The 232,157-nt window shown below is 43.9% G+C and overlaps 2 protein-coding genes across 9 annotated transcripts in view; both read left to right on the top strand.

Annotated features, from left to right (window-relative positions):
• Positions 1–31,935: 31,935 nt before the first annotated feature.
• On the top strand, positions 31,936–117,061 carry LOC137429905 (hyccin-like). Of its 2 annotated transcripts, XM_068120265.2 has the most exons (12): positions 31,968–32,101; positions 32,733–32,800; positions 40,544–40,645; positions 64,601–64,783; positions 88,430–88,504; positions 92,809–92,921; positions 94,167–94,262; positions 98,016–98,126; positions 99,087–99,200; positions 104,310–104,397; positions 114,286–114,445; positions 114,777–117,061. In XM_068120265.2, exons 2-12 carry the CDS (start codon positions 32,738–32,740, stop codon positions 115,457–115,459), a joined length of 1,788 nt encoding a protein of 595 aa, XP_067976366.2. In that variant the 5' UTR covers positions 31,968–32,101; positions 32,733–32,737; the 3' UTR covers positions 115,460–117,061. The 2 variants fall into 2 exon arrangements, with proteins under 2 accessions (XP_067976367.2, XP_067976366.2); XM_068120266.2 differs by lacking the exon at positions 98,016–98,126 and having other exon boundaries at positions 31,936–32,101.
• A 78,241-nt stretch (positions 117,062–195,302) lies between these two features.
• The window catches only part of LOC137429901 (caspase-8), a 41,592-nt gene continuing 4,737 nt past the window's right edge, over positions 195,303–232,157 (top strand). Inside the window, exons 1-8 of one of the 7 annotated variants that reach the window (XM_068120255.2) lie at positions 195,303–195,553; positions 207,705–208,124; positions 210,385–210,487; positions 219,688–219,823; positions 220,343–220,422; positions 220,541–220,613; positions 221,027–221,226; positions 230,592–230,839. In XM_068120255.2, coding sequence (XP_067976356.1) covers positions 207,883–208,124; positions 210,385–210,487; positions 219,688–219,823; positions 220,343–220,422; positions 220,541–220,613; positions 221,027–221,226; positions 230,592–230,839 — 1,082 coding nt within the window. In that variant the 5' untranslated portion in view covers positions 195,303–195,553; positions 207,705–207,882. Of the gene's footprint in view, positions 195,554–206,295; positions 206,672–207,704; positions 208,125–210,384; positions 210,488–219,687; positions 219,826–220,335; positions 220,423–220,540; positions 220,614–221,026; positions 221,227–230,591; positions 230,840–232,157 lie in introns of those variants that run through there. The other 6 variants (XM_078779959.1, XM_068120256.2, XM_068120253.2 and 3 more) reach the window with 6 other exon arrangements.

Here is a 232,157-nt window from a genome sequence, read left to right as displayed (position 1 = left end):
CCCATGTCTTGCTCCCGTAAATCATAACACTTCTCACACATGCAGCATACACCTTTCCCTTCAGCTTCAACGACACTCCCCTCCTCATCAGCATGCCACTCAGTTCCCGAAACTTCTTCCATGCACATCTCACTCCAGCAACCGTTGCAGAGTCTGATCCACCTTCTCCATTCAGCATGTCTCCGAGGTAGCAAAATTTTTTCACACCTTCCAGCTTCATGCCGTCTCCAAGATCCAACTCAACATTTCCTCCATCTGCAGCTCCCTCTGTGCACACCTTACATTTGAATGTAGCTGCCACACTGGTTAATGACCCTCTCAGACCACTACATTTTTGATGAACCCATACAGCGCACATTGTACATTGAATGGAGTTCACCCCGACACCCTTCCTGCACACAGCACATAGCCACTTCCCAGTTCTTTCCACCTCACCACATGCTTTACCACTTGCCATCACCTTCATCTTTCCTATATTCACTTTCAGACCTTTTGTCTCCATACATTCCTTCCACTTGTTCATCTTTTCCTTCAGTCCATCCATACTTTCCGCAATCAACACCAGATCATCTGCATACAACAACTCCCACGGTAAACCCTCCTTTACGTTCTGAGCCAGCACCTCCATCACAGCTACTAATAGTAGTGGACTTGGTACCGACCCCTGATGCACTCCCACCTTCACCTCAAACTCACCACAGTTCCCATCCTTCGTCCTTACAGCTGTGCGTGCTATTTTGTACATTGCCATCACTACTCTGATCAACCATTCCTCCACTTCTAACTTCCTCAATGCCCATTGTGGTGAAAATGTAAGTTGAACCCAGGTGTGACGCTCACTTAAACCACTGGGCGGTGTCTATAAGACATGTAGTGAAATTATACCAAGGTGAACCCAGGGTGTGCTCGCTACGGAAGGGGCGTCTATAAGACCCGGGACAACCGGGGCGCGCGGACACTCCAGCGGAACTCACTGTGACATAGTCCTGTAGTTTGAATGGTATGTACGCCCCTAAATGCTGCGCTGACTGTCCTCTCTGTTGGACCATTGTTATATTGAATCAACCATTGCTGCTCATGAAATACTCTGATTTTAATGCCTGTTGCATGCATGTATTCTTACAGGATGTACTACAGATCTAAATGATATTAAACCTACCCAGAGGTCAAGTCGTGTCTGAGCTTGATTTTCACGACATTTAATATCATTTAGATCGCCGGAATGGCTGACCACAAGATGATCGTGGTACCGATTCTCGGAGCCGACCCTCAAGCTGAGGGATCAGCATCGGAGTTCACTCACTGGCTCCAAACGCTGGAGAATTACTTTGCTGCTCACGAAACAGAGCCCACCGCTGCGATAAAGCTGTCCGTGTTACAGTCGAAGGTCTATCACACTACTCTCGCCGCCGGTCTGCCTCAAAAGGACCGGATGCGATGGGGACCTCGCAAGCCTTTTGCGGGACCGCGTCGTCAAAACGCAAACTGCTCTCCTGAGGCCCGAACGCCGGAGCAGGCATGACGGACTCCGGCAAGGCGCCTGCAGAAGGAGGCCACTGGGAAATGTCCTGGGCCGCAACCCCGTCAGAACGACGGACCCGCTTGGCGCCGAAGGTACGAGTCTAGCCTCGGCTGCTCGAAACGCTAACGGCTCCGTCCGAGAGAATCATCCTAGATTTGCGTGCCTCGGCCTGAGATGAGATTCCCACGTGAGTGATCACGACTCCCATGTCGGCCTCCTCCGCGCGGGCCGGCACCCTCCGACCACTCGCTGCTCGGTGGAATCGCCTCCTCCGCGCGGATCGCGCACTGCTCGTCGGGATCACGCCGTGCCTCACACGGCCGGCTCACCCTGACCACTCGCTTCTCGGTGGAACCACATCCTCCACGCGAATCGCGCACTGCTCGTCGGAATCACGCCGTGCCTCACACGGCCGGCTCACCCTGACCACTCGCTTCTCGGTGGAACCACCTCCTCCGCGCGAATCGCACACTGCTCGTCGGAATCACGCCGTGCCTCACACGGCCGGCTCACCCTGACCACTCGCTTCTCCGCGCGAATCGCGCACTGCTCGTCGGAATCACGCCGTGCCTCACACGGCCGGCTCACTCCGGCTGCTCGGGCACTGCGCCCTTCGCGGGCACCACTCTGCGAGGCCGGCGATTCTGATCGCGGCTCGTCGAAATCCCACCTACGCGCGAATCGCGCGCTGCCCCATCGCGGGCACAACCCGATCAATCGCTGCACGGGTGGAATCACCTCCTACGCGCAAATCGTGCACTGCGCCCTTCGCGGGCACCACTCTGCGAGGCCGGCGATTCTGATTGCGGCTCGTCGAAATCCCACCTACATGTGGCTACTCAACGAGGCCGGCGAACTCCGCTGCCCGGAATCGCCTCAATGGAGGCTCACTTGGCACCATGCGAGGACTCGTCGCAGCACGGATGAGTTTCGCCCGGAATCGCCTCAATGGAGGCTCGCTTGGCACCATGCGAGGACTCGTCGCAGCACGGATGAGTTTCTAAGGACGTCGAGCGGGACCTTCATAGCCTTTCACGACACTCGGGCTTATGCTTATGATAGATGATCGTATACCATGTGTATTCTATATGACTATCTATGTCTAAAACTCCGGACAAAACACGGCCCGAAAGCTAAACAAACGAGACGCTACTTCAGGGCGTGGTATGTATTCGATCCTTTGACCTGAAAGCTAAACAAACGAGATGCTACTTCAGGGCGTGATATGTATTCGATCCTTTGACCCGAAAGCTAACAAACGAGACGCTACTTCAGGGCGTGATATGTATTCGATCCTTTGACCCGAAAGCTAAACAAACGAGACGCTACTTCAGGGCGTGATATGTATTCGATCCTTTGACCCGACAGCTAAACAAACGAGACGCTACTTCAGGTCGTGCAGTCTATCGCTGCCAAGCATGCTCGCCCTCTCGACTCGGCGAAGCCACACTGGTTCAACGGGCCGAGCTCAACTTTCGGTTTCCCTCGTACGCGGTGCGCCCTAGATAATACTTTTCGCTCGTCGGCCGGGTTCGTATTCCGTACACCGATCTCGAGCCCGCTCGAATGCTGCTGCCCAATGGACGCGAGACTTTAGATTTCGGAGTGCTACTTTACTCCGTCTGGGGATACCGCTCAGCTGGAACTTGCCTTCAAACCCGCCCGCACGCGCCCGAACCAATTGATGACGTCATCGACTAAATCACGCGTCTGCTTTACAGCACCATTTAACTGTTTCCCGCGCTTGCGTCATCAGAGTTCGTCTACCTGGGTACCTCTACAGATAGCAGAAATACTCAATCTGACCGCCCCTGCCCGAAAGTGCGTGTCATAACATGGCGGCCTTCGAGGGCGACTAGCCAACATCGCGGACTTATGCCGTTAATCGATAAGGCACGGGGCATTTGGGGGTGCACGGTGACCCCATGACACGGTGACATTTTTTTTTTTTTTTTTTTTTTTTTGTATACAAGATCGAGGCTCGTGAAAGAGCGAACATTAATCACACAGAAAGACAAACCGACACATAAAACATATAACATCGGGAGCGGTAGACAAGATGGGGAGAGAGGGGGAAGGACACAAACACAACATTTGAGAGCAGGGACCGAGAGACATGGAGACATCGAGAGATCTGAGACAGGGCGAGGGCTTTGGGGGGGGGGGGGGGCATGGGAAGGGGGCGGTGGGAGAGGTATAAAACATATGGACACTGCCAGGACTTCCAGGAAAGAAGTTGGAATTTCAAACAAGGTGGATCTGGGGTGAATTAGCGGGGGTAGAAAAGATCAAGGTTTTGGATGGGGGAAGATAAGAGATGGTGGTGAACAGCTGTTTTAAAGACCTGGAGGGAGGAGTGGGATTGAAGGGAGTGAGGGAGTTTGTTCCAGAGGCGGGAGAAAAGAGGAATGAAAGAGTGAAGGTGAGCAGAGAGCCGAGATTTCGGCAGTTTAACCATCAGAGGGTTGCTGGCAGATCTTGTGCGACCTGTAGGAATATTTGGGGGACAGAGCACAGAGAGAGCTGGGGGTGCAAGGCCGGAGAGGAGTCGGTAGAATACAGAAAGACCACCTACCTGCCTGCGGTGAGTGAGTGAAAGGCCCTCAGAGATAGCTTCATCGCGGGAGATTCCAATAATTCTGAAAGCTTTGGTTTCAACAGCGTGAAGCCGAGCTAGGTGTGAGGCAGGAGCACCGGCCCATAGGGGAGAACAGTATTCCATTGAGCTGCGGATGAAAGCCTTGTATGTGGTGAGGAGCTCAGGTGTGCCGAGGAAGGACTTCGCACGACGGAGGATGCCCAGTCGGCGACTGGCTTTGGAGGCCAGCTTGGAAATGTGGTTTTCCCAAGAAAGATCATGGCAGATAGTGAGACCCAAAATCTTGAGCGACAGAACTTCTTGGAGAGGATTGTTGAGAAAGTAGATGGGAGGGTTGTCCAGTCGATCTTTTCGGAGAGACATAGTAAGAGTGTGAGATTTGTCAGGATTGAAAGACATGTTCCACTTGTTTGACCAGTCTGTGATTTTGTCCAGGTCTTCAGAGAGTGAGGAGGCAGCAGACTGCCGATCTGAGGGAAGAGGAATGGAGCGGCAGAGAGTGGAGTCATCAGCAAAGAGATAGAGAGGATTTTCGAGAGACTCAGAGAGATCATTGATGAAGACCAGAAAAAGCACGGGGCCCAGAACACTGCCTTGGGGAACTCCAGCCTGAACAGGAAGAGGAGATGAGAGAAACCCATTCAGGGCCACACGTTGACGACGACTAGAGAGGAAGTCCGCCAGCCATGCGTGGAGATTTCCATGGATACCAAAGGAGGAGAGTTTGGTGAGCAGGGCGGGGTGCCAGACCGTGTCGAAGGCACGTGATATGTCGAGGGAGACAGCTCTAATTTCCTGTTTGGCATTGAGGACCTCCATCCATTGTTGAGACAGCAGAAGCAGCATGTCCAGAGTAGAGTGACCTGGTCTGAAACCAAATTGATGATCAGAGATCAAGCCATTGGAGAAGAGGAAAGATTTCATATCCGAAGCAATGATGGATTCCATGACTTTGCTGATAATTGGGAGCAGGCTGATTGGTCTGTAGTTGCTAGGATCTGTTTTTGCACCTTTTTTGTGCAAAGCGGTGATGTTGGCTGATTTCCAAGCAGATGGCAGTTGACCTTGAGCAAAAGAGAGGGTGAAGAGAACAGAGAGAGGGTGAGATAGAGCAGCAGAGCAGGATTTTAGGACCCGTGGGCTGATGCCGTCGGGTCCAGTTGCAGAATCAGAGTCGAGGGTTGACAGAAACTTTTCCACCTTGTCAGGAGGAAAGGACACGGAGTCCAGGAGCAGCAGGGTACGACTGGGTATGGTGGGTACAGAGAGGGATGGGTTTGGGACACAAGATTTAGAGGCAAACACAGAGTTGAGGCATTCAGCTTTTTCACGTGCGGAGTCAGCTGTGTAGCCGTTTGAGGTAAGGGAGGGGATGGAGGGGGAACAAACACCAGAAATGGATTTGACCAGACGCCACCAGGATTTGGAAGAGGGAGACAGATAAGAGAGTTCGGTCTTGAGAACGGAGAGATATTGTTTCCTGGCTCTCCTGAGGGTGGACACACACTTGTTTCGGGCTTTGTGAAAGGAAATGAGATTTCCTTCCGTTGGATTTGCTTTCCAGGAGACGAAGGCAAGTTGTTTCTGGGCAACAGCCTCACCACAAGATTCCGTGTACCATGGACGGGAGGAAGGGTATGACAACTGAAGACGAGATGGGATAAATCTGTGCATGAGAGAGAGCAATTTACTTTGGAAGAATTCCCAGGATGAGTTGATGTCAGAGGTGGTAGAGATGGGAGACCAGTCCAGATGATTGATGGCTGCTTGAAGACCGTGCCAGTTGGCCTGAGTGAAATGCCAGACTCGTCGACGCTGAGCAGGCTCCCTGAGGATGGTCAGAGAGATGTCCACTTTAACAAGGATATGATCAGATGATCCGATCGGAGCAGAAGAAGAGCAGCAGACATTTTCAGGGAAGTTAGTCATAACCAAGTCCAGAAGAGAAGATGTTCCGTTGACTGAGATCCGGGTCGGGAAATTGACAGATTGTGTCAGTCCCAGTGAGTCGCAGAAGTCCTTTGCTGAAGAGCCATGGCTGGTGAGAGAGGTACCCACACCCAGCCAACTGGCATGGTGACAATTGAAATCACCACATATGAGGAAGAGAGAGTTGGGATGAGTAGATAGAAGTTGGTCCATATCATCAGACAGCGAGATGTAGATGGAGTCATCACTGTTTGGTGGACGGTACAAAACACATATGAACAAGAGGTGGGAGCGAAGGGGAAGCCGTAGCCAGAGGTATTCCTGGGGGTGAGGTGGAGAGAGTTCAGTGCAGGGCGAGTGAGGAAGAGAGTTTTTGATAAAGATAGCAACCCCGCCTCCAGGACGAGGCTCAGGTCTATCATACCGGAGGAGGGAGTAGCCCGGCAGAGATACTATGGAATCAGAGACATCATAAAGGAGGAAAGTTTCTGTTAAGCAGATCACGTCTGGTTTGACAGAAGCAACCTGTATGGAGAGATCAGTTAAGTTTGAACGAAGGCCCCGGATGTTTGAGGTCCATACCGTTAATGAAGAGGAAGGGGGAGCATCAGATACAGAACAGGGGGGAGGAGGGGTAGGGTAAGATGTGGAAGAGGTGGAAGAGATAGGGAGAGCTGTTGAAGGTGTGTCAGAGATTTCAGAATAGCTCGGAGAAAGGGAAGGATGGGGCGGACAAAAGGTTTGATGGTGATTGGGTGAGCCACAATGAGGTGTTATTTGAGGAGGGGGAAGAGCGAGGCAGAAGGTTGGGGGAGATGGAGGTGAGAGTTTGAAGGGGGAAGAAGCGGGGAGGACGCTTTGAGGAGGGGGAGTGAGAGGGGGGAAATTGAGAAGCAATGAGGGTGGGGAGATTTGAAGGGGAGGGGTGAGGGGGGAGTTTGGGAGGGAAGGGACAAGGGGAGGGATTTGAAAGGGATGGGATATGGGGGAGATTTGGAGGGGAGGGGTGAGGCAGGAGTCTAGGAGGGGAGGGGCGAGGGGGCGTCTTGGCGGGGAGGGGTGAGGGGGTAGTTTAGGAGGGAGGGGGCAAGGGGGGAGATTTGAAAGGGATGGGTGATGGGGAAGATTTGGAGGGGAGGGGTGATGGGGAAGATTTGGAGGGGAGGGGTTATGGGGAAGATTTGGAGGGGAGGGGTGAGATTGGATTTTTGAAAGTGTACGATTTATGGGAAACGAACATTTATTGCAAAATGAGTTTCTTGTGACCTTCGAGTTAAAAATACGTTTAAGGACGCTGGATGGAGGATGGAGTGCAGGAGAGTTTAGGGAATGTAGAAAAAAGGCACTATAGGAGATGGATATTTTTTTTGGGATGAATTGATTTGGTGAGCAAGTCGAAAGCAGCCTTTTAAAGAAGAAGAAGAAAAAGGTGTTATAAAATATGATGGAATACATAACTTGAGGGGAAAGTGTAAACATTGAAGGTTAATGAGTGAAAGCTATCTGGGGAAATGGGGGAGAAACACGTGGTCGAAGAACGAACGAACGAATAAGAATGAATAAACGAATGAGAACAGAGAAGGAAATGCTTTTTTTTTTTTTTTTTTTTTTTTTTGAGTTGAGATTTACACAAGGAAGTAGGCTATGGGTGAAAAGCCTGGGAATACAGAGAACGAAAGTTATTGGATCACAAACGACGGACCGCTGAGAGAAAAACAAAGCCTCAAGGTTGTACAGTGCACACTGTACAAGGCCTCAAGACACGACACGGCAAACAGACGATCAATTTATGAAAGATAAGCACCGAGAAACAACCAAAGTTGCACACAATAACTTCACACACCGAAAGATAAATACAGTTTCGACAAAATACAATTGTGAACAGACTTAACTTCGAAAAACGTGGAGACCGTGTGGAGCTTCGAAAATCCCTCCCACCGTCTCCGAGATCTCGCGAGATCCCCAATAGCAGATAGCATTGAGCATTGCGCCCGACTCCCTCGTCTCCTGAGGAAGCCACGTGGGCACCGGCCCGCCGGATCGCCCTTGACTCTGGGCTTGTTGCTTCTAGGACAGGTTCTCCTGGCTCGCCTCCACACATTTCGAGACTGCGAGATGCCTCGCCCGGCCGCTGCCTGATTGCGTTCCCTCTGACCCAGACTGTGAAGGTCGCTCGACTTCGGTGCGCGATGCGCGGCTGTTATCTCACACTTCACGATGGGGGGGGGGGGGGGGGATGGATGAGAGAGGGGGTGAGATGATGATCCATCCATCCGGGCCATCCTCTTGGCTGTCGATCCATCCATCCAGGCCATCCTCTTGGATGTCGCTCCATCCATCTGGGCCATCCTCTTGGATGTCGATCCATCCATCCGGGCCATTCTCTTGGATGTCGATCCATCCATCCGGGCCATTCTCTTGGATGTCGATCCATCCATCTGGGCCATCCTCTTGGATGTCGATCCATCCATCTGGGCCATCCTCTTGGATGTCGATCCATCCATCCGGGCCATTCTCTTGGATGTCGATCCATCCGGGACGTTTTCCATTTCTCGATCTCGACGTTTTCTCTCCGGGACACTCCCTCTGGGACGGTAGCCGGTATAGCCGATCTTCTCCGATCCTCTGCGCGCTGTGCTGCAGGTCGGGAGATTCTGCGCGCTTCGCTGGGAAGGCGCATTTCGGTCGTTTTGTGCGTCGTCGTATCTGCCATGCCGGTCGTTCGGGCAGCCTACGGAGGGCACTCGTGGCAAACGTTTTGCTTGACACTATTTGCCGGAGCTTGTAATTCGTACGCGCTGCCGTCAGAGAGCGCTCGAGTCTCGTGATTTCAAACCAGGGGGACTCCGGGGTATCGCGTAACTCTCGTTATGGCTCTCGTCGGTTCTCTCCCTCGGCAATTCCATGACATGGATCTATTGTGGATCGACCATGTACCCTTGGGAGCCAAGGCAGGTACAGACTTACTGTAATGGACTTACTGTAGTGGCCTCCTGTCATGTAATCTTACTTACTGTTACAACTCCTAGGCCGGTACAGACTTACTGTAATTGACTTACACTGTCATGGCCTCCTGTCATGTAATCTTACTTACTGTTACAGCTTACTGTAAAGACATGGCTTACTGGTTTACACATCTTCCACATCGACACATCTGCCTGAAATGCATTGCATTGCGACGAATGGACATTCGCTCTTCGACAAGGTACACCTTATGTAATGAGTTGCATATCGCAAAGGTACACCTTATCCAGCACATAGGCCTGTGAGACTAGCCTATTGTGACCCACAGGCTCATCGTCTGCCAGTATCGGACATGTTTGCTAACCAGGCTATGAGTGCGTTTGGAAGAACATCTGCCGTCCCTCCCTTCGCCTGATACACCCCTGCCTGAAGCGGTGAGGGCACTGAGGTGCCCCTCCGACACCTGCCTCCAGCGGCTACTCCGAAGCAGGGGACTCCGGATTTGGGGACGACGTACCCGGTAGTTTCCGAACCTGTGCTGGCAGGGTAATTCGCCACACTGACCTCTACGGATGGACCGACTGACCTGTACTACTGATAATGGATTTGTTTCGTATAGCGCTTTCCAGGAAGCCCTAAAGACGCTTTGACAGTGTGCGAAACATAACACAATGGCGCAAAGACAAGAATCAATAGGGATATTTCTTTGACACCCTAATAATGATATAATGACTTCCTCTACCTATTAATGCTGACGCGCGCTCGCTTCCTGCCTAGTGGCAGCATAGTTCTAACGGCGGGGAGAATGTGGTGAAAATGTAAGTTGAACCCAGGTGTGACGCTCACTTAAACCACTGGGCGGTGTCTATAAGACATGTAGTGAAATTATACCAAGGTGAACCCAGGGTGTGCTCGCTACGGAAGGGGCGTCTATAAGACCCGGGACAACCGGGGCGCGCGGACACTCCAGCGGAACTCACTGTGACATAGTCCTGTAGTTTGAATGGTATGTACGCCCGTAAATGCTGCGCTGACTGTCCTCTCTGTTGGACCATTGTTATATTGAATCAACCATTGCTGCTCATGAAATACTCTGATTTTAATGCCTGTTGCATGCATGTATTCTTACAGGATGTACTACAGATCTAAATGATATTAAACCTACCCAGAGGTCAAGTCGTGTCTGAGCTTGATTTTCACGACACCCATGTCTATACTTCGTGTGGGACCCTATCGAATGCTTTCTCCAGATCAACAAACCCAAGAAACAACTTCTTCCTCTTCTCCATGTACTTCTCCTGCAACTGCCTCACAATAAAGAGCGCGTTTGTCATTCCTCTTCCTGGCATAAATCCAAACTGCATTTCGTCGATCTTCACCTTCTTCCTTATCCTCCTCTCCAACACCCTTTCCAATACCTTCATTCCATGCTCCAATAACTTTATCGCTCGGTACGAGCCATACTCCAGAGGGTCACCTTTCCCCTGGTATAGAGGGACGAGGGTACTCCCAATCCACTGGAATGCGGCCTTCTTTCACCACCAGATTACAGATCTCTGTCATTCTTTTCACACCCCAACTTCCTGCTGCCTTCAACATATCTCCCACAACTCCCGTTGGCCCTCCCGCTTTTCTACTCTTCATTGCTTTTATCGCTTCCTCAACTTCCTTCTCAGTTATCTTCTCTGCCGGTCCTAAAACTGGGTTACTCTCTATGTTGCCATCCCATTCATTCTCTGTATTCAACAGCATTTCCATCGATCTTTTCCATCTTCCTTTAATTCCATCTGGGTCGACAACTATTTCTCCCACTTCATCCTTCAAGCAACTCACCCCCATCACATCACACCTCTCTTTCGCTATCTGCTTTGCAATCCTGAATACTGCTCTCTGATGCTCTTCCGAATCCAAGCGTTCTCCGAACATTTTCCTACATGCCTCCTGTGCCTTTGCTACCTCTTTCTTTGCAGCCTTCCTGGCTGCCTTATAACTTTCATGCTCTGCTGTTTCTGCTCCCGTACCCTTCGCCCTCTGCCACTCCTTGAACTTCTTCCTCTTCTCGTCAATCCTCTTTCCAACTTCATCATCCCACCACCATGTTTCCGAGTGCCTCGGTGGTCCTTTTGTCCATCCACATACCTCACCAATGGCTCCCAGCAGTCTATCTTTCATTGACATCCAACCACTTTCAAGCTCAACCACATCATCCTCTGCCATACTCAGCCTCTCTTTTAGTGCCTCCTTCACTGTCACCTCTTTCAACCTCCACACCTTCATTCTCGGTTGGTACTTCACCCGCCGAGCTCTCCTCGCACCATTCACCCTTATTTCGCAGACAACCAAGTGGTGCTGTGAAACAGCCTCCTCCCCCGGGATCACCTTTGTTTCCCAGAGGTGCCCCCTATCTCGCCTATGCACCAGCAGGTAGTCAACGGTTGTCATCGACCCACCTGACGTGTATGTAACAAGCTTATTATCCCCCTTCTGAAACTGAGTATTACAAATCAGCTCCATCAGCAAACTCCAAAATCCTTTCACCTTCTCCATTTCTCACACCATATCCGTAACCCCCATTAACTCCCTCAAAACCGTCTATACTCCTTCCCACATGTCCATTTAGGTCTCCTCCGACCACAACAACTTCCTCATCTTTCACGTTTTCCATCAGCTTCTCTATCGCACACCAGAACTTGTCCTTCTCTTCGCTCCGACCAACCTGCGGAGCATATCCCGAGATGACGCTCACCAAGAGCTTTCCAATCATCATTTTCACAATGAAAAAAAAAAAAATCATCAACCTATCACTCATTCAAGTCACACTCACCACACTGTCTACAAACTCCTCAGAAAACAGGACACCAACACCATTCACTCCCTCCGGGCACTCTTGCCACACAAACTTGTATTTCTGTCCCTGCCTACCCTTCACCATTCTCACACCACTTCCCTTCCATCTCGTCTCTTGCACACAACATATGTCCACTCTTCTTCTGACCAATACTTCCACCACTTCTCCTGATCTCCCTGTCATTGTCCCCACATTCCATGTCCCAAACCTCAGAAACCGATCTTCACTTCGGGCTGTGCCCTGCCCATATGTAGTTGTAATTGTCATGGTTCTCTTTTTGACGCAATGTTTTTATGGCCGGATGCCCTTCCTGACACCAACGCTCTTTGTCACTTCTTACGACACGCAGGGATACGGTGTACCTATTCTAACCAGGGTACGCACTGGTACACACTCTATTCCCATCATCTTTCGCAATTCATAATTTGTCTTCCTCTCTCTCAACGATACTCCGCACATCCACCGATCCATTCACATTTCCACCCTTTCCAGCCCTCGTTGCTGCTCTCAGTTCATTACCCATGTCTCGCTCCCATAAATCATAACACTTCTCACCCATGCAGCATACACCTTTCCCTTCAGCTTCAACGACACTCCCCTCCTCATCACCACGCCACTCAGTTCCCGAAACTTCTTCCATGCACATCTCACTCGAGCAACCGTTGCCGAGTCTGATCCCAGATCAGGGTACAAAGTTCATAGAAGAGCGAATAAATATTTGGTATTCAAGAATATAAGCCTGGTGTTGGCTTAACGGTTAAGGTGGCTGGCCTAAGATGTTCGGGTCTTGAATTTGAGCCCCTCTGTTGTGCTGTTGAAATAACACCAGGTGGGTTGACTCAGCCTGTCATCTTTCCTACCAAGGTTGACAAAATGAGTACCTGCTTACTGGAGTAATAAGCCATTCGAGTATCCTGCGTCGGAGTGGCGACCCATCCAGGATTGTACTCCTTAGCCAATGAAACCGCCTTGGCAGCTCCGATGCCCTTCACTGGGTGAAAGGAAGGGTTATTATTATTCAAAAATGTGAAAACGTCTTTCATAAATGACGGAAAACGGGGAAAAAGAAGTGTAAGTATTGGTTTTAAAAATTCACAAATATTAACGTGATTCATGAAAATAAAATTAATATTTGTGAATTATTTTTTAACACCTCTCCAACCTAAGTCCGAGTCAACAGTAGCAAGCCACTGTGCTTCCAATCCCCCTCTCTTTCCTCTTTTTCTGTTCCTTCATTCCTTTTCCAGGTAGCTAACAATGCCCGACTGACTCCGGCTATAGACACATTACCAGCTGTCCCTCCAGTTTGTCAGTCGGATCTGGCATCATTGGCTACCTGGGCTGCTTGTTGTGACCTGCTGTTTGTTGCCCCACCACTAGCTGCCACCACTGTCAGTCAGTCTGTTGCCTTCCGTTAGTATTAAATAAATAGAGGACCAATTGTCCTTCAGCTCACCTGGCTGGTTGCCAAAAAGTGGAGTGACCGATGGATCAGGGTAAAAATCAGGATCTGGATTTATAATACACATTTTAGGTCAGGTAGTATTGATATGATGTTCACAGCAGTGCAACTAACTGCTGTCTACAAGCCTGCTTTTGAGATACTAGGGCATGCCCGTACTATATATATATCTAAAATTATATCCCCCCCCCTCTATTTACATGAAATGGTTTGGTCCATTCGCAAAGCCAAAGCGAACGGCTTGCGAGTACGGTGACAATCCCCCCCCCCCCCCTCTATTTACATGAAATGGTTTGGTCCAAAGCGAACGGCTTGCGAGTACGGTGACAATCCCCCCCCCCCCTCTATTTACATGAAATGGTTTGGTCCAAAGCGAACGGCTTGCGAGTACGGTGACAATCCCCCCCCTCTATTTACATGAAATGGTTTGGTCCAAAGCGAACGGCTTGCGGAGTTTGGTAAAGAAATCGCCATAGCTCGGTAACTACTTGTCCGATTAATATGAAACCTTGAAAAGGCACATCCTCGGGTCCCCAGCAATATACCTGGCAAGTTTCAAGTATATCGGACCGGTAGTTGTCGAGAAACAGCGGTCGCATACACACAGACACACACACAGACACACACACAGAGATTACTGGAATTATAGATAGATTGCCCACTTCCAGTATGATGATGTCACTTCCTGTATGATGATGTCACTTCCGGTTGTGTCAAAATTAACCTTATTTGATAACCTGGTGCAACTCCACAGTGTCTATTGTGTATATATTTTTGAGACATTGTCCACTTTCCTCTATTATGACATCACTGGCAGCCATATTGTGTTTCAGATCAGCTTATTTTAAGCCAACATTCCCATAGGGAGTTGATCATATATTTTAAGTTTCACATTAATCAGTTAAGCGGTTTCAGAGAAGATGATTTTTAAAGGTTTTCGTTTGATCCAATATGGCTGCCAGATCATGTGATCAATGACATTTTCAACAAATTATATTTCCCTTGGGTAGTTGATCACAAAGTTAAAGTTTTGCAATGATCGGTTAAGTGGTTTGAGAGTTTGCTAAATGTTTTCCTGGAATCCAAAATGGCAACCATACTAAATCAAAATTCAAGTACTTTTGGGACCTTTAAACCTCATGATGACCTGCATATAGGTGAAGGCTGAGGATGCCATGTAAAAACTTGACTTCTACCACATCAAAGATCATTTTAGCCATGTTTGGTCACAATCCGTGAAGCATTTTCAGAGAGGAAGTTGCAAGTGTTTATGGACAGACTGACGACGTATCATAAGCTCACCTGAACTATGTCTCAGGTGGACTAAAAAGAGCTCAGTTACCAAAGATTAACCATGATGATAAAACATTATAATATCTTGAAAACAATAGTTACACAAGTATCATGGGTGCAGAGCAGATTGCCCTTTTCACACGCAAGGTGAACCATGCTGTACCTGCATTAAATATCCTGCTGTGCACAGCGGGATTCAGAATGGCAAGCACAGTTCCCTTTGTGGTGCGAATAGAGCACGTGTCTGTATGTAAAAGGTGCTGAAAAGACAACGGATACGCACACAGTCTCACTTGGGGTAGGGTATTAAAGCCGTCGCTCATCTACACTGACTACTCATAGGAAATGCTTCAAGTAGAGCACAAGAGAATGAAATAACCGAGCTAGAACGACACTCAGTGGAGCGCATACCCCCGCCAGACTGAACAGTTTACGTTTGGTATCCCACTAATAGGCCGGATGTGCATCCAGCTCTTCACCAACATCTAACCGACTTGTTCTTGTCACCTCCCCAACTCATCCACCTAGTTTTATCACGATCCGTTCACAACTTTTTGATATTTCATGCTATACTGTATAACGTTTTTGGCCCCATCACTCAATGGTGAAGAATCATTTAAATTCGCAGCTCAATGGAATACTGTTCTCGATGCGATGAAGCTAACTCCGAGGGCCTTCCACTCACTCACCTCAGGCAGGTAGGTGGTCTTTCTGTCTTCTACCGACTCATCTCCGGCCTTGCTCCCCCCGGCCCTGTCTGTGCTCTGTCCCCCAAATATTCCTACAGGTCGCACAAGATCTGCTAGCAACCCGATTCTGGTGAAACTGCCAAAATCAAGACTCTCTGCTCACCTTCATTCTTTCATTCCTCTTTTCTTCTGCCTCTGGAACAAACTCACTCACTCTATTCAATCCCACTCCTCCATCCATGTCTTTAAAACAGCTGTTCACCACCATCTCTTATCTTCCCCCATCCAAAACCTTGATCTTTTCTACCCCTGTTAATTCACCCCAGATCCACTTTTTTGAAATTCCGACTTCTTTCTTGGAAGTCCTAGCAGTGTCCATGTGTTTTTTTTTTACCTCTCCCACCCCCACCCCCTCCCCTTCCCGTGCCCCCCCCTTCCCGTGCCTCCTCCCCCAAGCCCTCTCCCTCCCACAGATCTCCCGATGTCCCTGTTCTCTGCTGTTGTACTTGTGTGCTTCCCTCTCTCTCCCCATCTTGTTTTCCACTCCCTTTATCTTACGTTTTATGTGTCAGTTTGTCTTTTTGTGATTAATGTTAGCTCTTACACGAACCTCGATCTTGTATACCAAAAAAAATAATAATAATAATAATTAAAATTCTCGTATCTGGATCCGAATCCAGAGCTTCACCAAAATTGAATCAATTAGTCTGTGTCACACACACAACATGTCCACTAAATTTCGGCCGAATCCGTCCACAACTTTTTGAGATATCCTTCTTAGGCTATGAGCCAGACCCTCAAATTTTCGACATTATGCTCAATCAGAGGGAGGATGGCTAACAGTTATTTTTGGCAAGGCCAGGGACCCTAGTGCTGAAAAAAATGTGATAGCAGTGCGAAACTCTTAGCCGTATCTGTGTTATCATCACATTTGTCAGACCACCCCAATAACGCTTTCGGTAATTTTTCCGCCTAAGATTTAGGGGGTGGGGTTAGTTTTGGGGCTTTCAAATAATATCTCCTATATGTATCAGTTAGTGTTGTATACCAGGTGAAAGGTAATTGAATTATCTTTCACATGATGTATAGAAAGTGCCTGTGTGATATATAGTAACCTCTTTATGATCATTAAAACATAATTATTTCCGCCAACCCTCAAAAATTTATCACAAAATCCCCAATGAAAACAAAATTAGGCAAAAATTCAGTTTGGCGGATATTAAATGAATTTTTGAATTTGAGAAACACACAGTATGATTAAAGTCAAATTTGGGCCTTAAATCTCATACACCTTGATAAAGATGAGAAAATCCAATATACAGTAGTTGCTGTAACCATGACCTAAAATCCATAAATGTATATCTTTCTGCTCTTATGATATATTGATTTACATTTTACGATTTTTGACCGACAGCATGTATATAGTTTGTATACCATTATTGGTCTAAAAATAGTATATATAATATTGGGATGTCAGCCATATATAGGCCAAAAAGTACTGAAATTGGTGTCAGAAATGTCTAATTCTAAAAATATGAAGGCATTATGACCAAACTGTATGTGGTGTTCTTGAATATACCACAGACGTATGATGCATGTGATGATTAACCTACTCCATGTATATGTATGTATCCTGATGTACCTTAACTTGGCGAGATAATTTACATCATATTCATGCAAACGTTTTTAGTCTTGTAGTGTTATATGGTTCTCTTATATTACCAGCTATACATAAAGTAAACCAAAGGAAAACAATGTACTTTCTATTTAAGCAACATATATTTATAGACATCATACCATAAAGTACACGAGTTATCAATTCAGCGTACACCATATTTGTTACACATATGTACATGATCTTTCTCCATACAGTTCTACAATTCAGAAGTTATCCTCGTCATCGTCGTCGTCTTCTTCATCGTCTTCTGCCGAACTGTCATCACTCTCACCATACACTCTCTGGTTGTCACATGTGGTGAGTTTGCACATGTCTGTGCACTTCAAACCACTGGCCATGCAGACACACATGGGTAGTGTGCATCTTTTCGAACAGGTGCATGCCAGTAAATCCAGAACCGCCTGTGGTGCAGGCTGTCCTTGCATCCAGTCGACTGCCAGCTGCACGCGACCATCCTGGGTATCCCAGTGCCATCCTTTCCCGATTGGACTCGGTACTGCTGGATCCATCTTGAGACTCCTCTTCCAAATAGCGGCTTGATAGTTGGCTCGCTGTGCATGTTTGGTTAAGCAGTCTTTGCACGGAGGTAGCTGGTGACTGTCGATCTCTCCCCTCTTGGCACAGAACAGGTGATATCTCAAGTCATTCACCTTCACTGTCCCCGACTTCGGTGCGTACATGAGACAAGTGAAGTTCTCCAATTTATCCATCAGTTCCTCACTGACGTCCCAGTCCTCTCCCAGCTGTGTACATGCATCCTGCACATCTTTGTTGGTTCTGATGAGTTTTAGTGCAGTCAGTTTTCCTCGTCCAGCGAACGTGCTGACTGTGTCGTATCCGGTATAGGCATGAATTCCAATTAGGGCCTGACATACATTTGTGCCGACTGACTTTCCTATTTTCCCTATGTCTAGGATTTTAGCCCTTGCTTTGGTGCCACATTTCTGAAACAACTTGGCATGAATCTTGGTATGAAATGCCAAGCCAATGACAAGTACGTCGGTGTCATCTGAGCTAATAAGCACATACTGGTATCCATGTGCGGCAGCATGGGCAGCATGCAAGAACAGACGACCATCTGCTTCCTCGTGTGTGCTTTCCAGGGCCACTACTTCTTGGCTAGCATCAGATGTGATCTGATAACACTTGTCATCGCATGTTACAAAGAGAACCTTTCCCTGTAGGCGTCTGATGTACTCTGGTTTCTTCCACTCTTCGACCAGGAACATGATAAGACTTGACTTGTTCCCAACATAGCTGAGAAACTTGCGCCATTGCCTTACAATTTGAGATGCCGTGATGTTTTTCAGCTCAAGTCCAAGTTCTTCCCCCCTGGTTAACCGTTCGCTGTTTTTGATGGAAGTCTCCTTGTAGGTGTCAAATACGACATCGATCCTCTGGCTACTGCATCCATCCTTCAGGGCCATGGATAGGACAATCATGGCCACTTCGGCAAATGTAGTTTGATCACCTGCCACCTTCTGTATAAGGAGCATCCCGTCAATAATTGTTGCCGAATTGTCGGGTATCCTTTCAGCCGGGGTCACAGTCCTTTGCAAGGCCGTGGCTAGGGCAGCTTTGTTGGTTTTCCGTAGAAGGCCTTCGGGTGTCGCCAGGGCCCATGGCAAGGGACCTAGAGGATGAGATAGCACCTCTGCCATGTGAAGATCTCGGCCCTGTGCCATCACGATAATTCTACCAAATAGAGCTCTGTCTGCTTGAAGAATTACTGCCCTGCCATTGCTTCTGCATTCCTTCTTCTTAGTGAGGTTGCTGAAAGTCTTCAGCTTGTTCAGTTGCAAAGGGTCGTGGAATTTCTTGATTGGTGGGTTGCTCTCAAGTCGCTCAATCTTGAAGTTTGTGTAGCACTTGTGTCCGACTTCCCATGCTTTCTCCAGATCCTTGGCAATATTTGGAGGGGCTGCACGTGCGGTGGAAATACTGATGAGAGAGCTGGCCATAGTGAATGGGTTCACCCAACTCTGGATCAGAGTTATCAGTGATGATACAGCGTCCTCATCTTTCTTGATCCGTGTTTGCTGCAGATCCGCGTGTTGTACGTGTGTGTTGCTCACATTCACCATTTCCCTCATCTGGTGGAGAAACGCACTCCTGTGTTCGGATGTGACATAGTAGCACTTCACTGCTCCAGATTTCAAGTTGAACCTGGTAGTGCCACCTGGTGTCTGTGTTTCTTTGTTGACAGTGACCTCAGTAGTTTGGTCAACTGGAATGCGTCCAAACGGATTGCTTTTTGACATTTGAACTGAGAAGTACCCATCCGAGAACGCTTGGAAGATGCCAGGGTGTTGCGTTGGAAGGTTTGTCATTTGTGTGTAGTATGCTGATAAATACCGTGCATAGTTGATTTTGTCGTATGCGAAGCACCAAGGAATCATGGCTTGGATAGCAGATAGATGTAATGGCCAATTACCTTCTCGGGAAGCACGCAGTAGAGCAAGCAAGACCGTTTCAACGATATCCACGTACGACATCCAGAATGACGACAATTCACCATTATCATGACGAAGGTGATGCTTGGGCCCATTTGCTTCCAAACAGCCTGAACTTCTTCACACGATTGATCTTCCAACAGGTTGTTCCACTGGCTCTCATCTTGTCCCAATTCAGCAACTTCTGCTAACAACGTAGTGACCGTCTGTGTTGCCTCTGGTCGCATCTTTTCCAACCAAGGGAGAAATTCAATCCACGCAAGCCTCATGAATGCTTCGTAGATGCTCTTATGTACACGGACTGCTCGGTTGTACATCTTCCCCTCCATAACCCGATTGAGTGAGCCTTCTGCGACGATTCCTGTTTCGATGCAAAAGTCTCTAAGACCAGCATCTTGGAAACGAGCACCAAGAATCGACATCACATTGCAGATTGTGTGGAACGTGCCGAGGCGAAGTACGATGTTAGCATATGTGTCTGTGTGTTTCCAGACGATCTCGGCAGCCTTAGCATACAGGGCCTGATCCATGACGACGACGATGTCCTGCAAGTGTAGGATCTATCGGACGCTTTCAGACTGCTTCAAGATTTCTGCGACTGTGGACATCTCTGTAGCTGGTGCATTTATTGTAGGCATATATCTAACAATATCCTGAGAGACGCTGATAGATGCCCTGAAAGGTGATGTTGAATCCTGTCCAACTTGGTGTTTTTTGTGTTACTGGGTCCACCTGACGGGCAATGACCCAAAGAAGATTCTTGATTTGAGCAACTTCCATAGCCATCTTGTTTTCCGCTGCAGCTGTTGATAATGTTTGTAGTGGATGAGGCCCAACACGTTCACCTGCAATGTAGACAGGCAGTGTTTCTTCTGTTATGCAGACTGTTCTTTGCTTGAGCTTCTCGATCTTCGGAAGTGGCTCCTTTGGAAGGTGTGGTCCATACATTTTGGCCTGCACTGCAATGCCATTGACTCGATGTGTTGTTCCTTTCCCGGTCAGCGTCTCTTCCAGTCTATCAATGTTATCCCATGCCAAGTTTGTGAATACATACGGCTGGATGCTGCTTGGTAGGACTGTTTGCTCATTTAGGTTTGCTGCAAGTTTTTGAAGACATAGTGTAGTGTCATTTTCCTCCAGTTGAGTGTAGGATATTGCATGTCCAAGATGGTTCAATGTGCGAATTAGTTCTACGTTCCCTGTGAGAGTCTTAACTGCATATGGGAGCAACATGTGTTTCGGAGGCTTTTGTTGTCCACAGCTCACTGCATAGATAATGTCCTGGCTGAAAGATTGCATCAGCATGATGACCCTGTTTGATGGAAGCTCGTTTTCCGGATCTCCAGTCAAGAGGCCAAGCATAAAGCGCTGGAGATAGACGGGAACGACGAAAGAGTCATTGTCGACGTCGGCTGGATGATAGGGCCATGGAGTTGGTTTGTTATCCTTCCCAATCATCGATCTGATGTGTGTCGATGTCTGATCAATGACTTTGGACATGTTTGATGATTTCCCTTTCCAAATGCTCAGTTGTTGTTTAAGTGTTTGTATTTCTTTGACAGCATCTTGTAGTGTTACATTATCAGGTACGACAATCAGTTTTCTACTGTTGTCTTGAAAGATGTGAACGCTATTTCCAAGATCAGTTTCCAGTTTCCGTGCGAGGTTTTTTCTTGTAGCAGTTCTTATCCCATGCAACCCTCTTGATGTCATTATCGATTGTAGGTGCTCTACCAGCGTTGTCATCCTAACAATTTCCTTATTCGGGATTATATGGTTCCGGATGTATACTAGCAACTCATTGTATGCTTCTTCTTCAGTGTAGTCAGATTCGTTTGTGGCGGCCGTGTTTCTGTCATGTGCATCTTTAGTGCTTGGTCTCGTGTAACTTCTGTAGCAAGAGAAATGGTATCGTGCTTCAGCTGCCACAATGTCTCTACTTGTGGCAGCCATGATTTTCGTGTCACATTTACGCACGGCGCTGTTTCGCAGTGTTTCATCTGCTCTCAGATCAACAGCCTTGCTCAACTTTTCACGGGATGACGTTCCCTTGCACCACTTGGTCTTTCCACAGAATATACAATCCGGTTCATAGATGCGTGATTCCGAAGATGCCCTTCTGGCTTGTCTCTTGCTCGCTGAACATGTTGCAGCAGCGTCGTCGGTTAAATTGGATTCAGCTTTTCGTTTCAGTGCTTCCAAATCTCGCTTCATGGTGAACACGCTCCTGCACTGCCTGTGGTAGAATACTCGGGGAATCTCCTTCTCTGGCAGCGACTGAGCAAGGTCGAGAATGGGTGCATGGTTCCGTATTTTGGCCGCATCCAGCAATGTAGGCCACGAATCGAATGTTTGAGGGCTTATGAGCGGATCTTCTGGTTTGACATCTAACGATAGCTTATGAATGATACAAACGTCCTTGGGAACTTTCTGAGTGATCGCAATCTCCATTGCAAGTATTTGTTCAATTGTCTATCTGCGGTACACTCTGTTTCACCACCACCAATATCACCACCACCGTCTCACCTGGAAAGACACATAATATCGAATGAGACCACCACCACCACCACTACTACAAATTAGCATCAGTTGCTATAGTTGCTTTAAAATGTATTCTGCACCAACAAATCTACAAAGAGAAATACATTAGATGTCGTGCACCGCTGTCATGGTTGCAAATCACCTAAAATATAATGAAAATATTGACATTGATGACAACATTCGTATTAGCATGTCTACACATATTGCATTGAATTTCATAGCACATCATGATCATATGTGTGAGGATATTGACTCTAATTATACTGTATGTGTGTCTCAAATCGAAACATACCTTTGACATACCTTTTGATTTTTGCCTATTTTTGTTCCTAAAATTGGGGATTTTGTGATGAAGTTTTGAGAGTTGGTGGAAATAATTATGTTTTAATAATCATTATAAAGAGGTTACTATAGATCACACAGGCACTTTCTATACATCATTTGAAAGGTAATTCAATAACCTTTTACCTGATATACCACACTAGCTGATATATACACGTGATATTATTTGAGAGCCAAAAAACTAACCCCACCCCCTAAATCTTAAGCGGGAAAAATGACCCGAAAAGCGATAAATGGGTGATCTGACAAATGTGATGATAACACAGATACGACTAAGAGTTTCACACTGCTATCACATTTTTTTCAGCACTAGGGACCTTGGCCTTGCCAAAAATAACTGTTAGCCATCCTCCCTCTGATTGAGCATGGTCGACCCCTCGGCTCATAGCCTATCTCACAGTCAAACTAAACAGACAAGGGTGAAAACATAACCTCTGGCCACCTTTGGTGGCGGAGGTAATCTATCTATAATTCCAGTAATCTCTGTCTGTCTGTCTGTACGTCTGTACGTTTGTTTGTTTGTCTGTGACCGCTGTTTCTCGACAACCACGGGTCCGATATACTTTTAACTTGCCAGGTATATTGCTGGGGACCCGAGGATGTGCCTTTTCAAGGTTTCATATTAATCGGACAATTACTTACCGAGCTATGTCCAAAAAACGATTCAACCAATCAGAGAGCAGCGAACGATCGCGTGTGCCGAACGTGGCGGGCACACTCTGCCTCGGATGGCACATTTGAGAGCGTATTCATTTATTTCACGTTTGCAAACTATGTTGGCGTTAAACTATGTTTTACAACTAATAAAAACGAATTTGCGATTCATTCGCTTTCCTGCGCGTTTGTGCACGCGATGGCGATTTCTTTAGCAAACTCCGGAAGCCGTTCGCTTTGGACCAAACCATTGCATGTAAATAGAGGGGGGGGATTGTCACCACTCGCAAGCCGTTCGCTTTGGACCAAACCATTTCATGTAAATAGAGGGGGGGGATATAATTTTAGATATAGATATAGTACGGGCATGCCCTAGTAATCATAACAAGCGAAAGGCACACCAGTAATGTGAAGGGGTGCACGTGACATATATGCACTCATTAAACCTCGTATATGAAAACTTGTAATTTTATTGCCATTGGTATACCCGTGTTCGCAAATCCTACTCCACTGCGCTTGCTTCTCCTTTTAGTCCTTGAGCCAGACCAAAAGTAATGCTCCGGCGGGGGGAGTAATTCTCATTATGATTTTCCATTAGACCAATGTCTCAAGTGTCAGAAAAGGTGTGATGCACATCTGAGAACGGTAGCTTAGTGCCCGGATGGACGCCATCTTTGAAACCACCCAGCTCGAAAATGCCCATTTGGTGGGGTACATTGTTGCACGTGTATCTGGACTTCTATACTAGCTATCGATGTGCGGTTGACGACTAAATATACGTCCGATGTGTACCGTCTAAATAAAAAATAATATGAAGCATTTTGTTTTAGATTAATTATTATAAAAATTAATTATCGAAAAAAAATCATATATTTTTCAATATTTTATTATTAGACTTGTACTTTTTTTAGTGAAACAACACTGGTATGATTTTCCAAATTATGCATTGTGCTACACCGTTTATCTGTCTATAAAAATAACTCAAAAACTAAAACATATCATCCACCACGAGTTTACAACAAATAAATGTAAAGAGGCATAAAATGACTTAGGCCGCCGCTGGCATTATCTATTCTGACGATAACGCAAGTTAGGAATGTCGTACGGAGAGGATTTTAACACCATACGATATCTAATAAGCAGGCGGAAATTGTTACATAGGAAATCTGCACTTTGGTGGCCATCTTGGATTTCAAAATGGCCGCCAATTATATTAATTATTCATTACTAGAGTTTGGAAAGACGTATGGAGCTGATTTTAACACCATACGATGTATATTCCTAATAAGCAAGCGGAGGTATCATTGAACATGTCATGTTTTAGTCAAATAACACCGGTATGATCTTCCAAATTATACATTTTGCTAAACCGTTTATCTGTCTATAAAGATTTTCAGGCAATTTGGCCTGCATTATAATAGAGAACAACATATGCTATACAATATACAGTGCACACAAAGTTAATCATCAGAGTCGCCATCAGAGTCATTGGCATCCTGAGCCACGATAGCATCATCCTGCACCATGTTGGAGCATCCCTGCAGCTTACACACAACAGTGCACTTCAACCCATTCAGTATGCAGGAGCAATCTGACGGTCGACACGTCCTTCTGCATGTGCATGAGATGAGATTCAAGACGACATCTGGAGCTGGTAGACCCGCCATCCATCGGATTGTGAGCGAACCGCCATCATCGAGTTCCCAACCATGTCCTGCTGATGGTGTTGGGACGTCTGGTAGGTTTTCAAGGCTGCGTCGCCAGATAGCCACCTGATAGTTGGCCCTAAGCGTATGCTGCATCAAGGAGTCTTCACAAGGCGGCAATTGTCCAGATTCGATCTGGCCCTTCTTTGCACAGAACATGTGATAACGGAGCGAATTAACACCGACGATCTTCGTGTTCTTGGCGTACAGCTGACACGTGAAGGCCTGAATGCTATTGAAGACGTCTGTTGGTACATTCCACGAAGATCCCAGATCTGTGAATGCTTGAAGATACAGCTCATTCGCTTGCACAAGCTTCAAAGCCTTTATCTTTCCTTGGCTAGCCAGAGCACTCACAGTGTCACACCCGCTCCATGCATGAAGCCCTGGCAATGCACTGCAAACTCCAGACCCCAATACCGCAGCCAACTTTCCAACGTCGATCATTCTGACTCGAACCTTTGTTCCTCGTCTGATGAAGAGCTGACTATCGATGGTTCTGCTGAGATGAAGACTGATGATCAGAACGTCGGTGTCATCTGCCACTAAGATGATCGTCTTGTAGTGGGTAGCGGCGTGCTTTGCGTGGAGAAACATACGCGTGTCTGCTTCCTCGTGGCTACATTCGAGTGCTTGCACCAACTTCCACCTATCGCGGGTCAGTACCAGACATTTTTCACCACAGGTGACATACAGTGTTCTGTTGCCTAGCTTTTCGCGATTTGTTTCATGTTTCCACGACTCCGCCAGAAACACAACCAGTTTCTCCTTTGTCTGGCTGCAAGCAAGGAGACGCCGCCAGTTCATGATTTTGTGTGCGGGTCTGATCTCGCTGAAACTGATGCCTTCATTTGAACCGCGGTTCACACGCTCAGCTGCTTTGATGGATTCTTCTGTGTATGTGTCAAAGACAACATCGATGCGCTCACTGCCTTGACCAGCGTGAAGCGCTGCAGCAAGGATGCGGTCAGATAGTTCTTCGAACGTGTCGTTCTCGCCATGCATCTTTTGTATGAGAGCCATCGCATCAATTATTGTTGCACTTCGCTTGTCAACGTTCTCGGCTGGTTCCACAAGACCTTCCATGTGTTTCGCAAGTGCAGCTTTGTTCGTTTTTTTCATTGACCCTTTCACGCTCAAGCTGAAGTGATGACATGATGTTCAGAGCTTCTCTGAGGATTTCTTGCACTGTTGCCATATCTGTGGCAGGCGCGTTTATAGTCCGGCAGGTAGCCAACTACATCTTCCGTCACCTGAACACGATCTCTAGTCATGATGTTGAAACCAGTCCACAAACTGATTGTCTGGTCGCATGGTTCCAGCATGCGAGTCATAATCCATATAGTCTAGTAGGAAGACTAGGTCCCCCTGCACCCCCCGGAGATATACTTCTAATCAGTGTTTCTAGATTGGAAAAAATGTGTAGAAAATGACTAGCTATGGCCCCAAGCTGAAAAAATGTCCCACATACCATTTTTATGCAAATTACTGCTGCAAATTTTATGCAAAATTATGCAAATTTTATGCAAATTTTTGATGAGGAGTAGAGTTGAGGGGTCTTTGAGGGCTTCATCGAGGTGCTCTCGGTTGCAAGACTGGGTCATTCTGAGAAGCACAGCAGGGTCAGAGATCATGATGTTCTCCTCCTCAGTGAATCTCTCCATCAACAGCCTCTCCATTGCCTCACACACTGTTTTGAGGCAAAAGAGGGACTTTGCGTAGGCCTTTCCACTGAGAACACCTTTGAGAGATCCACTTGTTACTAGTTGTGCCTCAAAGAGAATCTCTGCATATCCAGAACCACGCATCTTGTGTCCAGTGAGCATCCCGATGTAGTTCATGGATGTGTGGAAGGGTCCAATCGTTACTACATGACTAGCAAATTCATTTGGCCAGCGCCAGATGATGGGAAGGGCTTTCATGCAGACACCCAGATCAAATGTATTCAGGACCCATCTCTGACCCACCTCAGCAGTTGCTGCCTCGGAACGCTTCAGTAGCTCACGAACAACTGCGTTGTCTGTGATCGGTTGGTGGATAGGCGTGCAGTAGTCGACTGTTGATTTGCTGGGTGGGGGAGAACCAGTTGCAGAGGTGAAACCCCCTAGCCCAGGCACAGGCTGCAGGCCATTGCCATGCCATGCAGGCACCAGGCACAGACCGATCACAGACAACGCAGTTGTTCGTGAGCTACTGAAGCGTTCCGAGGCAGCAACTGCTGAGGTGGGTCAGAGATGGGTCCTGAATACATTTGATCTGGGTGTCTGCATGAAAGCCCTTCCCATCATCTGGCGCTGGCCAAATGAATTTGCTAGTCATGTAGTAACGATTGGACCCTTCCACACATCCATGAACTACATCGGGATGTTCACTGGACACAAGATGCGTGGTTCTGGATATGCAGAGATTCTCTTTGAGGCACAACTAGTAACAAGTGGATCTCTCAAAGGTGTTCTCAGTGGAAAGGCCTACGCAAAGTCCCTCTTTTGCCTCAAAACAGTGTGTGAGGCAATGGAGAGGCTGTTGATGGAGAGATTCACTGAGGAGGAGAACATCATGATCTCTGACCCTGCTGTGCTTCTCAGAATGACCCAGTCTTGCAACCGAGAGCACCTCGATGAAGCCCTCAAAGACCCCTCAACTCTACTCCTCATCAAAAATTTGCATAAAATTTGCATAATTTTGCATAAAATTTGCAGCAGTAATTTGCATAAAAATGGTATGTGGGACATTTTTTCAGCTTGGGGCCATAGCTAGTCATTTTCTACACATTTTTTCCAATCTAGAAACACTGATTAGAAGTATATCTCCGGGGGGTGCAGGGGGACCTAGTCTTCCTACTAGACTAATACGTGATTTCGGCGCTGCGCAAGGGATGTTGCGCCTGCAAGAGTGTCAGAAAGATCTGCAGGCTTGATTGCAGGTGGGCCCTCTCGTTTCCCACCGCTGTATATTGGAACTAAATCGCTGGATGATGGGATAGATCGCTTCTTATCTGCTTTGGATACTGCCGATGGAGGTTGGGGCGGCAAACACGACTGCGACTTCGGTTGGACGATGATACCGTTGACGCGATGCGATGTTCCGCCACCACTCAGCGATTCCTCTAGCCTGTCGATGTTATCGAATGCTAATACAGTCGGGACCGAAGGGTGCACATGTGACGGAAGTGGTACTGTATCTTTCTCCACACTTGCTAATTTGTCTATGCATAGCGCTGTCTCGATTTCTTCCAGAACTGTGTACGAACATCCGTGCCCGAGTCGATTCAATATTCTGATGACCTCTGTATTACCGGTGAGCGTTTTCATGACCCACGGAAGTAGGACATGCTTCGATGTTCTGATGGTACCCCGGTGTACAGCATTGATGATATCTTGAGCCATCGACCATACCAGTGTGTCGGCACGCGCAGAGCTACCCCCACTCCCGCAAATCGAAGTATGCAGAAATACACGAAGAGAATCTGGTATCTTCACGTAATCTGAAGTGAGTTCTGCTGGCTGAGGCGGCCAACGTTCATTGTAATGAGCATCTTTGATCTGGTGTCGCAGTGAAGTAGCTGCACGCACAATGTTACTTTCACCGTCCGTTCGTTCAAATGCTTTCACTTCTGCTTTCAGGTTTACGCACTCTGCAGCAATCTCTCGCTTTGTCAGATTATCGGGCATCAAGTATACACGGTGTTTCACATTGAAGAAGATGAGCGATTCTCCAAACTCTCTTTGTAATGTGCGCTGCAGATTCTTCTTGATGGAGTCACGAACATCAACTGAAAATGTATCTGAAGACAGGATATCTGTTGCAACATCAACTATTGGAACAATCCTCGGGTTCAAGAACAAGTCAGTGCGAATGAAATTGAATATACATCGTATCATTTCTTTTTTCTCGATATTATCTTCAATGTCAGTTTCTACTTGAGGTTTTTGGGGCCGTGTGTAGTTTCTATAGCAGGAGAAGTGGTAGTGAGCCTCAGCTGCAACCATATCTCGTGTAGTCAATGCCAAAACTCTCTCATCATTGCGAGCTGTCGCAGCATCTCTTATTGTCTTATCTGCTCGAAGTTCAACAGCCAAGACAACTGTTTCACGGGTACGACTGCCTTTTATGAATTTTGAAGCACGCTGGCAAAAAATGCATTTATCATCGTAGACCGTTGAAGTTGATCCTGTCTCTTCCCGTGATGATCGCCGTCGCACCGCATCGCCAGTATCAACTGAAGAACTTCTAGCTGCATTGGTCAAAGTAGCTAGGTGGTTTTTGTGAGTGAAGTCTGATCTACAAGCCCTATGGTATAATATTGGAATATTAGGAAGTTCAACTGCGCCTTCTTGGACTAGCTTTAGAATTGGATAAAAGTTTCTAACTGCGGCTGCGTCACACAATGTCTTCCAAGAACTGTTGCCCGCTGCCTTGCTTAGTTCAGAGAGTGGCGACTTCTTGCTGCACAGGATGCACGTTCCGGACTCAGGTTCAATCTTCGCCCGTTTCGCCTCGACACCGGCCATCTCAGCTGAAAGAACAAAAAGACTGACGTTAGATTACTCCGATATCCGAAAAGCTCGCCAGCTTACATAGACATACTCATCCAAGTCAGTGAACATGTTAGATGGCGCCACAATACAACTCTATAATAGAGTTGTATGTGGCGCCATCTAACATGTTCACTTTTAGTTCTTAAGCCACCCACCCCCCCCCCCCCCTCAGAAATTAATCAGGTCACCGCAACAAATCTCAGACTGAGATATAGAATATAGAATATAGATATAGAATAGACTGACGTCACTTTCGGCACTGGGTTCTGTGGGTTGATTATCGGCGGGAAATTCCAACTGACATAGTTTCGGTTTGTGGAAAGTGCATGCCTTTTCATATATTTTTTGTGTAAACTCGTGGTGGATGATATGTTTTAGTTTTTGAGTTATTTTTATAGACAGATAAACGGTGTAGCACAATGCATAATTTGGAAAATCATACCAGTGTTGTTTCACTAAAAAAAGTACAAGTCTAATAATAAAATATTGAAAAATATATGATTTTTTTTCGATAATTGATTTTTATAATAATTAATCTAAAACAAAATGCTTCATATTATTTTTTATTTAGACGGTACACATCGGACGTATATTTAGTCGTCAACCGCACATCGATAGCTAGTATAGAAGTCCAGATACACGTGCAACAATGTACCCCACCAAATGGGCATTTTCGAGCTGGGTGGTTTCAAAGATGGCGTCCATCCGGGCACTAAGCTACCGTTCTCAGATGTCCATCACACCTTTTCTGACACTTGAGACATTGGTCTAATGGAAAATCATAATGAGAATTACTCCCCCCGCCGGAGCATTCACTTCAAAATATGGCCGGTTGGCTCAAGGACTATCTGTGCTCTTCACCCTTTCCTTTCACTTCCTCCTCTCTAACCTGGAAGTCTGCCAACATCACTCCCATCCACAACAAGGGTGCAGTGATCTCAACTGCAGAGCAGAAAGTTTACTTTGGAATCTTCTTCTTTTTTTTGTATGTGGCTGAAGGCTATGAGAGTGCAAGTAGCATCATTGGCTGAGGGTCCATCTGTGCTGCTGATGCAGTGCCTCCTGCAGGTTAGAGCAGGAATTTGAAATTGATTGAGGGCGCCGGCAATGTCTTGCCTACTCTTCGTGAAGGACACCATGGTATCTTTGATGTCCACCAATTAATGTCAGCAGATCGGAAGCCGGTTTAACGTCCATCTGAGCTATGGCACACACATTGATCAATCACCCTGACTGCAAGACACCAGGACAACAGTTTTTAGTTGGGCCAAGATTCCAGGAAAGATGTCTCAGAAGTGAATATGCATACCTCCGGGGCCCAGGTAATTCTGCCAGGATTTCCAATTACCGTGCAAGCAAAGTCACGGAGTCCATTATCACTGCTAATGTCAAGTTAGCAGTGATAATGGACTTTGGTAGTTGGTCGCCGCCTCGCCAGCAATTTGGTAGTCTGCCCTACCTTACACTTATTGGGGTTGAGGAAGAAGTTGTAGTTGAGAAGCCGTTGGAAAAGGGCATGGAAATTCTGGGAATGTTTTTCAGTGGAAGGGCTGGCCTTTGTCATCCAGGTAGAGATGGTGTGTCACCAGGTAGAGAAACAAGAAGTCCAGGCTACGGCGGACCTCATCCATGAAGCGCTGAAAGGTCTGTAGGGCATTGCACAATCCATATGGCATTGTCTTGTATTCAAAAAGACCGAAAGGTGTTACGCTGGCTGTCTCCGGATGTCCAACTCCACCCATGATGATCTGGTGATAGGCCTTCACCAGATCGATCTTTGAAAACACCTTGGCCCCTGTCAGCATCAAGGAGCAATCATGGATGTGTGGGATAGGGTACTGGTCAGGGATGGTGGTGTTGTTGGGTGCATGGTAATTGCCCCATGGATGCCACACACCATTCATCTTCGGACCATGTGCAATGGCGGCATGTAATTGCTGGATGAAAGCCCGACAATCCCAAGTTGGAGAAGGGTGTTGAATTCGGCTTTGGCGGCCATGTGGCGTGTTGGGCACAAACGACGACTTTTGACAAATTAGCCGATCCACAGGTTTCAATATGATGTTGTACACGGTGTGAACGGCATTCCTGTCTCACCTGTCGTGTTGTGAGGGCTAGGGACTCGGACCATAAGTCCAAAAATTCCCACCTGTTGTCGATGAAAGATAGCTGTGGAGCTCCATGCGACATGACCTCAGTTTGGACAGTAGCCAACGTGGTCGAGTGGAGGAGGTGATTTGTCTTTCGGTTGACAAGGTGTGCAAACTCGCGGATGAAAATTTAGATTTTTTTTCGTGTTTTGTGTTTATTTGATGATAAAAGCGAAACGTACATTCTCGTGTTTCATGGGTTCCATCCCAGAGTTAACCCTACAATTATGTATGCTATTTATACTCGATCTTGCTTGATCTACAAATTTAAACAAACTTGTCCATTTAAAAATTTTCCATTCACCCAAAGCAAAGTATAACTTATTTTAAATGAATGTTAATTAATTAATTAATTAATGGGGGTCAGGTGGTTGGGGTCACGAAGACTCGGCATGACCCGTGTTCACGTCATATAAACGAGTAATTTAAACAAACATAATACGAGAGGTTTTACAAGCTGCAGAAAAACGATAATAATAAATAATATACAACAATATAAAGACTCACGCGGGTCTAAACAAAAGTGAGGGTGGGGGGCGGAGCATGGTGGCGCGAAATGGGCGGGGCAGTATAAGATGGTAACCAATGGGGTTTCCGTGCGTGCAGGGCGCGTCGACCTTTTTCATTGTTGCTCTCTGTCCGTGCACAGTCTGAACCGCGGGGTTCGACTCCCAACCTGCAAGGACCCCGTGCAGAGACCTTCGTGCTGCGAGACCCCTTCGGTGCGCCAAAAGTGAGTTTGCCGCGTTACTCGACGATTGGTGGAAACGTTATAAAGTTTTTGTCTGTGGTTGGGTTTGTCACTGTGCAACATCATTATATCAGGATGAATTGTATAAATGAAAACCTACAGAAATTAAGGTATCAATATTGGAATAAACGTTTTTTTTTTTTTTGGTTTTACAAAGTATTGATTTCGACAGATAACGTAATGTTAATTTTTCGAGCAAACGAGTATATGGTTTGTGATCAGAACAAAGGAAACATTATTTAAGAGCCCATAATGTATAGCCTGAACCCCAGGAAATCATGGGGCATGAACCTCCATCCACCTGGGTATACAATGAGCCTTAAATGTCTGTTATGACTTCCGACAGTGACTTCAGACAAGGGAGGGACAGCAGACGAGCAATGACTTTCCCCTGTGACTCTCTCATATGACATCATTATTTCCTAAGCCCACGCCCTGGTATCTATTGATGACGTCATTATAAGACTGGGCGGTTCGCTCTTTTCATAACGAATGGCATATAATTGGAAGAGTCGTTAAAAATTGGTATCCTTATAAAATAATTATAGGCTTTGTATCTGCACTGTAATGGTGATTGTATTGCATTATATTGTCCCTCTTGATTCACTTTCAGAGCTGATGTACAGCAGATGGTGTAAAATGGAACAGGTATTGGTGCAAGACTGGCTCAAAGAGTTTAAGGTAATACACCACCTTCACAATAGTGTCTGTAACCACAATGGTTATTGACTTAGGTTATTTATTTATTTTAGTCCACACAACTTACCACTGGATCACGAATAGTATCTACAATGATAGTTCGTGATTTTTATAAAAGAGCGAGGTGATGGAATGTTAACAAGCGTTACGCCTAGGTCCCCCATCGTTGAAGTGATGCGAGTTGACAAAGTGGAAGACGCAAGGCGGCCATCTTGGATTTTCACGTGGCGACCCAATTTTCAATAGTGTTCTTCCTTATGCCGAGATACACCCAAACACCAGATTAGACGTTAGTAGTTCGTTTATTTTTCACGATATTTCGCTCACAAGGTTCAGAAATATATATGGTGGCGGCCATCTTGGATTTTGACGTGGCGACCCAATTTTGAATAGCGTTCTTCCTTATGCCTAGATACACAAACACACCAGATTAGAAGTTGGTACTTCGCTTATTTTTCAAGATATTCCACTCACAAGGTTCAGACATACGTGGCATCAGACAAACATGGCGGCGGCCATCTTGGATTTTGACGTGGGTTGCACCCACACACCAAATTAGAAGTTGGTACTTCGCTTATTTTTCAAGATATTCCACTCACAAGGTTCAGACATACGTGGCATCAGACAAATATGGCGGCGGCCATCTTGGATTTTGACGTGGGTTGCACCCACACACCAAATTAGAATTCGGTCCTTCGCTTACACACGCACGCACGGACGCACGCACACACGGACGGAGGGGAAAACCATAGTCCCCCTTTCGCTCCGCGGTGCGACAAGGGACAATAAAACAAACTTGCAGTGCCACTGTAAATGGCATCATATGGACACGATGTAAAGAAATGAACGAACAGGAAAAGAGGTGAAGAAACAGCAACTTGTAAGTAAGAGGGTTATGATGGGAAGGGTTAATCGGGGTAGGACGGGAGGATGACATGAGATGGTGGTGCACCACTTTCTAAAATTGTAAATAATTAATTAAAATTAAAATTAATTGATTGATTGAATTAAGATTGATTGAATTAAAATTGTAAATTGTAAAAAATTTAAATTTTAGCTTGCTTGCTAAAACTGCTAAAATAAAAATGTGATTGAACCACTTCCAGAAGGAGGTTTCACAAACGGAATAAAAAAAATCGCACCGGTTCACGAAGGAAGCGGTTCAGTCTGGAATTATAGATAGATGAAATGGGCAAAGCCTAGACACGAAGGAAATCCTTTAGAACACTTTGAAATTACCCTTTAGAACCCACTAGAATGACACTTTAGAACCCCTTAGAATAAAGCATGGTGGGTTAGAAAGGTTCTTCTTCCTTTTCATTGATGGATGGAAGGAAGGACATAGCCAGATATCGAAGCAGCTTCACCGTTTAAAAGACACAGAGTGGAAGCCTGGCTTTTGGGAGTTTAACCAGGAGAGGATCACTGGAAGAACATGTGTGTCCTAGAGGAAGCAGAGAGGGTCAGAGGACCGAGAAAACAGGGGGAGCTAAACCCAAGGAGGGATGGTATTTATGTATGGTCTTTCACAATAGGCCGTCTCGAGACACTTTACAAGAGAAGGAGGTAATGGAAAAGGTGCTCAAATTCCGATCCAGTTCGCTAACTATTTGTTTGGAGAATGGACAAACAACAACAAAACGTCCGAAAACCAGGGAAGAAATCAAGGAAAACTAGAACAACACGGTGAAGAGCATACCTCTCCCAGACGAATTCGTTTACAATCTGTATCCACGGATAGGCCGGATCTGGATCCGGACCCTGAACCAAAATTGAATCGGCTTGTTCGTGTCACCTACCTAACTCATCCACAAAGTTTCATCCGAATCCGTCCAAATTATTTGAGATATCCTGCTAACAGACAAACAAACCGACATGGATGAAAACACAACCTCCACGCACCTTCCCTGGCAGAGGTAATTAACAGATAATTGTTTAGGAATGGGAGAGCACCTTTAACCATTAGTATAGTGATCTAAAGCTACACATCAGGATAATGATGAGGGAAATGGATCTTCTCATTTGAACTACTAATAAGCTGCTCCATCAGACTGAATTCAGACAAAAAGCCAAATTATCTATCCATTAACTGGGATTGGGGATCCATTGGACTGCCTTAATATAATCTCTTTTATTTATTTAAAAAGGCATTTGCGATCAATTTTTCTTCTTTCTTTATTGTGATCTTTCCTTCGCTACAGTGCCGTCACGTATGGCCTTCGACAACATTGTTTCAGTTCTTCTCAGTCTGACGTTTTCTCATTATGGAACAGGTTGCATCACCCAGCAGACATCAGATTTTTTCACTAGGGAATAGGATCCGGCTAAAATCCTCGTCTGATGTACCATGGACATAGCATGTCCTTTGGAGAGAACATCCAACTGATTATAATCCAGATCGAGCAAATTGATTGCAGGATCGATTTGGTGATTTCTTTTTCCAGAGTGGTCACCCTATGTGCATTTATATAATAGGCACATCCATGGAGGAAGGAGAATAACATTTTAATTACCTTAACATCTCTGCCCCACTCAAAGAGCTGCTGTGAACTGTGATGTCACTGCATAGGTCGAAAATCTCTCGTCTTATTCTCATCATTGTCCACATCCTCCTTTGCCCCCTTCTTCTTCAATGGCACTGGCTCCTAGTGGGGTCAGCCTTGGGGGACCGATACTGGCTCAAGTCTTTCTGGAGCTAGCTGGCCTGATGGGACCTTCCACTGTTGCAGGAATTTAAAATTTTGTTCCGAGTTAAGAGGCCTCTCATACATAACAAACAAACTATCTCACCTACTGGTTTTGAAAGACACCATGGGATCTTTAATGTCCACAAATGTCCAGTGCTGGCAGATGGGTCCTCTGGTTTAACACCCTTCTTCTAACTTGCACATGTTTATAAATAAAATGTAAATTTGTGACGCCAGATTGGCTAACAATTTTTCAACATGTATATGATTTCCAACCGCAACACGCAGCATAGATCTTCAAAAAGGAAAGAAATAAAAAGGATGACAGTGAAGCGCGGTGCTACGCGCGCTACTTGCTTACCAAGGAGGAAGCGGACAACGCGGTAAATCAAAAGAGTCTTTATTGAAAGAGCCCCACTGTAGCACTGAGGAGCTCGGGGCTGCGAGCCCCGTGTATATCCCGAGGCCACGCCTACCCCTCGGGCGTGGCCGACGCCCACTTGGTGCACGGAATGATGCCATCACGCCAGTGAGCTTTCGTGTCCGCCACATGCGCCCCCCCAGAATTCCCGCGCACCTGGGGGGCCAGTTTGCGGGGCAAATGGATGACCCGGCCGAAGTGCCCTCTGGCGACTGGCAGCGTCCGGGGTGCAGGGATGCCAGCTGGGATGCCTCCGGCTGCACCCGGGATGGGTGCAGGACCAGGGGGCGGCGTGCCGGCGGGGCTGGGCGGTGCTGGGCGGTGTCGGGGGTCCGCCCGCAGGGGGGTGGTCCCGACGCGGTGGCCGAGCCACCGGCGGTGGGTGGTCCACGTCGAGGTGGGCCGGCTTGAGGCGATCCACTGAGACGCGGTCGGGAGTACCGCCGATGTCCAAGGTGAAAAGTTTCACCCCGGTCTCCAGCACGCGGAAAGGCCCGTCGTACGGGGGGCGCAGTGGTGTCCGGTGGGCGTCGTGGCCGGACGAAGACGTACTCCGCGGTGCGAAGCTCAGAGGCGACGTGCGTAGGTGGGTGCCCATGGTGCACCGTCGGCACCGGGGGGAACCTCCGGGCTGTCTCCTGCAGCGCGGAGCGCTCCTGCGCCGCAGACCATGGTGCCGTGGGGTCGGGGAGGAACTCGCCCGGCACCCGCAGTGGTTGTCCGAACACCAACACCGCTGCGGATGCACACAGGTCGTCCTTGGGGGCCGTCCGGAGGCCCAGCAGGACCCAGGGGAGCCTGTCGACCCAGCCGCCGTCGCGGAGGGTGGCCCGGAGCACGGCCTTCAAAGAGCGGTGGAACCGCTCGCACAGGCCGTTGGCCTGGGGGTGGTAGGCCATGGTTCGGTGCAGCTGGACGCCGAGCCCCCGCGCGACCGCCCCCCAGAGCACCGAGGTGAACTGGGGGCCGCGGTCAGACGAGATGTCCGAGGGGGCGCCGAACCGGGCGACCCAGGTGGCGATGAACACCTGTGCGACGTCCGCCGCCGTCGTCGCCGCCAAAGGCACGGCCTCCAGCCACCGGGTGGTCCGGTCCACCATTGTGAGGACATGGGTGAAACCCCGCGAGGGGGGCAGAGGTCCCACCAGGTCCACGTGAACGTGGTCGAACCTACGTTCCGGCACCGTAAACGGGGCCAATGGGGCCTGGGTGTGTCGGTGCACCTTCGCGCGCTGGCACGCGAGGCACGTCCTGGTCCAGCCGCGGATGGCCTTCCGGAGGCCATGCCAGACAAACTTGGCGGCGACCAACCTCTGGGAGGCCTTCGTGCCTGGGTGGGACAGGCTGTGGAGGGCGTCAAAAACCTGGCGCTGCCAGCCCGCGGGCACGATGGGGCGAGGCCGCCCGAGGGAGACGTCGCACAAGAGGGCCGTGCCCGCGCCGTCGAACGGCACCTCAGTGACGCGGAGGTCCGTGACGGCGGTCCGCAAGGCCTGGACGCCAGGGTCGGCGGCCTGGTCTGCTGCCATCTGGGCATAGTTGATGCCGAGGTGGACTGCGTGGGAGACGGACCGCGAAAAGCAATCCGCCACCGGGTTGTCCTTCCCCGTGACATGCCGGATGTCCGTCATATATTCGGACACGGCCGAGAGGTGACGCTGCTGCCGGGCCGACCACGGCTCGGTGACCTTGCCCATCGCGAAGACCAGTGGCTTGTGGTCGACGAAGGCCGTGAACGCACGGCCCTCGAGCAGATGGCGGAAGTGCCTGACCGCCAGGTGAAGCCCGAGCAACTCGCGGTCGAAGGTACTATAACGGCGTTCGGGTGGGCGAAGCTGCCGGCTGAAGAATGCCAGCGGTTGCCAGGCACCACGCACCCATTGCTCGTGCACCCCACCCACCGCGTAGCCCGAGGCGTTGGTGGTGAGGGCGATCGGTGCATCGGGCACTGGGTGCGCGAGCATGGTGGCGTTAGCCAAGGCGAGCTTCGCGCCCGCGAACGCCGCGTCCATGTGCTCGGTCCAGGTGACGTCACCTTTGCCCGGCTTCCCTTGGAGGGCCTCGTGCAAGGGGCGCAGGAGCTGGGCGATTCGGGGCAGGAACCGATGGTAAAAGTTTACCATGCCCAGGAACTCCTGGAGCCCCTTGATCATGCGGGGGCGCGGAAACCCCTTAACCGCCTCCACCTTGCCCGGTAGGGGGACGGCCCCGTGCCTGGTGACGCGGTGCCCCAAAAAGTCGATGTTGGCGACGACGAACTGGCATTGGCGGGGTTCACGATGAGGCCATGCTGGCCCAGGCGTTCGAAGAGCGTGCGGAGATGGTGGAGGTGCTCTTCGTGGGACGCGCTGGCGACGATGTCGTCCAGCTAGACGTACACGAAATCCAAGTCGCACAAGATGCTGTCCATTAGTCGCTGGAACGCCTGAGCCGCATTCTTCAAACCGAAGGGCATCCGAAGAAATTCGAAAAGTCCGAATGGCATGATGACGGCCATCTTCGGGATGTCCTCCGGCCTGACGGGGACCTGATGGTAGCCGCGTATGAGGTCCACCTTTGAAAAGAAGGACATGCCCGCCAACCGGGCGGAGAAGTCCTGAATGTGGGGGACGGGGCAGCAGTTGGGGGTGGTGGCGTCGTTGAGGCGCCGGTAGTCCCGCACGTTCGCCATCCCACGCCGGGCTTTGGCACGATGTGGAGCGGCGACGCCCAAGCACTCTCGGAGCGCCGCACGATGCCGAGCCGCTCCAGCGTAGCGAACGCCGCTTTAGCTACCACGAGCTTCGTCGGCTCGAGGCGGCTTGCCCGGGTGTAGACCGGTCGCCCGGCGGTGGGGATGTGGTGTTCCACCCCGTGCTTGACGGCCCCTGCCGAGAAGGTGGGCCGCGTGAGGGCCGGGAAGCCGGCGAGGAGGCGGGTGAATTCGTCCGCTGCCGGAAGCGTACAGATCAACCTGGCCGGACCCGAACCGCTCAGCAAGCCACTCGATGAGCCGCTCCGGGAGCTGCTCAACGAGCCGGGCAGCGCGCAAGCAAGCGAGCTGAACGTCTCGGCCTGGACGAGCCTTCTGTGCTTTACGTCCACCAACAGGCCATTTGCACACAGGAAGTCCACGCCAAGCAGTGCCATGGGCACGTCGGCAGTGACGAACGACCACCGGAAAACCTGCCCTCCGAACCGCAGAGAGAGGCAGCGTTTTCCATATGTGCGTATGGACGTACCGTTGGCAGCAAGCAGCGTGGGGCCCCGGCCCGCGGTCTGCTTGTCGGACGTACCGGCGGGAACAACACTCACCTGCGCTCCCATGTCGCACAGGTAATGGCGCCCGGACAAGGTGTCCGTTATGAACAGTAGGCTGTTTGAACGGCCGGCGCTCAGTGCCACTACCGAGGGCCGGCCCGGGCATTTCCCGACCTGCCGAATGAGCACGGCGGGCGACACTGCCGAGCCTCGTGGCCGAACTTGGTGTGAAACCTGCACCAGGCTTGCGGGTTTTTCCGCGGTGGCGGAGGTCGGCGTGGCGTGGCAGCCGTCACGAGGCGCCCCTCGGAGTAGGGGTGGTCACCCGCAGGAGGTTCAGCGGCCACGCGGTGTGTCGCGTAGTAGGGGTGGTCACCCGCAGGAGGTTCAGCGGCCACGCGGCGCGTCGCGTAGTAGGGGTGGTCACCCACAGCAGTTTCGGGCTCGGAGTAGGGGCGCGCAGCCGCAGCCGCCGCAGCCCCAGGAGCCGCGACGGCCGCACCGAAACTCACCCGCATGTGTAAAGCCACGAAGTACTTGTCGGCCTCGGCAGCGAGAGCTCGGGGTTCCGTTATCATGGAACCGGCCAACGCGAGGCGTACTCGTGCCGGCAGCTGGCGTCGAAATAGCGCTCGGAAAATAAAATCCTGGGTTTCGTCACCCAACAGCGACAGCATATGGTCCATTCAGACCGACGGTCGCGTGTCGCCGAGCTCGGGGAGGTCCAGGAGGCGGTCGGCCCGAGCGTCCACCGTGAGGCCGAACGTGGCGAGGAGGAGACGCTTGATCGCCTCGTACCTGTGGTCGTCTGGCGGGTTCCTCAGGACAGACACGACCCGGGCGGCTGTGCCGGGCCCGATGGCGGTGACGACGTGGTAGAATCGCGTCGCGTCGCCCGTGATGCGCCGAAGCTGAAACTGGGCTTCGGCTTGCACGAACCAGAGCTCGGCTTGGGCCTCCCAGAACTCTGGGAGCTTGACCGCGTTGTTTGCCATTGCTATGGCGTGGTCGGATGGTCAGCGATGGCTGATCCAACGTCGGGGTCACCAAATGAAGCGCGGTGCTACGCGCGCTACTTGCTTACCAAGGAGGAAGCGGACAACGCGGTAAATCAAAAGAGTCTTTATTGAAAGAGCCCCACTGTAGCACTGAGGAGCTCGGGGCTGCGAGCCCCGTGTATATCCTGAGGCCACGCCTACCCCTCGGGCGTGGCCGACGCCCACTTGGTGCGCGGAATGATGCCGTCACGCCAGTGAGCTTTCGTGTCCGCCACAACAGAGACGTTCAAAGTATAGCCAATGTACCCGTGGACACGGTATATGTGTATGCAGAGTTCCTCATAATCCATTCAGCCTGATATTTTTGTTTGCCTCAAAGACTCTTCCTGAAACTTCCATCCCCGACTTCGCTGCAAAGCTGCAAACGAAGCCAGCACTGGAATCTGCCATCCACAAAGTGCTTGCAACATCACAAAATGAGGTGAGATCTTGACTGTTATGGGGTTGGCATTGAAATAAAAATGCACCATGCACCATTGCACCATACCACCACTAGAGTAACACTTGTAGAATGTGGCCACTATATCTCTAATTATTTTTTTTGAAGCAAAGTGTCAGACAATTGTCAGGTGATTATAAACCAGAAGTAGCAGCAGCATTGTTATTCAAAATATTGGGAATGTTTTGTTTACTTGATAAATAATAAGCGATTTTTAAATTGTTTTTTATTCCATCAATAACCATTTTCATTTTCACAGGTTGTTTCCCTGCTAATAATTTGAAGGTTTTTGATTAAATTTGGGCTTTGTTTCATGAAAAGGGGAGGATTTTTAACCAAGGATGATTAAAACATGTCCGAAAGTCTAACAGCGACGTAGCCGTAGCTCTCTACTCGCTGCAATGTACAGCTGGCAGTGTGTAAAAACACGTGACAGGTTTGACTTCTTCGATGACAGGTTCAGCCTGCATGGCATATAAATTAAAATGTCGGTAAGTGGAGTCAGCCGTAATGACATCATAGCCGTAATGATGTAGCGTGACGGACGGACACAAAACTGCGTCTACTTTAATATGCAGAAGATATATTTTAACCTCCAGTAACTTTGCACTTTGCAGTCACTATGAAGGGATTAGTGATACGTTTAGATTTACTATAATATTAATGTTACGTTATCATTTTTACGAAAATGATGTTACTATCAAAAAACCGAGGCAAATTCCTTACTTCCGTGGTTATTAGTACCATACACTGCTTGTCATTGATTCATGAACCATACACCGCTTCAATCTAGAAACTTTGCATTAATGACTAAGGGATTACAGTGTTACGATTATATTTACTATATTATTAGTATTAACGCTATTATTATTATTATTACGAAAACAATACGACTGTATTAAGAAACCTGGGCTAATTTGTCCGAAGCGGCCTGAAGGTGAGGTATGGAGGCATGAAGCCTAAGGCCTATACCTACTGTGTCATTGGAAGATCCGTAACGTTTAGATATTTGATGATTATTTTAACAATCGGTTTGTTTTTGTTTCACACTGAATGAAAAACGTAAAGGTAGAGAATGGCGATTGTGATATATGACAGGTTCTACGATATGTTTGGCCTGAACGGCATAGGAATCAAAATGGCGGTGTGTGGAGTCAGCCGTTGTACGCCGTAATGACATCAGACATAATCGCATCACCCTGTCATGTGACCAGATCCTCAGCTATGATTTATATAAGTTTGAGGGGATATACATACATACATACATACATACATACATACATACATGCATACATGCATACATGCATACATACAGACAAACTGCTCTAGACGGCTTTGCCCTACGGGCTGCGCCGTAAAAAAAAAAAAGAGGCAACTATAAACATTTCGGTAGAGCACATAACTCCGCCAGGCTGAACAGTTTACATTTTGTCACCCAATGATGGGCTGGATCTGCATCCACACCTCAACCAAAATCGAATCAACTTGTTATTGTCACACACCCAACTCATCCACAACGTTTCATCCGAATCGGTCCATAACGGTTTGAAATATAATTTTTTGCTCCTATCTCTCAATGGTGAAGAATCACTTGTAAAATTAATTTAAATAACATTATCGTATCCAGATATTGATCTTCACCAAAATCTAATCAATCGGTTCTTGTTATACACCCAACCTGTCCACCAAGGTTTGGCTGAATCCGTCCATAACATTTTGAGATATTCTGCTCCTCGACAGACAGACAGACAGATAAAGAGGCAAGTCCTCTCTTCTGGCTATGACTACATTTTCCTACAAATGTCTCCTGCTCTTCCTCTGCTCCACTTGCTTCATCTGATCATGTACTTGTGAAAGACAACATCTCTTTGGCTATTTTCAAAGAGCTGCCTCAATGCCTGCGACTCGAGCATTTTACTCCATCTCTCTTCAGGACTGGTCTCCCATATCCCCTGCCCCTGATGTAAACTCATCCTGGGAAATCATCCACAGAAACCTGCTCTCTCATGCACAGATTCATCTTATCTTCCATTATCCTACTCTTCCTCCCACCCAGAGCCTCCGTTAGGTGCCCGAGGAGCCAGCAGCCATTGGAGGCCACCCGCAAAGAGGGGCCTCCCACATCAGCTAAAGCATGTTGAAAGTCCAGTTGTGCAACATAGACGTTTCCAATAACACTAGCCATGCATATCTACCGGCTGCCAATCGCTTCACTGATTGGTATAATCAAAGACTTCATGTTTGCACTTCACAACCACATGGCATATCTATCTGTAAATCTCGGAGGATAAAAAATAGTGAAACACACGAAAACCAGACCTTTCGTGGCAGAGTTGTTGTTGTTGTTGTTGTTGTTTTTCTTTATGTGCTCTTTCTGTGTCCGTCACACTTTATTCTAAAAGCTTAAATGGTTCCTGTTACCATGCATTAATCATCTTCATCCAATTCAGAAAGATAGATGGACTTTTAAAATAAAAACCTGCATCTTTATGTTTAAACAGACTTCTTTTTTTTTCCCAAGTATAATTGCTCATGAGGGGACCGAGTCTATAAGAGACTTGGTCTCCTTTTGTTATTGGACTTATTATTATTATTCTTTCCGCCAAATTTTGTGGAAGCTGCAGCGTTGGCACTGTTGCTCCGATCAACGATCAAGTTGAAACTTTCCAGGAATGTTGGGGCCAATGGGAATTGATGCCATCTTTTTTCCGAATTTTGATTTTGCAATCACCATGGCAACTAGCTTGGATTTAGGCGAAAACTTTAAAAATCTTCTTCTCCGAAACTGCAAATGATATCGATTTTAATCTTATGTTATGATCGACTACCCATGGTGCAAAAAAGTTGTATAAGATGACGTCATTGGTGAAGCGGTTTGGCAACTACGTAGTGGTAAAAAAAAAAAATCTATCCGATTAACACCAATCATTTTTTCTGGCATCTACGTATCAATATGAACGTGAATATGAAACTTTTTTCTGATCGGTCACATGGTCTGACAATGAAAAAGAAAACAAAATTGATCAAAATCCATGATGTCGTAGGTCACCTGACCAGGCGGCTAAATTGGAGTTCATGAAAACCTTTAAAATGCACCTCCGCCTTAATTTTTCGATCGATTGTGTTGAAACTTTGATCACTTATAGTATTCCACTTGACTTGATGTATATCCTCTGGATGATGTCATAGGTCATGTGGCATTGCGGCCATATTTGATTTCATGAAAAACTTCTAAAATGCACCTCCCTCATTTTTTGGATCAATTCAGTTCAAACTTTGCATAATTGGGTTGCCATTGTCAAGGAAGTTGTTGCACACTTGTCCAATCATAATGAGGCGTCTTGGTCCCCGGGGCATCACTGCTCGCAGTTTTAATTTCTTCTTGTTTCCATACTTTTTCCAGTAACATCCCTCCACCCTTTTTCGTTTTATTACTTGTTAAATAGCTTCCAAACGACCTCAAAGTAAATCGAATGAAATTTACTGTGAATCATTTACTCTATTTTACGTCATTTCCTCCATCTTGAGGAAGTGCATTTAGGACTTCAGTCAACGTTATCTTCATTCTTAACATACTCAGCATTAGGTCCACATAGGCTATCCTGGCAATAATGAACAGCGATTGACATTTGACTTAGTTCATTTTTTGGCCACATATCACACTCTGGTTGACCCACACTACTGTCCTATCGAGTTTGGTTACAATTGGTACAGGCATAGCTGAGATATGACAATACATTATGCATGATGGTGTGGAAAGACAGATACATTCAGAGACAGAGACAAACACAGACAGAGCTGGTCATTCTAATACTGGGCTAACCCCTCCAGAACCAAGGTATAAATAGATCCTTTGCCTGATGATCTGTCACCATATTATTACTTATTAGCCCTCCAATATAAAGGGCCCCCCACATGAGGTTTGCAGGGGGTTTCCCACACATGAGGCTTGCAGGGGGACACCCACATACCCAGCGGAGGCTCTGTTCCCACCCATGGTACACTGAATCCTGTGGAGAAGTAGTTGCTCTGAAACAATTTTCCTTCTCTTCCTGGAAGGCTAATCCGACCGAAGGCAATCTTAGTGCATTCCAAAAAGTCAGCAACAGGCGTTTGTCCACTCTCAGGAGAGCCAGAAAACAACATCTGTCCAATATCAAGAATTAACTTTATAATTGTCTCCCTCTAAAACATGGTGGCATCTTGTTAAGTCTGTTTCTGGAGTATGCCCTTCCCTCTTTTCAAATGGCAGCACAGCCGACTCCGCTCGTGAGAAGGCTGAATGCCTCAATTCTATGTTTGCTTCCAAATATTGTCCCCAACCCCTCAAACTCAGTACCTAACCTTCCCTGTCGTACCCAACTGCTCGTGATCTGTGCCTTTTGCACCTGAGAAGATAGAGAAGGTTCTTTCAACCCTCGACTGACTCAGCTACTGGACTGGATGGCATCAGCTCATGTGTCCTAACATCCTGCTCTGCTGCTCTTTCCCATCCTCTCTCTGCCATTTCCACCCTGTCATTTGTGCTCGGTCATCTTTCATCTGCTTTGAAATTCAACATCACCGCATTACATAAAAAAGGTGCAAAAGGTGATCCCTCAACTACAGACCTATCGGCTTACTCCCAATCATCAGCAAGGTCATGGAATCCATCACCGCAGTTGATATGAAATCTTTCCTTTTCTCCAACAGCGTAATTGGTTTCAGACCAGGTCACTGCAATTGGACATGCAGCTTCTACTCACCCAACAATGGATAGAGGCCCTCAATGTCAGACATGAGATCGGGTCGTCTCTTTGGACATATCTCGTGCTTTTGATCCAGTTTGGCATCCTGCCTTGTTCTCCAAACTCTCTGCCTATGTTATCCAAGACCATCTCCACACATGCCTTACTGACTTCCTCTACTCTTGTAGCCAATGCATGGCACTCAATTTAGTACTCTTATCTCCTCTCCCAGTCAAGGCTGGAGTGACCCAAGGCAGTGTTGTGGGTCCAGTCCTCTTCTTGATCTTCATAAATTACCTCTCTGACTCTCTGGAAAATCCCCTTTTTCTATTTGCTTGTGACTCCACCCTCTGCCATGACATCCGCCATCCTTCAGACAGACATGCTGTAGCTTCTTCCCTCTCTTCAGACCTTGACAAAATCACAAGCTGGTCAAACACTTGGAATATGTCTTTCAATCCTGACAAATCACACTCATGCTCACACTCTCACTATCTCTCCCTCTCTCTTTCTCTCCAAAAAGGACTGTACCGAAACCCTCCCATGTACTTTCTTTACCATCCTCTTGAGGAAGTTCAGTCATTCAAGCTCCTGGTTCTCATTATCATCCATGAGCTTTCTTGGGAAAACTTCATATCAAAGTTGGCATCCAATGCCAGCCATCGACTGGGCATCCTCTAATCATACAAAGTCCTTCCTTGGCACATGTGAACTCCGATCCACCTACAAGGCCTTTATCCGCAGCTTGATGGAGTACCTGTTCCTCCCTTGTTGTGTCGTAAAGTACTCCAAGAATGAAGAATTCAGTAATGTCCAACCGTTTTATTCAATCCAACATCGGATGCACGTCTCGTTCCAATCCTCTCCATACTCTGTCCTTTACCCGGAACTCCTCTTCCTCTTGGCCACGCCCCCTCTAGCGTACCTTATATGCACAACACCACATGTCCCACTTTCTTTAACCACGTGCATACCATAACCCAGTGACCAACAATATATATAGTTAATTAGAAGATGAAATGTAGTAATGCCACAGCGTGGATTAACCATAAAACAAGTAAAAATAGACATGGCAACAGTTTATCATAGCTTCCTTTCTTACTCTCTAAAAACTTTAGATTACGTCATCACATAATCTTGTGTCCAGACTGGAGGTGTGCGAACTCTGGCATCCTGGCCGACCGGCACAGATTCTGATGTCTTGAGCTGGTGGTGCGGTGATGTCAGGAAGGAGTGGTTGCTCGGTATCGTCTCTTTCATTCCCTTGACAGGCAGATGCTAAATGAGAAGCGTTCCAGATCTGTCCATCTGACAGTTTGTACATGTGAGTTCGTCTTCGCTCCTTAACTTGAGGCGCTGACAGTTTAGATTGTCCCTGGTTTCCTCACTTGGATGAAGGAGCCACATTCAAAGTTCACATCCTTTGCTCCCCACCGTTTGTCGGTGTATGCCTTTTGCTTGTTCTGCTTTTCTTGTACTGTGAGTGCTGTGTCTTTGCGTGACGGTGTGTTGGCCTTTGGCATCTGTAACCCAAATACATGCAGCTTGGTGTGCATCTCTCTCCCATGAAGCAGTTCAGCAGTTGATCGCTGTGTTGTGCCATGTTGGGTTGCCCGGTATGTTTGAAGAAAGTCCGTTGTAAATGTTTTCCAGTTTTTCCCCTCAATGTTAGCACTGAGCAAGCTTTCTTTTAAGCTTCCATTGAATCATTCTATTTCTCCATTCGCTTGCGGGTAGTAGACTGCTGACTTTCTGTGAGTAATGTCTCTGTCTTTTAGAAAGGTTTCAAATTCCCGAGACGTGAATAACCATTGTCGATATCGACTCTTTTGGGTTACCTTCTCTGCTGAAGACAGATGACAGGAACTTGATCACTGTAGTGAAAGTGACCTGGGAGGTGAAGGCAATTTCTGGCCATTTGCTAAAGTAATCGATGAGAGTGAGAGTGAAACGACAGTCCATTGGTGCAGAATCGAGGGGCCCCACTATGTCGATTGCCAGTTTCTCCCAAGCTGTGTCAGGATAAGGAACCGGCTGCAGCTTTTGCTGGACTGGAGTCACATTGGGTCGTATCTTAACGAGGTAAATAAACCCATTTGCACAGCCCAGGGTGTCCTCCTTGCTGTCACCTGTAACATTTGTGGTGGAGTTTGATTTGCCCTGTTTTGTGTGGTAGAAGTGAAGCGATCATTCAGTAATTGCATGTCGAGTGCAGCAACCAGGTCTCTGCCCAGAATGGCAGTGCCGCTCCGCACTATGTCGAATTCAGCAGGTGCACAGTGATTCTCGAAAGTCACATAGGCATACAGGCAACCACGCACAGGAATCGGGTTTCTCAGGTAGCTAACAAGGTGTAGTTTTGGCTCGGTCAGTGACACATTATTGAAACATTGCATGTAGACAGATTCAGGAAGTATGGATACTGCCGAGCTTGTATCTAACATTAGTTCAATGTCCATCGGCTCTCCCCTGGCAGCAGTAACTTGTACAGTGCATATTATCTTATCAGCATCTTGAGCCCTATTGTCTACACAACACATTCACGACAGGTACAGCCACTTCCTGAACGTGTTTTGAGCTCCTGCATACTTTAGCAAAATGTCCTCTCTTTTTGCAGCTGTTGCACTGTGCATCCTTTGCTGGGCATCCATAGTAATTAGCTGTGTGGTTTACAGAACCGCATCGATAACACGTCTTCCCTTGAGCCGGTTGGGATCGCTGATCTGAAATACCTCTCCCAGCGAGTCTAAAGGGTCTTTTTGCTGTTCTGCGAATCCTGTGTCTGCACAAGGTGTATGGCCTGTATGGTGCTAGTAGTCCCTTGGCCTATGATCTTAGCCTCTGCCATTGCTGACTCGGTCTGTCCAGCGATGGTTATAGCTTTCTGTAATGTCAGTCCTGTTTCTAGCAGTAACCGCTCTCTAGTGCGAGGTGAATTTGATTTCTCGACCAGCTGGTCCCGAATCATTTTGTCTGCCAGCTCTCCAAACTCACATGTGACGACCATCTCCCTTAATGAGGCAATGTATTGTGATGTAGACTCGCCGCCATTTTCCTGACCATGCTGCTGAAATTTATATCGTTCTGCCACGACATTAACTCTTCGGACAAAAAAAAATCCTCAAGGCCGCAAGTGCAGTCTCATAGCTATTATCAGCTACGGTTAATGTATAGAAGAGTCTCTGACCTTCGGTGCCGAAGCGATGCATCAACAGTGCGCACTTTCTCGCATCAGCAAGTGTATTCTCCTGTATCGCCAGCACATAGTTTTCAAAGACACGAGTCCAGGCCGTAAATGGCATCAAAGGCTCACACGGGTTCTGCAGAAATGGTGTCAGTGGATTCAAGTTCAAACCCATCCTCGGCGCCAGTTTTTTGTGTCGTGAAGTACTCCAATAATTCAGAATTCAGTAATGTCCAACCGTTTTATTCAATCCAACACCGGATACACGCCCGTTCCAATCCTCTCCATGCTCTGTCCTTTACCCAGAACACCTCCTCTTCTTCACCACGCCCCCTCTAGCGTACCTTCTATGCACAACACCACACCCCTCTGGGCTGGCTTCCTTCAAGAGGACACAAATTCCATGGAACTGACACTATCAATTTCCCGACCCGGATCTCAGGCAACAGAGCATCTTCTCTTCTAGACCTGGTTATGACTAACTTCCCTGCAAATGTCTGCTGCTCTTCTTCTGCTCCAATTGGCTCATCTGATCATGTGCTTGTTAAAGTGGACATCTCTCTGACCATTCTCAGAGAGCCTCCTCAGTGTCGACGAGTCTGGCATTTCACTCAGGCCAACTGGCACGGTCTTCATGCAGCCATCAATCATCTGGACTGGTCTCCCATCTCTACCACCTCTGACATCAACTCATCCTGGGAATTCTTCCAAAGTAAATTGCTCTTTCTCATGCACAGATTTATCCCATCTCACCTTAAGTTGTCATACCCTTCCTCCCGTCCATGGTACACGGAATCTTGTGGTGAGGCAGTTGCCCAGAAACAACTTGCTTTCGCCTCCTGGAAAGCAAATCCAAAGGAAGGAAATCTCATTTCCTTTCACAAAGCCCGAAACAAGCGTGTGTCCACCCTCAGGAAAGCCAGGAAACAATATCTCTCCACTCTCAAGACTGAACTCTCAAACCTGTCTCCCTCTTCCAAATCCTGGTGGCATTTGGTCAAATCCGTTTCTGGTGTTTGTTCCCCCTCCATCCCCTCGCTTACCTCAAATGGCTACACAGCTGACTCCGCAAGTGAAAAAGCTGAATGCCTCAACTCTGTGTTTGCCTCTAAATCTTGTGTCCCAAACCCATTCCTCTCTGTACCCACCGTACCCAGTCGTACCCAGCTGCTCCTGGACTCTGTGTCCTTTCCTCCTGACAAGGTGGAAAAGTTTCTGTCAACCCTCGACTCTGATTCTGCAACTGGACCTGCCGGCATCAGCCCACGGGTCCTAAAATCCTGCTCTGCCGCTCTTTCACTCCCTCTCTCTGTTCTCTTCACCCTCTCTTTTGCTCAAGGTCATCTGCCATCACCTTGGAAATCAGCCAACATCACCGCTCTACACAAAAAAGGTGCAAAAACAGATCCTTGCAACTACAAACCAATCAGCCTTCTCCCAATTATCAGCAAAGTCATGGAATCCATGTCATTGCTTCGGATATCATATCTTTCCTCTTCTCAAATGGCTTGATCTCTGATCATCAATTTGGTTTCAGACCAGGTCACTCTACTCTGGACATGCTGCTTCTGCTGTCTCAACAATGGATGGAGGTCCTCAATGCCAAACAGGAAATTAGAGCTGTCTCCCTTGACATATCACGTGCCTTTGATACGGTCTGGCATCCCGCTCTGCTCACCACACTCTCCTCCTATGGTATCCATGGAAATCTCCATGCTTGGCTTGCGGACTTCCTCTCTAGTCGTAGTCAACATGTGGCCCTGAATGGGTTTCTCTCATCTCCCCCTTCCTGTTCAGGCTGGAGTTCCCCGAGGCAGTGTTCTGGGCCATGTGCTTTTTCTGGTCTTAATCAATGATCTCTCTGACTCTCTTGAAAATCCTCTCTATCTCTTTGCTGATGACTCCACTCTCTGCCGCTCCATTCCTCATCCTTCAGATCGGCAGTCTGCAGCCTCCTCACTCTCCGCAGACCTGGACAAAATCAGACTGGTCAAACAAGTGGAACATGTCTTTCAATCCTGACAAATCTCACACTCTTACTATGTCTCTCCGAAAAGACCGACTGGACAACCCTCCCATCCACTTTCTGAATAATCCTCTCCAAGAAGTTCTGTCACTCAAGCTTTTGGGTCTCACTATCTGCCATGATCTTTCCTGGGAAAACCACATTTCAAATCTGGCCTCCAAAGCCAGTCGCCGACTGGGCATCCTCCGTCGTGCGAAGTCCTTCCTTGGCACACCTGAGCTCCTCACCACATACAAGGCTTTCATCCACAGCTCTGGAATACTGTTCTCTCCTCTGGGCCGGTGCTCCTTCCTCGCACCTACCTCGGCTTCACGCTGTTGAAACCAAAGCTTTCAAAATCATTGGAATCTCCCGCGATGAAACTAACTCCTCTCCCCTTCCTGTTCAGGCCTTTCACTTACTCACCGCAGGCAGGTTGGTGGTCTTTCTGTCTTCTACCGACTCCTCTCCGGCCTTGCTCCCCCAGCTCTTTCTGGGCTCTGTCCCCCAAATATTCCTGCAGGTCGCACAAGATCTGCCTGCAACCCTCTTATGCTTAAACTGCCAAAATCAAGACTCTCTGCTCACCTTCACTCCTTCATTCCTCTTTTCTCCCACCTCTGGAACAAACTCCCTCACTCTCTTCAATCCCACTCCTCCCTCCAGGTCTTTAAAACAGCTGTTCACCACCATCTCTTATCTTCCCCCATCCAAAACCTTGATCTTTTCTACCCCCGCTATTTTCACCCTCAATTCACTTTTTTGAAATACCAACTTACTTCCTGGAAGTCCTTGTAGTGTCCTTGTGTTTTATACTTCTCCCACCCCTCCCCCCCTTCCCACGCCTCCTCCCCCCAAGCCCTCCCACAGATCTCCCGATGTCCCTGCTCTCAAATGTTGTGTTTGTGTGCTTCCCCTTTTCTCCCCATCTTGTCTACCGGTACCCTTATTATATGTTTTGTGTCTGTTTGATTTAATTTGTGTGATAAATGTTAGCTCTTTCAACTAGCCTCGATCCTGTATACAAAAAAAAAGAAAAAAAAGTTTTGCAATCCTTCAAGATTATTGGAATCTCCCACAATGAAGCTGAATATACACTACTCACAATAAGTTCGGGATATTGTGGCAGAGTTTATTTTTTAATTTTTTTGGGGGGGTTAGGGTTATGGTATTGAAATCAAGAATTCTGTGTTTTTTCACACTCGTTAGTAACCATAGAATTAGGACCAACAACTTTTTTCAACATAATTAATACACAAAATCAACCACACCGAAGAACCTGCCAATATCCCTAACTTATTGTGAGTAGTGTATGTGTCTATCACTTCGCCATCACCGACAGTTAAGTGGTTTCTGTATTCTACCGCCTCCTATTTGGTTTTGCACCCTCAGCTCTTTCTGTGATTTGCTCCTCCCCCCCCCCCCCCCCTTCCTCCTCCCATGCTTCTGCAGGGGTCACATGGTCGACCATCAACCCCCTTCTGGTTAAACTGTTAAAGTACCTACATCCAGGATGACTGCTCACCACTCATTCTTTCCTCTTTTCTCCTACCTGTGGAACCAACTTGTACATTATCTTCAATCCCATTCTTCCCTGCAGGTCTTCAAGACAGCTATTTATCACCATCTTAGATTGTCCCCAATCCAAACAATGATCCTTTCTACCCCTGTTACCCCAGCCCAATCCCTCCTTCCAAATTCCCAGTTTTCCCTCATGAGTTTTCTTCTCTATCTATCTTGTCCACCCTATGCATCCTCTCCTGCCCCCTATTCTACCCACACCCATTGTTGGTCCAAGTCTGCCTGTATCTTGGCCTTCAACTCTGCTGTTGGTGTTTACCCCCTCTCAAATGTTATTTTTGTGCTACTGTATCCTGATCCATTCAGTGTACTAATTTAGCTCTTCCACAAGCCTCGACTATTTATACAAAAAACACCAGATCCACAATGTATTATCTAAATGCTCAGCAACACGACCGTCAAGCCCGGCCATGTTATTGTGCCTCTGAAGGAAGACGCATGGTCCCAACGCACAAGCACAATGTCTCGGTGTCTCTATCTCCATCTCCATCTTTATCTTTATCTGTAAATCTCTTTAACGGCCTCAATTATTCCCACCTTCGTGTGGAGTCAGCCAGGAAGGTTTTGGCACAAGACTTTCACGACCTTGCTGGCTGGGATTGATGTTGATTGATGGTGATTTGGGTAGGAATTTAAATTTGTTAATGGTGACGGCAATAATTCGTGAGACACTGATTGAGATTTAACCTCCACCAACAACCTCTGGCTTAACATCCATCCGAGGAATATTTATGCCCTGCCCAGAATGACAAGCACCAGGGTGAGAGTTTATAGCTGGGTCGACATTCGAACCCAAGCTAGACAGCTTATAGGACAGTGTGCATACTTCTAGGCTAAGCTGCCAGATATCTCAGAGGTTCAATTTGCATTCGAATTAGCATGAGAACCTGGTGGTGTGGTTATTGCATGGTGCTGCATCGGCAATTAACATATTTATGGGGAAAATTGTGCTTCCCGCAGTAAGACTTTGCTCCAGTAAGACTCCATACATATCTGTGACATCCTCAGTCTGTGTCGATGTGCCACATTGGATGTAAAAACATGGGACAGCTTTCAGTAGGTACTGACAGCTGTGCTTCACTTAGCTTAGGCTCAATGTTCTGGGTAATTTTATTGGCAGCTCGTAATGTTGCTGCCATTTCCTCCCTTGCTCGCATATCAGATTTGCTTGGCTGATTTATTTATTTTCCCATCCACATGCACATCCCAGGAGTGGATCCACATTTATGGACTTGCAAACAAACGCGCGTGTGTGTGTGTGTGTGTGTGTGTGTGTGTGTGTGTGTGTGTGTGTGTGTGTGTGTGTGTGTGTGTGTGTGTGTGTTTTGCTGAAAATTAGTCTTTTACCTTTAATTTTTAATATCTTATGCGGTTATCTTTGTACTACTGTTTATACACCCAGGGGTGGTGTTACCCATTTGGGGGCCCAATGCAAAACGCAGTAATGGCTGAGTGGGGCCCCTGTGAGCCTTGTTAATCTCTCATCACATGAAAATACACAATTTGGCATCTGCTGACAGTGTGGCGGGAACAAGGGACAAGAATTCCGCGCACCAGCAGGTGGCGCGAACGTCCAGGCGGGGAACTGTAATGCATGCCCCGCCTATCGGCCGATCGGCGACGCCCGGGGGCAAGGCGTGGCCTCGGGACATATATGCGGGCTCTAAGCTCGAGCCCGCCCAGTGTTGAAGTGCGACCTTTGAACAAAGACTCTTTGTTGTACAAACGCGTTGTGGCCTACCTCTCTGGCAATCGAGTAGTGTGTGCGCAGCACCACACTGGTGACCCCGATTGGTTCAGCCGTTGCTAACCCCCGAACGCGCCATGGCTACCAACACCGTCGCCGTCAAGCTCCCGGAGTTTTGGGAAGCACAAGCCGACGTTTGGTTTGTGCAGGCCGAAGCTCAATTTCAGCTCCGAGGCATCACGGCGGACGAGACCCGGTACTACCACGTGGTCGCCGCCCTCCGGCCCGGCACTGCCGCCCGAGTCGTGTCCATCCTTCGGCGCCCGCCGGGCGACAACAAGTATGAGGTGCTCAAACGTCTCCTCCTCGCCACGATCGGGCTCACGGAGATCGAACGGGCCGACCGCCTCCTGGACCTTCCCACCCTCGGCGACACACGACCATCCGTCCGGATGGATTCCATGCTGTCCCTGCTTGGAGACCAGCCCCCGGATTTCTTATTCCGGGCGCTTTTCCTACGCCAGCTACCTGTACAGGTACGCCTCGCGCTGGCCGGTTCCAAAATAAAGGAACCCCGCGCCCTGGCCGTAGAGGCCGACAAGTTTTTCGCGGCCTGCGACACGCGGTCGGTTTACGGTGCTGCCGTAGTGGATCCCTGGGCAGAGGCTACAGCGCCCCCGGCTTCCCTCGTGGCCGCTGCTGCGCCCCGCCCACTACCGCCGCCGCGGCCGCCGCCACCGCAAACCTGGTGCTACTACCATGCCAGGTTCGGCCGCAAGGCTAAAACGTGTCGCCCGCCGTGCTCTTTTGACGGGTCGGGAAACGACCGGGCCGGCGCTCATTAGCAGCCCTGAGCGTCGGCCATTCCGGCAGCCTCCTGTTCATCACGGACACCTTGTCAGGGCGCCGTTTTCTTTGTGACACAGGAGCGCAGGTAAGCGTCCTCCCCGCCTCCACGTTCGACAAGCAAGCCGTGGGCCGGGGCCCCGCTTTGCTTGCCGCCAACGGTACATCCATCCGCACATTCGGGAAGCGTTGCCTCTCACTGCGGTTCGGAGGGCAGCGCTTTCAATGGTCGTTTGTGACCGCCAGCGTGCCAATGGCCCTGCTGGGCGCGGGCTTCCTATGTGCGCATGGGCTGTTGGTCGAAGTAAAGCGCAGACGGCTCGTCCAGGCTGAAATCTTCAGCTCGCTCGCTTGTTTGCTGAGCAGCTCGTTGAGCGGCTCACTGAGCAGCTTGCCAAGCGGCTTGCTGGAAGGTTCCGTCCCGGCGAGTTTAGTTTGCACGCTTCCGGCAGCGGACGACTTTACCCACCTCCTAGCCAGTTTCCCTGCCCTCACGCGGCCCACCTTCTCAGTGGTGGCTGTTAAACAAGGGGTGGAGCACCATAAACCCACGGTCGGGCCGCCGGTCTACGCCCGGGCACACCGACTCGAACCCACGAAGCTCGCCGTGGCGAAAGCTGAGTTCGCCACGCTGGGGCGGCTGGGCATCGTACGGCGCTCCAACAGCGCTTGGGCTTCTCCTCTGCACATTGTGCCAAAGCCCGGCGGGGGATGGCTGCCGTGCGGGGACTACTGCCAGCTCAATGATGCCACTACCCCCAACCGCTACCCGGTCCCGCATATCCAGGACTTTTCCACCCGGTTGGCAAACACGACCGTGTTTTCCAAGGTGGACCTCATCCGGGGCTACCACCCGGTCCCCGTCCAACCGGACGATGTCCCAAAGACGGCCGTCATCACCCCTTTCGGCTTCTTCAAGTTCCTGCAAATGCCTTTCGGGTTGAAGAATGCGGCCCAGGTGTTCCAACGGCTTATGGACAGCGTCTTGAGTGACTTACCTTTTCTCTTTGTCTACCTGGACGACATCCTAGGCGCGAGCGCGTCCCGGGAGGAGCACCTGCTCCACCTCTGCATGCTTTTCGAACGCCTGGGCCAGCATGGCCTAATCATCAACCCCGCCAAGTGCCGTTTCGGCGTTGCCACCATCGACTTCTTGGGGCACCGCATCACCAGGCACGGGGCCGCCCCTTTACCGGCCAAGGTGGAGGCGGTCAGGGATTTCCCGTGACCCCGCACGATCAAGGGGATCCAGGAATTCCTGGGCATGGTAAATTTTTACCACCGCTTCGTGCCCCACGTCGCCCAGCTCCTCCGCCCCCTGCACGAGGCCCTCCGGGGCAAGCCGGGCAAAGGTGACATCGCCTGGTCAGAGCCGATGGCCACGGCGTTTGTGGGCACAAAGCTGGCCCTGGCCAACGCCACCATGCTGGCGCACCCGGCGCCCGATGCGCCGATCGCCCTCACCACCGACGCGTCGGACTACGCAGTGGGCGCAGTGCACGAGCAGTGGGTGCGTGGTGCTTGGCAACCGCTGGCGTTTTTTAGCCGGCAGCTTCGCCCGCACGAACGCCGCTATAGCACCTTCGACCGCGAGCTACTCGGGCTCCACCTGGCGGTCCGACACTTCCGCCATCTGCTGGAGGGCCGCCCGTTCACGGCTTTCGTCGACCACAAGCCCCTTGTGTTCACGATGGCCAAGGTCGCCGAGCTATGGTCGGCACGGCAGCAGCGTCACCTCTCTGCCGTGTCTGAGTATACGACGGACATCCGTCACATGGCGGGTATATACAACCCGGTGGCGGATTGCCTTTCCCGGTCCGTCGCACACGCGGTCCACCTCGGGATCGACTATGCCCGGATAGCGGAGGACCAGACCGCCAACCCCGGCGTCCAGGCCTTGCAGACCGCCGTCATGGGCCTCCGCGTCACCGAGGTGCCGTTCGATGCCGCGGGCGCGGCCCTCCTGTGCGACGTCTCCCTCGGCCGGCCTCGCCCCATCGTGCCCGCTGGCTGGCAGCGCCCAGTGTTCGACGCCATCCACGGCCTGTCCCACCCGGGCACGAAGGCCTCTCAGAAGCTCATCGCGGTGAAGTTCGTCTGGCATGGCCTCAGGAAGGAAGTCCACGACTGGGCCAGGACGTGCCTCGCGTGCCAGTGCGCAAAGGTCCACCGCCACACCCAGGCCCCATTGGCCCCGTTTACAGTGCCCGAGCGTCGGTTCGACCACGTTCACATCGACTTGATGGGACCTCTGCCCCCCTCGCAAGGATTCACACACCTCCTCACCATGGTGGACCGCACCACACGATGGCCGGAGGCCGTGCCGTTGGCGGCGACGTCTGCGGCTGATGTGGCGCACGCCTTCATCGCCACTTGGGTTGCCCGGTTCGGTGCCCCCTCGGACATCTCGTCCGAGCGTGGCCCCCAGTTCACCTCGGAGCTCTGGGGCATGGTGGCGCAAGGGCTCGGCATAAAACTACACCGCACCATGGCCTACCACCCCCAGGCCAATGGCCTGTGCGAGCGCTTTCATCGCTCAATGAAGGCTGCGCTCCGGGCTAGCCTCCGTGATGGCAGCTGGGCCGACAGGCTCCCCTGGGTCCTGCTGGGCCTGAGGACGGCGCCCAAGGACGACCTGCGCGCATCCTCAGCGGAGCTGGTCTTCGGGCAACCACTGCGGGTACCGGGCGAATTTATCCCCTGCTCCTCGGTCCGCGGCGCAACAGCACTCCACCCTGCAGGAGACCGCCTGGAGGTTCGCCCTGGTGCCGACGGCACACCACGGTTGCCCATCTTCCCACGTCACCCCGTAGCTTCGCACGGCAGAGTACCTCTTCGTCCGGCACGACGCCCACCAGGCACCGCTACGGCCCCCGTACGACGGGCCCTTCCGCGTGCTGGAGACCGGGGACAAGTATTTCACCATCAACATCGGCGGTGCCCCGGATCGTGTCTCCGTGGACCGCCTCAAGCCGGCCCACCTCGATCTGGACCACCCCCCGCAAGCAGCTCTGCCTCCGCGTCGAGGCCGCCCCCCGGCAGTCAGACCCCCGGCACCCCCCAGCCCCGCCGCCCCGCTACCCCCAGCCCTGCACGCATCACCAGGGGGCGTTTCGGCCGGGTCATCCGGCTTCCCCGCAAACTCACCTTTCAGGTGCGCGGGAATTCTGGGGGGGCGCATGTGGCGGGCACAAGGGACAAGAATGCCGCGCACCAGCAGGTGGCGCGAACGTCCAGGCGGGGAACTGTAATGCATGCCCGGCCGATCGGCGACGCCCGGGGGCAAGGCGTGGCCTCGGGACATATATGCGGGCTCTAAGGTCGAGCCTGCCCAGTGCTGAAGTGCTAGCTTTGAATAAAGACTCTTTGTTGTACCAACGCATTGTGGCCTACCTCTCCGGCAATCGAGTAGTGTGTGCGCAGCACCACAACAGTCTGTATGTCTGACGTCTATGTATTTGGTCATTACTTGTGCAATTTCAAGGAACTTACCTTGCCAAGGGGACTATAGGTCATATGGCAAAGGTTGGAGTGACTTCATTTCCCCACCGAAGGTGGGATGACGCAAATTTATCTTCGTAAACGTGTTCCATGTAGCGCCACTCCCGGTGGTGGTGGCAGAAAGTATTACAAGGGATGCTTCAGATCCCTCAATTGCATCATGAGTAAGAGGACTATTATTTTTACACTGGCTTAGCCTTTGTTTCTTTAGACTTCACTGGACTGCATAAAATCCCGAGGAATTCCCATGTTTTATCGCCTTCTTCCACCTTGGAAAGGTATATATATATATATATATATATATATATATATATATATATATATATATATATATATATATATATATATATACACATCAGCTTGAGGGTTGTTCCACATTACCATGGCATTTTCCAAGGCCATTTCAAATGTAATAACGTGATACCCCTGGCCGCTCCTGAAGATATACTTCAATTTATTTTATGTGACTAGTGGGCCCGTTGATCCGTTGTAACAAATTTTCATTGGTCTTCACCGCCTTGTAGCATACCTGCCTACCAGACTTGGTGGGGGGGGGGGGGGGGGGGGCGGTTATGATTTTGATTTTATGACACAAAGCCCAGTTATGATTTTATGACACAAAGCCCAGTTATGATTTTGCTTTAAATTCTCACATCGATGAGACACCAAGCCAATTTGTGTGCGTCATCTTTGGCAGTTTTTGAAAGCAATTGGCTGATCTTTCTCCTCACTGATACTCTTGTGTTTTTTATTTATACTTTGTATGCATACTAAAGGAACTCCAAAGGAGTGCATGAATGAAAACTAGGTATTTGGATAAATACAAACACACCTTTTGAAGAGCAATAACGACTTACCTTCATGAAATGCTTTATCCCCGGTCAGCTCAACATTACCTCGTAGGGGTCCAAGCCACCATTTTGTGCCGGCCTATTCAAACGTGCCTTGCCTTGGAAACACAATCTACTCTCATGGACCAATTAAAGTATATAATCAAAATCTGTGTTCTGGTTTGAGGATCAGATCTCATTAACTAAATAGGTGCCAAAATGTGGACTGAAATCTGAAATTTTAAAGAAATGAGTGATTATTACAACTCAGCTTATTTATTTATTTATATGCAAGAAAGGCTGTCATACGCCCACCATATTTACAAAAGAAAATACAAAATGCAATTGATTAATCGGGAGGAAGGTGAACGTCCTGAGATTTTTTTTTTTTTTTTACTTCTTCTTTTAGACTGTATTTTAATAACTGAATGTATATACAGCAATACAATTAAACAATATATATTGAAAACTGAAGACCCATAAAGTTCCAAAGGACCCAAAATAACCAGAAGACCACAAAGACACAAAACACTCTGAATACCCCAGTAATGCCGTGAAGCTGTGATTATGTGTCTATTAATTACGTACTGTTTCAACACTGGTTGCATCCTGTCTATTAATTATGTATGTCTATTAATTACGTGTTCTCCCCTGTTAACTCGTCTATTAACTCGTATGTAGCTGAAGCTCGTTTTTAGCTGCGACGAGCAGCTCTATGAGAGGGCCGCGTTGTTGTTCTTGTTGTTGGGGTGCCTTTTTGAATAGCGCATGCGCATACACTCGGACGTGCGTTGGTATGAGGTAAGAACATCGCGGACTAAAATCGCGATTTGTTTGAAGAAACCAGAATAAATTTAGCTGAAAGACAAAAAGACGCTAGTGCATGCGTATAATTTAATGACTGGTCGAATTTGGTAGCACATATTGCAATGGATATCCTCATGTTTCTACATGTCGCAGCTGGTGACCACACTGTGGTTATTTTTCTCTTGTTACATTTAGAACGAGTGATAACTGGCACATGTCGTCTCCCAGTACGGGAAAACCTGTATGTGACCGAAACTCGTTTTTGCACTTACAATAAGTGATAACTGGCACATGGCATCTCTCAGGACGGGCAAACATATATGTGGCCGAAAGTCGTCGATACACTTCGAACAGTGATTTCACGAGCCTCGATCTTGTATACAAAAAAAACAAAAAAACTGGCACATGGCGTCTCCCAGGACGGGCAATCTTTTATGTGGCCAAAACTCGTTTTTGCATTTAGAACGGGTGATAGCTGGCACATGGTGTCTCCCAGGATGGGAAAACTCATATGTGGCCGAAACTTGTTGTTACATTTGGAACGAGTGATAACTTGCACATGGTGTTTCTCTTCTGTGTCGATTTTGTCTCTAGTTATCCTCCAAATTAACTCTCCTTGCCTGCTTCTGTCTCACCCGCACCTGCACCTTCATCTGTTCGTACAGTGCAGTGATGTCACGCACTTGTAAATGCCTGCAGTGTGGAATTAAATGTAAAATAAAACAACAACAATATGATTATGTGGCACTTCCAAATATATTTATAAACACGCACCTTTCAAATTGTTTGTTTTTTAAAAATAACAATTTTGGTCGTTGTGGGACTGTCTCCATTGTAAACCCTGCCCTGCATCTAGGTACCTCTGCAATTCCAATTTAAACCTTTCTGCTGCCACTACCTTTCCAGGGAGACCATTCCGTGCATTAAATCCTCTCTGACATACCCTTGCCTTCATACTGCCCACACTAATCGTATTTACCTTTAGGTCTCTGGTCCTAACACTGTCCACTCTGCTGAAAAACTCCTAATGCACCTACGTTGTTCACATACTTCAGTAACTGAAACATCTCTATTCGATCCCCTCATAATCACCTCCTTTCTCATGTGTAAAGTCCTGTCTCCTTCAGCCGCTGCTTCGTCTACCTAGGCCTGGAATCTATGTAGTAGCTCTTTACTCTTCCTTCTCCAGAAGCTATGTTCTTCATCAGATGTGGTGACCAAAACTGAACACAATATTCTAGATGAGGCCTCACTAAATTCCTATACAGTGTTAAAACAAACTCTTGTGATTTATAACTTAACTCCCTACAAATACAGCCTTAAACCCTGTTAGCTTACCTATAGCTGTCTGGCACTGCCCTGTCTGCTTTACCTCCGTATCTATTACCACCCCGGATCCTTCTTCTGTGTGATGTGCTCCAAGATTGCCCCTCACATCATATATTCTCTATTTTTATTATTCTTACCCATCCCAATCATCATACATTTCTTATTTAAACTGCATCTTCCAGGCATGAATCAAATGGCCTCTTGTTTCCAATTTCCTTGTAGTTCCTCGTATCATTAGTCAATTCAAGCAATGGGCACGTGGAATAGATTGAGCAGTTCAAAACATCAACAGATATGCGGGGTGCTGTGTGCTTGTTCTGGCAAAATGCGGCCATGGGGTCAGTATATTGACTTGCGTTGACAATGATTGAGCATTGGTGATGTTTTCCATGCTGATGCACCACCCGAACCTCATTAACCTCCAACTGGCTCCCTACGGGAATTGTTTTTCGATTGGGTCATTGTCTTCATGAGCAGAAAAATGCTTTCTCCACAATGAGCGGTAAAATCACGCAGTATATGTGCGCTCCGGTTTGTTCGAGGGCGTAAAGTAGAAATGTGGTAAGTAAATTGCACAGTTTTGGATGAACCTGTTCATGAAAGTAGGAATAATTTGAGAACTCTTGTTGTGAAAAAAGGAGCATTATGATTCAAGATTGTCTTTGCAGCTATGCAATCCCAAAATCAGTACTTTGATATTTAATCCTTTAAAAGTCACCGAGTGAACACCTACATACCACTCAGGCCAGAAGGAAAATTAATAAGACCTTGTCTTATTAATTTTCTTATTAGACAATTTAGATGTTTTGCATATATTATATGGTTTCTGCTAATAAAGATAATATGGTGTCACAAATGGTATACTTTGACAGCTCAGACGTCACAAATCAAATTTGTCTCACTACATCTGGACACCTTCAATTTCTTCTCGCACTCAGTCCGCTTTGTGTTGGCTTAGCGGTTAGGGTGCAGGCTTGGGATCCTAGGATCCTGAGTTCGAATCCTGGTCGATCGCTGAATTAACACCAGGGCGGTTGACTCAGCCTGTCATCCTTCCGAGGTCGGCAAATTGAGTACCAGCTTGCTGGGATGAATGATCACGGTGTGTACCCCGATTTAGAATAGGTACACCATATCCCTGTGCATCGTAAGAGGCGACTAAGGGTTGGCGTCAGGAAGGGCATCCGGCCATAAAAACATTGCCTCAAAACAGAGCCCCATGAGGTCATGGGGCCCGCAAGGCCAACCCCCACTCTAGCGGGGAAAAATGGCCTTAAAACGATCATTCATTCATATTCATACTCAGTCCGCTTTGTGAGGCCAAAATTGGTGTGAAATTGCATGGGAGTTGGTTTGATTTGTCCATAAAACAGTTTGCTGGCAGATTTTCTTCAATGCAGCAGGACAAGAGACCACAGCAGACAAGAGACCAAGAGTTATTCCCGAGACGTAGTCTTGCTCCCGAGAGCGAGAGGTTAAATATAACTGCTGTTCAAAGCATATGGAATTCTGTATTATTACCGAGCAAAAAGTTTGCATTTTCATCTGATTGATTGGTTTTGCACATGTGATAGAAGTTAAGAAGGCTGAGGATGGAGCACTGAAGCAGTAGGAGGGCTCAGCATGGAGCAGTAGCAGTGGTGGGTGTGGAACAGTAGGAGGGATGTGCATGGAGCAGTAGGAGGGATGAGCAGGGAGAGGGTGCAGGGATGAGTGGGGGAAAGGGAGCAGGAGCAGAAGGAGGAGGTGGCAGAACAGGAAGAGGGAGCAGGGGTGTTCCATTAATCAATAAGCTTGTAGAGCACTTGTCAAGTGGCTTAAACATTCAAGCAAGCTCTCCAATGAAATGGTTGATAAAAAACGGTTGGCCTGGCAAATGTTTTTTTTTTTTTTTTTTTTTTTGTTGTATACTGAATCGAGGCTCGTGAAAGAGCTAACATTTATTTCACAAACAAATCAACCAGACAAACAAAATATACAAAAAGAGGGAGCGGAAGACAAGATGGGGAGAGAAGGGGAAGCGCACAACCACAACATTTGAGAGCAGGGAGAAGTGTGGGAGGGAGAGGGCTTGGGGGCAGGAGGCGTGGGAAGGGGAGGGGGGGGGGGGGGGGGAGAGGTATAAAACACAAGGGGACCGAAATTAGCGGGGGTAGAAAAGATCAAGGTTTTGGATGGGGGAGGATAAGAGATGGTGGTGAACAGCTGTTTTAAAGACCTAGAGGGTGGAGTGGGATTGAAGAGAGTGAGGGAGTTTGTTCCAGAGGCGGGAGAAAAGAGGAATGAAGGAGTGAAGGTGAGCAGAAAGTCTTGATTTTGGCAGTTTAACCATAAGAGGGTTGCAGGCAGATCTTGTGAGACCTGTAGGAATATTTGGGGGACAGAGCCCAGAGAGGGCTGGGGGGGGGGGGGGCAAGGCCAGAGAGGAGTCGGTAGAAGACGGAAAGACCACCAACCTGCCTGCGGTGAGTGAGTGAAAGGCCCTTGGAGTTAGCTTCATCGCGGGAGATTCCAATGATTCTGAAAATTAGTGATTCATACATTTGTGAAGATCAGGCATTCGATGATGAGCGCTTTGGGTTATCTTGTCCCGTTTGATTACTCATTGTGATCCTCCCATTATGTTAATTGTTCTTTTAATTAGATCTTTAATTTGTTTCATTTTGCCTTCCTAACTCTGGAGATTTCCCCCACGGAATACCCAGGCACGGCTGCGGCAGCCGTCACGGAGATCCCGCTGGTTAATTATTTTCATTGCACTCAAAGTTACACTTTGGGCACATTCCTTAATCTTTTCTTCACTCAACATAATTGTTGGAACTGTAGAAAAAGTTAAGTTTAATGCTTTGGGAATATGGAGAAGGAGGAACGACAGCCCTGCTTAAAGCTTGGTTATAAGATCTATGCTTGGTCATAATCAGTAGTTTCTTAAAATTCACAGATTTCACTTTAGATTTCAGCACTTATTTAATATTTCAGGTCTGATCCTCAAAACCAAACCCAGATTTAGATTATTTACTTTACTGTAGTCCGTGAGAGTAGATAGTATTTCCATGGCAAGGCACTTTAGAATAGGCTGAAACAAAATGGCGGCTTAACAACCCAGCGATGTGACAGAGGGCTGAACAAGATGGTGCACCGCCATTTTGGTAAGGTTTATTTATTTATTTATGTATTGTGATGAGCCTCCCCTAAATTATCTTCAAAAAGGGGGTTTAAAACACCCAAACATCTAGTTTTCATCCATGCACTCCCATGGAGTTCCTTTAGTATGCATGCAAAGTTTTGGGCCACTAAGTTTTATGGTTTTGGAATTATGGAGGCAACACACACGCACAATAACTGACTGACAAACATTGCCTTTTATTATTATTATTATTATTATTATTATAGATTGTCATAACACACTGTTTACGCTTGACTCCAATTTGCCCTGGCAGCTCCTGGAGCCATTGTGCCATCAGCTTTGTGAGTTTGTGCGCAGTGGAAATACAATGCTGCACCGCTTCACACTTCAGTTCCTCCCAGCGCTCATCACTTGCCTGCTCACTGCCAGGGGATCGGGGAATGCACGGCGAGCCAGCGGCTCTTTGGAAGCCCTATTGCTGGCTTTGTACAACTTGGTGAGGAGGTGCCCCAAATATACCCATCCATAAATTGTTAGGGTCTTCTTACATTGACTGTACATCCATTTCTTTGTCCACATTCACCAATCTGGTTAAGCATCCATCAATCAATACATGCACTCATTCACAGCTGCAAGTCAATTCATCCACCCATTCATCCATCAATATGCAATCATTCGTATATCATCCATTAACTCATTAATGAGTCATTCATCCATCCATCTACTCATTCCTGTATCTATTTATCCATTCTCACATTCGTTCCCTCAGCTGTCTATAAATCCACCCATATCGATTTAATATATCACCCATCCATCACATTATTCAGCTGTACAGATGTACATCCTCTCATTTATCTCTCCATCTCCATGTCCAAACATTCATACTTGCATCTACCGACTCGTGTACCCATTAATTTGCCTACCTACCTATCCATATCAAAAATCTGCCAAGGAGTTTTCTATTTCCCATACTATTTTGGAAATACTGTACAGTATTATGATTTACTAGAAGGTACCTGTGAAAATTCAACATAACGTAAAATGCGACTTGAACAACATTACGCAAGGAATCGTTAAATATGTGAATTTAATATTGATCAGCTATGTGCTCCTTAAAAATGTTGCTTGATTAAATCAACCTCACCGCCCCCCCCCCACCCCCCAATCCCAAGTCCTCAACTCCCCCCCCCCCCCAACAACATCAAGTCCTCAACTCCCACCCTCCGCTCCCCCCCTCCCTTCCCCCACGATTGGAGCCGAAGCTAGACAGCTCGGGGGTGAGTGTGCATCTCTTTAGACTATCCTGCCAGCCAAGAGACCGAGCACATGGCATCAAAGAAGTTTAATAATATAATTTTGGGTGAATTATGTGAAATTTAGAGATTGGATTTTGTTGAAGACATTATTCTGGTGTATTGTGCAGATCATATACTTGGTTAAATATTGAGTAAATATTGTCAACACAACTGTACAGGATTTTAAAAAATCATCATAATACAATGTTGAATTTATTTTGTAATTTCTGTGCAATATTCATTGCTGAAAGATATGCACACGAATATATTTAAATTTTATCTGGCATGGTGGTGCAGAGGTAGTGCAGCGCATTTGCCTATCTAGTTGTCTGGTCTGGGTTCAATTCCCGACGCAGTATAAATTGTGTGATTGGTGCTTTCTCGGCAGGCCATTACATCTTAGACTTTACCATCCATCGGGTGAAGCCAAAGCAGTATGTGACCTCAGTGAGTTCAGCTAGTAAACCTTAAAGATTCTACGGTGTTTTTTTTTTGTCAAATGTAGGCGAGTTATCTCCAGCACTCTCAATAAGATTACATATTCCATTCCAAATCACATTTGATCAATCATCAATCATCAGGCATGGGCAGCCAGTTCATGAAAGACTTGAGCAAAAAAACATTCCTTGACCAATCCCACAAGAAGGTGGGAATAATTGGTACCGTTAAAATGTTGGTGGCTGGCAAGTTGGCCTAGATGTATGCACACTCACCTCTAAACAGTCTGGACTGGGTTTTAAACCCAGGCCAGCTATTTAATCGTCCCAATGTTTCATCGGCAGGCCGACAGGATGAGTCATCAATTGGTCTGCCATCCCTCGGATGGACGTTAAACTGGCATCACATCCCCTGGCATTAGTTTGCGGACGTCTACACGGTGTTGTCTGCGATGAGTAGGTGAGTTATCGCCAGTCATCCTGAACAAATGATAATTTCCGACCCTGGCTCACTGTGTTGGAGTGGCGACCTGACCAGGATTGTAACCCGAGGCATAGAACCTGCTTCGGCAGCACCAATGCTCTCTATAGAGCATGGTTCATGATTGATCGTGATCGTAAATTCTTAGTCGTAGTACTCGATCTACACGTTTCCATTTTCACGGGTTGCTCAGAGACTTCACTTTTGGAGGACTGGTAGCCCGGACACCAGGATCCGCTCCAGAAAACAAGAACATCTTGCATCAAAATGTCAATCTAATACAAAAAGACTACCCAGGTGTGACTCCAAAATATGAATATAAAGAATCAATTGAAATGAGGAAATGGAATGAAACTTGAAAGCTATTTTTTTTTTAAAGTTAATTTCAAAGATCTGCCTTCAACACAAGAATGAACCACAAGCACGTCAAGCACTCCTTGCCAAGAGTAAATCAGGAATGTAAGTGCAGCATTCACCATTTTGTGCGCAGAAGACATAAAACTCGCCGAGGCAGGCCCACCTTGACTCACTCCCTTTGGCGATTGCCAGGAGAATTTATTCCACTTTATGGAATGAACATTTGAGCTCTTCACATTCAAAAATGAACTTATTCCACATTTAAAAATGAGCCTTAATTGTATGATAAAGATCCCACGGTGTCCTTCACCAAGAGTCGGAGATCCGGCACCGTGAACAAGTTACAAATTCCTGAACACTGAGTATGCGTCGTTATAATATCACGTGATATTTATCGATACACTGCTAAAGACGAAAGAAACTCCCGTGGTGTTGTGGATGGCGTGCTTGCCTCGCAAGTGGGAGGAAAAGAGGTCCAATTCTCTGGTGGATTGCAACATTGGGAAAGTTTCTTCACTACAAATGTCTTTGTTCACCAAGTACCGTGGTTCTTAACCTGGGTTCGACCGAACCCCAGGGGTTCAGTGAGCCAGTCTCAGGGGTTCGGCGGAGCTCCTGCGAAACGCATTGCAATTTTTTTTTTTTTTTTTTAGTTTTGTATCAAATTTGAATCTATGTGTAATTACGCTTATTATTAATATTATTATTATTTTGCTATGTATGTTACGAACGAATGGGCATGTTATTTGTAATTGTATTCACATCCCTTTCATGGTTTCTCTGGTCTGTGTTTAAGATAAGTTGTTTCACACTGACTGAAGTAAGTATTTTTTTTTTTTTTTTTTTTTACTGAATCGAGTCTCGTGAAAGAGCTAACATTTATTTCACAAACAAATCAACCAGAGAAACAAAATATATAAAAAGAGGGAGCGGAAGACAAGATGGGGAGAGAAGAGGAAGCACACAAACACAACATTTGAGAGCAGGGAGATGTGTGGGAGGGAGAGGGCTTGGGGGGGGGGCGTGGGAAGAGGGGGGGGGGGTGTGGGAGAAGTATAAAACACAAGGACACCAAGGACTTCCCGGACAGAAGTTGGTATTTCAAAAAATGGATTTGGGGTGAAATTAGTGGGGGTAGAAAAGATCAAGGTTTTCGATGGGGGAAGATAAGAGATGGTGGTGAACAGCTGTTTTAAAGACCTGAAGGGTGGAGTGGGATTTAAGAGAGTGAGGAAGTTTGTTCCAGAGGCGGGAGAAAAGAGGAATGAAGGAGTGAAGGTGAGCAGAGAGTCTTGATTTTGGCAGTTTAACCATAAGAGGGTTGCAGGCAGATCTTGTGCGACCTGTAGGAATATTTGGGGGACAGAGCCCAGAGAGAGCTGGGGGGGCAAGGCCAGAGAGGAGTCGGTAGAAGACGGAAAGACCACCAACCTGCCTGCGGTGAGTGAGTGAAAGGCCCTTGCAGTTAGCTTCATCGCTGGAGATTCCAATGATTCTGAACGCTTTGGTTTCAACAGCGTGAAGACGAGCTAGGTGTGAGGCAGGAGCACCAGCCCAGAGGGGAGAGCAGTATTCCATTGAGCTGCGGATGAAAGCCTTGTATGTGGTGAGGAGCTCAGGTGTGCCAAGGAAGGACTTCGCACGACGGAGGATGCCCAGTCGGCGACTGGCTTTGGAGGCCAGATTTGAAATGTGGTTTTCCCAGGAAAGATCATGGCAGATAGTGAGATCCAAAACTTGAGTGACAGAACTTCGAAGAGACGATTATTCAGAAAGTGGATGGGAGGGTTGTCCAGTCGTTCTTTTCGGAGAGACATCGTAAGAGTGTGAGATTTGTCATGATTGAAACACATGTTCCACTTGTTTGCCCAGTCTGTGATTTTGTCCAGGTCTGCAGAGAGTGAGCAGGCTGCAGATTGCTGATCTGAGGGATGAGGAATGCAGAGCACAGAGAGTAGAGTCATCAGCAAAGAGATAGAGAGGATTTTCAAGAGAGTCAGAGAGATCATTGATGAAGACCAGAAAAAGCACAGGGCCCAGAACACTGCCTTGGGGAACTCCAGCCTGAGCAGGAAGAGGAGATGAGAGAAACCCATTCAGGGCCACACGTTGACTACAACTAGAGAGGAAGTCCACCAGCCATGCGTGGAGATTTCCATGGATACCAAAGGAGGAGAGTTTGGTGAGCAGAGCGGGGTGCCAGACCGTATCGAGGGCACGTGATATGTCAAGGGAGACAGCTCTAATTTCCTGTTTGGCATTGAGGACCTCCATCCATTGTTGAGAAAGCAGAAGCAGCATGTCCAGAGTAGAGTGACCAGGTCTGAAACCAAATTGATGATCAGAGATCAAGCCATTGGAGAAGAGGAAAGATTTCATATCTGAAGCAATGATGGATTCCATGACTTTGCTGATAATTGGGAGAAGGCTGATTGGTCTGTAGTTGCTAGGATCTGTTTTTGCACCTTTTTTGTGCAAAGCGGTGATGTTGGCTGATTTCCAAGCAGATGGCAGATGACCGTGAGCAAAAGAGAGGGTGAAGAGAACAGAGAGAGGGAGTGAAAGGGCGGAAGAACAGGATTTTAGGACCCGTGGGCTGATGCCGTCAGGTCCAGTTGCAGAATCAGAGTCGAGGGTTGACAGAAACTTTTCCACCTTGTCAGGAGGAAAGGACACAGAGTCTAGGAGCAGCTGGGTATGGCTGGGTATGGTGGGTATAGAGAGGGATGGGTTTGGGACACAAGATTTAGAGGCAAACACAGAGTTGAGGCATTCAGCATTTTCACGTGCGGTCAGCCGTGTAGCCGTTTGAGGTGAGGGAGGGGATGGAGCGGGAACAAACACCAGAAACAGATTTGACCAGATGCCACCAGGATTTGGAAGAGGGAGACAGATAAGAGAGTTCGGTCCTGAGAACGGAGAGATATTGTTTCCTGGCTCTCCTGAGGGTGGACACACACTTGTTTCGGGCTTTGTGAAAGGAAATGAGATTTCCTTCCGTTGGATTTGCTTTCCAGGAGATGAAAGCAAGTTGTTTCTGGGCAACAGCCTCACCACAAGATTCCATGTACCATGGACGGGAGGAAGGGTATGACAACTGAAGACGTGATGGGATAAATCTGTGCATGAGAGAGAGCAATTTACTTTGGAAGAATTCCCAGGATGAGTTGTCAGAGGCGGTAGAGATGGGAGACCAGTCCAGATGATTGATGGCTGCTTGAAGACCGTGCCAGTTGGCCTGAGTGAAATGCCAGACTCGTCGACGCTGAGGAGGCTCTCCGAGAATGGTCAGAGAGATGTCCACTTTAACAAGCACATGATCAGATGAGCCGATTGGAGCAGAAGAAGAGCAGCAGACATTTTCAGGGAAGTTGGTCATAACCAAGTCCAGAAGAGAAGATGCTCCTTTGACTGAGATCCGGGTCGGGAATTTGACAGATTGTGTCAGTCCCATTGAGTCACAGAAGTCCTTCGCTGAAGAGCCATGGCTGGTGAGAGAGGTACCCACACCCAGCCAACTGGCATGGTGACAATTGAAATCACCACATATGAGGAAGAGAGAGTTGGGATGGGTATATAGAAGTTGGTCCATATTATCAGACAGCGAGATGTAGATGGAGTCATCACTGTTTGGTGGACGTTACAACACACATATGAACAAAAGGTGAGAGCGAAGGGGCAGCCGTAGCCAAAGGTATTCCTGGGGGTGAGGAGGAGAGAGGGCAGTGCAGGGCGAGTGGGGAAGATCGTTTTTTATAAAGATAGCAACCCCACCTCCAGAACGAGGTTCAGGTCCATCATACCAGAGGAGGGAGTAACCTGGGAGAGATACCAAGGAATCAGAGACATCATGAAGGAGGAAAGTTTCTGTTAAGCAGATCACGTCTGGTTTGTCAGAAGCAACCTGTATGGAGAGATCAGTCAAGTTTGAGCAAAGGCCCCGGAAGTTTGAGGTCCATACCGTTCATGAAGAGGAAGGGGGAGCATCGGATACAGAACAGGGGGGGGGAGGGGTCGGGTAAGATGTGGAAGAGGAGGAAGAGGTAGGGAGAGCTGTTGAAGGTGTGTCAAAGATTTCAGAATAGCTTGGAGAAAGGGAAGAATGGGGCGGACAAAAGGTTTGATGGTGATTGGGTGAGGCACATTGAGGTGTTATTTGAGGAGGGGGAAGAGCGAGGCAGAAGGTTGGGGGAGATGAAGGTGAAAGTTGGAAGGGGGAAGAAGCGGGGAGGATGCTTTGAGGAGGAGGGGTGAGAGGGGAGTCTAGGAGGGGAGGAGCGAGGGAGAGTCTCGGAGGGGAGGGGTGTGGGGGGAGTTTATGAGGGAAGGGGCAAGGGGGGAGATTTGAAACGGATGGGTGATGGGGAAGATTTAGATGGGAGGGGCAAGGGGGTAGATTTGGAGGGGAGGGTGATGGGGAAGTTTTGGTGGGGAGGGGTGATGGGGAAGTTTTGGAGGGAAGGGGTGATGGGGAAGATTTGGAGGGGAGGGGTCAAGGGGGAAGATTTGAAAGGGATGGGTGATGGGGAAGATTTGGAGGGGAGGGGCAAGGGGGTAGATTTGGAGGGGAGGGGTGATGGGGAAGTTTTGGAGGGGAGGGGTGTTGGGGAAGTTTTGGAGGGAAGGGGTGATGGGGAAGATTTGGAGGGGAGGGGCAAGGGGGAAGATTTGAAAGGGATGGGTGATGGGGAAGATTTGGAGGGGAGGGGCAAGGGGGAATATTTGAAAGAGATGGGTGATGGGGAAGATTTGGAGGGGAGGGGCAAGGGGGTAGATTTGGAGGGGAGGGGTGATGGGGAAGTTTTGGAGGGAAGGGGTGAGATTGGATTTTGAAAAGTGTACGATTTATGGGAAACGAACATTTATTGCAAAATGAGTTTCTTGAGACCTTCGAGTCAAAAATATGTTTGAGGACGCTGAAGGAGGGGTGGAGTGCAGGAGAGTTTTGGGAATGTAGAAAAGAGGAACTGTAAGAGATGGATTTTTTTTTTGGAATGAATGGATTTGGTGAGCAAGTTGAAAGCATCCTTTTATCGAAGAAGAAGAAAAAGGTGTTATAATATACAACAGAATACAGTTCTTCAGGGGAAAGTTTAAACATTTTTAACAACGTGATCACGAACAACATGGTCGAAGAACGAACGAACAAAGAAGAACAACGAATAAACGAATAAGAGCAGAGAAGGAAAAATGATTTTTTTTTTTTTCCTGAGTTGAGATTTTAAACAAGGAAGTATGGGTGGAAAGACTGGGACAAAAAACAGGGAACGAAAGTAATTGCAGCACAATCGACGAACCGCTGAGAGAAAAACAAAGCCTCAAGGTTGGACACGGAAGCCTACTAGGCCTCAGAATACGCGACACGAATTAACCGACGATTTTGTATGCAGGTATGAAAAATTAACACCGAGAATCTTACTAAAGACACACTATAAGTATACACACCGAAAGATAGATACAGTTACGACAAAAACACAATTGTGAAAAAATTACTTAACTTCGAAAGCGTGAGCGCATGGACAGCTTCGAAAGAACTTGACCTCCAATCTTGTGCATGCGCAACAGGTTGAATTGAATCAATGAGGTTGAATCAATGAGCAACTTGCTAATTATTCTGTTGATGGTGCTTACTTGCTTACTTACTTACTGGATTTTGGACTTTGCAGGTGTTTGGAAATTCCAGTGAATAGCCTCGATTAGCTTGCCGTGTGCTGTGCGTCATTGGTCGCGCCTTACTTTGGAGTTGCTGATTAATTGAAAAGTAAGTTGGAAATGTTTGTGGATATGCAGGGCGGGTTCAAAGTTATATTAAAGTCAAAAGTGGATGGTGATTATAAAATATGATTGAATTACTCAGAAAATTAGGTGGAGGTGATATAACTCCTTTGGTCGCAATTCAAAACTAACAATTCGCAGATTTCTATGTCATATTATAATGGGATTTGAGGTGACATAGAGTTGAGTAGATGATAAATCCCGTCATCGTAACTATAAGTTATGTTTTTTCGTTAAAATTTCTCAGTTTTCAGAGGGGTACTGATTATATTTAAGCATGTTCCTTTTTTCATTTTTGTCATATAATTATTTGCCCAAACTCAATTAAGATCAGTTTGTTACTTCTTTTTTTTTTTTCCAGTATGTCGAGCAAAAAAAGGAAGTGGTCGGAGGATTACGTGCGGTACGGATTCATGTGTTTGACGGAATGGGACGGAAGTCAGCGTCCTCAATGCATGCTTTGCAATGTCAAGTTGAGCAACTCCAGCCTAGCACCAGCAAAACTACAGGAACACTTCAAAAAAAACTGCATGGCGAGGGGCAGTACAAAGACGCAACGGTGGATGAATTCAAATTGAAGAGAGTCCGATTCGACGCAAGTGCTACCTTGCCCACTCTCGGTTTCGTTCCAATTGACAAACCGATTCTCACCGCGTCGTATGAAGTTATGAAGTTATGAAGTTATGAAGTATGAAAACAAAGAAGTTTGCCTGATGGCAAAGTAGGGCAAACCACGCACCGTTGGCGAGACACTCATCAAACCGGCTGCGTTGAAGATGGCCAACATCATGCTGGGAAAAGCTGCTGAAAACAAGTTGGCTCTCGTTCCACTCTCGAATGACACCATCAGATGCAGAATCGACGACATGAGCGACGTCATCCTCGCCCAGGTAGTTGCAGATTTAGCTGCGAGCCCGACGAAATTCAGCCTTCAACTCGACGAGACCACTGATGTTTCGAATTTGAGCCAGCTCATCTTATTTGTGCATTATGTCAAAGGAGACGAGATCAAGGAAGACTTTCTGTTCTGCAAGCCTCTCACAACAACGACGAAGGCAGCTGACGTGAAGAAGCTTGTGGACGACTTCTTCAGAAGCAACGGCCTCTCGTGGAACATGGTGTCTGCAGTTTGCTCGGACGGAGCTCCAGCCATACTGGGATGCAACTCCGGTTTAAGAGCGCTGGTGAAGGCCGATACACCACACATCATCGTCACACACTGCGTCCTGCACAGACACGCGCTGGCATCAAAAACCCTGCCTCCAAAACTGGCCGATGTTCTGAAAATCGTCGTTGAAACTGTGAATTACGTGCGAAGCCGTGCTCTGAATCATCGCATCTTCAAAGAGCTGTGCAATGAAATCGGCTCTGAATTCGAAGTCCTTCTCTACCACTCTAACGTTCGATGGTTATCACGAGGGAAGGTAGTGAGCCGTGTTTTTGTCTTGCATGTAGAATTAGCCCTGTTTTTGCGAGAACACCAGCATTGCCATGCAACGCACTTCCAAGACTCAGAGTTCATCCTCGCCTTGGCGTACTTGGCTGACATCTTCGACGCACTCAATCATCTCAATTGCCAGATGCAGGGCGGTGGAGTGAATGTCATCGAATCTGAAGAAAAGCTGAGCGCTTTCCGAAAGAAGTTACCGTTGTGGAGGCGGCGAACAGAGAACGACATCTTCGCAAACTTTTCGCTACTGGACGAGTGCGTGAGCGGGATCGAAGATGAGTCTGAAGTTGGAGGCCCTGCTGTACCGGGGGAGCTGAAGCAAGTGATTGCCACGCATTTGGATGAGCTGGGAAAGTCATTCGACGGCTACTTCCCCGACCAAGAGCAATACCCAGCATGGGTGCGGCAGCCGTTTGCTTTCGACGTTGCAACGGCAGATGTCAACGACCAATAACTCGACGACCTCATCAAACTTCAGCAGAGCCAGACTCAACAACAACTCTTCGGCACAACAACGCTCTCAACTTTGTGGTGCCGCCAAATGGAAGGGTATCCTCACATAGCTAAAATTGCCCTTGAGATCCTCACGCCGTTCGTTACAACGTATCTCTGCATGCGTTTTCGAAACTGGTGGACATTAAAACAAAGAAAAGGAGCAGGATTGCATGCGAAAATGATTTGAGGGTGGCCCTTGCCAAAACAAAACCACGCATTTCCCAGATCGCCTCCCGAAAAGAAGAACAGAAAACGCATTAAGATGCAATTCTTCTTAATTTGTCAAATTTGAGGGGTTCCGCGAGTGTTAGGTGGGTTTCGTTAGGGTTCGGCGCCTTTAAAAAGGTTAAGAACCACTGACCTAGCAGTAGAGTAGGCCAACCTGGCCATTTTTCAATTGATGGATAGCCTTCCAGCTGGCCGTGCAGATAGCGAGTGATCTGGTCTTTTTTTTTCTTTTTCTTTTTTTTAATACAAGGTCAAGGCTCGTGAAAGAGCTAACATTAATCACAAAAACAAACAAATAAAAATAAAAACAGACACATAAAGCATATAATAAGGAGAGCGGTAGACAAGATGGGGAGAGAGGGGGAAGCACACAAACACAACATTTGAGAGCAGGGACATCACGAGATCTGTGGAAGGGAGAGAGCTTGGGCTTGGGGGGGAGGAGGCGTGGGACATTTATTAACTGAGGGATAATGTTTTATGACTGTTATTAACACTAGGAAATACCCACTTGCCATCTAAGATTGTGGTTGTTGTGTGGGCAACATCCCCTACACTGTCTGCAAATCCACATGTCCAGGTGTTCACATGTCATATGTGAACCGTTATCCAAGATGACAAATGGCAACCGTTGTTACCGTACCCCGCGCGCGTGAAGCGGAAAGCAGGGTTAAGCAATTGGTTCACTTTGTCTGACTGTCTGCAGACGTCAGTCTATGATTGAGGAACGACTTTATTTCAATTGAATTTTACTATTTTGGACACTGTAGATCATGAATCAGAACATGAACCTGCAGTTTAGCAGAACTTTGCCTCTGAATTTGGTAAATTGTACGGAATCTCGTCCAGATCGCGCGTGCACACAGAAGACAGGCAATTGCTTTGGTCTGTCTGCTTAATTATTCCAAACACGAGCTTGTGTTTTTAGGGATGATATAAGAACACAAACAGGCACGAATAACTAATTTAACATGTTAAATAAGGCAGTGTAAAAGACGCTGCATCAATGGCAGTAAACATCCGGATTTATTTTTTCTACAGCCTTTAAAACCTTTATTTTATTTCAATTTAATTATTTGCTTGGACACTGTATAACACAAATTGCCTTCTTGCAACTTCCCAAAATCTCTAATTTAGTAGTATTACTTGGAAAAACATTATGCCATATCAACCATTCAAATGTGCATTCGTGCTCTCATTGTTGGAGAATATCGAGATTTAAACAAAATGGCGGCTCTTAGGACATATAGACTTTAAAATGGCGGCTCTTCAGACATATAGATTTCAAAATGGCGGCTAGTAGGACATATAGGTTTTTAAATTGCTTGGGGGGAGGAGGCTCGTAGGACATATAGATTTTAAAATGGTGGCTCATAGGACATATAGATTTTTAAATGGCTTGGGGGGAGGAGGCTCATAGGACATATAGATTTTAAAATGGCGGCTCATAGGACATATAGATTTCAAAATGGCGGCGGGTATGACATATATATTTTTAAATGGCAACTCATAGGACATATAGATTTTAAAATGGCGGCTCATAGGACATATAGATTTAAAAATGGCGGCGGGTATGACATATATATTTTAAAATGGCAACTCGTAGGACATATAGATTTTAAAATGGTGGAACATAGGACAAATGGATTTCAAAACATGGCTGCAGGTAGCATAATTTCCTGAGGGTGCAGCTCTGCCGCTGATGTAGGTTAGAGCAGGAACTTGTAAGGATTTCATGATGCTGGTGATAGCTCGCTTATTCTTCATAAAGGACACCATGGGATATTTAACATGCACAAAGAAATACTGGCAGACGGGATGCCCAATTTAACATCCACCGAGGGACTGCCCACACACTGAATCACTCGCTGCCTGTGAAACATCAGGACGACAGCTTATATTTGGGTCAGGATTCGAACCAAGGCTAGATGGCTCAGAAGCAAGTGTACATATCTCTAAGCTATCCTTACAACCCACCACCTGGTTCAAGAAAGTTTTCCACAAAGTTCCAAGCTTCAGTTCTATAGTTCTATTTTCTATTTTTTTCTCTATTTTTCTATAGTTCTGACAGCACATACGTAGACAAAGGTACATATACCATTGTTAGTTATACTATCACTTTTGTTTGTCCAATACTCGACAGATACTCACCTTGATGTAGCCTATTATTAATTTATCTATTGAGTATTATACCTTTTTGGACCGGTCGTGATATTGTGAAACCTCAATGTTTACCTCGACCTCATGTGACATACCTGATCCAGCGATGCACCTGTTTGTATTAGGCCTATATAATTCAGGATTAGCTTTCGTTGACTGCTAATAAGTAATGTATTTAAAAAACAATCGTTAATCATCATTCAGGAATAAATTCAATGCTATATTAATTATTCAAATAGGATTTTATGCAAATGATGATGGGGCATACAATAATTTACATATCTAGCAAAACAAAACAACATTTCGTGCATTTGAAGTACATTTTCCATGAATAATTTCTGAGGTCATTAATCAGACAATGGTGCAGACAAGACTGGTCAGAAATTAAATAATGAATATATTTACCCGCACCAGAGGAGAGGGTATTGCATTTGGTTACATCTGTTTGTCTGTCTATCTGTTTGTCTGCACAGAACATGAGTTTGCTTTTCTCTGCAACTGTTGGTCCGATTGCCAATAATTTTTTTAAGTAGGAGTGCCTCCTCCTGTAGAATTTTTTAAATTATAATTATGACGTCATAGGTCACATGGTATGGACGCCACCTTGGAAAAATCAAAAAATTTGCGCCTCTATTTCCGAAACCGCTCCATGGAAGAAATTGAAACATGGATCATTGTCAAGAACTCCACATGTTGAACAACATATATTCATGATAATGTCACCAGTTCTTTCATGATGACGTCATAATTAGACAAATAGAAGGATTGATCCGATCAGTTTGACATTTCTTGAGCATGATCTACACATAAATAGTATGGGATGATTAAATTGATGACATCATCAGTCACGTGGTTAGGCAGCCATAATGGATTGAACATCAATATATGTCGTCAATAAACCACACAAAACACAGCAGCTAATAAACACTCCTCAAAATATACCACACAAACACGTCCTGGCGAGGGTCTGCAATCTCCGATTGCTCTTTCTTGTTTATATTTACATCGACTTTAAACTCTTGTGGTTTTGAAAATCACGGTATCATATAAAAGTTGTTGTTTGTTCTTTCATGGCCCCAATTATTCCGTCGTTTGTGCTGTGGTCGACCTGGGAAAATTTGGGCCAAGTCTTCAACGACAGCCTGGCCTGGAATGATGTTGGATTAAGTAGGAGTTTGCAGGAGCAGGAATATGGATTTTGTTCATTGTGCCAGTGATAACTCACGTGCACTTCATGAAGGGCACCGTAGGATCTTTAACATCCACCAGGCAATGCTGGCAGATGGGATGCCCAGTTTAACGTCCATCTAAATTCTAAGGGATGGCACATATTGATGAATCACCCTGCCTGCGAACCATGAGGGTGTCCATTTATATAGCTGGGTTGGGATTCAAACCCAGACTTGACAGCTTGGAAGTAAGTATGACCTACAGGCTATCCTTCTCGGCCATATATAGTACAAAACCAACTTTGGAAGGGGGATAATAACACATTTCCAAATGAGGACGGATCATTTGGTCAGGACGGCACTCGTCGGTGTGGGTAACGAAGCAAGCCATTGCTATTACTTTTGATGTTAGTCAGGTTCACTATGTTTTTTCGTTCAAAATCATGGTAGATTAGCAAACCTATACATTTTTGGAAACGTTATTACATGGAAAATCTGAAAATCAATGTTTACATTTGCCAATTCCGACCAATTCGATTCGACCAATTCGACCAATTCGACCATTCGACCAATCGCTTCGATCGACCATTCGACAATTCGATCGATTCGATTCGATTCGATTCATCGAATTCGATTCGATCGACCATTCGACCAATTCGATTTGCCAATCAATTTGACCGACCTTTGCTTGTGTGGAACGGACTGTGAAAACGATGCGGACTATATTGTCGGATACGACACACAGGACGGTGATGACGAACTCTAAATGGCATATTCTGTAATCGTGTATGTTTGATGCCATTGACTGCCTGTGTAGATGTGAAGTTATACTGACTGCATGTGTATATATGATTTTGCTGACTACCAGTGTATGTTTGGTGATATGAATTATTGTGACACATTTTGATGTTATTAACTGCCTGTACAAAATGATAACATGTATTTGATTATGCAACTTATCGCGAATATAAAGACAGTATTTTGCAATTCAAAACCTTTGATTCGTGTCTTACCATTCCCCATAGCACTAATTTTATACTTTCATTGGATTCCTTGTCCCTGAAAATATAGGTTTAGTATATATTTTAAAGTTTTTAGGGTAATTAGAGGCAGAAATAGAACAAAATATGTATTTTACAGTGGCCATTTTGAAAATCCAAAATGGCCGCCATACACGTATCTCTCCAAATGTAAACATTGATTTTTAGTTTCCTTATGCTATAACCTTTCCAAAAATGTATAGGTTTGCTAATCTACCATGATTTTGAACGAAATATAATTTATTGACATAGTGAACCTGACTATGTGATCAAACGTTAAGTAGCTCTGACACTTCACAATGATAAGGATAGATCAAGCGCTACCTTCTCACAAATAAAAAGCTCTGAACTGTATTATGTGCAAGTGCTGAAAGACGAGTTTAGTAGATAATGTGATGTTTAACCAGACTCAGCGGTGCAATATGGTTCGAGCGTCCGCTCCAAGTCTGCAACAACCATCATTTGACAAATCCGAGTGCAGGTTTTGATGGGCCGAATAGCATCCTCCTGCATTGAAGTTCCTTGTAAGGGAAGTCATCTTCCCATGAGAGGAAGCTCTTGTGTTAAAAAAAAAAAAAAAAAAAAAAAATTCACTTCTGTTGTGGACAAAAAGTAAAAGTGCATGTTCGCAACTGTGTGGTCAGATTGTAACCACAAAAGCGCTTTGGTGTGTATTTTTGAACCGCTGGGCATAAAAATGCACTTCGGAGGAAACATTAACACAGGGACATGTGGGAGATGTTTTTTTTTTTAATGGAATGATTTTACCGTCGAGTTAAAGTTTCCTCTGAGGTTGTTGAAGTTGCGAGAGTACATAACGTGAGGTTGCTGTAATAAGACTCTGTGGCATTGCGACTGCAGTGTTCGTGCTGCTTGCGATATCGGTGGTTCGATTCCAATCCTGGCTGAGTCGTATATTCGGATTAGCTCTGCCATTGAAGGTTGATGGAGGTTATGTTTTCACCCCTGTCTGTCTGTGAACAGGATACCTCAATAATTTGTGTATGGATTCAGACAAAATCTATTGGAGAGGTTGGGTGTGTGACACGGAATAATTGATTCCATTTCGGTGACGATTTGAATCCGGATCTGGATCAGAGAATATTGTTTAAGTGATTCTTCACCATTGAGTGATGAGGCTAAAACCGATATACAGCAGGATATCTCAAAGCTATGGATGGATTTGGATGAAACTTGGTGGACCGATTGGGTTTGTGTGACAACCCGAATCGATTCGATTTTGGTGAAGATCTGAAGACTGATTCGGATACGAGAATTATTTTAATATTTAAGTGTAAATATTTTAATATTTAACCAAAGCATACAGAGTCATTCGAATCTTCCGCGATTAAGATGATTCTCAGGGGCGGATCCAGGGGGGGGTGCAGGGGGTGCGCACCCCCCCCCCTTTGATCCAGGATGAGGGTGCAGGCGGTGCGAATCTGCTGAGTTGTTGGACCAGGGAAGAACACAAGGAACTGCAGAAACTTCCAAGAACGCACGAAATGCCGTTTCTGACGATCAATTTTTAAAAAATTCCTGGGGGAGGACCCCAGACTCCCCCCGTTTTACCCCCCCCCCCCAGCGCTATAGTTTCATGCACCTCCCCCCCCCCGTCTTGAAATTGCTGGATTCGCCTCTGATTCTGAGGACCTTTCTCTAGCTCACTCTCTCACCGCAGGCAGGTTGGTGCTCCTTCTCTTTTCTACCGACTCCTCTCCGGCCTTGCTCCCAATGCAATGCTCTGGGCTCTGCCCCCCAAATATTCCTGCAGTTCGCAAAAGATTTGCCAACAACCCTCTTATGGTTAAGCTGCCAAAATCAAGACTCTCTGCTCACCTTCACTCCTTCATTCCCCTTTTCTCCCACCTCTGGAACAAACTCCCTCACTCTCTTCAATCCCACTCCACCCTCCAGGTCTTTAAAACAGCTGTTCACCACCATCTCTTATCTTCCCTCACCCAAAACCTTGATCTTTTTTACACCTGTTAAAACACCCCAAATCCGCCTCTTTCAATCTCCAACCTCTTTCCTGAAATTCCTAATAGTGTTCATTTGCTCTATACCGTGTACCCCTACCCCCACCCCCAGCTCTCCCCCTTCCACAGATCTACGGTTGTCCCTGTTCTCTACTGTTGTTGTGCTTGTGTGCTTCCCTCTCTCTCCCCTTCTTGTCTCCCGCTCCCTTCATTGTATGCTTTATGTGTCTGTGCATGTTTTCATGTTCAACGCTCTTCCACGAACCTCAATTCTGTATACAAAAAAATCAAATAAATAAAGAAGTGATTCTTCAGCATTGAGTGATAGAGCCAAAAACGATATGTAGCATGATATTTCAAAAAGTTGTGGACAACTTATGACAAAACTAGGTGGATGTGTTGGGTCGGTGACAAGAACCAGCCGAATTTCTTTTGGTTCAGGTCCGAATCCAAGGGCAAAATGGAGAAGATTGTCATGGGGACCGCAAGGCCAACCCCCGCTCTTGCAGGGAAAATGGCTTTAAAATGCATGTTGTTGTTGTTGTTGTTGTCAGGTCCGAATCCAGAACTATTGAAAGGCACATCAGTGGGTTACAAAACGTAAACTATTCAGCTTGGCAGATGTATGCACTCTACTGAATACTGTTCAAGTTGCTTATTTGTTGCTCAGCATTTAGAGGACAGATCGTGGATAAACCCCATGGGATGGCATCCTATGGGGGAGAATGGGGGATTGGTGGGGGATTGGTTGGGGTTTGATTGCCTTTCAAGCATTAGTGCTTCTTCAGAGCAAGAGTGTTCAACCTCTCTTTGTCCAATGAAGGGCTAACACCCAAAATGTCATCTTTACTTTGGTACTTAGAATTGCCTTTCTCAAAAACGATCGTTGGAAAGGTCGGCTAATGCAGATTGATATTAGGCATGACCATTTATATTCCTCGGTGCGAAAAAGAACATGTGGGGAATAATAGCTTGTATTACCAGGGCCTGTAAGCTTACAAAGCCGTGCAGCGACATGAAGTCATGCTCTCTGGTACCGTGTGCATTGAAAAGCTACCTGCACAGCGGTTGATGACGAAACATCATTCTGTGGACGTCACCAAGCAAATGTTCTGCCACAAAGTAAGGGCAAGCTTTTGTTTATTTTATTCTATGCTTCTGTTGAAATTTTATGCTTCTTGCATACGTCTGTTGAAATTTCATTGCAGGAGTTGATGTAATTTAAACAATTCTGGCGATGACGTCATCACAGACATTTCGCTTGCCTTTTTAAATGAACTTATTTGTCATTTTGCACCAGAATCATCACCAACTTTTAAGGGGGGAACTGTGCGATGGACGTCCGATGGATAGAATGACGTCCTGCCAGTAGTTTTGATGCAAATCTATTTGGTATATATATATATATATTGAAGGTTTGGCACGTGCGTGTTGAATTGATTGATAAAATCGAGAAAAGGCAGGATGATTGGAGTGTGGGAGAAATGTGGAGAGAAGGGGATGGAGTTAGGAAGTAGAGAGGAGGAAGGGAACAGATGAGGTGCAAATGGATGTGTGAGTGAGTGGGTGGTGGGGAAGGATACACACAAGGATACACAAAGAACTTTGATGCAACAGTCGGTAGGCTACTTGGCCCATCATGCCTGTGCTACAACAAACCAATATCCCTGCACCCCTCTATCTCCAATGCATCTAGGTACCTATCAAAATCACATTTAAACTTATCCACCCCGTCCGCTTCTCCTACCTTTTCGGGGAGACCATTGCATGCATTAACTACTCTGGCTGAAAGACCCTTACCTTAACGCTGTCCACTCTGCTGAAAAACTGTACTGCACATACCTTGACATCCTTCATTATCTGAAACATCTCTATCAGATTTTTTTTTTTTTTTTTTTTTTTTTTTTTTGTATACAAGATCGAGGCTCGTGAAAGAGCGAACATTAATCACACAGAAAGACAAACAGACACACAAAACAAATAACATCGGGAGCGGTAGACAAGATGGGGAGAGAGGGGGAAGGACACAAACACAACATTTGAGAGCAGGGACCGAGAGACATGGAGACATCGAGAGAACTGTGGGAGGGAGAGGGCTTTGGGGGGGAGGCATGGGAAGGGGGGGGGGGTGGGAGAGGTATAAAACATATGGACACTGCCAAGACTTCCAGGAAAGAAGTTGGAATTTCAAACAAGGTGGATCTGGGGTGAATTAGTGGGGGTAGAAAAGATCAAGGTTTTGGATGGGGGAAGATAAGATAAGAGATGGTGGTGAACAGCTGTTTTGAAACCTGGAGGGAGGAGTGTGATTGAAGTGAGTGTGGGAGTTTGTTCCAGAGGCGGGAGAAAAGAGGAATGAAAGAGTGAAGGTGAGCAGAGAGCCGAGATTTCGGCAGTTTAACCATCAGAGGGTGGCTGGCAGATCTTGTGCGACCTGTAGGAATATTTGGGGGACAGAGCACAGAGAGAGCTGGGGGAGCAAGGCCGGAGAGGAGTCGGTAGAAGACAGAAAGACCACCTACCTGCCTGCGGTGAGTGAGTGAAAGGCCCTCAGAGATAGCTTCATCGCGGGAGATTCCAATGATTCTGAAAGCTTTGGATTCAACAGCGTGAAGCCGAGCCAGGTGTGAGGCAGGAGCACCAGCCCATAGGGGAGAACAGTATTCCATTGAGCTGCGGATGAAAGCCTTGTATGTGGTGAGGAGCTCAGGTGTGCCTAGGAAGGACTTCGCACGACGGAGGATGCCCAGTCGGCGACTGGCTTTGGAGGCCAGCTTGGAAATGTGGTTTTCCCAAGAAAGATCATGGCAGATGGTGAGACCCAAAAGCTTGAGCGACAGAACTTCTTGGAGAGGATTGTTGAGAAAGTAGATGGGAGGGTTGTCCAGTCGATCTTTTCGGAGAGACATAGTAAGAGTGTGAGATTTGTCAGGATTGAAAGACACGTTCCACATGTTTGACGAGTCTGTGATTTTGTCCAGGTCTTCAGAGAGTGAGGAGGCTGCAGACTGCCGATCTGAGGGAAGCGGAATGGAGCGGCAGAGAGTGGAGTCATCAGCAAAGAGATACAGAGGATTTTCCAGAGAGTCGGAGAGATCATTGATAAAGACCAGAAAAAGCACAGGGCCCAGCACACTGCCTTGGGGAACTCCAGCCTGAACGGGAAGGGGAGATGAGAGAAATCCATTCAGGGCCACACGTTGACTACGACCAGAGAGGAAGTCCGCAAGCCATGCATGGAGATTTCCATGGATACCAAAGGAGGAGAGTTTGGTGAGCAGAGCTGGGTGCCAGACCGTATCGAAGGCACGTGATATGTCAAGGGAGACAGCTCTGATTTCCTGTTTGGCATTGAGGACCTCCATCCATTGTTGAGACAGCAGAAGCAGCATGTCCAGAGTAGAGTGACCTGGTCTGAAACCAAATTGATGATCAGAGATCAAGCCATTGGAGAAGAGGAAAGATTTCATATCCGAAGCAATGATGGATTCCATGACTTTGCTGATAATTGGGAGCAGGCTGATTGGTCTGTAGTTGCAAGGATCTGTTTTTGCACCTTTTTTGTGTAAAGCGGTAATGTTTGCTGATTTCCAGGATGCTGGCAGATGACCTTGAGCAAAAGATAGGGTGAAAAGAACAGAGAGAGGGTGAGATAGAGCGGCAGAGCAGGATTTTAGGACCCGTGGGCTGATGCCATCTGGTCCAGTTGCAGAATCAGGGTCGAGGTTTGACAAAAACTCCTCCACCTTGTCAGGAGAGAAGGTCACAGAGTGCAGGAGCAGTTTGGTTCGACTGGGAAAGGTGGGAACAGAGAGAGATGGGTTTGGGACTAAGGATTTTGAGGCAAACACAGAGTTGAGGCATTCGGCTTTGTCACGTGCGATGTCAACTGTGTGGCCATTTGAGGTAAGGGAGGGGATGGAGGGGGAACAAACACCAGAAACGGATTTGACCAGACGCCACCAGGATTTGGAGGAAGGAGACAGGTTTGAGAGTTCATTCTTGAGTGAGGAGAGATAGTGCTTCCTGGCACTCCTGAGGGTAGACACACACTTGTTCCGAGCTTGGTGGAAGGAACTGAGATTTCCTTCAGTTGGATTAGCCTTCCAAGAGGCAAAGGCAAGTTGTTTCAGGGCAACTGCCTCACCACAAGATTCAGTGTACCATGGACGGGAGGAAGGGTAAGACAACTGAAGGCGAGATGGGATAAATCTGTGCATGAGAGAGATCAGTTTGCTTTGGAAGAATTCCCAGGAAGAATTGATGTCAGAGGCAGTGGAGATGGGAGACCAATCCAGACGATTGATGGCTGCTTGAAGACCGTCCCAGTCGGCCTGAGTGAAATGCCAGACTCGTCGACGCTGAGGAGGCTCTCTGAGAATGGCCAGAGAGATGTCCACTTTGACAAGCACATGATCAGAAGAACCGATTGGAGCAGAAGAAGAGCAGCAGACATTAGCAGGGAAGTTAGTCATAACCAAGTCTAGAAGAGAAGATACTCCATTGGCTGAGATCCGGGTCGGGAAATTGACAGATTGTGTCAATCCCAGTGAGTCACAGAAGTCCTTTGCTGAGGTGCCATGACTGGTGAGAGAGGAACCCACACCCAACCAGGTGGCATGATGACAATTGAAGTCACCACATATGAGGAAGAGAGAGTTGGGATGAGTGGATAGAAGTTGGTCCATGTTGTCAGACAGTGAAATGTAGATGGAGTCATCACTGTTTGGGGGACGGTACAGAACACATATGAACAAAAGGTGGGAGCGGAGAGGAAGCCGTAGCCAGAGGTACTCCTGGGGGTGAGGAGGAGAGAGGGCAGTGCAAGGAGAGTGAGGAAGAGAGTTTTTGATAAAGATAGCCACCCCACCACCAGGCCGAGGCTCAGGTCTATCATACCGGAGGAGGGAGTAACCAGGAAGAGATATTAAGGAATCAGAGACATCTTGAAGGAGGAAAGTCTCTGTTAAGCAGATCAAGTCTGGATTGTCAGAAGCAACCTGTATGGAGAGATCAGTCAGGTTTGAGCGAAGGCCCCGGATGTTTGAGGTCCATACCGTTAATGAAGAGAGAGGGGGAGCATCGGGTACAGGACAGGGGAGGGGAGGAGTAGGGTAAGATGAAGGATGAGAGGGGGAGGTAGGGAGAGCAGTTGTTAGTGTGTCAGCGATTGCAGAAGAGTTCCAAGAAAGGGAAGGATGAGGAGGATGAAAGGTTTGAAGGTGAAGGGATGAGGCACAGAGAGGGGTTGTTTGAGGGGGGCAGAGGAAAGAAGAAGGTTGGTGGGGGTGGAGGTATGAGATAGAAGGGAGACGAAGTGGGGAGGAGGCAGCTTTGAGGAGGAGGGGGGAGGAGGGAGAATTGGAGAGGAATGGTATGGGGGGAGATTTGAATGGGAGGGGTTGGGGGGGAGTTTTGAAGGGGAGGAGTGAGGGGGGAGTTTAGGAGGGGAAGGGCAAGGGGGGAGTTCAGGAGTGGAAGGGCAAGGGGGGAGTTCAGGAGTGGAGGGGTAGGGGGGGAGTTTAAGAGTGGCGGGGCAAGGGGGGAGTTTAGGAGTGTAGGTGCAAGGGGAGGGATTTGGATGGGAGGGGCAAGAGGGGAGTTTAGAAAGTGGATGATTAATGAAAGACGAACATTGAAAACAAATTGGGTTTGTTGTGATTTTCAAGTTAGCAATCCGGTTCAGAATGATGGAGGAGGGATGGAATGAATGTGAATTTAGACCATGTAGTGAGGGAGACGTATAAGATATTGAATTTCTTTTTTTTGAGGTGGAATGAGTTGGAGAGGAAATTGAGAAAAGCCTTTTAAATAGGAAGAAAAACAGCGTGTTGTAAAATACCACTGAGTAAAACACTGAAGGGGAAAGGTTATACATATTTAAATAATATTTAAACAGAACCGTGAACAATCTTATGTGCACAAAAATACCAACGGGGGGAGAGCCGAGAGGGACCACCACGAGTCACGTGAAGGGCAAACGGTGGATGGCAAGGAGTTAATGGGGGCGGGGCGAACAGCACACCTGGACAGAAAATACAGGATGAGTCAACAGATTCCCCCCCATAACCTGAGCTAACCAACCTCCTATGGGGTACCTTATCAAACACCTTCTGAAAGTCTAGGTACACGACATGCACTGCACTTCCCTCATCCACCCAATTAGAAACAACTTCGCAGAACTCCAATAAGTTTGTTAAATATGATCTCTCATTGGTGAATCCATGCTGACTGCCTTTAATTCGTTTGTATTCATTCATCCTATATTCACATTGGTGTACTATAAATATTCAGATGTTTTAAAGTTTCAATATTTTAATTTTATTTTTTTCAATAATTCTACAACTTGGTTGGAGTAAAGGTATCGTTAATTATTTTTTCTCCACAGGTGTGGAGGAGGTTAGATAAACCATGGTCACCATTTAAATCGCACAAGACTGATGTAACCACAGGAAACCTATTGCTGGTGCAATTTTATTTCCCAACAGTATAATTTTGTGCAATAATGAAATGCTTTATGTTGGGAGAGTTTTCTTTATGACACAATGTACTCGACCTCACCTTATGGCTCAGAGAAAATAAGCAAATCGACAGGTGTCCCGTAAAACCAAGTTTTGGTGAAATTAACGTGATTGCTCTAAAATATGCTTAACATTGTGAGCAGAGCATCTTGGGTTGTGGTTAAATGGTGTAAGATGTCATCAACAGCCTGGGTTTGAACCATGACCCGGCTAAAAACTGTCATCCTGGTGTTTCACAGGACGAGATATCAGTGGGTGCCATCCCCCGGATGGACGTAGAGCGACAGGACTTGTCCACCAGCACTGGTCGTCGGTGGAGGTTAAATATCGTACAGTTTGTTTTTGGATGAATAGGCGAGTTATCGCCGAGAGCCGAGACAAATTGCAAATTCCAGGACTAATCAACAGGGGGCACTGCATCAGCAGCACAGCGGTACTTCCTGCAAACATTCGAACCAACAGGCACATGCTAGTCATGAATGAATGTTGAGGATACAGGAAATGTCATAAGCCAACAAAGGAAATCTGGGGAAATTTGCAGACGGATTTCGCAATTAATGGAACATTTCTGCATTTAGCAATGTGAAGTTGCACAAAAAGCCAATGACAATCGGATATTGTGTGAATATTTGAAATGTCACATTGTTTGCTGCAATTTTGATTCGACAAAAATGGAATAAGCATGCGAATCAAATGCAATTGATTCCTCTTGCGATGACGACGGACTGACCCCAAGCATGTGCGTGTGCTCACAGGAGATATGCAACAAGGATCGGAGCAAGAAAAGTTTCGCCATCCCCTCGCTTTCCACTCCTTCCGTGTACCACGAGGTGAGATCGGCGTGCGGGCACGTGCAGCGGGCACGTGCATGCCTCCGAGGCTCCGCCCAATTGCACGGCTCGCGCTCCTCGCCCGCTAATTGTCGGTTAGGCACCGGCAGATACACGCTGATCTGCCGCCTTGATCGGCACAGATTGGGGGTTATCTATTTCAAGTGACATTTCATTACAGGGTCCAAATGTCAGGCTGAATTAATGTACCCGAGAAGAGCCTTGTACGTTTCATTTGCATACTGTCCCCCACTGCGTCTGATGCTTTTGAACTGCAGATTCAAGGTCGGGCGACACAAAGGCTCCGGAGATGGAGGTTGTTGCTGAAGCTCTTAATTATATATGAGAAAGCAGGGCGACATGAGAGCCTTGTGCAAAACCAACGGCTCTGCCACATTTTGCGCAATACATTTTGGCACCTAGTCTGACGTGGTCACCTAGAGTCGTGGCCGAAAATATTGGCACTGTTGCACTTTTTTCAAATAACTCAGAATTTTCTCTAAAAAATAAGATGAAATTAACAAAAGTATTTGGTCTCCACAATTCTCGATTTCACTGTTAATAATATAGAACCTTTGTTTTTGATTCAGAGCTTAATATATCCTTTTAAATCAGGAAATAAAAATAAATGGCATTGACAAAATTATTGACACCCTCGACTTAATAATAGGTAACACAGCCTTTGGACAAAGTAACTGCAGTCAATCGCTTCCTGTAGCTATGAATGAGCTTCCTACACCTCTCGACTGGCAGTCTGGCCCACTCTTCTTGTGCAAGCTGCTCCAATTCTCCCAGATTTGAAGGGTGCCTTCTCCCAACTGCTGGTTTCAGATCTCCCCACAGGTGTTCAATGGGATTTAGTTCTGGATTCATTGCTGGCCACTCCAGAACAGTCCAGCGTTTTGTCTTGAACCATTCCTGGGTGTTTTTTGAAGTGTGTTTGGGGTCATTGTCCTGCTGCAAGACACATGGCCTTCGACGCAGACCCAGCTTCCTGACACTGGGTTCAACATTGTGCTCCAAAATACCTTTGTAATCTCCTGATTTCATGATGCCATGCACATATTCAAGGCACCCAGTGCCACAGGCAGCACAGCAACCCCAAAACATCACTGAACCTCATCCAATATTGCACTGTAGGGAAGGTGATCTTTTCATTGAAGGCTTCATTTTGTTTTCTGTAAACATAGAGATGATGTGCTTTACACAAAAACGCTAATTTGGTCTCATCTGTCCACAGGACATTCCCCAGAAGGATTTTGGCTTGTTCAGGTGTGTTTTGGCAAATACCAGTCGGGCTTTCTTACGTCTTTCTCAGAAGTGGGCTTCTGCCATAGAACACCCTTTCATTGAGTTGGCGCCGAATGGTGCAAGTTGAAACTGTCGTACGTTGTGTCTGAAGGTGAGCATGAATCTGTTTGGCAGTTGATCGAGGTGCTTCCTCCAGCATTCGAACAATCCTACGCTGCAATCTTCCACCAAGTTCTCTCTTGTGGCGACGTCCAGGGAGGTTGGCGACAGTGCCATGGTTCCTTAAACTCCTTGATAACATTGTGTACGGTGGACACAGGACTTTTAGCCTTGAGTGTCCATGATTGGTTACAATCTTGTGTCTGACCTCCTCAGACAATTCTCTGTTTTTCTTTCTTTTCTCTATGCTCATTGTGGTACACAAAGTGACACAAAACAGCAGAATGACTCCTTTTCTCCAGTTCAAACTGGTTGAATGAGTGATTTTTATATTGCAGGCACCTGCAACTCACCACAGGTGAGCTCATTTCCAAAGTAAAGGAGAATCACCTGCTTGAAATCTAATTATTTCTAACAACTTCTAAAAGGTGCCAATAATATTGTTGGGGCCATTTTAGGATTTCTGTGTGGAATAAGCTAAGATTTAGTAATTTTTTCAGCTTATTTTTTTTTGTTCCACTGCAAAGCAAAAAAATACATACTGTATGTGGACACCAAAATATTTTTTAATCTCAACAATTTTCTATAAGAAATGGTGCATTATTTAAAAAAAGTGCAAGGGTCCCAATATTTTTGGCCAAGACTGTATTATATTAGTATTAGTGTTAGCATCTCCGAGCTCGGTATGAGGTTCAAAACTTCCATCCAAGCATGTTTTAAGTTAAAACTCGAATTGAATTTCCGCTCTTCCAGCAATCTGAAAAGGGGAAAAGATGAAAAAATTGTGACATAATAAGTACGTGGGAAGGAATCATCCACGCGTGTATATATGCTTGAATAAAGAAAGGCAGCAAAGTTCACAAACTACTGAGGTTGGGGGAGAATCCAAACCTGTTTTTACCAACACCTTACCTGTCAACATTCTGACCACACCTTTCCTCTATTTATCTTCCTCTTCGAATAAATGCCATATTAAAGCATTGGAATGCAACTGCTTTGTGCATTTGCAGTGCAATTGGCCGCCATTGTTTTCACTTCCATCTGCTGCGTTTAGAATAATTTGCCAATTTCCCAGCTTGCTAGCATGTAGTTACCACTTAGCCCGTACCTAGCAGGTGTCCTGTTATTGCCCGTTTCTCGAAGCCTCATCGTGTGCCCTTGATGCCATGTGTACGGTCATGGTAATTTGGTCACAGTTCATTTCCAAGATCGAAGTGTGATTGTTATGTTTGCCACGTGGTATTTTATCCGTCTTTCGATTCTCTTTTCATTACAACGCCGGGATTTCTCCATCGTATATAACAGAACATCGAATGAGAGAAAGACTTTTAAAATAGGCATCTGGGCCACGTAACGTAAATCCATTGTGCAAAATACAGTATTGGGAGTAAAGCGCATCGACAGCATCGAGGGTTGTGGTAGGAAGTATGGGCACGATGGGCACGCAGTCAGGAAAAACAAATGTTACGGAGATTATTTATAAATATGAATATCTTTGAACCCAAAGCACAAGTTGACACTTCAAAGGCAATCTTTTCAATGGGATCTTTATTTTAAAGGGGGTTTGGTCGGTAGTGCCTTTTCATAGGCCAAGTTGCCCTGAGGGCACTTATGAGTGAATCACGAGGAGTAGACCGACTTCTGAACCCCTGATATTAATAATGCTGCTTCCTTCAGTTGTATTTGAACCAACTTCTGATCTAAATCGATAATACAATGTCCTTTTGTTTCTTTACAGGAGCGAGGCTCATGGAAGAGCAAGGTAGAGCGGACAGTAGGAAAAACATCAAGGGAATGAACAAACAGGAAAGGGAAGGATGAGACTTCCCTGGAGGGAAGGGTGAGACCAAACAGCCTCTGGAAGATGGTTCCATGGATGAGAGATGTGAGTAAGAAGAGTTGTGATGTGCAGTCGGCCTGGATTTTGGAAGTTTAACCATTAGCTTCCTGGAAGAGCTTATACATTCTGGAGTTCCTGGGTAGAGTGGGTGGGAGGACCTATAGAGAGCAGAGGGAACAATGCTGGAAAATAGACGGCAGAAAACAGAGACCCTCGACCTGTCTGTGATGTGAAAGCAACAGACCCTGTGCTTCGGCCTTGTCACGGTAGATTGCAATCATTTTGAGATTCAGATTCCACAGAACCAAGGAGAGACACATGTGATGCAGGGGTGCCAGTCCTTAGTGGGGAACAGTACTCCATTGAGCTATGGACGAAGGCCTTGTAGAATGTCCACCACCGATTTCCCAAGGAAAGACGTGGATTGATGTAGGATGGTCAGTCTATGGCTGACTTTGGAGTCCAGCTTTGCTATGTGGTCAGCCCAGTAAAGGTCATTCCTGATGGTGAGGCCCAGGAAGAAGTTCAAGAGCCTTCAGTTGGATAGCCACAACCTTTAGGATAGACGGCCCACTCTTCTTGCCATTTTTCCACAATAGTTGATAAATAGGACTATTGGTGACCATGTGCATAAGGTCCTTGTTGGGGTCCATTGGTAGGCCTATAAGGTCGATGGGCATCCGGAATTGGTAATTAAGCTTTCGGCATGACTTGCAGATGCGAATCTAGCAAAGGTAGTGAGCAATTACCACAAACTATTTCTCATGGCAAGAGTATCATCAACTGAGTTTCTCTACCTGCCAGGAGTGCAGATGTTTATGCCAATAATTATACAAATGTCGGTAATGTTAACTCCCGGGTTGTGTCATTGGGACGAAAGGTCTCATTGAACCAACGACACATTCTACGATGAAAATGTGGTCGACAGCAAAGTCAAATTGGAAGCCATAATAAATATACAGTTTAATTGATGTTTATAATTTGAGATGAAAAGGTGTGTGCGTGTGGTTTTTTTTTCTTTCCGCCCCCTCCCCCCCCCGCCCCCACCCCCCAGGGAGGGAACATGGGTACTCTGGAAATGCAGCCAGCACTGGAAGGCCGTGAATCCAAAAGACTAGCTTGGCATGGACCACTCTACCACCAGGAAACATTCACAGCACAAAACAGGTGGGACGTGGTGGGACAACCTTCAAATTCTGACTCAAATCTTCAGTCAAACATCAGGCCGGGCCACCCAGTTCGTGAAAGATTTGGCATCAAAAACATTACTTGTCTGACCCCAAAATGTGTGAATCATCGGAGTAGTAGTAGTAGTAGTAGTAGTAGTAGTAGACAAATTGACGAGGTGATTGGTGTAAACGTAATTCGGTGTTATTTTAATGACGTCAAAGTCCTGTCCATGTCACATAGGTTCACCATATACTGTAGGTGCCCAGCAACTTAACAAAATAGTTTTTAAAAAATGAATGGAACAATTTTTTTTTTTTTTTGTCCATCGTCATAGGTTTGTTTCAATGCACTGATGACATAAGTACATGACGATGTAACCAGACATTAGCTGTTCATTACCACGTCATTCAGTGACTTTCGTGAATTATCGGTGCTGGGAGTTGATAAGTTGATGAAATCTTATTCAGTTTTTCTTTGGTACCAGGAGTGGAGTGAGTGCTTGGTATTGACCCCGCTACGGTGTGATACACTTATCTTTAATTTGATCGAATGTGTTGGATTGATCCCACTTACAGCGTGATACATATGTTTCTAGTAGATTGCATTAGTAATGTATTTACTATTCAACTACAGCAAATTGTAACGGTAATGGTAACAATGTCTATAAAATTGAATACATTAAAGTATTGTTCTGAAGTTTGTATCCTAAATTGTCAATGATTGCATCCTGACAGAGTTTTCATTGCATATTAAAGGTTTTTCATCCATCCCTACCGGCAATTACCACAAATTGACCATCCTACATCAATGCTCAATAAACTGTAGACACAAGTCCAGTCGTTCCTATCTCTCCTATCACGTATGCTACGATGAAACATCGGAATGAATTATCTTGTCAGATGTTCCAAAAACGTACTTATGATGTTAGGTTCAAATTATTATTATTATTTTTTTGTATACTGAATCGAGGCTCGTGAAAGAGCTGACAACCGCGAGGGAAAGACAGCACAGGGGGACCACGAGGGAAAGACAGTACAGGGGGACCACGAGGGAAAGACAGCACAGGGGGACCACGAGGGAAAGACAGCACAGGGGGACCACGAGGGAAAGACAGCTAAGTCTTATCGACTTGGGAAACCAAAAACTTGGGAATCGACCTTTCCAATTCTTATCGAATTGCTTGAATGATAGTCTTATCGACCACCATTGCCATCTTTAACACGCTTCCTCTGGTACCAACAGGTTTGACGTGTTAACCTTCCTCCTGCTATGCTACAATGCTTCCATTGCCTGCATGCCTACCTCTTCATACGTAGCACTGTGCAGTATGTGCTCCCGGTGAGTTTCTCATAGGCCACACAGCTAACGCCATTGCAGAACCACACTTAGAACCTACAGTCTTAAGTAAAATGGAAAGCCTTTTTCATTATGTGATATTGTGATTATTTGAGCAGATGTTGAATGGGTTCTTCTCACTTTGTATGGTTCATCAATGAAACTCGATTATAACTAGACCGACTCTCGGTGGAGTGCATATCTCTGCCAGGCTGAACAGTTTACATTTTGTATCCCACTGATAGGCCGGATCTGCATCCGGACCTTAATGAACATCTAATCAGCTTGTTCTTATCACCTACACAACTCATCCACCAAGTTTTGTCCTAACTCGTCCACAACTATTTAAAATATCATGCTATATATCGTTTTTGTTCCCATCTTTCAATGGTGAAGAATCACTTTGACTTAAAAAATTATCGTGTCTGGATCTGGTCCACCGATGGTCGTGGTCTTCACCTATGATCATACAACTTCATACGATGATCTTCACCAACATCGAATCGATTCATCCTTGTCACACGCCCAACCTTTCCACCAAGTTTTGTCCAAATCTGTCAACAGCTTTTTGAGATATCCTGCTCACAGACAAACAAACAAAAAGTAGACAGACAGACAGATAACCAGGGATGAAAACATAATCTCCGTCTACCTTCAGTGGCATAGCTAATAAGTAAAAAATGATTCAACTATTTGACGCTTACATCTGAGCTCGTAGGGTCTTATTGTACGATCCAAGTTTAAAATCCCAAATACCATGTTGTTTTACTAATATCTTTATAATTTGTTTACTAATATATTTATAATTTGTTCACTAATACCTTCATAACTTGTTCACTAATATCTTTATAATTTGTTTACTAATATTTTAATATTTTTTTACTAATAACTTTATGAATGTTTACTAATACCTTTAGAATTTGTTTACGAATATCTTTATAATTTGTTTACTAATATCTTTATAATTTGTTCACTAATATCTTGATAATTTAATCACTGATATCTTTATATCTTGATAATTTGTTTACTAATATCTTTATAAATTGTTTAGTGATATCTTTATAATTTGTTTACTAATATCTTTATAATTTGTTCACTAATATCTTGATAATTTAATCACTGATATCTTTATATCTTGATAATTTGTTTACTAATATCTTTATAAATTGTTTAGTGATATCTTTATAATTTGTTCACTAATATCTTGATAATTTAATCACTGATATCTTTATATCTTGATAATTTGTTTACTAATATCTTTATAAATTGTTTAGTGATATCTTTATAATTTGTTTACTGATATCTTTAGAATTTGTTTACTGATATCTTTATAATTTTTTACTAATATCTTTATAAATGTTTACTAATACCTTTATAATTTGTTTAATAATATCTTTATAATTTGTTTACTAATATCTTTATAATTTGTTCACTAATATCATGATAATTTCATCACTGATATATTTATATCTTGATAATTTGTTTAATAATATCTTTATAATTTGTTGACTAATATCTTTATTATTTGTTTACTAATATCTTTATAATTCGTTTACTAATATCTTTACAATTTTTTACTAATATCTTTATAATTTGTTTACTAATATCTTTATTATTTGTTTACTAATCTATATAAATAAAACACAGTTTGTGTGTGTTTGTGTGTGTGTGTGTGTGTGTGTGTGTGTGTGTGTGTGTGTTACCGATAGACTCCTAAACGGAGAGGCTCACGTGCTTGATATTTGGCATAGACATGGCCATTGAGCCTGGGAAGGACATGGCCTACCTAAAAATATTTGACGAGATCCATATTTTTTATTCATATTTACCTCAGCGCATTTCAGGGAGGAACATTATACACGGAATCTCAGCCGGTGCCAGAGCAGCTCGCTGATTCGCTCAGAGTGATCACGTGATGTTCCATCCTCGCTGCCAGACCACTGAACGGAAAATATATAGAATGACCATTGCCATTCACACCACATAGGTGAAGATGCAGCTACCGGGCGCCATCTTGGTTGGCACTCAATGCTGGGCGATGGTGATTTCCGTCACGTTTTTGCACGTAATTCAGAGCGAAAAGCTATTGCGTTTTTTCACCTTTTGTGCGATCGTGTTTTGTGTCGATTTTTGTCGATTTTGTGCGATATGAATTAAACGTCTTTGAAACAGCTTTGAAACGTCTTTGCACAACCCTTCCTTAACCGATTGAAGCAGTTTATTGCTGCACAAAATGGCATTTTAACAGTTGTCTCGCTTTTCAAATCTGGGACATGTTCAAAACAAACGAGATCCGCGAAGCGAGTTGGTCGAGTCGTGCTAACCAAGATGGCGACAGGGCGGCTACACTTTTCACGGAGTATGAGCGTTCTATATATTTTCAATTCTGTGTGCCAGACTCGCTCACGTACTTGATTTGTGGCATAGACATGGCCATTGGGCCTTCACGGTATAATTTGTGCGAGGCTTTTGTCCGGGTGAGCTTGAGTCGAGAGGGCAAATGTACGGGTTGGGAATGTACGGGTATCCCTTCCCCCGCCTGGCAACGCCGGTACTGGAGGTCATCACAGGATCGGTGAGTCTCCGAAATCCACTTTGTGCTGTTGTTGCGAAGATGCAGGACGATGTCGCGATTGTTGTGCTGCTCTCCTCACATGAGAACTGCAACGTCATTGTTGACTGGCCCTCCCCTTCCTCTCCTCCCCTCCCATTCCCCCTCCCCCTCTCCCCTCCCCTTCACCCCTCCCCCCCTCCCCCCCGTTTCCCTTCCCTCCCCTTCCCCCTCCCATCCCCCGCCCGGCAATGCCGGGTACTTCTGCTAGTATCTTTATAATTCGTTTACTAATATCTTTACAATTTTTTACTAATATCTTTACAATTTTTTACTAATATCTTTACAATTTTTTACTAATATCTTTACAATTTTTTTACCAATATCTTTAGAATTTGTTTACTAATATCTTTATAATTCGTTTACTAATACCTTTACAATTTTTTACTAATATCTTTATAAAAGTGAGTTCCAGGATTGAGCCGAATTTGAATGTCAGTATGTAAAAATGTCAAAATAAGTATCAGGAACAAATGGAGCTTGGGTTTTGCATCCAGTATTTCTTTTTCCTGGATACACACTCTCCAGTCTACTCTTTTAGTAAGAGAAGATGATGCCCTATACTGCATGCAATGACCAGCAAGCTCATCTCGAGTTACATTGCATTCGAACCTGACATCCTTATTTCAATGAGTGCTTTAGGGAGCTACTCAACTTCAAATGTTGTCCCTACTTGGTGGCATTTTTTGGTGTTTGCAATATCAAAATTGCTACGGCAAGCGATCTATTCCATGGCATGTGAAGGATGTCTCCGGCCCAGTGGAGCCGGACGTTCTTTCGAATAACAAACTTGGGCTGTCGTTAGGAATCTGTTATTCATGTCGTCATACCACTTGATGCCGATAATATACTTCTGCGGTAGCACGCATATGGAATACATCAATTTTCCTTACCTGTCGACGGCATAATCCAGTGATTGCTGCCAAGGTTATAAAAACTACTGCCTTGTACACATAGAGCTTTGTTCAACTTTTGAAGAGCTCTATCTGTTCCATACCAGTAGTAGCTATTGATTTGCTGATTAGTCAGTATATCTCCCTATCAATAAGCACAACATGAGTGATGATGCTGCCCAGGTAGGTGAACCTCTATAGTGGTCTGTGGCACAAATTAATATCCTTGGTACAACATTGTCTTCACTGCAGTTGGATGATTCTGACTGTCGCACCAACGTTTCCTGCTGAACTACTTCAATTGTTGACCATTTGTGGAAGGTTTCTACCAATGCAGCGTCATCCACGTAGAGGAGTTCCTGGGTCAGCTGCTCTGAAACCTTTGAACTCGATCTTAGATGGGTTAGGAACAGATGGTCTGAATCGTATGTACTTGCATTTTCTATGGTTCTGGGTTGCTTTAGCTTCTTCAGTATTAAGTGCTGACAATAACATGTTGAATAAACAAGGTGAGAAAACACACTCTGGGGCTGGAATCGCAGCTTGGAGGTAAGAGCGCTCGCTTCTGAGCTGCCCTCCTCCTTCTGAGCTGCCCTCCTCCTTCTGAGCTGTTTGACTCCTATACTGATTACTCTTCCATGAGCCTTTGATCACTTTTTTTATAACATAGTAAATTTCGGATTACTCTCTAAATTAGATTTCTCATGGCCTAGATCGACAGAATTGCATACATGTTAGTCTGTTACACCATTGAAATTGTGCAAAATAAGTGTCAAGGGACTGATGATGTAAACTGTTATGATCTGATGATGCTGATTGATTCCAATATTCTATTGATGACATTTGGATTCGTTCATTTGATGAACACGTTCACACCACCATCTCTTATCTTCCCCCATCCAAAACCTTGATCTTTTCTACCCCCGTTAATTCACCCCAGATGCACTTTTTTTGAAATACCGACTTCCTTCCTGGAAGTCCGTTATGTGTCCGTTTGTTTTTTTGTGACTAATGTTAACTCTTACACGAGCCTCGATCTTGTATACAAAAAATATAAATACAAAACCCAAGTTGGACAGAAACAAATCACAAGCTTGAATACATTAACTCTCCATGACATTGTGGTAAGCAATATACTTTACTATCATCACGGCGGCAATTATCTCAAATGGATAATCCATCACAGCGAGGATGAAAACACACCTTTGCAACATAATGCTGGAGTAATTTGTTTTTCAATGTTGGTCATATGACTTTTTCCCAGCATGCTTGCTGTTGGGTTGCCCACACGCTCATAAGCCTGGTCCATTACAATCTCTGCAGGGTGTGCGTGAGTGGCTTTGAGCTGCAGGCCCAGCGATGGACGGAGCCACGAACCCGCATTGCTCTGACCGCTGACTTCATGGTGCTGATGTTGACGGGCATTTTCCATTCCATGTATGTGCATACACCTGCACCTGTAACATTCATCTCTCGACATCAAACTTTCCTCTATCTATAATCAAATCCCATCTTTGTCGGTCTGGTTCTCTTAACTAATGACCCAATACTTTGTTCCTGTGTTAATTAATTAATTTTCTCTCATCTAGGCAACACCTGCCTCATGTCTTATCAACAAAGAAATACCCCAAACTATATCTAACACATTTTCACCAGACTGCTGATGTTTTTCATCAACCGTTTCTTCGTGGTGATCAATTATGAAGGGGCAAAACAACCATTTGGTTTATTATTGATTTAAGGTTTCTTAATTTGATTGACAATTGTGCATCTCGTTCGATTGAGATTCATAAGGCAGGTCTGTGCAGATCATGTCTCCATTTTCCAAAATGAACAACTGTTTGCTCATGCTGCGTAGGCCTATTGTGACTTCTCAATAGAATTGGCAATCATTAAATGTTTTTGTCCATAACCAAAGGAACTAAATTTATAATTATTTAAATCCATTCTGATTAGCATAAAACTTTTTTTGGGTGCTCTTGGGTGTGGAAAGTTGGTAGAGACCTATCCCAACAGACTCCCTGCTGTAATTGCTGTCAAAGGTGCTTCCTCCAAGTATTAACCCAGGGTGTGGACACTTATCCAACTAAGATATTCTAGTTTTGTATTTTTAATTAATTTTTTGAAATTTGTGGAATTTGTTATTCATTTAGAAGTTGTGGACGAAGTTACAATGTGTAAACTAGAACGGCACTCAGTAGAGAGCATACCTCCACCTGGTTGGCCATATCACTCGATGGTGAAGAATCACTTAAAAAATTTAATAACTCCGAATCCATATTCAGATCTTCACCAAAATCGAATCGATTCTTCCTTGTCACACACACAACTGGTCCACCAAGTTTTGTCCAAATCCATCCATAACCTTTTGAGATATCCCGCTATGTATCGATCTTGGCCCTATCTCCGAATGGTGAAGAATCACTTTAAAAATTCCAGTAGCCGGATCCGAATCCCGATCTTCACCAAAATCGAATAATTTTGTCCTTCTCACATACGCTACATCTCTGCCAAATTTCGTCCGAATCCGTCCTCAACTTTTTGAGATATTTTGTTCACAAACACACAAACAAACAGGGGTGAAAACATAACCTGCATCCACCTTTGGTGACCGAGGTAACAAGCGTTACGCCTAGATCCCCCGTCGGTGAAGTGATGTGAGTTGACAAAGTGGAAAACGCAAGGCCGCCATCTTGGATTTTGACGTGGCGACCCAATTTTCAATAGCGTTCTTCCTTATGCGTAGATACACCCACACACCAGATTAGAAGTTAGTACTTCGCTTATTTTTCAAGATATTCCACTCACAAGGTTCAGACATACATGGCGGCGGCCATCTTGGATTTTGACGTGGAGACACAATTTTCAATAGCTTTCTTCCTTATGCCTAGATACACCCAGACACCAGATTAGAAGTTGGTACTTCGCGTATTTTTCAAGAGATTTCGCTCACAAGGTTCAGACATATATATGGTGGCGGCCATCTTGAATTTTGACGTGGCGACCCAATTTTCAATACCGTTCTTCCTTATGCGTAGATACACCCACACACCAGATTACAAGTTGGTACTTCGCTTATTTTTCAAGATATTCCGCTCACATGGTTCAGACATACATGGCGGCGGCCATCTTGGATTTTGACGTGGCGACCCAATTTTCAACACCGTTCTTCCTTATGCGTGGATACACCCACACAGCAGATTAGAAGTTAGTAGTTCGTTTATTTATCAAGATATTTCGCTCACAAGGTTCAGACATATATATATGGTGGCGGCCATGTTGGATTTTGACGTGGAGACCCAATTTTCAAGAGATTTCTTCCTTATGCCTAGATACACCCACACACCAGATTAGAAGTTGGTACTTCGCGTATTTTTAAAGAGATTTCGCTCACAAGGTTCAGACTGGTCAAAATCACAGACTGGTCAAACAAGTGGAACATGTCTTTCAATCCTGACAAATCTCACTCTCTTACTATGTCTCTCCGAAAAGATCGACTGGACAACCCTCCCATCTACTTTCTCAACAATCCTCTCCAAGAAGTTCTGTCGCTCAAGCTTTTGGGTCTCACAATCTGCCATGATCTTTCTTGGGAAAACCACATTTCCAAGCTGGCCAGCAAAGCCAGTCGCCGACTGGGCATCCTCCGTCGTGCGAAGTCCTTCCTCGGCACACCTGAGCTCCTCACCACATACAAGGCTTTCATCCGCAGCTCAATGGAATACTGTTCTCCCCTATGGGCCGGTGCTCCTGCCTCACACCTAGCTTGGCTTCACGCTGTTGAAACCAAAGCTTTCAGAATTATTGGAATCTCCCGCGATGAAGCTATCTCTGAGGGCCTTTCACTCACTCACCGCAGGCAGGTAGGTGGTCTTTCTGTCTTCTACCGACTCCTCTCCGGCCTTGCACCCCCAGCTCTCTCTGTGCTCTGTCCCCCAAATATTCCTACAGGTCGCACAAGATCTGCCAGCAACCCTCTGATGGTTAAACTGCCGAAATCTCGGCTCTCTGCTCACCTTCACCCTTTCATTCCTCTTTTCTCCCACCTCTGGAACAAACTCCCTCACTCCCTTCAATCCCACTCATCCCTCCAGGTCTTTAAAACAGCTGTTCACCACCATCTCTTATCTTCCCCCATCCAAAACCTTGATATTTTCTACCCCCGCTAATTCACCCCAGATCCACCTTGTTTGAAATTCCAACTTCTTTCCTGGAAGTCCTGGCAGTGTCCATATGTTTTATACCTCTCCCACCCCCCACACCCCTCCCATGCCCCCACCCCCCAAAGCCCTCTCCCTCTCACAGATCTCTCGATGTCTCCATGTCTCTCGGTCCCTGCTCTCAAATGTTGTGTTTGTGTCCTTCCCACTCTCTCCCCATCTTGTCTACCGCTCCCGATGTTATATGTTTTATGTGTCGGTTTGTCTTTCTGTGTGATTAATGTTTGCTCTTTTACGAGCCTCGATCTTGTATACAAAAAAGAAAAGAAAAAGAAAAAGACATATATGGTGGCGGCCATCTTGAATTTTGACGTGGCAACCCAATTTTCAATAGCTTTCTTCCTTATGCGTAGATACACCCACACACCAGATTAGACGTTAGTACTTCGCTTATTTTTCAAGATATTTCGCTCACAAGGTTCAGACATATATATGGTGGTGGCCATCTTGGATTTTTGACGTGGCGACCCAATTTTCAATAGCTTTCTTCCTTGTGCCTAGATACACCTACACACCAGATTAGAAGTTGGTACTTCGCTTATTTTTCAAGATATTCCGCTCACAAGGTTCAGCCATACATGGCATCAGACATACATGGCGGCGGCCATCTTGGATTTTGACGTGGGTTGCACCCACACACCAAATTCGAATGCAGTCCTTCACTTACACACGTACGCATGCACGCACGCACGCATGCACACACGCCCGCATGCACGCACGGACGGACGGAGGGGAAAACCATAGTCCCCCTTTCGCTCCGCGGTGCGACGGGGGACAATAAAGGTGGAAAAGGTCTGATTTAATGCAATTTATTTCGAGGCTATAAGGCAACAAAAGGTAAAAATTGTGAAAGGGGGAGTAGACTTTCTATAGGCTCTATGTGTATGTAAATATGCTTACTTTTTGAAACATTAGCAACTGTCTGTTACACTCGCCCAGGATAGGTGATTGAAATGTATGCGATTTGATAGGATGGGAGAGCCATAGAACAAATTTACTAACATAACCATTACGGAATGGGCCATGAAAACGTGCCCCACCTAGGTGACATAGCTATCTAGAATGGGTAATGGGAAGGTATGGGATTTGATAGGACAGGAGAGACATCGTAGCAATTAAAGCACTGCTCTGGCTATTTGTTGCTCTTGAAGTTTTCTAAAAAATCTCGAGAACAAAATCTGTCAAAACTAGAAATGCCCTCGACAGAGCGCATACCTCTGCCAGACTTAACAGGTACGTTTTGTATCCCACTGAAAGGCTGGAACTGCATCTGGACCTGAACCAATATCTAATCGGCTTGCTCTTGACACCTAACCAACTAATCCACCAAGTTTTTTTACAAGTCGTCCACAACTTCTTGAGATATCATGCCATTTATCGTTTTTGGCCCCATCTCTCAATGGTGAAGAATCACTTTAAAAGTTAAAATAATTCTCGTATCTGGATCCGGATTTGGATCTTCACCAAAATCTAATCAATTGGTCTGCATCACACACCCAACCTGTCCACCAAATCTCGTCTGAATTTGTCCGCAACCTTTTGAGATATCCTGCTCATGGACGAACAAACAGACGGACAGATACGGGTGAAAACACAAAGTCCGTCCAACTTCGGTGGCGGAGGTAATAACCATTCCTGTGCTGTTTTTATGTTCTTCATTAACAAAAGCAGAAATTGTTTTTATAGTCGGAGGGTTGAAAGTGGCGTTCGCTTTTCATAAGTGCAGCAGCATTTTTGCTGCTCATTGTGAGGTTTCCTTGTGGCCATTAGCAGCTAACCACTAATTGTGGACTTGGTATCAGATGTAGGCCAGGCAAGGGAGAGCAGGCAGTTTACTTCCTTACTCCCTGAGGTCATTGATGATGCAGGTGGATTTATCAACGAAGAATCCAATAGTAATTCTTCTGAGACTTGCACAGCCCGATAGCTCAGAATTAAAATCCTTAGCACGACTGCCTCTGGGAAGTTTGAATCCATAATGTCTTGGATGCCAGTTCAGGTGCTGCCCCATTCGCTCACCATTAGAAACAATTTAAATGTAAAGGATATGAGTTTTCGTTTTGACAAATCCAAATTTACAAGGTAAAGCATGCGACAGTGTCATCTGAAATGACTGAGTACCAAATGAGGGAGTTGTGTGTAAATTTGTGGGAAGGTTGAGAACGTCAAATTGTGAATCCTCAAGGCCAAATGAGAACTCATCAAAAGCATCTCCGACTTTTCATATATCATTTCTGCAATGCCGTTCATGGCGTTCATGACGGTGACATTGACCGATTTCACGTTGTTCACAGATTGCTGCCTTGTGCCGGAATTGCTTTCACAGGTACAATGGAGCATGGGAGCCTGGGATGTTGGCACTGGAAGATGCTCTTTATAGAGCTCGAATAGAACTCTACCCAGAACCTCTGCTGGTAAAGCCACCTGCCTTGCTATCTTTCTGCATGACAAAAACAACACAGCAGGAAATGCACAGTCTGCAGTGGTTTCTCTTTTGTCACTACTACTGCCAAGACTTTATCTGCTTCTTTACAATGAATTTTTACTTGTATACACCTTCCAACACCTCCTCTCTCTTTCCACTTTTTCTCAGTACGGTATATAAATGTTGGATGCTTCTTCTGCTTCTTCTGCTTCTTCTGCTTCTTCTGCTTCTTCTCTCTTATGCAAAGCAGAGCTGCATGTAGCATCGTTTGCTAGGGATGCAGCAGTGCCGCTGATGCCCTGTGTGTGTTAGAGCGGCAATTTGCAATTTGTTCACAATGCCGGTGATAGCTAGCCTACTCTTCACGAAGAACAACATATGGGTTCTTTAATGCCCGACAATTAAAGCTGGCAGACGGGACACCCAGTTTAACGTCAAATCGAGGGATTGATGCCTCTTCCTACATGTGAAACACCAGGGCGACAGTTTAGAGCTGGGTCGAGATTCGAACCCAGGTTAGACAGCTCGGAGACATGCTGGATTCTGGGTTGGTGATGCAAAAGGTTAGCTGATTTGGGAGAACGTGACTTATTGTAAATTCTCATGAAGATTTGTGCACCTTCAATATAACTGCTGTAGCAAATCCATCGGGGTTTTTATTAAAGGTGAGCCACCAACTTTTATCACATGTTATACCTAATCTATGAAATAATTTCCGCAAAATCTTCGAAAGATGCTGACAGGGCCACAATGACCCGCAAAGATTGTACAACAGATTGTCGTTTGAGTGTACGCATTCTTCGCGATACAGAGTAGTTTTGAGAACTCTGGCTGGGCCCATGTGACAAGAAGGTCGATCACTGTCAAAACCTGACAGTGCAATAACTTTGTCAGAAACGCATAACGCTGCAAACATGTGTCCTATTAGGTGGATATTCCAGCGGACATGGGGTAAATTGGGTTGGAGAGTTTGTGCTCTCATCTGAACCTTCTGGCTCATGATATAATCTCAGGTTAATATCTCATACACGGTGTGTGTTGTCCTTTGTTTACTAATGTCCTAGTATTTTATGTAAAAGTACACAAATGTTGACTAAAGTCTTTTCCCTGCATGCTATACATGTGCAAGTTCTTCCATGAGCCTTGGATCACTGTAGAAAAATAATAAATATATAAATACAGTTCACACCTTGGTGGGCTTCATGGTCCAGGATGGACAAAACCACCTTTTCTTAATTTGTCAAAGGATAAGTGGTTATTCTAAAAAATAAGTTTCCATTAATAGGTGTAAAAGGAGAAACTTCAAAATGAGTAATTAATTGTTGTGGTCACTGTCCTAAATGACCAAAATTCAGGTTGATTTACCTGACTGCCGTGGGATCAAGCAAGGAAAAGATGGCGTTTCGGGAATTAACCCTTCGTCGGAGAAAAAGAGGATGGAAATTAATGCCCGATGAAGAGTTGTTGCCCGAAACATCAGCTTCTTCTTGCTTCCCATGGCGGTTAGTATACGTCAATCAAAGTCCGAGTGATGTCATCCATTGTTCAGCATTTTGCTTGTTTGTTGAAAATATTGGTTGTTTGCCCACCTGCTGTGTATGTTTTCTGCAGGTGTGCGAGCGTTAAAAAAACAAGAAGCTTTATTATAGGGGAGAATGGGGTATAGGAGAATGTCAAAAGGACTTTTCTAAATTTAGCTGTTATTGGGCTAAGTCTGTCAGTCTATGAATCAAATCTTCCATATAAAACAGTCAGTTTGTGTGTGTTACGTGCTCCTCCCCAAACCCCGGTCACGGTGTACCTCCGAGCCCCGAAAGGAGTCATGGCAGAAAGATGTGCTATTATGTGTGCCAATGACCAATGGTGAAACCACACCAATCAATTGTTACAAAATCAAGTATTGTATTAATATCACACAATAATAACAAATTGCACAAGTACAATAAAATCTCAATTGCACAACAAACACCATATAATTCCTATGATGGTACCACCAGTTTCTTAACTCAATCACTCACGGTACTCCACGTGAGCGAAATGTAACACCCCCAAAGTCACTGTCACGACACTAGGCCAAAGTCGATCCACGCTCAGTGATCACAAGAAAAAGGTCGTATTGAGACCTGAACCCAGGACGGCTGACAGTCGACGCTGCCGAAGAGCCGCTGGGTGGGGTCGGGCCGACGTCGGTCAGGCAAAAGTTCACCCAAAAGGCGACGGGGAATTCACACCTTCAGTTCACCAGACAAGGACGCTGATATGAACGAGCAGCGGCTCCCAAGCAGAAAACAGCGAATTCCCAATCGAGATCCACGACGCACACGAGAACCAGGCTAACGGCTGGTGCGTGGTGAAATGGCTGGCGCGAGGTGAAATGGCGGACGGGCCCGTAATGGATGCGTACCTGCTCTCCAACAATGATTCACTTTTGGAATCAACCGCAAAACCCGTCACGCAGGTTTATCTGCCACATCGATAACGACTCTGTCACAGGAATCCCTTTCCCGGGGAAACCAATATTCGCTCGTGACCAACGTTCGCCAGCGTCCGCTCGATACCTCGAAGCCGATCGGCCTTTCTCTCCCCATCTCACTTGATCCGCCTCAGCCTCCTCTTCTTCTTCTTCTTCCGGTTTCTTCCGATCCATTTCGTTTTTCTTTTAAAACACTAATTTTTCCTTTTGAAGACAGTTATCTCCATTTCACTCAAACTATAACAATAATAGTACATGGAACTAAAAATGCTTCCAGTGGATGAAAACCACAAAGACGGAAGTGACGAATCCGTAACATGTGTTTGTACAGATGTCTGTCCCCCTTCATAAGGGTAGGTTTTAATGGCCAAACTTTTAACATGAATGTGTGTTCACTACAGTCTATTTTTGAGGATAAAACAAACTCGAAAAACATTTTACATAAAAGAATAATTATATGTCTTCTATTTGAATTGTAGACGGTGGCTTGCAAACCGAGCCTCAAGGGCGGTGTACAGAAGCGTTTTTTAAAATAACAATAAATACAAGGTGCAGGGAGGTGAAATTCGCTACACGTGATGTGCAATGCACGCAGAGTAAAACGAGTATTCATTTACATCCATATGATGTCGAGGAAATAAAGATGTAAGCACACCTGACTCTAGGCTACCTGACACGAGACTTCAGACTCTGGCACATTCACGAGCCTGCACCATCAAATAAACCGTTCCAACCCGTCATATTTGATGGGCTTTTTAATAGTACGATAGTAACATAATTCAGGAGCTCAATTAATTTTGATGAAAGTTCACAAATATCACACTCTACATTGTTATTTCCTACATCAATCATTTCCTTGGGGTCCATCAGTATTACACGTACTCTACGTGAAAACTTTTTTTTTTTTCTATACAGGATCGAGGCTCGTGAAAGCTAACATTTATCACACAAAAAAAATCAAACAGACACACAAAACATATAATAAGGGTAGCGGTAGACAAGATGGGGAGAGAAGGGGAAGCACAAACACAACATTTGAGAGTAGGGACATCGGGAGATCTGTAAGAGGGAGAGGGCTAAGGGGGTGCAGTCTTTTCTGGTGGTTGAGGTCAACACTGGTGGTTGAGGTATGCTATTAGCCAATTGATTAAGAAATTATTTTACGATTATTTTTTGTTGATTTTAATTGTGCAATTAATCAATCAATTTTTGTACACCTCTCCCTCCAAATACTGTCTTTATGTGCCACGCTGGAGGATGTTATTTATTTATTTGGCATGGGGGCGGTGTACTTTGATTGTATCTGTACTTATTTTAAATTTATTCAATATAATTCATCTCTCCCACCACTTACCTGCATATGTAATAGATGGCTCCTCATGTGGCCGCCTTTTTACCTTTTTACTATTTCATATCGCACATTCTTTGCTTTTGAACAGCTCCATGTTATGGTTGTTTGACATTGGGCAAAATTTAAGTGAAATGAAAGTCTAGTTTATTATCTTACTTTTTCCAACACTATTCATGTGTAATGCCATTGTGCTATCTCACAGAGTTACTGACTCCATAATCCATGGCCAATTTTTCCCTTCTTCTTTGTCTTTTCTTCCTCCATCCCCTTCTCCCTCCCCTTCTCACCCCACCCCCACCCTAACCTCTTCCTCTGAGTGTCTCTGACCCTTTCACATTCTAACATCATGCACCTTCCTCTTTTAACTTTTTCCTGTTAGCTGTTACTCACAATAACCTACAATGCAGATATAATTCAGCCTTCCTCCAATAATTCGGTAAGCCTGTTGTTCACTACAATCGTGATTTTGCCGATATCCGTATCGAGGAATGGAAAACAAGTTATAGTAAATGCAGACACACAGATCCACCCTCCCGTCTCAAACCCCTCTGGGCTGCAAAGGATGTTGCTTCTTCGGATCTCAGCCCAATACTCTCTCCCTCTCCCCTCCCCTCTCTTCCATCCTGAGCCTCCACACGTCTCCCTTGTCCTGCCACCATCCTCCCGCAGTCTACGACCCTTCTCACTAACTTAGCTATGTGCCATTAAATCCTTTCTCGCTGGTCCACTAACATCAAAGGCCGGTGCCGAAGAAACCCCATGGATATTTCCCTATAGGATGCTGCCTCTTCTCCAAGTGCTATATTTTCCACAGAAATATGATTTTCACAAGATGTTCATGCTGATGGCGGCATTGTGGTTTGTGTCAAGAGCTCCCTTCTCCTTAGTGAATCCCTAGGGTAATTACCTGCATATCCTGCAAAGATCTCCTACCTGGTAATTACCAATATCCTGTAATTATCAATAATAAAGATCGTGGTAATCACCTGCAAAGATCTCTGGATCCACATGGCACTCTCGAGTAATTTGTTGCTTTTGTGTGTTGTATACTATATTCTCTAGCAACGGTACCCGCCCTATGGGCGGGGCTTCAATTGGGAGGCCCAAATGAAAAGGCAAAATATCAGAAATTGAAGGTTTTTTTAATTTTAAACGATTTATATGAATATCCGTTAAATTATATCACACGCAAATCATCAAAATCTAAACAGTATCTTTAGAATTTCAACAAAAGCCACATCACTGTTCATTTCGGTAAATATTATTCCATCGTGTTTGGAAAAACTGGAAAATTAAGGAAATTGGAAAAAAAATTGGAAACACAATATAGCCTATTTTACTCCAGGAGATCCCAGGGTTACCCACCCAAAATTTCGTTGCGATCGGTTCAGCCGTTTTTGCGGTACCTGGGAACAGACGAACAGACAGACATTTGGTGAATTATAGTAAGATAGTGAATTGGCTCTGTGTCATTGTCATTGTCATTCTACTACCACAATCAACCAATTCACAATCTACCACAATCAGCAACATTGTCATTCTACTATCCTCCCTTCCCTGTCATCTTTTCCTTATCGATCCTCCTGTAGTAACTTTAACTGCCAGTGTTCCAGCTGTTTTTTTTATAGTATCTAAGGCTCGTAGTGATGTTGCTTCGGCCACACACATCTCATACCCATGGACATACAGACAAATACACAAAACACAACACAGGACTGTCAGTCAGATGAGACAAACCCAGCCACTGAGCTTGGCGGAAGTGCCATCACTTTCTGGGGCACTTTGGGTACCAGTGACATCACAATAATAGCACCGCATTTCTCACTGCACTCAGGAGGGCATTTCCTATTGAGGAATTTCCTCATCCCGATAGATGCCAACCTATGAGGATTATCCATGGTCTTAACCTTTTAAATGCTGAACATCAAGCAAGGCAGCCGCTCGCACCATTTTTAGTCTTTGGTATGACTCGGTCAGGGTTTGAATCATCGCCCTCTCGGAGGTTTGAATCGCCGCGGATGCTCTAGCTACTTTTACCACCAGGCTTGGTAATTGGTTCCGAAACTGTTTCTCAGTGTTAGTCAAGTGTTTTTGTAACATGTTATGCCTTCCTCGATCTATGCTAGACCTGATCACATCCAACTTCCCTTCCAACCTTCCTTGCTCTTTCTCCGATCCTCTGGGCTCTTAAGCTCACGTAGCCTTGAAAGTATTTGCCTCTGACCATCTTCAGGGAACCTCCAATGGGCCACTGCTTCTTGGAGTTTTAATGGATTCATTGGTCTGACGTACAGTCTGCTGTGTCTTCCACAAATTGCTCCACAATCTCCATCTTTCTTGCTGGACATATCCTTAGCATTTGGTAATGTCTGGCACACTGCCCTGCATTCCAAACTGTCAGGTGATGGCAACACGTTCTCAACCAAATGTTTACATAGCTATCTATATCCCCATAACCTTTTAAATGGCCTTTGCTTTGAAGAAGGGTTCATGCCCGAAACGTCACTTCACCTTTCCTCTTGCTGCGGTGATCACACATCTGTAAACATTTGGTTGAGAACATTACTTGTCCTTCTTTTTCAACCGATGCACACATCCTCCCTCATGCTGCACCTCCAGAGGTGGGCATCCCTCATGGTTGTGTTTTAGAGCAACATTTGTTCTTGGTCTACACAAATGTCCTCTCTATAACTGGAAAATGCATTGTATCATTTGATGCTGCGGCAGTATCGGAATCCCTTTCTGCTGATGTAGATAAAATTAGCAACTGGTGTTTTACCTGCAACATGTCCTCTAATATAAGAAAGTATACCTCTGTCTTACTTTGTTCCTCTAAGATCAGCTCGATAATCCTCCATTTTTAACATTATATTTCGGCAGTCAGCCTCTCCCAGAGTTGTTATCCTTCAGCCTTTGTCATTCTCCTTTTCCATGAGCCAAGGAACCTGTCAATAAAAAAGAAAAAAATAGATCTGCCGGTTATTAAAGTTTTAATTCACATCTTAATACCATATACAGTCGTGGCCAAAAATATTGGCACCCTTGCACTTTTTTCAAATAATGCGCCATTTCTTCCAGAATATTGTTGAAATTAAAAAATCTTTTGGTATCCACATATGTATTTCTTTGGTTTGCAGTGGAACAAAACAAAAAAGCTGAAAAATTAACATTTTTTCGAAAAAAGAATAACTAAATCTTGTTCCACATTATTCTTAATCTTATTCCACAGCTTATTCCACAAAGAAATCCGAAAATGGCCCGGATAATATTATTAGCACCTTTTAGAAGTTATTGGAAACAAGCATTCTGAGTATTGCGCTGCAATACATGTCCCCTACCGGCAGTCTGTCGTCCGGAAAACTGTTGGGGAAATTACCAAGGGTTATTTACCCACAGGTTCTGAATCGTTCCCAATCGCTAATTACCTCAGGACGGGCTCACCTGTGATTCGCACTCGGGACTTCGATTTATACACCTTGCAGACAGGTCAGCAGAAGCACGAGAAAATACGTTGTTGATAAAGAACCTTTCGAGTCGCTAAATATCAGTAATTTATTATATTTTCCGGTTCACGATCAATGATCGATGTGTATATATATATGTTGCTCGGCTTGGCTCCGCCCCTCCGGAAAGCGCGCGCTGTGTCGCACTTTTGACGTTCGCGCGACGAGGCTGAGGGTGCGCGGTGCGGCTTGAGGAGAACTAGAATAAACAAGAGATATCCATTAAAAAGAAAAAAATTTCGTTTAATTGACAATATCTGCCAAACCACGTGCCCTATCGCAAATTCCAAAAGGACATTTTAGTAGACTGACATGCTGAACAGATCTGTGAAGTTTCCCCTCGATTGGACCAAAAATGAGGGAGGGGCTCGGTTTTAAAGGTTTGTGCTTAAAAACGTCATAACTCTGAAACCATGTGACGCATAACGTCATGCTCGCTGACTTTTTTGTTCGTCATGGGTATGCGATTCTGCTTGGCCTCGATCTGTTCAGCCGTTGCAGGGAAAAAGGGGTTTTCGTGTTTTCACGAAAAACAATATGGCGACCGAACCACGTAACCTGTGACGTCATAATTACCATTAAAATATTCTACAGACCGAGTCCCCCGTACGGTGAAAATTTGATCTCAATCGGTCCTATTATTGCAGAGAAAATCTTTTTTAAAGGAAATTTAAACTTAAAATGGCACTGAGTTAAGGATCATCAGATTTATCAGAATTCCCAAAGTTCAAAGTGCCATAACTTTGTCAAAAATGATCGAAACGTCGTGAAGTTCGAACTTGATCTGTAACTTATCATGAGGAAACCATGTGCCAAGTCTGAAATCATTACCATTAAGAGTTTAGAAAAAAAGTCTGGAAAATTGTTCTTTGCGTGACGGACTGACGGACGGACTGACGGACTGACGGACTGACGGACTGACGGACTGACGGACTGACGGACGGACGGACTGACGGACTGACTGACTGACGGACTGACTGACGGACTGACTGACGGACTGACGGACGGACTGACGGACTGACGGACGGACTGACGGACTGACGGACGGACGGACTGACTGACTGACGGACTGACGGACTGACGGACTGACGGACGGAGGGACGGCGTACAAACCTATAGTCCCTTCCGGTGTACACCGGTAGGGGACTAATAATTCGATTTCAAGCAGGTGATTCTCATTTGCTTTGGAAATGAGCTCACCTGTGGTGAGTTGCAGGTGCCTCCAATATAAAAATCACTCATTCAACCAGTTTGAATAGAGAAAAGGAGTGATTCTGCTGTTTTGTGTCTGTGTGTACCACAATGAGCATGGAGAAAAGAAAGAAAAACAGAGAATTGTCTGAGGAGGTCAGACACAAGATTGTAGCCAAGCATGGACAATCTCAAAGCTACAAGTCCATCTCCAGAGACATTGATGTTCCTGTGTTCACCGTGCACAATGTTATCAGGGGGTTTAAGGCCCATGGCACTGTAGCCAACCTCCCTGGACGTGGCCGCAAGGGAAAACTTGATGGAAGATTGCAGCGAAGGATTGTTGGAATGGTGGAGAAAGCACCGTAATCAATTGCCAAACGCATTCAAGCTCACGTACAGACAGACACAAGGTACGACAGTTTCAACTCGCACTATCCGTCGCCTACTCGATGAAAGGGGGTTCTATCGGAGGAGACCCAGGAGGAGAGAGACATAAGAAAGCCCGACTGGAGTTTGCCAAAACACACCTGAACAAGCCAAAATCCTTCTGGAGAATGTCCTGCAGACAGATGCGGCCAAATTAGAGCTTTTTGGTAAAGCACATCATCTCGATGTATGCAGAAAACAAAATGAAGCCTTCAAAGAAAAGATCACCTTCCCTACAGTCAAACATGGAGGAGGTTCAGTGATGTTTTGGGGTTGCTGTGCTGCCTCTGGCACTAGGTACCTTGAATGTGTGCACGGCATCATGAAATCAAGAGATTACCAAGGCATTTTGGAGCACAATGTTCAACCCAGTGTCAGAAAGCTGGGTCTCCGTCTAAGGTCATGGGTCTTGCAGCAGGGCAATAACTCCAAACACTTCAAAAAACACCCAGGAATGGTTCAAGACAAAACGCTGGACTGTTCTGAAGTGGCCAGCAATGAGTCAGATCTAAATCCCATTGAACACCTGTGGGGAGATCTGAAAACACCAGATGGGAGAAGGCACCCTTCAAATCTGGGAGAACTGGAGCAGTTTGCACAAGAAGAGTGGGCCAGACTGCCAGTGGAGAGGTGTAGGAAGCTCATTCATGGCTATAGGAAGCGCTTGTCTGCAGTTATTTTGTCCAAACCCTGTGCTACCAAATATTAAGTCGAGGGTGTCAATAATTTTGTCAATGCCATTTCTTTTTATTTTCTGATTTAAAAGGATATATTAAGTTCTGAATCAAAAACAAAGGTTCTGTAATATTAACAGTGAAATAAAGAATTGTGGAGACGAAATACATTTACCGTCTGTTAAGCCTAAAAAATTGTAATTACAAGCAATGACATAATAAATAAAAGCAATTAAAAATATTGGCTTCGTTTCAGGTCGGGAAAGCTATGAAAGACATTGTGAAAAAGAAAGATCCTGGAGGAGATGGGCACGTTGAGCAAGCAGGACCAACAGAAATGGTTCGAGCATTTCGGCGTGTCTCTCATGGTGTCGTTACCACAGCATCGATTCGGCGTCATCGGTGGCAACGTGGCGGTCAGTATGATCATAACAGTATTTCCTTGTCCCAATAACGTTTTCATTGCAACTTATAAATCCCTTGTTTGGATGTCTCTGTCAGTCATAGTCACTCTTGAGGTCTATCAGGCAAGTTGATATTATAGCTGTGGAGTCGTGCACTCACTGTTGAGAGGAACTAAGCTGTGTTTGATTCATTGCCTGACTGTAAACTGCTATCATGGGGACTAACAGGCAGGAAGGTGTATCAAAGAGTATACCTTATGCTCAGAGGGGAAGTTAATCCATCTTTTTAGTCTTCTTCTTTTTTAACACCAAAAATATGTGATGCTTGTCTTGTTGTGCACAGCACTGGAGCTACAGGCCATGGATGAATCATTACATGCATGGGAACGTGATGAGGGCTTCTCTTCAGCATCATCTAGCTTCAGCCAACAAGTCCCTGGTCTCATGACAAAGTCCCTCATCACACAGCCAAACCATCGAAAGGGTCGTTTGACAAGCATCCGCTTCAGCTCAGGCTCAGAGCATGGCAGAACTAACTGGGAGGGGCTTTCTACAGAACCGAATCACCACCTCTCTCCATTGTCTGCTGTGGAACCTTGTCGTCGCTCGCCTGGGAGGACGGCCAGCGAACCTGGCAAGTCCTCAAGCGTACGATCAGGAAACCGGCCCTCTCCAACACGCTCAGCTACAGAGCCAAGTCGGACGTCCGAATATGAACAGAGCTTTGTATCGAACCAGTCCCAGAACCGGCTCGGCGTCCGAAAGTCTCTGCCCCGTACCGGTGCTTCAAGCCTGATTCGTCCTTCGGTTGTAACCTTCAGTCACTCACTTGAGCAGGTGAGCGAGGGTGCTGCTGTTGCCTCAACCTTTTGCCATTCATTCGGCAGCCTGCACGAGGACACGCTTGCAGCATCGTTCCGGGATGGTGCCGCTCCTGCTTCGCCTCGAATGGGCATTTCTGCTGGACCACGTGGCATCAAGACTCAGCTTCCCACTTTCAATGTCCAACTTTTTACTGAAGTTTGAAGGCCGTAAAGTTATAGGGAGCTGAAACTTGGCATATGAACTAACACACATGAGTTATACTTCATGTGTGAATTTCGTGAATGTACCTCGTTTACTTTAGAAATGAAGTTCGCTCATACATGTGCAAACATTCATGCTTTGAAAGTCCCTGAGAACCACCCTTTTTCCAAAATTTCTGGAGTTAACCCCAACGGATAACTATCATTGTTATTTTTTCTATCTTGATAAGGCATTCTACACACTGTGGTGTATTTTCAAGTATCCGACTTAAAAGGAAAAAGTTTAAACCAAAAAATCTGTTTTATTTATGACACCTGCAAAATGTCAATTTTGGGACAATTGTGGAGGCTGTAGATCAGAGGAAGAAAGTTGTAGGAAGCTGAAACATCGGATATGAACTAACATGTGTGTTCTACATCGTGTGTGAATTTCGTGAATGTACCTCGTTTACTTTAGAAATGAGACCCTGTCATACATGCACAAACATTCCCTCTCATACTGTACATGTACATTCATTTTTATGACATTTTCCCCTCGATCCTGAAAGACAAAAAAATAAAATGCACACACAGGAACATTTATTACCCTTTATTTGAAGCACATATGAAAGGTCATACAAATAAATAAAAATTAGTTATGCAAACAGTTATGGAGAAACAAAAGTCATGCCAGGTCTAAAAGACTCGACTTTTTGGGGGGAGCAGGGGATTTTTTTTAACTTAAAAAAAAAAAGAAAACACCTCAAATAATACAATAGAGATAAATGCATTTATTTTTTTTATTTTTTTATTTTTTTGCAAAATAACCTGCCTGACAAATTCCGGGTCAATATGACCCATGAATGTGTTCTTGTGATTTATTGAATCACTGAATCTAACTGTTAAGCCGTCCGTACCTCCATAGTTCAAGATTTTCCTCACATGTGAGCAAAACTGATGCCAGGGATGTTTCCAGGGTTACATTCATGTTATGACCATTCCAGGGTGACCTTAGAAATGAAGGTCACTCTGGTTCAATCACGACGTGGAGGGTGACCATCCCCACCAGGTGACCCACACAATACTCGTGTGAAGGACACCACTGTTGTGCAGAACTTACCAGGCTCGTTAACCCTCCGGGGATCTTTGCCTGGCCCAGGGTTAACAAAGACCATCACTGCCGCGCCTCAGCAAAAGCGCCATTTCCTGTGTGTTTTGTATTTTACGGCGATGGCCCCGCTTCACACAGGAGCGACAAAGGCTTCATCGGCTTGAGCTGTCACCTGAACCAGAGTGGGTGGATGACCGACTGAACTACAACACAATGACTAGGAAATCTCATGTAGGTGGAAGGTGGAAAAATTTGAAAGACTGAACCCAAAACATTTAGAACCGGAAAAAGGAAAGATGAGATATTAGTCGGTGATAATGGGGCTTCTAAAACACCGAAAATTTTACATTGAAGTGAATGGGGAAAAAGGGAAACACTATTTGACCAACAAAAACTGTTTGAGGTTTTAAATTTAATCTCAACTCAACAACGATATTTAAACGAAGAGCCAAGTTCCAACATGTTGTTTGTTAATATACTCGATGGCGATGTGTTTTAAGGAAATAAAGTTATTCCCTGAAATAGAACAAACAAATATTTGTTGGTTCACTGTATGAGTTTAAAGATGTCGGTCTGCCAATGTCATGGGGATTTATACTAAACATTTATTAAAGGTATTAATGAGAGGGAGGCAATTATATATTAATCTACGATTATTAAGTGAGGTTGACAGTATTTCCTGTTGTATTTTAAACACGAGAGCTTCCAGGGAAGCAGAACGCAACTGAACTGACTGGACAACTTTAAAGTAGGTCAGTTGTCTGTGTGGACGTTAAAGTCTTACCTTCGTTTCGGAGCTGAAAACAATATGGCGGCCTATGGCGGCCATTTTGTGATGGATCGGGTTGGAATGCAATAGCAACCTACCTTGTGTGGTAAGGGTTAAACATTCTAAGTTTGATCAAAATCTGTTAATATTTGTGGACACGAGAGTGTTAACGTCATTTTCATGACCAAAAACAAAATGGTCGCCTAAGTCCGCCATTTTTCAACGGATCGGGCTGAAATGTAATACCAACCTGGTCCTTGGGGTAAGGATGCTGCATGTCAAGTTTGATCAGAACCGGTTGATATTTGTGGACACTGGAGTGATAACGTCGAAAAGTTAACAGACGACAGACGACGGACGCCGGAGGGTTCAGCATGTGATGAACTCAACTGGACGGTAGTCCAGTTGAGTTAAAAATCATCTTCAACTCATTTTATTTGAGTTCTTGGAAAATATTGTTCTCTTTAACATAATTATATGTTTGATTGTTCTCAAAGTGTAAAATTTTGTTCAGAATATAAATGCGAGTATATATCTCCATGTAAATTCAAATATATATATTGTTACGGCCCACGGTTAAGGATGTTGGTTTGCCGAGCGGATGGCACCGCGGCCTAACAGTTACCCCGATTAACCCAATCCCCGAACGTTGGCCGGATCGCGCCACAGATATTCAATATGGAAAAGACAAAAGCGACACGGATGTGAAGAAGAAGAAGAAGAAGTCGAAAAGGTTGGCAAATACTACTAAATTTATTTACTATTTACAGGCTCAAAATAACCAAGGAGAAGGAAAGATAAGAAAATAATATACAGAAGATTTTAGAGACACAGTGAAAATCGCTAGCTTATCTAAACGGATTTAATTAATACCCAGGACAGAACAAACGAAGACGACTCACACGGGGAATGATGATAGGAATGGCGGAGGTGGATGGCTTGGAGTTGTATTGTGCAGCACGATCGGCGCGTTTAGCAGCCGCCGTTCCTTCGCGGCCCTGCTCAAAACCGCAGTCCAGGCCCCAAGCGGCTGTTGAGTGTTGTTGCTGCTCTGGCCGCCGCTGCTGCTGCTGCTGTGGACGTCGCGTGCTTTTCCAGGACTACAACAGGCTTTGTGCTTTCTGGGATGTCCTCTCCTTGGATGTTCTCTATGTTCTCTTGGTCCAACAACTCTTTCTCTTTCTTGGTCCGACCACTCCTCACCATCGACAACCCAACGCAACCAACGCAACAACTGACCACCACCACGCAACCACTGACCACCACAACGCAACCACTGACTACCAACAACGCAACCAACTCCACTCTACAACGTCCTTGCGCGCGCGCCTTTATAGCGCCTCCGGCGATTAAGCCGCCGGCCTTTTGGACACGCCCATCGGTGTGCTCACCTCGGCCGTGGTTGGTCGTGCGACCCTCTGGCTCCGCCCTTGATGACGACGGGCGGGCACGCCTTTCTTCCCCGACCCGAGCACATGTTCAATGGTGGTTTTGGAGGGGATGTAATGCAATCGAGGCTTGGCCATGACGAAAGGGGAAATGGAGGTTTTTGGGAATGGGAATGAAGAATGAAGGGAATCTATCTTATTTCACTTGGTGCAATGGAGTGTCATTTTAATGGAAGACAAAGCCTTAACCTAATACACAGAATAAGGAAATAAACTACTGAACAAGGGTATTATAGTGTCCTTCAATGTATGCTTTATGGAATTAACTACCGGAACGCCCTTTGACCTTTATACACACTGGAGCAAGGAGGGCTCAGACTAAACCAATAATTCACAACCATTTACTATACAATACAACACAATCAAAAAAACTCAATCCTCATATCCACAACAATATATATATATATGCAGTCACGTGAAAAAGTAAGTACACCCCATGTAAAGTTTTGACTTTTTCAATATATTTCAACATACAGCTATTTGATCTTCATTTCAACAATATTGACAGATAAAGGTGATATAATATAACAAATATCATGAAACATTTACATTTTGTAGTCCATTGTATAATTTAAATAAACATCAATGCAAATTTCGCATGTGGAAAAAGTAAGTACACCCATACATTTATCATTACTTCAAACACCTAAAATTAGAATCAGGTACACCAGCCCAGGTGTAAATGATTAGAACATTGTTAGAGAGGATCTTGGAGGAACCTGTCTTATTTAAACCTCAGACATTTCGTTTGGTTTGCTTTTTGTTGTTCAAGTGTGCGGCGTCCCCATGCCGAGATCAAAAGAGCTCTCTGAGGCCTTCAGAAAGAAGGCTATAGATGCCTACGAGTCTGGGAAGGGATTTAAAAAGATCTCCAAACAATTTGAAATCAATCATTCGACTGTCCGGAAGATCATCGACAAGTGGAGAAGATTCCAAACAACTGCCAACTTGTTCAGACCAGGCCGCTCCAGCAAGTTCAGCCTGAGAGCAGACCGCAAGATGCTGAAAGAAGTCTCCAAGAACCCCAGAATGTCATCACAGGACCTACAGGTAGCTCTTGCCACTGTTGATGTCAAAGTGCATGAGTCTACCATTAGAAAGAGGCTGCACAAATTTGATCTACATGGGAGGTGTGCCAGGAGGAAACCATTGCTGTCCAGAAAGAACATCAGGGCAAGACTAACGTTTGCCAATGAACACCGAGGCAAAGACCAGCACTTCTGGAACAATGTGCTCTGGATAGATGAGTCAAAGGTAGAGCTATTTGGCCACAGTACCAGAAGACATGTTTGGTGAAAACCAAAGACAGCATTTGACCACAAGAACCTGATACCAACTGTAAAGCATGGTAGTGGAAATATTATGGTTTTGGGCAGCTTTGCTGCATCAGGGCCTGGGCAGCTCACCATCATAGAATCCACTATGAATTCTTCATTGTACCAGAGGGTGCTTGAGGATAATGTGAGGCCATCTGTCGGAAAGTTGAAGCTCAACCGAATAGTCAGGTTCAGTATGTCCAGATTTAAAGTTTCGTTGGATTTTTTGGGGGATTTGGAAAACTATATATTTTTGGAAACTATATTGTATAGTCAGTCAGAAAACCAATGTTGCTATTTGCACAGACTCCTGTATGGCGGCCATCTTGGATTTTCAAAATTGCTGCCGTAGAACTAATTTTTCTCAATATCTCAGCTTCTAAATAACATAGAGCTTTGATTCTAACGGCTAAACATACATTTTCAAGGGCCCCGAATCCAATGGTAACAAGTTCGATAAGCTAGACATGACCATAGAGCTCCTATGTGGCGGCCATCTTGGATTTTTCAAACTGGCCGCCGTAAAATTGATGTTTCTCAATATCTCAGCTTCTAAACAACATAAAGCTTTGATTCTAACGGCTAAGCATACATTTTCAAGGGCCCCGAATCCAATGGTAACAAGTTCGATAAGCTAGACATGACCATAGAGCTCCTATGTGGCGGCCATCTTGGATTTTTCAAACTGGCCGCCGTAAAATTGATGTTTCTCAATATCTCAGCTTCTAAACAACATAAAGCTTTGATTCTAACGGCTAAACATACATTTTCAAGGGCCCCGAATCCAATGGTAACAAGTTCGATAAGCTAGACATGACCATAGAGCTCCTATATGGCGGCCATCTTGGATTTTTCAAACTGGCCGCCGTAAAATTGATGTTTCTCAATATCTCAGCTTCTAAACAACATAAAGCTTTGATTCTAACGGCTAAACATACATTTTCAAGGGCCCGAATCCAATGGTAACAAGTTCGATAAGCTAGACATGACCAAAGAGCTCCTATGTGGCGGCCATCTTGGATTTTTCAAACTGGCCGCCGTAAAATTGATGTTTCTCAGGATCTCTTCTTCTAAATAAGACGGAGCTTTGATTTTTCTAAATCCCCAAAACAATCCAACGAAATCTAAAATCTGGACATGCTGAACCTGACTGTGTTGACTGTAATGAGAAATACTATTCTACTGCGAGTGTTTTGCCCTTTGTGGGGCTTTGTGGCATACTGCCAAATAACACACAGATACTCCTAATGTTCATGAGAACTTAAAATCTGTTTACGGGTGGACAAGCTAATAAAGTAATAAGTTTGATCTCCAGGGTACAGATGAGGAAAATAATTAGTTTACAGCGTGTGTTTTTGTATTATTTATATACTGAGCAATATACCTGATATTGTGGTGATGGTGGTAGTGTATTTGTAGCCTATTATACATCAATATGTCTGTGGTGGTGGTTGTATATATCGGTAGACCTGACTTGAAACGCACAGTCGTCCCCAGACTGGGTGAGCTGCATGTTGTCATGGCGGCTCTCCGAGCCCTCGGAGCCTCCATGGAGAACTCAGGCATTGATGATGCTTGGGTAGAAGCTGATGTCTATGGTCCAGCCACGACGCGGCAAATCCTGAAATGTACACACTACAAGCGGTCTCTCCGTGCCCATATATATTCATATGTAGCACTTTATGAAATGGTTCTGGAGGAGTTCTTGAAGGACAACCCACAAGTAAAGGATGTGTGTTTCGAGGCAACAGAGGGAGTAGAAGCTGCCTGTGCTGAGACGAACAAGTGCATGAAAGCTGAATCTGTAAAACAAGCAAACACCAAACTCCTTCAAGTCTTGACATCTGATGGGGTGGTGACGGCACTCGAGGAGTGGGAAGCACGGAGATCCAAGAATGCAATGTTCAAGTCAATGATGAACTATCTACATCGGGTGGAGACAATCCTGTTATTCGTGGCAGCATCACGGAGTGCTGACCTGGTGCTTCACCTCCAAGCTGGAGAAGAACTGAGCAAGTTATTCTTTGCCATGGACCGGATCAAATACAAGCGGCTCTGGCCCCGATACATCGCAGACATGTATGACCTAAGAACCAATCACCCTAGGACCTGGGAAGAACTAGGAGCTGGCAATCTATCAGTAACCAAGAATGACATCCCGTTTGTATCCATTGGACCAGATCATGCATGTGAACATCTGAACAAGCTGATGAAGATTCACTCTGGACTGATTGGCATCTCTAACAATGCCAATGCTAGACAGAGATTCTTCATGGTTACACCAGAATTATCACGCCTGTCAAAAGACTTCAAGAGTCAGTTTGGCCTGGAAGGTGACAAGATCACAGAACATCATGACCTTGGTCCAAGTGCAGTCAAGAGGGAGCATGAAGCAATCAACAAGATCAAGGCTGCGATACTGAGTCACGGGAATCCATTTGACACTGAAGGTGACAAGCTGCACAATGTGATAACGAATGCTTACATCCCAGACGAGTATGTACCACAGATCTTGAACATTGATGTCACTGGTCAGAAGTTGTATGAAGACTACGTGTCAGAGCGTATCAATGGAGATGTTAGCCTCTGGGCACCAGTCAAGAAGGAGAACAACAAGATGTTCACGTCTGGGAACAAGAGAACCACAGTGAAACTCAGAGACAGGACTGTGGATCTGAAGGAGACTAAGGAACTGTACGGAAGGCTCATGGTCCTTGCCAAGTCAAACAGAGACGTCAACCAGAAATATGCCATCGGAAATTACGAGTTCACTGTGACACCAAGAGCACTGTTCGCTCCAGATGGGACAATTCTTCCATGCACTGACAAGTCGAAGTTAATTCATCTCCTCGACAAGTTAGCAAGAGCAGAAATTCACCCCGAAGATCAGCAGCAGACACCAGCTGCAAGTGTTCCACAAGAAGATCCAATGGACACAAGAACTATGGCATCCACATCTAGTAAACCTACAAGTCGGAAGATTGCACTGGTGGATGGGATGGTACTTGTGCATAAGCTGACAAAGAAACCAGCCACTGTAGTGAAAGTCAACGATCTGGGTGAATGCTTCAATGACAGACTCATGTCTCTAACAAAAGATTGTGATGAGATCATACTGGTCTTTGACACGTACAAAAACGATTCTCTGAAGAGTGCTACCAGGGCTAAAAGAAGGCAAGGAAAGGATGCAGTACAGTATCAAGTCAGAGATGACACCAACATCAAACACATCCCAATGAGCAGATTCCTTTCTCATGACAAAACAAAGGCTGATCTGACTGACTATCTGGCAGTGAAAACTCTAGAATACAACAGTCACTCATCCAAGTTGATCATCACGTCTGCTTCAGGGCGTAATAGGAGCAACAGTGACCTGCTCTTCGAGGACAACAACCATGAAGAAGCTGACACCCTGTTGATCCACCAGGCCGTGCTGGCATCCCAGCGAAACCCACATGATGCGCAGTTGGTGTTCTTCTCTCCCGACACAGATGTCCTGGTACTAGTCATAGCAAACTATGACCTACTGCTGAGGAATACATCCATTTCCATGGCCTCTGGAATACTTCAAATAGAGCCACTGTGGACAGCTCTAGGGGTCGAAAGAGCAAAGGCGTTGCCAGCCTTTCATGCTTTCACAGGGGCAGACAACACTGGGAGGTTCTCTCGAATAGGCAAAGCAACCTGGCTGCATGTCTACCTCAAAGCAAGTGAAGATGTCATAGACACCGTGCGAATGCTTTCAGATGCAACTGAAGTGACGGAGGACATGTTGTCCACACTAGCTAACTTTGTATGCGCTGCTTACTCTCCAAATGGCATCCACATCGACAGCATCCCCGAACTACGATGGTATCTCTTTTGCAAACACATGGCAGAAAGTGACAGGCTTCCTCCTACTCTTGGAGCTCTCAAGCAGCACATCCTTAGAGTCCATATCCAAGCCAGAGTGTGTGGTCAGGCAAGCATTGCTCAACAGGATCCTCAGCTGAATCCCCTGTAAAACGGCTTTTACAAAGACACGGATGGATAAGTGAAACCAACCACAACTGAGGAGCCTCCAGCCCCCAAGGCCATCATTCAAATGGTTAGATGTAAGTGCAAAACAGACTGTTCTTTATCTAGATGTTCCTGCAGAACAAACAACTTGGCTTGTACAGACCTTTGTCAGTGTGACATCCAGTGCCAAAATGATGAGGACTCTCAAGATGTGATGAACGAAAGCGATGATGAGGATGATGATGATGACTTTACTCAATGATGAATCAAAGCTCTGTGCTCTTTAGAAGGTGAGGTACATCAGTTTTACGGCGGCCAGTTTGAAAAATCCAAGATGGCCGCCACATAGGAGCTCTATGGTCATGTCTAGCTTATCGAACGTGTTACCATTGGATTCGGGGCCCTTGAAAATGTATGTTTAGCCGTTAGAATCAAAGCTTTATGTTGTTTAGAAGCTGAGATATTGAGAAACATCAATTTTACGGCGGCCAGTTTGAAAAATCCAAGATGGCCGCCACATACGAGCTCTATGGTCATGTCTAGCTTATCGAACTTGTTACCATTGGATTCGGGGCCCTTGAAAATGTATGTTTAGCCGTTAGAATCAAAGCTCTATGTTATTTAGAAGCTGAGATATTGAGAAAAATTAGTTCTATGGCGGCAATTTTGAAAATCCAAGATGGCCGCCATACAGGAGTCTGTGCAAATAGCAACATTGGTTTTCTGACTGACTATACAATATAGTTCCAAAAATATATAGTTTTCCAAATCCCCCAAAAATTCCAACGAAATTACATGGTGAACCTGACTAGAAGGTGGACCTTGCAACATGACAATGACCCTAAACATACCAGTAAATCCACCAAGGAATGGCTGAAAAGAAAGAAATCGAGGGTTCTGGAATGGCCAAGTCAAAACCCGGATCTAAATCCCATTGAGATGTTGTGGGGGGATTTGAAACAAGCTGTGCATGCAAGAAACCCCTCAAACATCGCACAGCTGAAAGAATTCTGCATGGAGGAGTGGGCAAAAATTTCTCCCAGTCGATGTCAGAGACTGGTAGACAGTTATAACAAACGCCTACTTGAGGTTGTTTCTGCCAAAGGGGGCAATACCACCTTTTAGAGCCAAGGGTGTACTTACTTTTTCCACATGCGAAATTTGCATTTATGTTTATTTAAATTATACAATGGACTACAAAATGTAAATGTTTCATGATATTTGTTTTATTATATCACATTTATCTATCAATATTGTTGAAATGAAGATCAAATAGCTGTATGTTGAAATATGTTGAAAAAGTCAAAACTTTACATGGGGTGTACTTACTTTTTCACGTGACTGTATATATATATATATATATATATGTATATATATATATATATATATATATATATATGTATATATATATATACATACAGTATATATATGTATGTATATATATATATATGTATATATATATATGTATATATATATATGTTAGCCATTAGGGTTTAAACCCCATGACTCAATTGATCATAAACATCTGAAATTATATATCGTGCTTCTGAAAACTGATTTGAACTCAGCTGCAGGCAGAGGCGAGTGGATAAAATGTGGTTTCGAGGCTCGAGGTGCAGGGTGGATCCTTAGCCCAGTAAACAAGTCCTTGAATGTATGTGCCAGACAGTAGATAATATGCTCGCGACCCACGTACAGGGAAAACATGTCGCCAAACGCCTCCTTCACGAAGGGAATAATTAATTATATATCTTTGTAGTTTCCAGTATGTCTCCTAACTCAAGGACGTAACCAACCTCGGGAGAAATATAGACATTACATATCCTTGATTGTTATTGTATTCAGCATGTGTATCCAATCATTCATCTACCATTTAGCCTAGTGTATGAGAATATTTTCTTCGGCCTGCGCTCGGGTCTGATATGTTTAGATAAAGAGCCAAAAAGGCTCAGCCTATCCTATGCTTACATCTTTTTGTCTAAGTTTGGCCTTCTGTAGGAAGGGACAATGGGAGGTGGGTCCTTATGGGCCAGTTTTGCTATGTCTTTAGCGCAGATTCTTGTCTGATATTTTGCTATAAATGAAATGCCTTTTTACTTATTTTGCAGCGAGTGTCTTGAGGAATTGCCCGCTGCGTGTTAGGCGGTGCATTCTCGAGCCTTGCTCCACACTGTGTGTTTGTAATCGATTTTATTAAACATTGTTGCTCTGATTCTTCTTCTTCTTCCTTCCCTTGAGGTCTTCGACCGACAATTTTGGTGTCAGGAGTGGGATCATCCAAGTGTGCAGACGAGGTGGACCCTCACGTTCCAGGTTGGGGAGGAGGCCTGCCGGCATCAAATTTGGGTAAGCATTTTTGCACATCGAAATTGAAGCCTCCTGCCTTGCTTTGGACGTGTGGACCTCTGTCGGCTGTACTACCTGGCTTGCATTCCGAACCATATTTAGTTTAAACCAGAGCAGCAGTGGGTAACGAATCGATTATACAGGGCGCCCGAGATAAGGAGGGATATCCCTCAGGTAAGCTTCCTGCATGGGAAGCAGGTAGACCCATATGTGGGTGATAGATAATAATAGGTGTTAAGTTACTCCGGCGTGAGAACTGCGTTTAAGGTTAGGGATCGGGGGGCGACCCGATCTTAGGACTACCAGGAGGGACTAGCCCAAGAAAGGTAGGACGATGAGTATTTTAAGTTAAGCTATGCACTGGATGTGTTGGAGTGAGCACAGGTATGTTGTGTGCTGAGTGGAAGCGATGCTGCATTGTCGAGCATGCTTCCAAGGAAGAATTTGGGATGCTAGAGTTGGAAGCGTTTTTGTTTTGTATCTCAAGGGAGATATTGGTTATTTCTTATATGTGGAAATAGAAAATGTTTATGTGATTTTTGGAGAATAAAGGGTCAGTCACATGGTATTTGTGTATAAGGGAATGAATGATCTGTCATTGCAGCGTGTATTTGTGTTTATTGTGTGAGTCATTGAAGTGTGTCATGGATTGACAAGGGGTTCCCCAAATTGCCTGCGGGCGTTGGGCAATCCGGATGAGTAAAATTGGCAGGGAATAATGAGTATGTTATGGAGAGCATGTGTAGACAGGGCTTTAAAACAAGTGTTCAATTACATCCCCACATTAACGGCTCTCCAAATGTAGCAAGGGAGAATGGGAGTGAAAGTCAAAAATGATAGGCTGTCAACCGACTGGGTGTTTATTCAACGGCATGGCCGGGGCTTGTATTTGGCCGACTTGGGATGGCAGAATGCGTTGAATGAAGGCAAGAATGACATGTGATGCTGACGTGAGTCCAATCGGAAGGATGGATGGTTATGGTTTCACCCGGTCTGTTTATCTGTCTGTCTGTCCGGACACGGAGCTCTTGGGGAGAGCCAGATTGGGGGGGGGAACAATGAATGTAAAGTTGTGTATTTCGTTTAAAAACGTTGTGTTAGATTGCTACATGCAGAATGACCCCAATCGAGAAGGTGATTGGGGGCTGGTGAAGATTGGATCACGGCTCTGCAGACGAGGTGAACAGAACTCCACCAGGTATATGGGAATCACATCAATTGAATTATTGCTCAAAGGGAGGTGATAGAGCAAAATGAAGAAGATTGTCATGGGGACCGCAAGGCTAACCCCGCTCTTGCAGGGAAATGGCTCTGGGAGGCTAGTTGTTGTTGTTTTAGTAGACTCTAGGTTCTAAAACCTAAGGCAAAATGCATAGGAGGGTAAAGTTGGCGATTGCGGATGGAGATTAGCTAGAGAACTTGGAGACGATTTCGTTATTTTTCAGATAATTTTTCCAGTGGGTTTATACTGGTGTGAAATTCGCGTATCTAGGAAGGAAGGGAAAAAATGTCCAGGTATTGATAGGATAACAGTGAAATTTTGAAGTGAAGTGAAGGATAACAGTGAAGTGTTAGTGTGTTCGTTGCGATTTTTGGGAATGGCAGGGTACTGTCGTACATGGATAATTGACTATGCGTTATTAGCAAAACCTCTGTATGAGGCGACGAAAAACGACCAGCCACGGATGGTGAACTGGACGGACAATCGAATACGCTGCTACGAAGGACTCAAACGAGCCCTGGTAACGGCCCCAACCTTGGGCCTTCCCGACTATAAAAAGGCCTTCACACTTTTCACCCATGCAGTAGGGGGATTCGCACAATCCGTGTTAACTCAGACTCATGGAGATAGGGAACGTCCGGTAGCCTATTTCAGCAAAAAGCTTGATGCGGTAGAACAAGGCTTTCCGTTGTGTTTACAAGCCGTGGCGGCTGCCCGATACGCAGTTGAGCGGACGGCCGACATAGTGATGGGACATCCGGTCCTTTTACAGGTACCGCATTGCGTCCATACACTACTACAACAGCGAAACACACAGCATTTCACAGCCACTCGACTGATGCAATACGAAACGGCATTAATTATGGCACCCAACGTGACGGTGATGCGGTGTACCGTTCTTAACCCAGCGACACTTTTGCCAACAAAGGAGGAGGGAATCCCGCACGTTTGTACGGACGTGGTCCAATTAATATCCACGGTAAGGCCCGACTTACAGGACACACCGCTACAGGAAGCCGATCACACCTATTACGTCGATGGTTCAGCCAAACGGGCTTGGGACGGATCCCTGTTATCTGGGTACGCAGTATGCTCGGATACGGAGACGGTCGAAAGCGGCCGCCTCCCGCCCACCTGGTCAGCACAACAAGCTGAACTGTACGCACTCACGAGAGCGTGCGAAGTAAGCGAGGAAAAGGCAGTGACAATTTATACTGACTCGGCATACGCACACGGAGTGGTCCACGACAAAGGGGCCATATGGAAAATGAGAGGGTTCCTCACTTCAGCGGGAGCACTCATCAAAAATGGGGACTTAGTGCGTAATCTGCTTCATAGTATTATGCTTCCACGTGAAATAGCTGTAGTTAAATGCCGAGGTCACCAGCGTACAGACGACGCTGTGGCCCGTGGAAACGCCCGAGCCGACGAAGCAGCAGCACAAGCGGCAAACCAACAGATTGGGTATAATATGCCAGTAGTTACGCGCAAACAGGGCGCTAAAGCGACCGCCCAGACAGACGTTCCGACATCCGCACCTACAGAGTTCGATGTAATACAATTACAAGCCGCGGCCTCAAACGTAGAACATCAAGATTGGATTAAATTGGGAGCTCAGCGCCCCGCAGAAGGACAAATGTGGACGATTAATGACAAACCCGTGGCACCGCGAGCTTTATTGCCATGGTTGGCACGCATGGCGCATCAAAATGGCCATGTGTGCCATAGGGGGGTGATGAGGCAGGTCACTTCCACCTGGGCAGCACCAGGCCTTTCGGCTGCGGTTACCATGGTCTGTCGCTCGTGCGCTATATGTCAACGGCATAATAGGGGGGCACCCCCCAGACGCCGCCACAACGTGGGTCACCCGGCTCCCGTCGGGCCGTTCTGTCATATCCAGTTCGATTTTTTCAATTTACCGCCTTGTATGTCCTTTAAGCATGTATTGGTAGTGGTGGACATGTTCACCAAGTGGGTGGAGGCCTACCCATGCGTCAGGGCTGACGCTATAACGGTGGCCAAGTGCCTTTTGCGGCACTTTATATGTCGATTCGGTGTCCCGCAGAAAGTGTCATCCGATCAGGGTGGGCACTTCACAGGTGACGTCATTAAAGCCGTGTTAAAGGCCTTGGGAGTGATACAGTCGTTCCACTGTGTTTACTACCCGCAATCGGCGGGACTTGTAGAACGAACGAATGGCACACTGAAAGGTAAGTTGGCAAAGATTTGCGACGAGACAGGCCTCAAGTGGCCGGAGGCCCTTCCGCTAGCGTTAATGAGCGTGCGCTCTACTCCAGGGCGCACCACTGGTCTCTCTCCGCACGAGATATTAATGGGTCGGCCCATGAGTTTGCCGGTATCGGCGCCAGTGGATATGGCAGCCCTTGAATTACCTATCATGGATGACATGCTTCTAAAGTTTTGCATAGGTTTGTCCCATGTGGCACGCAGCATACATGAACGTGTTCGGGAGGCCCTGCCGGAGCCAACAAGCAAGCCTATCCACACCTTCGAGGCAGGAGATTACGTGCTGGTGAAGCATTTCACCCGTAAGACTGCGCTCGAACCAAGGTGGACGGGGCCATACCAAGTTCTTCTGATCACACCAACAGCGGTGTTTTGTGAGGGCAAGTCGTCCTGGGTACATGCCACACATTGTAAGTTGGCCATACCCACAAACACAGACACCTCAAACGCACCACCACAGATCGAGGATGCTGCACCACCGCCTGTTAGGGGTGGCAATCACACTTAGTTTAATATACCGCTTTGCCAGCACTGGGGACATGAGGGCATGGGCGAACACGGAGACATATGCATATGGCGACCAAACCATTAAGGTCTACCGGCAGAGAGTTATCTGGGGCCAGAGGCTAAAACAGGTGTCTGCAACAGGTGCATGGGATGCTAAGAGAGGTATTAGAGGACATTGGATTGACTTTAAATTGAAATGAAAATTGAAAGGGTGGATTAGGAAAATGAATTTGTTCAAATAATCGTGGCATCTGTGGGATGCAACAATTTGTGCCAGAATAGTGTATGGGAGCCGTCATCTGGGAAGCGTCGTTAAATGGCAGTAGGTTTAGACAGATATTGAAAGGGTTCGTGCAATGTCATTTTGGGGCTTATGGCTCGCCATTGTCTGTCTGCCAGTTATGGTGGGCAGAGGGAAGAGGGAGTGATACTGCTCTGACCTCTTGCTCGGCAGAATTGAGTATTGCTGGTTTTACCCCTGTTCAAAATTGAGCTCTCGAGAGCTGATTAACATTAGGATGCATCTCTCAAGGGACCCCTGGGTGGTCTCGAGAGCTGAGGTGTGAAATATGATGACGTTGTCTTATGGACACTTTGTGAGTGGCTAGACACGTGCCTGAAAGGGGAAATTGTATTCATAACTCATGTGGGTTGTATCTGAAAAAAGGTTTAAAAGGAAGTGTGAAGAAGGTCATGGAAAGTGCAAAGATGATTGGAGTGGAAAGTCGAATCAGATGGATTATTTGTCAATGACAGGTGACTGCAGGAATTGATGAGAAAGTGGAGGAAAAGGTTATAAAAAGTTAATGGAAAAGGCAGGAAATAAAGGAAAGTGGTTAGTTATGGACTGTTGTTTCGTGATAAGAAGGTGATACAAGGGGTTGGCTTGCACTGGGGGGGAAATGGTTGGTAAATCATGTATTATTAGATGTAGGGAAGATGATTAAAGGGAAGGTATTTTCGGAAATTGGTGAAAGTAAATATGGCATTCGAATTTCCAGACACGACACAGGAAATGCGGCTATGAATAAGCCAACCATCTGAGAGATAAGGTAACTAAATGCCAATTGGTGGGACGGGGGGCTAGGAATTTGATCATGGTGTGTGTAAGAAAGTATTTTTCAGGATGGACAATGAAGAAACCGCCGTCGGAAGACCATGATCTTGACCATAGAGGCCGTCGACCTGAATGGGTCCTTCAACAAGGCAGATGTGACCGGCGCTTCAGAATTTTGTATTGATTTTTGTGATGACTGTGATACTTGTGTTGAAAAATCCCTTGTGGGAACTGGCTGATGCCTGTATTGATTTTTGTGATGACTGTGATACTTGTGTGGTAAACCCCTTGCGTGTACTGGCTAACGCCTCTTATGTATTATGAATGATTGGCGAATAGATAGTCTCGCATTAGTAATGGAACGAATTGGAAACGAAACCCGAATCGCAGAACTACAATTGGAAAACGAATTAGTGCATATGCGAACGATGGTGATGCAGAATCAAGTGGCTTTGGATATGTTGTTGGCAGAAAAGGAAGGAGTATGTGGGGTAATCGATGAACCTATTGATGCTTGGGATTCTGATAATGATTATTTTAGTTGGGATGATTATACCTGTGATTTAGAAAGTGTAGGTTCTTTTAAAGGTTATTGCTATTATGCCAGCAGTAAGGAGCGGATGGCAAACATGTATCCGGAAGAACCACCCTCACCACCACTTACACCACCCAGCAATCACATGTACAAGGCTTGATGGCATTGAAAGTCGATTGTTTGCCCTAATTCGCGAGGACCACGCCTGCATAAGGAGGGCCCTAAATCTGGCTGGCAACTGGGTCGCACCTACGCCGCTGCGAGGGTGGATTCGGAATCCGGCCGGGCGGCAGCAATCTCTTAACCAGGCGCCGTCGTCGCGAATTATGGCTAACAATTCATGCGTTGAATGTTAGACGGCCAGTTAGGGCCGGTATCTCTCTTTGAGCATACGTGACGCTATGTCGTGCCTGGCATGTGACTAATTGGGATGCTAACCACTAGGTATACGGTGTCTTTCCAAGGAGTTGTCTTGTAAAGACAAAGGAAGGAACTGTTAGCCATTAGGGTTTAAACCCCATGACTCAATTGATCATAAACATCTGAAATTATATATCGTGCTTCTGAAAACTGATTTGAACTCAGCTGCAGGCAGAGGCGAGTGGATAAAATGTGGTTTCGAGGCTCGAGGTGCAGGGTGGATCCTTAGCCCAGTAAACAAGTCCTTGAATGTATGTGCCAGACAGTAGATAATATGCTCGCGACCCACGTACAGGGAAAACATGTCGCCAAACGCCTCCTTCACGAAGGGAATAATTAATTATATATCTTTGTAGTTTCCAGTATGTCTCCTAACTCAAGGACGTAACCAACCTCGGGAGAAATATAGACATTACATATCCTTGATTGTTATTGTATTCAGCATGTGTATCCAATCATTCATCTACCATTTAGCCTAGTGTATGAGAATATTTTCTTCGGCCTGTGCTCGGGTCTGATATGTTTAGATAAAGAGCCAAAAAGGCTCAGCCTATCCTATGCTTACATCTTTTTGTCTAAGTTTGGCCTTCTGTAGGAAGGGACAATGGGAGGTGGGTCCTTATGGGCCAGTTTTGCTATGTCTTTAGCGCAGATTCTTGTCTGATATTTTGCTATAAATGAAATGCCTTTTTACTTATTTTGCAGCGAGTGTCTTGAGGAATTGCCCGCTGCGTGTTAGGCGGTGCATTCTCGAGCCTTGCTCAACACTGTGTGTTTGTAATCGATTTTATTAAACATTGTTGCTCTGATTCTTCTTCTTCTTCCTTCCCTTGAGGTCTTCGACCGACATATATATGTATATATATATATATATATATATATATATATATATATATATATATATATATATATATATATATATATATATATATATATTGTTGTGGATATGAGAATGTTTTTTTTTGTTGTTGTTGTGTAATGAATTGTTGTAAAATGTCACCCTCCTTCCTGCATTTGTTGTTGTATAAAGGTCAAAGGGCGTTCCCGTAGTTAATTCCATAAAACATACACGAAGGACACCATATATCCCTGTTCAGTAGTTATATCCTTATTATGTGTATTAGTGTAAGGCTGTGTCTTCCATTAATTGAAATACTCCATTGCACCAAGTGAAATAAGAGTAGATCCCCTTTCCCTTCACATTCCCCTTCCAACAAATTGCCAACTGTTCCCTCCGCGACTCCATTCGCGACGAGGTCGGCTCGGAGAAGAAGGGGGAGGAGCTGCCGACTCCTGGGCATGCCCGCCCATCGTCATCAAGGGCGGAGCCAGAGGGCCGTGCCGACCAATCAGGGCCGAGGCGAGCTCACCGATGGGCGTGTCCTGGACACCAGCGGCTTGATCGCCTGAGGCGCTATAAAGAGTGCGCGCGAAAGCCTTGAAGTAGTTGGACTAAGAAAGAGAGAGGAGAGAAGGGGCGAAGCGAAGCAAAGAGAGAAAGAGTCCTGGAGTTTGTGAGAGAGGGAGAGAGAACCCGTCACGCCACACCCCCCACCAGCAGCGTTGGCTCCACCAAGCAGCTCCGACCCGTTACCCCGCGCACACGACAGGATCGGTGGCATCGGCGGCCGTCGAGGTCCAGCCCGACGTCCCATGCGGGATCAAGCTCCAGCCAGCTCCGTGCCTTCCTCCCCCTCCAGCCACCCACCTCCTTCCAGCCAATCCACTCTGCAATTCCCCGTGTGAGTCCGTCTTTGTTTGTTCTGTCCAGGGTATTAATTAAGCCTGTTTAGATAAGCTAGCGATTTTCACTGTGTCTCTTTGATTTCTTCTGTAAATTATTTTATTATCCTTCCTTCTCCTTGGTTACTTTTGGTTGTAAATAGCAAATAAATTATATTCGTATTCCCTACTTCTGTCTTCTTCTTCTTCACATCCTTCGCTTTAGTCTTTTCCCCATTGAATATCTGTGGCGCGATTCGGCCAACGTTCAGGAATCGGGTTAGTCGGGGTAACTGTTCGGGCGCGGCGGCCATCCGTTCGGCAAACAACATCCTCGCCGCGGTCCCGTAACAATTGGTGTCGGGAGCGAGATTGGACCTGAAACGCGCTTAACGCGCTCAAAATTACGAGCGGCCGAAATTTGTTTTGTTTTAGAAAAACCTGAACTTTGAAATCGCGCCATGGCTAGTCAAGGCGATCGGATGCAGGTGGGTGAGCTAGAAGACGGGTTAGGGGTAACACAGGACCACAGGGAAGAAATGGAGGAGAGCAATGAGGAGGTGGTTGAGGAGATGTCAGGTGCACAAAATGGCGCCCTCCCGCACGTGGTATCAGACGCACAAAGTGGCAGCTCGCACGAGCGCGGGGTAGCCGCGCCCGCTGCGCAAATAGGGGGAATTGATGTGCGGGACCTCATGGCGCAGATTAATGCAGCCATACTAATGGCGAATATGGGGCTCGAAGCCAAAATGGGAGAAATGGGGGGCAAAATGGGAGAAATGGGGGGCCAAATGGGAGCAAAGGGGGATGAAGCGAGGGGTACCGGTGAACGGTTAGACAATAAATTTGCGGGGTTAGACAATAAATTTGTGGGGTTAGACAATAAATTTGAGGGGTTAGACAATAAATTTGAGGGGTTAGACAATAAATTTGAGGGGTTAGACAATGGGATAAAAGAGGTGAAGAATGGGTTAACGGGGCTAGAAGATAAGATGGAAGGCAAATTGCGGGAGATAGGGGAGCAATCCGCCCGGGAAATCAAACAAATGGGGAACCAGATAGAGGAGGTGAAAATCGGGCTAGAAGGTAAATTGGATGCTCAGAGGGATGAATTAGCACAAATGAGGGCGGCATCTACTAAAGAGATGGAGGAGATGAAGGAGGAGAAACGACAAGGTGTCAGCGAGGAGGTCTCGGGGGTACGCGAGGAGGTAAAGCGAGGTGAGAAGCGTATGGAGAAAGAGGTGAGGAATAACAAGGCTAGGTAACAGGGGGGCATAGAGGGTCTGATGAGGGGAGTAGAACAGCTGACAGTGGGACAAAAGGAACTCGTGGACCAAGTGGAAAAGAACACTGCAATAATCGGGGGGTTAAAAGCGACACAAAAAGACATCAAGAACGAATTAATAGCGACACAGAAGGAATGTCAGATGGTACATGAGGGGTTGACGAAGAGGTTGGAAGAGGTGACAGAAGTAATGGAGACGAAGGACAGAGAGGTGAGGACGCACATAGAAACGGTTAAAGTGGCGTTGGAGGAAGAAATAGAGGGGGCGCACCGGGAGATGAAGGAGGTAAAGGAAAAATTAGAGGAGGTGGAAGAAGGGGTGATTGAAATTAAGAAGAGACGAAGGGAAGCTGAGAAAGCGATAAAGGAGGAAGTAATGGAATTGGTACAAGGTCTGTGCTCGAATCATGATGGTGTGCTTGCTAACCAAATAAAGAGTTTGCAGGTGGCAGAGGAGGTGCGGAGACGAGGTGCCAAGGTGAGTGGCGATATATTCGGAAATGTATATGATGTGAGGGGAGCTTCAGTCGGCTTGGGGGGTGGTGTAGACCCGGGTGTTCGTGAGGGACCAATGGTGAGATGTATGACTGGTCCGGAGTGTATGGAAAGAGGAGGTGTGCAAGGAGGTCTGGCTATGGGGGGTGAAGGGGGTGCTGGTGAGCAAGGGTGTGCGGGTATGGAGTGGGTAGCGGGTTGCGGAAGGGCGGCCCAGGCATCGACACCAGGAGGGGTAGTGTTTGGAGGGACGGGGGATGCGCGGTAGCCCCCCGGGAATAGCGTACTGTGGGAGCCCGAACAGTTTGGTCCCGCGTTGATCCCGTAAGGAGTGACGCGCGGGGTCCGACCTTCGGGCGCCCACAAGGTCCCACTCGCGCCGTATGACGGCAAGAGTGATTTGAGGGTGTACCTGGCGCAGTTTGAGTACGTGTGTAAAGGCAACGGTTGGAATCCGGACGAAGGTGGAGTACACCTGGTGGGGGCACTGCGCGGTGCGGCGGTGGAGGTGCTGACAGCTTTACCACCGGGTGCTCTCACCCTGCCAGCTCTCCGTGTGGCTTTAATTAATCGTTTCAGCATTGAACAGCAAAGCGAGCTTGTTAAAGCGCAGCTTGCGCAGCGAAAACGCAAGCCCCAGGAGACCATCGGGGAACTTGTGCACGACATTCGCCGCGCAGTGGGAATTGCACACGCGGACATGGCAGCGAGTTCCCAGGAAAGCCTGGCGCTGGATCACTTTATCCAGGCCCTTCCGGATCTGGAGCTCCGACAACAGCTCGCCATGTGGCGCCCGCAGACCATGAGTCAGGCGGCCGACGCTGCAGCCCGTTGGGAAGCAGCGAGGCCCCTGGCCCGGGGAGGCGAGCGCCACGTGGTGGCGGTGCGTCAGGTAGGGCCCGTGATGGGGGGCGGCCCCCCTAGGGGGCCCGCCCCTGGCGGGGCCCTGACCTGGAGAGCATGGTCCGGAGGTTAGTGGATCGGCGCCTAGCGGGACCTGGACCATGGCAGGCGGCTCCAGCGGTGGCACCCGGTAGTCCACGACAAAGTACCCCAATTCGGACATACAGGGGGGGAAATTCGGAATACCGGAGGCAACCAGGTAAGGTGTTATAATTGTGCTCGGTTGGGTCACCGTGCGTGGGAGTGTCGAGCTCCGCGCCGGGACGTTCCCCGCCAACCGATGCCCTCAACTCCGCCCCGTATCGATCGGCCTAGCCGACCTCAGACACCCCCCCCCCCCCCCCCGCCAGGGCCCGGGAAACTAGAACGTGCCGGGCATGCAGGGCAGTGTTCGGCAGTAGGGGATGGAGAGGAGCCCTCGTTGACGCGACAGGTCATTCATTGTGGCCAAATTGGAACAGGTAGTTTGACAATTCGGTGCAAAATTGCCGGCGTGGGGGTAGACGCCGTGGTGGACACGGGAGCCAGCGCCACGATCATCAGCCCCGTGATCCTTAATTCGAGTGCAGACGGCTGGGGTAAAATCCAGCGTCTGGAAAATCATAGTTTGCAGTTGGCTACCGGGGCAACGGCTCCGATCATAGGGCGTGGTTTTGTGACCCTCAAGTTGGGATCGGTAAAGCAAGAGATAGAGGTTTGGGTGGCGGAGGTGTGCGACCCGTGCTTAATAGGGTTGGATTTGTTGACTGCCAGCGGTTGTAAAATCGACTTGAGCCGGGGGATCCTGCGATGGGGAGTGGAAGAGCTACCATTGGAGGGGGTGAGCACGGCCGAGAGGGTGGAGCTGGAGGCTCCTGAGGCCGTGACCATCCCTCCGGGGGCCGAGGCCATAGTGCCGGCCCGATGGTCAGCTCGCCCGACATGGCAGGAGTCCTGCGGCCTGGTCGAACCGGTGGCAGCGCGATCCATACCTGGTTTAATCGTGGGCCGCACCCTTGTAAAAACGGACGGGCCGGTGGTGGCCGTCCGAGTAATTAATATTAGCACAGAACCACGCACTATAGTGAGGGGCACGAAGGTAGCTGGCTGCACCCCAGTTAGCGAAGTCGCATCAGTGAGGGGCGAGAACGTCCAGCCGAGCCAGCCCCAGGGGGAGCCTTCAATAAGTAGTAGGAATTGGCCCGATCCCATTTGTGAGATGGTAAATCGTAGTAGCGTAGAGTTGGGAGGTACCCAGAGGGAGGCTTTACACAAACTGGTTGGGTCCCATTTGGACCTCTTCTCCTTGTCCACCGAGGATATTGGACATACGGGCCTGGTGAAACATCAGATCCACACCGGTGAGGCCCGGCCTATTCGTCAGGCCGCCCGACGGCTCCCTTGGAGCAAGAGGGCGGAAGCTGACGAGCAGGTTGAAAAAATGCTCGACGCAGGCGTGATCGAGCCCTCGGGAAGTCCTTGGATGTCACCTGTTGTGCTGGTCAAAAAGAAAGATGGGACCACGCGGTTCTGCGTGGACTATCGCCAGCTAAACAACGTGACACTCAAGGACTCATATCCCCTGCCAAGAATTGATGACACCCTCGATGCCGTTGCGGGCTCAAATTGGTTCACAACTTTGGACCTCAAGAGTGGGTATTGGCAGGTGGAGATGGATCGGACAGGGAAGGAGAAAACGGCATTTTCCACAGGTAAGGGGCTGTATCAGTTCACTGTGATGCCGTTTGGTTTGTGTAACGCCCCCGCCACCTTTGAGAGATTAATGGAGCATGTGCTAGGCGGCATGCCATGGCAATCATGCCTGGTATACCTGGATGACGTCCTGGTACATGCCAAGACCTTCCCCCAGGCGTTAGCTAATTTGGACCAGGTGTTCGGGTGCCTCAGACAGGCAGGGTTGAAACTGAACCCGAGTAAGTGCACCTTGTTTGCAAGAGAGGTGGCCTATCTAGGTCACGTGATCGGCCGCGAGGGGGTAAAAACGGACCCAGACAAAATTAAAGCGGTAGAGGAGTGGCCCGCACCATGTACCATCAAAGAGGTGCGGGGATTTTTGGGACTCTGCTCCTACTACCGGCGTTTTGTGGCGAAATTTGCGGAGTTGGCCCATCCCCTCCACCGGCTTACGGAGAAGGGGACGCGATTTAATTGGACAAGGGAGTGCCACGAGGCCTTCCAAAAATTGAAGGGGTGTTTGACATCCGCACCCCTTCTAGCTTACCCCACTAGCGACGGGACATTTACCCTGGACACGGATGCGAGCCAGGAAGGATTGGGCGCAGTTTTGTCTCAGACACAGGAGGGCGTGGAGAGAGTGATTGGTTATTATAGTCGGGCCTTAAATAGGCCCGACCGAAATTATTGTGTTACTCGCAAAGAGTTATTGGCTATGCTGGCTGCCATGAACCATTTCCACCCGTACCTGTACGGGCGGAAATTTTCGGTTCGAAATGACCATTCCTCCTTGCAATGGCTCCTTCGGTTCAAGGAACCGGAGGGCCAAATTGCAAGGTGGTTGGAAAAGTTGCAGCAGTACGATTTTAATGTGACCCATAGGGCCGGGAAGGCCCATGGTAATGCAGACGCACTCTCTCAGCGTCCTTGTCTGGGGGAAAACTGCAAATTTTGTGCGAGACACAGGGAGAGGGAGCAATTGGGCGATTCTGCCCCGATTCTCGTCGTCCGGGCAACCCGGGTGAGAGGGCCAATTTTGCCACTAACCGCAGATGAAGAATTTGGAACTTTGGCGTGGAGCACGGCCCAGCAGGAGGATCCCGTTCTGGGGCCGGTGTTCAAATGGGTCAAATTGGGGCAAAGACCAAAAGGGGAAGAGGTCACCCCCCTCGGGGCGCAGACAAAGGCGTATTGGGCTCAGTGGCAGACCCTGGAATTGAAAGGCAACATCTTATATCGCAAGTGGGTGGAGGTTCCCTCTGATAGGACTTCCTGGCTGGTGATAGTCCCAGACAAATTCAAAAACATCATATTACAACAGGTGCATGGTACCCGCTCCGGCAGCCATTTGGGCAGGACAAAGACAACATCTCGGGTCCGCCGGAGGTTCTATTGGGTTAATATGGGGCGCGACATACAGGACTGGTGTCGGAGATGCGACGCCTGTTCTGCCAAAAAGGGACCAGCACGGAGGATGAGGGCCCCCCTTCAATTACAGCAGGTGGGGGCCCCCCTTGAGCGGGTGGCTATGGATATTCTAGGACCGCTGCCCCGCACCCGCCAAGGTAATAAGTATATCCTCGTTGTAATGGACTATTTCACCAAGTGGCCGGAGGCCTACGCCCTCCCCAACCAAGAAGCCGGGGTTGTAGCGCAGGCCTTCGTGGAAGGATTTGTATGTCGGCACGGGATTCCACAGGAGCTGCACACCGATCAGGGTCGAAATTTTGAAAGCCAATTACTAAAAGATGTGTGCAGACTCCTGTCAATTCGAAAAACCAGAACCACGCCCTTGCGGCCACAATCTGACGGGATGGTGGAACGGTTCAACAGAACATTGATACAACAACTAGCATTGTTCACCACCACCCGTCAGGATGACTGGGACGAACATCTCCCGTACTTGTTGATGAGCTACCGAACCAGCCAGCACGGGGCCACCGCATGCAGTCCAGCGTTGCTTATGTATGGGCGGGAGTTACGGGCTCCCGCCGACTTGCTATGCGGTCCCGTGCCAGACACCACGGATACACCGTTATCCGTGGTGTATCAGTTAGGTTAGTTATCAGTTATCAGTGTATCAGTTATCAGTTAGGGAGGGTTACGCACGTCACCTGGAGGAAGGCATGGAGCGGGTCCATGCCTTCGCCCGCCGCCAGCTCCATCTGGCGGGGGCCAAGATGAAGTGCAGGTACGACGACTGGAGCCAGGGGAGTCAGTATGCTCCGGGGATGAAGATTTGGTTATTTAATTCCCGGAGGCGGATGGGCAGGTGCCCAAAACTCACCTCCCCCTGGCAAGGCCCGGGAGTCGTCCTGTCGCACATCTGTGACGTGGTCGTTAAGATCAAAATGGGGCCACGGGCCCTCCCTCGGATCGTCCATGCCGACCGGATAAGACCTTATGCCGGCGAGCAGGCATCTCGTGGATCGCCTCGGCTCTAGATGCCGAGGCAGGACCCAGTACCTCTTGCGACAGGGGCTCGTAGCGTCAGAGGACTGGGGGGGATGGTAGTGGGAGATGCCCGATGTGGTGGGATGGCAACTTTGCCATCTCTCACAACGGGGGCAAAGGAGCACTAGTGTTATGGGGTTTATGGCAGTGAAAACTAGCCCGGGAGGGTTAGGATATAGTGTGTAGGGACCTAGAAGATGACCTTAGGTAATGGTAAGATTAGGTAGTGACAATGATACCTGTAGTGGGGACGCAGGTAGATTAGTGTGGATTATAAAGACGAGGGAGCGCAATACTTTAAAGGGATGACTGGGAAGCGCAAGTTCCAGAGGGGAGTAGTTAGATGAGATGATGCCGTGTGTGTGAGGATCGAAAGTGTATTGAGCAGGGTATGAGTAACTGATTGTGATTGTGAGTAGTATTGTGATTGCACAGGTGTGCAACTGAACACGTGGATGGAGCAGTGTATGAGGGAGTGATAGTGATGTGAGTGTGTTGACCTAAATGGTCCAGGAAGGAAGGAGGGTGCAGGTGGCACCAGGTAAGCTTGCACAGGTGTGCAACTGCAGGTGTATGGAGAATGGTTGTGTGGAATATATGGATTCTGGAGTATATGGAGTATTGGAATGGATGGTCGTGGAGTGAGTATGGTGGAAACTGTGGACTGGAGTGGATGGTGCGAAGGTGTGGATGGGGGAAAGGAGGATGGACCCCATCACGAATACCCGGAGAGGGTAGTGTAAGTGTTAGGTAGAGGGTACAGGTAAATTGTGGTTGGATATTGGCATCTGTGGTGCGTGTGGAAGAATGGTACTTGGATGGGTGCATTAATGTTGTGGAAATGGCTGGGCGTGTAGCCTGTTAGTGTGTGTAGTTGGTTTGGGCACTCCACCACTGTGAGGATGTCGGCCAGGTGAGGCCGCAGGTGGGCTCTGGGAGCCGGTAGAGTTGTTGTGGATGGGGCCCGAGGATCCGGAGGACGGACCCGGGTAGCCCAGTGCCAGAGGGCACCGAGGGGTGACAGAGCCAGGAGGGGCCTTCCCCAATTAGATAGGTTAGGGTGAGGAGCTAGGTAAGCTCGGGTGGCAACTACAGTGGTGGAGGTGTGCAGGTGGGTAGACCTGCTGGGAGAGCTACACGACCCAGCCCGGAAATATTGCAAGGGCACAGGGAGATGAATCGGGGGAGTGAGACCCCAAATTGAGAAGCACCACAGTGTGGTCAATGGGAATTGGTTTTTAGAACCCATAGTGTAAGTTGGCCAATGGATTGGCAGGGAAAGACCCCGGGTAGTGTAAAGTGTGTTAATGTCATTTAGAGGATAGTTAGGATTAAGAATCTCCTCGCACCATCTACATCCACTCACCTGGGGTGACGCTACTCCACACCATGCCATGGATGTTTTGTTATTTTATTATTTTGATGGAAATGTTTGGAATGTGAGACGCATCATGATGTGGGACGTGGGTGTGACATTGTGCTTTGTGTTCCATCTCTTCCTCCTTATGAGGATTGATGATGAATTGGGTGATGGCAAATTTTGGTTAGAGGGATTGTGGAGACGAATTTGGTATCGGAGAAATATGGGGAAGACGTGACAGTAGTGACGAATTTGTAATGTGTAGATTGTTGTAAATATGGGGTAAGGGCAAGGGTAGAGTAGGTGACAGGGGGGGTGACGTACGGTAGGGATGAGCTTTTCTCCGCTCCGTCTCCATACGCAGCTCGCCTTGCATTGCCTTGTTTGATGTGTACCCTTGAGAGCTTACCCCTCGCTCATCTGTCTTTCCCCCCCTTTTGTCTCCCACCGAGGACTGTGCGCCACTGGGCGCCGAGGGGAGCGTGCGAGAGTCCACCATTGTGCGCCCGGAACTCCCAGAACCAGCTGTCTGCATCGATGCACCACCTTATGGACCACATGTCTGTGGCTGAGCACCACTTATGGACCCCATGGGTTGGGGCATGGCCCCTCTGCTGGAACCGGCCATAAAGGCCCGAGATCTTGCTGGCAGACCTTGGTCACAGGGCACCTATGCCCCACAGGTGAACCACACTAGTCAGCCCTGTGGGCCATAAGTAAATAAAAACGGACACGTTTGGTGCATTTTATTTTATTGCAAATAGGCCGCGAGCAAAGAAGATGACAACAACGGGAAGAACCATAGCCAGCAGAGGGGGCCGAAGAGGAAGACCAGCACCAGGGTTTGTTGTTATTATTTTTTTAATGAACAGTGATGACTGTGCACCGATTGGTGCTTGATGGTGCTTTGGTGCATTTTTGGGTGCTTTCATGGTGCATCGATGCAGGGCAGACTGTCTCCCCCCCCAAAAGAACGATCACAGGTCCTGGGTTGCGTATTGTAAATAAAAGCAGAGCCATTGTAAATAATGCGCCCCCACCGTAAGTGTTTTAGTTTGAAGACCATTCCGCAATTCGGTTAGCTGTGGGCGTGAATCTGTTAGGCAGGGTGCAATGGAGCAGCGGGACATATTTATTTATGTTTTAAAACTGTCGCACTCAGGGTCAGGTTAAATGTAGAGGGAACTACACCTACGTGCCACACTAAAAGCTAAAGTTCATAGGCCCGGGATGTGCCTAAGGGGAGGAGGGTGCAGTGTTGTGGATATGAGAATGTTTTATTTATTTATTGTTGTGTAATGAATTGTTGTGAAGTGTCACCCTCCTTCCTGCATTTGTTGTTGTATAAAGGTCAAAGGGCGTTCCCATAGTTAATTCCATAAAACATACACGAAGGACACCATATATCCCTGTTCAGTAGTTATATCCTTATTATGTGTATTAGTGTAAGGCTGTGTCTTCCATTAATTGAAATACTCCATTGCACCAAGTGAAATAAGAGCAGATCCCCTTTCCCTTCACATTCCCCTTCCAACAAATTGCCAACTGTTCCCTCCGCGACTCCATTCGCCACGAGGTCAGCTCGGAGAAGAAGGGGGAGGAGCTGCCGACTCCTGGGCGTGCCCACCCATCGTCATCAAGGGCGGAGCCAGAGGGCCGTGCCGACCAATCAGGGCCGAGGCAAGCTCACCGGTGGGCGTGTCCTGGACACCAGCGGCTTGATCGCCTGAGGCGCTATAAAGAGCGCGCGCGAACGCCTTGAAGTAGTTGGACTAAGAAAGAGAGAGAGGAGAGAAGGGGCGAAGCGAAGCAAAGAGAGAAAGAGTCCTGGAGTTTGTGAGAGAGGGAGAGAGAACCCGTCACGCCAGACCCCACACCAGCAGCGTTGGCTCCACCAAGCAGCTCCGACCCGTTACCCCGCGCACATGACAGGATCGGTGGCATCGGCGGCCGTCGAGGTCCAGCCCGACGTCCCGTGCGGGATCAAGCTCCAGCCAGCTCCGTGCCTTCCTCCCCCTCCAGCCACCCACCTCCTTCCAGCCAATCCACTCTGCAATTCCCCGTGTGAGTCCGTCTTTGTTTGTTCTGTCCAGGGTATTAATTAAGCCTGTTTAGATAAGCTAGCGATTTTCACTGTGTCTCTTTGATTTCTTCTGTAAATTATTTTATTATCCTTCCTTCTCCTTGGTTACTTTTGGTTGTAAATAGCAAATAAATTATATTCGTATTCCCTACTTCTGTCTTCTTCTTCTTCACATCCTTCGCTTTAGTCTTTTCCCCATTGAATATCTGTGGCGTGATTCGGCCAACGTTCAGGAATCGGGTTAGTTGGGGTAACTGTTCGGGCACGGCGGCCATCCGCTCGGCAAACAACATCCTCGCCGCGGTCCCGTAACAATTATATATATATATATATATTATATATATATATATATATATATATATATGTAGGTATGTATATTTATTTATATATATATATATATATATATATATACATATGTTGGTCTTCACTTAAAGGAAGGAGAGACAGGGTTAAAGCAACAGCAGTTTAATATGAATCACAGCAATACACAATTGTGGAGTATGACCAAACTGCAGAGCTTAACACATAAGCAGTGCATGTCTGAGCCACACTGAAATTACTCTGAAGCACAATCCATTATATAGGCTGGGCAAAGTGTAAACAAATCTCTGCCAGAGTAGAAAAAATCTCTGCTGAAGTAATGACCTTCAGATAAGAACAATGGGCTAGCACAGCCCCTGTTGACATCCTTTCCTGTGCAAAGGCTAAATCTAAGGCACAAAATCTAATCCAATTTTGATGTTCTACTTCCGAGGCCGTGGCCTGTAGTTGTATTACATCTGCCCCTGTGGGGGCGGGTGTCGGGACGTCCGCCAGGGCGGTCGCCTTGGCGCCCTGTTTGTGCGTAACTACTGGCATGTTATACCCAACCTGCTAGTTTGCTGCTTTCCCTGCCGCCTCGTCGGCTCGGGCGTTTCCACGCGCCACTGTGTCACCTGTACGCTGGTGACCTCGGCATTTGACTACTGCTACTTCGCGTGGTAGCATAATACTGTGGAGCAGATTTCGCACTAACTCCCCATTTTTGATGAGTGTCCCCGCCGAAGTTAGGAACCCTCTCATCTTCCATATGGCCCCTTTATCATGGACCACGCCATGCGCATACGCCGAATCAGTGTAAACAGTAACTGCTTCCCCCTCGCTTACTTCGCATGCCCTTGTGAGTGCGTATAGTTCGGCCTGCTGTGCCGACTAGGTGGGCGGGAGGCGGCCGCTTTCGACCGTCTCTGTGTCCGAGCATACTGCGTATCCGGACAATAGGGATCCATCCCATGCCCGTTTTGCTGATCCGTCGACGTAATAAGTGTGTTCGGCTTCCTGTAACGGAGTGTCCTGCAGGTCAGGCCTTACAGTCGATATTAATTGGATCACATCTGTACAGACGTGTGGGTCCCCTTCCTCCTCTGTTGGCAAAAGCGTTGCTGGATTAAGGGTAGTGCACCGCTTCACCATTACATTGGGTGCCATAATCAGTGCAGTTTCATATTGCATCAGCCGAGTGGCTGTAAGGTGCTGTGTGTTACGTTGCTGCAGTAACGTATGAACGCAATGCGGTACCTGTAAGAGGACCGCATGTCCCATCACTATGTTGGCCGTTCGTTCGACAGCATATCGGGCAGCCGCCACGGCTTGTAAGCACAGCGGAAGGCCTTGTTCTACCGCATCAAGCTTTTTGCTGAAATAGGCGACCGGACGTTCCTTATCTCCGTGGGTCTGGGTTAAAACCGATTGCGCGAATCCCCCTACTGCATGGATAAAAAGAGTAAAGGGCTTCTTATAGTCGGGAAGGCCCAAGGTTGGAGCCATCACCAAGGCTCGTTTGAGCCCTTCGTAACACTGAATGTGGTCTTTAGTCCAGTCCACCGTCCGTGGCTGGTCATTTTTCGTCGCCTCGTACAGAGGCTTAGCTAGTAAAGCATAGTCAATTATCCATGTGCGGCAGTTACCTGCCATTCCCAGGAATCGCAGCACCTCCCTTTGCGTGCGTGGTAACGGGGCTTCCATGATGGCAGTAACCCGGCTTGCGTCGAGCTCGCGCTTCCCGTGTGAAATCGCATGTCCCAAATACGTAACTATTTCCCGCACAAATTGCAATTTCTTCCGGCCTACCTTGTGGCCTTTTTCGGCTAGTGCATTTAGTAGCGCTAGTGAATCCGTCTCGCAAGCTTCCTTGGATGGGGAGCAGATTAGTAAGTCGTCGATGTAATGTAACAGTACCGAGCCGCCCGCCAACTGGACATCTGCAAGGTCACGATGCAGCGCTCATGAAAACAGGGTGGGGCTATCTGCAAAACCCTGCGGAAGCACTGTCCAAGTATACTGGCGCCCTCTAAAGGTGAAAGCGAAGAGGTACTGGGACTCTGGAGCTATTGGCACCGAAAAGAAGGCAGAACACAAGTCTATGACTGTAAAATGTGTAGCCTCCGGCAGAATGGAAGTCATAAGAACTTCCGCATTTGGTACAACAGGGTGTATGCCCTGAATTACCTTATTAATTTCTCGCAAGTCTTGCATGTATCGCCACTTTCCTGTCATCGGTTTTGTTACCGGGTAAACGGGGGTATTGCATGGGCTGTTAGTCTCAATTATTATTCCCTGCTGCACAAGTGATTCTATTACTGGGAAGATGCCTGCGTCGGCCTCATGCCGAAGTGGATATTGTCGAACGTGCGGCAGAGGCATACCCTCCTTAATTGCTATCACCAGTGGGGGCGCGTCCCTAATGCGGCCCACCTATTCTCATGTTTTGCCCACAAGGTTGGTATGACGGTCTCAAGCAACCCATCGGAGTCCCCTGGGTCAGTGGGGACTGCTTTAACTATGTGTGCCGCCTTAGGTGGTAGTTCCACCATCTCAAATTTGCCTTGTCGTTGCTGTGGCAACAGATCGATCACGAACCCTTCGTCGTTATCTAACACGTGGATCGCTCGGTGTTCGATCTCGTATCGGTATTATACTGGCGTTTTTCGCAGCCGGGACATAGTCCATCCGATGCTTTCGGGTGGCCATCGTCGGGTGGTGCTAAGGGTAACATGCGCGCCCACCCCCTCGGGGTACTTAGCTTTCATTCTCTGGCGCGGTGTGAGACCCACTTCAATTCCGATGCCCTCTCGGCTGATCCAAATATTTGACAATTTGAGGTCAGAATATTTCCCTAGGGCTTCCGTAGCCATGTCTAAATAGAGGTCGTCGCTTCCTGTCGCGTCATAACATGCTGTACAGTGCGGCGGGTCGTATTCCGACTCCGTCGCTATGTTGTGCCATTCCAGCCAACCATGAAGTTTTTTCGACTCCGCCCCGACCATGTTGATTACATGGGTCCATGTTGCTAGAGCCCCCTCCTCCAGCCGCCACCAATACACGGTGGGGCCGGCTCGCTGTAACGCCATCATTAATAACTCTCGGTTTGATTCCCCGACATCGACATATACCCCCCCCCCCCCCTCCGTGCACGCAATGTTGCATCCCAATCGACACAACAAATCTCATCCTAATACATTTGTTGGGGCGGTAGTGGTCATAAGAAAGGCATGTTTAGCTTCTAATGGTCCGAGCGTTACTCGGGCTTCCTTTGATACGGGGAGAGCTTCTAGTTTCCCCGAAATGCCCTGAATTTGGACGTTCTGGCATGTGGGTTTCAAAGTCGGTAATTGTCCCTTATTTATTGTACTGCGGGTCGCCCCCGTATCCACCAAAAAATCTAGCGGCTGCCCATCTACACCTAAGGTCAATGTCGGTTCTTCATCTGGGGACATTGTTATCAATGGGCATTCCTTTGGCGGCCCGCATTCGTCCCATCAATAGGTATTTCCATACAGCGGCCCTTTCCTTCCCTGAGGCCCTTGTCGTCCCTTTGGACAATTTGGACAATTCCGTCTCCAGTGGCCCATTTGCCCGCACTCGAAGCATGCCCCTTGCCACGGGACTCCCTGTTGGTTTGGTTTTCGTCCCCCTTTGTGGGGAGGTGCCCCTTGCCTCCCCCTCCCCCTTTTCCCATCTGTTGGCCTGGGGCATGGGGCCCGTATGGCACTCCCAAATTGGGGGGCACCCACGCATTGGGGCCCATGTTAGAAGGTCCCCACTGTGGCGCCCAGCCTGTCATTGGTGTTTGCGGCAGCCAATAACCTAGCGGGGGACCTGGTGCTGGATACTGCGGTGCAGCCCATTGGGTTTGGGGTGGTACCCACATTTGGTTCCCCGGTCTGCTGGGCCCTTGTGGTCCCTGCGGTACTTGCATTACAGCGGCCTGTTTCACTGAGGTGGGCGCCTCGTCCTCGCTATCCTCATTCTCGCTATCACTTCCCATTATTTCCATTTGGGTGGATTTCTTCTTTCTCCCCCCTTTTTGTTTCTTCCCCTGTTGCTGTGCTAATTTATCTCGCACCAACACTTGCATTATTTCCTCCTTAATTTCCTTTTTCTCCTCCGCAGAGGAACCCGGGCATTGTTTGAGTTTCGCACATAATTCATTGGTTCCCATTCCTTTCCAGCCAAAAAGAACGGCATGCACTTGTTTCTTCAGCGCTGGCCGAAGCCCTTCTACTAGATTCGCTCATCATGATATTTTCCCAACTCCCTCGCAAACTCGCTTGCTTGAAGGCTGCCTGTCGTTTCAAGGCTTCTCCATTCCACCACCCATATACCTTCCATGAATCCGGTGGAAGACTTTTCTTTTTCTTATCCAGGGCGTCTAATGCCCCATATAGCGCTTCTAACCTTTCTAATGCAAATGATCCTTCTTCCGGCCAAGGATTACTAAGATCCTTGGTTAATTCAGCCCATGCTTTCCCCGGCTGAACGGCAGCATATCTATGTTGCCTTTTCATATAAAACGCCGGGGTATTCTTTAGGGGTTCTCCCTCCACTCCTGGTGTATTTCCCATCTTTCTTGCTTAGGCTAATCCCTCCTGGGTAGTGCCTGGATCAGGGTACCACCTGATCCTTCCTACCCCCCTTTTCTCCGGACTCCTTATCTTATTGTCCACGCCGGGGTATTCCTTATGACTGAGGGGTTCTCCCTCTTAACCTAACTTATTACCTATGCCGGGGTTTACCCAAAGGGGTTCTCCCCTTACCTCGGGCACCCTCCTTGCTTGATTCGTTAACCCACTGGTGCTTGCTTAAATTTGGTTCGGGATACACGCTCAGCCACAGTCGATGGAGATTTGCCACATCCAAGGGAGGGGAGAGGCTTTCCCAATTTAGGTGTGCAAAAGATGCTTACCTCAGCCAAATATTTGCTGGCGCCAGCCTGTCTCTCTCTCCCGTCCCGAGGAGCCCTCCAGTCGCACCTGTGGCCAGGTGATCCCACTTCTGACACCAGATGTTGGGCTTCACTTAAAGGAAGGAGAGACAGGGTCAAAGCAACAGCAGTTTAATATGAATCACAGCAATACACAATTGTGGAGTATGACCAAACTGCAGAGCTTAACACATAAGCAGTGCATGTCTGAGCCACACTGAAATTACTCCGAAGCACAATCAATTATATAGGCTGGGCAAAGTGTAAAAAAATCTCCGCTAGAGTAGAAAAAAATCTCCGCTGAAGTAATGACCTTCAGATAAGAACAATGGGCTAGCACAGCCCCTGTCGACATCCTTTCCTGTGCAAAGGCTAAATCTAAGGCACAGATGTGAGAGTAAGGTATTGTGGCGTTCTCAAGCTTATTATTTCTAAACAAACCGAGCCGGCTTCAAGGACAGGAAATGTATGCCACAAGGGAGTTTATAGTTTCCAAGCCTTGGGCAGTTTGAGCTAAATGCAAACAATGAATATACGTGCAGGCAAGTTAAAGGATAATAAATCATGGTCCCAACCGAGCTTCCAAGGCGGGCTTCTCAAAGCAAGTAAAAGTTCAGCATAACATCCTTTGAGTTCCTATCTTCCTATGGCAGCTGCTTGGGGAGTGGGATTATAAATGTTTTATTTCCAGGGGCAGTTTGACCATAGGATGAACTCTACATATGCATTCATTAGCGATTTCTGAAACAAAGGCATAAATGGTTTAAAACAAGCATTAATCTGGTTACAGTCTTTGTCCCATTTGGACGGCAGAGTACATTGTAACTATGTGAAAAGTGGCAAGCAAGCAGTCTTTATTAAATGCAGTAAGCAAGCGTTTGGACCGTTACATGGCCTGTGGTCACAGATGCCGAGATAATTGCATGTCCTATCCGGTAATTGTTCCAGGCTGGCTCAAGGAGCAAGATTTATCAACTCAAAGTTTTAACAACCCATCCACATTATTTAATACATCCATGTTGTATAGGCCTTACAAGTCTCACCCCCCACATATATATATATATATATATATATATATATATATATATATATATATATATATATATATATATATATATATATATATATATATATATATATATATATATATATATATATATATTGTTGCGGAAATGAGGATTGTGTTTTTTTGATTGTATTGTATTGTATTGTAAATTGTTATGAATTATTGCTTTATTCTGAGCCCTCCTTGCTCCAGTCTGTTGTATAAAGGTCAAAGGGCGTTCCGGTAGTTAATTCCATAAAGCATGCATTGAAGGACACTATAATACCCTTGTTCAGTAGTTTATTTCCTTATTCTGTGTATGAGGTTAAGGCTTTGTCTTCCATTAAAATGACACTCCATTGCACCAAGTGAAATAGATAGATCCCCTTTCATCCCATTCACAAAAACCGCAATTGCCAACTGTTCCCTCCGCGACTCCATTCGCCACGAGGTAGGCTCGGAGAAGAAGGGCGTGTCTCCACCTCGTCATAGAGGGGAGGAGTGAGCCAGCCCCGAACAACCAACCAAGCATGAGGGGTTTGGTTTGAGAGGGCGGAGGAAGAGCGATCGAGGAGGTCCGAGAAGGTTGAGGGGCGGGGCCTATATAACCCGCCGCGGGACGCTCCCCAAGCAGATGAGTTCTGAGTTCTGCAAAGAGACGAACTTCAGAGAGAAGTGCGCAAGGAGGGAAGAGAACCGAGAAGGAAGCCTTTAACACAAGTGCGCGAGAGAAGCGCGGGGAAGCCTTGAGAGAAGTGCCACGACGTCACCCTGCTCGCTCCCAGCCTGACGAGGCCGGGTTTGCTGTGCGCCCTGCAAAGCCTTCCAGCTTGTGGTCCGAGCTGAACCTTCCTCCCGGTCCAGCCAATCGTTCCTGCCTCCATTCCCCATTCGTGTGAGTCCGTCTCTGTTTGTTCTGTTAAGGGTATAAGTTAAGCCTGTTTAGATAAGCTAGTAATTTTCACTGTGTCATCTGCTTTTTCCATGTTCCCTGTATATAACCGTGACTGCTCCTTTTGCTTGTGTGTGTAAATAATAAATCCCGTTACTCTTCTGTACGTCTTCTTCTTCCTCTTTACATTCTGTCACTTTAGAGTTTTCCATATTGAATATCTGTGGCGCGATCTGGACAACGTTCGGGGATCGGGTGAATCGGGGAAACTGTACGACCGCGGGGCCTCCGCTCGGCAAACACAACATCTTATCCGCGGGCCGTAACAATATATATATATATATATATATATATATATATATATATATATATATATATATATATATATATATAAATATATATATATATATATATATATATTGTTACGGATCTCGGACGTCAGCTCTCCCCTTATCAAGGGGGGGTTAATCCCCTTGTCTTTTTATCTGGCCGACCCGAGTCCTGGAAGTTATACGCTCCTTCTGGTCGGTATTAGGTAGGGTTATTGGTCAGTTTAGTCCCAAATACCTAATTACGAACACCGACCGTGAAGCAGGGAAATAACTCCTGCCCGAACCACTGCGTTGGTGGACACGCCGAGCGAAGCAAGCCGCGATTCGGGCCGTTAACAGGGACTAAACCCGATTCTGAGCGGTTTCTAATCGTGCCACGTTTACCCAATTAGAGAAAAGATGAATGCGATTGGATAAAGAGGAAACCCAGAAAATAGGAAGAACAAAGATTGGTTTATTAATTATTTACAAGAAGGAGAAGAGGAAATGAAAGAATGGACAGGATAGGAAGAGGAAGAGGCAGAACACAGGGCACCCTTAGACAGTCTTATTCTTAATACCCCGACAAACATACACACTCACACGGGGATTGTAGATGGTAGGGTGGAACAGGTAGAGGGTCTGGCGATGGCGTCCACCTCGTCCGGTCCCCGACTCGTACCGTGCAGCAGATGGAAAACGGCAGCAGCTCTCCGTGTGTAGTGGAATGCGACAGGACAATTTATATAACGGGGGGAAGCTGGTACACTGCGTACATAATATGTGCACTATACAAAGGTGCCAAACGCCCCTCTCCAATGTACTCCTTTGATAAGGTCCTCCTTTCATCAGTGCCATTGCACGAGTCCTTTCAATGCAACGCGCGTTCTCCCAGTAAAGGGCCTATCTCATTGGCCTGGAGACTAGGTGGCGACCTGGTGGCGACTCGAGTCTCTGCTGGTTGCGGAGACGTCTCCGCGATGTCTCCCGGAGACTAGCCGGGTCTCCGGGAAGTCGCGGGAAATTCAAACATGTTCGATTTTTCGGCGACGTCGTGGAGACTAATTTTGTCCGCGACTGGGGAGATGTCTCCGCGACGTCTCCGCGACCTGCTGGAGACCAAGGAGACTGAGGAGACGTTGCGGCGACGATGCGGCGACGTCTCCGCGACGCTGCTTGACGCTGCTTGACCCACTTTAGAGACCACGTGACTGAGTGCGTGCTGGCATCATCGAGACGCCTTCACTCCTGGTCCAAGTCAGGTACAGGATCCGGTCAAGGTCTTCATAATTTGGTACTTGTTCCTGCTACTGCTGCTGCTCCTTGTACTGCCTTGGAAGCGGCCCCACCATCTTGTCTTGCCAGGGGACAGCTCCAACTCCAGAGTAGTACTGTCCTTCCACCATGCCACCCAAGGGCATTGGGGGCCGGAAGGGCAAGAAGAAGGAGGATGAAGCAGTTGTAGCAGCTTCAGCGCAGTTTGTGGATGCTGAGGCAGCAGTTGATGCTAGAGAAGATGAGGAACATGGTTCCAGCGGCGATCCGACTAGAAAACAATATGATTGGAAAGAGGGGCATCAAGAGGCAATGACTGACTTCTGGGAGGATCATCCGGAATTTTACGATAAATCGTATGCAAGATACAAAGATAACCAATACAAGAAAGCAGCGGTTGAAACCTTCCTTGTTGATATGCAGAACATCTTCGAGGAGATCAAGAAGCCCCTACCTACATGTGAGTGTATATTTAAATTGCATTGAATTTATATTCAATTGCATTAAAATAAATACATGCAAAAATATGTAAAAAATGTAGCGAAAGGAGTAGTGATGAATATCATCGCCCTGGCGTAGACGTCGCCCTGGCGTCGCCTTGGTGAGAGCGCAAGCCATTTTTTGGTCTCCCGAGTCGCCCGAGTTGCCCGAGTTGCAGCGACTGATCAGTCGCGGCAGTCGCGGCGACGTCTCCGCCAATGAGATAGGCCCTTAAGTCAAATGCGCTATCTCCCATCAGTAAGTATCCCATCAATAAGTAAATTAATTTTAGAAATTCAGTGATTTAGTAAATTTAGAAAATTTAGTAAACATTTAGAAATTTAGTAATTCAAGTCCGTCAGCACGCATGGTACACACTTTATGGCGTCAGCACGCACGGTACGCACACCTCCTCATCTATGTTGTAAACCTCATCTAAAACACAACTAAGCATTTATAGAGGCACAGCATTATTTACTGCAAATCCATCAGGTGCAAACTAAGTGAAAACATTCTGTACTTCAAGATCATTTCTCGTCAGTAGTGTATATATGTTGCTTCTGGGACACTCTCATTTTCCCATTGACTTACATGTTAACTTTTCCCCTCCCTCATTGCCCCTAAACACCTCTATTTCTTTCACCCTGTTCTTTACGAACCTTCTAACCTTTTGACATGTTATCCTTATTCATTAGACCACTTAAACAATGGTCCTTCTGTGTGAACCTGTGATCCTTCTGACCTTATGGACCTTTTAACCTTTTACTCTTAATATCATCTGGTGAATCATCTTTGGCCCACTCACACAACGACCCTACAAATATTTGTTTATGCGTGGGAAATAATTTAATTCTCTTGCCACTCTCTTCACCATCTAATATATTAACAAAAAATATGTTTGAGTTTGGTTCTTTATTAAGATATTTTAACTGAGCTAAGATAAAATGGTAAACCTCCCTCAATGTTCTTGTTTGAGCGCCTCCAGTGCCACACACTTTTTGGTAGGCTCTGCCCACTTTTTGTTAAGCTCCGTCCACTTTTTGGTAAGCCACGCCCACTTTTTGTTAAGCCACGCCCACCTTTTTACTAAGCCCCGCCCACTTTTGCTAAGCCCCACCCACTTTATAAACTCTTTAGCATTGTATCATTTCCAGGTAATACATTACATCATTTTCAGGGAATTCCCATCACATCATTTCCAGTTAAGACACGCCCAGGGAATTTCCACAGGAAATGACACACCCAGTCCTTATAAAAGGCACCGACCACACAGGCTTTTTCAAACACGCTTTCTGCTTCACTTGAGAATGGACTACTATGCCGAAATGGAATGGGATAACTTTGCTATTCCTTGGAGTCCTACTACCTGTGTAGAACTCAACCTTCAGATTGATGAACTGGACTCGAACCTCTTATCAATGGAGGTAAGTTTGTTAATTTTTTAATTTTTTTATTTAATTATTTATTTATTTAATTATTTATTTTACTTTTTTTTTTTAGATGAGACTCGTGTAAGAGTTAACAAAGTTTATTTTAATATTCATAGAGCTTGATTTATACAAATAAAAAATATTGTATTAAATTAATACATTGTTATTTTCTTTCACAGGAAATTGTATCTGACATACGAAATGAAAATTCTGCTTTTAACACAACTTGGGATGAAGTTATTTTTTTGTTTGAAGACATTTTGAACAACCAAGACCCCCAGAACGAGTTCTACCTTGATGACCCAGCCAAAGAGTTATACCTTGGAGATCCACAAAATCCCGAAAAAGAGTTTTACCATGATGATACTTGTTGTGAGTTATCAAAACAAAACCTACTGAACAAGTTCTACCTTGATGAGCCAGAATACAAGTCATACATTGGAGACCCACAAATTTCTGAAAATTGGGAAAGGGGAATTCTCCCTGATGGTCCGCAGTTATACTATGTGAGACACATCATAGAAACCCTAAAAAATTGGGCAAGGAGAGTTCTCCCTGATGGTCCGCAGTTATACTATGTGAGACACATCATAGAAACCCTAAAAAATTGGGCAAGGAGAGTTCTCCCTGATGGTCCGCAGTTATACTATGTGAGACACATCATAGAAACCCTAAAAAATTGGGAAAGGGAAGTTTTCCCTGATGGTCCGCAGTTATACTATGTGAGACTTATCACGGAAACCCCCAATATTTCTGAAAATTGTGGTTCTACCTTGGGGACTTGGAAAGATGGTTATATTTTTGGAGACTCGGAATGGGGGTTTTGTTTTGATGACTCGGAATGTGATACCTATCTTGGAGGCTCAACAGGAGTGTGGTTATACCTTGGGAACTTGGAAAGTTGGTTTTATTTTGGGGACTCTACCTGTGGGGTTCCTCTTGGAGACTCTTTGGATTCTAAAGCAATGAACAATGTTCTTTATTTAATGACGCTTGATTTAAGCAATATCAAGAAAGTTCGAGGAAGAAAATGCTGGAAAATTCTTTCTTCCCATTTCTACTTCTTCAAACTTGAAAGCCTTGAAAGACTGAATTGGTGGAAGAGGAAAAAAAAAAAAAAGAAATACGTATTTAAAAAAAGAAGAAAAGAAAGATTATGTTAGGGTTTGGGTGGGATTTTGAATGTGAGGGTTAGGGATGGGGTTGGGTTAGGGTTGGGATTTTGAATGTGAGGGTTAGGGTTGGGGTTGGGTTAGGGATGGGGTTGGGTTAGGGATGGGGTTGGGTTAGGGATGGGGTTGGGTTAGGGATGGGTTGGGTTAGGGTTGGGATTTTGAATGTGAGGGTTAGGGTTGGGGTTGGGTTAGGGATGGGGTTGGGTTAGGGATGGGATTTTGAATGTGAGGGTTAGGGATGGGTTGGGTTAGGGATGGGGTTGGGTTAGGGATGGGGTTGGGATGGGGTTGGGTTAGGGATGGGATTGGGTTAGGGATGGGGTTGGGTTAGGGATGGGGTTGGGTTAGGGATGGGGTTGGGTTAGGGATGGGTTGGGTTAGGGATGGGGTTGGGTTAGGGATGGGTTTGGGTTAGGGATGGGGTTGGGTTAGGGTTGGGGTTGGGTTAGGGTTTGTATATTATTATGACTCACTCACACATACACACACACACAAAAGTTAAGCCCCAACTAAAAAGTTGTGGGATTCTGCGTTTGGGGTTCACAGATTTAAAAACATATCCCCATTATACACACACAAAAGTTAAGCCCCAACTGGAAAGTTGAGGGATTCTGTGTTTGGGGTTCACAGATTTAAAAACGTATCCCCATTATACACACACAAAAGTTAAGCCCCAACTGGAAAGTTGAGGGATTCTGTGTTTGGGGTTCACAGATTTAAAAACGTATCCCCATTACATTTTATTTATTTATTTATTATTTTGAAGGGTATTATCTGCTTACTTGTGTTTTTTGTAATTCTTGCGAGTAAAATGAACCCAAGATTTCTTCTCCATTTAAATCATATAATTTGTAGGTCCAAGGGACTGTATCCATTACATCAATGATTTTAAATAATTCACGAGTCCATTTTTGTGTATAACCTTTCTCAAAATGACTTTTCCATTTGTATATTCTTACAATATCACCAACTTTAAACTTGGGCTTTCTCAAATTAATCTCCTTTTCATATTCTAATTTTGTAAATGTTTCCAATGGTTTTGATTTTGTTGATGAATGAACTGTATTATTGTAATTATCTACAATATCCTGAATTAAATACACCCATTTTTGAGAACCGAGTTGTGTGAATTTTTTATCTAATTTCTCTTTTAAAGTACGATTAAAATGCTCAATAACAACTGCCTTTCCTTCATTAAAGGTGCTGTATAATTTAATACCCTTCCCCTTAAGAAATTTCATGAATATTTTGTTATAGAACTCTGTTCCCTCATCAGTCCATAACTTCTTTGGTTTCCTTTTATCCCGATCAAATATTAGCTTAAAGGCTAACATTAAAGTATCACCCCTTTTATTTTTTAAAGGGACAACCCAGGCAAATCTACTCCTCAAATCAATAACGGTTAAAGCATACCTGTATCCCCTGTCATTATTCAATTCAATTAAATCAGCGGACCATATGTGGTCGGTGTATTTAGAATAAACCTTCCTTCTTTTAAACTTTGTGATTATAGGTTTGTGCAATTCTTCAGCCAAAAGCTCCTCAGTCTTGATGACATCATTAGAGCCTAATAGTTTTTTGAGGAATAACCAAGACCAAGTTTCAATTTAGCATTTATCAAATTTCTCACAATAAACCTATCAACTTTCTCTCTCAATGTTGGATTTTGTATCAAAGACAAATTATACAACATTTCGCTGTCGGCTTTATGTTTTTCAGTCAACGTAGTGGTTTTCCCATAAGCAATATCATGCTTCATACACACTTCGTCAACCCTATTTGTAGGTTTAGACCAAGGTTTAGGATTGTCAGCCTCATCTAATCTTTTATCCAAGTTTGTTCCTGGACCACAGAAAGAATACCCTGGAAGGTGTAATTCCCCTGGAATTCCAGTTGTTGTAAATTTACTTCCTGACAGAAACTTTTGTATGTCTCCTCCTCTTTTAGGAGAGATGAATTGGCACTTTTTAGAGCCACATACTTGACATATTCCTTTTTGATAAACTCTATTATTTTTAGCTTTAACATAAGAGATATTTTTAGATTTAGTTTTCTTTTTACATTTGAGACAATAACTCATATTTATTTATCAGAAAAATTCCGACAGAGTATCAAAACCTTTTTGGTTTTCAACATATACATTTCAATCTTTATTTTTAAAACATAAAGAATCCTAAGGAATGCCTTCACTCTCTCCTCCATTTATTTACAAATAAAAACTAACTAAAGTCAATGACACCAACATCATCAATCACATAATCTTTTCCTTCTTCTTCTTCTTCTTCTTCACCACTTTCTCGTTTAAATCTCCTCCCTGAAATTGAAGACATTGACGTTGTTATTTTTGAAACCATTATCTTCATAAGAGTTGTTAATTCTTTAATTTCCTCTTCGGTGCGTTGAGATTGATTTATTTGCTCTAATACACTCAATCTTTTACGAATCTCACTGATTTCCATCTTTTTATATTTTTCCTCCCTCTCTCTTTGCTCCCTTTCCTCCCTCTCCTCCTTCTCCTTTTTCTCCCTCTCCTCCTTCTTCTTTTTCTCTCTTTCCTCCTTCTCCCTTTTCTCTCCTTCCTCCTTCTCCTTTTTCTCCCTCTCCTCCTCCTTCTCCTCTCTCTCCCTTTCCTCCTTCTCCTTTTTCTCTCTTTTCTCCTTCTCTTCTTCAACTCCTTCCTCATCCCTTGCTACCCTTGAGTTTAAACCCCAAAGAATATTATACATATACTCATCTGGATTTTGAGATATTCTTGTATCTATAATTATTTTTCTCATAATAGGATACCAATAACATTTGTTGACGATTTCTAAAAGAGTTTTATATTTCATAACTTTGAGAAGTTCATTTTTATTTAATACTTTAAACAAGTCTCTATTTGTGGGTTTAACAATATCAGTATAAGGCCAGTTTTTTATGACAAAATTCCCATGTATATGCTCCAAATCATAAGGTATGTAATACCGAGCACCCTTTTCTTGTAGGTATCCTTGAATACAAAAATTATAATTCTCTTGTAGTCTTCTTCCTGCCATTTATGTATCAGAAATATATGTGAGATTAATATTATGACAGGTAATACCACCCCATCTTCCCACTACCAAATTGGTTTGTATTCCTTGGCTTTCTATCCTTATCTCATGACCTTCCTTCTTTGTCATGCTAACCATCGCTATACTATCATATATTTTTCTTTTCTTAAAACCATGTATTTGTTGTTTATTAATTGTACTTCCACATAAATCCTTATCCTCACCAAGTGGATAATATTCTTCTTTACGAGACTGATTAAAATCATGTAGGTCTTCTATGTTTATTGAAAAAGACCAATTATACCCTAAATCAGGCATATCATAGCCCCATTTATTAATTCGCATATTAACTATATGTCCTTCTTTATAAAATTCAATTGTAAGCAGGTAGTTAAATTCAATGAGGAAAGGTGTATGGTCAGTATAACCAGGTGTTGTGGTTGTAAATTTTACTTGTTTAACAAAACGTGCTGTTTTCTTTAAAAATATATATTGTGATAAATCACTTAATCGAATTAAGTCATTCGCATCTGTAGGGTTTGGATAATTGATTAATTTATAAGTATTCTTCATATTAATATTTTTACTTACACTATATTTTTGTCGTTCAGCCTGTGCCTTTGTATAATAATTTGATAAATCAATATCCTGAGAGGATTTTCCAAAGATAGAACCATCTTTTCCAACATAAGTCATTTATATTAGATTAAAAATGATATCATAAAAATTTTCATTATTGTTGAGTTGAAATAATACATATAAACATAATTGACCACAACATTTAGAATTAATTTCTTGAACTTGAAATGTTTGATAAACACCATTCTGTAAGAATTGTATTACTTCAACAGGTGGTGGCATACCATAACTATCAAAATAATATTTATCCTGACTATTATGAATACAAACGCAATGAGAACCATTCTGTGTGTCTAAATTCATAATAATATTCTTTGTATTCTTATTTATATGTATTAATTCATCTCTCATACAAATAACCACATTATCAATTTTTAGTGTTTTACAATACTTAGCTAGTTCTATATTTGACGTTGTATTCTTTCCAAATTGTTTAAACCATTTATCCATTTATTTATGAGAAAGATACAATCCATTACCCCGTTTAGTTAGTTTAACACCCGCTTGAGCGATAGAGGAAAGCATATCTCCAACCAACAATCTAGCTTTATCAGGTAGACTTTCAAGTTTTTGAGCAAAATCTACAATTACACCACTTCCACTAATTTGTTTCTCCAACTCCTTGTTATGTCTTTCCAATTCTTTTTGAGCTTTTAGTTGTGCCTTCCTTTCGTTAGCAGTTTTTACCGCTGCTGAAATACCACCAGTCAATGCTCCCGCCGCACTTAAACCAGCAAATAAAGGAATTAGAAACGGGAGAAATCCTCCTCTTGACTCGTCTATTGAATATTTCTTTAACATAGGTTTCGTCATTTTAATTTTAAGTGATCCAGTATCATTTAGTGTTTTTACTTGTGTGTGTGTGAGTAAAACATCAATTCTTACAGCTCCTTTTCTTTGAATTGTATTAACATTAATAATACAAGGCTTTTGATTTTGAATACAAGATGTTAATTTATTAAGATTGATTTGATTAACATATACCCCAACCATTTATTTATGAGAAAAAACCTATGTGATATTAATCATAACACCATTATCTGTATTAATCTGTAATTCTGTTTCCTCCAAAAGCAAACAATATGCATTAACCTCTTCACTCTCCCCTCTTTCAATGTATAGAGAAGTATCCACTCGATTAGACTTTGTAGTTTCCTTTTGAGAACTCAGGTCAATTGCGTAGATTGTATAAAGTTTTTGAAACGCAACCATATCCAAAATAGGATCATTATTACCATTACTTTCACACACCTTTTGGTAGGACTTGTAGGCTTCCGCATAATCATTTTTTTCCCAATCAATTTCCAATCTATCTCGCGGATAAAATGTGCCATCAAGAGAAACCCGAAGTTGTTTCACCTTAGCATTATCACTCAGGGCATTATTCTTATTAGTACCGTCCTCTCCATCTGGTTTTTTAAAAATGAGCCAGAGGTATCGTGGCTTTACTTGAAGAACACCGAAATTCCAAGTGTAGGTAGTGTGTTCCAGTTTAACGTGTTGACATCTTCTTTTAAGGTTTTTTTTTTTTTTTTTTTTTTTTTTTGTATACAAGATCGAGGCTCGTGAAAGAGCGAACATTAATCACACAGAAAGACAAACCGACACATAAAACATATAACATCGGGAGCGGTAGACAAGATGGGGAGAGAGGGGGAAGGACACATTTAGCGGTTTCTTTGAGTTAAGTCTTCTATTTAACATCTCTTCCGTTTTAAGATTAGGAGTATATTCACTGATATACCAACACAAATCATTAATAACAAATTTATTATTTTCTCCAAAAGCATTTTCAACCCCAAAAAGCAATCTATTTACATTATCATTCCTTTGTAGTTGAAATCTAATTTTAAGCCCATAGAAAACTTTATCATAATCACAAAATCCAAATATACCTTTCAGAGGTACTGCTACGGTAAAACTATTCTCAGCTTTTGCGTCATCATTATACATTGACTTCCTTTGACTATAACCAGGGTCTGCGTTTGTACCCGTTGACATATCAGGAATAAAACCTTCAACAGCTCCCTTACCCATTCTATCACTAAACGAATATAGTGTAAATTTCATCATTTCAGATGTAGCAGAGACATAATCAACCGCTTCAACCTCTTGTGTTCCAATATACAGGCGGACACTATCAAACATTTTCCAGAAGAAATCATTTACGAGTGTAGCATTAGTATTATTCGCAGCCTTAGTGAATTTAAATTTACACAGGAAGAAACTATCAGCTATATTCAAGTAAGTTTGTTGATTATTTATTTCAAAACTTTTTGTTCCGTTTGAATTCCAGTCTGTTCCTGTAATAGCATTTACCTTAAAATAGTCTTCCTTTTTAGTGGAGTTTGAAATGATAATCGTATCATCCAAATCATAGATACTATCAATCGCTTCCATACTTGTATTTATATAGCATTAAAATTGTTGAAACCCTGACCCAAGTATTTTAATGATTTTTTGTCGTTCTTGTGAAGATAGTTGAGTTTTACCTTTTTTTATATCTTTGATTGTTTGTAATTTATGAGACTCCTTTTGAGCATCTTTTATACTCTTTATAGCACCCGCAACTGAACCCACGGCAGAAGCAGTTGTACCAATTAGGTCTTTATGTTTAAGGATGGTTGAACCAATACCCATTAGAGTATCAATTATCCCATCTCCTTTATTTCGAAATTGATGACCCACACCCCGTTGTCTCTTAGGTTTATAGTATCCTCTACCCACATACCTTGTATAGTATGGTGAAAGGTACATGCCCTCCCCTGTAATTATTTTATATTTTCCCAACTCGTGTTTTCTCACAATAACCATTATTTATTTATTGAAAAACTTCACGTAGGTGAATTCTGATGGATATAATTTCATCATTAAAGGATATCATACGATTATCTTGGTCGGTTATCCTAAAATTTACTCTGTATATGGTTTTTCCTGACACAGGTAAATAGACAAGATTTTTTGGTTCCATATTAAATTTATAACCAATCGGGGTTGAGTATGCACTGAATGAAAATATTGTATTTGTTCTTATTCCATCGTTATAAGCACCATCAATCAAATCACAATGAATTAATACTGAATTTATACCGGAGGATATTTGGATAACATTATCACTGTAAAACGTCCCGTTATTTTCAATCTTTTTTGAAGAGAAACCCAATAGCTCTCTAAACGAATTTTCAATCGTGAAATCAACTTTATAATTATTTTTAAGTTTAATAGTTGATTTTGAAGTGTGTTTTTGAATATCTATTACAATATTTTTTGGTTCATCACCTTTTTCTTTCATAAGGTGAGAGACTTCTGAAGATATTTGAGAAATCTCGTAAGCTCCAGGTGAAACGGTTATAGTTTTATATCCACTTCCTGGATTATAACTAAACTTGTTGTTTTTCTCTGTGATATTAAAAAGGGTATTGTAAGTTTCCATTGACAACAAAGATGCCTCATATGAGGTAAGGGGGTCAAGTTGTAGTGGGTAAGGGAATGAAGCTGTGTAATCGCTCGTTGTGAAATTAAAACTAAGAATTGTGCTTCTCATCTTATTTAATATCTAATAAAATATCTTTGTATTGACATTTATTAATTATTTTCATGTTCATCAACTGATCTAAAATGGCTGAGGATTCATTAAAACAATTGTTGTTTCCAGCCTTCTTACTACCTAACAACAATAATAGCCTATTAACTAATTGTGATGGGTCATTTGGAAGAAAACTAACACCCGAACCAAGCTTACTTAAAGCATCAATAATATGTTTCTCCTTCTCATTCTTCTTACTTTTACCAGCAACAGAAACTCCATAATCAAGTGCATTTAGCAACTCAATATATACCCTATCTTCCTCTCTTTCCATATCAAGTGGTTCCTCAAAATATTTTGAACCGCTGAATCCGGGGTTTGTTAGAAGAAACATTAATCTTGGAGTTAATTTAACATTTGGTTGAGTAGAACTCAAGAACATCAATTCATCATTAAATATCAATACCTTTTCTTTCACAAGATGGAACACTGCTGGTTCTTCTGTTGGAATGAGACCTGCTCTGGTTTTTGAATCTGCCAAATATTCATTGTTTTGAAGAGCTTCAACTACATAATTAGGGGGTTGATTTACCTCCTCAAGTTTCTGAAATAATTCTTCATCATTATATTCTAATTTTCCAAGTTCTTGTTTTGTTATCTGACTAAAATCTTTGAGCATTTGAAGTTTTTTCGGAGTAAATTCTATCGTGGGAACTGTAGGGTGTTGAGTTTTTAAAAGCGGTTTAAAAAATTTCTCTTGTTTTCTTTCAAAGGCTTCTTCACCAGTTAGTTTCTGTCTCCGTTTCTTCTTTATCTCTTCCTGTTGCTTTACAACTTTTGAAACCAACTCTTGATGTTCTTTAAACTTTCTTGCTCTTTCTTCGGTATTCATTTTCTGTATTTATTTATTGAAAAATATCATTTAATGAATTGTAAAGGTCAATGGGAAAATTTTCCTTTTCTTTGTCATTATAGTAAATGTGTTGAAATAAATCCTTTTCTTTAAATATTTCATCAAATTCTTTATTGGTATTAATACGAGTTGTTATTTCTTCTTCACTAATACTTGTATCTCTGCTTTTCATACGTTTGCGTTGAGTCTCCTCATCGATATCAAAACCGAATGATAAAATCTTAACTCCATCACCACACAATTGTTTAATAATTTGTCTCATTCCTTCAGGATTAGTTTCTAAAATCCCAAGACCATTAGATTTTACTTTATTTAACTCACTCTTACAATGTGAATATTTTGTAGAACCAAGAGAGACCTCCTCAAATATTTGACCTTTGTTCCTCAATCGCATATGTTCCTCCATTGAAATGTAGTAATAATCTTTCCCTTCTACTTCTCCTGGTCGCTTTGCTCTGGTTGTAGTACTCACAAAACGAATCATAGGGTGTTTTAAAAAAAAACTTACAATCTTTTCATTTTTACTATTCAAGAGTTTAGATTTATGAAAGTTCTTTCCTGAAGCAGATTTACCCACAAGATTAATAATAATAGTTATCATTTATATATGTAATTATGTTTAAAATAAAAATACATCCTTTAATATCTCATCTTGTTTCACAACAATATATTTATATTTTTCAATCGTGTGTTTCATATAATTTTCAAATTCTTTTTTACTACATAACGTAGAGCAATTATCTCTCCAAAAATTATTTACATCTATTGACTTTAACTTAAATAAAATAAAAGTATTAGCATTGTTTCTTATTGAGCGTCGAGGGAGTTGAAAATATGACTGACTAAGATAAATACAATTACAAGAAGAATGTCTCCCTCTTGTATAGTAGCTATCCATTACTGTTTGGTTTCTCTCATTAACACAATCATCAAAGATGACGAGGTTCTTTTTTGATTCATCTAAATCTTGAGGTGAAGGTATATCATCCGTATTATCACTGAGAATACAAGTTATGGGTTTTGGTTTAGGTTTCTGTGTATCACAAAATAGTTGTATTATATCCTCAATGTTATAATCATTTAGTTTGTTTTGAAGTTTAAATAAACCGATAATGTCTTCCTTTTTAAGACCTGCATTAAAACCCTGTGAGAGTAGTTGATACTCGGGTTGAAAACTTGACTTCGTAAAAATTATTAAATTATCATAATCTAAAAAGTTGGGGGTAAGGAGCATCTTTAAAAGCAAACAGGTTTTTCCACATCCGCTTGAACCAACTATTAGACATCTCAATGAATTTGGAATGTTTTTATGGTTATTAAATTTTATCTTATTTTCCCATACGGGTAAAAAATCATTCATTTATATATTTGGAAAACAAGTCATCCAACTTTTTTGAGCTATTTTAGAAACTCTATATTTTATCCTGAGTTCGGGTTTAATTTCAAAATAATTCATTATTTTATTTATGTAGTATCTTGTATTAACATTTCCATTAAAATTATTTTGAATAATAAATATCATTAAACCCTTATACATTTCCTCAATACAAAGAGTCTCTTTCCTTGTAAGAAATGGTGTATTATCACCATAATGCTTAACATTCATCTCTCTTATTAATCTTGTAAAGTAATTCATTTTGGTTCTAATTTAAAAGAGTTATATGTTTTTTTATATTTCTTATTATCATTAATTAAAATATAATCACAGAATAAACATTGTTTATATGAATCCTCATCATTAAGCTCCACTCTATCACAAGCCGGACAATTCTCTAATTTATCATATGGAGAGTCTGGAAATTCTAAATATCCTTCAGAACTTATCATATTTATGTGGTAAATTTTTACTTAAACTAAATGCAAGTTTATTCATTAATAAATACAATGTTTCAAAGCACAAAAGACAAATTTCAATCAATCTCTACTTCGGTGAAAGATATAGAAAAATATGTCAAAGATGTTAAATTGAACAAAGATAAATATGGAAATTTTTGGGTAAAACCAGTTATGGAAAATAACATGAGCCCCTCTATTTCATTTAAAGGAAGAGCTCTAACTATACCTGGAAAGACATCCATTAAAGTAAATCTAACAAAAGTTTCTCCTCTACTCCTGGCAATTTATTCAAAGCTTGAAAAAGTGATTGACCACGATACTTTGAAAAAGAATGATAAGACCATCAACAATACTCGTGGAGAAATTTGTATTTACTTTAATAATCCAAATGGTGTAGATCTAAGTAAAATGAATGATGTTAATATTTCTGGTGAAATGTCATTTCGTTCTATGATAGTTAGAGATTATTTAAAGATAACTTTTGATATTAAAAATGTAGAGATTGAATCCGTTAATGAAAGAAAGTATATTGGTATAGATGGAAAGGTTTTTTCTGCTAATTAAATATGAGTCATTACAGCAGTGAAGATTTTACTATTTCATTGAACTCGGACGATAGTGATGATAGTATTTCATTGAACTCGGACGATGGTGATGATAGTATTTCATTGAACACAGATGATAGTTATGATACTAATAGTTTGTGCTCAAATGATAGTTATGAGAGTAGCTTTATTGATGACTCTGAGTATGATTCTGAGTATTCATGTGATAGTTATGACTTAGATGATTCTGAGTGAAAAAGTGTTTTAGTTTAAGCACAGCGATATATATAAAACGGAGCTGTAAAGCTCAAAAGTGTTTTATTTTAAGCACAGTGATATATATAAAACACCACGTTTTCTCACGCTATAAATATGGTTTATTGTGATACTTGCGAGAAGGAAGTAAAATATTATAAACAACATATTCTCACCGCAAAACATACATACAACATTCTTAACAAACTTTCCCCTCTTCCACCTAAAACAAAACATTGTAAGGTCTGTAAAACAACCATCCTCAAGAAGGGGTTTAAAGCCCATCTTAAAACTAACAAACACTTGTCAAAATTGTTTACTATTAAAAATACTGATGGTGCTTTCAAAAGACATATCAGGATTCGAATCTTTAACTTCCAACCTCCCGAACCAAAGTCTATAGTTGATGCTGTATAAATAGTCAAACCTGCTGTTCAAACATTGATTGAAAAAACACTAAAAGAAATGAAACCACTTAAATTTTATATGGGGGTAAAATTAGAAATGACAAAGGATAAAGGAGTTATAGATACACCATACATGAGAACTGAGCCACACTTTATATCTTCATATCAAGATTTTAAAACATCAGGAGTCTATGATGAACTTATTAAACAAGAGCAAGATGTGGATAATTCAATTGTAGGAAGTGGATTCAATATAGGAAAAATTATTTACATAGACATTCATATTCTTAAATCAGATCCTCTAAAAGCTTCTTCTTACATTGATTTACCCAGTGTTATCAAAAATAGAAAAGCAGTTATCAATATCAAAAATAAAGACAATAAATGTTTTCTCTGGTCTATTTTAGCACACTTACATCCTCCACATTTTCATGATGAAAGAGTATCTCATTATAAAAAATATGAGAATACATTAAATACGAAAGATCTAAAGTTTCCGATGACTTTAAATGATATTCCTAAATTTGAAAAGATGAATAATTTATCAGTTAATGTTTATGGTCTAACAGAAACAAACAACATTCAGGTTTTAAAGCTTTCTGACAATTGTAAACAAACTCATATTAATCTTCTATATTTTAATTCAGAAGAAAATTCACATTATACATACATCAAAGATATTACAAAATTAATAAAACCACAAGTATGTAAAAGAACAAATAAAATATATATTTGTATGCGTTGTCTTAACTTCTTCCATACACAAGAAAGATTAGATAAACATTCAAATTATTGTGGTGAACATAAATCAACGGTAATCAACATGCCTAAAAAAGGCTCAAAGATCACATTCAAAGATGAAAAGAAAACAATAAAACATCCATTTGTTATATATGCTGATTTTGAAAGTATTTTAGAAAAAATTGATACTGCTTCTCCAGATCCAAAAGAATCATACACAAATAAATATCAAAAACATACTCCTTGTGGTTTTTGTTATTATATCAAATCATCCGTTGGTGATAAATATAACAAGTTAGAGATGTATAGAGGCTCAAATACCCCAGAGGAGTTTGTGAAGCGACTAGAAAAAGACTGTGTTCGATTAACCAAGATAATGAGAGAAACGAATAAACCAATGTCCTTAACAAGTAAAGAAAAAAGGGAATTTATAAAAAACAATGTCTGTCATATTTGTGAGGAGAAAATTGGTAAAGGTCTAAAGGTTAGAGACCATTGTCATCTCACTGGTAAATATAGAGGTCCGGCTCATCAAAGTTGTAATATTAATTATCAACTCCCCTCTTTCATTCCTGTCTTTCTTCATAACAACGCTCATTATGATACACATCTATTTATCAAGGAACTCTCAAAGACTTCTGGAAGTATCTCAGCAATTCCAAACACGGATCAGAAATACATTTCATTCACAAAAACAATTCACACATCTCCTATTACTCATATCAGATTTCTTGATACATTTAAATTCATGGCAAGTCCATTGGCTAACTTGGTTCAAAATCTAAAAGAGTTTCCATGTCTTTCAGAGTATTTTTTAGATAAAGATTTTCTAACACAAAAGGGAATTTACCCCTATGACTATATGGACTCATTTGAGAGATTCAATGAAACAGAACTTCCTTTAAAAGAAAATTTCTATAACAAATTAAATAATAGTCATATATCTGATAAAGATTATGTACACGCACAAAATGTTTGGAAAAAATATAACATTAAGAATCTTGGTGAGTATCACGATTTGTACCTCAAAACTGATGTGCTTTTGTTGGCTGATGTGTTTGAGGCTTTCAGAACAATCTGTCATTCTGGATATGGATTGGATCCTGCTCACTATTACACTGCTCCTGGATTGGCTTGGAGCGCGATGTTAAAAATGACAAAACAAGCTTTGGATTTGATAACCGATGTTGATATGCTTTTGATGATTGAAAAGGCAAAGGGAGGAGGAATTTCACAAGTCTGTTCAAAGAGATATGCTAAAGCAAATAACAAGTACATTCCAAATTATGATCCATCGGTAGAGAGCTCCTACTTGATGTATTATGATGCGAACAACCTGTATGGCTGGGCAATGTCTCAGGCTCTTCCTTATGGAAAACTTAGATGGGTAAAGGAAAAAGATTACAAAAAGGTTTTACAAGATGTATGTATCTCTACACAAAAAGAATTGGATGATTCAAAGGTTGGTTATTATTTTGAGGTCGATTTGAAATATCCAGAGGAACTTCATAACCTACACAAAGATCTCCCATTTGCTTGTGAAAAGGAAAGTCCAAAGAAGGAGTGGTTAAGTGATTAATCAACAATCATTTAATATAGGTGAATCAACAGAAAAATTACTTACTACATTATATAACAAGAAAAATTATGTTCTACACCAAAGAAATTTGCGACAATATTTATCAAAAGGTCTAAGAGTAGAGAAGATCCATAGGGTTCTAAAGTTCAATCAAAGTCATTGGTTGAAAGGGTACATTGATTTTAATACACAAAGAAGAACAGAGTCAAAAACAGATTTTGAGAAAGACTTTAATAAATTGATGAATAATGCGGTCTTTGGTAAGACCATGGAAAATGTGAGAAAAAGACAAAATATCAGACTATCAACATCTTGGAAACAAGCATCAAAATTAATTAATAGACCGAGTTTTACTAGAGCTGAGGTCTTTACTGAGAACTTTTGTGCGATCCATTTGATTAAAGAGAGTATTGAAATGAACAAACCTATTTATATTGGAACATCAATTCTTGATTTATCAAAGTCATTAATGTATGATTACTTTTATAATAACTTGAGGAAGAAATATCAAAATGATGTTAATCTACTTTATATGGATACAGATAGTTTTATTTTGCAAATTAATACTGATGATGTTTATTCAGACATGAAAAAGGACATTAATATCTATGACACTAGTAATTACAGTCCAGAGAGTGAGTTGTTCTCTTCTAAAAATAAAAAGGTGATTGGAAAGTTTAAGGATGAATTAGGAGGAAATGTCATGAGTGAATTTGTGGGATTGAGGTCTAAGGCTTATGCTTATAAATACATTGTGAATAACGTTGAAAAAACTGATAAGAAGTTAAAAGGCATAAAGAAAAATGTCATTAAAGAAACAATAAACTTTAAGGATTATTATAACTGTTTAACAACAAAGAAAGAAGAGTTTAGAAAGATTAATGGAATAAGAAGTTATAAACATAAATTATATTCAGAAGAGATGAATAAGAAAGCATTGGGGGCTTTTGATGATAAGAGGTTTATTTTAGAAAATGGAATTGATAGTCTCCCTTATGGTTATATAAGTATATAAGTGATAAGATATATATAAGTGATAAGATATATATAAGTGATAAGTTAAAAAGGGGGGGTTGGGGATTTTAACGGGCTACCGCTGCCTTTTTTACTATTATATAAATGATAGAACCAAGTACCAACCAGACTAAAGAGTGGAGGTGTAATCAACCTTGGTATATAAATGGTAAACATAACGAATGTGAAAAATATCAAATAGGTATAATTGAAAAGACAACTGGTAAAACAATTTACAAAACAAATAAGAGAATTAATTTAAATACCGGTGAATTGGGTAAAAAAGATGGAAATATTTTTGAGTGGACGGAAAACTTTGATGGTTGTCAGGAAAATATATACTTTAATTTAAAAATGGTATGTGGCACTGGAGGCGCTCAAACAAGAACATTGAGGGAGGTTTACCATTTTATCTTAGCTCAGTTAAAATATCTTAATAAAGAACCAAACTCAAACATATTTTTTGTTAATATATTAGATGGTGAAGAGAGTGGCAAGAGAATTAAATTATTTCCCACGCATAAATAAATATTTGTAGGGTCGTTGTGTGAGTGGGGCAAAGATGATTCACCAGATGATATTAAGAGTAAAAGGTTAAAAGGTCCATAAGGTCAGAAGGATCACAGGTTCACACAGAAGGACCATTGTTTAAGTGGTCTAATGAATAAGGATAACATGTCAAAAGGTTAGAAGGTTCGTAAAGAACAGGGTGAAAGAAATAGAGGTGTTTAGGGGCAATGAGGGAGGGGAAAAATTAACATGTAAGTCAATGGGAAAATGAGAGTGTCCCAGAAGCAACATATATACACTACTCTCGTCTCACTCCTAACATGTAATATTGCCTTTTTGTGTTATAGTAATTTGTAGACGTAAGCAGCATGAAGAAAAAAAAAAACTTTTATTCAAGTCACGTTTCATGTTGGAGCATTTAAGAATGACCTGGAAATGTTTCATAAAAGTTAATGATTCCAAAGGAGCAATGTCAATTGAGTGAATGGACTGATGCTTCAATGCAAGAAAACCCAATTGTTGGCAATTCAAAAATACAAGGCCAAATACTGTAGCTTAAGATTGTTTATGTGTACACCACATGGTGGGGGGTGTGGGGGGGGCGGGGGGGGTGGGGGGTGTTGTGCTAATTAATTATAGGGATTGAGGCAAATTTTCCCCAGTGCGTGATTTTCCCTCTGTAATTTCCCCTTAGGTTTTGCTATAAAAACACCTGTAAACAACAACAGCTGCCTGCAAAAGCCAAGCAGAGCCAATCAGGCTAAGCCCCGCCTCTAAAGGACCTAATAGGAAACAGGCCACGCCCATGAGGGACATGATTAGCCCAGAGGTTGTGGGCGGGACGAACTGGGAGGAACGTTCGGTGATTGTCTCTTAAGAGGAGGAAGAAGAGCGTGTGTTCCTCTTGGTCTTGGCTCAGACAGGAAGCTGGCCATTTTGTGCGTTGAGGTTTTTGTGCGCGGTTTTGGAGAAAGAGCTCTGGGCCGCGTTGGAGACACTTTGAAAGAGGGTTGCGACTGCTTGAGAGGGCTGAAGGCCGTGCCGTTCATCCTAGGGAGAGCGAAAGAGGGCCGTCTCGACAACTCACCTCACGTTTGTGGCGCCGTTGAGCCGCCATCTTATGCCGGGTTCCTGCCGGAGGGACATCGAGCTCTGAGCCCCGTCCCCAGTTGCCAACCTCGTAGAGGAACTTGTTGGGATGAGCTAAGTGCACTAAAAAGGACATTTTATTTTTTATTAGCTTTTCCCCTGTGTGTTTTTGTGACTGAGTGGAGGGTCCCTCAATGTAGGAATTTCAATTAGTTTACCTCAACATTTATTTCGTCAGTGCTTTATTTTCATTAAATCATTATTATTCACAGAGCCGTCTTAACAGATGGGCATGCTGGGCAGTTGCCCAGAGCCCCATGATTTTAGGGGCCCTGTGAATAGAGCACACCACTACTAAATTATATATATACTAGTGCGTGCCCGTACGTGCAGGGAGGTAAGTACGTGGACATACGTACGTTGACGTACGTACCAAAAATAAGGCCTCACTGTCCGGAAGTTCGCATATCGCAGTTACGATTAATCGCAAATTAGTTTTAATGGCCAATTCTTCAATTAGCGCCAACATATTTTGCCATTTTGCAATTTCATCGCAAGGAAAAGCACAAAGAGAAGAGAACAACAAACACACACGTGGTTCCTTTGCTGTAGCTTGACCGTACGTGCAACAAAAAACGTATGTGTTTGCTAAATAAATGGCCATAACTTGGAAACAACAAACACACACGGTTCCTTCGCTATAGCTTGACTGTACGTGCAAAGAAAAATTAAAACTTTCATCGTTCCTTCGGTCTTCTCTCTCGTCCTTCGCTGTTCCTTCGCTCTCGTCCTTTGCTGTTCCTTCGTTCACGTACAAAACGTATGTGTTTGCTAAATAAATGGCCATAACTTGGTAACCACTTGTCCGATTAATAGCAAACCTTGAAAAGGCACATCCTCAGGTCCCCAGCAATATACCTGGCAGGTTTCACTTAGATCGGACCAGTGGTTGTCGAGAAACAGCGGTCACAGACATACACACAGACAGACACACAGATACACAGAGATTGCTTGCATTATAGAGAGACTAGTGCGTGCCCGTACATGCAGGGAGGTAAGTACGTGGACATACGTACGTTGACATACGTACCAAAAATAAGGTCTCACTGTCCGGAAGTTTGCATATCACAGTTACAATTAATCGCAAATCAGTTTTAATGGCCAATTCTTCAATTAGCACCAACATATTTTGCCATTTCGCAATTTCATCGCAAGGGAAAGCACAAAGAGAAGAGAACAACAAACACACACGCAGTTCCTTCGCTGTAGCTTGACCGTACGTGCAAAAAACAATATTAAAACTTTCATCGTTCCTTCGGTCTTCGCTCTCGTCCTTCGCCATTCCTTCGCTCTCGTCCTTCGCTGTTCCTTCATTCACGTACAAAACGTATGTGTTTGCTAAATAAATGGCCATAACTTGGTAACCACTTACCTTGAAAAGGCACATCCTCGGGTCCCCAGCGATATACCTGGCAAGTTTCACTTAGATCGGACCAGTGGCTGTCGAGAAACAGCGGTCACAGACATACACACACACAGACAGACACACAGAGATTGCTTGCATTATAGATACTAGGGCATGCCCGTACTATATATATATCTAAAATTATATCCCCCCCCTCTATTTACATGAAATGGTTTGGTCCATTCGCAAAGCCAAAGCGAACGGCTTGCGAGTACGGTGACAATCCCCCCCCTCTATTTACATGAAATGGTTTGGTCCAAAGCGAACGGCTTGCGAGTACGGTGACAATCCCCCCCCCTCTATTTACATGAAATGGTTTGGTCCAAAGCGAACGGCTTGCGAGTACGGTGACAATCCCCCCCCCCTCTATTTACATGAAATGGTTTGGTCCAAAGCGAACGGCTCGCGGAGTTTGGTAAAGAAATCGCCATAGCGTGCACAAACGCGCAGGAAAGCGAAAGAATCGCAAATTAGTTTTAATTAGTTTTAAAACATAGTTTAACGCCAACATAGCGGCAACATAGTTTGCCAACGTGAAATAAATGAATACGCTCTCAAATGTGCCGTCCGAGGCAGAGTCTGTTCGGCACGTTCGGCACACGTGATAGCTCGCTGCTCTCTGATTGGTTGAATCGTTTTTTGGACATAGCTCGGTAACTACTTCTCCGATTAATATGAAACCTTGAAAAGGCACATCCTCAGGTCCCCAGCAATATACCTGGCAAGGTTAAAGTATATCGGACCCGTGGTTGTCGAGAAACAGCGGTCACAGACACACAGACATACACACACACATACACACACACACACAGAGATTACTGGAATTATAGATAGATATATATATATATGTATGTATGTATGTATGTATGTTTGTATGTATGTATGTATTTCTTTATTTATGTATTTCTTTATTTCTTTCTTTATTTCTTTATTTACTTATATCTTTCTTTCTTTCTTTCTTTATTTATTTATTTATTTATTTATTTATTTATTTATTTATTTATTTGTTTCTTTATTTCTTTATTTGTTTCTTTATTTCTTTATTTCTTTCTTTCTTTATTTATTTCTTTATTTCTTTATTTATTTATTTCTATATTTATTTCTTTCTTTCTTTCTTTATTTCTTTATTTATTTCTTTATTTATGTCTTTATTTATTTATTTATTTATTTATTTGTTTATTTATTTCTTTATTTATTTCTTTATTTCTTTATTTATTTATTTATTTATTTATTTATTTATTTATTTCTTTATTTATTTCTTTATTTATTTCTTTATTTCTTTATTCATTTATTTTTATTTATTTATTTATTTATTTATTTCTTTATTTATTTACTTCTTTCTTTCTTTTTTTCTTTATTTATTTCTTTATTTCTTTATTTATTTATTTATTTCTTTCTTTCTTTCTTTCTTTCTTTCTTTATTTATTTCTTTATTTCTTTATTTCTTTATAAATTTATTTTTATTTATTTATTTATTTATTTATTTCTTTCTTTATTTATTTATTTATTTCTTTCTTTTTTTTTCTTTTCTTTTTTTCTTTATTTATTTCTTTATTTCTTTATTTCTTTATTTATTTATTTATTTCTTTATTTATTTCTTCGTTTCTTTATTTCTTTCTTTATTTCTTTATTTCTTTATTTATTTCTTTATTTCTTTATTTCTTTATTTATTTATTTATGTATTTCTTTATTTATTTCTTTATTTATTTCTTTATTTATTTCTTTATTTACTTATTTATTTGTTTCTTTATTTATTTCTTGATTTCTTTCTTTCTTTTTCTTTCTTTATTTCTTTATTTATTTCTTTATTTCCTTATTTATTTCTTTATTTCTAGATTGATTTATTTCTTTATTTCTTTATTTTTTTCTTTTTTCTTTCTTTATTTCTTTCTTTATTTATTTCTTTCTTTTTTATTTATTTATTTGTTTCTTTATTTATTTATTTATTTATTTATTTCTTTCTTTATTTCTTTCTTTATTGATTTATTTATCTTTATTTCTTTATTTCTTTATTTATTATTTTATTTCTTTCTTTATTTCTTTATTTCTTTCTTTATTTCTTTATTTCTTTATTTATTTCTTTATTTATTTATTTCTTTTTTTCTTTATTTCTTTCTTTATTTCTTTATTTCTTTCTTTATTTCTTTATTTCTTTATTTATTTGTTTCTCTTTTTCTTAATTTATTTCTTTATTTCTTTATTTCTTTATTTGTTTCTTTATTTCTTTATTTCTTTATTTATTTATTTATTTATTTATTTATTTATTTATTTATTTATTTATTTCTTTATTTATTTCTTTTTTTATTTCTTTATTTATTTGTTTCTTTATTTCTTTATTTTTTTATTTATTTCTTTGTTTATTTATTTCCTTATTTCTTTATTTGTTTCTTTATTTATTTCTTTATTTATTTCTTTATTTATTTCTTTATTTATTTCTTTATTTCTTTATTTTTTGGTTTCTTTATTTCTTTATTTATTTATTTGTTTCTTTATTTCTTTATTTCTTTCTTTATTTCTATATTTATTTCTTTATTTCTTTCTTTATTTCTTTCTTAATTTCTTTCTTTATTTCTTTATTTATTTCTTTGTTTATTTATTTCTTTATTTCTTTATTTGTTTCTTTATTTATTTCTTTATTTCTTTATTTATTTCTTTATTTCTTCATTTATTTCTTTATTTCTTTATTTCTTTATTTCTTTTTCTTTCTTTATTTCTTCATTTCTTTCTTTCTTTATTTCTTTATTTATTTCTTCATTTCTTTATTTATTTCTTTCTTTCTTTATTTCTTTATTTATTTCTTTATTTATTTCTTTATTTATTTCTTTATTTATTTATTTATTTCTTTATTTCTTCATTTATTTCTTTATTTCTTTATTTCTTTTTCTTTCTTTATTACTTCATTTCTTTCTTTATTTATTTCTTTATTTATTTCTTTATTTCTTTATTTCTTTATTTATTTATTTATTTATTTTGTTTCTTTATTTCTTTATTTCTTTATTTCTTTATTTGTTTCTTTATTTCTTTATTTCTTTATTTCTTCATTTATTTCTTTATTTCTTTATTTATTTCTTTCTTTCTTTATTTCTTTATTTCTTTCTTTATTTCTTTATTTATTTATTTTTCTTTCTTTATTTCTTTATTTGTTTCTTTCTTTCTTTCTTTCTTTCTTTATTTCTTTATTTCTTTATTTCTTTCTTTTTTTCTTTATTTATTTCTTTATTTCTTTCTTTCTTTATTTATTTCTTTATTTATTTCTTTTTCTTTCTTTATTTCTTTATTACTTTTCTTTCTTTATTTCTTTCTTTCTTTATTTCTTTATTTGTTTCTTTCTTTCTTTATTTATTTCTTTATTTCTTTATTTCTTTATTTATTGCTTTATTTGTTTCTTTCTTTCTTTCTTTATTTATTTATTTATTTATTTATTTATTTATTTATTTTTCTTTCTTTATTTCTTTCTTTATTTCTTTATTACCTGTCCCCCCTCGGTCACTTAATCCGCCGTCATGGTCGCCAATTCCACTGCTTCGCCGATGACATCCAGCTTTTCATCTCCACCAAGTCCGTCTCCAATGACACCCACTCTATCCTGACAAACTGCATCACTGAAATAATTTCCAGGCTTATTTATTTGTTTGTTTCTTTCTTTATTTATTTATTTATTTATTTATTTATTTATTTATTTCTTTATTTCTTCATTTATTTATTTCTTTATTTCTTTCTCTATTTATTTATTTCTTTCTTTATTTCTTCATTTATTTCTTTATTTCTTTATTTTTTTATTTATTTCTTTGTTTATTTATTTCCTTATTTCTTTATTTCTTTATTTCTTTCTTTATTTCTTTATTTCTTTCTTTATTTCTTTATTTATTTATTTCTTTTTTTCTTTCTTTATTTCTTTATTTCTTTCTTTATTTCTTTATTTCTTTATTTATTTGTTTCTCTTTTTCTTAATTTATTTCTTTATTTCTTTATTTCTTTATTTGTTTCTTTATTTCTTTATTTCTTTATTTATTTATTTATTTATTTCTTTATTTATTTCTTTATTTCTTTATTTATTTCTTTTTTTATTTCTTTATTTATTTGTTTCTTTATTTCTTTATTTATTTGTTTCTTTATTTATTTATTTGTTTCTTTATTTCTTTATTTCTTTATTGATTTATTTCTTTATTTATTTCTTTATTTCTTTATTTCTTTATTTCTTTATTTCTTTCTTTATTTATATATTTATTTATTGATTTCTTTATTTCTTTCTTTATTTCTTTCTTTATTTATTTCTTTATTTCTTTATTTCTTTCCCTCGTGGTCTTTCCCTCGTGGTCCCCCTGTACTGTCTTTCCCTCGCGGTCCCCATGTGCTGTCTTTGTCTTTCCCTCGTGGTCCCCCTGTGCTGTCTTTCCCTCGCGGTTGTCAGCTCTTTCACGAGCCTCGATTCAGTATAGAAAAAAAAAAAAATCCTTTCTTTCTTTATTTCTTTATTTCTTTTTTTTCTTCTTTCTTTCTTTCTTTATTTCTTATTTCTTATTTCTTTATTTATTTCTTCATTTATTTCTTTATTTCTTTATTTATTTATTTGTTTCTTTATTTCTTTATTTCTTTATTTGTTTCTTTCTTTCTTTCTTTATTTATTTATTTATTTCTGTATTTCTTTCTTTATTTATTCCTTTATTTATTTCTTTATTTCTTTATTTATTTCTTTATTTCTTTATTTCTTTATTTCTATATTTCTTTATTTATTTGTTTCTTTCTTTATTTATTTCTTTATTTCTTTCTTTATTTATTTCTTTATTTCTTTCTTTCTTTATTTATTTCTTTCCTTTCTTTCTTTCTTTATTTCTTTATTTCTTTATTTTTTTATTTATTTCTTTGTTTATTTATTTCCTTATTTCTTTATTTGTTTCTTTATTTATTTCTTTATTTATTTCTTTATTTATTTCTTTATTTATTTCTTTATTTCTTTATTTTTTGGTTTCTTTATTTCTTTATTTATTTATTTGTTTCTTTATTTCTTTATTTCTTTCTTTATTTCTATATTTATTTCTTTATTTCTTTCTTTATTTCTTTCTTAATTTCTTTCTTTATTTCTTTATTTATTTCTTTGTTTATTTATTTCTTTATTTCTTTATTTGTTTCTTTATTTATTTCTTTATTTCTTTATTTATTTCTTTATTTCTTCATTTATTTCTTTATTTCTTTATTTCTTTTTCTTTCTTTATTTCTTCATTTCTTTCTTTCTTTATTTCTTTATTTATTTCTTCATTTATTTCTTTATTTCTTTATTTATTTCTTTATTTATTTATTTCTTTCTTTATTTCTTTATTTATTTCTTTATTTATTTCTTTATTTATTTCTTTATTTCTTTATTTATTTCTTTATTTCTTCATTTATTTCTTTATTTCTTTATTTCTTTTTCTTTCTTTATTACTTCATTTCTTTCTTTATTTATTTCTTTATTTATTTCTTTATTTCTTTATTTCTTTCTTTCTTTATTTATTTATTTATTTATTTTGTTTCTTTATTTCTTTATTTCTTTATTTCTTTATTTGTTTCTTTATTTCTTTATTTCTTTATTTCTTCATTTATTTCTTTATTTCTTTATTTATTTCTTTCTTTCTTTATTTCTTTATTTCTTTCTTTATTTCTTTATTTATTTATTTTTCTTTCTTTATTTCTTTATTTGTTTCTTTCTTTCTTTCTTTCTTTATTTCTTTATTTCTTTATTTCTTTCTTTTTTTCTTTATTTATTTCTTTATTTCTTTCTTTCTTTATTTATTTCTTTATTTATTTCTTTTTCTTTCTTTATTTCTTTATTTCTTTTTCTTTCTTTATTTCTTTCTTTCTTTCTTTATTTCTTTATTTGTTTCTTTCTTTCTTTATTTATTTCTTTATTTCTTTATTTCTTTCTTTATTGCTTTATTTGTTTCTTTCTTTCTTTATTTATTTATTTATTTATTTATTTATTTCTTTTTTTTTTTCTTTCTTTATTTCTTTCTTTATTTCTTTATTACCTGTCCCCCCTCGGTCACTTAATCCGCCGTCATGGTCGCCAATTCCACTGCTTCGCCGATGACATCCAGCTTTTCATCTCCACCAAGTCCGTCTCCAATGACACCCACTCTATCCTGACAAACTGCATCACTGAAATAATTTCCAGGCTTATTTATTTGTTTGTTTCTTTCTTTCTTTATTTATTTATTTATTTATTTATTTATTTATTTATTTATTTCTTCATTTATTTATTTCTTTATTTCTTTCTCTATTTATTTCTTTCTTTCTTTATTTCTTCATTTATTTCTTTATTTCTTTATTTTTTTATTTATTTCTTTGTTTATTTATTTCCTTATTTCTTTATTTCTTTATTTCTTTCTTTATTTCTTTATTTCTTTCTTTATTTCTTTATTTATTTATTTCTTTTTTTCTTTCTTTATTTCTTTATTTCTTTCTTTATTTCTTTATTTCTTTATTTATTTGTTTCTCTTTTTCTTAATTTATTTCTTTATTTCTTTATTTCTTTATTTGTTTCTTTATTTCTTTATTTCTTTATTTATTTATTTATTTATTTCTTTATTTATTTCTTTATTTCTTTATTTATTTCTTTTTTTATTTCTTTATTTATTTGTTTCTTTATTTCTTTATTTATTTGTTTCTTTATTTATTTATTTGTTTCTTTATTTCTTTATTTCTTTATTGATTTATTTCTTTATTTATTTCTTTATTTCTTTATTTCTTTATTTCTTTATTTCTTTCTTTATTTATATATTTATTTATTGATTTCTTTATTTCTTTCTTTATTTCTTTCTTTATTTATTTCTTTATTTCTTTATTTCTTTCCCTCGTGGTCTTTCCCTCGTGGTCCCCCTGTACTGTCTTTCCCTCGCGGTCCCCATGTGCTGTCTTTGTCTTTCCCTCGTGGTCCCCCTGTGCTGTCTTTCCCTCGCGGTTGTCAGCTCTTTCACGAGCCTCGATTCAGTATAGAAAAAAAAAAAAATCCTTTCTTTCTTTATTTCTTTATTTCTTTTTTTTCTTCTTTCTTTCTTTCTTTATTTCTTATTTCTTATTTCTTTATTTATTTCTTCATTTATTTCTTTATTTCTTTATTTATTTATTTGTTTCTTTATTTCTTTATTTCTTTATTTGTTTCTTTCTTTCTTTCTTTATTTATTTATTTATTTCTGTATTTCTTTCTTTATTTATTCCTTTATTTATTTCTTTATTTCTTTATTTATTTCTTTATTTCTTTATTTCTTTATTTCTATATTTCTTTATTTATTTGTTTCTTTCTTTATTTATTTCTTTATTTCTTTCTTTATTTATTTCTTTATTTCTTTCTTTCTTTATTTATTTCTTTCCTTTCTTTCTTTCTTTATTTCTTTATTTCTTTATTTTTTTATTTATTTCTTTGTTTATTTATTTCCTTATTTCTTTATTTGTTTCTTTATTTATTTCTTTATTTATTTCTTTATTTATTTCTTTATTTATTTCTTTATTTCTTTATTTTTTGGTTTCTTTATTTCTTTATTTATTTATTTGTTTCTTTATTTCTTTATTTCTTTCTTTATTTCTATATTTATTTCTTTATTTCTTTCTTTATTTCTTTCTTAATTTCTTTCTTTATTTCTTTATTTATTTCTTTGTTTATTTATTTCTTTATTTCTTTATTTGTTTCTTTATTTATTTCTTTATTTCTTTATTTATTTCTTTATTTCTTCATTTATTTCTTTATTTCTTTATTTCTTTTTCTTTCTTTATTTCTTCATTTCTTTCTTTCTTTATTTCTTTATTTATTTCTTCATTTATTTCTTTATTTCTTTATTTATTTCTTTATTTATTTATTTCTTTCTTTATTTCTTTATTTATTTCTTTATTTATTTCTTTATTTATTTCTTTATTTCTTTATTTATTTCTTTATTTCTTCATTTATTTCTTTATTTCTTTATTTCTTTTTCTTTCTTTATTACTTCATTTCTTTCTTTATTTATTTCTTTATTTATTTCTTTATTTCTTTATTTCTTTCTTTCTTTATTTATTTATTTATTTATTTTGTTTCTTTATTTCTTTATTTCTTTATTTCTTTATTTGTTTCTTTATTTCTTTATTTCTTTATTTCTTCATTTATTTCTTTATTTCTTTATTTATTTCTTTCTTTCTTTATTTCTTTATTTCTTTCTTTATTTCTTTATTTATTTATTTTTCTTTCTTTATTTCTTTATTTGTTTCTTTCTTTCTTTCTTTCTTTATTTCTTTATTTCTTTATTTCTTTCTTTTTTTCTTTATTTATTTCTTTATTTATTTCTTTCTTTATTTATTTCTTTATTTATTTCTTTTTCTTTCTTTATTTCTTTATTTCTTTTTCTTTCTTTATTTCTTTCTTTCTTTCTTTATTTCTTTATTTGTTTCTTTCTTTCTTTATTTATTTCTTTATTTCTTTATTTCTTTCTTTATTGCTTTATTTGTTTCTTTCTTTCTTTATTTATTTATTTATTTATTTATTTATTTCTTTTTTTTTTTCTTTCTTTATTTCTTTCTTTATTTCTTTATTACCTGTCCCCCCTCGGTCACTTAATCCGCCGTCATGGTCGCCAATTCCACTGCTTCGCCGATGACATCCAGCTTTTCATCTCCACCAAGTCCGTCTCCAATGACACCCACTCTATCCTGACAAACTGCATCACTGAAATAATTTCCAGGCTTATTTATTTGTTTGTTTCTTTCTTTCTTTATTTATTTATTTATTTATTTATTTATTTATTTATTTATTTATTTCTTCATTTATTTATTTCTTTATTTCTTTCTCTATTTATTTCTTTCTTTCTTTATTTCTTCATTTATTTCTTTATTTTTTTTTTTTTTTTTTTTTTTTTTGTATACAAGATCGAGGCTCGTGAAAGAGCGAACATTAATCACACAAAAAGACAAACCGACACATAAAACATATAACATCAGGAGCGGTAGACAAGATGGGGAGAGAGGGGGAAGGACACAAACACAACATTTGAGAGCAGGGACCGAGAGACATGGAGACATCGAGAGATCTGAGAGAGGGCGAGGGCTTTGGGGGGGGGGGGGCATGGGAAGGGGGCGGTGGGAGAGGTATAAAACATATGGACACTGCCAGGACTTCCAGGAAAGAAGTTGGAATTTCAAACAAGGTGGATCTGGGGTGAATTAGCGGGGGTAGAAAAGATCAAGGTTTTGGATGGGGGAAGATAAGAGATGGTGGTGAACAGCTGTTTTAAAGACCTGGAGGGAGGAGTGGGATTGAAGGGAGTGAGGGAGTTTGTTCCAGAGGCGGGAGAAAAGGGGAATGAAAGAGTGAAGGTGAGCAGAGAGCCGAGATTTCGGCAGTTTAACCATCAGAGGGTTGCTGGCAGATCTTGTGCGACCTGTAGGAATATTTGGGGGACAGAGCACAGAGAGAGCTGGGGGTGCAAGGCCGGAGAGGAGTTGGTAGAAGACAGAAAGACCACCTACCTGCCTGCGGTGATTGAGTGAAAGGCCCTCAGAGATAGCTTCATCGCGGGAGATTCCAATAATTCTGAAAGCTTTGGTTTCAACAGCGTGAAGCCGAGCTAGGTGTGAGGCAGGAGCACCGGCCCATAGGGGAGAACAGTATTCCATTGAGCTGCGGATGAAAGCCTTGTATGTGGTGAGGAGCTCAGGTGTGCCGAGGAAGGACTTTGCACGACGGAGGATGCCCAGTCGGCGACTGGCTTTGGAGGCCAGCTTGGAAATGTGGTTTTCCCAAGAAAGATCATGGCAGATAGTGAGTCCCAAAAGCTTGAGCGACAGAACTTCTTGGAGAGGATTGTTGAGAAAGTAGATGGGAGGGTTGTCCAGTCGATCTTTTCGGAGAGACATAGTAAGAGTGTAAGATTTGTCAGGATTGAAAGACATGTTCCACTTGTTTGACCAGTCTGTGATTTTGTCCAAGTCTTCAGAGAGTGAGGAGGCTGCTGACTGCCGATCTGAGGGAAGAGGAATGGAGCGGCAGAGAGTGGAGTCATCAGCAAAGAGATAGAGAGGATTTTCAAGAGAGTCAGAGAGATCATTGATGAAGACCAGAAAAAGCACGGGGCCCAGAACACTGCCTTGGGGAACTCCAGCCTGAACAGGAAGAGGAGATGAGAGAAACCCATTCAGGGCCACACGTTTACGATGACTAGAGAGGACGTCCGCCAGCCATGCATGGAGATTTCCATGGATACCAAAGGAGGAGAGTTTGGTGAGCAGAGCGGGGTGCCAGACCGTGTCGAAGGCACGTGATATGTCGAGGGAGACAGCTCTAATTTCCTGTTTGGCATTGAGGACCTCCATCCATTGTTGAGACAGCAGAAGCAGCATGTCCAGAGTAGAGTGACCTGGTCTGAAACCAAATTTTCTTTTCTTTTTTATTTATTTCATTTTCTTTCTTTATTTCTTCATTTCTTTATTTCTTTATTTCTTTATTTCTTTATTTCTTTATTTGTTTCTTTATTTCTTTATTTCTTTCTATAGTTATTTCTTTATTTATTTCTTCATTTATTTATTTATTTATTTATTTCTTTCTTTCTTTCTTTATTTCTTTATTTCTTTATTTCTTTATTTATTTCTTTATTTCTTTTTCTTTCGTTATTTCTTTATTTGTTTCTTTCTTTCTTTCTTTATTTCTTTATTTCTTTCTTTCTTTCTTTCTTTATTTCTTTATTTCTTTATTTATTTCTTTATTTCTTTATTTATTTATTTATTTATTTGTTTCTTTCTTTCTTTATTTATTTCTTTATTTCTTTATTTCTTTCTTTCTTTCTTTATTTCTTTATTTCTTTATTTATTTCTTTGTTTATTTCTTTCTTTATTTCTTTATTTATTTCTTTATTTCTTCATTTATTTCTTTATTTCTTTATTTCTTGATTTCTTTCTTTCTTTATTTCTTTTTCTTTCTTTATTTCTTCATTTCTTTCTTTCTTTATTTCTTTATTTCTTTATTTATTTCTTCATTTATTTCTTTATTTCTTTATTTATTTCTTTATTTGTTCATTTATTTCTTTATTTCTTTCTTTATTTCTTTCTTTATTTCTTTATTTCTTAATTCTTTATTTCTTTATTTCTTTCTTCATTATTAGATTTCTTTCTTTATTTCTTTCTTTATTTCTTTATTTATTTATTTATTTCTTTGTTTCTTTATTTCTTTATTTCTTTCTTTCTTTCTTTCTTTATTTCTTTTTCTTTCTTTATTTCTTTCTTTCTTTATTTCTTTCTTTATTTCTTTCTTTATTTCTTTCTTTCTTTCTTTCTTTATTTATTTCTTTATTTCTTCATGTATTTCTTAATTTATTTCTTTATTTATTTCTTTTTCTTTCTTTATTTCTTTATTTGTTTCTTTCTTTCTTTATTTCTTTCTTTCTTTCTTTATTTCTTTATTTGTTTCTTTCTTTCTTTCTTTATTTTTTTATTTCTTTATTTCTTTCTTTCTTTATTTCTTTATTTGTTTCTTTCTTTCTTTATTTATTTCTTTATTTCTTTATTTCTTTATTTCTTTTTTTCATTCTTTATTTCTTTATTTATTTCTTTATTACCTGTCCCCCCTCGGTCACTTAATCCGCCGTCATGGTCTCCAATTCCACTGCTTCGCCGATGACATCCAGCTTTTCATCTCCACCAAGTCCGTCTCCACTGACACCCACTCTATCCTGACAAACTGCATCACTGAAATAAAATCCTGGCTTCAAATCAACTTCCTCAAGCTTAACTGTGATAAATCTGAAATAATCATCATTGGCCCAAAAACGCTCACAAAATCCACCCATAACTTTGCCGTCAACATCGACGGTATCGCAGTATCCACCTCCCCTCACATCCGGAATCTTGGCGTCATCTTTGACCAAACCCTCTCCTTCGACAAATACACTAAACAGATCACAAAGTCAGCCTTCTTTCACCTGAAAAACATTGCCCGTCTCCGCTCATCCCTCTCCTCCACGGCTGCAGAAACCCTCATCCACGCCTTCATCACCTCCCGTCTGGACTACTGCAACAGCCTCCTCTATGGTTCACCCTCAATAATCACCAATAAACTCCAATACATTCAGAACTCCGCTGCCCGTCTACTCACCCATTCCCGGACCCGTGACCACATCACCCCCGTCCTTTACAAGCTTCACTGGCTCCCCATCCCCCAGAGAATCCAGTACAAAATCCTCCTCTTTACCTACAAAGCCCTCCATAACCTGGCCCCATCCTACCTGACTGACCTCCTCTCCAGACACACTCCCATCCGCAACCTCCGCTCTGCTGGTACCAACCTCCTGACCCCCCCCCCCCCCCCATCCGGACCAAATTCAGATCCTGGGGGGACAGGGCCTTCTCCATCGCTGCTCCCACCCTCTGGAACTCACTACCTCACACCATCAGAGACTCCTCCTCACTCACCACATTCAAAACATCACTAAAGACCCACCTGTTCAACACTGCATTCAACATTCAACCCACAGCATTTAACCCCTGACTATCTCTTCTCCTTCTCCCTCCTTTTGCTTTAAATATTTCCCTATTGATTCTTGTCTTTTTGCAATTGTTGTTTTCATGTATTGTTATGCATTATGTTTTGCACTCTGTCAAAGCGCCTTTGGGCTTCTTTAAAAGCGCTATACAAAATAAATGAATTATTATTATTATTATTTTTTTTTTTCTTTATTTATTTCTTTATTTATTTCTTTATTTATTTATTTATTTATTTATTTGCTTATTTTATTTATTTATTTATTTATTTCTTTCTTTGTTTCTTTATTTATTTGTTTCTTTATTTCTTTCTTTCTTTCTTTATTTCTTAATTTGTTTCTTTCTTTCTTTCTTTCTTTATTTATTTATTTATTTCTTAATTTTTTTATTTCTTTCTTTATTTTTTTATTTCTTTATTTTTTTCTTTATTTCTTATTTCTTTCTTTCTTTCTTTATTTCTTTCTTTATTTCTTTATTTCTTTCTTTATTTCTTTCTTTATTTATTTGTTTCGTTATTTATTTATTTATTTCTTTCTTTATTTCTTTCTTTATTTCTTTATTTCTTTCTTTATTTATTTATTTCTTTATTTATTTCTTTATTTCTTTATTTATATTATAATTATTTATTATATTATTATTTATTATTACTTATTATTACTTATTATTATTTTATTACTTTATTTATTTATTATTTATTTCTTTCTTTCTTTATTTCTTTATTTATTTCTTTATTTATTTCTTTTTCTTTCTTTATTTCTTTATTTGTTTCTTTCTTTCTTTCTTTATTTCTTTATTTCTTTATTTATTTCTTTCTTTTTTTATTTCTTTTTCTTTCTTTATTTCTTTCTTTATTTCTTTATTTATTTCTTATTTATTTCTTTATTTATTTCTTTCTTTATTTATTTATTTATTTATTTGCTTATTTTCTTTATTTATTTATTTATTTATTTCTTTATTTCTTTGTTTCTTTATTTATTTCTTTATTTCTTTCTTCCTTCCTTCCTTTCTTTCTTTATTTATTTATTTATTTATTTATTTCTTTATTTATTTATTTATTTCTTTCTTTCTTTATTTCTTTCTTTCTTTCTTTATTTCTTTATTTATTTCTTTATTTCTTTATTTATTTCTTTCTTTCTTTCTTTCTTTATTTCTTTCTTTCTTTCTTTATTTCTTTATTTATTTCTTTATTTCTTTATTTATTTATTTATTTCTTTCTTTCTTTATTTATTTCTTTATTTATTTCTTTATTTCTTTATTTATATTATAATTATTTGTTATATTATTATTTATTATTACTTATTATTACTTATTATTATTTTATTACTTTATTTATTTATTATTTATTATTACTTTATTTAAAACTAGCCGAAACCCGTGGAACATCCACGGAAGGGAGGATGTGGTGTATGGATAGAGTGTACCATTATGGATGGCATAGGGGATTTGCTTGTCCGAGTAAGAGTTAGGAAGAAAGATCAATTTTCACTTGTGCAAAAATGCTACTCACAATTACATCGCCTGTGCGTCAGCCTGTGATTGAGCCAGAGAGTTGGCCTGTGAGTCAACTTCCTTTCCAATGTCTGCAAGAATTGAAATACTGATTGTGAATGTGTAAAATTATATGAAAGAAGAACATGCATATCAATAGACGATGCCATCGAAAAGGAGAGCAGCTGTCAATAGAAAAGGATGTCTGACATCAATTTGACATTATTGCACAGGAAATGACAAACAAAGAAACAGTTCATTTCCATCGGGTAATATTACGATGAGAGATCAGCCGATACCTTTATTATGTCCATCAGCATCCATGGCACTTAGAAAAAAAACGCAGCATCAGCCAGCCGCAGCCAACTATCACGTACCGTCTCAAAGTCAATGCCATCCTTTTATCTCTTCGTATACAAGTACAACTCACTGATCGCAACGTCACTCCATTTAACTTTATTAAAATGACGATAAAGACGTGAAACCCGTGGAACATCCACGGAAGGGATATCGTTCGTCTGTTTTCAGCTCGTTATCTTTAAGCTTCCTTACGTCTCGCCACCTGCTACACCTCTCTGAGTTACGAGGATTTATGCAACGCACCCCGAGTATCGCAACGTCACTCCATTTAACTTTATTAAAATGACGATAAAGACGTTTCCTTATATATCCTAATTTCAAATGTTCAAGGGAATAAAAAGACCATTTGGTTCACACCACCCATCACACCACTCGACTGTCCAATCAGCGGACGGCTCGCATCGCCTTCGCCCAGCAGACGCCAATACGATGGTGTCGTAAGATGGCGTCGTATCGGCCGATAATCGGATGCTTTTGGGTCCCAAAGTCGGCGAATTCAGATTTTTCGAGTATGGCTGTACGTGATAAACAAAGAGCGCGGTTCGTAGATGGAAAATGCATTAGTGCCGTAAGCATCGGGTCACTGGGTGCGGCGTAAAAGGGATAACAAAGTCGAGTCCTTACGGTATTATTATATAGATTATTTCTTTCTTTCTTTCTTTCTTTCTTTCTTTCTTTCTTTCTTTCTTTTATTTATTTATTTATTTCTTTATTTTATTTATGTATTTATTTATTTATTTATTTATTTATTTATTTTTCATTTATTTATTTGTTTCTTTATTTATTTATTTATTTATTTATTTATTTATTTCTTTATTTCTTTATTTCTTTATTTATTTATTTCTTTCTTTCTTTATTTCTTTATTTATTTATTTATTTATTTATTTATTTCTTTATTTCTTATTTCTTTGTTTCTTTATTTCTTATTTCTTTATTTCTTTATTTCTTTCTTGATTTATTTATTTATTTATTTATTTCTTTCTTTCTTTATTTCTTTATTTATTTCTTTTTCTTTCTTTATTTCTTTATTTGTTTCTTTCTTTCTTTATTTATTTCTTTATTTCTTTTTTTATTTCTTTTTCTTTATTTATTTATTTATTTATTTATTTATTTATTTCTTATTTATTTATTTATTTCTTTATTTATTTACTTATTTTCTTTATTTATTTATTTCTTTATTTATTTGTTTCTTTATTTATTTATTTATTTATTTATTTATTTATTTCTTTATTTGTTTCTTTATTTATTTCTTCATTTCTTTCTTTATTTCTTTCTTTATTTCTTTATTTATTTATTTCTTTATTTCTTTATTTATTTCTTTATTTACTTATTTCTTTATTTCTTTCTTTATTTATTTATTTATTTATTTACTTATTTCTTTATTTCTTTATTTCTTTATTTATTTCTTTATTTACTTATTTCTTTATTTATTTACTTATTTATTTATTTCTTTCTTTCTTTTTTTCTTTCTTTCTTTCTTTTATTTCTTTCTTTCTTTATTTCTTTCTTTTATTTATGTATTTATTTCTTTATTTCTTTATTTATTTCTTTATTTCTTTATTTAATTATTTATTTCTTTATTTATTTCTTTATTTCTTTATTTATTTATTTGTTTCCTAATTTCTTTATTTCTTTCTTTATTTATTTATTTATTTCTTTCTTTATTTCTTTATTTCTTTATTTATTTCTTTATTTATTTCTTTAACAATTCTAACAACTCTACCCTGTTGACCCAGCACACGAGTTCTACCCTGATGACCCAGCACACGAGTTCTACCTTGATGACCCAGCACACGAGTTCTACCCTGATGACCCAGCACACGAGTTCTACCTTGATGACCCAGCACACGAGTTTTACCCTGATGACCCAGCACATGAGTTCTACCCTGATGACCCAGCACATGAGTTCTACCATGATGACCCAACACATGAGTTCTACCATGATGACCCAGCACATGAGTTCCACCATGATGACCCAGCACATGAGTTCTACCATGATGACCCAGCACATGAGTTCTACCCTGATGACCCAGCACATGAGTTCTACCCTGATGACCCAGCACAGGAATTCTGCCTTGATCACCCAGCACACGAGTTCTACCCTGATGACCCAGCACACGAGTTCTACCCTGATGACCCAGCACACGATTTCTACCCTGATGACCCAGCACACGAGTTCTACCCTGATGACCCAGCACACGAGTTCTACCCTGCTGACCCAGCACACGAGTTCTACCCTGCTGACCCAGCATACGAGTTCTTCCGTGATGGCCCAGCACATGAGTTTTACTTTTATGACCTAGCGCACAAGTTCTACCTTGATGACCCAGCATTCAAATTGTACCTTCGAGACCCTTGGATTTTTGTTGAATGGTGATGCACTAGACGTAAGATAATTTAATTAAAATTTTAAAAATGACATGTTATTTTCTTCAATATTAGATAAGTAATACATTTATTTATTCTTTGTCAGCAATTTCAGGAAGAACTGGGAGGTCTTGCCCTCTCCCTTGCCCTCTCCCTTCTTCTTCAAACTTTAAAAGAACTGAAACTCAATCTTCAAGACAGAACTCGAAAAAAAAAGAAAAGAAAAGATCGAGAGTGAAAATATATAATTGCCGGAAGGGTATTCATGTGGGTTTGGATGTTGGGGTTCAGGTTTGGGTTAGCATTGGAGGCATATGGTTGGAATGTCTGTTTCGATGTTGGAGTTGGGGTTTTGATGTGGGGTTTGTGGAAGTGGGTTTCGATGTTGGAGTTGGGGTTTTGATGTGGGGTTTGGGGATGTGGGTTTTGATGTGGGGTTTGGGGTTTTGATGTGGGGTTTGTGGAAGTGGGTTTCGATGTTGGAGTTGGGGTTTTGATGTGGGGTTTGGGGATGTGGGTTTCGATGTTGGAGTTGGGGTTTTGATGTGGGGTTTGGGGATGTGGGTTTCGATGTTGGAGTTGGGGTTTTGATGTGGGGTTTGTGGAAGTGGGTTTCGATGTTGGGGATGTGGGTTTTGATGTGGGGTTTGGGGATGTGGGTTTCGATGTTGGAGTTGTGGTTTTGATGTGGGGTTTGTGGAAGTGGGTTTCGATGTTGGAGTTGGGGTTTTGATGTGGGGTTTGGGGATGTGGGTTTTGATGTGGGGTTTGGGGATGTGGGTTTCGATGTTGGAGTTGGGGTTTTGATGTGGGGTTTGGGGATGTGGGTTTCGATGTTGGAGTTGGGGTTTTGATGTGGGGTTTGGGGATGTGGGTTTCGATGTTGGAGTTGGGGTTTTGATGTGGGGTTTGGGGATGTGGGTTTCGATGTTGGAGTTGGGGTATTGATGTGGGGTTTGGGGATGTGGGTTTCGATGTTGCAGTTGGGGTTTTGATGTGGGGTTTGGGGATGTGGGTTTCGATGTTGCAGTTGGGGTTTTGATGTGGGGTTTGGGGATGTGGGTTTCGATGTTGCAGTTGGGGTTTTGATGTGGGGTTTGGGGATGTGGGTTTCGATGTTGGAGTTGGGGTTTTGATGTGGGTTTTGGGGATGTGGGTTTCGATGTTGGAGTTGGGGTTTTGATGTGGGGTTTGGGGATGTGGGTTTCGATGCTGCAGTTGGGGTTTTGATGTAGGGTTTTGGGATGTGGGTTTCGATGTTGCAGTTGGGGTTTTGATGTAGGGTTTGGGGATGTGGGTTTCGATGTTGGAGTTGGGGTTTTGATGTAGGGTTTGGGGATGTGGGTTTCGATGTTGGAGTTGGGGTTTTGATGTGGGGTTTGGGGATGTGGGTTTCGATGTTGGAGTTGGGGTTTTGATGTGGGGTTTGGGGATGTGGGTTTCGATGTTGGAGTTGGGGTTTTGATGTGGGGTTTGGGGATGTGGGTTTCGATGTTGCAGTTGGGGTTTTGATGTAGGGTTTGGGGATGTGGGTTTCGATGTTGGAGTTGGGGTTTTGATGTGGGGTTTGGGGATGTGGATTTCGATGTTGGAGTTGGGGTTTTGATGTGGGGTTTGGGGATGTGGGTTTCGATGTTGGAGTTGGGGTTTTGATGTGGGGTTTGGGGATGTGGGTTTCGATGTTGGAGTTGGGGTTTTGATGTGGGGTTTTGGGATGTGGGTTTCGATGTTGCAGTTGGGGTTTTGATGTGGGGTTTTGGGATGTGGGTTTCGATGTTGGAGTTGGGGGTTTTGATGTGGAGATTGAGGGTTTTGATATGAGTGTTGGAGTTGGGTTTGAATGTGTGGATTTGGGATTTTGGTGTGAGAGTTTGTGGTTTTGATATGGGGTTTGGCGTTTTGATGTGGGGGTTGAGGGTATGCGGGTGTCTCCTGATACCTCAGTGAGATGGATGCCCCTGCCTTGCATAACCCCAGGTCACCTGTGGGCAAGGTGTAGTACCTTTCAGCCCCCCTTACCAGGGTAGTAGTCTGCAGCCATGCGGTTTAAATGGCACATGGCTCTGCACATCTTGTGGATGAAAGTCCAGTCGACTCAAACAGCACGGGCAGAAGAAGGTGAATTCCCCAACGGCCAGCAGAGAGATGGAGAGGAGTGGCGACCGCCCCCCCCAACCCCCTCCCCAACCCCCCCCGTCTATACCACTTTTTTTTTTTTTCTTTTTTTTGTATACTGAATCGAGGCTCGTGAAAGAGCTAACATTAACTTCACAAACAAATCGACCAGACAAACAAAATACACAAAAAGAGGGAGCGGAAGACAAGATGGGGAGAAAAGGGGAAGCACACACACACAACATCCGAGAGCAGGGAGATGTGTGGAAGGGAGAGGGCCCGGGGGGAGGAGGCGTGGGAAGGGGGGGGGGGGGAGGGAGAAGTATAAAGCACAATGACACCAAGGACTTCCAGGACAAAAGTTGGTATTTCAAAAAGTGGAATTGGGGTGAAATTAACGGGGGTAGAAAAGATCAAGGTTTTGGATGGGGGAAGATAAGAGATGGTGGTGAACAGCTGTTTTAAAGACTTGGAGGGTGGAGTGGGATTGAAGAGAGTGAGGGAGTTTGTTCCAGAGGCGGGAGAAAAGAGGAATGAAGGAGTGAAGGTGAGCAGAGAGTCTTGATTTTGGCAGTTTAACCATAAGAGGGTTGCAGGCAGATCTTGTGCGACCTGTAGGAATATTTGCGGGACAGAGCCCAGAGAGAGCTGGGGGGGCAAGGCCAGAGAGGAGTCGGTAGAAGACGGAAAGACCACCAACCTGCCTGCGGTGAGTGAGTGAGAGGCCCTTGGAGTTAGCTTCATCGCGGGAGATTCCAATGATTCTGAATGCTTTGGTTTCAACAGCGTGAAGGCGAGCTAGGTGTGAGGCAGGAGCACCAGCCCAGAGGGGAGAGCAGTATTCCATTGAGCTGCGGATGAAGCACTCACTTACATATGTGTACCAGCCATGGAAAGGCAATGCCATCATTGCCTGAGGAGACTCGACATCATCGTGGGGGTTGGAGGTGTGGGTTGGGCATGGAGTTGTGATGGTGAAGACCTCAATAGATTCATCCTGTTATATAATTCCTAGCTTGGCCCTCGAGTGCTTACAGCAATTATATAACAGAGGTGTGAAGCACCAACCTATTACCTGCAAAGGATGCATCTGTTGAGGTCTTGGTTGTCATGGCTCCATTCCTGGCCGTCACATTGGAACTTATGTCCCTGACCCTCGAATTGAGGCCCCAAACCCTCACATCAAAAACCATGGCCCTCATGTTCAGACCTACCCCTGGTGCTTAGTTCGGGACCCCGAACCCTCACATTAGCGGCAGAGACTCAGCTTCAGCATGTGGGAGATTCCAATGATCTTGAAGGCCTAGGTTTCCATAGTGTCAGCCCAGAAGCATGATGTGTCAGCCCAGAGGGTAGACCAGTTCACCATCAAGCTGTGGATGAAGGCCTTGTCGGTGGATAGGAGTTTAGGTTTGTCAATGAAGGACTTTGTACGACTGAGGATGCCCAGTCGGTGGCTGGTTTTGGAGACCAACTTTGAAATGTTGTTTGCCCAAGAAAGAGCTGACAGTGTGACCCAGGAGTTTGAATCACAGAACTTCCTCAAGAGCAAATGCCAAAAACGTGTACGAAAAATCCTCTAGCTTTGATGTCATAACCACATTTTGACATGGAGAAAACCAAGCAGAAGTTATATGATGATTAGGTAGCACGAGAGCGGTCACCTTTAGTTTGGAATCGGCAGGTCTGCATGGGACCACAGCCAGGCACAAGCAAATGGGTACGGTACCTGAAGGAGAAGAGATGCTCCATAATCTACATGTTCCTAAGAGGGGGGGGGGGGGGGGGTTCTGTGGTCGTTACTGCCACGTGGTTTCAAAGTTTTTTTTTGTTGTTGTTGTTTGCACGCATGTTTTTTTGCACCCACGTACGGGCACGCCCTAGGATGTTTACACACACACACCCCTACACAAATTTTTTTTTTTTTTTTTTTTTGGCAAGGAACGGGCACCCACGTACGGGCACGTCCTAGCTTATATATAGTACGGGCATGCCCTAGTGTTCCTAATTCATGTTTGTAATCTTCAAATTGAATTTCATTCTGGTCATTCTTATTCTGAAACTTAATGTTTAAATTAATTTTCATTTTGAAGGAGAGGAGATGTAATGTGATTCTACGTTCCTGCTCCATGTGTGTGTTTGGTTCTGTGTTTTGTGAATTACCATATGCCCTGGTGACTCCAACAGATCGTGTGAGATCTCGCGAGAGTTCGACCACGCAGCCACAGCCTGACAATGGAGCAGATATCTTACACGTCCCTCGGATACACGTTAAACTGGGATTCCCGTCTGCCGGTTTGAGTTGGTGGATGTTCAATATCCCGCGGTATCGTTCGTGAAGATTGGGGGATCACGGTGTCCTTCATGAAGAGTAGGCGAATTATCGCCGGCATTTTAAACAAATTCCCACCTGCAGTTGGGCTGGCAAGTGGTCTGGTCTTCTCGGAGGTTCCTTGACACCATTTTAGGGCGTGCCTGCTTGCTGAACTTTACGACTACAACGTGGGCAATTTACGCGAACAGCCATCTTCTGTTGCTACGGGCAACCAAGCACTACCAATTTCACCTTATTTTTGTATTCATCCACATACAGCTCGTTGTGTTTGGGGTGTCTCTTTTACTTGTAAAGTAATAACCATTAACCACACACGAAAAGGTGATTATTCTTCACTTCCCGATACGGACGTGAAAACACAGGAAATGACGTATACAGGAACAGGTATAAACAATCTGGGAAAGTCCCCTGGATATCGCGTGACGTCACGTATTTACCGATTTGCGATCCAGCGAAACAGAATACGAACACTTTGGCCATTTGAAGTTTCTGTTGTCAGCACAGAAAATAACCTTTGCTGATATTTTGTGTAAAATCAGAGAGAGAGCGGCGCAGCCTCGAATAAGGAAGTGAGGGTTTCCAAGATTAAAAAGCGCGGTTTGTATGTCCTGCTCCCACCTGGGGTAAGTGTTATATTTGAGACGCTTTTTCGTACAATATTGGGCAACTCGTGATTATTGTGAGATAACGTTAAAAATCAAACTAATTTATTTGAAGACAAAATACTTCCTGCCTTAACTTGTATCTCGCTTGCCGATTTTTGACGGAGTTTGGTTTATATAAGTAACTGACTGTTCCCCGTCCGTTCGAGGTCGAAGGCCAGGGCAGGTGCCACTGGACAACATAGGGGTCCGCCCCGGTTTTCGCCCAGGGTGACGGATGGGCGCCCCCCGCCCTCATTTCCGCCTGGGTGACGTGGAGTGGGCGCCCCGCCCTCGCCGCCTCCGGGCGACCTGGAGGGGGTGCCCACTCCCGTTTCCTCCAGGCGACGTAGAGGGGGATCCCCACCTCCGTTTCCGCCGGTGACGTTGAGGGGGGCTCCCCGCTTCCGTTTCCGACGGGTGACGTGGAGAGGGGCTCCCCGCTTCCGTTTCCGACGAGTGACGTGGAGGGGGATCCCCGCCTCCGTTTCCGCCCTGGGTGACGGAGTGGGTGCCTCGACCTCGTTTCCTCCCTGGGTGACGTGGAGTGGGTGCCTTGCCCTCATTTCCGCCCTGGGTGATGTGGAGTGGGTGCCTCGCCCTCATTTCCGCCTTGGGTGACGGAGTGGGTGCCTCGCCCTCTTTTCCTCCCTGGGTGACATGGAGTGGGTGCCTCCCCTCATTTTCGCCCTGGGTGACGTGGAGTGGGTGCCTTGCCCTCATTTCCGCCCTGGGTGACGTGGAGTGGGTGCCTTGCCCTCATTTCCGCCTTGGGTGACGGAGTGGGTGCCTCGCCCTCTTTTCCTCCCTGGGTGACGTGGAGTGGGTGCCTCCCCTCATTTCCGCCCTAGGTGACGGAGTGGGTGCCTCGCCCTCATTTCCGCCTTGGGTGACGGAGTGGGTGCCTCGCCCTCGTTTCCTCCCTGGGTGATGTCGAGTGGGTGCCTCGCCCTCGTTTCCACCCTGGGTGACGGAGTGGGTGCCTCGGCCTCGTTCCTCCCAGGGTGACGTGGAGTGGGTGCCTCGCCCTCATTTCCACCCTGGGTGACGTCTAGTGGGTGCCTCCCCTCATTTCCGCCCTGGGTGAGGTGGAGTGGGTGCCTCACCCTCTCGTTTCCGACGGGTGACGTGGAAGGGGATCCCCGCCTCAGTTTCCGCCCTCGGTGACGGAGTGGGTGCATCAACCTCGTTTCCTCCCTGGGTGACGTGGAGTGGGTGCCTTGTCCTCATTTCCGCCCTGGGTGACGTGGAGTGGGTGCCTCCCCTCATTTCCGCCCTGGGTGACGTGGAGTGGGTGCCTCGGCCTCGTTTCCTCCCTGGGTGATGTGGAGTGGGTGCCTTGCCCTCATTTCCGCCCTGGGTGACGTGCAGTGGGTGCCTCGCCCTCATTTCCGCCTTGGGTGACGGTCCTGACGGAGTGGGTGCCTCACCCTCGTTTCCTCCCTGGGTGACGTGGAGTGGGTGCCTCCCCTCATTTTCGCCCTGGGTGACATGGAGTGGGTGCCTTGCCCTCATTTCCGCCCTAGGTGACGGAGTGGGTGCCTCGCCCTCATTTCCGCCTTGGGTGACGGAGTGGGTGCCTCGCCTTCGTTTCCTCCCTGGGTGAGGTGGAGTGGGTGCCTTGCCCTCATTTCCGCCCTGGGTGACGTGGAGTGGGTGCCTCGGCCTCGTTTCCTCCCTGGGTGACGTGGAGTGGGTGCCTTGCCCTCATTTCCGCCCTGAGTGACGTGGAGTGGGTGCCTTGTCCTCATTTCCGCCCTGGGTGACGGAGTGGGTGCCTCGCCCTCGTTTCCTCCCTGGGTGACGTGGAGTGGGTGCCTTGCCCTCATTTCCGCCCTGGGTGACGTGGAGCGGGTGCTTTGCCCTCATTTCCGCCCTGGGTGACGGAGTGGGTTCCTCGCCCTCGTTCCTCCCTGGGTGACATGGAGTGGGTGCCTTGCCGTCATTTCCGCCCTGGGTGACATGGAGTGGGTGCCTTGCCCTCATTTCCGCCCTGGGTGACGGAGTGGGTGCCTCGGCCTCATTTCCACCTTGGGTGACGGAGTGGCTGACTCGCTCTCGTTTCCTCCCTGGGTGACGTGGAGTGGGTGCCTTGCCCTCATTTCCGCCCTGGGTGACGTGGAGTGGGTGCCTCCCCTCATTTCCGCCCTGGGTGACGTGGAGTGGGTGCCTCGGCCTCGTTTCCTCCCTGGGTGACGTGGAGTGGGTGCCTTGCCCTCATTTCCGCCCTGGGTGATGTGGAGTGGGTGCCTTGCCCTCATTTCCGCCCTGGGTGACGGAGTGGGTCCCTCGCCCTCATTTCCGCCTTGGGTGACGGAGTGGGTGCCTCATCCTCGTTTCCTCCCTGGGTGACGTGGAGTGGGTGCCTCCCCTCATTTTCGCCCTGGGTGACGAGTGGGTGCCTTGCCCCCATTTCCGCCCTGGGTGACGGAGTGGGTGCCTCGCCCTCATTTCCGCCTTGGGTGACGGAGTGGGTGCCTCACCCTCGTTTCCTTCCTGGGTGAGGTGGAGTGGGTGCCTTGCCCTCATTTCCGCCCTGGGTGACGTGGAGTGGGTGCGTCCCCTCATTTCCGCCCTGGGTGACGTGGAGTGGGTGCCTCGGCCTCGTTTCCTCCCTGGGTGACGTGGAGTGGGTGCCTTGCCCTCATTTCCGCCCTGGGTGACGTGCAGTGGGTGCCTCGCCCTCATTTCCGCCTTGGGTGATGGTCCTGACGGAGTGGGTGCCTCACCCTCGTTTCCTCCCTGGGTGACGTGGAGTGGGTGCCTCCCGTCATTTTCGCCCTGGGTGACGTGGAGTGGGTGCCTTGCCCTCATTTCCGCCCTGGGTGACGGAGTGGGTTCCTCGCCCTCATTTCCGCCTTGGGTGAGGTGGAGTGGGTGCCTTGCCCTCATTTCCGCCCTGGGTGACGTGGAGTGGGTGCCTCGGCCTCATTTCCTTCCTGGGTGACGTCGAGTGGGTGCCTTGCCCTCATTTCCGCCCTGGGTGACGTGGAGTGGGTGCCTTGTCCTCATTTCCGCCCTGGGTGACGGAGTGGGTGCCTCGCCCTCGTTTCCTCCCTGGGTGACGTGGAGTGGGTGCCTTGCCCTCATTTCCGCCCTGGGTGACGTGGAGCGGGTGCCTTGCCCTCATTTCCGCCCTGGGTGACGGAGTGGGTGCCTCGCCCTCGTTCCTCCCTGGGTGACATGGAGTGGGTGCCTTGCCGTCATTTCCGCCCTGGGTGACGTGGAGTGGGTGCCTTGCCCTCATTTCCGCCCTGGGTGACGGAGTGGGTGACTCGCCCTCGTTTCCTCCCTGGGTGACGTGGAGTGGGTGCCTTGCCTTCATTTCCGCCCTGGGTGACGTGGAGTGGGTGCCTCCCCTCATTTCTGCCCTGGGTGACGTGGAGTGGGTGCCTCGGCCTCGTTTCCTCCCTGGGTGACGTGGAGTGGGTCCCTCGCCCTCATTTCCGCCTTGGGTGACGGAGTGGGTGCCTCACCCTCGTTTCCTCCCTGGGTGACGTGGAGTGGGTGCCTCCCCTCATTTTCGCCCTGGGTGACGAGTGGGTGCCTCGCCCTCATTTCCGCCCTGGGTGACGGAGTGGGTGCCTCGCCCTCATTTCCGCCTTGGGTGACGGAGTGGGTGCCTTGCCCTCATTTCCGCCCTGGGTGACGTGGAGTGGTTGCGTCTCCTCATTTCCGCCCTGGGTGACGTGGAGTGGGTGCCTCGGCCTCGTTTCCCCCCTGGGTGACGTGGAGTGGGTGCCTTGCCCTCATTTCCACCCTGGGTGACGTGGAGTGGGTGCCTCACCCTCATTTCCGCCTTGGGTGACGGAGTGGGTGCCTCGCCCTCGTTTCCTCCCTGGGTGACGTGGAGTGGGTGCCTTGCCCTCATTTACGCCCTGGGTGACGTGGAGTGGGTGCCTCCCCTCATTTCCGCCCTGGGTGACGTGGAGTGGGTGCCTCGCCCTCTCCTTTCCGACTGGTGACGTGGAGGGGGATCCCCGCCTCCGTTTCCGCCCTGGGTGACGGAGTGGGTGCATCGACCTCGTTTCCTCCCTGGGTGACGTGGAGTGGGTGCCTTGCCCTAGTTTCCGCCCTGCGTGATGTGGAGTGGGTGCCTCGGCCTCGTTTCCTCCCTGGGTGACGTGGAGTGGGTGCCTTGCCCTCATTTCCGCCCTGGGTGACGTGGAGTGGGTGCCTTGCCCTCATTTCCACCTTGGGTGACGGAGTGGGTTCCTCGCCCTCATTTCCGCCCTGGGTGACGTGGAGTGGGTGCCTCAGCCTCGTTTCCTTCCTGGGTGACGTGGAGTTGGTGCCTTGCCCTAATTTCCGCCCTGGGTGACGTGGAGTGGGTGCCTTGTCCTCATTTCCGCCCTGGGTGACGGAGTGGGTGCCTCGCCCTCATTTCCACCTTGGGTGACGGAGTGGGTTCCTCGCCCTCGTTTCTTTCCTGGGTGACGTGGAGTGGGTGCCTCGCCCTCTTTTCCTCCGGGCGACGTGATGGGGGCTCCCCACCTCCGTTTCCACCGGGAGACGTGGAGGGGGCTCCCCGCCTCCGTTTCCACCGGGAGACGTGGAGGGGGTTCCCCGCCTCCGTTTCCACCGGGAGACCTGGAGGAGGCTCCCCACCTCCGTTTCCACTGGGCGATGTGAAGGGGACTCCCTGCTTCCGTTTCCACTGGCCAACATGGAGGGGGCTCCCCGCCTCTGATTCTGCTGGGTGTCGTGGAGGGGGCTCCCCACCTCCGTTTCCGCCGGTGACGTGGAGGGGGTTCTCCGCCTCCGATTCTGAAGGGTGACGTGTAGGGGCCTCCATGCCTCCGTTTCCCCTGGGCGACGTGAAGGGGGCTCCCTACCTCCGTTTCTGCCGGTGACGTGGAAGGGCTCCCCGCCTCCGATTCTGAAGGGTGACGTGTAGGGGGCTCCCCGCCTCCGATTCTGCCGGGTGACGTCGAGGCGGCGCCTCATCTCCGATTCTGAATGGTGACGTGGAGGCGGCGCCGCCCCAGTGCTGTCGGTTGGCTTCATGAAAGATCCGTGCTGCAGGATTTTTATGCCTCTGCCGAAGAAGTCGCCATTATGTTTTTGGGTTGTCTGGCCATGTGATTGTCTGTGATAATTTTTCGTTACCATGATAACTTGAGAATAACAAAAGGTTCCAATTCATACTTGGTGCAGGTATGTATAATGATGTGAAGATGAACTGATTAGATTTTGGTTCATGAGGTCAAAGGTCATATTAGGAAAAAAATTCTGTTTCCGAGCTAACATGTGAACCCGTGCTGGGATTTTGACCTAACTTGGTGTAAATGTAAATAATGATGCAAAGATGAAATGATTAGATTTCAGCATTAAAGGTCAGAGGTCATGTCAGGTAAAATGTGATACTGGAAAACAGCTCAAGGGATTTAAATCAAACTTTCTTCAAGTATGTGCATGATGATGTAATGTGGGTGGAATCATATCCGTTGATGTCACGACCTCATTGAGTGCCGTTCTCTCTATTCTTTTATCATCTCTGCCACGAAGGTGGGCGGAGGTTGTTTTTTCACCCGTCTGTTTGTGAGCATGATATATCAAAATGTTGACAGATTCGGATGAAATTTGGTGGACAGGTTAGGTGTGTGACAAGGACGAATTGATTAGATTTTGGTGAAAATCCAGTTCCAATATTTTTTAAATGTGATTCTTCACCATTGAGAGATGGGGCCATAAACAAGATATAGCATGATATCTCAAAGTTGTGGATGGGTTATGGTAAAACTTGGTGGATGAGTTGGGTAGTTGACAAGAACAAGCCAATTTGATTTTGGTTCATGTCTGGATGCAGATGCAGATATCAGTCGGTGTCAGTGGGATACAAAATGTAAACTGTTCAGTCTGATGATGTTACGCACTTTACCGATTACCGTTCTTGTTCTTACTTTAATTTCTTTGTTTACAGAGTCGATACTCGTGGAGGAGGTAGAACAATTGATGATCAGAGTACAACAGAACAAAAGGAACAGTAGAGAGAGAGTTGGGGGGCGGGGGGGGGGGGGTCGGGTGTGGATGGAGGAGGAGGGGAGGGAACGGATTCCAATAATCTTGAAGGCCTTGGTTTCGATGGTGTGAGGCAGGGTCGCCAGTCCTGAGGGGAGAGCAGTACTCCATCAAGCTGTGGATTAAGGTTTTGTCGGTGGATGGGAGTTCAAGTGTGCCAAGGAAGGTCTTTGCTACGTTGACTATGACGGAGGTTGCCAAGTTGCATTTGCACGATACAGGATGCCTAGTAATTGCTGGCTTTGGAGGCCAACTTTGAAATGTGGTTTGCCCAAGAAAGTTCATGACTGACAGTGAGACCCAGGCGTTTGAGTAACTGAACTTCTTCAAGAGCATTGTTAAGAAAGTATATGGGGGGGTTGCCAGATGGTCCTTTTGGAGAGCGAAAGTGATAGAGATAGAGAGTGACTTGTCAAGATTGAAAGACATATTGCGAGTGTTTGACCAGCTCGTGATTTTTTTTTCAAGGTCAGAAGAGAGGGAAGAGATGGTAACATGCCTGTCTGAAGAATGAGTCACAGAATGGGGTGGATTCATCAGCAAATATATCAGGAGGATTTTTCCAAAGAGCCAGAGAGATCGTTATTGAATAATACGAATAGAACTGGGCTCAGAACACTGCTTTGGGGCACTCCAGCTTTAACAGGGAGAGTAGATGAAAGGATTACGTTGAGAGCCACACCTTGGTAGGGGAAGTCATTAGTAGGCCATGTGGTGTTTGCCCTGGGTTGCCATAGCCAGAGAGTTTGGAGAGCAAGCTGAGGTGCCAGACTATCGAAAGTTGGAGATATGTGAGAGGCGGCCCTGATATCATGTCTGACATTGAGGGCCTACATCCATTATTGGTTTCATGGAAGGAGCATGTCCAAGGTGGAGTGACGTGGTCTGAAACCAAATTGGTGATCTGAGATTAGATTGTTAGAGAAAATGAAGGATTTTATGTCGACTGAGATTATGGATTCCATGACTTTGTTGACGATTGGAAGTAAGGTGATATGTCTGTCATTGAGGGGATCAGTTTTTGCAGTTTTATCTAATGCAGTGATGTTTGCTGATTTGGAAGTGAATGGAAGATGACCCAGGCTAAATGATGGGGTGAAAAGGCAGAGAGAGAGGATGTGCAAGAGCAGCGGTTTTTTGTTTTTAGGACAAGTGAGCTGATGCAGTCGGGTCCCCGGTTGCAGAATCAGAGTCTAGGGCTGTCAGATACAGAAACGAAAGATGATTCCATGAGCAATTGGGTGTGACTGGGGAGGCTGGGGACATAATGAGGTGTTGTAGACAATATTTGGTAGCAAACACAGAATTGAGGCACTGGGCTGAGCTGAGTCAGCCATGGTGTCATTTTAAGAGGGAAGAGATAGAGGGGGAGCATACACCAGATCAGAACTGACGAGGCACCACCAAGTTTTTAGAGTTTTCGAGTTTGGGAGTGGAACAAGTTTGAAAGTTCAATCTTGAGGTTGGGTAGATGTTTTCTGGCTCTCCTGAGAGTGGAAACACATTTGTTCTGGGATCAGTAACAATATGATATCGGAGGTGGTTTTGTTGAGGTCCACAGACAATACAATAGGCCTGGATTGACGGCCGGGATCTGTGGCAGCCTGGACTGCTTGCTGGCTCATCACCAGCCACGAGATTTGGTGGGGGTAATAGTTGGTGTCTGCTTTTAGTCTGGGGCATCTGTGGTTTGAACACGACCCCCGCCGAGTGGTATCGAAGACTTAAATAGATGGTACATGCTGCTTCCTTGCTTGATGCTCAGCATTTAAAAAGCATAGAGCATGGACAAACAACCATAGGTTGCTAATAATAGTGCAGGCTTGATGGGCGTCAAGGCTATCCTCTGTGTTGAAGTTATTTTAAGGGAATTCACAATCCACGCCCCACCTCCTGCACTCTTCAGGAAGCAGTCATTGGGGGAAGGGTGGTGGAGTGGGGGTGGGGAAGGGGTACTGCCACTTCCTCTTTTCTGAACAAGTTCACTGCTTTGTCCCATGATGTGTCTTCATATTTATATTAAAAAACAAGACCGATAGTCTAACAACGGCGCAGCTGGGCTTGTTTAATACTTCAGTTGAAGAGAATAGTATGGCCTGGGTGGGTATACCAATTAGCAGTTAGCAAATAATGTAAGTATTAAATGTTTTTGACTTCTGGCACGGACAGCCGGTTCTTGAATGACTTTGGTTAAAAAACAACAACCCAAAAAACAGTGAATGGCAAACGATGAACCAATAAATTCCACATTCCTGTGCCACCTTCAGTCGAACTTCAGGCATCGACAGCACATTCTCTGTATTTTCATTCCAAACAGCATCATTCATCATTCCGATCACAAATTAATAATATGGTATTAATATATCAAAATATAATGTTAAATCAAGATTGTATTGAGGTGTGTGTGTGTGTGTGTGTGTGTGTGTGTGTGTGTGTGTGTGTGTGTGTGTGTGTGTGTGTGTGTGTGTGTGTGTGTGTGTGTGTGTGTGTGTTATATCTCCAGATGCAGATTTCAGAAGGTGGAACGGAGATCTCCCAGGCCTTGATGTATCCACCTTCTTGTGTGTGTTTTGTTGTTGAGTGGTGAAGGTTATAAGCGTGGGTGGTTGGGTGCTCCACCATGTTTCGAACGTTTTTTTTGGTGCTGTGAATTCTGGGAGTGGAAGCTGTTGTTTTGATGTTGTCGTTGGTGTTCTCACTGACTGGGGGTGGTGGTCCATACACATCCATTTGTGGTTGCTGCATGTGTAGCTGTATATATATACTGGATATTTTTTATTGCATATAAAACAATCATGCCACTGGTGATGATGCATTGTGTGCAAGCTATGATTACAAAGGTCGTTACTCCAAAAAGCAGAACACTTGATTTGGGGATTTCATGCATTTGGGAATTTTTAAAATGCAACTGACTTGGGAAAATTACCCGATGCATCCCACATACTTTGGAAGCACGAAAATCAGAACAGATTAAATATTGGATAAACCCGTGAAACGGGATACGAAGATGCCAATTTGCATCTTCTGGGCATGAACAAGCGGTCAAATCCCACAAATCGTTACATATTTCATGCACCACCCCCCCAATGTTGATTGTATATACCATATGAAGTTTCTTTTTTTTTTAATGTCCGTAATTGCATTTTTTTGGTATTTGACCTTATAGCCCCACCCCATGGGTTTGTATAAACATCATGTTGTATAAAACATCATGTTTTATACGTTTTAACAACATGGCATGCCAATTTGCTTTTCCCCTCAAACTCGCCACTGCATTCAGAAAACGTTGATCGTGCGTTCAGGATTTGCTCTGTTCATGGCAGGGACGAGCGAATGCAGACAAGTGATGGCATACCAACTGCACGGTGAACACCAAGTAGACAAACACAAAAAATCCCGCTAACAGCTTACAGAGGGCGTGTGCGAAGAAACTGGTATTGGGACTTAGGTATGGGGGGATTTTTTTTGGAATACAACGTCACGAGTACGACGTTACTGTGTATGTATATATATATATATATGGCAATATCGGTGAGAGTTGAGGAAGACTAGAATTGCGAACTATCAATCACGAGCAAATAGAATAGTCTCCACTGCCCCTTTCCTACAACTTTTATCCTCATAAAATCAAAAAGGAGAACACTGGACCTTGTGTTTGCTTGCCTTTGGCTCGGAAGAGGCTGCGGTAAGGTATTGTGTTTTTGTGCCAAGTCTTGTCTAGCTTGGTCTAAATATGAATGATACAAATTCTTGGCAGGCCAGAAACATTATTTTGTTTCTGGTATTAACCTTTGAACCCTTGTGTAATGTAAGGATGGATGTTAATTTTGTGTATCTCTATTTCATTTGTCGGGGCTGTTGTAAGGTATCGTTTTTATATTATTGTGTGGATTGGTTTAAATGTAGCCATGGCAGGCCGGAAACCTTGATTCACTCGAAAAATGATCAGTTCTGTATTTTGTTGAGGTTTTCCTTTGAGTGAGTGCCATCTTTGATCCATTTATTGTTTTATGAGACTTCAAATTTAGTGCATGCATTGATTATTATCCCAAAGTTGTTTTTAAAATATTTTTATTATCCCCATTGGGGGGGGGGGGGGGGCGGGAATATTGTAATCAGCTCCTGTCTGTCTGCATCTGTATGTCATGCTATCTCCAAAACAGTTATGCAGAAATTCACCAAACTTGATAGTTGTGATCACTATATGGCAAGAAGGTGCGAGAGCAGTACGAATCATTTTTGGCCCCACCCCATGGGGTGGGGCCATAAGGTCAAATACCAAAAAAATGCAATTACGGACATTTAAAAAAAAAGAAACTTCATATGGTATATACAATCAACATTGGGGGGGGTGGTGCATGAAATATGTAACGATTTGTGGGATTTGACCGCTTGTTCATGCCCAGGTGTGGGACTGTGGGTCACAAAGGGTCAAAACAGAAGATTTTTTTAAATGCAAAATTTAATATTGGGTCATACTTTGGTGGAACCTTTTGCTATCTTTCAACGTTGCTTTAGGTGTGAAGCGTGGGGATTTGCAATGGAACGCCATCAACTTCACTCTAGTTGTTTTGTCACAAAATTGTTTCGTATTTGAAAGATTCGTTTTATACGTTGGTTGGGGGAGGGGATGAGATCTAAACGGAGGGGATGAGATCTAAACAGTTCATCTTTTTATCATAATATATACTTGTACCAAGTTTGTTCAAAATCCCATCACTGGTTCACAAGTTAGCACAGGAACAAAATTTTTACCTAACGGACCTTTGACCTCGTGACTCCATAATCTAATCAGTTTGTTTGTGTCGTACATGCTTGTACCAAGTTTGACTTGAATCCCTTCAACCGTTTTCAGTTTTTCGTTACCACAATAACTTATCATGGATGGACGGACAGCCGGACGGACAGACAGACAGACAGCCGGACGGACAACCCAAAAACATAATGCATCTGGCGACTTCATTGGCAAAGGCATAAAAAGTTTCTTGTATTGCTTTGAGAAATCTATGTAAATAATATGAATGCGTTTGTCTGTTTGTGTCGTCTCTCTCACTGCTGCATACATCATCAACAAGCTCGGTATGCACAATTAACGTCTTACAATTCTGCTTACGCCATCTTAATTTACTTGATCCATTTATTCCCTTTGGCCGAGTTAAAGCTGACTTTTGTTAGTGGTCACTATGCCAGAAGACGTCACGTCATTCCGGTGGGTGGTGCTGTAAGCCCAACATCGCATGATTGTTGGTGCCCCGCGCACGCTAAGCAAAAAGCGGGATGAAGCAATTGATTCACTTTGTCTCGGTTTGTCGATCTACAAACATCAGTTTATGATCGAGGAACAACTTGGGATTTCAATTCGATGTTGTATTTTGAACACGAATCAGAACACCTGTCAGGAAATGAACCTCTAGCTCAGCAGTTTTCGCTCTGAATTTGTCCTGATTGTGCAATGTGCATGCACAGAGGAGAGATTTATTTGGTTTTTTACTTTGTCTGTCTTGGCAGTCAAACAAAATTGAAAATCATTTCAAACAAAAAACTTACTGTTTTTAAGGATGACACAAACAACAGGCACAAATAACCAATGTAATGTGTTAAATAAGGTGGTGTAAAAGAAGCTGAATTGATGGTAGTAAACTTTCGAATTTATATTTTTCTACATCCTATCAATCTTTATTTTTATTTCAATTTAATTATATACTTGAACACTGTAGAATGCAAATCGCCTTCTAGAAATTTTTCAAAACCCGTCTGTTTAGTAGTACTTGGGCAAAATATTACGCCATTTTACATCATCTCGTCTAATATCAATTCCCCCCCCCCCCCCCCCCCCCCCCACACACCACCGGCCCCTGGCCTTCACATATTCACAACCCTTCACATATTCTTGTTTCTCAAGAATTTGTTGGGTACGGTGTTAGAAGAACTCTATAGTTGTTGTTTGGCCCTCTTGTATCAAATGCCATTCCATCCCATCACCTGTCCTTGATGGATTTGTCCACGAATTGTATATATCCACAAGTCCAATACTTCTCAGTCAAGTTCACTGTTCACTTGATATACTTAATTTTTCACTGTCTTAACCTAATATTTTCTTTTGAACTTGCAGTGCAGAAAGAGACAAAACGGAGTGGCTGAATCGGGGGAGTCTCACGGAGTGAGTTTGATGGCATTCAAAGTTGAAAAAATTTAAACTGATTTGCAAAGTTTTATTGGGATGGTTTTAAAAGATTAAAAAGTTGTCTTTGGTAGACAAGTGATTGGCTTCAGCTAGTGATTCCAGGAGAATGGCTCATGTGCTGCCAACTGCTGAGCCTGAGTCCTCTGAGAAATCCACAGAAATGCAATCGACACTGCGCTTCCTATGCCGAGATGAGAAATTGAGCACGTCAGATTTCATGAAGCATCTCGGGCCTCAAACAGGAGATATTTCTTCGGGAGACTCTATTCTGAATCTCCTGCAACGACTTCATTTAAGAGGCAATGGTGAAGCTGCAGACGACCTGCCATCCTACATCAACCCTTTTAGGTGGGAACGCTGGGGAGGAGGATGGGTTAGGGGAGGTTTGTGTTTGACCAAGGGCCACAGGAAGTTGGTTACCTGATGCTCTTTAAATTGTAAGACTTTTCTTTTGCAATTGTCAAGGTGTCGGATGATTATTGTTAACCTTTCATGAAAGCCACCATGTGCTGGATGCGATTGTCATAGTTCGCCTTGCCCCGCAGGGGATGTGATGCTGTCTGTGTGTGTCCGTGTCTATATATTTTCACTTTTAAAAATGTTTTCTGTGCAACTGCTTGTCCGATCGATGCAAAACTTTAAACATAGGAGAGACTCCCCATGGAGAATATTTTATTGATAACTAGTGTCATGGTTCATATGGTACGGTCGCAAAATTGAATGAAAGGAAAAAATAAATTGGACATCTTTTTCTCCAAAACCGCTCAACGGGGGGGGGGGGGGGGGGGGGGGGGATTGGCATATGCCATAAACTCCCCATGTGGTCCAAGGTGTTAATAAGGACGTGATCGGTTAAGTGGTATTCCAGCCATAATTGGTTGAATCAAAATCATTTTCCAAAAAATTGTGAAACTTCATACATCTGTTCTAAGACCTGATGTGAGTGAAGTATTAAATTAATGCAGTCATTGGTCTGGTGTTGCCTTAGCGGTTAGGGTGCCGGCTTGGCATCCTAGGATCCTGGGTTCGAATCCTGGTCAATTACTGAATTAACGCCAGGGGGGTGTTGACTCAGCCTGTCATCCTTCCGAGGTCGGCAAATTGAGTACCAGTTCACTGGTAATTCCCTGTGTGTCGTAAGAGGTGACTAACAGGGTTGGTGGCAGGAAGGGCATCCGGCCATAAAACATTCCTTCAAAAAGGGGACCACGGTGCCCAAAAACAGGCCAACCCCTGCTCTGCAGGGAAAAATGGCCTCTAAAGGTGGTTCCATTGGTCATGTGGTCTAGCAGCCATATTGGATTGAAAATAAAAACGTATTCTCTGGAACTGCTTAACAGATTGATGCGAAACTTCATACATATGATCAACTATCCATGGGTGATGTAGTTTGAATTTTTTTTTCATATTCATCAATAAACCTATGGATAATAGTCATGTATTTGACATAATAGAGTGCATGGATGATACATTGATACGGGTATGTGGGCCATAATAGCAGTGGCTCATAATAGAGTTCAGTTAATGATAGTATTTTTGTTCCGAATGAGTGAGTGAGTGAGGCGAGACTGCGAGTGGCGTTCTAGCTTTGCTGTGTTTTGCACACTTTGTTAGGATTTATAGGATAGGGTCAACCAAACACACATGATATCACTCTTGAGTGAGAAAGACAGAAAATTATGAGAAAAGGAACATGTGGTGCGAAAAGGATCTGCTGGACTGTGGAGATCATGAAGAGGTGGACAGCGAAGATGAGGGAGAAGAAGAGGACGAGTTTGACTTTGATGATTTCATTGAAAGCGAGGATGATGAATGATGGATGTGGTAAAAGTCATTTGGTCACAAATATAGCACCAATATGGTAAAATTGCCATCAAAAGTCCCTCTTAATGTGTAACGTTGACCTAGATATAGTGACAAATCAAATTCTTGGTATTACAGGCACTTAAGAATTTGCAGGTTAACATGTTACCATGTATAGATTTACTTTATCTTTGAGTGCTTTTTGTAATTATCCTTGACCCTCAAAATGGGTCTAGATATCTTATTTGTGCAGTCAGCTGCAGTATTGGTTGAGATATCGTGAAAATTGTATTTTTCTGTAATGGCGACACTAATTTGCATAAAAATGATACGTGGGACACTTTTTGAATTTTTTAACATAGCTAATCGTTTTCTACGCATTTTTTCTGATATAGAGACTGATTAGAAGTTTTCAGGGGGGTGCACAGACCCCCCTTCTACCCACTAGACTATAACCCTTGCCAAGAAACTGATCGACAACACCAATGCTCTGTAAAGGTGATCAAAACAAAAAAACATTGTTAGTACTCCTCCTTCTCCATGTCCACCTTTTTAACCCTTGTAGTTTTGGTGGATAAACTTTGATTATCTTTTTTAATCTGAAAATATTCATGCCAGAAGTTTTTCAGTTTATTCTGTAGTTATTGGGGTTAAGGGGACGCTCACTGAAGCAATTTTTTTGTTTTTTTTGGATTGTTACTTGATGCTTGATTTGATTTAATTAAGGTCCTGTAAATTAGAAGTAAATTTTTGGGACAGTTGTATATTGAAGTACACTTTAACAATGAATGCATTTACCATACAGACTTCTCATGTTCAACATCTATGAAGAGCTTACTCAGGAAGAATGGAATAACATTACATTTCTTCTTGAAAAAGACATTCCTCAATACCAAAGGAAAATTAAGGTCAGTTTGCTCTTAATAATAATGACAATGATAGTAATGTTATAGTTATTTGTATTCAAAATAAGATCTCTAAAGGCACTTTTACAGGAAGGAAAATCCAAAATCTGGGCGTACCTTAACTGTTTTGTTCCTTGTTTATCCCATCTTGTTCCTTGTCTTTTCATTCCTCTTTTCTCCCGCCTCTGGAACAAGCTCCCACACTCCCTTCAATCCCTCTCCTCCCTCCAGGTCTTTAAATCAGCTGTTCACCACCATCTCTTATCTTCCCCCATCGAAAACCTTGATCTTTTCTACCCCTGCTAATTCACCCCGAATCCACCTCTTTCAATCTCCGACTTCATTCCTGAAATTCCTCGTATTGTCCATTTGTTTTATACCGTGTACAGCTTCCCTCCGCCCCCCCTTCTCCCTTCCACAGATCTGCCGATGTCCCTGTTGTCTACTGTTGTGCTTGTATGCTTCCCTCTCTGTCCCCCTCTTGTCTCCCGCTCCCTTAATTATATGTTTTATGTGTCTGTCTTTTTTGTATTTAATGTATTAGCTCTTACATGAGCCTCGAGTTTGCATACAAAAAAGGCTGTTCAAATCTCACCCTTCAGAACTTCAAGGAAGCTGTGCACCATCATCCCCCATTGCTATCCATAGTCTTGATTATTTTTTTTTCCCACACCCATTGACCCAAAGAAACCTGACTCTCACTGGCAAGTTGCTGTCCCACTGTCCCGCTCTCTCTGTGTCATCTTGTTTTCTCTCCTGTCTTGTCCCGTCTTCTCTCTTGTCTATTTTGTATTATGTCCTGTATTCTCTCCAGTCTGGTCTTGTCTTATGTTCTGTCTTCTCTTCTCTCTTTTTTTTTTTTGTATACATAGTCAAGTGTTGGCTTAAGCCTGGTGTTGGCTTAGTGGTTAGGGTGCCGGCTTGGGATCCAAGGATCCTGGGTTTGAATCCCGGTCGATCGCTGAATTAACGCCAGGGGGGTTGACTCAGCCTGTCATCCTTCCGAGGTTGGCAAATTGAGTACCAGCTTGCTGGGATGAATGATCACGGTGTGTACCCCGATTTAGAATAGGTACACCATATCCCTGCGCATCGTAAGAGGCGACCAAGGGTTGGCGTCAGGAAGGGCATCCGGCCATAAAAACATTGCCTCAAACAGGGAACCATGATTGTCATGGGGCCCGCAAGGCTAACCCCCGCTCTAGCGGGGGAAATGGCCTTAAAACGATCATTCATTCATATATTCATAGTCGAGGCTTATATAAATGCTAGAACACAATGGATCACAACACGACACAACATAACAGAAGGATAAGGGGGGAATGCCAACAACAGGATGAAAGGAGGAAATATATGGCGACGGACAAATGAGGAATGTACGTAACAGAGGGGTAGGTGAGAATGCTAGGGGTGGACAAGATGGATACCGAAACAAAATTTTGAGATCAGTGGCGAGTGGTTTAACGGGTGTAGAAAAGATCATGGTTTTCAATGGGGGATGATTTGAGATGTTGGTGAACAGCAGTTTTGAAGACTTGGAGGGAAGAATGAGATTGAAGAGAGTGTGGAAGTTTTTCCAGATAGGAAAATGAGAAACAAATGAGTGAAGGTGAGCAGTGATCTTGGATTTAGGCAGTTTCACGAGGGGGGGTTGGTGGTGGTCTGTGTGAACCCTGCAGAAACCTGAAGGGCCGGGGGTACAAAGCACGGTTCTTTCAGAGAGAGTGGATGGGTGGGACTTCTCAGCATTGAAAGACATATTCCAAATGTTTGACCAGTTTGTGCACTTGTCAAGGTTTGAAGAGACTGAAGAGGCTGTAGCCTGTCTGTCATAAGGATGGGGGATGTCACGGAAGAGGGTGGAGTCTTCAGCAAAGACAAATAGCATTTTCCAGGAAACAGAGATTATTGATCATAACTTAGGAATAAGAATGATTGATGAATTAGGAATAAGATAGGCCCAGAACACTGCCTTGGGGCACTCCAGTCAAGATAGGGAGAGGAGAAAAAAGGATTCTTTTTAGAGCCACATGTTGGCTGAGAGTGAAGGAAGTCAGTAATGCAAGAGTTGGCCTTAAATTCCATATGCAGAGAGTTTGGAGAGCAGGGCAGGATGCAAAACTTTATCTAAACCACGAGATATGTCCAGAGAGACGGCCCTGATCTCATGTCTGACATGTTGGTGGTTCATGTGCAGCCTGTGGATGCTGGTTGCATGATTTTCTGTTGGCACGGCTGCTGCTAATGCAATGCCCCCCATTTTCAGTAAGCGGTACTTATTTTGCCGACCTCGGAAGGATGACAGGCTGAGTGAAGCCACCTGGTGTTAATGCAACTGAATGACATTGCTCAACATCAGGACCCTATGATCTCAAGCCAGCCACCTTAACCGTTTAGCCAACACCAGGCCTATGTGTGACATTGAGGGCATCCATCAATTGTTGGGTGAGTAGAATTAGCATGTCCAAGGTAGAGTGACCTTGTTTGAAGCCAAATTGATGACATGAGATGAGGAAAAGGAAGGATTTCATATCAACTGTGGTGATGGATTATATGACCTTGCTGATTGGAGGTAAGTAAATTGGTCTATAGTTGAGCAAATCAGTGTTTTTCACCATTTTATGTAATGCTGTCATGTTTGCTGACTTCCAAGCAGATGGAAGATTACCTAGGGCAAATTACAGGGTGAAAAAGACAGAGAGAGAGGATGTGCAAGAGCAGCTCAGAGAAGGTTTGTTTGGACCCATGAGCTGATGCTATCCGATCCAGTTACTGAATCAGAGTCGAGGGTTGCCAGAAGAAAGAGAAAGAAACAAGAAATATGTCGTGCATAGCACGATACTTGCAAAATCCATAAAATAAGTTGTTGGCCGATGATGACCTCAAAAATAGTTGGTGGTTGAATTCATTGACCAGATATGCAAATCCTCTTCAAATTTCAAGTCAATCAGATGAAAATTGAGGATTTTAGAAATTTGACAAAGTTGGTTACCTTTTGCCTATGTTGACATATTGAGCTTTTGACCCCCAAAACAATAGGATTCGTGCTTATGACAAACTCTCCCATTTGGTGAAGTTTCATGAAGATCGGTTGCAAATTGTGACCTGTAGGCGACTGACATACATACATACAGACAAACAGACAGAATAATGCACAAGACCAACCAATATACACTACCGGTCGAAAGTTTTAGAACACCTCAATTTTTCCAGTTTTTATTGAAATTTACGCATTTTAATGTCCAGTGAATAACCTGAAATGGTACAACGGTAAGCAGTAAACTGCTCGAGGTTTAAAAAAAAAGTTTAGGTTTGCAAAAACGGGAAACTAATGTAAATTGCACAGTTATATTGTAAATAAAAGGACTTCTTCAGGGAACAAGTAATGGGTTAACAACTTACAGCTGTTCTGCAGCAATGTCAGTAAATTAAGCTTTGAAAGTTGATGCAAACAATTCCTACAGGTGTCCCAACCTCTGCTGATTACTTGATTCCAAACCCCCCGTTTGTATAAAAGCAGTATTGGAACAGACTATTATTGCACCTTCTGAAGCATTATTTGGACAATATTACACTGCAGGAAGTAGTATGTTGGAAACTGGAGGAAACTCTGACAGGAAGAGGTCTGGCAGACCCAAAGCCACAACAGAATCAGAAGACAAATTTCTGAGCGTCAACAGCTTGCGTGATAGGCGGCTCACAGGACAACAGCTTCCAGCACAGCTTAACACTGGTCGAAGTAAGCAAGTCTCAGTTTCAACTGTGAAGAGAAGACTTCGAGCTGCAGGTTTGACAGGTCGAGTGGCAGTAAGAAAGCCATTGCTAAGATGGCAAAATAAGAAAAAGAGGCTTGCCTGGGCCATGAAGCACCGCCAGTGGACTACTGAAGACTGGAAGAAGGTCTTATGGACCGATGAATCAAAATTTGAAATCTTTGGTTCATCACGCAGGGTTTTTGTATGCCGTCGAGTAGGCGAAAGGTTTGTTCTTCAGTGTGTGACACCAACTGTCCAACATGGAGGAGGAAGCGTGATGGTCTGGGGCTATTTTGCTGGATTCAGAGTCGGCGACTTGCACAGAGTGACTGGCACCCTGAACCAAAAGGGCTACTACAGCATTGTGTAGCGCCATGCAATACCCTCGGGTATACGCCTAGTTGGTCAGGGGCTCATCCTACAGCAAGATAATGACCCTAAACACACCTCCAGGCTATGTCAAAACTACCTTCGAGGAAAAGAACAAGACGGTAGGCTTCAAATCATGGAATGGCCAGCACAGTCTCCAGACTTAACCCCCATCGAGCTGGTTTGTGATGAATTGGACAGAAGGGTGAAAGCAAAGAACCTACAAATGCAACACATTTCTGGGAACTTCTGCAACAGTGTTGGGAAGAACTTCCCGAACAATATTTGATTTCCATTGTAGAAAGAATGCCACGAGTGTGTTCAGCGGTTATATCTGGAAAGGGGGCGACTTTGCTGAGTCAAATATTTAAATTAAATTTTGTTTAACAAAATGATTCTATTATTTCTTTTTTATCTCCAATTGTTTGTTTGTTCTATGATTAATTTCAGAGTACTTTAAGACATTAAACTGCCTAAATTTCAATAAAAACTGGAAAAATTGAGGTGTTCTAAAACTTTTGACCGGTAGTGTACTTGAAAAATCTTCGATTCTCGCAAGGAGAGAGAGAGAGAGAGAGAGAGAGAGAGAGAGAGAGAGAGAGAGAGAGAGAGAGAGAGAGAGAGAGAGAGAGACAGACAGACAGACAGACAGACAGACAGACAGACACAGGGACACGATAACATAAGATTCGGAAGCAAACACAGAATTGAGGAATTTGGCCTTCTCATTGTTGATTGTGGTGCCATTTGAAGAGAGGGAAGTGGTGGAGGGGGAGCATAAACCAGAAACAGACTTGATGAGGCACCACCAAGTTTTAGAGGAGGGATGCAAGTTTGAAAGTTCATTCTTCAGGATGGACAGATGTCTTCTATCACTTCTCTTCTGTCTCTTCTCTTCTGTCTCTTCTCTTCTCGTGTGTCTGTCTGTCTTTTCTCTTCTCATGTGTCTGTCTGTCTTATATATTCTTCTGTTTTGTCTGTCTATCTTCTATTTTCTTCTCTTCTGTCTCTTTTTCTCTTCTCTTCTGTCTCTTTTTCTCTTTTTACACACTTTTATAGAACTTCATCTGAACTTTGTTTGTTTGTCCCGTTTCAAATCTTTGAGCCATTTGTTTTCTAGGTTCCATACATCCTAGAGAGCTGAAATTTGGCCCACCGTCCTCTTTTTTGGTACATTTTCATCTATCAGAAATGACAAAAAAAAAAGGTTTAAAACTTTAAAAAAAGTGTGTAGCCCTCAAACATGTTTTTTCGTTTACTTGTCTTCTCTTTATTCCCTTGCTTATGTCTAATTCTTGCTCCACTTTCAGATTATACTGTCTATAACTTCTGTCTATCATAAGCCTAGATATTGTCTATTTGGCTCACAAAAAGGCAAAACAGATGATTATAATAATAATTATTACTATAATATGGATTGTTTTTATTATTTTTCATTCAAGCTAAATGAAGTACTCTGCCAAACAGATGTCATTACCACCTGTATCTATTTGACTTTGTTTTGAACACAATCATTTTTGCATGTGTGATGACATGATACGATAGCCAGAAGCCGTGTGCAAAACGATTTATCACGACAAAACAATCTCCACAATCCACTTGGCATTCTTGCAATGATATTTGACACAACCTAAGCATGCTTCGTCATGCCTCAGAAGGCTCTAGAATGATAATCAAAACGTTTTGGCTTGCAACATTGTTATCTGCTACAGTGTTGAATTATTTGTACCGAGAAGCACCTGCTTCCGATGGGAGAGGCCAGGGGAGTTATGTTATTATCCTCATTCAAACGTCTATTTCAAAATACTTCTCCAAAATACCTCGATGCACAGGAAAGCGTGGGGACAGGAATACTCTCCTGTGGAGGGTGGAGACTTGGAATACCCTTTCCCACCTGGAGCGGTGCTACATGATACACATTTACATAGAGAATTTGCGTTGTCTTCCTCTTTCCCCTGCCCTCCCTCTAGTCAGGTTCACTATGTTTTTTCGTTCAGAATCATGATGGATTAGTAAACCTATACATTTTTGGAAACGTTATTACATGGAAAATCTGAAAATCAATGTTTACATTTGCCAATTCCGACCAATTCGATTCGACCAATTCGACCAATCGACCAATTCCATTCGACCAATTCGACCATTCGACCAATCGCTTCGATCGACAATTCGATCGATTCGATTCGATTCGATTCATCGAATTCGATTCGATCGACCATTCGACCAATTCGATTTGCCAATCAATTTGACCGACCTTTGCTTGTGTGGAACGGACTGTGAAAACGATGCGGACTATATTGTCGGATACGACACACAGGACAGTGATGACGAACTCTAAATGGCATATTCTGTAATCGTGTATGTTTGATGCCATTGACTGCCTGTGTATATTTTGTCATTGACTGCCTGTGTAGATGTGAAGTTATACTGACTGCATGTGTATATATGATTTTGCTGACTGCCTGTGTATGTTTGGTGATATGAATTATTGTGACACATTTTGATGTTATTAACTGCCTGTACAAAATGATAACATGTATTTGATTATGCAACTTATCGCGAATATATAGACAGTATTTTGCAATTCAAAACCTTTGATTCGTGTCTTGCCATTCCCCATAGCACTAATTTGATACTTTCATTGGATTCCTTGTCCCTAAAAATATAGGTTTAGTATATTTTTAAAAGTTTTTAGGGTAATTAGAGGCAGAAATAGAACAAAATATGTATTTTACAGTGGCCATTTTGAAAATCCAAAATGGCCGCCATACAGGTATCTCTCCAAATGTAAACATTGATTTTTAGTTTCCTTATGCTATAACCTTTCCAAAAATGTATAGGTTTGCTAATCTACCATGATTTTGAACGAAATATAATTTATTGACATAGTGAACCTGACTACTCCCCCAAAACCACAGGCAAAGATTTAAAAAAGACCCCGATGCACTAATTGGGCTCACCCTGATGCTATGTAGCAAGTCTAGATGTAATTGGCCCAGAATTGGAAGAGGAGTGGCACAACAAATGCACCGGTCTGTGAATTGTAGTAAAGATTGTCATTAATTGTCTGTCCTGTTGCCTCATTCTTTATACCCATGAGCACATAAAGACAAACAAAATAGATTGAGATTCCTGGTCTTGTGTGACTGAATAGTCTTTATTGTACTTTCCTTTTCCATCCCAATACCCCCTCAGTCGCACGCATCCCTCCAGAAACCCTTTCCCGTTACCCTCCCCAAGTTGCAAACAATGCTCTCTTCCCTTCTTCTCTTGTCTGTGGAACTGTCTTTCTGAGTTTGTTGTTCAAGCTTTTTGAAATCCACCTGGGTTTCAAGTCTATTGAGCAGCACTACCTCATGGTCTCTATTTCTACTGCTTTGCATTATCACACCTGTTGAAACCTCATTCTCACCCTTCATCAGCAATTCCTGCAATTCCAATATCAAAGCAAGTACTGCTTTGAATCCACATGATCTTGTTGAGATGTTTTCCTTGTGCATCATTTTCTCTGTTTACCTTTTAACCCTGCTGTTGTTTTACTCTTTCGTGAGCCTGAATACCTGCATGAAAAAAATTGAAGAGAGTGAAGACATGATATTTTCTGGGGATGGTGGCCGTCCCCTCATGGCCTGCTGCCTCCACAGCCATGTAGCAACACTGAGAAAACAAAAGGTCGTCAGCAACTTCTGCTGGAAGATCCTTGGTCAGCCATGACTTTTGGCAGTTTGTGTACAATTTCCAGACTTCCTGATGCTGTGCAGGTACACCGGATCCTTGTCGATCTTCCTGCGCAATCCTTCCGGGAGCACATGTTAGTGGTGCAGCCCATCTTATTAAATGCTAAATCCAGTCGCAACGTGCAGCCAGGATATTGCACGCACTGTGTGTTTGTGGTACTCTTTGTAAGTGCCACACACCGTGCACCACAGTACTATTGGTTGCCATGCTGTTCTTGTCTTCCAAATTAGCCTCTGCTTGCATTTGAAGATGGCGCCACCCTGATTCATGTCTGGTATTTTGGCAAGGCCCTCAAACGAAAGATCATACATGCAAGTTAGCTGGACAATTTCCCCTCTCCAGGAGATGCACAGTTTTCTTGGTTTGCATAAGCACTAATACCTTCTTTCCTATTTGCTTACCCGTACCAGTGGCGTTGAAGTTATGACCCTTGGCGAAGCTGGCTTTTGTTTAATCTAGCTTACACACAAATGTAAAGCACCAAAGGGTTAGATGAGCCTTTATCATAACAAATAGCTGTCTCTAGCTTAGCTATAAAGAAGTAATGAAGTGAGGAGGGGAAGAAACGGGATGAAAGGGAAAGGCAGGAAGGGATAGATGAAACGTGACAGCAACGACAGTCACACCACCCAACTCCAGCAGTGTGAGATAATCACCATGTTGATATTCATACTCACGGATACTTGTGGTGTTTAATGACCGTCGGTGCAGCACATTTATTTTTCCTTGATTCAAGACCATCTTGCTACCTTACCAAACTCGTTCTCAAAAAAGGAAGCAACAATGTCTCTGATTGCCATGGGCCGTGCGATGATTTGTTCACTGTACCGCTAAGCGCATTCATCAATGTGTCTGCCATCTTCCGGGTGGATACTAGTCTGGACATCACGTTTGTCGACATTAGTTTGTGGATGTTAAAGATCATTTGGTGTCCTTCATGAAAAGTGGGCGAGCCGGCACCTTGAACAAATTACAAACTACTGCTCTAACCTACAAGGGGGCACTGTATCACCAGCACGGCCATGCCCCCAGAAAATGATGCCACCAGCAGCAGCCATGTGATGCATTTGAAAGGAAGGAAGAAGAGAGGCGCATTCCGCATCCACTTTCGGTATGCGTTTTTGAGTTAAAGTTAGATTTATTTGATCGGAGTCCCGTTAAGATGAATTTCAATTTATTCAAACCTGTCTGCAAAGCAAACCCGTTCGTCTCAACGTGTCTTTGCCTTTGTGATAATTAGCACTTGCTAAAATTCACGGTTATTGAAACATTTCACCGATTCAATGAACCTTTAATAAAGCTTATCATGATTGTATGCTGTTGCTGCCTGTTACCATCTAGAACTTCCTGGACCTCGTCTGTGTTCTTGAAAATGAGGGGAAACTTTCAGCCGACAACACACAAATTGTGGAAGAATGTCTTGCCTCCATTGGAAGGCAGGACCTGCGGAGTAAGCTGCGGGACAACAATATATCGAGTATGTTGGATCATAGCTTTATTTATTTATTTATTTATTTATTTATTTTCCTGTCGTTTTTGTTGATGAAAGTACTTTTGTGGGATTTCAAAGGAATGAATAAGCCTGGTGTTGGCTTAGCGGTTAGGGTGCCGGCTTGGGATCCTAGGATCCTGGGTTCGAATCCCGGTCGATCGCTGAATTAACGCCAGGGGGGTTGACTCAGCCTGTCATCCTTCCGAGGTCGGCTAATTGAGGACCAGCTTGCTGGGATGAATGATCACGGTGTGTACCCCGATTTAGAATAGGTACACCGTATCCCTGCGCATCGTAAGAGGCGACCAAGGGTTGGTGTCAGGAAGGGCATCCGGCCATAAAAACATTGCCTCAAACATGGAACCATGAGCTCATGGGGCCCGCAAGGCCAACCCCCGCTCTAGTGGGGAAAATGGCCTTTAAAACGATCATTCTTTTTTTTTTTTTTGTTAGTTTGTGGTTTTATAAAGTCCCCCCCCCCTCATGAACCATTGGGTTATGCAGGTTACAGGAGGACTCACTGTAGTCGCGGTGCTGGTGCCAGTGCTAGTGGATCACAAGCACAAAACTTGCATCCTCCAATGGTAACTTTCCAGTCAGTTATATACTTTACACAAAATAATTCTTTTTTTATTTTTATTATTATCTTCCTCCCTGTACCATCAATGGTTTGAACTGAAATATGTGTGCCCTGCCCCGTAGAGGGATCACTTTTTGGTGACCAAGGGGTTTTGTCTGATGGCTGTCAATGCCGATTCTCTTGAAGAACAAGCGAGTGAGTGATCAACCTTACAAAAGGACCTAAGCTGATATAATTGCTTCCAAAATATATTTACCCTATCCCTCTTTTGAGTATGTAATATGTCAATATCATCTCGCTGGCCGACACACTGCAGATGGAGTAATCTGGTTGATGAGGGATTATTTTGCTCGTACTGTATTAATAATTCATCCATACTGCTTTCCTCATTTTTTACCTGACTTAGTTAATATATCTTTTTTTTTTTTTTTATTGTTCATTGAAGTTTTAGCTTTATTTATTTTTACAGATAGTTAGAACCTCTATCCATTTGCAGCTTGTGTTGCTATGGCAACCAAAATTTCACATGTGTGAGGTTTTAGCGATGATATGAGACACAGAAGGCTCGACTGACGTTTACCTACCACCCACCCTATTGTCCCTGCCAGTCAGTCTCAATACGACCTTCCAGCACCTTAAACTGAGTGTGAAGCGACACAACAACTTGTCTTCAACTGATCTTTGCAACATGAGTCAATTATATGATCCAAATGTGCTGGCTGCTTACGACTGTCTTGTCTGCTGTATCCTAGCAATGGGTTCAGAAAAATCTGTCTTGGGGAAAGATGGACGTTCTGTCAACACCAAGGTAAAGCTTTAGCAATCGGAAGTTGCTTTTTTGTGTTTCAGGAACATTTTGATTCCTTAATTCTTAATGAGGTTGTAATGTGTTTCTTGTAAGCCATGCTCGCTCATCAATATGTCACATTCTATGACAGAAAATGTATCTTGTCACTTGCTTATTCAATATTTAAAGTTAAATTTTACATTGACATTTCCACTTATAGCAATTAAATAGATTTTAAAAAACCCATTGTAGTTGCTCTTGTAGTTGCTCATTGTAGAATGGAATTTTTCTTTTTGTTCCTGGGAATGTAGCATGTACGCCATCTCCTGGCAATCTGCATTTTCATTTTCAGGGAGGGAGAGTGAGTGAGGGAGAGCGAGGAAGGAGGGAGTGAGTAGATGGGAGTAGGGAGGAGTAGACATAGGTTTTGCACATAGGGCTGCCAAGGCAGTTAGTTTCCCATTGGCGATGGGGCACAATCATGCATGGGTCACTTCTCCAACACAGCAACCTAGTACTCATTGTACCAACCCCAGAAGGATGGCCCGCTGAGTCAACCCACCTAATGTTATATTAATGGCATGACATGGGCTCAAACTCATGACCCTAATATCTTAAGCCAGAAATCTTGTCTGTTAGAGAGAGAGAGAGAGAGAGAGAGAGAGAGACACACACACACACACACAGAGAGACACACACACAGAGAGAGACACACACACACAGAGAGAGACACACACACAGAGAGAGACACACACACACAGAGAGACACACACACACAGAGAGACACACACACACAGAGAGACACACACACACAGAGAGACACACACACAGAGAGAGACACACACACAGAGAGAGACACACACACAGAGAGAGACACACACACAGAGAGAGACACACACACAGAGAGAGACACACACACAGAGAGAGACACACACACAGAGAGAGACACACACACAGAGAGAGACACACACACAGAGAGAGACACACACACAGAGAGAGACACACACACAGAGAGAGACACACACACAGAGAGAGACACACACACAGAGAGAGACACACACACAGAGAGAGACACACACACAGAGAGAGACACACACACAGAGAGAGACACACACACAGAGAGAGACACACACACAGAGAGAGACACACACACAGAGAGAGACACACACACAGAGAGAGACACACACACAGAGAGAGACACACACACAGAGAGAGACACACACACAGAGAGAGACACACACACAGAGAGACATAGAGAGAGAGACACACACAGAGAGAGACACACACAGAGAGAGAGAGACACACAGAGAGAGAGAGACACACAGAGAGAGAGAGACACACAGAGAGAGAGAGACACACAGAGAGAGAGAGACACACAGAGAGAGAGAGACACACAGAGAGAGAGAGACACACAGAGAGAGAGAGACACACAGAGAGAGAGAGACACACAGAGACAGAGAGAGAGACAGACAGACACACAAACACTTTTCTTTTTTTTGTATACAAGATCGAGGTGCGTGTAAGAGCTAACATTAATCACAAAAAAAACAAACGGGCACATGAAACATACAATGAAGGGAGCGGGAGACAGGATGGGGAGAGAGAAGCACACCAGTACAACAGAAGAGAAAAGGGACATCAGGAGATCTGTGGGAGGGAGGGCTTGGGGGGAGGAGGCATGGGAGGTTGGGCGTGGGAGAGGTATAAAACACGTGGACAAACACTGCTAGGACTTCCAGGAAAGAAGTCGGTATTTCAAGACAGTGGAGTGGATCTGGGGTAAAAATTAATGGGGGTGGAAAAGATCAAGGTTTTGGATGGGGGGAAAAATAGAGGTGGTGGTGAACAGCTGTTTTAAAGACCTGGAGGGAGGAGTGGGATTGAAGACAAAGAGGGAGTTTGTTCCAGCGGCGGGGAAAAGAAGAATGAAAGCGTGAAGGTCAGCAGAGAGTCTTGATTTTGGCAGTTTCACCATAAGAGGGTTGCTGGCAGATCTTGTGCGACCTGTAGGAATATTTGGGGCACAGACCACAGACAGAGCTGGGGGAGCTAGGCCGGAGAGGAGTCGGTAGAAGACAGAAAGACCACCAACCTGCCTGCGATGAGTGAGTGAAAGGCCCTCAGAGTTAGCTTCATCGTGAGAGATTCCAATGATTCTGAAAGCTTTGGTTTCTACAGCGTGAAGCCGAGCTAAGTGTGAGGCAGGAGCACCAGCCCAGAGGGGAGAGCAGTATTCCATTGAGCTGCGGATGAAAGCCTTGTATGTGGTGAGGAGCTCAGGTGTGCTAAGGAAGGACTTCACACGACGGAGGATGCCCAGTCGGCGACTGGCTTTGGAGGCAAGCTTGGAAATGTGGTTTTCCCAGGAAAGATCATGGCAGATAGTGAGACCCAAAAGCTTGAGTGACAGAACTTCTTGGAGAGGATTGTTGAGAAAGTAGATGGGAGGGTTGTCCAGGCGGTCTTTTTGGAGAGACATAGTGAGAAGTGTGAGTTTTGTCAGGATTGAAAGACATGTTACACTTGTTTGACCAGTCTGTGATTTTTTTTTTTTTTCCAGGTCTGCAGACAGTGAGGAGGCTGCAGACTGCCGATCTGAGGGATGAGGTATGGAGCGGCAGAGAGTGGAGTCATCAGCAAAGAGATAGAGAGGATTTTCCAGAGAGTCGGAGAGATCATGGATGAAGACCAGAAAAAGCACAGGGCCCAGAACACTGCCTTGGGGAACTCCAGCCTGAACAGGAAGGGGGAGATGAGAGAAATCCATTCAGGGCCACACATTGACTACGACCAGAGAGGACGTCCGCAAGCCATGCGTGGAGATTTCCATGGATACCATAGGAGGAGAGTTTGTTGAGCAGAGCGGGGTGCCAGACCGTATCGAAGGCACATTATATGTCAAGGGAGACAGCGCTGATTTCCTATTTGGCATTGAGGACCTCCATCCATTGTTGAGACAGCAGAAGCAGCATGTCCAGAGTTGAATTACCTGGTCTGAAACAAAATTGATGATCGGAGATCAAGCCATTGGAGAAGAGGAAGGATTTAATGTCAGAAGCGATGACTGATTCCATGACCTTGCTGATGATTGGGAGCAGGCTGATTGGTCTGCAGTTGCAAGGATCTGTTTGGGCATCTTTTTTGTGTAAAGCGGTAATGTTGGCTGATTTCCAAGCAGATGGTAGATGACCTTGAGCAAAAGGGTGAAGAGAACAGAGAGAGGGTGAGCTAGAGCGAGCGGCAGGGCAGGATTTTTTAGGACCTGTGGGCTGATGCCGTCTGGTCCAGTTGCAGAATCAGAGTCGAGGTTTGACAAAAACTTCTCCACCTTGTCAGGAGAGAAGGCCACAGAGTCCAGGAGCAGCTGGGTTCGACTGGGTAAGGTGAGTACAAAGAAAGATGGGTTCAGGACACAAGATTTTGAGGCAAACACAGAGTTGAGGCATTCGGCTTTTTCACGTGCGGTGTCAGCTGTGTAGCTGTTTGAGGTAAGGGAGGGGATGGAAGGGGAACAAACACCAGAAAGAGATTTGACCAGACGTCACCAGGATTTAGAGGAGGGAGACATGTTTGAGAGTTAAGTCTTGAGAGTAGAGGGATATTGTTTTCTCGCTCTGCTGAGGGTGGACACACACTTGTTCCGAGCTTTGTGAAAGGAACTGAGTTCGCCTTCAGTTAGATTAGCCTTCCATGAGGTGAAGGCAAGTCGTTTCATGGCAACTGCCTCACCACAAGCTTCATTGTACCATAGACGGGAGGTAGGGTATGACAACTGAAGACGAGATGGGATAAATCTGTGCATGAGAGAGAGCAGTTTACTTTGGAAGAATTCCCAGGAAGAGTTGATGTCAGAGGCAGTAGAGATGGGAGACCAATCCAGATGATTGATGGCTGCTTGAAGACCGTGCCAGTTGGCCTGAGTGAAATAACAGACTCGTCGGAGCTGAGGAGGCTCTCTGAGATTGGCCAGAGAGATGTCCACTTCAACAAGGAAATGATCAAAGGAACCAATTGGAGCAGAAGAAGAGCAGCAGACATTTGCACGGAAGGTTGTCATAACCAAGTCTAGAAGAAAAGATACATCATTGACTGAGATCCATGTCGGGAAATTGACAGATTGTGTCAGTCCCAGTGAGCCACAGAAGTCCTTTGCTGAGGTGCCATGGCTGGTGTGAGAGGTACCCACACCCAGCCAGCTGGCATGATGACAGTTGAAGTCACCACATATGAGGAAGAGAGAGATGGGATGAGTGGATAGAAGTTGGTCCATGTTGTCAGACAGAGAAATGTCTGATGGAAGACCTCTCCTCGGTGAAAGACACATGAAAAGTTTCTCAGTCTGAGAGTCCTTTAGGTGCTTTTTTGCAAACTCCAAGCGGGCTTTCATGTGTCTTTCACTGAGGAGAGGCTTCCGTCTGGCCACTCTGCCATAAAGCCCAGATCGGTGCAGTGTTGCAGTGATGGTTGTCCTTCTGGAAGTTTCTCCCATCTCCACACAGGATCTCTGGAGCTCAGCCAGTGACCATCAGGTTCTTGGTCACCTCTCTTACCAAGGCCCTTCTCCCCCGATTGCTCAGTTTGGCCGGGCGGCCAGCTCTAGGAAGAGTCCTGGTTGTTCCAAACTTCTTCCATTTAAGAGTTATGGAGGCCACTGTGCTCTTGGGAACCTTCAATGCAGCAGAAATTTTTTGTAGGCTTCCCCAGATCTGTGCCTCGACACAATCCTGTCTCTGAGCTCTGCAGGCAGTTCCTTCGACCTCACGGCTTGGTTTTTGCTCTGATATGCATTGTCAGCTGTGAGACCTTATATAGACAGGTGTGTGCCTTTCCAAATCATATCCAATCAATTGAATTTACCACAGGTGGATTCCAATCAAGGTGTAGAAGCATCTCAAAGATGATTAAGAGAAATGGGAGGCACCTGAGCTAAATTTCAAGTGTCATAGCAAAGGGTCTGAATACTTATGTAAATGTGATATTTCAGTTTAAAAAAAAAAAAAAATTTGCAAAACTTTCTAAAATCATGTTTTCTCTTTGTCATTTTGGGGTATTGAGTGTAGATTGATGAGGGGAAAAATGAATTTAAACGATTTCAGTAAAAGGCTGCAACATAACAAAAAGGTGAAAAAAGTGAAGGGGTCTGAATACTTTCTGAATGCACTGTATATATATAAAATGATGGAAATGAAAGAACACATTTTTGGAGATTGTTCCAATTTATTTCGTGAAAATCACATCCAGTCAGTGACCGCCACGGGCATCCACATAAATTGTGCCCGCTGCACGACACACTCCATCACTGATGCCAGTGTTTCCAACTGAATGTTAAGGATTTCTCTACGAATATTGTCCTTTCGTTCCTGTAAGGCCCTGGGTTTTGTTTTGTATACCCTGTCCTTCAGGTAGTCCCGGAGGATACCCATTCTTTTTCATAATCCGACACAGTGAAGTCTCAGAAATCTGCAGTTCATGGGATCACTGTTTTCACGAATTCTTGGGGAGCGCACAACGTCTTCCTGGACAACCGCAATAATTGCTGCAGTTCTCACTGACCTTGGATGACCTGACCTTTTTGCATCTGCCACTCAACCAGTCTGTTGGAATGCTGTCACCCATCTCCTCATGACTTTGTCTGTTGGTGCTATTTTCGCACCATGTGCTCTTCGGAATTCACGCTGTGCACACACAACACTGCAACCTTTTCAGAAGTACAGCTCCACAATCGGTGCCCTCTACTCAAGTGTTCACTTTTCTATAGTGTGTGTGTGTGTGTGTGTGTGTGTGTGTGTGTGTGTGTGTGTGTGTGTGTGTGTGTGTGTGTGTGTGTGTGTGTGTGTGTGTGTTATTGGATATCAATTTTCCTTATTGGGTGTAGGTAGGAGAGTGTTTTAGGTACCTCCGAAAAAAAAAAAAATTCTTCAAGATTCAAGACAGGATTGGAACATCACCGAGCAATGTCAGGTACTTCTGCAAGTCCATGATGAATTCAACCCTTGATTTAAACCTGTACCAGAAAAACAAAGTTAGTACATTGCCTTCAGCACAATTTACAATTCAAATATAATCATGACTTTTGGTGGACTATATACACAGTCGTGGTTAGAAATATTGGCACCCTTGCACTTTTTTCGAACAACTCACAATTTTCTCCAAAAATAAGTTGAAATTGACATAAAGTATTTGGTTTCCACAATTCTTTATTTCACTGTTAATATTACAGAACCTTTGTTTTTGATTCAGATCTTAATATATCCTTTTAAATCAGAAAATAAAAAGAAATGTCTGATAAAATTATTGCCACCCTCGACTTAATATTTGGTAGCAGTCTTTGGACAAAATAACTGCAGTCAAGCGCTTCCTATAGACATGAATGAGATTCCTACACCTCTCCACTGGCAGTTTGACCCACTCTTCTTGTGTAAACTGCCCCATTTCTCCCAGATTTGAAGGGTGCCTTCTCCCAACTGCTGTTTTCAGATCTCCCCACATGTGTTAAATGGGATTTAGAGCTGGACTCAATCCTGGCCACTTCAGAACAGTCCAGCACCAAAGGCAGCACAGCAACCCCAAAACATCACTGAACCTCCATGTTTGACTGTGGGGAAGGTGTTTTTTTCTGTGAAGGCTTCATTTTGTTTTCTGTAAACATAGACATGATGTGCGTTACCAAAAAGCTCTAAGTTGGTCTCATCTGTCCACAGGACATTCTCCAGAAGGATTTCGGCTTGTTCAGGCGTGTTTTGGCAAACTCCAGTCGGGCTTTCTCAGCAGTGGGGTCCTCCTGGGTCTCTTACCATAGAACCCCCTTTCATTGAGTTGGCGATGGATGGTGCGAGTTGAAACCGTCGTACCTTGTGTCTGAAGGTCAGCTTGAATCTGTTTGGCAGTTGATCGAGGTGCTTTCTCCACCATTCGAGCAATCCTCTGCTGCAATCATCGATCAAGTTTTCTCTTGCAGCCATGTCTAGGGAGGTTGGCTATTGTGCCATGGGCCATAAACTTTCTGATAACATTGAGTACGGTCGACACAGGAACATGAAGGTCTCTGTGGATGGACTTGTAGCCTTGAGATTGTCCATGATTGGCTACAATCTTGTGTCTGACTCCTCAGCCAATTCTCTGGTTTTCTTTCTTTTCTCCATGCTCATTGCGGTACACACAGTGACAGAAAACAGCAGAATGACTCCTTTTCTCTATTCAAACTGGTTGAATGAGTGATTTTTATATTGCAGGCTCCTGCAACTCACCATAGGTGAGTTCAATTCCAAAGTAAAGGAGACCCACCTGCTTGAAATCTAATTATTTCTCACAACTTCTAAAAGGTGCCAATAATATTATCCTGGCTATTTTAGGATTTCTGTGATTTTTGTGATAAGCTAAGATTTAGTTATTTTTCAGCTTGTTTTGTTTTGTTCCACTGCAAACCAAAGAAGTACATTTGTGGATAACAAAATATTTTTAAATTTCATCAATTTTCTGGAAGAAATGGTGCATTATTTGAAAAAAGTGCAAGGGTGCTAATATTTTTGACTATATATATAGATATACATATAATCATATAAAACACAATGTCAGTTTGTGTGTTTGTGCAGATGTCTGTCTGGATAGTTATCAATACTTCAGTGGATAGCCGAGCCTGCAATGATGGGCTATGGCCTATGGGGAAGTGGAGGGAGAGGGTTGAAGTAGTTTCCCCTTATTAAGCCTCATACAGCAAATGGAGTTGGGGATATAAACGTCTTAGAATGGGATATGGGGAAATCTGAACTTCTTTACAATTCATTGAAGTCTCGAGAGATATCCCTGATCGTTTGAGATGTAATGCATCTATTGTTGAGTGAAAATGAGTGACGTCGCCATGGGAGAATAGCTGAGACAAAAGCTGAACTGGAGATTGGATTGTTAGAGAAGAGATGATGCCTATATTTTCACAACAGCAAACTCGTCACTGCAACTTGCAATCCAAGTAATTTGTTGTCGTGAGTCTTGGTTGTGTATGCACAACCTTTTCCATCATCTTTAACATAATGTCGCATCGTCCAGCGATTAAGACCACTGGGTGACGAATGACAGATCGTTGTTACTCCCGAGGCGAACTCCAAATTATTGGCGGTTATTTTTAAGGTGCGCGCAGGAATAAAGGCAGCGAGGTGCTTACCTGAACAGAAGCCACACGGGTTTATTCTCGAACCAACCACGAATAAACAAACACAAGGAAATTCAACAATAACGGTTTAATGAAAGTAAATGTAAGGCGACATAAAGGTGGAGGTAAAATAAATCGAAATTCCTCCTTTGAGGATCTTCCACTCAGACAAATACGAGTACGAACAAGTGGAAAGATAAAATAAAATGTTTTATTAACTCGGCCGGTACTCAGCTCTGGTCTCAACGAGGATATTTATAAAGGTGATGGCGATGGTCCGGTCCCAATTCCTCCCGTGCCAGAGCGCCCAAAATGCCGCCGGCCGACAGTGGCGACACACACAGAGCTGTCAAGCGGCTGCCAAAACGCCCTTCTCTCAATTCCTGGCCAGCGAGCACAACACGACCCTCAGCTCCCCCGAAGAGCACGACTGACCAATAACACCCCCTCCTCCAATGTTGCAAAAGTTCACAAAAAGCCCCGAAAGGTCTCCTCACAAGCGCACACGAGCCAGCTGCAGCCGAAAGCCAGAGACAAAAGCGACTGAGAGAGAGCGAGAGACTCTTCTTCCTCTTTCCTGCTTGAACCTTCTCGCTCTGACGTCACCCCGACCAATCCTGAACTTTGGGGGTGTAGCCTGCCGGTTACGATCTTCTGGAGGCGGGATTTAGTTTGGGGGTCTGTTTGCTTGGTGTGAGCGTCATTAAGGCGTGGCTTACTTGCCGATTGGCGATGTTCGGGGTTCTGTCGGCAATCATTGCGGTTATGGTTGGTTAATGGATGGTTTTATGGCCAGCCTTGTGGGAATTGTAATCACATAGGGAAAATCCACCGAGGGCAATCACATACTGGGGGAAAACTAATCGTAACCCCTATCCGATTACCATAGCTTCACCCCTCGTGTGAAGACACGTAAACAACTTAAGCTCCAGTTTCCCTACTTAATACATCAAGATGTCTCCTGCTCGTCCTCGGTCCATGCTATACCTATACAATCCTGCCTCTACTATGGTATTCCATCATCTACCCCCACAAGCGTAACAATACGTTTTAAGCAATCGCAATTAAAACTGACGATATGAAAGATTGAATCGATTAATCTTGACAAGAGGATATATCTACCTTATTTTCTTGTTTAGCCACTTCTTATTACCTTGCAAGTTGTGGAAAAATAATTTGTTTCATGATGATTTTTTTTTTAACCTCTCCCTCTTGCCCCCTCCACTACCCTCCAAACCAGGACATAATAAATTCGTTCAAACCCATAAACATGAACTTTATGGGAAAGCCCATAATGCTTATTATTCACATTGTGCAAACTCCAAATGCTGAAGATGATGACCTTGAGACTGATGCCATCCCAGAAGGGCCACCAAGTATATTGGAAGCCAACATGGTGGTGTGTTTGACTCGTGAGGATAACTCTGTAAAGCACGGCAAAAAGTACATTGACTTGCTTACAAAATGCCTCTACAGGTTCGCTTGTAGGTGAGTACACTGTGCAGGTGTTTTAATCTAAGTGGAGCACAGAGAGCTTGGGTGGGTGAAGCTGAGCCAAGTTGTGTATACTAGACTTTGGCAAGGCTATTGTCGGTCTGGTTCAGGGGACAGCACCCGAAAGTTCATAACGTTATGCTAACCAACGTGCAAAGTCAAAGGTGACATTTCAGATGTTAACCTTTTGTCTATGTGAGAGCGGGCTGATGCTGTGACTTTTTCCTTGCTCTGACAAACGGCTAACGCTCAAAACATCAGCCATACTTTGCTTCCCATGATGACCATACTTTCATTAACCAGTTAACAAATTTCCAGAGTATGACGTACTGCATCGAGTATGATGTCATTGCCCGTTTATGCATCAGTGTTATGGTTACAAAAGGATTTTATTACTTGCAAAATCGAAGATTTTTCAAGTATATTGGTCGGTTGCGTTTGTGGTTCTGTCTGTCTGTTTGTTTGTCACCTGCAGGTCACAATTTTCAACCGATCTTCACGAAACTTCACCAAATGGTAGAGTTGGTCAAAAGCAAGAAGCCTATTGTTTTTGGGGTCAAAAGGTCAACATAGGCCAAAGGTCACCAACTTTGCTAAATTTCTAAAATCCTCAATTTTCATCCAATTGACTTGAAATTTGAAGAGGCATATCTGGTCACTGAATTCAACCACCTAGTATTTTTGAGGTCAACATAGGCCAAAAGGTCAACATAGGCCAGATTTCTAAAATCCTCAATTTTCATCCAATTGACTTGAAATTTGAAGAGGACTTGCATATCTGGTTACTGAATTCAACCACCAAGTATTCTTGAGGTCAACATCGGCCAAAAGGTCAACATAGGCCAAGTTTCAAAAATCCTCAATTTTCATCCGATTGACTTGAAAATTGAACAGCATTTGCACATTGAGTCACTGAATAGGGAAACTAACTATTTTTGAGGTCAAATGGTCAAAGGTCAACTCAAGGTCAACCTTCCAAAATCATCATTTTTCATCTAAAAAATCGTCACTTTTCTTCCTATTGACCCGAGCTTTGATCAAGATTGTCAATTTAAATCTTGATGAAATGAACAATTTGCTGTATCAATGGAATTTTTTTTCTTGGCGGGGTGGGGGGGGGGGGGGGGGGGAGGGGCGATTTTGCAAGTATCGTACTACGCATGACGTCTTCTTGTTTTTTATTTTTGGTTGCCTTTAAAAAATTGCAGATCAGAAAGCGGAGCACATTTTATAGGTGAAGGGGATAAATAATTTGAGTGCAAAATGTTGTGTATCTATGTTTATGTTGTGCTTTGGTGCAGTATCAAAAGCA

The sequence above is a fragment of the Myxine glutinosa genome, chromosome 6 (genome assembly GCF_964187855.1).
Source record: "Myxine glutinosa chromosome 6, kmMyxGlut1.1, whole genome shotgun sequence".
Lineage (NCBI taxonomy): Eukaryota > Metazoa > Chordata > Myxini > Myxiniformes > Myxinidae > Myxine > Myxine glutinosa.
The sequence above is the reverse complement of the archived record's forward strand: the minus strand, read 5'-3'. Positions and strand labels throughout refer to the sequence as shown.

Coding starts and splice junctions, on each gene's coding strand:
- LOC137429905 (XM_068120265.2), top strand. CDS start 32,738: ATGTACAGCAGATGGTGTAAAATGGAACAGGTATTGGTGCAAGACTGG. Junction 40,646..64,600: donor TTGCAACATCACAAAATGAG/GTGAGATCTTGA, acceptor TTGCCCTGGCAG/CTCCTGGAGCCATTGTGCCA. Junction 64,784..88,429: donor TGCTGGCTTTGTACAACTTG/GTGAGGAGGTGC, acceptor GTGTGCTCACAG/GAGATATGCAACAAGGATCG.